The sequence below is a fragment of the Oryctolagus cuniculus genome, chromosome 7, assembly GCF_964237555.1.
Source record: "Oryctolagus cuniculus chromosome 7, mOryCun1.1, whole genome shotgun sequence".
NCBI lineage: Eukaryota > Metazoa > Chordata > Mammalia > Lagomorpha > Leporidae > Oryctolagus > Oryctolagus cuniculus.
Window position 1 is genome coordinate 118,629,860 of NC_091438.1, and position 241,906 is coordinate 118,871,765.

At 57.7% G+C, this 241,906-nt stretch overlaps 4 protein-coding genes across 10 annotated transcripts; 3 read left to right on the plus strand and 1 right to left on the minus strand.

Moving 5' to 3' along the window:
• Positions 1 to 2,778: 2,778 nt before the first annotated feature.
• SSBP3 (single stranded DNA binding protein 3) lies at positions 2,779 to 151,261 on the plus strand. Of its 5 annotated transcripts, XM_008265216.4 has the most exons (18): positions 2,779 to 2,967; positions 3,828 to 3,900; positions 4,109 to 4,170; positions 6,457 to 6,541; positions 111,096 to 111,185; positions 131,394 to 131,474; positions 132,415 to 132,474; positions 136,315 to 136,381; positions 136,478 to 136,554; positions 140,801 to 140,865; positions 141,454 to 141,502; positions 142,018 to 142,053; positions 142,792 to 142,846; positions 144,095 to 144,165; positions 148,845 to 148,923; positions 149,042 to 149,070; positions 149,154 to 149,255; positions 149,589 to 151,261. In XM_008265216.4, the coding sequence occupies exons 1-18, from the start codon at positions 2,912 to 2,914 to the stop codon at positions 149,616 to 149,618; spliced, it is 1,167 nt and encodes a 388-aa protein (XP_008263438.2). In that variant the 5' UTR covers positions 2,779 to 2,911; the 3' UTR covers positions 149,619 to 151,261. The 5 variants fall into 5 exon arrangements, with proteins under 5 accessions (XP_008263438.2, XP_017201765.2, XP_017201764.2 ...); XM_017346275.3 differs by lacking the exon at positions 131,394 to 131,474 and having other exon boundaries at positions 2,780 to 2,967; XM_017346276.3 differs by lacking the exons at positions 131,394 to 131,474; positions 132,415 to 132,474.
• A 7,675-nt stretch (positions 151,262 to 158,936) lies between these two features.
• Positions 158,937 to 174,472, minus strand: MRPL37 (mitochondrial ribosomal protein L37). The gene is made up of 7 exons (XM_002715967.5): positions 174,026 to 174,472; positions 169,102 to 169,285; positions 168,895 to 169,010; positions 165,368 to 165,553; positions 163,507 to 163,664; positions 160,414 to 160,617; positions 158,937 to 159,122 (listed from the first exon to the last, which is right to left on the minus strand). Exons 1-7 carry the CDS (start codon positions 174,369 to 174,371, stop codon positions 159,045 to 159,047), a joined length of 1,272 nt encoding a protein of 423 aa, XP_002716013.2. The 5' UTR covers positions 174,372 to 174,472; the 3' UTR covers positions 158,937 to 159,044.
• Positions 174,473 to 174,570: 98 nt separating this feature from the next.
• Positions 174,571 to 202,811, plus strand: CYB5RL (cytochrome b5 reductase like). 3 transcript variants are annotated; one of them, XM_070078462.1, is made up of 8 exons: positions 174,571 to 174,631; positions 177,856 to 178,157; positions 180,695 to 180,843; positions 183,386 to 183,473; positions 188,592 to 188,696; positions 191,210 to 191,413; positions 198,013 to 201,098; positions 202,270 to 202,811. In XM_070078462.1, the coding sequence occupies exons 2-7, from the start codon at positions 177,915 to 177,917 to the stop codon at positions 198,214 to 198,216; spliced, it is 993 nt and encodes a 330-aa protein (XP_069934563.1). In that variant the 5' UTR covers positions 174,571 to 174,631; positions 177,856 to 177,914; the 3' UTR covers positions 198,217 to 201,098; positions 202,270 to 202,811. The 3 variants fall into 3 exon arrangements, with proteins under 3 accessions (XP_069934563.1, XP_051712413.2, XP_069934564.1); XM_051856453.2 differs by lacking the exons at positions 180,695 to 180,843; positions 183,386 to 183,473; positions 202,270 to 202,811 and having other exon boundaries at positions 174,583 to 174,631; positions 198,013 to 199,577; XM_070078463.1 differs by lacking the exons at positions 174,571 to 174,631; positions 180,695 to 180,843; positions 202,270 to 202,811 and having other exon boundaries at positions 178,002 to 178,157; positions 198,013 to 199,577.
• Positions 202,812 to 213,650: 10,839 nt separating this feature from the next.
• Positions 213,651 to 228,544, plus strand: CDCP2 (CUB domain containing protein 2). The gene is made up of 6 exons (XM_051858225.2): positions 213,651 to 213,729; positions 216,864 to 217,211; positions 219,898 to 220,233; positions 220,993 to 221,346; positions 223,749 to 223,927; positions 227,617 to 228,544. The coding sequence occupies exons 1-6, from the start codon at positions 213,651 to 213,653 to the stop codon at positions 227,941 to 227,943; spliced, it is 1,623 nt and encodes a 540-aa protein (XP_051714185.1). The 3' UTR covers positions 227,944 to 228,544.
• Positions 228,545 to 241,906: the final 13,362 nt, after the last annotated feature.

Below are 241,906 nucleotides of genomic sequence, written 5' to 3' on the forward strand. Positions count from 1 at the left end.
AAGCTGGTGGGGGGTGGGTAGGGAAGACACCTCCCTGCTGGCTCCACTGGGGCCCATCCACTTGCCTTTTTTAGCTCCTCCTAGAACCTACCGACGCAGCGGCAGTCTCCTTCCGCGTCAAACCCCACAAAGAGCAGACCACAGGGACAAAGCGCTGGGCACAGGGTCCCTGAACACCACCCCTCTGCTCTCCTCACGCACGCACGCACGCACGCACGCCCTGGAAGGAGGTGCTGGTCCTTTTCCAGGGGTGACTGCTCCCAGAGTGGCAGGCAGTCAAGAGCACGGAGGCTCTCCTAGGCCCCTGTCCTCGCTGCTGGACGAGGAAACTGATGTGTGAGCAGACAGGCTCGTGCTGCAGCCCCACTGCCGACGGCGCCTGGCCAGCCAGAGGGAGCCAGCCCACGGCCTGTGTGCGAGGCCCGGGAAGGGCAGTGTCTCCCTTTGGCCAGGACCTAACCCATGCTCATCATTGTGGGCCTTGCAGACACACGATGAGTCAGGCTTCTGTGAGTCAGTCTGTTGACAAGCCATCCCTGGCCATTCCTAGCCCGTCAAAAATAGAAGGAAGTCCAGGGGAAGGGTAGGAGCAAGCCAATTTAATTAGTGTGGGCTCCAAGGTACCTTAAGTTAGCCCTATTAAATCAAACCGCCTAGGGGAAAAATAACTGTAATTATTTCCTTCTCTCCCCTATCGTTGTATTTCAATTCCCTTCTAACCTCCGTGCTTCCTCCATTCACAAAACAGGCTTTAAAGCAGGGCCTGACAGACACCCCTAGGCTAGCGCTCTGGGTGTGCGTTCTCTGCCCCTTCTCCCTGAGCTCTGGGTCCCCTGGAGAGCAGAGTGAGCCCAGACGGTTGGTTGGTCGCAGGGCCTGGCTGTGTTCTAATTCAGGGAGGCTGTTACACGGAGGAGAGCATTATTCCAAAACTGCAGCCAGTCTCCTTCCTGAACCTATGCAGATCCGTTTGCTGCCGGGAATTTCTTTTAAAAGCCCCTTTTCTCTCTACTACAGAGCAAAATAAGCAAACTTTAATGGTAGGGAATTATTGTTTATTTTGTTGAAATCTAGTTCTGAGTTTTCCTACTTGAAACGTGTTTTCCCCAGGACACTGACCTATCCTTTAATTGTTTGGTGCGAGGCATGTTAGGGGGAGGGGCGTTACTTGTTTATTGGAACAGCGCAGTTAAAAAAAAAAAAATCAACCTAGGCTAACAGTTTCAAGGCTCCCCTAAAGATGTATCCAAACAGGCAGCCAATCAGCGCTTACACAGCTTTTTCTGCTTGACTCTTTTAAAGAGACAGTGCCGACAGTGTTTTATCACATTTAAAGAGAACCGCGCTCTAAAAACAGTCTGAAAATGGGGGAGCCTTCCCTTATTCCGCTGGTTTCAGGTTTTGAGAGTCTCCAATGAGAGGCACACAGCGTGTTTTCAGCGTGGACAGGAACAGAGTCAGCAGCAAATAGCTGGGTCACTCTACCAGCACCCCCCCTCAAATTTCCCATTGTACACCTGGGTCACTGACAATGGAAGCCTCCCTTCCCCCCACGCCTGGCTCTCGGCCCCCCGACTCCCCAATTTAGTTCCATTTATCTGAAGTTTGCGGGTACCTATGGCGCGCATTTCGCGTTGTGGGGTGCCCAGGTGACGCCCCCCGCCACCCCCGAATGGCCCCCTTTTTCCCGTGGAGAATCCGAGGGGCTAACTTGCCAGGGTTGGCAAGCCTTGGAAATTTGGGGGAGGAACCACTCTTCCCCCCCTCTGAGCCTAAGTCCCCAATCCCCTCCCTCCGGCTCCCCGAAGCTCGCCGAGGGCCATTTTCGCGCGGCTCCACTTTGGGGTTTTCCAAAGTATTTTAATGATCTAGTAAAGGAGCAGCCGCGCGCCTCGGCGCCGGCTCCAGCAGCTCAGCTCTCAGCGTGCAGCCCCGCGCCCCGCGCTCGGAAGCCAGACTGGGCGAGAGGGAGGACCGGGGGCGGGGCGGGCGGGGGCCGGGCCGGAGTCTGGGGAGGGGGTCGGGGTCGGAGCCCAGGCGGCGGGCAGCCGAGGGGGAGGACGAGATAAGGGCTGGGCTGGCGCGGGCCGCGGCGGGGGAGGAGAGGGGCAGATAAGGCAGGGGGACGTGGCGGGAGGGAGCGAGCCGCGCGCGGCTTGGGGGTCTGCGCCCCCTCCCCTCGGACGCCTCCGCAGCGCCCCCTGCCCCTCCACCCTCAGCGGTCCACGCCGCGGGAGTGCTGGTCGGGTCCCCGTCTTCTTGGGGGCCTGGAGCTCTCCCATCCCGATTCGGGTCGCCACCCCTCCCCAATCCGCAGTGAAGAGGGGCTCGCGCCCGCGGCCACCCCCCGGTCCACCCGCAGGAGCAGGGCAGCGGGGACTGCCGCGGCCGGGCGCTGACAGGGGCGTCCCTGCCGGGCCCGCCCCCGCGCGCGCCGATTGGCCGGGGCGGCCATCAATCGCGGACGTTGACGCCCGCCTCGCTCGCTCGCCCGGGTAGCCACGTTCGGTTGAGCTCCAAGTAGACCAGCGGCAGCGGCGGCGGCAGCAGCGGTGCCGGAGGCGCAGAGGGCGGCGCAGGCGGAGCCGGGCGGGCGCGCGAGCGAGCGAGCGGGCGAGCGAGCGGGCAGCCGTGCGGGCGGCGGCGGCGGCGGCGGCGGCGGCACCCGAGGCCGAGCCGGCGCGGGAGGAGTTCCAGGGCGATGGGGCCGCGGCCGGGGCTGACGCTTTGACAGCTGGAAAGAGCGCGGAGCCAGCGCCTGGGGGGGAGGGAGGGGAGCGCGGCGAGGAGAGCGCGAGCGAGTGAGCGAGCGCCGGGGAGGGGGCCGGGAGCGTGGGGCAGCTCGGGAGCGCCGGAGCGGTAGCGGCGGCGGCGGCGGCGGCGGGGCTCGGCGCCCTCTTCTCTGCAAACCATGTTTGCCAAAGGCAAAGGCTCGGCGGTGCCCTCGGACGGGCAGGCTCGGGAAAAGTAAGCCTATTTTGCAAGTGGCGGCTGTGCCGCCGCCGGGCTGAGGGCGGGCGGGCGTGCGGGCGGTACGAGGCAGGTGGGCGGGCGGGGGCCGGGCTGCTGCGCCCTCCGGCCCCGGGCCCCGGGCCCCGCGCCTCCTGCCTGGCCCCTTCCCCGAGGCCGCGGCGGGGCGGAGTGGGAGCGCCCATTGTTGGGAGCCGGCGGAGGCTGGGGCGGCGGGGGAGCCGCCGGGGAGGGGGCACTTGGTGGCCGCGTGGAGGGGTGGGCGAGGTCCCGCGCGAGAGCCCGGGCGCCCGCCGCGGCGGCCGCACTTTGCCCACCCGGCGCGGGCAGGGGGGCGCGTGGCTTCTGCAGCCCCACTGGCTCCTTTTGTCCGCCCGCGGCGTGAGGAGTGCGTGCCGGGGGCTTTGTTCGGCCGGGAGCGCTCTTCCCTTTCCCTGTCCTTGGCCTCGGCGCCGGGCTGGGCAGGGACGGCGGCGCCGGCTTGGCCCCAGGCTCGGGGGACAGTTGTTTGGGGGCGGTGGCGAGGGTGGCGCTTTGCTGCCCTCTCCAGAGCGCGCCGAGTCTCCGTGGACCCCCGAAGCTTGGGTAGCGCGGCGGCCGTGGGGTCGGGTGGCTCGCGACTTTGAGAGACCCAGGTGGGTCTGGCCCTCACACCTCTTGGAAGTTCAGGTTGGGGGCTGCTTGGCGGCTCCACGACTGGAGTGGACGCGTCCCTGGGTAGCCACCGCGAGCCGTGGGCACCCTGCAGCCCGGCCTGCGGTCGGGGCCCACAATGGGACGGGGCTGGCGGGGCTGGGAGCCAGCGCCCGGTGTGGTCTGACGCCTTCCGTCTCTCTCTGCCTCTGCCGGCTCTGCAGGTTAGCTTTATACGTCTACGAGTATTTGCTGCACGTCGGAGCACAGAAGTCTGCACAGACCTTCTTATCGGAGGTGAGTGGGGCTCCCCCCCCAGCGCCCAATTTCCTGACACCCCCCCTCCCCACTCTCCTGGAGCCTTTGTTTTCGGGAGCTGCCACTGTGGCCACCATTTTGAATTTTTATCACCTTTTGGCATTTATTGTTAGTTGGTCTTCACAGCCTTTTGGCCCGGCCCCATGCTCTTGGCTTCTCTAAGCTGCCTCTGCTCTCTGCTTTGCAGATTCGATGGGAAAAAAACATCACTTTGGGAGAACCGCCGGGGTTTTTGCACTCGTGGTGGTGGTAAGTTTGTGTGATAGTTGTGTGAGTGTGTGTGTTTTGTTCTGAGCCATGAGTCCAAGGGAACAAAGAGGGGAGGCCCCTCTGCTCCTTGCCCCCCCCCCCCTGCTTTGCCCGGAGCTAGGCAGCACTGGACCCTCAGACCAGGGCTGCTAAGCAGAATGGGCAGAAGCGGCTGCTGCCTAAAGTTCTTTCTTTCTCTTTCCCATCTCGTTGAGAACCCGCAGAACCTGTGAGGCGTCTGCCTGGGATGCCTTGCTTTTCCATCGCACTCTGAAAAGTTCTGGGAGGACTTTTGTCAATTGTGCATGTTGCTTTAATTAGAGGGGTGGGGGCGGGGCTCAGGGGAGGGGGTACTGGGTTTGTTCTGCAACCGGCCTGTCCCTTTTTCTCCTGTGAGCTCAAAACCTTAGAAGGCTTCCTGGAGCCTTTTCCAGGCAGCCTGAGAAAAATCCAACAAGTACTGCAGGCTGCGTTACAGATTCTGATTCGGACTCCCTGGACCTTCCTGTCCTCCCCGCCAAGCATCCCTGAAACCACAGAGCTGAGAACCTTAGCGGGCCCAGAGCCCGCGGTGCAGAGTGCCTGCAGTTTGTGGTTGGGGCCCCCTGTCCAAGTGTTGGGGCCGGTGTGGGTCTGGTCTCAGTGCTGGGTTTGTGGCAGGCTGGGGCGGGGGGCTCTGAGTCGTGGGGAGGGTTTGTCACGCGTGTGTCACTGGGTGATTGGTGGGACATATCGCCGAGGTCTCGGACATCGTTTTGAGAAGGATAATGAAGCAGAGTGGCTTTGGTGTTTCGGTGGAGTTCAGGAAAGCAGAGCGTGGTGTGGAAGGGCTCTTACAGGTTTACCTGGCCTCCAGCTCCGGTTGCTGTTTCAAATCTCTTTGAACAGCAGGAGGATGAAGGGTCTGTTCGAACTTGCGCGGAGAAAATGAGTTTTTAATTACTTCTGCCAACCTCTGAGCTGCCGGTGTCGGAGGCAGTTGGTGTAGCTTAAGGATTCCACCTGTAGGAGTGGGTGATGGGGTTTCCTGCCGTGGCTTGTGGAAGGGAGCGTGTGGATGGCGTGGGCAGGGCCTGAGAGCCCTGGCGCTTGGAGGAACGTGGGTTTGTGAGAAGTTACTTACAAGGGGCCGGGGAATTTGTAGTTTGGAAATCCTCTGCCGGGTGGAGGGCTCACCCAGTGGGTGCAGTTCTCTCTGCCCTGGTGGAAGGCCCCGATTTCCCTGTTACAGCCAGGTCCCCTGAGACTCCTCTGCTGTTGCCTCAGCCCCCAGCAGGTAGAGGCTGATGTGTGGGCTCAGGCCGAGGCGGCCCTGAGAGGCTGGGATCCTGCTAAAGGTTGCCTGGTGTGGTCTGACTGTGGCTGTGGAACTGGGCAGCAGTGTGATTCCTACCCCTTGAGTCTGATGCTTGTCTGGTGGCTGGCAGAGCTGGCTGTTAGAGCGGGGCCGGGAGCCCTGGACCTCAGCGTGTCGGTGTCCACTCCACCCTGCCAGCAGGCTCTGTCTCTGGGCATTGGGCTCCTGGTCTGGAGAGTTTCTAAGGCTCCTTGTTAATGCCGCGAGTGCTATGCGTTTGTCGGTTGTTCTTCTGGTTGATTCAAAGCATTGGAGTGACCACACACAGCTACAGCGGGGGTGTGATAGCCAGGCCTGCTCTCCCCTTCCCCACAGGTGCTCTGAGGAGGGCTGTCTGATTGGGAGAGGACAGGGTGCTTGTGGCTGATTGTAGGGTGTTCCTGGGGGCAGGCCGGGGAGGAGTGGTTCCTGCCCGAGACTTCCTTGGGGGAGGACCTGGGTGCAGTGGGGGTGAGGGTGTTGGCTCTGAGGTTAAGAACCAGTAAGGTTCCTGTGACTGCCAGAGTCAGCCAGATTGCTGTGCCTGTGAACTGTGGTTGCGTCCTGCCTTGGGCAAGTTAGCCTTTTGACAGCATGCAGCCATCTTGGTGTGGGGTGGGAGAAGAAGACCGGCAGGGCCTCCCACCCAGGTCCTGGCCTGGTCCACCTGGGCACCCCTGGCAGGGTTGTACCCACCTCTCTGAGGAGATCCCCTGTGTCACCGAGAGTGGTGGTGAGGCATCCAGCTCCCAGAGGGCACTGGGGGTGACAGGTTTGCCGGAAGGGGTTGGACCCGTTTTGTGTTGGAGGCTGAGTTTGCCCTGGGAAGGCTGGGAAGGCGGGATGGAGCCTTCGGGGACCCTGTGCTCAGCGTTGCATTGTGCACTTGCTGTTGTGTACCCAAGTGATAATTAGTAACCCGATCTTATTTTATTTTTTTTGACTTGCAGTGTATTTTGGGACCTCTACTGTGCAGCCCCTGAAAGGAGAGACACTTGTGAACATTCAAGTGAAGCAAAAGCCTTTCATGATTACGTGAGTAACAGATTTTTAATCCTAGCAGTAATTACGGGCTTGCGTAGCTCTGTCTTCTTTCCTACCAGAAGCAAGTACACAGCCGGTCGGCAGTGGTCTTTCTCTTCTCCCTGCCTTTCTTCCTGTTCCCCTGCCCACCTCCCCGCGGCCCGCCGGGCCGGGCCCTCCTCCTCTGCCAGAGCTCTAACTCGGACTTTCATAATGTTGTCGTCACGCAAAGGAACAGAGATCCCTACCTGGAGAATCATCACAGCTGTGACTCCTGGGAGGGTAGCTGGGAGCGGGCTGGGCCTCATTGGTTTTGGTTTATCGCCTTGGAGGTTGGGGTGGCAAATGCGAAACTTGAGTCCTGGAGTAGAAAGTTGGTTGAGTGAGGAGTTGGCGAGGCGGGCTCTTGCTTGACTTCACGGAGTCCAGAGCACGCGCGCTCACACCATCGGGGTGAGTGTGAGTGTGAGTGTTGCATCCACGCAGACGTGCGTGCTGAGAGCCTCAGCCAGTCCGTACTCGGATGCCCTCTCTTCTTGCTGGTATTGTATCACTTTCTACCTTGTTGTGCAGTTTGTACGTGGATGAATTTCTTAGGGGTTATGTATAATTATTACGAGCTGTATCTGCCACGTGTTCATCTCTCAGTCTGAGTCTTCCTTCAAAAAAAGGGCTCCAAACCTGGGCGGGAGTCGGACTCCGTGATCCCAAGGAACAGGTGTTACAGCCTGTGTGGGAGAAGGAAGAGGAAGTATCTGTAGGTCCTCCACGGCCTCCTTCCACTTCCACTGCTTCCTGCTTCTGTGGAGGGCTGAGCCTGTGCGCCTGCGTAGCAGGTGAGCTCTGGTCTTGCTCTCCTGCAGGAGGCAGGTGGGGGTGGGGCTCACACCCAGGCGTGGAAGTGGTTCCTTGAGCGCCCTTAGGCCCCATCCTCTTGGCCGAGTGCCCTGAAAACGGCCTTGGCGATCAGGACCCTTTCGGCTGAGTGTCAACGGTGGTCAGATGGCGGCGGGTGGAGCACCGAGTGTCGGCGACTGCGCTGGAGGCTTGGCGGTTTGAGAGCAGTCAGCGCGATGATGCAGCGTGGCGTGACGGGAAGGCGAATGCCCTGGAGCGCGCCATGGAGGTTGCCGGCCAGTCCCGGCGGCTTCTCCACGGCTGGCACAGAAGCCAGGGACCAGAACGTCTGGCCTGGTAGCGTTTGAGAGGCAAAAGGAGGGGGTGACCCGTTTGCTTGTGATGTGGTCTCCTGGGAAAATCCCGGCGCTGATGGGAGGGCTGGAGGAGACACAGAGGTGCAAGAGTCATAAAAACAGCTGGTGGTTGTACCTGGCAACTATTTCCCTTAAAGCAGTGGTCACCCAGCTTACTGACAGCTGACCCCAAGTCCCCAGCGGTTGTTCAGCAGTGGTTTTGTGTTAACGTGGGGGCTGGGTCTGCTGCAAGCGCATCTCTGGGTAGAGGCCACCTGTGCTGTCCTTTGCAGGGCGCCTCTCGGAGAAGTTGCTGGTTTGTAGCCGGGTTTGGTGCTCAGGTAAATCGTGAGAGATCCCGTCTGGCAGTGGTAGTCTGGTCAGCCTTCTGGAACCAGCGTGATGGCAGGGAGAGTTTGCACGCAGGCGTGCTTCCGGCAGTCGGTTGAGGATCGGCAGTGGAGTTGGGTGGGGCTGGCAGTGACATTTGGAGGATGCTGCGGGGTGGGGGATGAGGTCACGGGCAGTGAGTTCTGTGAGTCACAGTTTTGGGGCTCCCCCTTTTGTGGCCTGGCCCGGGCGTTGGGTCACAGCATGGGGATGATGAAGGTTTTGGAGTAGCATCTGGTTGGAGGGGTGGCAGATGAAGAAATACTTCAAACATTTCTAATGGGAACCCTCTTTCTCTTGGTGCTCAGTCCCTCTGGTCCATGGCCCCAGGCCCCGGGCTCGGGCGCCCTCATTTCTCATTGCTCAGTGACTGCTAGTTCCTTCCTGGACTGCCTCCTGCCCGGGACACGTTCGCTCCCACCTGTCTGAGCCCTGTCCGTCCTCGAAGGACTGTGACGACCGCGCTCCGTGCACTGTGGCTGCTGCTTCCTCTCTGTGTCCGTACAGCCACCTCTGCAAAGCTGGGCCTCTGCTGTGGCTTCTGTCCCGCAGTTCACTCACCCTGCCAGTGACCCTGGGAGCAGGCATGCTCTTAGCCCCATCTTGCAGGGGAAGAAACTGAGGCAGAGAGCTGCTCGGGGCCAGCTCGTCACTGACTCGAGTCCATGTTGCCACTTGGCACGGCCCACAGGCCTGTGGCAGCCATTGCTTACTGCACTTTTCTGGCTAACTTCTCATGTGGGTTTGTAGGCTGCGGCTTAACCCTCTGTGGCCCGGTGCCAGCCCCGGTGCCTTCTTCAACTGCCAGTCATCCTTTTCTTCCTTTTTTTTTTTTTTAATTTTTATTTATTTAAGAGGTAGAGTTATAGACAGTGAGAGAAAGACACAGAGAGGTCTTCCATCTGCTGGTTCACTCCCCAGATGGCTGCAATGGCCGGAGCTGGGCCAATCTGAAACCAGGAGCCGGGAGCTTCTTCTGGGTCTCCCATGCGGGTGCAGGAATCCAAGGACTTGGACCTTCTTTTTATTTTATTTATTTATTTTTTTATTTTTATTTTTTTTTTGACAGAGTGGACAGAGAGAGAGACAGAGTTTAGAAAGGTCTTCCTTTACTGTTGGTTCACCCTCCAATGGCTGCCGCGGCCAGCACACCATGCTGATCCAAAGCCAGGAGCCAGGTGCTTCTCCTGGTCTCTCATGCGGGTGCAAGGCCCAAGCACTTGGGCCATCTCCACTGCACTCCTGGGCCACAGCAGAGAGCTGGCCTGGAAGAGGGGCAACCGGGACAGAATCCGGTGCCCCGAGCGGGACTAGAACCAAGTGTGCCGGCGCCACAGGCAGAGGATTAGCCTGGTGAGCCGCGGCGCTGGCCGGCCCTTCTGCTGCTGCTTTTCCAGGCCATAGCAGAGAGCTGGATCGGAAGAGGAGCAGCTGGGACTCAAACTGGCGCCCATGTGGGATGCCGGCGCTGCAGGTGGAGGATTAACCTACTGTGCCGGCCCCTTTTCTTCCGTGTTCACCAATGTTGCTTTCCTTCTGGTGGCACAAAGTGAGTGGAGTTGGTGAGGTCCCGAAAGGGCTTGAGTGCAATGGGGGGTCCTTGGTGTGTCTGCTGCATTTTGTGTGACACGCTTGCACAGACGCCGTGTGGTGGCCTCAGGCTGGCTGCCTTGTTGGGTGGGTTCATTCCCACTTCACAGCTGCGGAGACTGAGGCCTGGACTTCGGGTGTTGTATCCTAAGAGCGTGTAACCAGGAGGTGGCAGAGCTGGGACGAAAAACTCCCCATCTTGGAAGCTTCACCTCCCTGCTTTCCACTGCACGTGGAGTCCTGCTCGGCTGAGGGAGGGTACCTGCAGGGGAACCGAAGTGTGCCCGCCGCCTGCTCGGTGCCTCGCACGTGCTCAGCGAGGAAATGAACGCCCTGCAGTCAGACGAAGCCCCTGGGAGGTGCATCGCAGTCCCTGGCCTAGGTGAGGCCTGAACCCCGGGAAGGGAGGCTGCGAACGATGGCTCAAAGCTTTTGGCTGGGAAGAGGTGATGAAAGCTCTGGCCTCGCCTTCCAGAAACACGTGTGTCCTCCTATGAGAGACTTTGCACCTGAGCCTTAGGGGTCTGAGGCCCTCTGCTCCAAGCCCCACGCCCCCCTGGGAGCACCAGTGAAGAGCCCAGAGAGTACAGGAGATGTGGAGTCAGTCCCATGGCCTGGGCAAGTTCCCCTCGCTTGCCTGCAGACCTGGGGGTCCCTTGCAGCTCAGCGGGGCTGGCTCGCTTACCCGTGTGCTGTCCCCAGCAGGACTGCTGAGCCCTCCCTGCACCCGCGGCTGGGAGACTGTCTCGCAGGAAAGCACCCCAGAGTCGTGTGGGCAGGAGTGAGGTATTTGTGGCTATGTGGCAGGGGTCCAGCGTCCTTGGTGGGTTTGAAATAGCAGAGTGATATTTGAGAGGGCTCTCCTTGGATGTGCTGAGCCGAGGTTCCTGGCAGGCAGGGAGTGTCCTGCCCTCCAGAACCCTTTGGGGGAGGGGATGAGAGGGTGTAAAGGGTGGGGGGGGGGGTGGTGGAGGAGGAGGCAGAGGCCTGCAGCTGGGCTGCAAGAAGCTGGGGGAGCGCTCTCCTGTGATAGCCACCCAGAGGTCCTGGCAAGTTCACGACGTTGCCTTTGGCTCTGACCCTTGGCACCCTTATGTGGCGGATTAAAGAAACAACAAAGCACACGCGTCTTTTTCCTGCCCGACTCCCTTCGGGCAGCGTGTTGAACCCCGTCTTTGGGCTCCCACCCTGATTTCTGCAATTCCTCTCAGCCCCCAGAGGCTGCCACCTCCTCCAGCGGCCGCTAATGAAACGTGAAATGAGGAACTGGAGCCGCGTTTTGCCAGAACCAGGGCAGTGTGGCCACCTTAATGGGTTTCAAGTGGCGGCAAGACCCCAAATTACAAATCCTTGCCCTTTTATTTCAAGGCGGGGGGGGGGGAGTGTGGGGACCCAAACAAAGTTTTTGGCAGTGGTCACTTCATTTGAACTCCCAGGCCAGCAGTGTGCTTCCAGGCTTCTGCATAATGCCATCTTTGTTAGCTCAGCATTTGCAAACTTGGCTGGCGAGTGAGCTGTGTGCCGGCCAGCTCTCGGAGGCCGTGTCCCCTCGGTCAGATGGGCGGCAGCTTCCGGAGCGGGGACCCCAGGCCAAGGGTGCCCGGCCCCCTGCCCTGTGGAGGGAGAGAAGGCGGGGGGCCGTGCCTGAGGCCTGGCAGCCGACACCACGCAGTGTGGCACTAGCTGCAGCCTTTACAATAGCGGCTGAGGGTTTAGCGTATTTAGAAAAATTAATCTGTTTTAGCTCGGCAGTGATTCTGACCACCGCACCAGAGCATTAGGCGGTTCACAGAAACTTCGTGAATACGTGGAGCTGGGAGCTCGGAGCAAGCAGACATCACGATGGTTTGTTTTTTTGATTCACAGGGTAACAGGGTTTTCTGAAGCCCCGTTGGGGTGCGTTTTAGGAGCGTTTCTCTTATGCTTTTCTCTTCCCCTGCACTTTGAAGGGTTTGGGTGTTGACGGGTGCCTTGGTCCCCACTCTGTCACTTCCTGGCTCTGCAGACTGGGTGCCTCAGTCTCCCTGTCTGAGGACTGGGGAAATGGCGAGTCCTTTGCGTGTTGCGAGGGTTTAGAGATTTTGGGATGTTTCCTAATGGAGGATAAAATTAAAGGACAAGTTTATTTTGATGGAAACATTTTTGAAGTCTGTGCTTTTTTCTTTTCATGTGCACGAATCCTGCGAGTTCTCTGAAGACTTTATGTACAGTGCATGTAAAATGGTAACTTTTACGTAAACACCTGGCTAATGCTCCCAGTTTATTTTCCTTGCTCTTTATAGTCCTGAAGTTTTCCTAAAACACTCTCAGCATGGTGGAGAGGTAGCGGCATGTTCTGGGAGAGCAAGTGGCCCCCACGGGCAGGACCCTGGGCCCTCTGCCACTCACACCCTGCTGTGTCCGCGCACCCCGATGTGCCGTGGAGTGCCCTGTCCCCATATCCCAGCTGTCTTGCTTCATCCCCACACCCTCTCGAGGGGCAGAGCTGGCAGTCCTGCCACAGGCTGGCACTGATAAACGCTCCCCCGAGATACCAGCACCCCTTATCCGTGCTGGGCAGAGTGGTCCAGTCCCTTCCCATCCCCAAGTGTGGCCACTGCACAGCTACATGGCAAGGCCCTGAGGGCTTGTGACTTGGCAGCAGTGTTGAATTTCAGCTTGGCATCCTGTGTTAATGGGGGAGGGGGTGTCCCCGCTTCTCAGGGGCCATCTCCTCACTGTGAAATGGGCGTAGGGCAGGTCTAGGTCCCTGTGCCACCCACCATGGGAGTGGCCATAAGGAGGGCCTGGGAAGTGCTGTGTGGCTGTTAGCAGGGACGTGTGGATGGAAGTCCCTGGATGAGGGGTGTGTGTCTTCCTCTTTGGTTTATGTCCTGCTCTGGGCTCACCTTATTTGCTCTTTGTGTGAGGGACCCCGAGAAGGTGAGGTTGGGAAGGGGAGGGTGGGCCAGTGCAGACCCCTGGAGGCTGGTCCTGTGGACTTCTCAGTTGGCCCCCAGGCCAGGAGCGCTGCTGGATTTTGCGGTTGGCTTGCTGTCTACTTGAAGAGACAGGTGCAGGCCAGGATGTGAGACGAGCTTTAAAAGAACTGTGTGGAATGATTTTGTTCTTCTGAGAGGCTGGGACGTAGGTGAGGTGAGCAGGTGAAGAACCCCACCCCTTGTGTCAGTGGGACATGGTTGTGACACAGATGTGAGTAGCACTGTTGCATGAGATGGAACTGGAGGCCATCTAGCCATCTTACAGATAGGTAGACTGAGGCTTAGAGAGGCAAATGCTCCCCCCTGAGGTTGCAGTGGAACGGATCCAGGATACTGTCCTTCGTCACGGGCTGCCCTGCTGTGCCGACAGCTGCATGAACGCTGGGCACCTTAATTAACCCCTGTGCCTTGGTTTCCTCAGGTGGAGAATGGGGTTAATCACATACACCTACCTTATGAGGTTGCCATGGGGATTAAGTGAGCTTACACATGCACGGTGCATACATAACACAGTCGTGCCTGGCACAGTTCAGTGCTGTATGGATGTCTGCTCTTAGTTTTTCTTACCTTGAGTCCAGTGTGAATCCCCTGGCTTGCTTTTTAGAGAAGTTTTATTTATTTGAAGAGCAGAGTATGACAGAGATCTTCTATTTGCTTTTTCCTTCTCCAAATGCCTGCAACAGCCAGGACTGGGCCAGGCTGCAGCTAGGAGCCTGGAACTCCATCTCACTCTCCCATGTTGGCAGGGCCCCAGGTACTCGAGCCATCAGCTGCTGCCTCCCAGAGTGTGCATTAGCAGGAAGCTGGAATAGGAAGTGGAGCCGGGACTCAAACCCAAGCCCTCTAAATGGGACGCAGACATCTTAACCACTGAGCCAGATGTTCACCCCATAAATCCTGGAGTTCTTAAAGATCTATCTATCTGTCTATCTATCTAAAAGGCAGCATGACAGCGAGAAGAAGGGAGAGAGACAGGTCTTCATCTGCTGGTTCTTTCTCCAAATGGCCACAATGGCTGGGGCTGGGCCAGAGGGAAGCCAGGAGCTAGGAACTCCATCCAGGACCCTCACGTGGATGGCAAGAACCTGAGAACTTGGGCCAGGGCCATCCTCCTCTGCTTTCCCAGGCGCATTAGCAGGGAGCTAGATTGGAAGCTGAGCAGTGGGGACTCCAGCCAGCGCTCCAGTGTGGGGTGCTGGTGTCGCAGCGGCCCCATTCCTGGCGTTGATTTCCTGTGTTTGCAGAGATCGGCGAGTGTGCCTGGGAAGCAGAACCTTCATCTGCTTGCTCACCTGTTGCTTTGCTCTGGGTCCTGGGCTCTCAGGCATGCCTGAGCTACTAGCGGGGCGGTCACCTGTGGAGCCCGTGTGCTGAGCGTGAAGGGAGGTGGCGGACGGGTGCCCCTGGCGGACTCCTGGCCTGTGCATGTCCCATCAGCATCCGTTGTCTCCTCCTGCAGCTGCTTCTGTCCTGGGAACCTGGAAGAGGCCTGTTTTCCAGCCGCCTCCGACCCTTCCCGCCTGGGATGGGGGTCTTTGCTCCCCTGCCAGGTGGTCCTTGTGCAGAGCAGATGGCAGCCTGGACCGCGGCTGCTCCCGCCTGGTCCACCTCTGTTTCCCCCCAGGGGCTCTGTGGCTTGCTGCCAGGTGGGGAGCTGCTTCTCCCCTTCTGGACGGAATGCTCCTTGAGGGTAGACACTTTATTTTTCTCCCCTTTGCCGTCCCCATCCCTGACTCTTGAATAAATCCCAAGGTTGGGGACCAGCATTGTGGCTGGGTGGGTTAAGCCATTGCTTGCTTTGCTGGCATTCAAGATAGGGAGCTGGGCTGCTCCACTTCCAATCCAGCTCCTTGCTTAATGTCTGGGAAAGCAGCGGAAGATGGCCAAAGTCCTCGGGCCCGTATCCCCCACGTGGGAGACAGGGATGGAGTTCCTGGCTCCTGACTTTGGCCTGGCCCAGCCCTGGCTGTTGCAGGCATTTGGGGAGTGAACCAGTGGGTGGAAGGCCCCTCTCTGCCACTCCGCCTTCCACATTCACACATACATAAATGGATGTTCTAGAAAATATACCGAGGTCAGGGAACAAGACTCTGAGCCGCTAGAGGAGAGGCGGGTCTGCTCCCTGCCCAGGCCTTGGGCGTGTTAAATACATGTTTTAATGAAGATGGGCAGGCGGCACGTGGTGAGGCGTTGATTGGCCAACTGTGCGTCGTGACCCCGTAGTGCAGAAATCAGCTTAGGGCGTCATGTCTGGCAATTAGGGAAGAAGAAACAAAAACTGTGTGGCACAGAGTAAACAGAAGTAGTGCTTCTAGAAACGTCTGCGTTCAGTGACTGATGCGTGTGTAGACCCAGGCGTGCCCTGGCTTTGCCACGTACCATCTTCCTTATTGTGGGCTCTGCATGAAGTTGGCAAGCCCCGGAGCGCTGGGGCTGAACCCTGCCTCCTGTAGTTGGGGTGACTCCGTCAAGTGACAGGTGGTCGCAGAGCCTTGGTTTCCGCGTCTGTCACGAGAGGGAAATGAGTGTCACCCCAGAGTTGTTGGCACCCCCCCCCCCGGTCCACGATGGTGCCGTTGTCCCTGTGGGTCACTGCCGTGGCAGTTGAGCACACAGAAGGCGCTCAGCAGTTGCTTGCTGAGTGAGTGCTGAGTCAGCAGGCGCTCCTTCGTGGCTGCGTGGCACTGTAGCTGGTTCTCCCCAAGAGTGGGTATGGCATCGTGTACCAGTGTTTCTAGGCCAGGCCCAGGAAGGCAGCAGCTTGTCCCTGCTGGCGGGCTGTGTGGTGGCCCCAGCATCCCCCGCGCCCTGTGGATGGCATTGTCTTATCAGTGAGAATGCTGAGACTAGGTCTCAGGGCATCCTGTCGGAGTGAGGTTGGCCCGGCCTCCCAGATGCCTTGTCCCCTCCTGGGGCAGGCTTGGTGTCCCCCACTGTGTGTGTGTGAATGTGTGTGTGTGTGTGAGAAGCACCTGACATTTCACTTCCGCTGCTCAGTCCTCTGACCTTAAGCACGCTGCTCTCCGGGGCCACGTCCGAGGCTTCCCTCTGGTCTTCCTCTCCCCGGTCACAGAAGGCTGTTGGGGAGGAGAGGCTGCAGGACTGCAGCCCGCCCCGTGCAGCTTCTTCTTGAACTCTTGGGATAGACAGCACAGGGTTTTGCAGGCTGGATGGGTGTAGCGGTTGGTCGGTGGGTGCCAGTGCCTGCCTGGCTCTGTGCCTTGTGGTGCTGGGACTGGCGCAGTGTCAGTGTCATGGACACAGGTCTTTGCGGTACGGGTTCTGAGTCTCTTCCGCGGCCTGGGGGAGATCGCTCGTTTGTTCATATGTGACACGCAGTGATGGGAAAGCCGGGCCGGTGTCGCGGGCGTGGAGTGAGGGCGTGCGAGGGAGTTGGGAGAATCATGGTCCCTTCTGAGAGAGCCATTGCAGGTTGGAGCAGACTCTCAAGTCCTGGAATATGAAGGGAGACGGAGCCTCACAGTTTCCAGAGGTGGAGATGAGGCTTGGAGGGGGCTGATGACACGGCCACAGGCTGGCCGCCCGGTCCCCAGTCCCCGGGGGCGGCCACTGGCTTGCATAAACCTCCACCTAGGGGTTGGCCTCTGTATGCGTGTGCACACACACACGCGTGCCATCCTTCAGGAACGTGGCAACTTTGCTTGGGAGAGGCTGAGAGCTTCCTGTGGCTTTGACTGGCGTGCCATGCCAAGGGCGAGGGTGCGGGTGTGGGTGCAGGCGGCCGTGCACGCGTGCCGCCTTCCAGGACAGAAAGCCGTGTGTTCTCTGGAGGCCTTGGCTCCTGGCAGCGCCGCCGCCCGCCAGATCCCGCCCCGAGAGCCCACTTGTGTTACACGAGGCCGTTCTGGCGCGCGAGCCGGGGAGCCGCTTCAAAGGGGATTTTACAGCGTGCCGGGGAGTTTCAGCCACCACCGCGTTATCTCCGAATTGGCCAATTGATGGTTTCAGCAGCGCGTTTCAGCGTCGGGGAAGCCAATACAATTTGAGTTAGTCGTGACGGCTGCCACTTTAAATACCGCAGTGGATTTCTGTCAGCGAGCTAATGCGCGGGATGGGGAATTGCAGAAAACTTGATCACCGGAGCGCGCCAGTCGATGGTGACCTCAAGCTACAGAAAATGAACTGAAATCGAGTTGACTGTCGCCACACACTTTCCTCGGCATTATTTTGCTGGCAGCGGTGTGGGCGTCACAGGGATCCCGGAGGGGTGAGGGTAGGTGGGAAGCCCTTCCTCCGTGCCCCGGGCCCCTCGGCGGGAGGGAGGTTGAGTGGCGGCCGTCGGGGGTCCTGGCTTCCCGGGGCGAGGGTAGCAGATGTAGAGTGCCAGCTGCACACCAGGCCCTGTTTTCGGTGTGTTTAGGTTTTGTCCTGTGCCTGCACGTGAAGTTCTGCTTTTCTTCCTGGTTTGTAGACAGGGCAGTGGAGACCCTCAGGGGAGCTCAGGCACGTCGAGAGCAGACTTGAGCAGTCTGTTTGCTGCGATGCCACGTGGCCCCCCCCCCGCAATAGTCGGCCCCAGCCTTCCCCAGGGAGCTGATGACCCACTGCCCGACTGGGGGCTGGCAGGACGGGGAGCCCTGCCGGGGGGTCAGAGGGCTCCCGGCTGGCGCTGTGCTTCTCTGTGACATGGAGGACTAGGCTGGGTTTTAATGACCTCATCTGGGAGGAAGATGTCTTGCCTTGGGCCTGGGTGCCTTAAAGAAAAGGCTCCCCGTGTCTTCACTCACACGGTCCCTTTTATTAATCCCATGCCACCTCCTGGGCATTCCAGTCTTGAAAATATTTTATTTACAAAGAGAGTGCGTGCATGAGTCACTGTTAATTTTAATGAAGAGAAAGGAAAAGCCAGAATTATAGATGCTGATTAGAGCTTCTGTTTGTTTGTTTATCTAATTTGAGACGTGGTCTCCCATCTGTTGGTTCGCTCCCCTCCCAGGGTGTACAGTAGCAGGAAGCTGGCATCAACGATGAGAGCTGGGACTTGAACCCCAGCACTCTGATGGGGGTGTGGGAGCTGCACTGGGTTCCTGCCCCTGATTCGAGCTCTGGGGATGGGGAGTGCCAGGGTTGGCCCCTGTGTCCGCAGCATGCACTCTGCTGAGGTCCTGGAGCCCCCCCAGAGCCTGCTCATCAGGCAGGGTGTGCGAGACGTGCCTGTGAGAACAGGGGGTGCGGGACCCCCGCCTCCTGCCAGACCCAGGTTCTGAGCTGGGCGGCATCCGCTGGAGGAGCTGCAGCCCCTGGACAGCGCTTTCACAAGTAACTTGCTCAGGCCACCCCCACTTGCTGGCTGCGCCCCCTTCACGGGATCCTCGCCGCAGGTCCTAGTTCCTGTGTGGGCACTGCGAGGGATCCCATTGTTTTCTGAAGCAGCAGTCACCAGCATTTATTGCCCGTTTGCCCTGGGTCATGTGTGGCACGTGAACCTGACCTCCAGTCCCTGACACGCTACAGGGCAGGGACTGTTGGCCCATTTCTTGGATGAGGAAAACAAGGCTCAACAGAGTGAAGTGACGCGTCCCTGATTAGCAAATCCTCAGTAATAGAGCCAGGATTTGACCCAGGGCCCTGTTTTTAGCCTTTGACCCACACTTCTGTTTTGAGAAACTTTGGGAGACGGAGATGTTGGGGTGTGAAATACACTTGAAAATAATTGGAGATTTCAGTAGAAATTTATAAGCGTTGTCTTTTTTTTTTTTAAAGGAAAAAAAAATATGTCAGTGACAGTTTGCTTCCCAGAGAGATGAATGCAGATAAACCTATTTTGACTGTTAACTTATTTTGTTGCTTAAAAGCCAGTGACATGTAGCATTGAATTTATTCTTCTTTGCAACATGTAAACGTTTGCCACCTCTTGAGTGACGTGTGTGAGTTTGGGGATTGCCTGTACGTCGGGACGGGGCGCCGCTGCTTGTGGCTGATCCGTGTGCCTGCAGTCGCCGGGGAGCGGCTCATGGGCCATGTGGGCGCCCGTGTGAGGACGGCGCTGGGGCCCAGGCGGGCCCTGAAGTTGGGGTCACGGTGGAGAGCCGCTCGCAGGAGTCTTTGTGACTAGAAGCCTAAATATTTATTCTGTTCTGTCCCTAATGAAAACAAATTGTCAACAGTTGTTCAGTAACTGACTAAATTAAAATCTGTAATTAGTCAATTAGATTAAAGAGTTGGCACAACCTGATTGTATCATGCTGGTTAGGTTATTAAGAGAAAGGGTGTGATTTTTAATTACTGAATGCTAATTTTGACAGTTTCAAATGGAAACAGACGTGTTGTTCCCCCCTTTCCCTAATTCTGAATGGTTTGGAAAGTGAAGACACTCACCGTGTAGTTGATGGTTTTTGGGAGGGAGGGAATGCTTGAGGGCCCTTCTGTAGCGGGACGGGGAGGATTTCCTGCAGGGCCGGTGGGACCCCTCGCTGGCCGGGAAGACCTGTGGCTTGGCACGTGCAGTGTCCTCTTTGCCGGCCGCGAGCCGCTGGAGTTGCACTTCGCACATTTGCGTCACTTGAGTTCTTTCTAAGGGTCTCCCCCGGTCTCTCACTTTCGGGGTTTTTCTGCCCAGGACCCACGTTGACCCTGGCAGACAGAGTCCAGGGAGGAGGTGGCCGTGGCTGGAGTGCGGCAGGATCCTAGTGACAGCCCGTCTGTGTGGGGTGCCTTTTCAGTGTGGCCTCCCAGAGGGGGAGGGCCGGGCGCTGTGAGTGGGTATTGAGTGGCCAGGTGCTCTGTCTGGGTCACAGGTGGGTGGGGAGCGGGGAGGGCTCCTGCGCATGGTACTGGGCGGCCTCCAGGGAGGCCTCTTGGCCTGGGCAGAAGATTGAGTCTGGGCATAGGCATAGGGTGGTTGATAGTTACAGGTGTCTGCCGCCGGCCAGGGCAGTGAGCAGTGGGGTGAGCCCTGCCTGCTTTCTGTTGCTCCTGTGGGGGTGCTGTGTTATCACCTCCCCCGCAGCACTGGAACTCAGGACGAGAGGAGCCTGGCAGTGTCCTCACGTGACCTCAACACAGCATGGATCCAGACATGGGCCAGAGGGGCTGTCCTGGCTTCCGGCCGCTCCCCAGGGGGTGGGAGTTGACGGGCTCCCGTGCGGTGCAGTGCACAGGACCGTCTTATCTTAGATGCTTGCATTGTGGGGAACGAGGGGGTGAGAGCGGCCCCTGCCCCAGCACCTCCCCGTCCTGGGGATGAGTGCCCTCCGTGCCCATGTGCACGCCCTGCGCGCCTCTGGGTGCCTTTCGCAGGGCCAGGTCTTCATGGCCCTTTTTGAAGTGCCAGTTAGAAGGGCCTTGAGCTTTCAGCATTGAATATTTAAAGCCGCTGTTGATCCAGAATGTATCGTGCTCCTTTGATAAAGGAAGTGACTTCAGCTATCTTGTGTCTGATGGAGGCGGCGCTGGGGCAGCACGAGGAGTGCATGGAGGTGAGCAGCCAGGTTCCAAGCCCCAGCAGGGCGTCCCCCACCGGGGAACCGGCACCGGGTGCCTCCCTTCGCAGCCTGCGTGTGACAGCCTCGCGTGGAGCATGGAGCGTGCACTCCGTGGCGGTGCTGATTTCAGAGAAGGAAGCGGAGAGCCTCAGAGGATGAAAGGGGAGAGAGGCAGCCGGTGGTCTTGGGAAGGCTCCCTCCTTCAGCAGCTGCTCCAGGACACGTGCAGAAGCGAGAGGAATCGAATGAAAGTGGGGGGTATGGAGGGGTGGCGGGTCGTGTGCGTTCCACATTCAGAGTTCTCTCACACTCAGGACCCGCCGCCCAGACTGATCCCACGGGACATGGGATGGAGGTGTGCACGTGTCTGGTGTTTTGGGGGCTTAGGGGTGGTGGCAGTGCTGGGAGAGGGTCTATCCTAAAAGCTGCCTCACGGACGGGTTTGTAGCCCTGGGTAAACAGGGAAGCTTGTAAAACTTGATCTGCTCTCTTCCTGGAGTCAGGTTTTGGCGAAGAGCGGGGGTGTGGACAGAGGCGGCTGAGTGCTTTCGGGCTAGAAGTGTGTGTTCCCGGCACTCGCCATGTCCTTCTTCCTGCCCGCTCTGCCTTCCTGGGCGCCCGCCGCCCTGGCCAGTGCCGGGCAGGGGTGCCTGTGGCTTGTCGCGGTGGCTGGCGGGCGAGCGCGAGGGCGTCCGCACTCAGAATGACTGTCCACTCCCTTCCTGGCCTGCAGGCCACTCTTAGCTTATGATTAAACACATCCTCCTCGTCTCTGCCCCAGAGACCCGGGCAGGCAGCAGGGGGGACCCCCGGCCAGCGCGGAGCTAGACTGTGTCCTGAGCTGTGTGCCCATGGGAGCCGGTCAGGAGCTGGAGGCTCCTGCCCCAGGGAAGCCCACTGCAGAAAAGGAAAGGTGTGTGGAGAGGCATGAAGGCAGTGGACCTTGCGTGTGGGAAAAAAATACTTGAGGGAAATTTTGGGATGTTTCTGTGTTTGTTTTAAAATTTATTTATTTATATATTTATTTCAAAGGCAGAGTTAAGGGGGAGGAGGAGGGAGACAGAGAGAGGGATCTTCCATCTGCTGATTCACTCCCCAAATGGCTGCAACAGCTGGGGCTGGGCCAGATCAAAACCAGGAGCCAGGCACTTCATTCAGGTCTCCCACATGGGCCATCTTCTGCTGCTTTCCCAGGTGCATTAACAGGGAGCTGAGTGAGAAGTGGAGCAGCCCAGGCTTGAACTGGCGACCGTGTGGGATGCCAGCACTGCAGGCAGCAGCTTTACTGGCTGTGCCACAACGCTGGACCCCGTTTCTGTGTTGGGGTGGAGTGTGAACCAGGAGACTTAGATAAGAAACACTGCCAGGCTATAGTTAAGGAGGAGAAGGGCCAAGCTCCCTGCCCCAGGGCCTTTGCACAGGCCATTCTCCCTGCCTGGAGCTCTCTCCCATTCTTTCTCCCCTGGGGTACCTTATTCAGTGTTCCGGTTTTGACACCATTCAAGTCTGAGAAACTTGTCCTAATCCTCTTTGAAGTCCTAGAGGCTGGGCTCCTGGTGGGTCTCATAATACCTGACGGCTCCCGTGTGTCGTGGGGAGGGACCCAGAGGCTGCCCACCTCCCGTGCTGTGTGTGTGTGCAGCTCCCTGCCTCCCTCAGGACCGAGTGCGGCAGCTCCGATCAGCCCTGGCCTTGGTGTTTGCCTTTCTCTCCTCAAGTGGGCCTTTGACGTATCGATGGAGCTTCAGACGTGAAGGGTCCTCAGAGGCGTGTAGGAGAACGCTCGGGGTGCGGGGCGCCCAGCCTCTCGCTGGCTTCTGAGGCCTCTTGGCCTGGAGGCCCCATGACTCTTCTCCCAGCCGGGTACTGCTGCTCATGGAGGAGGTTGGGAGTGGGTGGGGGTCAGGGAGGCCCCGGCACTCAGCCCACATCGGAGGAAGGCAGGCAGGAAGGCAGCCGCTTCTAATTCCCTGGTCCTCGGGCTCGCCGGCCCATCCCTGCAGAGATCTTTGATTGCCGGCCCCCTGTCAGGCAGGACTGGCGATGCTATCGGGCCGTACAAGTCTGCAGTTTTTGACCTTCGCATTATCTGAGCGGACTCCCGTGTGCCGAGCCAAGGATAAGCAAGATTCCAGTGGGGGTGGCCAGGGCCTGCGGCTGCGGCTGCGGCAGGTTGGCTCTGACTGGGAGCAGCTCTTATCTGTTCTCCAGGGAGGGTCGGGCCACACCCTGCTGCAGGAGCTTGTGTGTCTCGCCCAGCCTTCCTGAGGGCCTGGAATGCCTGCCCTCCCTTTAAATGACCACTTTCTGGGAGGACAAGAGGGCATTCTGTCCAGGACGCGCCCCTGGGCGCGCGCACAGCTGCCTGCTCTTCTCAGGTGCTCACAGTCTGGTGGCTCGCTCATCCCCCCACACCGGCAGACCCTTTGCCTGAGAGCTCGTCATCACCCTTCGCCGACTGTGCCCCAGGAAGGCACAGGCACGCTGCCTGGCCTCACCTCCCCCGCGCCCCTGCCCCCGCCTCGGGGTCCGCTGTGGTTTTGGGGTCCCCTGACTCCTGGCTTCCTTCTCTGCAAAGCTGTGGTCAGTGACCCCTCTTGAAGGTCCCGGCCCGGGGGATGGCCCAGAGTGGGGCTCTGCTCCATCGTTCTGGGTGGGGTGGGGTTGGGGGGAGTTTGGACGAAGTGGTGGTCACCGTTGGAGAGCCACAGAGTGGAAGCAGACGGGGCCTGGCCAGGCTCCTGTTCTAGCGGAGTTTTTCAGAATTGGTTTATTGGAAACAAATCCACAGGCACACAAGCTAAGAGAAAGCTTAGGGTGCTCTCAGAGGCCCACGTTCTGGTAGACTTGAGGTAATTTTTTGTAGACTTCACACAGAATTCCCCCTCCCCGTGGTTGGGGGTGGGGTGCACAGCCAGGCTGCGGTTACCTCCAAGGCACAGGTGCGGGCCACAGCGGGCCCCCCTTCCGGTGAGTCAGCCGGTTTGTCCTGGAATGTCCCTCCCCGGGTGAGCGCTGGGGTCATGGGCTGGGGCCTCCTGGGCCGCAGCTTCTCAGGAAGCTGGTGCTGGCCCCGACCAGCCACACCGCCCCCTCCCCCACCCCCGGTTTTTTTTTTTTTTTTCCTGAAAATGTTCTTAACATGGAGCATGTGTCACACAGCGGGGAGACCGGTTCCATCCCAGAGCTGAGTGTGGCGTGATCCTTGGTCTCATTATTTGGCAGGCTGGTTGCCGGGGCCCTGTGCATCCAGGCTGCAAGCCAGACTCAAGCGTTTGGGCCTGGGGCTGAGGAGGAGCCGTGGGGCCGGAGGGAAGGGGCTAGGCTTGCTGAGACAGCCTGTGCCGACCAGAGTGTGTCATGCCCCTCGCTCCTCTGGGCAGCAGTGTCTGCTGCTCCGTGGGGAGGGATCTGCCTGTGACCCTCAGTAGGAGCTGAGGCCAGCACCAGCTTGGCCACCAAGGCGGGGGAGGGGCCTGGAGCAGCTTCTCTGGTTCTGTTGGCTGTGGTGAGAGCCCGCTTCCTGGGGGCTTACAGGCTGCACCTGTGATGGGACCCTCCCCACGCCTCCATTGCAGCACTGACCAGTGGTACCCCTTGCCAAGCACCCGGCCCAGCCCCGGTGCTCACCCGTGTGTGTCACACAGTGGGCAGCGGGGACTTTGTGTGTTCACATGGGACTGGGACTCAGGAGACTCGGAGGGGCTGTGCCTGGCTCGCTGTTGAGCTCAGATGTGTGGGGGCATAAAGAGGCAACAGGAGGAAGCAGGTCCTTGACATGGGCAGGGGGACGGTGGCTGCAGGCAGGGTCGTGGGCTGCCCCGGGGTGGTGACCGCCAGCTTCCCGGCCTCACCTGGGACTGACTCCCCTCCCTCTGCTTGGCTGGTTCCTGGTTGCTCAGGCCAGGTTCGCCCTGTAGATGTAAATCATGATGGGCTCCTGTCTCTCCCTTACTAAAACCAGACCAGAATCCAACAGAAATGGAGACGGATGGCCCTGAGCTGTCCCCTGCCCCGGCCCAGGAGCTGGGGCTGGCCTCCCCCACTCTCCTATGGGCACTGTCACCTTCCCACCCTCTGGAAGAGAGAGCAAGGGACTTAAGGAAAGAAGAGTGCTGAGCGTGGCCCGCCTTTCCTGGGCGGCAGGTACCCTGGCTGTCACTGGCTGACACTTGCGGGCTTTTCTTTTCTCCGAGTAAATAATTCTTTGTCTCTGTTCAGGGTGGTGGAGTGGGGCTGGAGAGGGGTGGCCGATCAAAGGCTGGGGAGAGAACCTGGACGGGCAGCAGGGGCCACTGGGAGAGCCAGGGTCCAGCTGAGGTGGCCGACGTGACACCCGAAGCCGCCTCTGAAAGCGCGTGGCGTGGTGGCGGGTTTCTTGCCAGGGATGTGCGAGTGAAACCTTAGACTGGATGGGGAGTTCCTTCCTCCTAGGAGAAAGCAGGCGCCCTTTTCCTGTCCCTTTGTCTCTTGTCCCCTTTGTCCCAGCCCTCCAGCTCTGCGGCCTCCCCTCCCCCAGCGGTTCCTTCCTTTGTGCCGCGGCCACTCAGCAGCGAAACTTAACTCACCCGAGGCCCGTCCTGGCTTCCAAGCAACAGCCGCGAGTCCAGGCGGCCGCCCCACCAGCTACAAGGAGCCGCTTGGCCACCCTGCCCCGGAGGCGGGTGAGTCCGCAGGTTAGGTGCAGCTGGGCCGAGGCCTCCATCAGGGCCTGAGTGCTCTGGCAGGGGAACAAGGAGAAACCCAGCCCAGGCTTCTGGGGAGTGGAGTGCTCAAATTCATCACAGGGAGGCCTGGCCACCTCCAGGTTCATGGCCAGGCACAGCTTACAGCTTACACAACTTCCAAAAGTCCGTAGGAAATAGAGTTGTGAGTTGATTTTGTTGCAAAACCGTTTTGAAGCCTAGGCATATGGTAGGATCTTCAAAAACTCAAAAAGATTTGTGTGTATGTGCACCCCTAAATGAGCTCACCTGTTAGCCCTGTCGTTTCGGGCGAATGCTTGGAGGCCCTGGTGGTCGGGAGCCCAGAGGACACACTCCTGGCAGAGCCCTGGGCATCTGGTACACTTCACTGTTGCCCGGAGTACCTGCCCCCCACTTCAGACGTTTCTTTTCATTAATTTAACGGTGGCTGTTTAAAATCATATATGATAGGAGCTAACATGCAGACTTGGACCTGCGATGCTCTGCCCTCCGCTCCTGCCTTCCTTCCGATAAGTGCTCCTGACGTCAGGGTCTTACGTGCCGCCGCCAGAGCCTGGTGGTTTTTCCCCCGCGGGACTCCCATCCCCATGGTTTCCATCTCAGCCATGGTCATCTGTTGTTGTTCAGCATTGTGGATGATGCTGTCACTGGAATTTGGTCCCTAGCCACAGGAACCCATTAGGACACCGTGACAGTGGCTGTAAAAATGTGGCTCGCAGGTGTCTGTCACTGGAGCTCTGGTTCTCTCGTTCTGATGCTGTGGAAGGCAGGGGCAGGGGTGTGCCAGGTGCTGGCCAGTTGCGTGACCCTGGCGTTTCTCCCAGCCTCAGTATCCTCTCTAGAAAAAGCAGGTGACAGCAGTGCCTAAGGCTCACCTCTCAGGGTTAAGTATGTGAGGAATTCAGACCAGTGCCCTGTATACAGCAAGCACTCAGCACGTTGTTCACCTGGGGAGGCCAGGCTGGTTGGAGCACTCCTGCCCTGAGGGGACATCAGGCCAGGCCTGCAGACCATCCTTGGGGAGAGCCAGGACCAAAATGGGTTTCCATTCTGGGTCTTGGCTGGAGGAGCCGGTCCGGCTTCAGACGAGGGCGCCTCGGTAATGACATAGGTGCGGCCGTGGATCGGCCGCCTTCTGAGTGCAGTGCCGGTAGCCCTCCTGGGGACCGTGTATCCAGCAGGTGAGAGAGGACTTTACCAGTCCAAAAACATTGAGGGTTCATCTCTACACGACTTCGGCCTCACAGCTAGCGAAGCCTTGACTGGAGCTGAAGCACAGGTGTCAGGTTCTGCGCGTGTTGCTCACTGTCGTCCTGGACTTTGTTGGCTGCAGGTGACAGATGACACTGGATGCCCGGTCCTTGGTGGGGAGGGTTCCTTGTGGGATGGACGGCATAGCAGTGTGCCACCAGGATGTCCACACTGGCTTGGCCGCTTTGAATATCCACCTGCGACAGCCTGGGTTGCAGGAGCTGGGATTCCCAGTTTAGATGCTTGATGTGACCTGAAGCTGAAAGGCTCAAAAGGGCACCTCAGAAGAAAGGTAGGGCGGCGACAGCGCCTGCAGGAAGCTGTCACCTGGTCGAGACTCCGTGGCCTGTGTGGGCCTTCAGAATGACCTCGTGGCACGAGGGTGTTGCTTGGACCAGGTGTTGCCCTCAGAGTCCTCCATTTCCTGATGGAAAAGAGTGAAATGGACTTGAAACAGGCCTGGTGTTTGGTTACTTAAGCAGCTGTGAGGCCTAGGCAGCCTCCTCCCACCTGGGAACCCCACCCTCGGGGAACATGCAGTGGGTTAGGAGGCCGGCTGAGCTGGCAGAGCAGAGAACCGGGTAAACTGCGTTTCCAGGTGGGATTGTGTGGACCACAGAGCTGGCTCCTAGGAAGGGATGGGGAGCAGGGAGAGAATAGGGCAGAGGCTTGCTTGGGGGAGGGGCCCCGGGAGTGGGTGGCTAAGCCTGGGGGGCGGGGTCTCTATTTGCATAACTGATTGTAGCTGGGGGAGGGGTGGGCAAGGTCTGCACAAAGACTCTGTCTTGGATTCTCCTCCCCCAGCCCTCCTCCCACTTCCCCTGCCTGCCTCCCCTCCTCTCTCTGCAGCCCACCTGCTGCCTGGCCCCTGAGCCTGGCCTGCACCGCCTTGTGGCTTCCCTGGCCAGCCGGTGGCCCTGGGCTGGCCATGCCCTTGGTCCCTGCAGGCGCCTGAGCCCCAGCGGCAGGCAGGGCTACCGCAGCCTCCTGGAGAGTCCAGATAAAGGCCGGAGGAAGACTGGCTGTGCGGCTCAGGCTCACTGGCTCACTCGCACACTGTCTGTTTCTCTGAACTGGGGCTTTATAAAAACAGTTTCTGTGTGAACTCCAAGGTGCTGGCTCCTAACAGTCCTTTCTACCTCGGTGGGTTGGAGCCCTCTGGAGGGGCCGCTGGCTGTTGGCCCTTCTGAGGGTTTCCGGGTCAGGAGCAGCAGCTGAGAACGAAAGCAGGAGGGGCTGAGGGTGTCCTGGGGCTTTCTTGGCCGGGGCGGGGAGGGCGGGGTTGGCGTGATGGAGAGAACTCAGACCCTTGGCAGCGCCATCTGCTTAGTAACAGTCCCCCACTCCGCCCCCCACCCCTGGCCTGCCAGGTGAACGGACGCAGGCGTGCAGGGAAGAGCCCAAACAGGAGTGAATGCTAAGCGACCTTCATCCACCGCTGGACTTTTCCCTCTGTTTCTCCGTTCTCCCGTCTGTGAAACAGTGGCAGTGTGCCTCCGTCAGGCTGTTCTTGATCGTGAGCACCAGTGTGCTGGGCACCTTGAGCCCCAAGGCTCTGACCAGAGGGTCCTGCCAACATCTGGGGACGGGGAACAGAAGCCAGCGCTGGACTCATCTGCGGGTTGGTGGAGAAGGGTGGGCCATGTGCAGCAGCCAGAGGCGCTGCCTGGAGCCTGCTGTGCTGTGGGGCCGGGTGAGGCGGGGCAGATGGCTCTGGTTGGTCTTCCCCAGGTGCTGTCCCTCCATTCCTGCTCCCTGGTCCCTTGTCCCTGGTCCCTGGCTGTCTCCTTCCCTGAACTGTGCTTGTTCTTAGCCCGGGGCCTCATACTCCTGGTGGGTCCTCTGGGGGGGAGCGTGACTTTGGCTTTGCCAGCTGGCTCCTGCTAGGTGGGCAGGGGTCTTAGGGAGCAGAGAGGGCGAGAGCTTTATGACTGCTTCATTGAGCCCCTGCTCTTCCCCTGCGAGATGGGCATGGCAGTAACAGCCATCAGAGAAGGTTGAGGGCGGTCTGTGAGCAAAATTCACTCTGGGAGGTATTAGGAAGTCTGTATTGATGGTCCCAGAAGGACTTGGAGTAGCGGTGGGAGCCTGGCCTTCCTGCCACGTGGCTGCCAGAGAGACAACTTCCACCTGTTGGTTCACTCCCCAAATGGCCACATAGCCAGGGCTGGGCCAGGCTGAAGCCAGAAGTTAGGAGCTTCATCCTGGTCTCCCACGTGGGTGCAGGGACCCAAGCACTTGGGCCATCTTCTGCTGCTTTCTCAGGCCATTAGCGGGGAGCTGGATCAGAAGTGGAGCAGCTGGGACTCCAGCTGGTACCTTTACTTGCTACACCACGATGCCAGCCCCAGCTTTGGTACTGTGAGACAGGCTGCCAGCACTGTGGGGGAGGGTCTGGAACAGCCCGCCTGTCCTGTGGTCAGGGTGATGGTTTAATAGGGATGATGGGAAGCACACATAGTTGTAATAGGCAGAGGCCACATCTCCAGGATCAGCTGGGACACTCGGCTCAGGCCCCACTCTACCCTGTGGCCAACCCTAGGAGTGCGTGGGGAAGGGTGGGGGTGGGGGTGGCTGCTGAGCTACGTGTTGACATCTTGGGAGACATTCCTGTGGGTTTTTTTTTATTATTATTATTTTTCATGTATGCTTAAAAGACAGAGTGTCCCCATCCCCCAACCCTTCAACGCCCCTAATATTCCATCCACTGGCTCATCCCCAAATGCCACATGGAAGCCGGGAGACCAGAGCTCCATCTGGGTCTCCCACACGGGTGGCAGGGGCCCAGGCACGTGAGCCATCACCTGTCGCCTCCCAGGGTGCGTGAGCAGGAAGCTGGATTGGAAGCAGGCCTCCAGTGTGGGTTGTGGGTGACCTGAGAGGCAGCGTCACGTGCACCACAATGCCCACCTCCAGTCCTGGGTTTGTAAAAGAGCCCTTTGCTGACTGCCGGAATCCATCCAGGGCACCCCGAGAGGCCCAGACCGGCTGGATTCCCTTCGCGCTTCTGAGCTCTGTAGGCAGCATTGCGAAGGGTGGTACCTGCTTTTTATAGAAGAGGAGACCAAGTCCCAGGCCAGGAAGAGGCCGCCCTGGCTGACGGGAAGGGGCCCCAGAGGCTGCAGAAAATTTCCCTTCGGCCCTCAGTGGCAGGCTACTAGGTCTCACCTGGCTCCCGTGGCTGTTGCCATTAGCAACCAACTTCCCCTGTAGGTTCTGGGGGCCCTGGAGGGGAAGAGGAAAGAAGGTGGAAGTGAGGCTGTCAGGTGACAGTGTGTGAGTGCTGGTGATGCTGCGAGGGCTGTCTGGGGTTCGCTGGGAATTCTTGCCAGTCACAGGGAAGTTACGTGCAGGACGGCTAACACGTGCAAAATCGTGCCCCTGCCCAGGGATGGAGAGGGAGGACAGGGAAGAGAGAATCGCAGGCAGTAAGGTCTACTGGAGTAGCCTTTGCCACCTTCCTGGCTTGGCTGGTCTCCGGCTGTGTGGCCTGGGCCTCAGTGTACCCATCAGTGAAAGAGAAGTCTGGGGCCGGTGCCATGGCTCAATAGGCTAATCCTCCGCCTGCAGCGCCAGCACACCGGGTTCTAGTCCCGGTTGGGGAGCCGGATTCTGTCCTGGTTGCTCCTCTTCCAGTCCAACTCTCTGCTGTGGCCCGGGAGTGCAGTGGAGGATGGCCCAAGTCCTTGGGCCCTGCACCCGCATGAGAGACCAGGAGAAGCACCTGGCTCCTGCCTTCGGATCAGCGTGGTGCGCCGGCCGCAGCGGCCATTGGGGGGTGAACCAATGGAAAAGGAAGACCTTTCTCTCTGTCTCTCTCTCTCACTGTCCACTCTGCCTGTCAAAAAAAAAAAAAAAAAAAAAAAAAAAGAGGTCAGGATTCAGGGGTGTGATGCTCGGCACCATGCCCGCCACTGCTGAACCCTCGGAGAAGGATGGCGGGCGGAGGAAAGTCGGGAGCCCGTAGTGGGTGGGTTTCCAGTCTCTGGAGTCGTGCCAGAGGCGCGGTCTCAAGGGGGTGCAGAGGGGAGCAGGGGTGGTGTTGACTGTTGCCTAGAAGGGCAGGTGCACTAACCGAGTGCTGGGAGGGAGCACAGGCCAAATCTGAAAGGACCCTGGAGAGGGCGCCCGCGGGCTGCTTCAGGGTCTGCAGAGGCTTCCTGCAAGGGGTACTGCCCCAGGCCACCCAGGGTGAGGAAGAGAGGCAGAGGGGAAGCAGGTGCAGATCTCTGTCTTGGAGGACTGTGGCAGTGACCGTGACGTGGCTGACGTCAGATGGGCTCTTGGTGTCTGCCAGCCCCTGTTCTGAGTGCCGATAACTGACCCTGGGAAGCAGGTATCATCCCATTTTGCGGTTGGAAAACCAAGCCACAGAGAAGTGGAGCCGTCTGTCTCTCAGCATGGTGGACCCCTCCTTGAAGCTGCAAGAGTCAGGCTCCAGAGACCACGCACAGGCGCAGCCACAGGGTCACTGCCTTGCCTGACTCTTGCTGGGAGATGATCATTAACTATTGAGTTAAGCAAATTGGTCTGTTCGCCCTGCCTCACTTCCCTGTAAAATGATTGTGACCCGCATCGTGAACCAAGGGGAGGTTTGTGGATAGCCCTTGCTCTCTGCTGTGCTTTGTGGGAGGGGAGCAGCCCCAGTCTCCCTCACCAGGTGATGGCTACAGGTGGGAACATGATTCATCTTTGTTTTTTTGTTTGTTTGAAGATGTATTTATTTATTTGAAAGAGTTACAGAGGCTGGCGCCGCGGCTCAATAGGCTAATCCTCCGCCTAGCGGCGCTGGCACATCAGGTTCTAGTCCCTGTTGGGGCACCGGATTCTGTCCCGGTTGCCCCTCTTCCAGGCCAGCTCTCTGCTGTGGCCCGGGAGTGCGGTGGAGGATGGCCCAAGTGCTTGGGCCCTGCACCCCATGGGAGACCAGGAGGAGCACCTGGTTCCTGGCTTCAGATCAGCGCGGTGCGCCGGCCGCAGCGGCCATTGGAGGGTGAACCAATGGCAAAAGGAAGACCTTTCTCTGTCTCTCTTTCTCACTGTCCACTCTGCCTGTCAAAAAAAAAAAAAAAAAAAAGTTACAGAGAAGGAGAGTGCGGTATCCTCCATCCAGTGGTTCACTCCCCAAACGGCCACAATAGCCAGGACTGGGCTAGGTCGAAGCCAGGAGCCAGGAGCCTCATCTGGGTCTCCCACGGGGGTGCAGGACCCCAAGCACTTGGGCCATCCTCTGCTACTTTCCCTGGCACATTAGCAGGGAACTGGATAGGAAGTGGAGCAGCTGGAATGTGGACTGTGCCCTTATAGGATGCTGGTGCCTCAGGCCATGGCTTTCACCCACTGTACCACAGCGCCAGCCCCACTGTTCTGTTCAGTCTTTTTTTTTTTTTTTTTTTTTTAAGAGAGATTTATTTATTTATTTGAAAGTCAGAGTTATACAGAGAGAGAGCGGTTTTCCATCCATTGGTTCACTCCCCAATCGGCCGTAATGGCCAGAGCTGCGCTGATCAGAAGCCAGGAGCCAGGAGTTTCTTCCGGGTCTCCCACACAGGTGCAGGGGCCCAAGGACCGGGCCATCTTCTACAGCTTTCCCAGGCTGTCGCAGAAAGCTGGATCGGAAGTGGAGCAGCCGGCACATAAACTGGTGCCCACATGGGATGCCGGCACTGCAGGCGGCGGCTTTACCTGCTATGCCACAGCACCCGCCTCCCTGCCTCCCCCCTGTTCAATCTTAAGGCAGTCATCATCCTCCCCACTCCCCTCCCCCCCAACCTTCCTGTCCCCTTTTGGAGGCCGGGAGGCTGTGGGGCTTGGGCAGGATTAGATAAAATGTGGGCAGAGTGCCCAGCATGGCACTGGCTCTCACTCTGCCCTTGTAAACAGTAGTCATTTTCATTATTGTGCCTTATCTGTCGATAGTAGCAATTATTACACGCGGTCCTCTCATCAGTCCTGCAGGCGACTTTAGCTTCTCTTTGTGAGCGTGGAAGTGGCGTGGAGCATGGAGCACCCGAGCCACACACGGTGGGTGTGTCACAGTGCAGCTCCCACGCTCCTGTGTCACATCCCAGGAAACTGCGCCAGGCTCTCCGGGGTGTGTCCTAAAGATAAGGCGTGCTTGAGATGGCCTTGCAGAGCACGCCAGCTGTTCAAGATGAAGCGTGCTGACGCGTGTGTCTTCCCCCCGGCCGGGCCGTGTCTGTGTCGCCGGCAGTGCAGTGGTCTCAGTGCTGTTGTGTTAACCCACTCCGCCTGTTCTTGACTCTGAATAGCTTGGTCTTGCAGGGGCATTCGACTCCTGTCCAGGGAATTCCGGCAGTGTTTGCCCGCAGGGTGACCCCTGTGGCTCTGGAAGTGATGCTGTGGAACAAGTGGCTGCAGCTCTGGGGACGCCTGGAGACCCTGCCCCGGGGCCTTCAGCCCGTCCCCTTGGGTGACCTCCTGGCGGCAGTGTCGCTGCTCTTCCCCCAGCCCACCGTCACGGGAGGGAGGCGACTGGCCCCGTGGCATTTAACGCTTGTGTGTCTGGGCCACGTGTGCCTTGGCACGATGCCAGGTGCCATTGGGAGGAGCCACTGAAGACACAGGGATCCCTTTATGCCGCATGACGGGGGACGGCGAGCGCGGCTCCGCGCCCGCCCCCAGGTTCGGTATGGAACCAACCGCGCAGCACTGAGAGCTGCCCGCATTCACAGCCGGCATGCGTGTGCATGTCCTCTGTGGATTCGGAAGCCCCTTCAGGGTCGGGTGGAGCTGCAGGGCCACTCCTGGGGAGGAGGACTGTAATCCCTTAGATAGAATGATCCCCAGCCCCGGACACTGTCGACAGTGGTCTCCCATACCCTCCAGCGGTCCTGGGGGTGTGACAGACGGGACTTATCCCGTTTTGTTGATGAAAAGGCAGGTGGCCCGAGTGACTTTGCAGAGTCACACATCCAGTGTACGATGAGGCTAAGGGTGAAAATCCTGTCTGAAGGCTGGTCATGGTGTGCGAGACAGATGGCCGACGCCTGGCGCACGCTCCCGTGTCCCTCCCTCGCTCGTGTCGGACGCGGCAAGTCGGTCACCGCGACTCCCTGCCTGCCGATGCAGGCTCAGTTGTTTGCGTTCTTGTCAGCCATTATCAGTTGAATAGCATATACGTGCAAAGATGGGCCACGGGCGTCCGTAGCACACCCCAGGCTGGAGGCTGGCCAGCAATGTTGTGTGAGTTTCCTGGTGGTTTGGATTTCCAGATAAGTGAGTGTTGGCTCCATGTCACTGGTGAAGCACATGGAAGCCATGTGCCTGTCTCTGGCAGAGCCAGCTGCTCGGGGACCTGCGTGGTGTCTGATGGAGGGAGGGCTGCTGGACGGGGATCGGGGCGTGGTGTAAGGGGGGGCAGGCAAATTGTGGGGACACCCCGCTCTTCACCCTGACTCCTCCATGCATTCGTTTCTCTTGGGCCACCCCAGGGGTGGCTTTCCACCCCGCAGGGGACCCCCATGGATTGTGGCAGTTCTGAGAGTTGGTGGACTAAACAGAGACCAAGAAGTGGCATGCCCGGGATGCTGTGTGTGTGTGTGTGTGTGTGCGCGCGCACACGCGTGTGTGCCATCGCTGGGATTCCCACTGGGGCCACAAGGACGGGGCGGAATTTGCAGACCGCGTGGCAGGTCTGAGCATCTGATCCCCTCTGGACGTCTTCCTACCCCAGGCTTGAGCTGGTGGTTGAGTTTGAAGTCCTCATTCAAGTTGAACCTTGAATTCTGCGCCTGCCCTCGTGCAGGCAGCCCGTGAGAACAGATGACTGTGGAGCTACTTCCCGAGTCTTCTCTGCGCATGCAGACAAAGAAGCCCCGTGCCGTAGTCGCCTAACTCGTGGCTTTCTCTTTTGATCACATAACTCTTCAAACGCCGGCCGATTTCTTGCTGTCAGCCTCTGCGTGGATCTTCGTGACCTTGGTTTTCAGGATGCCTTTTCATCTGTCCACCCAGCTGCACCGTCGCTCTCATCTCCCCAGCGATGGTCACCCCGGCTCCCTGCTGTCCTGCCCACAGGCAGGCCTCCCTGGTTCATCCCCGGCGCCAGTCCCATGCGACTCAAACCTTCGTCTCTTCCAGGAAGCTGGGCCTGGTCCCCCCCGACTTGAGAGGACCTTCCCCTCCACGGGAAATGCAGATTTAAAGAAAGACAGTTGTACTGGTGAGGAGGACCCACAGAGGAGGGTCTGGCTTTTTCTCTCCTTTTATGAAGGAGCCTTTCTCACGTGGGAGCCCAAATAATAAAACAGAGAAGTGGAGCCCTCTGCATGTTCAAGGGGCCTGGGGCACAGAATGCTGCCTTCCGAGCTTTCTGCCTCCGCCCCCAGGGGTTTTGCCAGTGAGGGAGCACAGCTCAGGGTACCGCCACATAGGAGGCAGGATAGGGAGATGAGTCCCTGGTCAGTGGGCTGTGAGGGTCCCCGGGAGGTCCTGCCACCCCCAGGGGGCTTTGTCGTCTGTCGGCATTTCCCAGCTCTTCAGTGAGAGGTTCAGACACGTCTCAGCCAAGGGGGCCACCGTCAGATCTTCGTGGGAAATGTGGGCCAGAGCATTGCCTTTTTTTTTTTTTTTTTTTTTTTAAATTTTTATTTATTTGAGAGGCAGAGTTACAGATAGAGGAAAAGACTGAGAGAGATAGGTCTTTCATCTGCTGGCTCACGCCCCAAATGGCCGCAACGGCTGGAGCTGTGCTGATCTGGAGCCTGGAGCCAGGAGCTTCTTCCAGGTCTCCCATACGGGTGCAGGGGCACAAGGACTTGGGCCATCTTCTGCTGTCCTCCCAGGCCATAGCAGAGAGCTGGATCAGAAGAGGAGCAGCCAGGACACGAACCGGCGCCCATATGGGATGCCGGTGCTGCAGGCAGAGGCCCAGCTCACTACACCACAGCGCCGGCCCCAGAGCGTTGTCTCTAACACAGGACAGCTCAGCTAATAGCTGTTAGCGCCCTGGGATGCGCTGCACATCTCACAAGTGGAGGGGTCGGGGCGAGGTGGCCGAACGGCGTCAAGGACACTGACTCCAGAATGACCACACTGGTTGAGAAGTGCTGGGCAGGGAGCTGCACGGGTTCCGGGTCGGTGCCCGGTTCTTCCCCGAGATGAGGGAGACCGTGGGTGCAGGCGCCAGTGCAAGAACAAGCCCCTTCTCCATCACTCGGACCTTCTCTGCGTCCCTCACCGGGCACCTGTTTTGGTGAAGGGCTCCCGCGGGTCCTGACGCATGGTTAAATGTTCTGCATCCTTTTGAGACTGGGTGCCGTGTCGCTGTTTCCAGTTTTCCCGTTGAGACGTCTCCCATTAAGGTCATTTCCAGTTCTCTCCTGCGGTAAACAGCCCTGTGATGAACATCCCCTTGGCATAGTGCACGCGCCCATGAACGTGCCGCGGTGCTCGGGTGTGGGATGCTTGGGTCCTGCGGTACACGGAGCACACTTGAGAAGCCGAAGCCCGTCAGAGTTGCCAGCACATTGCCTAGCAGTGAGCCGAGTTTTGCTTCCCAGTGTTGTCCCTGGCCAAGGTACTAACAGGCTGCACCTTCCTAGAACAGCCTCGGCCCAGGTGCCCGTACCAGGGAAGTCAGACAGGGGCCTCGTGTCGGTGGCTGTGCTGCCTCGTGTGGCCAGCCTGGCCCCCGTCCCTCTCCACTCACTGTTCGACGCTCGGCTCAAGCGGGGGGGCAGCAGCCTCTGTGGGGACTTGGGACGTATTAATTGATTTAGATTTAGAGGTTTTTGCCTGGGTAAGAGCTCAGTCATGGAGACCCATTTATCTGAATGCTTTTTCTATCCCTGAAACCTTGTGTGAGAGCGCAGATTGGACTTCAGAGACAATAGGGCATCGGGGACCTTGTTTGCAAGAAGGTTTCTGTCTCCTGTTTTATTGCCTGACTTCTGAGTGATGGCTCCGTGTTCTCAGAAGGGGGTTGCGCGAGTGGGGGTGGATGCACAACAGGGGTTGGTGGCATCTTCCCCCCCTTCTTTTGCCCAAGTAGATCGCTTTGGGGAAAGACTTTAACTCATAGATGCAGAATAGAATTAACCCTTGAACACCAGCTGAGGCTCTGGCAGCAAAGGGGGAGCCCAGCCCTCCATGTGTGATCGGTCATGCTGTGTGTGGTTCCCTTCCCAGCACCGGGACTCCGAGGCCCGGAGAGGGTTGCTGGCGGGGCCGTGCCGTTGCCCACAGAAGGGCGGCGACACTAGTGAGCCTGGAAGCCAGGTCTGCCTGAAACCAAAGCCAAGCTGAGACCCAGCTTTTGGTCCAGGAAAATGGAAAATCTCCAGAATCTCACTGGAATTAAGTCTAAGTAGTTTCCACACCTTTTGCAGAAGGTGAGTTTACCATGATTCTTCTTACTAAGCTGTTTATTTTTAATTATACAAGTGATATCCAAGTAGGTTTTGTGCTGAACATTGCCAAAATTTGGAGGTATATAAAACAGAAAAGAAAGAGAATCCTCTGTCCCTCAGTAAGTCCTCTTCCTGCCACCAGGTGCCCGCGCCCTTCCAGACCCCGTCCTGTGCTTTTATGTGCATTCGGATCTTCTTTTCCTTTCCTTTCCTTTTCTTTTTTTTCCTCTCAAGAGGCAGACACAGAGAGCTTCCGTTTGTCAGTTCACTCCCCAGTGCCCACAGTAGCTGGAGCTAGGAACCAGGGACTCCATCCGGGTTTCCTACATAGGTCGCAGGAACCCACCTGTGCGGTCAGCCTTGCCTGCCAAGGTCTGTGTGGCAGAGAGCTGGAGTAGAGAATCACAGCCAGTCACTCTGATGCCGGGCGCAGGGGTCTTGAGGGCCAGGCAGAGCGCACGCCGCACCCTCTCCGTCGGAATCCGGCCCTGACGGCGCTGTCAGTTTGCACGGGGGTGCGGCCCGTGCTTTACCTGCTGTCTTCCATCGCAGCGAGGGGTGATTCGGCGGCAGTGAGCTCTGGGCTGGTTGCCCCTGCTTGGGGCGGTGAAGCATCAGATTCGCCGCGTGTCAGGGCTTTCACCCGAGGGCGTCATGCTGAGAGGAGGGACAGGTGGCTCCGTCTCTCCAGAACAGGGGACGACTTGGGAAACGGTTTCCTGTGACTGCCCGCCGTGCAGGATACCGGAGTGGATATAGTTAGTACCTTGCCTTCACGATGATCGTGTAGGCAACAATGATATAAATAGCCTCGAGTACAAAGCAAGCTGCAAATGCCGTCAGAGGTGCCAGCAGCAGTTGGAGCTCCAGGGAGAGCAGTTAACCCTCTGAGAGAGTGAAGGAAGACTTTCTGGAGGCAGTACGCCCCCCCCCCCCCAGGGTGTCCTGGGTCCCTACTGATGCTCACATGCATAGCTCTGACTTTGTGCAGCATCCTAAGTACTCTGTTTTCTAACTCGTTTAATCCACATGAGTGACTCCCTGAGAGTAGAACTGTGGTTCGTTTCTCAGATGGGGAAACTGAGGCAGAGAGCAGTCACACAGCTAGGAAGTGCGTGAACCAGGGCCGGAGCCAGTGCTCCTACAGCCAGTTGTGCAGCCCACTGGGTTTCAAACAAGGTCTGGTCCGGAGGAGTGTGGGAGCTGGGGAGCAGGGTGGAGGGCTGGCAGCTGCTGGCAGGCCCAGGAGCTGCCTGGTGTCCAGGTGAGGGGCGATGGTTCATGCCCCAGCCGAAGGTGATAGGTGATTGCTTGCTTGCCACAGATAAGGGAGCACCCTGAGTCACTGCTGTCATGGTGGCAGGCCTCTTCCCAGCCTGTTCTGTCAGTTGAGTGGGAGAGCACCTGCCCACCCGCATACCCACCTGCTGCTTCCTCTCACGGGCCACTCAGTAGCTCCAGGCAGGCTCGTGTTGCTTGCCAGTTGTTTCCCTCCCTGAGCTTCTCAAATAGAAGTTACTATTATTGGCATTTTGGTTACTTCTTTTTAAATTAAAAATCAATTTAAATTAAAAATTTTACTTAGCGTATTTGAAAGGCAGAGATAGATAGATCTCCCATGTGCTAGTTCACTCTGCAAATGCCTGCAGCAGCTGGGGCTGGGCCAGGCTGAAGCCAGGAGCCCAGGACTCCATCCGGGTCTCCCACATGGGTGGCAGGGACCCAGTTAGCTGAGCTGTCACCTGCTGCCTCCCAGGTCAGCAGCAGCAGCAGCAGCAGCAGCAGCAAGATGCTGGAGTCAGACGTGGAGTTGGAACTGAGCCTGTGCGTCCTGATGCAGGATGTGGGTGTCTCAAGTGGTGTCTTAGGCTGAACACCGCCCGGAGCTGGATTGGAGAGCACCTGTCCCTAGGCGTGCCTTATCACCAGCATCTGCCGCACACGAGCGTGCATTCCTTCGCTTCAGGGAGCCCTGCGGCGGCACGACAGAGCACGCCCTCGCCCTCCTGTATCTGGGGCTGCCAAGACCCGTCTGACGTTGGCAGCGCTGCCCTGGCTGCGCCGGTGCCTCACGGCGGCACAATGGGGCTTCTGTCAGGGCGCCAGCTAATTAGCGCTCACCTGGCGGGGCCGCACGCCCTCCTGGTGCAAGGGAAGCTCGTGGGTGCCTTTGTCTTGTGTTAGAAGTGGAGGAAATGTGTTCCATCCTCCTTGCAGCCCCCGTCCTGCCTCCTGAATCCATGGGGGCCCGTGTCCTTCCCGTCCGCACACAGCCTCATATTCCCCGGCTCTTTTTGGGAGAGGTCTGGTGTGTTAACATTTAGCACAAACCTCACTAATTTGGACTCCTGGGGGCAGGGTTGTGTGAGAACCAGGAAAGCTGACAACTGGGAAAGAGAGGCTGCTAGGGTTTGGTCCTGCCAAGTTCGCCGTGGCTGCTGGGAGGAGGGGTGACCATCTGCCGGGCCAGGGAGAGGCGGGATTTGTCATTAGCACATGTGCTTTGGGGTGCGGGGCAGGGGTATTTGTAAAGGGCTTAAAATAGTCTGTTCTTCCAGACACGAGTTTGCGCAGACCCTCCCATGTCCTCTGCCTTCCACCCCCGTTTTTCACATTTCTGATGTTAAACCTGACCCAAGCATTGTTGTGTGTGGGACTTAATTTTGATTTTACTCCTCTCCTTTGTTGGTATTTTTGTTTTTGTTTTTGTGTTAAAGATTGATTGATTTGAACGATAGACAGGGAGAGACAGAGAGAGAGAGATCGGTCTTCCATCTGCTGGTTCACTTCCCCGAATGGCCACAATGGCTGGGGCTGTGCCAGGCCAAAGCCAGGATCCTGGAAGTCCTTCTGGGTCTCCCATGTGGGCCGCAGGGGCCCAAGCACTTGGGTCATCCTCCACTGCCTTCCCAGGAGCGTTAGCAGGGAGCTGCCTCAGAAGAGGAGCAGCTGGGACTGGCGCTCGTATGGGATGCCGGTGCTGCAGGTGGTGGCTTCAGCCCCTGGTGTTTCGTTTCAAGGAACCTCCCGCCTTGCTTTGCGTTAACTACACTGAGCGTGTTTGACTTGCGTGGCGTCCAGCAAAGGTTCTCTGTAAAGGGCCAGGTGGTAAATATTTTAGGCCTTTTATCGGCTGAGTGGTCTGTTTTTCAGCTGCTTGGCCCTGCCACTGTCGCCCAAGATGAACCGCTGATAGTACAGAAGTGAATGGTTTCGGCTGTGTCCCAATAAAGCTTTATGTAGAAATGGACGTGATGGACTGGCCCTAGAGCGTTCTCTTTGCTGCCCCAGTGTTTTCTCGTATCAGGCTTATCTGCAAGGAAGTTCTTCTGTGAATTAGGGGCCAGCCCCCAGTCTTCCTGAGCCCTGAGCTTGCCTCTGGTAGCTGGGAAGGTGGCCTGGCCATCCTCTAGGGAACAGGTGTCCCTAGCTTGATCCACACCTCCCAGCTCCTGAAGAGTTATGAAATTTTAGGTAAATTGCACTTTAGATCTAGTTAAGAAAAGTCTACCAAAAAAAAAAAAAAAAACAAACAAAAAAAAAACCTCTCCCTACATATTTTTCCTATAATATAACTTTGGGAGGGAAAAAAAAAGATACAACTTTGGATGCTTTTGTCAGTTTGAAGGTTTCTTTGTCTTTTCTTTTAATTTTTATTTGAGAGACAGTCTCCCATCCGCTTGTTCACTTCCCAGATGTCCACAATAGCCAGGGCTAAGCCAGGCCAAAGCTGGGGAGCTGGGAATTCAATCCCGGTCTCCTGGGGGTGGCAGGGACCCAGCCCGCCGCCTCCCAGAATACGCATTCCCAGGAACCTGGATTGGAAGTGCATCCAGGTCTCCAGTCAGGACTCGGGCAGGGGATGTGGATGTTCCAAATAGTTCTTAATCACTGAGCAAAGACACTAGCCTCAGTTTCTTGGTTTTTATTTCTATTTAAATATTTGTTGTTTGTTTGAAAGGCAGAATGATAGAAGAGAGAGAGAGAATCTTCCATCCACTGGTTCACTCCCCAGGTGCCCATAGCAGCTGGAGCTTGGCCAGGCCACAGCCAGGAGCCAGGAACTCCATCTGGGTCTCCCTCTGGGGTGTCAGGGACCCACATACTTGGTCCACCACCAGCTGCTTCCCAGGTGCTTCAGCAGAGAGCTGGAGCAGCCAGGACTCAACTTGGCACTCAGATATGGGATGCAACTGTCCAAAGTGGTGGCTTAATGTGCTGCGGCGCAACGTCTTGGTTTCTAAGAGGTCATTTCTTGGAGGCGGCCGAGAAGACAGTGGTTAGTGGTGGTGGTGGGGAAATGGAGTGTGAACGAAGGGAAAATCTGGGTGCCTCTCTCATCTGTATCTGGCCTTGTGGCATCAGATTGCTGATTGGGGAGCAAAGCGGTGCTACCTTTCTCTGAATTGTGCTGAGTGCTTTTCCTCCGGGGGAAGAAATGCTTGTCTGCCCCATTGCCGAAGCCTGTAAGGTCCTACCCCTTTGAGCTGGCCAGTAAGGAGAGGGACTACTTGTCCCCATTTCCTTGATCTGCAAAACAAGGCCCTGTGCAGTTAAGAGGTTTGCAGGTCTGAGTTAAAAATTTCACATGGCCATGACACATGGAAACCGAGAGATGACTCAGCAGACAGCACCCGGGCCGGGCAGGGTGCTGTGCTAGGTGGACTTTTTTTTTTTTTTTTTTTTTTTTTGACAGGCAGAGTGGACAGTGAGAGAGAGAGACAGAGAGAAAGGTCTTCCTTTGCCGTTGGTTCACCCTCCAATGGCCGCTGCGGCCGGCGCGCTGCGGCCGGTGCACCGCGCTGATCCGATGGCAGGAGCCATGAGCCAGGTGCTTTTCCTGGTCTCCCATGGGGTGCAGGGCCCAAGCACCTGGGCCATCCTCCACTGCACTCCCGGGCCATAGCAGAGGGCTGGCCTGGAAGAGGGGCAACTGGGACAGAATCCGGCGCCCCGACCGGGACTAGAACCTGGTGTGCTGGCGCCGCTAGGCGGAGGATTAGCCTAGTGAGCCGCGGCGCCGGCCTGCTAGGTGGACTTTCTAGGGCCTGGGTTCTCCTTTCTGGAAATGCCCTCCAGGTGGTGGTGTATTCAGACTCAGGAGGATGACACCCCGCTTTGCAAGACCCCTGAGTGCACACACAGTGTGAGCGAGCAGCCGCATGCTGTGCGAGCCACTGGGACCACGCTCGTCCGTCCCGCCCCCACACAGCCGTGGACGTGCACAGCAGCCCTGTGATCTGGGGGAGAGCAGAACTAACCCCCAGGGCAGCTGGCGCGTGGCAGAGACACGCGGACAAATGTTTGGACAGCTTAAGAGGATAAACTAGAACTTAAATAAATAAAACCAACTACCTGGTCTACGAAGAGTCAGGTTTGAGAGCCCTGTTTCCTGCAGCTGTCCAGGCCGGGAGTATATATGGTGGGGGATACCCCACTGGGTGCCCCTTCCCACGTGAGTGACTTCCTTCCTGGCTTAGAGGAGCCTGCCCCTGTGGAGGGCCACCTCTGGGGAGCAGGGTGCCCTTCCACCTGGTGGGGTCCTCACCAAGGGGGCTGCCACCGTTAGTGGCCCAGATGCCCCTCTCTCTCTTGTCTGCTGCGTTAGCTGTTCCCCAGAGCAACCCTGGGCGGCCCCCACCCTGCCAGGCTGTTCTGGGGGAGAAGAGAGGACTGTTGAGGCGGGGGAGACCCTGGGGGAACTGCATTGGGACCACATGTTGGGTCCGAGAAGCTTCGCTCTGCATTGAAGGCATGCTTGGGTCTGGGAAGGGCCAGGGCGGCAGCCTGGGAGCTCTCCGGGGGCTCCTGGTCTGAGTTAGGGAGCAGATGAGTGGTGAGAGCGGGAGGCTTGTTTCTTGGCTGTGTGTGTTTTCCTTCTCCTACACTTGTCCTTACCGTGGAGGTGGAGACGAGGATGAATTTTGCCTTTGCCCTGAGATACCCTTAGAAACCTTGGCCAGGTCTTGCACCCCTCTTTTCCTGAGCTCTATAAATTGTATTCCTGGTCTCCTTCTGGGAGAACTCCCTCATTGTTTTTGTTGTTTTAAAAAATATATATTTTTTTATTTATTTGAAAGACAGAGTTACAGAGAGAGGAGGAGAGACAGATCCTCCGTCTGCTGGTTCACTCCCCAGATGGCCACAACAGCCAGGTCTGGGCCAGGCCAAAGCCAGGAGCCTGGAGCTTCTTCAGAATCTGCTCATGCGTGGCAGGGACCCCAGGCTCTTGGGCCATTCTCTACTGCTTCCCAGGAGCATTAGCAGGGAGCTCCCTGTGGGCGGGAGGAGAGGGCGGCTGTGCTGCTGCCGCCTGGGAGTGCGGGTATCCACGAGGCCCTGCCTAGTCCCTGTTCAGCCTGGGAGGGCCTTGCTTGAAAGAGCACAGCGTTTCCCTCCTGGCCACACACCCGCCGTGAGAGGGGGTTGCATCGCAGCTCCGGAAGGGCCCCTGTCTCCTTTTCGGGGTGTTGACTTTTTTCAGATGTTTCCCCCTTCTCTGCTGTAGACTCGTCATCTTGAGAAGGGAGCAAAAGGCTGGAGGTGAATTGCATCATAGAAGAGTATGTGTCTCTCTGGTCAGGACAGGCCAAGCTCGGGAGTGTGGACTTTTGCGTACGGTTGTTCTGTGAACTGGTCTTGATAATCCCTCGTGCTGAATCGGCGCCGTCTGTAGAGGGCAGAAGTAATTGTAAGCAGGTCCCTCTGCTGAGGGTTTGTGGGGCTTGGTCTGCACCACCCCCTCCCACAAGGTGCTTTTGCATGCATCACCGCACAGTCCAGGTTGAACCTGGGAAGGGGGCCAGGCATGGCCTCCGACTTTGCACATGAGGACGTTGAGGCTCAGGGAGGCTCAGTGACTTCTCCAAGGTCACGTGTCCAGGCAGAGCTGGGCTCGGGAGCCTGTGTTTTCCCTGTAACACCACACTGCCTCCTAGCTTCCTCCCTTGTGGAAACACCCAGGGGTGGTGCATGGTGGCTTGAAATCATCAGAGCCATTCACTCCCTCCCAGGAGTTTACCTGGATGACTGACTTAACCTTAGAGCCAGCCGGGGAGCCCTGAGCCCCCAGCACTGTCGCGAAGGACGGCTTGCAGAGAGAAGCGACGGCCGAGACGGCTCAGTTCTGTTTGCTGGCTCCTTCGTGATTCGTGGTGAGTGCCCCCTGGTGCCAGTGTGATACCCACGTGAAGCAGGGAACCGAGCACAAAACCCCTGCCTCTGTGGGACTCAAACCGAGGCTTCTACATTCCCGTGCTGTAGCTTTTCTCCTGAGCTCCCAGACGTCTCTTTTATCCTGCTGTGGACTCAGGGAGTGCAGAATAATATTAGTGGAATATTTTGAGCCGAACGCAAGGAGATAGGTGAATGAGCTAGGGAGAAGTTATGTAATTGATTTTAACACAGAGCAAAAAGGCACCTGGTTTGCTTGTTTTTAATATCCACTCTTTCTGCAAGCGTTTTTCTTTTATTTACGATTTATTTATTTATTTGAAAGAGTTAGAGAGGGATAGAGAGAGATAGAGAAATATCTTCCATCCGCTGGTTCAGTCCCCAGGTGGCTGCAGTGGCTGAAGCCAGGAGCTGGGAGTTTCTTCCAGGTCTCCCACTTGGGTAGCAGAGGCCCAAACGCTGGGGCCATCTTCTGCCGCTTTCCCCAGGCCATTAGCAGGGAGCTGGATCAGACATGGGGCTGCTGGGACACAAACCAGCGCCCATATGAGATGCCAGCATCCCAAGGCAATGGCTTTACGTGCTACGCCAGGACGCTGGCCGCTGGAATTATTCCTTGAGTGTGTGTGGTGTGCCGAGCACTGTCCAGGTCTCAAGAGTTCAGCAAGTGAATGGAACTTTGCAGGAGCTAGCATTAGGAGGTACTCGGGGTCACACTGGCACCCAGCGGTGGCAGGTTGGACTCCCTGGTGCTCAGGGATCTGCGATCCACCCCTCCTGATGAGGTGATGCTGGTGTGGGAGCCAGGGTGGCGGCGTGTCTGCCTAAGATGACCCCGACCTGCCCTGCTTCTTGTACAGGGTCAGCTCTGTAAGACCTACCTTCCGATCCCCCGCTCCACGGAAGCACCTGGAATATTTGAGTTTTTACATAATGGAGCTTTTCTTACTTACCCAGCGTTTCAGTCGCAACTTTTGCCACAACAACACAGTGACCTCTGCAGCTAGGAGAAGGGTGGGCGGAGTCTGAGTCTGACTCGGATGGAGGATGCCAGGGCACTGGTGTGTGTGAAACGTACTCTCGGGCGTCAGGACCGGGCATGAGCTTTTCCATGTCCTCCTCCGGTGTCCCGGACTACTTTTTTTTTTTTAAAAGGTGAGGCTTTTTATGATTTTTTTTTTTGGACAGGCAGAGTGGACAGTGAGAGAGAGAGAGAGGGTGCTGTTGGTTCACCCTCCAATGGCCACCGTGGCCGGCGCACTGCGGCTGGCGCACTGCACTGATCTGATGGCAGGAGCCAGGTACTTACCCTGGTCTCCCATGGGGTGCAGGGCCCAAGCACTTGGGCCATCCTCCACTGCACTCCCTGGCCACAGCAGAGAGCTGGCCTGGAAGAGGGGCAACCGGGACAGAATCCGGCGCCCCGACCGGGACTAGAACCCGGTGTGCCGGTGTCGCAAGGCGGAGGATTAGCCTAGTGAGCCGCGGCGCCGGCTAAGGTGAGGCTATTTTAAAACACCAAGCCCTGAATGCTCCCCTTTGTATTTTTCCTCATTTGTATCCTACTCATTGGCAACCTTTAAAGTCCCTTCTGACCACGAGAGTCTCCCGGCCGCCGTGCTGTCTCCGGTGCTGGGGAGCTCGCCACCTCAGAGCAGCCCAGTTCTGTTGTGGACGTCTGCATCCCGGGTGTCACCCCCACCACCTGGGAAGGCTTCTCCCCGTGACCGCCATTGCAGCTCAGACCCCACGGCCGTGTCCTGCCTAGGATGCCCCCGCTCCAGCAGTGGCTTCTGGTGACCGGAACCCTGTTCTGTCCTGGAAGGTGCCTCTCAGGCTTCTGGCTTGCGTGTGTTTTTCTGAAATTGGGGCTTCTGCAGGTGACCCGCAGCCCCCAGTTCTTGGCCCGGCTCTTTCCAAGTGTCTGCCAGAGGGGGAAGTGTCGCTGGGGTGGAAGATGCTGGCGAGCCGGGAGCTGGGGTGATCCGCTCGGCTTTGCACCGAATAGGTATTAACTGCGTTCCCGGGCCAGTTCCTGCTCCCAGGTGCCAACATCTCTGCCTCTTAAGTGAGGTTTAGCTTAATCCCCAACCTTCCTTCAATGTGACTTCTATTATTACTCAGCGCTGTGGGCAGAACTCCGCGTGCGCGGAGTGCGTAGGTGGGGACGCATCGGGATGCCTGCCCTGCCTGCCTTCCTCCCTCTGCACCGCCTCCAGCCAGGCGGCCACCGGCCACCTAGTGACGTCCAGCCTGCTATCTTGAGAGGTCAGCAGGAGAAGCCAAGGCCGCAAGGGCAGCGGGAGGTCAGTCACCACCTCTCCCCCTGCCTCACAGCTCGAAGCCAGACTCCTTGCTTCTGTCCCTGCTGCCCGCAGCTCACCGTGCCCTGGAGTAAGGTGCATGGTCTTTGAGATTAGGGGCTGTGGAAGTGCCCATGAGGCTTTCAGTGGGTCAGGCGGTCCACAGGCTCCAGGATTTGCACAGAAACCCTGCGATTCCACCCTCTGCCAAGCTGAGACACTTAGGGAAAACCCCAGGGTCCCCTGGGCGTCCGCACTGAGGTCCCCGCCTGCAGGGCAGAGATGAGAGCTGCCAGAGTGCCGTTGCCAGGGGAGGCACTCCTTGAGGACAGCCAGGTGTGTTAGTCTTATTTTTGTGTGTACCTGGTGCCTAGTAAGTGGCCAGTGAGGATTTGTTGAATGAACCAAACGATTGGGATGGAAAGAGATCAAACAATGGCTACGCTTGGTGGCAGTCTGCCCATCCGGTGGGTTAAAATGAACCAGTGCATTCCTTTTTATACGATGTTGGAGCTACAGCCCTACACTGGACACTGGGTGGTATGTCAGGTGCCCTGGGAGCAGACGCTGGTCACCTACCTGCTATGCCTTGGAAGAGTCCTCCCCTAAGGGGCTGCTCCCACTGCCTCTGTGGGTATTTCATGGGTAATACACTGGCCAGTCCTAAAACTCCCACTGGAAGCCCCTTTCTCCCTCTCTTGCTCCTACCGCATGCCTCTCTGTAGCCCCCATTATTTAACCCAGCTGACCCTTCTGTTGGAGAAAGGGCTGGGTGATCTGCCTGTTGCAGTCCATCTGGTTAGTTACCCAGCACTGCTGGACTTAGGACTTTAATCTGCTGGACTCAGTTTCCCCCAGGTGTGCCTTCTGCATAGGGGAGGGGTGGAGGTGTCCCCACTGGCTGGGGAGCAGCAGCATGAGGTGGCAGGGACGCGCAGAGTCCGCTTGTCTCCATTTTCTGCATTAATTGTGCCAGCACCTTCTGTCTCTCCCACTGTCCTGAAAAGATGGAGGCATTGCCCGCCCAGCTTCAGGTGTCCCGAGCTTCCTGTGGGAGTGGGGCTGTGGGTCTGTGCACAGCGCAGGGGCTCCCGGCAGAGGTGGGCAGCTTCCCCAGCCCATCTCACGGCCTGCAGTCAGGGTCCTGGACAGCCCGGCTGCCTTTTGCCTTTCTTCCTTCTCTCCTACCCAGTTTGCCTTCCTCTCATCTCACATGGGGCGGGGGTGGGTGGGTCAGTCTTTCTCAGCCCCTCTCCCCTTCCCAAGGACCTTTTCTTCCTTGGGGGAAGCTGCATGGTCCTGGCTGGGCAGGAGCACCTGCTCCCCTACCAGCCCCGTTCCCTCCAGCCAGTGATGGGGAGGCTGCGGCTGGCCTCTTCTACCCAGTGGGGTTTTGTGAAGGCTTTGGTCAGGTCTGAGGTTCCTAGAAGACCCCCATGGGCTGTGGTGTCTGAACACCAAGCAGGTAGGACTGGGGGCTTCCCTCTGACCTGCACAGAGCGTGAGGCTGGCAGGTGGCGTGGACATGGCCTGCATGAGACTTGCAGGCATGGCTGGAAGTGAGAAGCGGTGCCCGCAAGCTCCCGCGCCCGCTTGGCCGGCGCCGTTCCCAAGAGCTGTGTTTGGGGCGGGAGCTGGCTGCGAGGAGGTGGGGGGGCCCGTTTGGCAGCAGGCGCCTATCAGACAACTGGAAAGTGCCAGTGCTCGCGTGGCCATCTGTCCCCTTCGCCTAGCTGCCGGCCGCCTTCTGCTTCCCGCACAAGGGCCCAGCGCATCGTGCGGCGCCTGGCCGGGAGGGCAGGCAGAGTCTGATCCTGCCTTTTGTGGAGTCCCTGGCCTTTCACTCCGGTGCCCTGCAGTCACCACAGGTGTGAAAAGTTTGGCGTGCAGTGGCCCGGGTGGCGGTTTTGTGGGCCGCTGGTGGAAGGGAGAATGGATGTGTGTGCAGCCAGTTGCCTGTCACTGTCTGCTGGCCCAACAGTGGACTGTCCCCACCCCTCCTGCCCCTCCCCCACCGTGTTTCACTTCTTTCTTGGCTTTGTTGGTAGAAGTGCAGCCAGAGCAGGCCGACTCTTCGAGATTTGGTTCATCTGCTCGCCACCCTCCCCTAGCTAGTTAAAGGGTTAAAAATTATAGGGAAGTTCAGCCGGCACTTGCGAGATATGGTTGCCGTAGCAACAGGCCTTCTAATCTGGTAGGTGACCTGAGAGACTGGGGAAGATGTAGGGGTTGGTTTGGCATTTCATTATTTCATGAGGCTGCCTCTCCAGCTGGTTTCTCTGCTGAGCTTAAAGCTTGCTGTTCCTGCCACTCGAATTACTGGCACATTCCAAAACAACAGTGTGGATGGCTCGAGTGCCGTGTTCATGGGGGCTGGCCAGGCGCGGTGGGTGCAGGAGAGGGAGCTGGGTTCCAGGAGGCTCGTGGTGTGGGCACGTCCCCTGGCACAAAGAGGGGAGGTGTGGGCAGAGGGGTGTGCCCACAGGTTCACTCTCACGCAGGCGGTAGCCACCTTCTTGAAACACCACCTCGTGCAAATGGAATCCTGTTTTGTTTTTTTTTTAAATCACCGAGAGGGACTGCTTTTTTTAGGAGGATTTTAAGAGTGAGCCAGAATCCTCCTTCAATTTGGGGGGCAGCAGCTTTAAGTAGGGCAGACCCCCATGGCAGTGTCTGTGGTTGGTGCCTGGCAGGTCCATGCTTCCATTGAGCTTGTTTGTCGTCCTGGGATCTTCCAGGCACGCAGCCCGGAGAGGAGCAGGACACAGCCTGGCCTGGCTCCTTTACCCTGTGGGCGAATGTTTGCAGGCCTCACCTGCAGAGGAAGGGCAGATCTCTCACCGTGCTGGCCGGAGAGCTTCCCACTGCACGAGGGGCAGGGGACAGGGAGGGAGGGACCCGGCCAAGCCCTCCTTCCTTCTGGAGGGACCTTGTCTCCAGGGCAGTGAGTGGTCCCTGGGCCTTGGGCAGGTGTGAGGCTGCTGTAAGTTTTCCTCCCACTGCTCTGTCTTCTCCCCTTTTCCTTGTGGGTGTGATTGCTGGGATGCCCCCAGGGCCCAGCTAGTGGCCGGCACCTGTGGATGCCATGTCCTGAACCCTGCTCCTCCCTAGGCACCAGCTGCGTGTGAGATTCTGTTAGGTCAGCCCTGGTTCAAAGGGGTTTCCAGCTGCTTGGCCTCCTGGGTTCCTTGTTTTCCTGGATTTCTTCCCTGCGGAGTCTGGTCTCCTGGGATTTGTGAGAGAGGAGGAGGAGCTGCATCCTTAATGGGATTTTATGCGGCCAGTTCCTCTCCGCAGCTCCGTTGTGAGCTCTTGGAGGAGAGGGTGTGTGTTGGCCTCGCAGGTGGTGGTGCACGTTCCTTGCTCTTGTTTCATAGATGTAAGCACTGGGGCCGAAAGGGGCAAGGGCACAGCAAGGCTGGCCGCTCGTCCCCTCCTGGGGCTCTGGATGGGCTCCACCGGGTCTGGGTTGTTGTTGGGCGACTGTCGGCTGTGTGTCTGGCAGGTGTGCGAGTGGGGTTGAGCTAGAATGAAGGTCTCTTTTTTTCTTAAGATTTATTTATTTATTTGAGAGGCAGAGCTAGAGAGAGGCAGAGGCAGAGAGAGAGAGAGAGGAATTGAAGTCTTCTATCCGCTGGTTCACTCCCCAAATGGCCACAATGGCTGGAGCTGAGCCGATCCGAAGCCAAGAGCCTCAGGAGCTTCTTCCATGTCTCCCACACAAGTGCAGGGGCCCAAGGACTTGGGCCATCTTCTGCTGCTTTCCCAGGCCATAGCAGAGAGTTGGATCAGAAGTGGAGCAGCTGGGACTCCAATCAGTGCTCATATGGGATGCTGGCACTGCAGGCGGTGGCTTTACCCGCTACGCCACAATGCAAGCCCCAAGGAGTGAAGGTCTTGATGGGTGGGAGTTCTGTAGTGCCTCACTGGTCCTGGTGAGACCAGAGAGGCCCCCAGCTACAACACTGGCTCCTGGCTCTCTAGAATCAGAGAAGATAAGGATGGGGTAGTGCATTGGGCGTCACGTCCTGTGTTGAGTAGTCTAGTACAGCCCTGGGATTTGACACTGTTCTTGGGAGGGGACCTGGGCAGCCACCTGCAGCCCAGGGTCTGAGCCCAGCCCAGCTCCTAGTCCCTGTGTGATTAGGAGAGTCCGTCCTCATCTGTGAAATGCAGGAATTGACGCGATCCTCCCAGGTGCCTCCGTCTGCATCAGGAGTTGGAAAGACAAATGGCAGCCGCATCTGCACTGCCGGACTTCGGGCCGGCTTCTCGGTGCACATGGTGGCTCCGGGCGCTCTCCAGCCTGGGTGTGACATTGCCGCATTGGTGCGGCTCCGGCTACAGCTCCAGGATAGTCTGCTGAGTGCAGCCTCCCTTGCCCTGGGCTGCAGTTGTGGGAGATGGGGTCAGAGCACACCCTGAGAGATGCGTGGGACCTTGCTCACGCTCAGCTGACCTCTACAGAACTCACAAGAGAGGGCGAGGGTGATCAGAGATGGGTCCCGGCTCTGCACAGGGTCTATTTGGCTACTCACAGCCCATATTTCCCTGGAGGGAGAGAGATTGACCTGGAGCTGGGGTGAGCATGGAGCCTGGCTGGGTACCTGTTTTTTTTTTTCTTTTTTTTTTTAATTTGAGAAGCAGAGTTACAGAGAGAGAGGAAGAGACAGAAATGTTTTCATCCTCTGGTTCACTCCCGAATTTGCTGCAACGGTTGGAGCTGCGCCAATCCAAAGCCAGGAACCACCCAAGCACTTAGGCCATCTTCTACTGCTTTCCCAGGCCATAGCAAAGAATTGGATCAGAAGTGGAGCAGCCGGGACTCAAACTGGCGCCGATGTGGGATGCCGGCGCTGCAGACTGAGGCTTGGCCCACTGTGCCACAGCACTGGCCCCACCTGGGGTGTTTAAAAGTGGAAGCATCTTGGAAGTGCAAAGGAAGAAAAATCCGTGGAGGTGGTGGTGGTCGCATGGTGCTGGGGGGCACCATGGGGGTGAGAAGGGTAGCGAGGACTGAACTAAACGCCTTCTGGGCCCTAGGGGCCGTGGACGGAGAGGTGACCGTCCTGTTTCCCCCTTTATCTTGGGTTTAGGCTTCCCCTGCCAATGGCCCTGGTTTCTGTGGAAACCTTGGGTCTGCCCTGCTCTCGTTAGGGAGCTGAGGGCTCATTGGATGCAGAATAGAGAAGGCCGTGTCTCCAGTTCTGAAGTTGGCCCAGGCGCTCTGAGAGCTGCCCTCCCGGGGCAGGCGGGCATGGGTACCAGTCATGGAGCACCTGCTGCCCGCCAGCACCCCCCTTCCATTTGAGGAGACCGAGGGTGTGGGATGACTGTCCAAGGACACAGCCGCCACCTCCCGTGTCTCCTGTAGCTCTTGGACTCAGCTGTGTGGTGCCCCTTGGAGCTGTGAGTGGTGACCGTAGCCGTGGGGACAGTGCTGGCCGTGCTAGGTTCTCGCCAGGTCAGAACAGGAGTGAGATGCAGCAGCAGTGGCCTCCCATGGGACGAGAGCCGCCGGGGTTCTGTTTGCCTTGTCGGGTCACAGTTGCCAAAATGAAGACAGGGACACAGGTACTTCCTACCTGGAGAGTGGCGTTGAGGGCAAGGGGAGATGAGATGGAGCTGCTTAGGACCGGTGGGGGGAGCCGGCGGGGCAGTGTCTGGCCACGGCATTCCAGGGTGGTCTATGGGTGATTCTGACTCCTTTCTGATGTCCCGTTCAGCCCAGCAGTGTGGACCTATCTGGATCTTGGGGAGAGGGCCCTTCCTGGGTAGCCAGGTTGATGCACTCTAGCGAGGAAGGGCTGGAATCCATTTCGACTTCTAGAGGGTGGGGTTCCTGGTCGTGCTGTGATCCCTGTGTGGCCCACCCCATGCAGGCTGAGGACACTGGCTGGGTTTTACTTTTTGGGACAGGGTAGAAGCCTGAGGCTTTGCTGGGAGTCCCCTCTGCGGAGGTGCTTGGGTAGATGGATGGCAGAAACTGCTGATGGTGGGCAGGTGGATGAGCCGGCCCGTGAGGACCCCTACAGCTGGGCATCCCGTCAGGGCCCCGCCATGCTTCCCATCATCGCCTGGGAGGCTCCTTCCGGGAGCGTGGTCTGTCGAGGAACGCTGCCTTAGGTGCCTATCCCCGATGCCGAAGGAATGGGCATGGTGAGAGAAGAGCACTTGAGAGGTTTTCGGTTAGATTGTTACTGCGTGATTCTGTGCATGTTAGCATTGGTGGCTTCAGGGCTTCTCAGGTGTGGCTGGCAGAATTAGAGTCCTTCTGCATATCACTTTGAGTCTCGGTGTGAGAGGCAGGCGGGCTCACCTGCACCACCTCGCCATTCTCCACTGGAGAGAACCAAGGAGGCTGTGTGTCCTGTGTACCTGACCTTTTCCCGAAAAGTGGAGGAGCTGAAGGGGAAGCCGCTGTTGCTTGCATCGCCAGCACAGAGCGCTCGCTACCTTTGTGCAGACTGTCTGAGGATCTCTTTCAGGCTGCCTCCCTTTCCACCAGGTTTTTGTTGCATAGTCATACACTGGTCCGATGTTCTTTTTTCTTTCTTTTTTTAAAAAGATTTATTTATTTGAAAGGTGGAATTACAGAGAGGCAGAGAGAGAGAGAGGTCTTCCATCTGCTGGTTTACTCCTAAATGCCTGTCACAGCCAGAGCTGGGTCAATCCGAAGCCAGGAGCCAGGAGTTTCTTCTGGGTCTCCCACATGGGTGCAGGGGTCCAAGGACTTGGGCCATCTTCTACTGATTTCCCAGGCCATAGCAGAGAGCTGGATCAGCAGTGGAGCAGCCGGGACTCGAACCGGCGCACATGTGGGATGCCAGCACTGTAGGCAGCTGCTTTACCCGCTACGCCACAGCGCCGGCCCCCGAGGTTCTTGTTACACATGGGCGCTGAAGCAGCAACGTAGGCATCAATTCTGTTTCCAGGTTCAGATCTTTCTGTGTTGCTGCGGAATTTGGAGGGTCTCCGTGTGGGGTGCTCTTCGCTACCGGGGCTGTGTCCTGGCTCCCGCTCTCAGACCCTTTGTGTCTACAGTAGGAGTTGATTGGAGTGCTAATGAATCAATTAGAAAATTACTTGCTGCTGAGAGCTGCAGCCAAACCAGGGCTGTGCACACATCTTAGAAAAACCGCTGCCGGGCCACACGCATGTAGACCTCTCTTGGCTGTGGCCCTTGTACCGAGCGCCACAGCCTTTCTTGGACCTGTCAGTCACTTGAGAAGAACAGAACAACTTCTGCTTTGCAGGGCGGCCTTGTGCTTGGCACGGCCTTCCAGCTCGTACCTTGGTGCATTCTTGGATTGGCGAGAGAGGAGACTGGAGTTCCTGGTAGCAGCGTTTGTACCAGACTGAAGGAGAGAAATCACGTAGGGGCTGCTGTTGTCTCCTTCCTTCCTTCCTTCCTTCCTTCCTTCCTTCCTTCCTTCCTTCCTTCCTTCCTTCCTTCCTTCCCTCCCTCCCTCCCTCCCTCCCTCCCTCCCTCCCTCCCTCCCAGGCAGATTGGACAATGAGAGACAGACAGAGAGAAAGGTCTTCTTTTTTCCGTTGGTTCGTGAACCCCAATGGCCACTGAGGCCGGCGCACCACACTGATCCGAAGACAGGAGCCAGGTGCTTCTCCTGGTCTCCCATGCGGGTGCAGGGCCCAAGCACTTGGGCCATCCTCCACTGCACTCCCTGGCCACAGCAGAGAGCTGGCCTGGAAGAGGGGCAACCAGGACAGAATCCGGCGCCCCGACCGGGACTAGAACCCGGTGTGCCGGCGCCACTAGGCGGAGGATTAGCCTACTGAGCCACGGCGCCGGCTTGTCTTCTTTCTGTTGGCAGCCGTGGTGGGAAATACCGCATCCCTCATCAAAAAATTCAAAATCTGAAATGTCCCCAAATCCAGCACTTTCTTTTTTTTTTTTTTTTTTTTTGAAGACATGTTTACTTATTTGAAAGAGTTATGGAAAGAGGGAAAGAGTCAGATTTTCATCTGCTGGTTCATTCCCCAAATGGCTGCAACAGGGCTAAGCCAGGAATTTCATCTGGGTCTCCCACACGGGTGCAGGGGCCCAAGCATTTGGGCTGTCTTCCGCTGCTTTCCCAGGTGCGTTAGCAGGGAGCTGGATTGGAAGTGGAGCAGCCAGGACATGAACCGGTACCCATTTGGAATGCTGGCATCACAGGCAGTGACATAACCCTCTACACCACGGTGCCAGTTCCAAGTCCAAAACTTTATGAGCATCGTACTGATGCAGTAAAAGTGTCAGATTTCATAGCATTTCAGATTTTCAGAGTAGGGATGCTCAACCAGTAAAGTCTATGCACGAATATCCTCAAATCCAGTCCCAAGCATTTTGGGTCAGGGATACCCAACATGCCCATTTTCGCGGCTGGCTCAGAAAGGGTTAGTGACCTGTCGTGAAGTCTCAGGTAAAGGAGCCAGTGCTGGAGCCTTCGGATTCCCCCACCTTCGCACTCCGTCTGCCGTGCTGCCTTTCTAGGTGGGCAGCTCTCAGGAATACGGCTCAGTGGGCTTTCACAGTCACAGCCCGGGGCGGAGATGGTAAAGGCCTTTCCAGCTAAATACCCCAGGTTAGGGTTTGGTGCGATTTGTCTGGGGTGGAAGGGATAGAGGGACAGCTGAGGCCGGGGAGCCCTGGATGGGAGTCCTGGGGTCTCTAGCAATTTGTGTGATGTGTACTGGAACATTCAGGTGTGTTTGAACCCAAAATGGAAGTAGAGAAGAGAGGGAAGGTGAGGAAAAAGGTTGGTGTGAATCCCGCTTGGAAGACAGCTGGGGTGGGTATGGAGCGCAGTGGTTGAGGCGCCGCGGGGGACTCTGGCGTCCCACATTGGAGTGCCTGCACTGAGTCCTGGCTCCACTTCTGATCCAGCTTCCTGCTCACGCACGCCCTTGGAGGCAGCGAGTGATGGCTCAAATACTTGGGTCCCTGCCGTGTACGTGGGAGACCTGTATTGAATTCCAAGCCCCTAGGTTCAGCCTATAGTCCAGGCCCAGCTGTTGAAGGCATCTGGGGAGTGAAACAAGTGGTTGGAAGATCTCTAACAATTAAAAAGAAAAAAAAAATTTTTTTAAGATTTATTTGTTTATTTGAAAGGCAGAGTTACATGAGGGAGGGAGGGAGGAGGAGGGAAAGAGAGAGAGAATTTCACCCACTGGTTCGTTCCCCAAATGGCCACAGTGGCCAAGGCTGGGCCAGACCAAAGCCAGGAGCTTCATCCAGGTCTCCCACATGGGTGCAGGGGCCCAAGAACTTGGGGCATCTTCCACTGCTTTCCCAGGTCATAGCAGAGAGCTGGATCGGAAGTGGAGCAGCCGAGACCCAAACTGACACCCATATGGGATGTGGTGACATTACCTGCTATGTCAGTGCCAGCCCCAAGAATACTTTTTTTTTTTTTTAAAGACGGCCTCTGTAAATCAGTGGCATAGGATTTTCTGGTCTCTCAAACCTGTTTCCTCGTTGGAGAGCCATCTTGCGTGGCTCTAGCCTTCAGTTTACAATTGGGAGTGAGCAGCTTGCCTCGTTGTTGCGTGTTGTCTCCTGGAGAAGTCATCATGTGTTTGTGATGAACCTGTGCTGATCTTTTTATTTAGTTTCGTTCTGGGGGAGCTGTTGGTCTTCTGGCCCTTTTGTTCTCTGGAAGGCTGGGGGCAAGCCCCTTGGTGCTGCAACCGCAGATTCTGCCTTGTTTGCAAGATGGCCAGTGTATCCTACGGTTTTGAAGTCTCTGCACCCACACCCAGCTGTTGATTTGCTTGCATGATAAACATCAGAGTGTGTGTGCTAGGCCCACATAGGGGGTATCCTGCATTTCCTTGGGGAGCTGAGATTCTAGCCAGCGCTTGGGTCCCAAGCTCTAAGTTGGAAGATGTGACCAGTGTCACTCAGCTTGCTCCTTCATGGTGGCCAGCGTTGCGCTGGGCATTTTCTGTCTGCCCTGTGTTCTTATTAGGGCAGGTGTCGCTGCCCTAGTTGTGTAGACTGCCGGGGCATAATAGGTGCTCAGTGAATCCTCACCGAGTGGATGAATGGCAGCAGCTTGCAGGTGGTGGAGCTGGGTTTCTCACCCAGCACAGGCTCTCAGCAGGACACCTGGTTGCCTCTGCTGCGCCTGTCACCTGGGGGCCAGCTTCACTGGGTGGGTGGGTGGGTAGGTGGGACTTGCTTTCAGTTGGGCGAGTACCAGAGCCTTGGAAGGTTGTGGTACAAGGTCCTGGTTTGGTCCGTAACCCGCCGAGTCTGTGCAGATCGTCATTGCCACTGCTTGGAATCTCCTTGTTTCTCAAGACTGTTGGAGGGGAGCGGAGATTAAGCCACCACTCACTTCCATGGCCCTGCAGGTGTCCTGGACACACAGGTGCTGCCATCTGAGCTGTGAGTGTGGTAGGGGAGGGCGGATGGGATCCTGGGTGACCTCACGCCATCACACGTGAGGCTGTGAGTGGAAGCTCGCACGCCATCTGCCCAGCCAGCTTCTTGGCTTTCTGATGTTGACTTGGCCCCACCAAGGTCCAGGTATTGAAAATCCAAAACAAATAAAGCCCAGCCCGTGGACAGAAGTGCAGCAGCTGTGTGGGTAGAGGGCTTGCTGGGTGTGAACCTGTTGGGCAGGCCTGTGGAGTGAAGACCTAGGCAGGCTGCAGGTGTGTGGCAGAGGGGGTCAGAGGCACGGGACTGGCCACGAGGGGCCTCGCGTCTGCTCCTCCACCTTCAGTGTCCTTTCTGAGCCGTCTCCCTGTCTCACTCCTCTTTCTGCCAGCCCTCTCCGGATCGCTGCCTGCTCACGTCTTCCACTCTTCCTCATCCCTCACTCTCCTTAGCTGCAGTCTGTTGGCAGGCAAGGGGCAGAGTCCGACACCCAGTAGAGAGATGACTGTGTCACCGTGACCTGGACAGCAGTGGGGACTCTGACCTGTCCCAGACGGTGTCCGTGAAGGCTCAGGGTTGGTTGCACTCATTTTGGCCACATCACCCTGCAGTGGGAGCGGTGCAGAGGGAAGGGGGTGGGGTGAGAGTGTTGAGAGGTTGGCAGGAACTCAAGGGCCTGTTAGTTCCCGGGGCTGCAGTCACCAAGGTCCACAGCCTGGGTGGCCTTCCACGGCACAAGTCTGTCCTCCCACAGTTCTGGAGCCTGGAAGCCTAAGACCAGGACGCCAGCAGAGTTCTGCTCTAGAGGGAAGCCTGCTGCATGCCTTTTTCTTGGCTTTGTGTGTCGCTGGCGTTCCTCAGTGCCTGTCCCCCCGTCCCCACCCCTATGGGCACGTGGCATCCTCCTTGTGTGTCTCTGTAGCCAGATCTCCCTCCTGAAACAAGGACACACCAGCCAAGTTAGGTGCAGGAGTGGGGAACCTTTTTTTCTGCCAAGGGCTTGTGACATCATTCGAGAGCCATGCAAAATCATCAGCTTTAAAGTTAGCCTGTTCCAGCGGTGCAGTGCAGCAGGTGGCCTGTGACGCTTTCTTCCCATATGAGCTCCAGGTTTGAATCCCGGCTGCTCCACTCCTGATCCAGCTCCTTGCAGATGCACCTGGAATGCAGTAGAAGATGGCCCAAGTCCTTGGGCCCTTGCATCCACATGGGAGACCCAGATGAAGCTCCTGGCTTCTGACTTCTGCTTGGCCCAGCCAAGCAGTTGTTGCAGCCATCTGAGGAGTAAACCAGTGGATGGGAGATTGTGTGTGTGTGTGCATGTGTGTATGTGTATCTGTCTGTCTCCCCCCCAACCCCATTCTGCCTTTCAAAGAAATAAAATAAATCTGTGAAAAAAATATTAGCCAGCTGTAGATTTATTGAATTTTGAGTTGTGGTTGCCTTGGCAGGGCCAGACGAAATGATCACCCAGGCCCTATACGGCCCACGGACTGGATGTTCCCAGCTCCTCGTAGGGGTAGCCTCATCCCTTAAGACTTTGTTTTAGCTTGATCCTGTCTGCAAAGGACCTGTGTCCTAGCGTGGCCACAGTCACAGGCACCTGGGGTTAGAACCTGAACGTGGCTTTTGAGGGGATACAATGTAGGGTACCAATGCCAGGCACCAAATCCAAAGTTTGTGTTTAAATTCCTGTTACAGGAGACCTTAAAGATCCTACTGAGCCACTCTGTCCCCCAGTAAATCCAGTGAGGAGCCAGCCATGGGCCAGGGGTCGGGGCCAGGCCACTTTGATGGAAACCAGAGTGCTTTGGAGAAAGCTTAGGGGAGATGTTCATGCGAGCACTTAAGGGGTGGCCTTAGGAACAGGGACAGCAGCTGGCTGAAGCCAGGGTTTACTGTCCTGTGTGTCTGAAGGACAGTGGTCGGGGGTGGCCTGCCGTGCCCTACACCTGAAAGTCCTCGCTGACAGCACTGTGCCCTGAGTGTCGTCTGTCCCGGGCAGCCCTGGGAGCTGACAGCTGCTGTACTGGAAGGCCACACACTGTGTCGTGCCAGTAAGGGTGTTTCTTTAGGGACTGTATGTGGTTTTGCCATGGGTAACTGTGGAGAAGCCAAGTGCGGGTTAGTGTCAGCATCTGGCGGCTGGGGCCGGCTCCCCTCTGGGCAAAAAGGAGCAGCTGGAGGGCCCCCCACCTCGCGCCATGCGGGAGGGTGCTCCCCGCCACTGCTCCCCGCCACTTCACGGCCTCCCTGCCTCTGAGAAGGCTTCCACGTGGGTGACAGCAGTGGATGGAGCAGAGAGCGTTCGCAGCTATTGTGTGGGTGAAAACCAGTGTAATGTAAATAGGAAGTCTGGATTACACGTCTCCCCTCAGCGCTGCCGCCAAAAACCACACCAGCCAAGCAAAAGTCACAGCTGTGTGCGCACAGAGTACAGGGCCCCGCCTGCAGGCCACAGGCATGGCAGGGCGAAGCCTTGTGCCCTGTCTCCGTCCCCATCGCCTCCTCTCACCCCCCCCCCCCGCCCCGCCCCAGCAACGGCATCAATTGGGCATCCCTCCCCCGCCTTTCCCTGTTGGTAAGGCTGTGAAGTTAACCAGCATAAGAGCCAGGGGGTGGGGGTGGGACACTGCTTGGGATGCCCACATCCCATATCCAAGTGTCTGGATTTGAGTCCAGCATTCTTTGCAGTGCGTGTCCGGGGAGGTGGTGGATGATGGCTCTAGCAGTTGAGTCCCTGCTACCCACGTGGGAGACCTGGATTGAGTTCTGCGTCACAGCTTCAGTCTGGCCAAGCTGTGGTTGTTGTGGTCATTCTGGGAGTGAACCGACCTCTGGATGGCAGACCTTTCTGTGTTGTGTTGCAGCTGACGAGCCCCTGTTTGGAATGCATGGCCTAGTGCCTGCATGGCAGTCTGGCCTCCACTTCCGATCCAGCTTCCTGCCTGTGTCCAAGGTGGGAGGCAGCAGATGAAGGCTTTGCTAGTTGGGTCCCTGCTGCCCATGTGGGAGACTTGAGAGAAATTTGTGACTCCGGGCTTTGGCCTGGCCGAGGCTGGCTGTTGTGGGCATTTGGGAGAGTGAACCAGTGGATGGAAGATCTTTGTCTCTGTCTCTCTCTCTGTCACTCTGACTTTTAAATAAACACACACTAGAAAAAACAACAACCTTCAAAGAGTCAACTGCGTTAGCCAACCTTTCTAGTGGTCACCACTAGGAAAAAAAAGGCAGAGCACTTTTTTTTTTTTTAATTTAAATAGATTTATTTATTTATTTGAAAGGCAGAGTTACAGAGAGAAAGAGAGGAGAGAGATTGATCTTCCATCTGCTGGTTCACTCCCCAGATGGCCTCAATGGCCAGAGCTGGGCTGATCCCAAGCCATGAGCCTCTTCCAGGTCTCCCACATGGGTGCAGGGGCCCAAGGATTTGGGCCATCTTCCACTGCTTTCCCAGGCCATGGCAGGGAGCTGGATCGGAAGTGGAGCAGCCAGCACCCAAACTGGAGCTCCAATATGGGATCCTGCATTACAGGCAGTGGCTTAGCCAGCTGTGTCACAGCGCCAGCCCATACAAGGAGGAATCTTGAACATACTTTACTTATTTTAAAGATTCATTTATTTGAGAGGCAGAGTTAGAGACAGAGGCAGGGGGTGCAGTCTTCACTGTGCTGGTTCACTCCCCAAATGACCTCAGTGGCCGGAGCTGGGCCGATTAGAAACCAGGAGCCAGGAGTTTATTTTGGGTCTCCTATGTGCGCGGGTGCAGGATGTGGGGGTCCCAACTGGCCTCTTAACCACTGTGCTTCACGCCTGCCCCTTAAACATCCTTTAATCTCCTCACTGTCCCCAGTATGACACCTTGCTGGGAGTGGCTGGGATCAGCCATTCCCGGAAGGGCTCTGCAGGCGCGTGCTTTGTCTGAGGTCGTGTTTGCAGAGTACGTGTGCGTATATGTTCATTTGAAGGAAATCAGGTCATGAAAGTAACCAGAACTCCAGCAAGTCCAGTACTCAAAGACTGATATTGTTCAGGTCCTGCTTTATATACCATGTTGGCCTGGGTGGGTCAAGTCTAGTGGAGTGATGCCAAGCCACTTGCCCGCCGGAGCCCGGTGTCTGGTCCCAGGTACTTCTTGGCCTTTCTGCCCTCCCCGCACCACGTGCGTCCTCTGTTGCCAGGGGCCTGGCTTCCTGCCCGCATCTCTGTCCCCTCCCCTCCTTGTCTTCTGTAGCCTGTGGAGGTACAGACCACCCTTCCTCAGTGAGGCGAGCTGCCTGTCCTCTTCCAGAATCCTGGAACCTGCGTTAGTGCGCCGTTCCCTTCCGGGGGCCTGTCCTGGAGCTGCTGCCGTGGGCTCTCCTGGGCCCTTCCTCCAGCCCGAAGCTCTTTGTGATTGATGTTGCCCAGAACCCATTTCCTGCTCTGGAGGTGAGGGGCGGAGCATAATGCTTGCTGTAAATCCTAGAGCCCAGGTCTGCCGTGCCTTGCACCCTGTGGTGTGTGGTGCAGACAAGGCCCCGTGGAGCCTGCTGGGACTGTGTGTACCTGAGACTGATGAAATTCCTAGCCCCCTCTCCAAACACTGCACCTTCATCCAAATGAGGCCCTGTGGGCTTGGGTCTGCAGACCCTTTCAAGCCCACCCTGAGACCCTGCAGGGGCAGGTATGGGGTGGCCCAGGTGAGCGGTGTGGTCCTCGTGTGCATTTTGCCTTCCCAACGAGCTGCTCATGTCTGCTGAGTCCAGCTCTTGTCCATCCAGTCCTCACTGTGACCCAGTGTGAGGGATGGGTACTACAAGCCCATTTCACAGATGGCCAGACTGAAGCACAGAGAGGTAAAGTAACCCAGGGTCATACAGCAAGAGCCGGGATTGGAGTCTAAGCAGTGTGGCTTCAGAGTGTGCATCAAGCACCCGACATACACCGAGAACCATGGTAGTGGCGTTACAAGTAGCAGAGAGCGTCCGGGCGCAGCTGCCCCTCTGCCTCAGGTCCACACCTGGCCTAGGAACCCCCTTGGTGCAGGATCTGGCTCTGGGGGAGCTCCCAGGAGCTCGCAGGTGGTAGAGGCAGGCGCAGCTCTCCACTGCTGGGAGATGTGCAAATTCCTCTTCCGAGAGCAGGCTGGGTTCTCCGAGTGTCCCGGCTGCTGTGTTTTGCTAGTCACGAAACATGATCCATGCGCTGTATTTTAGGACTCCCCATCTGTCAGCGGCGGGCTCGTGGTGTGCCAGCTCAGCGGGAGGGGCGCTGGCCCCTGGGGGGCCGGGCGTGGGAGGGGTCCTTCCCAGGCTGGGCCTCGTCCCTTTCCCATGACTTCATTGCATTTCTAGACCCCTGCTTGGTTGCAGAGGAAGCGGGACGGGGAGGCAAGTTTCTCTCCCTTCAGGGTCTCCAGGCAGCTGAGAGGCCAAGCCGCCATGGCTTTAGAGTGTGCATTGTTCAACCCTGGCCAGGCACCTGCCCTGTGGCGAAGGGGCAGGGCACAGGGACAGGAGGGGCGAGCCTTGCACTCAGCGTGCCCCGGTGGCCGGCTGCTGGTAGGGAAGAGAAAGGCCCAGGGTGCTGTGGGTCAGCCTGCTCCTCCCAGGCAGGGGATACCACAGCACAGCCACCCCTGGCTTTTTAATAATGTGCTAATCTGACCGTAAGCAGGCCCCCGTTCAAAAATATAAAAATGAGACAGCAAACCAAGTGAGGAGGCAGCTTTGCGATTCCAGTCTGGGTGCCTCATCTGGACCCCAGGGCCTGTAACTTCTCTGCCCTCTGTGCCCTGGGCCGTCTGTTATGTGCTGGCACCATCTGGGCATGGAAGCATTCCCCAGATTCAGAGGGCCCAGGAAGCCCCTCGGGGGTGCCATGGAGACCCCGGTTTGAAAGCCGGGTAGGCCAGTCGTCCTTTCCACTCCCAGTCGTGCCAGCCTCCGCTAGGTTTTGGCAGCGCCCCTGCCGTCCAGGTTAGCACCTGCTCCTCTTGCAGGCCTCATCCTAGGGCACACGTCACCGGTCCCGAGCCTAGGCTGGCTCAGGCCTCCTGACTCATACACCCAGTGGCTCCCAGGGCTTCTGTTCTGTGGCTGTCAGTGCAGTCCTGCTGAAAGGATTAACTTCCACTTACAGCGTGCACAGCGAAGCTCTGGGAAGGCAGAGACTGGTCCTTGCTCCTGGCTGTGCTGTGCCAGCCCAGCGCCTTCCATGGGGCTCTCGCTGAGTCCTGTGGGCCGCCGGCATGACGGGTCAGGGTCTGTGCCGTTTGGCCCGTGGGTGCAGTTTGGTGAAGGTTGAGAGAATAAACACTCTGATCCAAACACCCCCCTCCCCGAGGTGTCCTACTATTTTCTGAGATGTGGGCTTGTGTGAGGTCAGGATATGGCTTCAGAGTGGGCCCTCTCCCCACGGAAGGGGAGGACTTCTACCCAGAGCTCAAAGGTTGCTGCTGCCAGGCTATGTGTTTCCTTTATGAGTGAAAAGACACGGAGACCCGGGAACAGAAGAGACATAGCCATGACCACACAGCCACGCGGCAGAGCCTTGGGAGGCCTGCGTTTGGTTTAACTGTGAGGAGGTAATTACCAGGCTCGGGTTCCGGGTCCTGGCCTGCTCCTGCTCCACAGGCATTGTCGCTGGCGTGGCCCGGCCCGGCCCGGGGGTGCAGCCCTGAGCTGTGCACTGGGCCTGGGGAGCTGGGCCCCATGTTTCAGGACACAGCAGAGGTAGACCTGGGACTCAGGGATTTCTGAGCCTGTGGCCAGGCTCTGGACGCTCTCGCTCCCTCCCAGCAGGGTGAGGGGTGAGGTGACGTGACAGCTGTGCTGGGGTCCCTGTCCCTCCTGTGGACCCAACCTGTAGGAGCCTCCCTCGCCCCTAGCTGTCAGCCTGGGCCCCACGGAGGCGGAGACCACCTTGTCTCCCCACCCTGGTTTCTCCTCCTTTCTCTGGCTCTTCCCTCTCCACCTTCGGGAGGGCCTCAGAAATTCCTTCCGTCCTCCTGGCCACTGCCCTGGGGAGGCTGTGGGAATCCTGGAAAGGCATTAGGGGTGATGGAGCAGAGCTCGCACCATTGCCAGAGTCACTGCATCACGGCGGCTAACAAGAAAGTGCGACCTTACGTCTTCACGCCGCCTGTGGGTTTTCTCTCGAGATTCCATGGGAGCCCCTCGGCCCTCTGTCCCTCGTCCCCACTTCCCATCGGCAGTGGCAAGGGTGGGGTGGGGGTGGGTCCCAGGACCTGCTAATGTGGGTGGACTGAGAGCCAAGCCCCCCGGGTCTCTGGTTCTCTGTGGCAGCACGCAGCTGCACCCGTGGCTCTGCCCTTGGCCCACGTGGGGACGCTGGCTCCCTTTGCAGGTAGGACGGCAGCCGGGAAGAGACGAGCCACCTTCAGAGAGGACTTCTTTTGTGCAGCCTGTTCCTTTCTGATATCTGGAGTGCGCAGAGGCAAGGGAGACGCGAGAAAATTAATTTGTTCAATTAATTTTGTAAATATTGACTGAGCAGAAGTTTTATGCCAAGTCACATGTCAGGGACCTGAGAGCTTACCGAAAAGCAGTGCGATACAGTCCCCTCCTGGAAGGCGCTTATGCACCAGCTAGGGAGGAGGACTGGGTGCCTCGGGACCGAGGGAGGGACGCTGCGCCCTGGGGTCCCTCGCCCCGCTGCTTCCCTCTGGCATCAGCCAGTGATGCTCAGTTCTAGGTGTTGCCTGTCCTCTTTCAGTGTCTTCACTTCCCTGTCTCGCCCAGTTGTGTATTTCTCCCTGCGGAGTGCCTACCGGTGCGAGGGCTGGGCGAGTCTTTTATTTGCATGCATTCTGTGCGCTCCACGTGAGCCCGTGAAGTAGCCGCTGTCATTCCTGTTTTCCAGTTGCTGGAACTGAGGCCCAGAAAGGTTCATTAACTTGCCGAGAGCTCCACAGCTAAAATGCTCCAGTCTGGGTTCAGATCTGTGCAGGCTGATTCCAGAGCCTGTGTACCCAGCTTCATGCTGTGCAGACACGTCTGCACCAAGAATGCATCTCTCACGATCCACTCTGAGCCCAGCAAGGGTGATCCCAGAGTGGCACGTTCTCTTTAAAAATCTTCTCTGTGCCTGCTGGTTACTCTTTAATATTCCTGGCAACCCTGGGGGGTGAGAAGCCCCTTCTTTTCCCCTTCCCCATCCTTGTGTTTTGCAGATGGCACCGGATGGTGCCGGGGGAAGTGGCTTGCCCTGGGTCTCTGGAGAGGCTGGAATTGGACCACACCGTCGTGATCACAGTCTGTGACCAGGGACAGCACTGTGCAAACTGTAGAGTGCTGCGGGGAACGAGAGGCTGTGAGGGAAGGTGTGTGTTGAAAAGCTGAGCTTGTGACCCGCAGCTCGTGCGCCCTGTTTGGGGATTTCTTGCACCGATCGTCACGATCTGGTTTCAGGTACCTGTGAAAAATTATGGTAATTAAAATGTAATTTGGAATCCCCTGTTGGCTCAAGCAGCTGGTCCAGATGTAGGCGGCTGGGGCTGTCCGTGCAGCAACAAGCTGAGGCTTGTTAGGGGTGTCATTTTGTCCTGCCCTTTGTGTTGCTGGGAGAAGGGTGGGGGCAAAGAGACAGGCGCTATTTTTACATTGTTCACGTCATGTTCAGAATTGCTGGAGGCTTGCGGTCGGGTCCTTGTTTAGCCTCGGCCGGGGAGAGATAACTCCCTTTGCTGCCTGGGTCTGCTCAGAATCTCAAGCTCACCCCCCTTGGGTGCTGTGAAGGCAGAGGGGGCCCCCAGCCACCGTGCCGTCACCCTGCAGAGTTCCGTCTTGCTGTTGGGGCTTCTGGATTCCAGGGGTCTTGGGGAATCTTCCCAGAGGTGGGCAGCAGCATGCCTGTGGGAGTGTCTGTGGGGCAAGCCCGAGGCTATGTGCTCGTCCGTTCCTTTGTTTATTCCACAGTTGGTTTTGGGGTTTGAGAGCCTGGCTATGTCTTTTGCCAGGTATTTGCAAAGTGAAGTCAAATAAAGAATCATCCCTCAAAAGCTTTTGCATATGGCTAGAGAGTAGAAAAGTCCACCTTCAAGTCAGCATGTATGAGCTGGGCTGTGTCACAGGTGCTAGCCGTGCTGTGCTGTCATGGTAGTTGCAGGGACCAAGGGAATGCAGAAGAGGTTCCTGGATCAGACGGGGTTGGTCAGAGGAGGCTTCCTGGAGGAGGTGGCTGAGTGGCAGGAGCTGGCTTAATGAGTTGAGGGGTAAGGGGATTCAGGTATGTACTTTTGGCTTGTTTAGTGTTGAGCATTACAATATATACATGATATTTGAGTGGGTGTAGTATTTTTTTTTTTTTTTTTTTGACAGGCGGAGTGGACAGTGAGAGAGAGAGAGAGAGAGAGAAAGGTCTTCCTTTGCCGTTGGTTCACCCTCCAATGGCCACCGCGGCCGGTGCACCGCGCTGATCCGATGGCAGGAGCCAGGAGCCAGGTGCTTTTCCTGGTCTCCCATGGGGTGCAGGGCCCAAGCACCTGGGCCATCCTCCACTGCACTCCCTGGCCACAGCAGAGGGCTGGCCTGGAAGAGGGGCCACCAGGACAGAATCCGGCGCCCCGACCGGGACTAGAACCCGGTGTGCCGGCGCCGCTAGGCGGAGGATTAGCCTAGTGAGCCACGGCGCCAGCCCGTGGGTGTAGTATTTATAGTCTATTATTGTTGGTGTCCTAGGATTTTGTTTTTATACCCAAAGAGCGCAGTGTCTTTGCAGAGTTTGAGAAATGCCTTGTGCCAGCCAAGCCTTCACTGTTTCAGCGGTCAGAGCTTGGCCGCACATAGCCTGCCCTTGAAATCTCTGTGCCTCTTCCCTTTTGAGAGAGCAGGCCTGAGTAGAATGCTACAAAGTAGGGGTGCCAGCAGCCAGCACCCCGCTCCCCAGACCCTCATGTGGTCGTGCACTGCCTGTGTGTGGGACTGGGACGGGCCCGGGGCCTGCCTGTGTGCCCTGCTAGTTGTCTGTGCCAGCGGAGGGATGTGACCTGGGGTAAGGGGGTGGCTGGCACATCCCGTGGTTAAGACCAGCGGGGGGATGGGCCTTTCGTCCAGCAGTTAAGGTGCTGTTTGGGACCCAGTCCCAGCCCCACTTCTGATTCCCAATTCCAGCTTCTTGCTGATGCATACCTGGGGAGGCAGCACTGATGACTCAAGCATGTGGGTCCCTGCCGCCCGTAGGAGAGACCCAACCTGAGTTCCTGGCTCCTGGCCTTTCAGCCTGGCCCAGCCCCAGCTGTCTTGGGCGTTTGGGAAGTGAATCAGCAGATGGGAGATCTCTTTGTCTCCCTGCCTTTCTGGTGAGGATGAGGTGGGGGCGGAGAAGAACCAGTGGCAGACTCAGGGAGGAGGCAGCACACCCCACCCCAGGGATGGGGGTACAAGGGACCTCTCCTTGGCTGTACCTGGGGCAAGGCGTTGAGGAAGTCAGTGAATGAGGTGCAGCCTTGCCCTTGGAGGGTAGCCGGCCCTTCAGAGTGGTCACTGCAGGGGGGTGGCAGAGGGGGTTGGAGGGGCCAGCCCCTGCCTCTGGTGTCAGCATATAGCTGCCCTGTCCCCTCCCCCCTGCCGCTCTCCAGGCCCTGTCTTTGGCCTGGGATTATTTGCAGTTAGTGTTCCAAATGTCAAGTTCCCCTTGACTTGAGTGGAGCAGACGAAACAAAATGGCAGCGGATTTAGAAGGGGCTCAGAAGCCTTTTAGGATTTGAAAACCTGACTTGGTTGGCGTTGAGAAGCTGCTGAACCGGGCCCATCTGCGGAGAGGTGGTGGTGGGCGTCATCTATTTGTTGCTCATTGGCTCCACGGCTTGGGGCCTTGCAGCCTGGAGGAGTTCGGGAGCTGGGTGGCCTGCTGGGAGGGATGGGGCTGGGGCTTCAAGAGGGATTTGGGTGGGTCCCCCAGAGCAGGGGCCAAGCTAGTTGGTGTGTGTTGGACCAGAGACTCTGTCGGTTAGATTAAAAAGTTAGGACTCACAAAGGCACAGAAGCCCCTCACTAAGAACCTGGGTGTTGGTCCAGGGTAGCCTTGGAGCTGGTCCTGTTTTATCCCCCTCTTTCTGCAGATAGAGTAGCTGAAGCACAGAGAGGCGAAGTCATCTGTCTGAAGCCACACAGGAAATGGGGGAACTGGGATTTGAGCCCGGCTCTCTGGCTTCAGTGACCATACTTGTCCCATGACATCACGTTGGCTCCTGCTGTTGGCCCACCCTTCTTAAGAGACTCATTTCTCCTGCCCTTCCCCCAACCACTTCCCTTTCCTGCCTGGATTCCCCTGGAAGCCCTGTGTCCCTGCTGCCTCATCCCGCCTGGGAACACCGGAGCAAGGCCCAGCCCCTCCCTGCCCGTCTCATGGCGTCCAGGGAGAGAAGCCTGTCTTACAGGATAGCGCACGCGAGGCCCTCTCCTGCGAACCTGCAGAGAAGAGCCTCACACCTTGCTGGGCCTCCGTGCAATGGCGTGTCCGGGCATGGGGGAGAAGGGCTGTAAGCGGTGTGGGACTCGGAGCTGGTGGCAGGCAGGTTGTGAGTCTTCAGCCCCAGCCCTAAATGCACCTGCCTCCTCTTCTCCCCGGCTGCTTGGTGAAGGCGCTGAGCGTGGACCACAGGTGCTGGAGCCCAGACTCAGGAATGTGGTTTTTACCTTTCCTGTCTCTCTGATGTGTGCACTTGTGAGGCACAAGGGGTTCTCGTCCCCAGAAAACGCTGCTTTCCCGGTGCCCGTCCTAGAGACATCGGACGCATCTGATTGTGTTTACGTGGACGCAACACGTGGCCGTGCGAGCAGGAATGCGGGGCTGCGTTTGTGACAGCAGTTTGCACGCGTGGCTTTATCTGCCCTCGGTAGGACTCTGGTAACAAGAGCTGGCTCTCGTGCCCGGGTGTTGGGCAGACAAAGGGCGAAGCTGGCTGAGGCCCTTACAGCTGTGGCTGCCGCTTCCCCAGTCGCGGCCCCCATCACTTCTTAGATCTGCAGCCCTTCCAGGACAGTGCCTCTGTGCCGGTTGAGTCAGAGCTGATTAGCGGATCCTCCTGTTCCCGTTTCCAGGGCCAGAACAACAGGATGAAATTTAATCGGCATAAATGCACAGCCCCGAGTGTGGGTTCAGAAAATCAACTTCACAGCCACAGGATGCGCAAGAGTCACTGTCACAGTGAGCGCGAGAGCCGCGCACGTCCGGTCCGCGGGAGAGGGATGATGTCACTGTGCATCATTAATGACGAGAGCTGGGCGCTGTGCAGATCAGTGAGCCTCCCACCTTAACACCACCTGGGAGGCAGGGCATGGGACCCTCCTGTTTCAGAAGAAGAGACCCAGGCTCTGAGAACTTAAGTTGCTTACCCTGTGGTGGCTGAACTGCCTACGGTCCAGGTCCCATGCAGAGCCTGGGCCGTGTGGGAGGAGCTGGAGGGCTGTGGATGGTGGGGATTCTGAATGAAGAAACAGCAAGGGAGAGGACAGTGCTTAGCTTGACAACAGCTGTGATAGTATCTGGCTCGCTGTGGCTCTCACTGTGTACCAGGCCCCCTTCTAGGCAGTTTCTGTCTCCCAAGGCTGTTACCATTCCCATTTTACAGATGATGAAACTGAGGCAGAGAGTGACTGAGTTGCCCAGGAAGGATTGCTTGTACGTGATGTAGTTGGGCTTCAGACCTGGATGGTGTGGCTTGAAGTTCTCGATGACCAGGATGTGCAGCCTGAGAGAGAGCAGACTGCTGGGGTGGAGGGAGCCGCGGCTGTGTCCTCTGGCAGGGCCGCAACTGTCCTGTTGGCTTCCCACGAAGCACAGGCTGGGCCTGGACACGTGGAGGGGACAGGTTATGGCTCTGCTTGGGGGAAGTAGTGACCTCTGCCCCCAGGCAGGCGTGTCCATAGAGGCAGGAGGGTGGAGACCGCCTTCTCCCCGAAGAGTCCGTGCTGGCAACAGCCTCTGTGTGCCTTGTGTGGGGCTGAGAGGCCTTCAGGCCCCACCCGCAGAGCTGGCTGCCCCCCAGTGCGGCTGGAGGACAAGCCCAGCTTCTCTGGCCATCCCCCACCCCCAGGCCATGGCATGTTTAGCAGTGATGTCCCTGTGGACCCCTGGAAGGGAAGTGACCGGGTGTCTGCCAGGTCCAGCCTGGCCCTATTAGGAAGCTCTCTGGCTGTCAGACCCGGCAGAACTGCTGACGAAGGCGCGGGCGAACAATGCCGCGTGGGAGGAGTGTGTGTGTGTGTGTGTGTGTGTGTGTGCGCGCTCACCTCCTGACCCAAGTGCCAGCAGTGATGCACTTCATTTGTCCCTCTGCTCCTCCATGGGTGCTCAGCCGGACTGTGCGTGCATTGGACTCTGGCTGCAAGCTGCAGTATCAGCTGCAGAGCATGGCGACGTGGGGTCCCCTCTGGGCTTCTCAGGGCTGTCACGTCCTTGTCCCAGGTCAGGGAATGGACACACAGAGAGGTGAAGTGGCTTATTCAAGGCCACGTAACTGGCAGGGACAGACTGAAGCTATAATGGGACCCTGGTGACTTGGAATAGGGGCAGGGGAGTCTTTGAGATGATCATGTGCATCCCTTTGATTTTGCACAAGGACACGAGGCTTTGATTGGACATCTCAGGGCGTCAGCAGCCGAACTGGAACCTCCTGGTCTCCTGGCTTTGGATCCCCTGTCCTCCCCTCCCCAGCCGGCACCGGCACTTTGGTTTCTTTGTGTCTCATTTCTGTTGCTGCTGCTGCTCCCGCAGGACTGACGCGAGTGACTGTGACTCCGGGCAGGTGTCCATTCACCTGCTGCTCCCGCCGCCTCCTGTGCTTGCCAGTATCTGATTATCCCAGTTGTCACTTCCTTGGCCTCCCAGGAGCTGGGAGCAGCAGCCGGAGCTGAGCACAAGGAGTGAGCGCATAGCCAGGCGTGCAGCTGTGGGCTCCAGTCCTGGCTGTCGCTCTTGGGAGCTGTGCAACTTCAGGCTGGTCCTTTAACCCTCCTGAGCCCTGGGTTCTCAATTGGGAGACAAGACGATGCAGACCCGATAACTCCGTGGACTCTTGGGAGTCCACGACGAGGGGTTTTCAGGAAAGCGTGCGTGATTGGAGGCATCCAGAGGGAAGAGACGCGTTGAGGGGTGCAGATGTGCGAGGAAAGCCCTGGCTTCCCTGGAACACAGCTGCCGCCGGGGCTCTGGGTGCCAGTGGGCGACTGGGACAGGGGCCTCACCGTCCTTGATCCCTTCTCTGGCACTTCTGGCTCTGCACTGGTGCTGTGGGCACAGACAGTGGTCTTCCTGGGGGTGCGTGCTCAGGGCAGAGAGGTGGCCGGTGGGTGTGTGAGCAGATATGCTTGGCCAGCTGTTGGACCTGGCCCGGGCCAGGGCCCGGCTGACAGCTGGGCATAGGTAGGTGCCAACTCCTGCGTCATCTCGGGTTTTGTCGTGAGAGGGACCCCAGCCCCCGTTATCAAGCCCAGGGGACCCTCCCCACTCCCACCCCCCAATCAGATCACAGGAATGGGATGGAGCAAGGGGGTGTCGGAGCAAAACCAGGAGCCCTGGCCTTTGGTCAGTGTCTTCAGCCTCGCCGTTGTGTTGGCTGTGGACAGGGCTTTCCTCCTTTGGTTTTTGCCTTGGCTATGAGGGTTTTTTTTCAACTAATCCCGTTTCACGTAACCTGAACCCAAGTTTCTGGACTTGAGGGCTGAGCTTTTTTTCTCCTCTTCCTTTGTTAAGGCCTGGACGGTGGCATCTGGAAGTGATTGGGCATCGGGTCTGAGAGTGTGGCTGTGCATGTGCCCCTGTGATACGCACAGCGTGCCTGCCTCCAGATAAAGCGCCTTTGTCTCCCCAGCCCGGCCCACACCTGTGCGTGTCTGCGTAGGTGACTCGTCACGTGCAGGTCATTCTGCTGGGACGTGGGCGTATGCAGCGTCCACACTCGCTTCTGCCCAGACTCAGGACGTCTTCAAGGGTTTTATGTGCAGAAAAGCATTTGCGGTGATCGATGTTGATGTATTTTTCTTTATGAAGTTTAATAAAGCATTTAACAGTGTCTTCAGTGGCTGTAATTAGCATCTCCTCATTATTCCCCGGCTCTGCCGTAACACCCCAGGCGTGGCAGCCCCCGCCCGCGTGAGGAGTGCCGCAGAGGCAGCACGGTGGAGGGTGGCCTGTGCCGGCCTTCTCTTGGCTGTGTCTCCTTGCTGCCCGGTTTTGGTGTGGGCGGCAGCCTGTCTCCAGGGAATTCTGGACCGGCTCCAACCCTGAGAGCGCGGCTCAGAGAGGCGATTTTTTTTTTTTTGACCGCACAAGGTTGGGAGAGCTGCTGGTTGTGTTGAGCTTTGGGTTGTGCCAGCAGGGGGAACCTGTGCCCTCACCTTGGGGGCGGCGGACAGGGAGTGACCGGGAAGGCGATGACCGATGTGGTGGAGAAGGGATCGCTGTGAACAGAGCCGTTGCCCTTGCTCCTGTGCGCCCCAAGGACTGCTGCTCTGCTGATGGCTGGGGCGTTTTAGACTCAGTGCCGGGAAGGATATGGCCGCAAGGGTGGGTGAGATGGGAATGGGTGGACAGCCTCGCAGAGGGGCGCCTGCAGGCGAGGCTCAGGCTGGACAACCCCGCGGGCATGTTGTTTGCCCCTGTGTCACCCTCTCCTCTCGTCACCACCCTTGGGGAGCGGTCCCTGCACGGAGTGGCAGTTAGGTTTATCAGTTCTTGCTGTTTGCTGTTGACAATGGTGTTTGCTGCAGCCTTCCCGGTGTGTGTTGGGGGGGGGGGGCAGGGTGGTGAGCAGGACTGTTTGTTTTCCTGGGCTCAGTGCTCTAGTGTGAGGATTAGGACTCCGTATACCATCTCAACTGGGGTACAGGGGTGCTGGGGCAGCAGGTGTCAAGTGGGTTGTCTGGGATGTGTGGCCCCCTGAAGTAGAGGCTCTCTCTCCAGCTATGGACCTCGGGCTAAAGTCTACCCGAAGGGCTGCCCTAATGTGAATTGTGGGGTGAGGAAGACAAACCCGCCCCAACCCCTCATGCAGTTCTCCATGGGGTAGCGTGCTGTTGCCCTGGCTCCACATGGCTGAGAAGCCAGGGGCTCCCTGCCTAGGGTCACGTACCTACCTTGGAGCAGTTGACAGGGAGCTGGATGCGTGAATCAGCTTGGGGAAATGTCCTCTGCTGGTGACCCCTTGCAGAGTCTGTGGCCTCCTTGAGTCTGATTGAACATCCTGGAGCCTGGAGCCCAGGCCCTGGCCATGGGCCGCGTCCCCGTGGGCCATCCCACCACCTCCCAACACACAGCTCAGTATGGATCGAGCAGGAGGCCGCAACTGTCACAGGCGGTAAGCCTCGCTCCGAGACAGACACACTCCTTAAAGGAAGAAAGGAAGCGGTTTTGTCCCTGATCTAACATCCCTTTAAAAATGCACCTTGATTTAAGATTCAGCTTTTTGCAGCATATTTTAAAATGTCAGAAAGATAAATATGCAGCCGTCTTAATGTGTCTGCCTTGAACAGCCCTTTAAAAAAGTCCATCATTCATCTTCAGGGCCGCGGGCTGCTCGGCTCCCTCCCGCTGCCCTGCCTTTGGTCTGTCCACTCTCCTCCGCCAGCAGAGTTTTGGTGGGGACTGGAGAGCAGATTCAAAAACACGCCTCCTTCCGGAAGTCCGTGGTTTTGAGGCTGGCCAGGAAGTACCAAGCGTTTCTAGAGCTTTGCCGCTGGGCCTGTGAAAGCTGTTAGTTGCCCCCATAAGGATGCCCCTCTCGTTTCCCGTGAAGCCCACCCGCCAGAGGCTCAAAAGAAAGAACACGCGCCCTGTCTTCCAGTAGAACAGGGAGGAAGCTGGGCTGGCGCCAGGGGAGCCTGCACTCCTGCTGTGTTGACCTTGGCCGGCACTGCACGTCCAAGGCTGAGGACGATGGCCCCTTCTACACTGGGGCCCTGGACAGGGGCGGCCTGTGGGCTCGACAGCTCACCGTCACTAGTAGTGGCTTTTGTAAAGATGCCTGGCAACCTGGATGTTGAATTTTCTCCCAGAGGGATTCGGCAGACCCTTAGGGTTTGCCAGGATGCAGGTGATGATATCAAAACATGGATTCAGCGGAAGAGGATGCTGGTGGACGGGGCAGCCTCCTGCCTTGAAAGCAGAGGTGTTGGGGGGCACGTGGGTTAGGCTTGGGCCAGCCTGTGAGCTAGCTGCACTGAAGACACGGAGGCCCAAACAAGCGGCCACTGGGCCAGGGTCACACAGAGATCAGCAGTAAAACTGGACCTTTCCCCTCTGACCTCTCCCTGCTACCCCCGGGCGGGCTGTGCTGGCGACTCAGGGGTCCTGAAGTTAGCGCAGGAACAGGGCTCTGCCAGACACCTGTGCTGCTCTGATCAGGCAGTGGGGTGGGGTGGGGCTCTGTCCCCTTGGTGTTTTGAACACACTGGACAAACAGGGTCCTTGCGTGGGCCCTTTCCTCCTCTGCTGGACCCCCTTGGCCTGCAAGGTGCAGGGAGAGGTGACAGGTGGTGGACACCGCCTTGGACGTGAGCCCCCTGGGTAGGGGTCAAGCCAACCCCCCCCCCCCCTTGTCGGTTGTCTCTCCTGCTCCTTCTGGTTGCCCTGCCTCTTCCCCTAAAAACCATTTTGAGGATCATAACATTTATCATGAGCTTTATTATGGGAGACTCTTCCTCGTGGTTAAAAATAAGCGCTGGCTTACAGAACTATATTTGGAGTATGGAAGTCGTTTGCATGTAAATGTGCTTAAAGGACAACTGGCTTTATTTAAGATGCAGAGTGAGCCCCAGCTAGAGGGGCGTGGGGGAGGGGAGCACTCCCGGGGGGCTGCCGTGCCCTGGACAGTGGAGTTGTGCCTCCAGTCTGGACTCTGTCCTGCTTTTCCCCAGGGACAATTGCAAAACAGGAGGACTGGTACTTAAAAATTCATAGAAAATGCTTCTTATCGCAACGTCATAATTGTTATGACTCAGAAGAGTAGAATTGCCATTCCACTCTGCCTGTCTGCTCTCACTTTTGTTGCCTACTGCCGAGTCCCCAGCAGCAGCTGCAGAATCATTAAAAAAAAAAAAAGGGAGAAAGCCAGAGAGAGAGAGAGAGAGAGAGGGAGAGAGGGAGAGAGAGAGAGAGAGAGAGAGAGAGAGAGAAATCCAGGGCAATGCTTTATTTATGTTAATGGCTACATTTGACTTGAAAATTCTGTCCCCTGAGCCTTGAGGTCAGCACATTCCGGAGTGATTGATGGCTGTCAGGAGCGGCCAGGCGGCAGATTGCAGTGGGGGAAGTGGACAGATGATGCTGCGGCTTCCAGGGGCTTAGCAGACCCCAGGCCTTGAAGGGAACATGGTGGAAAACAAAAGCAGATGGAGAGCTCCGCCCCAGCCCCCTGCCTGTTCCTTTTTCCTTTCCTTCTCCCTCCCTCTTCTGTTGACCATTAGGAGGCTGGGGGGGTGGTGGTGGTGGCGGGCACCCTAGGATGTGTCACTTTGGGGTGTGACACAGAGGTCAGGACCTAGCTAGCGAGACACCAGGCGGCTCGGCTCTTCGCCCGGTCGCCTGTTCTTGAAAACCCCAGACACACCTCAGGGCCCTTTTCCTGGGTCTGCAGACCAGGCTGGGAGTTCTGGCTTCGGGGTTCTTCTCACTGGTCGTTCCTGCCTCTTGGTCTGGGCTACTTAGGGTTATGTTTCCAAAGCGCTTTCTGGCTAATCCTTGTGTATTTCCAATGGTGGAAACAAGTGGAATTGGGCCCACAGGCCTGCTTACAGATGGAGAGACACAGAGATGACGGGAGAGCTTAGAATTTTCAATGTTATGAAGTTACAGAGGAGGGCAGCCATGGACGGGCCTTACACAGGCAGCACGCAGAGCAGGGTCGGGGGCAAGAAGGGCAAGCCCAGGGCACACGTGTGCTCCCCTTCCTGGTGCCCGGGGCTACTCACAGTGAGAACTGTGTGCTTTGCCCAGCGTGTCCTGGCCCAGAAAAGCAAGAGTAGACACAGGATCAGAGGGGCTATGATCAGGGGCCTGTGTGGGCAGAGGGATGGCGCCCTAGAACCCGAATGAGGAGAGGGAGGGCCGGGCTGGTGCCTACAGAGCCGGCTCCGAAGGAAAAGGAAGCTGCCCGTTGAGGGCAGCTGCCAGGCATGAGGGTGCTGGGAAAGCAGGAGGTGACACTGCGGCCGCCTGGTCCCTCGAATGGGCAGGACCACCAGGGCTGGGATTTGTCATTTCCCCGGCCTCTGCCTCCCCCTCTAGTTGCCATGCCACGTGCAGTTGTGTCAAAGATGGGACTGGCTGTTCATTCATCTGCTAATTGTTTTGATAAGAGACTCTAATTATCCACTGTGATCATCAGATTACCCTGAGCTCCAGGAGGGAGATTGGAGAGTTGGAGCCACCGCCGCCGCCACCAGCACTACCACCCCTGCTGCAAGGGGCCCACTCGTGGCGTGGCCCACCGTGTGCCTGGCTCTGGTGCACAATCACTCGCTGGTTTGCCAGGCCATCGCGGGAAGGTGTCCCAGGCCGCCAGGGGGGCCGGGGCGGAGGTGGGGGCTGCCTGTGAAATCCACCCAAGAGGCGATCCCTGGTGCAGGCAGGATTTTCCCTTTGATTATCTTTGCCGCTGTGCTAAGTCCACAGATAAGAGGTTTGGTTCTAGGGATTTCAAAATGGGGTGGGGGGGGACCAGAGAAAAAACAGCCATGCCTCTAATGAATTGACGTCAGCCGTCAGGACGGATTCACATGCCTTTTGGGGCTGTTCAACTTCTACTTACATGTGATTTTAGTGTAAAGAGAGCAATAGGCAAAAAACAACCAGGAAGGCAGATTATAGATTAATCCAATAACCGAGTCTCCCAACAAAGGTAATGGGGAGTGATGGCGTCCTAATTGATCTGATACGGATTCTTACATCAGCAGGAGCCGCAAGGGAGGGTGCACCGTTGGGATCTGATGTGTGTGTCTGTGGCCTTGGCCTTGGCCTTGGCCCTGGCAAGCTTTGGGGTTCAGGGCTGACCTTTCACATGGGGTGTTGGGGGTGGGGAGCCCCCCGCCCCCCACCATTTTCACTTGTTCAGGCAGCGCTGGTGGCTCCTGGACACTGATGAGTCCCCAGAGACCTTCCCGCCTCCTCCCTGCAAGCTCAGAGGCTGTGAGCGTCTATCTGGTTGGTTAGCATGGCTCTCAGGGAACAGGACCGCCCTCAGCCGTGGGTCTGATTGGGGTCTGGAGGAGTGGGCAGGGTTAAAAATATCGAAGGCTTGGGTGCGGGAGTGACCCTCCTGCTGGCGCCCTGGTCCCAGACCTGTCCCCTGTAGCACCCAGCTCCGTGTCCTCAATTAACACCGAGGTGCAATGGGTGCTACGGAGGTTCCTTCGGGTTTCTTTTCTCCTCAGTTTTCCGTTCTTGGGCCCCACCCTCCTCTCAGAGCAGAAAGCTGAGGATCCCAAGGCCAGCTCTCCGTGGTCCCGGCACCGGCTGCTTCCAGATGGGGACGAGCAGGGCCAGCTTTCTGCCGGGCACACTCCCATTGTCTTCGCATCTGGGGCCTGGCTAGCCGGCGAGTTTGGCCACGCGTCAGGCCGTGTTTCTTGAAAACCACCCTCCAGAAACCACCTCGTTGAGCAGATTTACCGACGTCTTGGACCTGCCTGTTCCCGGGGACCGGCGTACTAAATCACAACTGGGCGGCGGGACTCGGCCGCACAGCTTTTCAAAAAATCTCAGGCAGGATATATCACTGCCCCATTAACTCCCTGCCATTAATCCGCTCCTCCTACAAATCCTGGAGTTCTCCCAAAAGGACTGGAACATGGTGAAAAATGGACCCATTTGGTAAATTCTGTAAATCAGGCCGGCCCTCTCCTCCTCTTTCTCCCCAGTGGCTCTGCTGCCGTGGCCTTGGTGATGGAAGGCCACGTGGGCTGCTGGAGCTGTGGCCTTGGAGGCTTTCGAGGGAGCATCCCAGGGATGGACATCAGTCTCCGGGCGGCCAGTCTTTATCCTGCTCCGCCCTGTGGGATCCCTGGGCGAATGCTGTTCTGCAGGTGGGGGGTTGGGGCTGTCATTGGAGGGGCTTTGGAAACTCTGGGGAGGAGCCTCTTGATAAGCACCAAGACTGGGCCAGGGACTACACAGAAGGATCTGGAACCTGACTCAATTATTCCAACTGTTGCAAAGGGGGATCTTGTCCATAGCCCTAGAGGCTGTGGAAGGAGTCGGTCTCCACGTCTGGTTTCCTTGATCTGAAACCTTCCCGCTCTGGGAAGAAGGCTTGAAACCTCAGCTTTCTTGGTCACCAACCTTGGGAGCCTGGGCAGCAGACTCCTAACCTGCTCCTCTGTGCTGCCTCCTACACAGCGTGGTAAAACACACCGTCCAGTGACGCACAGGAATTCCGTGAGATGATTCTTTTTTTTTTTTTTTTTTTTTTGAAAGGCAGAGTGGACAGTGAGAGAGAGAGACAGAGAGAGAAAGGTCTTCCTTTGCCGCTGGTTCACCCTCCAATGGCCGCCGCTGCAGCCGGCGCACCGCGCTGATCCTGGCAGGAGCCAGGAGCCAGGTGCTTTTCCTGGTCTCCCATGGGGTGCAGGGCCCAAGCACCTGGGCCATCCTCCACTGCACTCCCTGGCCATAGCAGAGAGCTGGCCTGGAAGAGGGGCAACCGGGACAGAATCCGGCGCCCCAACCGGGACTAGAACCCGGTGTGCCGGCGCCGCAAGGTGGAGGATTAGCCTATTGAGCCACGGCGCCGGCTCGTGAGATGATTCTTGTCGAGTGCTTCCGATGCCTGGCTCGATGTGGGCTTTCTGTACACAGCAGTCAGTCTCGTGGTGGGGAGTGCACACAGGATACCTGCAGCACCCCAGTGAGCGGCCTGCGGAGGCCGGCCCGTGCTGGTCTTCGCTGGTCCCCTGGCTCCCTCCCTGTTCAGCCGCACCTGATGGGTAGGACAGTGTCTGTGGGTCAGAGCCGCCTCTGCTCCTTCCAGGGTTGTTCCTTTTCACCTCCGGAACAGATGGGAATTCAGCTGCTGTTGGAATCTAGACTTTTGCAATCTTCAGGCGAGCCCCCCTCCCCATCTCCCATCCTCCCATTACCTACTGCCTCCATGGGCCTTTTCCTGCCCTTAGCTTGCCTGAGGGCAGGTAGCATGGGAGGTGCGGCCAGGAGCCTGCCTGTTGGGACAGGGTCTGGCAAGCAGGCCGGGACAAGAGGCTTGGGGCAGCACCTCCTCCCGGGATGATGGAGCCTGCTTCCAGCAGGAAGCCCTGGCATGCTGTCTTGCTGGAGGAACTGGTTTCCAGGGCCTGACTCCCAGCCCCACCTGCTGCAGGGGGCCGGGGAGCTGGGGCTGGGGGCATGGATCTTGGCTGTGTTTGCCAGAGTAGTTTACTTTCCCCTGCCTTTTGGCAAAAGTGCCTGTTATCTGTGTATCTCCTGGATTTTTTTTTTTTTAAACCAAGCTAATTAAGCCCTTGAGGTAGACTTTTGGGGCCTAGGCTCTTTTCTTTCCTGACTGAAGAACAGTTGTGGGCACTCTGGGATTTTGATTTGCTCAAGGGCCAACCATTGGCCCTTTCTGTTTATTTGAAAGATTTATTTATTCAAAATGCAGAATGAGACAGAGATATCTTCCAAACACTGGTTTACTCCCCAAATGACTACGATAGCCAGGACTGGACTGGAGCAGGCCAGAGCCAGAAGCCAGGAAACCGGTCTCCCACGTGGGTGTCAGGGACCCAAGCACTTTGGGCCATCGTCTGCTTTCCCAGTCATGTTGGCAGGGACCTGGTTAGGAAGCAGAGCCACCAGAACCTGAACCAGCGCGCCTGTGTGGGATGCCGTGTCCCAAGAAGTGGCTTAACCCACTGTGCCGTTGATTCTTGGAGCTGGGAGCGGGAGGGGAAAGAGCTTCTGTGAGTGCCCGCCACAAGAAAGTCTTAGTAATTAAAGATATCCCTTGCTTCCCTGGCCTGGAGCCGGGCATCGCAGGCGGGGAGTTCCGTGACCAGACCCATGGAGTGTCCCTCATTGCTGGTCAGTGGGTTATCCCCAGCCCCCCACCAGTGTGGGGAGCCAGCAGTTGCGTGGGTGCCTGCTTTATGTCAGGTGCTGCGCTGGATTTTCCAGAGTCCCCTGGGAACGCCAGCTGACGTGTTAACACCTGAGGCGTAAGTGGGTTAAGGTTTTGCCGGAAGCCGGCTTAGCCGACGGGGGGCGGGGGCTGCAGGGAGAGGCAGCTGACTCGTTTCCTGAAGAACATAGCTGGTGCTTCTTTTTCTCGCTTCTGCTCCTGCTCGGGGGAAGCCCTTGCCTTCCTGGGTGCTGCAGTGCACGCCCTGTGTTCCCGCCTGCCTTGGCCTGGCTGCTGGCACATGCTTGGTAGGTCTTGTCTTGAGGTTACATGCCAGACGGCGACAGCTAGAAGAGCCGTCGTGGGTCCTGGACTAGGTGCAGAGGCTTCCTGCTGGGCAGAGATCAGAGGAAACTGACCGTCATCCACACTGGTGGCTGCTGGCTGTGGCTGTTGACCTCACACACACTTCGTCCACCACAGCCTTCCACCTCCCCAGGCCGTGCACTTGGACTTGTCTGGCTGTGCTGTGTGGACCGCTCATTCCGGGTTCTTTCGGTCCTGAAACTCCATTACTCTCACTTCCCTGGCCTGCTTGTCCCGGTAACCAGGCAGGCATGAAAGGGACAGCAGAGACTTGAGATTAAACCCAACCCCGTAGGCCCGTGGCCTCAGACCCCAGCGCCTGACGTGGAGGGTTGGGCTGGGGGTTGTATGCATCTTGGGCTGGTGAGCTTCAGTTCCCTCTTCGTCATCCTGCCCGTGGTAACCAGAACGGTACATAGTTGGCACTGGTGTGAGTGGGCGGTGACGCTGGCCTGCCAGTCAGCGTGCTGTGGTTGTGTGCATGTCTTTCATCAGATTTGCACAACTTGCACAGCACTCCCTGGGTGTCACGTCCATTCCCCCATTTTCTGCCCGAGTGTTGCACGGCTTGCTGGTGCGCATTCACCCAGGGAAGCATCAGGGCATTTGTGGGGTGTTGAGGCATGCGGTGAGGGTTCCAGGACAGGACAGTAACGGGATGTGCTTAAAGCAGCCATGGGACGGAAACCATGCAGCCCCCTGACCTCTGGCAGGTGCCAGCCCCGCTCAGCCCTGGAATACTGGGAGCGCTGAGGCAAACCTGCCACCTGCCAGAGGTCTCTGAAGTGCAGCTCTGGCCTTGCTGCACCGGGTCTGCATTCCCCAGGGGTCGCTCTCCTCTCCCTCAGGATGAAGCCCGCACTCCTGCCTTGGACCACCAAGATGCCATGGGGTCAGCACCTTTGGCCACAGCATCTTCTGTCTCTGTGGCATGAACAGAGGGCCCTTGGCTGTGCCACGTGCCCTCAGGCCACTGTGCCTTCGCATATGCAGTTCCCTCATGCCCCTGGCTCCTTTGGCTTGGAGGGCAAGTTTCCCTTTGCAGCTGGGCTCCCAGCCTCCTGCGTGGAACAGGCTGCTCCCCTTTCTGCACTGCTGTTGGTTCATTCCACAGGTGCATTAGTTGGATGCCTGCTGGAGGCCAGGCAGTATGCTAGTTGCAGGAGTTACTGAGGCAGCCTCGGAGCTTAACCTCTGTGGTGGAAGTCAGCTGTGTGTTCTCCTTCCCCCGGAAGCCAGGGCCTGTCTCTGTGTGCTGCAGGTTCTTAGCACCTGACCAGGGGCCGACCAGCTGCCCGCCTCTCAGGGCCCAGGAATTCCCTATTGGCCACGACCTCTGTTTTTGAAGCCAGACGGCTCCCCTTCTTGCCCTTTGTTTTTGGCCTCTGCAGTCTGCGGCTTTTTCTTTCGTGTGTGTGACTTTGACCTGGTGCTTTGCCACCCCTGGAGGTCACTGGCATTGGTGTCCAGTCTCTCCCACTGGACTGGAAGCTCCTGGAAGACAGGGATACCCACGACCTGCTATAGGAAGCAGGTGCCTGTTGCTGAGCGGTTGTGAGGGGAACCCAAGGGAGGGTGCGGGCGAGTCGCCCCCATCACTGGGCTTTGCGGTTGGCTTATTCTTCAGGCCCTCCCAGGCCACCTGCCTCCTTCAAAGAGAGGAGACCAACAAAAGAACAATAAAAATACTGGAAGCACCCGCCTCAGCTGCTGGTTTTCCTTTCTTTCTTCAGGACCCTTCTTTTACAACCCACTAATTTGATACCCAAACTGCTTCTGGCCATTTTTCCTGGAGGTGGTCATTGTCTCCTTGGAAGGCTGGCGCCTGCCTGGACAGTTAACCATTAACAAATTCAGGGAGGGTCCCCGGGCAAAGCAGTGACTTCTGAAAAGGGGACTGGCTTGGGGTGAGGGTGGGGTGGGGGCAATGCTGCGCAGCTTGCAGGCGCCTTCCTGGAAGCTGTGTGGTCCACCCCCACCCCTACCCAACTAGCAGGCATTTTCTGACACTTGACCCTACCCAACTAGCAGGCATTCTCTGACACTTGACCCTGTGTCTGCCACCTTTCTCTGCAAGCTGAACAGCATCCTGAATACCTCCAGTGCCCGCTGTAACCTGGCTGGGAGCTGCAGAGGTGCCTCACAGCCCTGTTCCTGGACGACCTGTCGTTGAACAGTGGGAGCAGGGAGAAGGCAAGTCAGTGGACACACAGGGCCAGGGTGCAAATCTGGCTCAGAAGCAGCTCATCTGTGAGCCTCCGTTTTCTCAGCTGGAGGTTGGGAGTGGGAAGGTAGTCCCTCCTTCTCTCGATGGTTGCAAGGACCAGGAAGAGTAAACGTAGAAACACCTGGCACCTACTCCGTGCTCAGTAGGAATCGTTTCCTCAGAGGGGTCTGCGGGGCTCAGTGTGTCGCCGAGAGCCTGGAGCGAACACGCAGGATTCAGCCACAGAACTGCAGTGTTCCCAGGCCACAGTGTGCTGCTCTGCAGGATGCGAGTACCCACTCACTGGGTTGCTGGGGGGAGAAAATGGATTCCTGGGCAGAAGGGGTCTGGGACAGGACAGCCTTTCTGTAAGGATGCTCTGCCTCCCACCCACCCAGGGGAGGGGAGGGGCCGATTCCCGGAGGCTCCTGGGAGGGGGCCCTGTCTCTCTAAGCCTGAGCCACCAGGAGGTGAGACTCCGCCAAGGGTTGCTTGGAAAGCTCATTCTCCCCCAGCCCCCAGCGCTGCGGGTGTGAAGACGAACCGGTGTAACTATAGCTTGGTGTTTTGGTGTCTGTGAGAAAAGCAGAATTGGCTCAGGCTGCTTTCTCAGTTAAGGGGATTTAAGAAGAAAAAAAAATTTAATCCTACCCTGGTGATCAATCTGACACCTTCCCTTTGAGCCCCAGATGGCTGCTTGGGGTAGAAAGTTGGCCAGTGCCGCCGTCAGGGAACGGAACGGAGCGGTGGATCCGTCTCTCTGCCTTGGAAAGCGTGGCGCTCGGGTACCCGCGTGCATGGTACACGCCTGGAGCCCGCCTGGCTGGTTTGGATTGTTGGAGAGTATTTAAATAGTCGCAGAAGGTGCCTGCCTGTTGATGAAATGTCATTGTTGGAGGTGTCCCGTGGTCACCGCCTGCAGCCCCGTGCATTGGTCTTGGTTCAGAGCCTCCCCCTCCCCCCGACAGGGGAGTCACAGGCGCTGCCGTCCCCCAGCTCCAGGGCGATGGTGCCCCTGTTCCTTACAGACCTCTGAGTGGAAGCGAAAGGAAAACCCTAGCCCTGCCGTGACCCTCTCCACGGCTTCTAGCCTCGGACGGAACGCGTCAGGGGCCGTGCAGGTGTTTGTGGGCCACTGCCTTGGCTGAGCTTCCGGTTGCTCGTGACTCCACTTTCACAGCGGCAGGGGCCTGCCTTTCCTCTGGCCCTGGCAGCTCCTCCCCGGCTTCTGCCTGCCCCCGCCACGGCGCCCGACATGGCAGTGAGCATCTTCGCGTTGCATTTGGATGATTTCCCTGAATAGCTTCCAGAAAGTATGGGCCCCTCCTCGCATGACCCTTGAAGAAAGGCGTTCCCTTGGTGGGTACCGGCGCTAACAGTGGGTAAATGGGCTTTCCAGCTACGTGTTTACTTTTTTGAGTAACCCTGGCTTTTCTACGTTTGTACCACTCACCCACTTCAAGACCTGCATGCTCTTGGTAGTGCTGAGTGGTTATGCGGCCGGTTCTCTATGTTCCCCGGGTGGCCCGAGGGAAAGGAAGGGTGGGCAGGTGTGATTCCTGCGTTGGGTCTGGGAGGAGCTCCCTATGCTCTCGGTGGTTAAGGAAGCGAGTGGCCCATGCGGCCTTGGCCTTGAGGAATGGGTCCAACCTGTGCTCGCTGTGTGCCCCAAGGCTCTGGCGGTCACCCTGATGGGCATTGTTTTGTTTGGTGGCGTTTCTGGGGGCCTCCTGGGCGCCGGGCTCAGCGGAGATGGAGAGATGGCTGAGAGCCAGCAGTCTCCACAGGCAGACAGAGTCGCACACAGGGAATTTCTGTGTGATGTGACAGATGGCTGGATGGGGTGCCGTGGATGATCAGGGCCGGAGGGACAGCTCCGCCGTTCTTTTGTTCATGGGATTTTCGACTCCCTGCCCCCTCCTCTGCTCTTGGAGGGAGGACGGGCAGATCAACAGGTATTCCCTCCGTGAGCAATGCTTGTACCGCGCCCGTCCTGACCCAGCGCCCGGGGGTGGTGGGTGCCTACAGTGCTGGTGGGAGGCAGCTCCAGGGCCCCTCCAGTCTTGTGCATGATCTTGGGACTTGATCCAGGGTACTTGACCGTCAATGTCACAGGCACGCAGCTGGCTTTGGGGTGCCCCCTCTTCCTGGCTGGGAGCAGGAAAGCCCTGAGGCAGAAGAGCAAGCAGGACCCCTAGACTGTGTCCAATGTGGGGGAGGATCCCAGGACCCTGCTCCCAGCTGTCTCTCATTGTCTGGTGCGGCAGAACTGCAGCCCCTCCCCCGGCCCTCCTTTTGAGGGTAAGCCTATCAACAGGATTGATTACCCGGACTGGTCCCTGGGCAGCTGGCCCTGGCCTGCATCTGGAGCAGATTCTCTGCCCGCGTGCACCCACTGTCTCAGACCGTGCACTCCCACAAATCAGAGGTCAGCTCCACCGCCCTAACCCTACCACGACCCCAGATGCTTGTTTGTCGGTCGAATGAACACTTCCTGCTCAGTGAAGAAAAAAAAAAAAAAGCGTGACGCCCACGTGGGCAGCGGGAGCCACCTCCCCTGCTCTGATGCAGACAGGATGTTCCTTCCTGTCCCAGCCCCTCCCGGCCTCCGTCTCTGAAGTGCACTCAAAGTGGAGGAGACTTTCCCAGGAAGCTGGGGGCCTGAACAGGACATCTCTCCCCGAGGTGGGACCCACGGGGCATTGAGGCCCAGACCTGGGCACGACTCAGGGGGTCTGATCTGAACACTGGGCTCAGTACCTGTGCCCTTGGGATTGGGATAGCCTCTTCCTTTGGTCCCAGAGTAGGGGCTGTGAAGACCTAGACAGGAGGGTGTGTCTCTGCTCCCCTGTGACATCCTGAACAGCTCCCGAGACCCAGGGCAAGCCACACACACCCTCCTTGAGATGGGAAGCCCTCTTTGATTGACCATGCGCCCCAAACCTCCGTCCTTTGAGATCCTACAGCGCTCAGAGCCAGTGCTGGGTGCTGGAGCCCTTTTCCCGGTGAGGGTGTTTGGTTCGTATGTTGGCTGATGGCCTTGCAGCTTGGGTGCTCCGCTCTGTGCAGAGCCAGGGGGTGGGAGAGAGGGGCTGTTTGTTCATTTCCTCGCAGAGTGGAGGTGACACAGCAACCAGGCCTGCTCACTGGCTCCTGATGAGGTCGGCGGGACTGACTTGGTCTTGCGCATCTTGGTGAGATCCTTTAATAGTTTTTCCAGTGGTTTTACTTTGGCTGTCCATGGGAGCCCCTCCACCAGGCAGGCGTCTGCCCAGAAGGTTCCGGTCAGCCAGGTTGTCCTGGGGGGCTGGGCCCAGCTCTGACTTCACAGGCTCTTCACACTGCCCTGTCCTCCCATATGGTATCTTCAGCCACAGTCCTCAGGCACGCGAGGACCCCGGCCCTTGCTCAGGGCTGTGGGTGGGTTTCTACCCTGAGCTCAGAGGCTGCCCACTGCCTGGCCTTCACTCTGCTGCCCCCTTCTGGGATGGTCAGTTCTCTCCCCGTGCATTGTCTTTCTGCCAAAGAATCAATCGGCTGTGTCCCGAGCAGAGGCAGGAATCTGTCCTCGCTGGTGTCAACGGAGCAGGGTCGAGAGCATGTGGCTTGGAAAACCTTAGGCCACGGCCTCCCCACTGCCTCAGCACCCCAGAGAGAGGTGCAGGTGGGTGCCCGTGGTCCCCACTGTGACCGGATCCCACAGCGGCAGGCAGCCTTGTCGCCGCTGCGTCGTCGGTGGCTGTGCCCCACAGAGCAGAGGCGGATCCCCTCCCTGCCGTGCACAGGGCCCAGGCTTTGCAGTTGTCAGAGTTGTCTGGCAGCCCAGCAAGTGAACGCGCTGTGATGTGCAGAGTCGTGCGGGAGGAGAGGGCAGAGCCAGAACTCCAGGCCCATCTGTGGTTCTGCCCGCCCGGCCCCGCTTTCTCGCCTGGCTCTTGCTCTGCCTGAGTACTTTGCAGGTTGCATCAGGGAGCCACTTACCCCAATTAAAACTGGGAGGGGAGGGGAGGCGGAGATGCGCCGGAGTGGGCCAGGAATGTCGCTGCTAATGTACCGGTGCTTTTTAGAGAGGCAGGTGGAAAACTTTTTTCTCTTTATAGATCAATTAAATACCCTTCTTAAAATTAGCCCCTGGGCCTCTGTGTTTGCCCCTGGGTGACCGACTCTGCAGCCCGCCAGTAGGAAACATGCACTCCCTGGGCCGTTAGAAATTCCCGTGCAAGGTGACCCAGGGTTTCCACTAAGAGCCCTCCCTCTGCGATAAATGCCAGGTAGTGGCTGAGCCCATGGCCTCCTGGAGAGAGAAGAAAACCTGGCTGAGAGCGAGCGGCTGCAGAAACGTCCCAGAGAGGGCGAGGAGGCCGCCTGTGCCGCCCGCACCGCCCGCGGTCCCCACGGCCTGCTGGCAGCAGCAGGCACGAAGTCGGGCGTCTTCGTCAGAGCCAGGCAGATGGCGCTCACCTGCTCGGGACGTGCTCCCTGGCGCTGGAGCCCGCGGAGCTGTTGGGATAATAACAGACAGCTGCCAGCCCCGGACTGAGAGCGTGCGGGAGCAGGAGCCGGCGCGGGGCCTCCCCACCCGCCACGTCCCGCCTTTTGTTTGGGGCTGTGCGCCTCCCTCTTGTCCGCACCAACACCCGAGCAACAAGAGCGTGTTAATGGAGGACAGTTCTGTTTTGGAGCCGACAAGAAAGCACTCAGCGACTGTGACCCGGCCGCTCCTTTGTCCTGCCTCCCTGCTTTGTGTGTGTGCCCGCACTGGGTTTTGTTCTAAGGGGCAGGGGAGTCGGACATGGATTTGGTGTGTCCCTGGGGCTTCCTTTCTTTCTCCTTTGTGTGTGTGTGTGTGTGTGTGTGTGTGTGTGTGTGTGTGTGTAGGAGGCAGTGGTTAAAGCCTTTGGTTATTTCTGAGTGCAGGGCTATTGGGGAGTTAGAGATTTGGGGGGCGCTCCACGGTCTTTGAATTACTGAGTGGGGGTCTTTGAATTATGAGTGGCAGGGAAGTCCACTCTGCCCGTGGAACGTGTGTGAAGGACAAATAATTCCTGGTAGCCAGGCCACCTCCCCCCAAGCAGCACAAGGCAAGACTGGCTGTTGCGGATGGAGCTTCACTCCCCTCCTTTGCTGCATGGAGAAGGGGTGCTGGTGCTGCCGGGGTTTGTTGTGTTACTGCATGGTGACTGGAGTCTGTGCTGGCCGGGGTCAGCTTGAACTGGCTGGTCTCGGCATCATCAGCTCTCATTTGGCTACTGGGGAGGATTGGGGGATGGCTCCCCTTGTTGGGGCCTGATAGAAATTGGTAACCAGGGCTCCTGCCTCACTCATTCAGGCCAACCCCAGAAAGCAGATGTTTGCCAATCAGACAAGTAGTGGGGACAGTTATGAAGCTTGCTGGATGATTTTTTTTTTTAAGATTTATTTTATTTGTTTGAAAGGCAGAGTTGGGGGAGTGATACAAAGAAAGATCTTCCATCTACTGGTCCCCTCCCCAAATGCCTGCCACAGCCGGGGCTGGGCCAGGCCAAAGCCAGGAGCCAGGAGCTCCTTCTGGGTCTCCCACGTGGATGCGGGGACCAAGCACTTGGACCATCTTCCACTGCTTTCCCAGGTGCATTAGCAGGGAGCTGGATTGGAAGTGGAGCAGCCAGAAAATAAACCAGCACCCATTTGGGATGCCAGTGCTGCAGGCAGCAGCTTCACCTGCTATGCCACGATGCCAGCCCCCGGATGATTTTAAACTGCTCCACAGGCCTGTGTTCTGACTGCCAACCTACCAACCAGCAGTGACAGGTGACCCCTGTTTAGTCACCAAAGCTGTGTTCTCTGTGTGCCCCGTACAGGGGATCAAAAGAGCATTTTAGTGTTGTCATAGTGATGAGTTGGACTGCTTGTTGTCTTCTATCCCTGATTATCACACACCAGTAAGATTTTTCTTGCGTGCACCCACAGCAGAGATGGCCTCTCTCTTAGGTATTCTTAACAAGTTTCAAGTTTTCACAGTTGACCTTGGCAGAAATCCCTGCTTTCTCAGTGCTCAGTGACCCGGCCTACCTCTGTGTTGTCTTAATTGTTGGGGAACATCTTGATGAGAGGGATTGGGATGTGCTTGGATCCATGACTTAGTGTGTTCTGCACACCTTAGGGATACAGAGCCAGACAAAGCACTGAGCACGGAAGCTGGGGTTGCTCCTCTGCAGGCCTCGAGCCAGCACAGCCCTGGGGCTGGGTGTCAAGGTGGGAGAAGGTGAGCCTTTAGGGTCCAGAGTGTCAAAGTTGTCAAAGTTGGTGGGCCCCAGTGGAAAGCACCCCGTGGCAGGTGGCTGCCTCCTCTGGAGAAGCCCTAGCAGTCGAAGCCTTAGTTTCCTGCCCTGTGGAATCCAGAGTTGGTATGGCCGTTGGACCACAGGAGGCGTCCACACGGAAGTGCCCGGATAAATGCTTACTATAAGTCGACTTGCTTTCCTCAGCCGGCCGCTTTCCCACTCACGGCGGGGGTAGCGCAGGCAGGAGGTGAGGACCGTTTCAGGTGAGGCTGAGCTGTGGCAGTGGCTTTTTGTTTCTCTTACACACTCTGGTTTCAGATAACCTGGCGTTTGCCAATCGTGAGCCTGGTGCCCTGGCCTGAAATTCTATGCCTGTTTGGACTCGCGGCTTCCCCGTCTTCTAGTGGATGGGTTCTCTGACACACGGCTGACACCAGCCTGGGCTTATCGCCCCGAGGTGTGTGTTACCATATTCTTCCCACTCCTTGGGCGGGAGCCTGTGGTTTCGATGCTAGCAAGACTTGGGCTCAGCCTGGAGGGGCTGCCAACGCAGGGGGAGGAATAAAATCCAAACCCAGGAGGGTGCCAGGAGGCGGAGCTCCTTTGGTTCAGGGAAGTGTGGGATGGGCTTTTGAGGAAGCAGGTGTGTCCAGGGAGCTGGAAGGGTGGGAGTGTTGGCATTAGTGAGGATGGTGGAAGGGTCTCACTGTGGGCTCAGTGGCTCAGCCTGAGAGAGACAGACAGCAGGCGAGGAGAGGCTGCTGGCCAGAGAACCAGGAGGCAGTGCCCAGCGAGAGTTCCTTTGCCCCTCTGATACATCCTTTATTGCAGTGTCCCCCTTGAAGTCCTGTGCGGCTGACGTCACAGTACCTGGTGTGACAAAGGAAGCCAGGGGATTCCTACCTAAAGCTTTCTGGAGCCAGCACAGCCCTGGGGCTTAATAAGTTCCTTTGCCAGGTAGAGGGAGAGACAAAGACCCACCTGCTGGTTCCCTCCCCAGATGCTTACAGAGTGGCTGGGGCACTGAAACTAGGAGCTAAGAACTCAGTCCAGGTCTCCCACATAGGTGGCCGGAACCCAGCCCCTGAGCTGCCTCCCCGGGTCTGCGTTAGCAGGAAGTGGGCGCCGGGAGCAGAGCTGGGTACTGAACGCGAAACTCCCACCCCGCTTCCTCCCGTGTTAAGGCTGCTGCTCGCCCGTGGCTGCTCAGTAAGGTAGCTCTGCTCCCCTCCGTTCCACCTGCAGCCAAAGATGGGACTGAGTAGCTGTTTGCTCAGCTGTGACACCTGACTGAGAATAGGAAATTTGCCATACCCTGACCGCCTCCCGGGTGCTGCCTGCTGTTCCAGGCAGGTGCTGCGTTCCACTGGTGACACTGGGAAGGGACGTGCCTGGGTCTCTGCTGTGGAATTCAGGACTACTGAGTCTGTTCCTCACGGGGCCCTGGGGTTAGGGCAAGGAAAGTGAGCCCCCTTTTACTCACTTGAGAAGCAGCCTGGAGTTGCTCAGCCAGCAATGCCAAAGATGAGGTTTGTCAGCCCTGGCTATGCCACACCTCCTCCCAGGAACGCTCAGCCCGGCCTTTGGACAGTGGAGAATGACCTGTGTGCAGGGAGAGCAGCGTCAGCCCCTTGCCCCTTCATGGTGGTGGCCATGGTTTTATGGCTGTTGCTGATAAACTTATCTGTGATTGTTCCCAGGGATGGCAGCCATGCCCAGCCTCACCTCAGAGGACAGCTGGGGGCCTTTGTGCCGGGTCCAGGGGCCTTTGTGCCAGGGGTGAGGACGTGTCCGTTCTCTGTGCCCAAACCTAACACCCAGTCTTGCTCCAATAGCATTCCCTCTCGGCGTGAGGTCTCTTCTGTCCTGTGTGCCTGTTCCCTGGGCATACTCCACACCTCCCGCCTGGAGCAGCCTCTTGTTCAGAGTCCATCTCTGTTTGCATCATTTCACCCCTGTTCCCTAACCTGTTGAGCCTCACCTGGCCAGCGCCTCTTATTCTGAGGAGCCTTCTGCCCCGACCTGCAGTAACCCTGGCCCCATGCAGTCTTCTGGTCAGTGCCTGGTTGGAACCAGTGTGTGCTGGCCCTCAAGGAGGACCCCATCCAGAAGAAGGGAGCCAGGGGAGTGACGAGTTCTAGCTGCCCGTCTCACTCAGAGTCATCCCCCTGCCCCTGTGCCCTCCTCCACCAGGTGGACAGCCCAGCTGCTGCTCTCCTTACGCCATGTCCTGGCCTGGAGCCCTGCCCTGCTCCCTTGCCTCTGCCACCTGGTGCCGCAGGAGCTGACCAAGTGCTGCCTGGCTGTGGTCATCGCCACACCTGTGTCCTGCACAGGCTCGGGGCTGCCCTGGCCTCAGTGCCGCTTGTCCACCCTGTCTTCATGCCTGCGTCCTGCCCACTCCACGGCCCATCTGGCAGCCACATGGAGGCACCACCCCGTGGAGCAGCGCGGCTGGAGGACCTGAGCCACACGGGTTTATGTCGGATCGTCATGCCAAAGTAGAGAGGGACAGGTGAGGGTGGCTACCGGGCCTAGAGGTTAGGCCATCAGCTGGGGCGTCTGTACCCCATACCAGAGTGCCTGTTTCGAGTCCCAGCCCTGGTCCCCACTTAGCATCCCTGAAGGCAGCAGGTGATGGCTCTGGAGGCTGAACCCCTGGTGCTGGATTGAGTTCCCAGTTTCTGGCTTTGGTCCCAGCCAGGGGCTAGTTTCAGGTATTTGAGAGTGAGCCTTTCAGATAAATAAATTTTTAAGAAATTGATAAATATGTCATCAATACGCCGCTGTTAGTGAGATCTTCTACATTCTTTTTCCGTACTGAATCTTCAGAATCCCATGTGTGCCTGTTAGAATGGCCCCTGTTTCATGTCCTCGGTAGCCACTTGTGGCTGGGGCCTCCTAAGCAGGGCCATCTGGGCACAGAGACCGAGAGCAGGGGGTTCGTGATGTGATGGGCCTGCTGGCACTGTCTCCCGGCTCTGCCGCTTATCGGCCTCGCCGCCCGGGGCAGGTGACTTGCCCTCTCTGAGCTGGGTGGTCATAGGATTGGATGAGTGCACAGGGGGCGCTACTCTGCCCCTGCCCTCTGCCCCCTGAGATGACTGTCAAGGTGTTCAGTATCAGGCCTCCTAAACAAAGGCAGCTAAGGGGTAGGGGGTGGCAGGAGCACCAAGACAGGAGTGGTGGTCAGGAGAGGCTTCAAGGTGGAGGCGCCCCCACCCCACCCCAAGCTCACCTCCGGGCTCGGCCTGCAGAGTCTTCCACGCCGGCACCAGCGCCCCACGGCTCCGTTAGCTAACTCTTTGTCCTGTGTAATTAGTGTGGTGCGCCTCACTCTTGTCTCTCATTGTGTGGTACAGCGTGTACTTTATTATATCGGGGTATAATACCGACAGCCTGGCACTTATCTTGTTCACTAATTGTTTCACGTGTCTGTCTCATCTGCCCCTCCAGAATACCGGCTCCTTCTGAGCAGCAGGCGCTGTCTTCTGTCTCTCCCCGGTGGGCCCAGCGCCTGGCCAGGCATCAGAAGCCTGGCATGGGAGTGCAGGTTCGAGTCTCGTGTCCACTCCTTGGCTTGGTCTGTGGCTGCAAATGTGTCCCTCTCCTCATTACAGACAAGCAGGGGGCCAGCAACGGTTTCGCTGTAACGCTGTCTCCTGCAGTGGGCACTGCCCCATGCAGCGATCACCAGGGCTCTCTAAGGGGCCAGGCGCCACCTCTCTGCATACTGAGTGCGCGGGGTTGGGGACGCAGTGATGAATGAGATGCCGAGGGCTTCTGCCCATCGGGTGCTCCAGGGCTGGAGAAGGAAGCGACACTGGTGTCAGTGTCAGGCTGCGAGCCGTGCATGCCGCCGTGCGGCAGGTGTTGGAGCCCGGTTGCACAGCCTCAACCGTGCCGAGCCGACCACAGAGCACAGACCCGCGTGGGAGGGTGCGCTGTGGTGAGAGTAGCAGGCTTCTGCTGCTGGCAGAAGAAGGTCTGGAGAGGATGCCCAGAGTTGGCTGCTGCCGCCACCTCCTCCTTTCCCCTCCCCCAGGCAGCAGCACGGCTGGAGGGCTGGAGGGCAGCACTGCTGCCTTTGCGACTGTGATTTGGGGGAGGCCGAGAGAGGATTCTAAACCCAGACCAGATGAAGGTGGTGCCTGGGAGCAAGGGGGTGGCCCTGAGAGGCTGTGGCTGGGGGACCCCTTATAATTACACCCTGTCGTGAAGGCCCCGGGGTGCCTGGCTTCCCATCTGCTCAGCCCCGCCTGGCTCCCAGTGGATTGGCCCTGCCCGGCTGGGAGCTGCCTGTGCTTTTAGCCTCTCCTGTGCTGGTTCTTTCCCTGGCCTGGCGCCTGCTCCTGCTCAGGGTCGAGGGCCTTGGGAGTAGCCAGGGTCCCGGCGTGGGAGGGAGCACTGTGTAGCCATGGTCGTCCAGACGAATTACATTCTGCTGGGCCTCTGAAAACCAGAACGTGGCTGGCGGGGTTGCTGAGGCTTCGTGAAAGTGGGAAGGTGGGGTGCAGGCTGCAGAAACTGGGGGTACAGTGTGCCCCTCGTTAGTTGCTGAACTGGGGTGGGGTGTCACCAGCACTTTGTTGCAGGTGGGATTTCTGAATGGGCACTGAAGCCTTCCTGCCAGACCGTCCCGGCGAGGTTGGCTGGCAGAGCTAACATCGCAGGCGGTGGGGTGCGGGTCTGTGCCCAGCCTTGCCAGGTGACCTCTCCGAGCCTGTCTGTCAAGTGGGGGTACTGGGGGTGGGGATGGATGAGGTGTATGGGAGACAACTGCAGGTGTTCTGTGGGATCCAGGAGTGCCCAGGGCTGTAGGGCATGTGGGGTGTCGGACGGGCCTGTGGGTTTCCTGATGGAGTTCTGAGAGCCTCTGCAGGGCCAAGCAGGCCAGTGCACACCTCCTTGAAAACCAAAGGCACTGTCCATCACTCTCCTTGGGGTACCCTCCGTGTCTCCAGGAGCCCTGCTGGGGAAGGCACATTTTGGAGAGCGGGGCTGGGGGAAGGCGGGGAGAGCAGTCACGATCTTGGCCATCTCAGAGTCTGCATTCTCGCTTGAGAATCAAAATTTCACACATGTGGAACAATTAGAGAAAAGGAACAGATGGCGTCTGATCAGATGTCGCCGCCCCCCCCGCCTGCAGGAGCGACCCCCTCCTTTCCCTGTGTCCTGGAGCCGAGTCCAGGCCGTGCAGTGCTCAGCCCTGTGCCGGTTTGCAGTCGGCCGTTTGTGCCGCCCTATCAGGTGCCAGTCGAGGCCTCGGCGTGCCAGGTACCACCACCCTCAGCCCTGCCCCGCGTCCTGGCCATAGCGGAGCCGATGGATTCTCCTCCTCGGGGCTCGGGAGCCTGCGGCCAGCTCGTGCTATGCCACCTCCACACCTCTCTAGGGGCCTCTTTCTTGGCTTTTGGTCCTCTCCTGGGTTTTCTCTTTTCTGTAGGGCTGCTGAGTTGGGGTGGCCACTGGGAGCCCGTCAGTTAGGACTGCAGCTGCTGCCAGCCCAGCGCTACCCAGCAGCTCCCTTACCCACTCCGGGCCTTGGTTTTCTTGACTTTGGAGCACTGGGATTGGCCTCAACGTTGTCCCTGGTGTTGGACCTGCAACCTGACGTCCCTTTTAGAGTGTGTGAGCCCAGCAACGCCTTGGCTGTGCCAAACCCCCAGCCCCTGGGCCAGCTCCAGAGATGGGGGAGCCGCCAGCTGCCTGCTGGGGCCTGCGTGTGGGAAACACGGATGTGAGCACGTGATGAAGGCGGACCAGGGGTCTGGTCACCGGGGGTCCTACAGGAAGACCTTGATGGGCCCTCCCCAGAGGGCAGAGAAAGGAAGCAGGGACTGGGGGGAAGCGTGGGATGAGGCATCCCAGGGTGAGGAAGGAGTCTGCATTCAGGCCAGCAGCTTGAAAAGGCTTGCTTGCTTGTGCAGGGAGGAGGATGGGTGTGGGTGCAGCTGGAGCTGGGGGTTGGCTCAGGCCAGGTTGGGAAGAGCCCAGCCAAACCGTGCTGCGGCAGAGAGCAGAGACTCCCGCGAGGCCATGAGCCTGGCTGCCCGTGGCCCGGATGGGTTAGGGCCGTCTGGAGGAAGGAGCCAGGCATGAGGAAGGGCTGAGGCAGGTGAACCAGGAGGTCCAGGTCCAGGTGGCCGACAGGGAGGACAGGCCCTGGGCTGGTTGTGTGGGACCTGGGAGCCTGGGTCAGCCCCCTGGGAGCTGTTCCCAGCTCCTGCCCTCCTCTGACGTTTTCCTAATAGTTTCCTAATAGTGTGGCATCCCTGAGCCCAGCACAGCAGCCTGTATTTGCTGGTCACAGTGAGAACACCAAGCCCGTTTCTCCAAGTTGTCCCTGGATTTCCCCCCAGGGGACAGCCTGTCCATGTAGGAGGCATCCTAGCGGGGGTCTGGGCGTCTGTCTCCTGCTGTGGGCCTTGGTTTCCCCTTTGGTGAAAAAGCTGGGGGCAGGGCGGCAGCGCACACGTGCCTGAGGAGTGCTCGCAGGCCCCCGTGACTGCCGCCTTTGTTTCCAGGGGTTGAGGCTTGAGCACGCAGGGCAGGGTGGCTCCATTCTTGGCAAGTGGAGTGGAAAATGCCAGTGTCTTGCAGTGAGTCCCAGAGGGCGTGGGGATGGGTGTGTGTGTGTACTTGGCTGGGTGTGCCCCATAACATCGTCCTTGGACAGGGCATGTGTGCTAGCCTGGCTTGGAACCCGCTCAGGTCTCTTCCCTCCTAAAAGACTGTCTTCTCTGTTCAATAGTGAGTAATGACCGGGCACAAACCCTGGGCGGACGCAGCCCCCACGCATCCCGGGTGGTTGTCGCCTGTGGATGTTTGTGTCTCCATGCCTGTCCGTGGCCCCTCGTGGCCCCCGTGTGCGTGTGTGTGTGTTTTGTTTTGTTTTTGTTACTTTGGAGCCGCTGCAAATTTCTCACGGCTGCCAAGTTATTTCCTTGGGATATATTTAGATAAAGCGAGATGATGGAGAAGTGGGCGATGTGTTTGCACAGGGATGTTTGCACACGTTGACCAGGGTGTTCTCGGAGATGGCATCCAGGATCCGGATCCTTCCTCGGCCCTCCTGATAGCCGGCTGGAGGAGGGGCTGCAGTGTCTCCTCTCAGAGAGGGTGGTAGGGGTCCGAGAGAATCTTCTCTCCAGAAAGCAGCTGTCGGGCCCCCCGCCACACCCCTGCGCCACCACCGCGTCCCTATCTACATGAAGTTGGGGCCTATAGCCACACACAGAAGGCGAGAGGTAGCCAGGAGTCCCACCCAGAAGGGCAGCTGTCTGCTGGGCAGGGTCCCTCTGGTGTTGCACCTGATAAGATACCAGCACAGGTTGTCCCCTGCCCCCTCGGCCCTCCTGGGTGTGCTCCCCTCCTGCCTGCGCCCTCATCAGCATCCCTTTCTCATTGACTCGGGATTTGTGCCATCCGTGTGACAGCCTAGTGTGCTAGGGCAGAGGGGTCCAATTCAGGCCTCCCCAGACCTAATCAGCTTACAGTGGGGCAGGGCAGTGCGCTTCTTTTATTAAATTCAGAGCCTCGGTCCGCATGAGGGAGGCAGCTTTAATGAGATTAGAAAGCTTAACTGAGAGGCCAATTAAATCTGGGCCCGTACCTGTTCGGTGGCTGTCTCAGTCCTGGCCTGCACCCGGAGGCGTCCTGCAGGCCTCCCGGACGCCTGGCTGGGGCAGGTGAGGAGGACAGAAGGAACCTGCCCATCTGGCCCCACTCTGCTGGCCACCAGCATGTCTCCCTGGTGGGTCAGGGCCGCGGTAGAAGCCAGAAGGAATCCGATGGGACTTCTGTTGTGGGAGCTCCCAGGGCTGCTTCCCTGCCACGGAGGTCAGGGGGAGGTGGACAGGGACAGGCAGCTGCAGTCCCAGAGCCCCCTAGGTGGCTTGGGTGTGTAGCCAGGCTTGGATGTTGGGAAGGGGTCCACGCCTTTTGTTTGCTAGATGAGGGCAGGGCTTCATGGGGGCTGCCGGCCAGGCCCAGTCACTGCAGCAGACCCTGCTCTTCTGATTGCCTGGGTGATGGGGTGGCCATGTCGTCCTCTGTTTACCATTTTTGTGCTTATTTCTTCCTTTCCTGCTGTTTGAGGTCCAGCTGGGTGAGGAGTGAGGACTTCCCCTCCCCACCCTGTTTTTTTTTTTTTTTTTTTTAAGATTTCATTTATTTATTTGAAAGGCAGAGTTACAGAGAAAGAGAGGGAGGGAGGGAGGGAGGGAGGGAGGGAGGGAGGGAGGGAGGGAGGGAGGGAGGGAGGGAGGGAGGGATCGTCCACTTGCTGCCAAATAGCAGCAACAGCCAGTGCTGGGCCAGTCCAAATCCAGGAGCCACGAGCTTCCTCCTGGTCTCCCACGTGTGTGCAAGGGCCCACGCACTTGAGCCATCTTCTGTGGCTTTCCCAGGCACATTAATAGGGAGCCGAACCGGAAGCTGAGCAGCCGGGGGTCTCAAACCAGTGCCCATTTGCATCACAGGCGGCGGCTTTACCCGCTACACCGCAGCGCCAGCCCCATGACTTCCCTTTTTACAGATGGGTAAGTTAAGGAGGAAGAGACCTGCCCCAAGTTGGTGACAAAACCCCAAATCCTGATTGTCAGGGTGAGGTGTTTTCTTTCGATGACTTAAGTCTTCCTTCTGGTACCCACTGGAGGTGGGCTGGGTGGTGTGTGGGTGTTTGGCCCCAGCCAGAAGGAAAACCCTAGCACCTGTTAACCGTGACCTTACACAGGACACTCAGCCTTTCCGATGGTCACCGGCCAGAGAGGTGGTTGTGAAATGAAGGTGTGGATCCCCCGACCTGGGCAGGCCGTTGGGAGGACCAGGCGAGATCAGCCTCCCCTGGTGCCTGCACAGAGGACGTCTCAGGATGAGGAACTTAATGCTGTTAGTGGTGGGCAGAGCTGGAAGCTTCGGGGGCAGCAGTGCCTGGTGCCCCCCCCAGGGGGGGCGGGGGGCTGGGCCTGCCTTGTTGGAGAGCCGGTGGAGGAGAGGGTTTAGTGTGTATGGACCCTCCCCACCGGGTGTTCTGGGGGCTGAAGCATCAGCTTCACCCTTGCAGATCCTGTGAGGCAGGCAGGGTTTAGAAGCTGGTTTCTAGGTGAGACAGCTGAGGCACAGACGTCTGGGGAGCCCAGCTTCTGGATCTTCCCTGCCTGTGAGGCTGACCTGTGGGCAGCAGCCCTCCTTCCTGTTCTGAGGTTCTAGATTGAGAGTTTTCAAAGGCCGTGTCTTATCCATATTTGATTTAAACTTCCTGCCTTGGGTGGAGAAGGCCCAGGCCATGGCCTTCATTGAATGGCATTAAGACAGAAAACCAGAAGAACATTTTGTCTGCATTCAGACAGATTGGCAGCAGAGCGGGCGGCTTGGTCATCTGTCCAGACCAGTTCTGCTGTCTCCACCTGACTCCCAGGCTCCAGAAACAGAACCAGGATTCGAACTCAGGTCTCCCCTGGGGCCGCTGTGTCCGCCTCCTCCCTCCCTCAGCCTCCGGGAGTCAAGGCTGCTCTTTGCCCCTTTCAGGAGCCCAACACTATTTAAAGGCATTTCCCAGAAGAGCCAGGCGGAGCTGTGTCCAGAAAGCTCTCTCACAGTCCCCAGTCATCTGCTGTTTATTGATTGTCGGAGGAGTAAACATCAGAGCCTACCTTTTCAGGACGGACTGTCCTACAGGGAGATGGCCTTGGTTCAGGTGACGAGGCCAGAGGGAAAATGCTGGAGGAATTGCTGGTCCCACGTGAACCAGAGAATGATTGAAGCGCCCTGTCCACTGCCTGTGACCTGATGGATGTATTGGAGTGGCAGACGCCTACGGAGAGGGAGCAGAGGGAGCATTCAGATGGGGGGACCAGCAGGTGTTCCCCGTGGGTGAGGCCCAGGGCGCGAGCAGGGAGGGAGGCTCGAGTGTGAGGAAGCCAGAGGGAGGGAGGGGACTTCACAGCCCTTTCCTTATCTACCCTTGTGTTCTTCAGCCCTCACAGGGGTTGTCCTGTGATGCAGCACGGATCCCAGGTCGGGGGGTGGGGGGGTTATCTGCCTGCCCGAGTTAACCAGGGAGCCAGGGCCAAGGCTCCTGCCTGAAGTCCAGTCTGCTGTCCCAGTGAGCTCTTTGCCTTGGGCCCGAGGAGCAGACGGCTGTCTTCAGGGCATCCAACCTGTCAGAGTAAGCAGCAGGATTTGTTTTGGAGGTGGAAGGAAGGCGGAGTGTGGAGGGCCTAGAGAAGTGGCCAGATGTTACCAACCCATGGGGAGCACCGAGCCGGGTGGCAGCTTCTTCCCGAGTGGGCATGACATGGGGCGGTCAGCTCCTCTAGGCCACCCTGCTCTCGCTGGTGGCCTGCCTGTCCTTGGAGCCCCAGATGCTTTTCCCAGTCACCTGCTGAGGTTGTCTTCTCTGGCATCTCGGGAGGGGCCTGCAACGATGACACCCCCTCCCCCAGTATTATTGATGTATCCAGTGGCTCAAGGAGAAGTGGCCTTCCCAGGTCACTTAGCCAGCACAGGTCAGTGCCAGTGTCCAGTGTTCGGAGTACTCCGAGCTGGGGTTGTACAGGCAAAGGGGACACATCCCAAGGCGTGTGCACGTGCATACGTGTGGTTGTATTTCGAGGGGAGGGACTGGTTGTTGGGTGCAGCCAGAAGGTGAGTGAGTTAGCTGGTCTTAGAATTTGGCCTCATAGACCAGGTGCCTACTCTGGAAAAGCAGATTTTCCGCAAGAGATCTGCTCATCCGAAAGATGGGTATTGAGCCCACAGCTTCTCTGGATTGTGCTCACGGCGCCTGCCCCCATCCCTGGGAAGACAACTGGCTGATTTAATAAGGAGTTAAGTGTCAGGTGTGACACGTGTAGCGAAGAGGAATGCACAAAGTGGCAGGAGGGGTGGCACCAGTGTTCCCAAGCAAAGGGCCGTCTTGAGTGGACGGTGCGTGGTGCACCCGTCACGTGACTGGGTGGACGCGAGGCCTGAGCACCGAGTGTGTGTGATAACAGGCGGTGCTTCTGGAGTGGGGCTTGTAGGACTCTGCCTTGTTGGACCCTCTCTGGCACTTCATGGAGGGAGTGGGGGTGGTCCTTCTTGGCGCAGGAATCCTGTGTCTGTTTCAACAGAAGCCGAATTTGGGTCCACATGCTTGGTAGATGACCTGGTCCAATGCGTTAGCAGCTTTCTCCTGTGGATCCTTTAGGAAGTGTGTGTTTTTGGGTGCCCTGGACACTTCTTGGGGGGTGGGTGCTGACAGTTACACCCTGCCTTGTGCACCTGGCTGTCGCAGCAAACGCCTGTGGACCCCAGTGTCGGGGAGCTTGAAGCAGTAGCCCTGCCTTGCGCATAACTCCAGGCTCCTGCCAGACCTCAGCCAGTCACGGCCTCGCAGCTCACAGGCTGGGTCTCGGTGGGCGCGTTACCCACCTGCCTCCTCACCTGCTCTGCATCCCTCCTGGAGCAAGCCAGACACCAGCCTCTGAGAGCCTCTGTGCTATAGAAGCCACTGGGTGAGGATGGGATGAGGGCAGAATAGGGAGGCTGATAAGCACCCTAACAGAATGTAAAGTCCAGATTGGGTGTGTTCAGCCACTCAGGGGACCAGGAGTCAGCCAGAGCTGGTACCTTTCCTGCCCTGGAGTCAGAGGGCATGAACACAGAGTCTGTGACCTTGTGACTCCTCTCCGGAAGTGTGAACGTTAGGCTCCACGGTGGGATGGTGGGAGGGTCGCCTCTGTGGTCTGCCTAGGTGAAGCAAGCTGCCCTTTGGGTGCACCTGGTAGGGTGTGTTGGCCAGCAGGGGCCCGGGGTGGGAGGCCCAAAGCGTCAGCTGGCAGGGGAGTCACTGTGCACCTTAGCACTGTCATTTCATGAACCAGGCACTCGGGGCTCCCAGAAGAGAAAGGCTGGCCTAGCTCTTGGTCACCCGACTGGTTTCTGTCCAGGTTTTTGTTGGGGCCAAGTTGTAGGCAGAAGGCCCTTTTGTGTCTGTTGGAAGAATTTGGTAGAGGGTAAGGGATGTGCAGACTTGAAGTCAGGCAGAGCAGGTGTGACTTCCAGGACTGTCCCTTCCTGGCCAGCTCTCTGAGATCACAGGGAAGATAAGATAAGTACACAAAGGGCCAGGCGTTAGGAAGCTGTCAACCGTCACCCCCCCCCCCCCAGGCCAGGCAGAGGGAGAGAGCACTGGTTGGGCTGGAACACATGGCCTCCAGGGAACCAAGCCCTGGCCCAGCCGGGTGCTCTTCAGTGCCCACCCTGGTGCAGGGGGTGATGTGGATGTCTCTCCTCTCAGTTCAGTTGTTGGTGACCAGTTCTGGCAGGTGCCAGGAGCCAGCTTCCCAAGGCCCTGGACAAGGTTCCCTTCCCTCTACATCTCTGGCAGAACCAGTACCTACGCGGGGGGCAGGCTGGCACCTGGATTTCAGGCAGGGGAGCCAGCCAAACTGGCCCCCGCCTGACACTGGGGTCCTGCTGGGCCGCCCGAGTGGACAGCAACAGACACTGTGAGTGCCCAGCCCCTCGTGGCGTTGTTTGGTCCAATTTCCTTTGCGTTGTGACCTACATCATTCTTTATTTGCTAAACCCTCGGAGCAGGCAGCAGTAATAAATCAATTAATGACTCCGATGAATCGTTTAATGGCTGACAAAATAACACTAAAGCCAACAGCTTGCATCTCTCCAGCAGTACCAAAGGACGCTGGTTGACTCAGGGCGGGGGCCGGAACAGAGACTGTTAGCTAAATTAGCGCAATTAGTGCGTGCTCTAAAGGCTTAGGCGGCATCTGCTCAGCTCTGGGCCCGTGTGTCAGCCGCGCGCTGGGGATGGCTGCGCACACCATGGCGTTCGGCTGTGCGCCCGCTTCCCTCCACGGGTTCCCACCCATTCGTTGACACCGGCCAGGCAGTGCCGGCTTTGAGTGACAGCCCCCCGCCCCGCCCCCAGGATAAGCTTCGGGGCTTTGATATGGGGGGGGGGGTGTGTGTGTGACCTGGGTGAGCTCCTCAGGCTCATTGGCACAGCAGTGGGTCAGGTGGGGAAGCGTGATTGCGTCCACCTGACTGCATGGCAGCTGAGGGCCGCCTGGGCTCCCATCCTTGAAAGATGTTCTTAGGCTCCTGCCTTTAATGATTTCTTTTAAACTTAGAAGAAGGCAAAAAGCCCACGAAGTTTTTAGAAGCGGGTGGTTTTCTGTTCTCTGCACACCTCGATCCTGGCAGGATTAAGTTGTCATTGGAACCGCGCGTGTGTGCAGGTCCACGCCAGGGAATTTTCCACTTTGCAGAAGCAACTGCCAGTGATCTTGCTAAGGAGCTGTCACTGGCCTCCTCTGACATGTTTGTGGTTGTAAGTGGCTCCGTTAAGACAGTGGGGAACGCGTGTGTGTGTATTGCTAATGGTGTAAACCGGGGCCTAAAGCTCGTCTTCTCTTTAATAACACCGGCGCTGTCTGAGCGGTGTGCTACTGATCCACTGCCCAGTGCTCCCAGCGTGGCAGGGGCGGTGGGGGGACCTCTTGTCCTTAACCTCACTTGCCTTGTGCACCCTGGGTCTGGAGCCCTGCTGGGGAGGTGTTTGCACATGAAGGAGGCTGTCCTGGCTGCGATCCCCAGTATAGCCAGGTATTAATTACCAGGGACTCCACCTCTTACCCAAACGTGCCCTCTGATCCAGTTCTCAGAGGCAGCCATCGCTGCCCGGATGGAAGGGCAGGACCGGCTGGCGTGGGGGCCTCAGGCTCCTTAGCAGGGGGAAGTCGGTGCCTTTCTTTCCTTTGGTTAAAAAATTAGCAGTAGAGTCTCAGGTAGTGCAGCGTGGGAGACCACATACGAAGCTCTGACCCCTCTGTCCCTGCCCCAGCCTGCTGTGTTTGAGGCATCACATAAAGTAGATAATGTCCATTAGGGCCCAGCCGCCATGCTCAGAGCCTCAACTCCACAAGGCAGGCTGGGGCCTTGCCACAGAGGGGTCAGGGGCTTCCTTCTCTTGGACACGTCCGAGCACCCAGGTCCCCGGCTCTGGTGAGCAGAAGGGACTGGGCCTTGAACCAGACTTCCGTGTTGCCCAGGAGCTGCCCGTAGCCAAGAGCTGGAGCTGTGGTTTTAGCACGTTGGGACCTGACTTCAGTTCTGCCCCTTACCAGCTGTGTGACCTTGGATGAGTCTCTCCTGTGGGAATGGAGTGACTGTGGGATCGTTGGGAGGATGGGGGCGGGCAGAAGCTGCGTGGATCCCTGGGGTGAGTGGGGTCAGAGGCTGCAGCAGCTAGGTCTGGGAGCCCTTTGGTGATGGGTTGGCACCACACACACATACAAACACACACCCCACACGGCAGGGACACCAGAGCCCCGGGCCCCCGGTGGAGGTGGAGTCCTGCAGGATCCAGCAGCTCTGAGCTGGGGAGGGTTAAGATGACAGCGGTAATCTCTCACCCCTGTATCACTGCCCGCATCTTCGAGCCCTGCCATCCTGTAAGGCCCTGGCTTGAGTGCCACCTCTCCCACAAAGCCTCCCTGATCCCTCTAATCCCTGTCTCGCAAGCGCCCGCCCCAGCACCTTCCCCCATCTCGCAGCTCCCTGTCACCACTGCTCGGCTCAGCCTGCAGACCTGCAGGGCAGAACTGTGCCGTTGCCCCTGGCCCAGCGGGCGGGGCGCGGTTCTGGGGGCCAGGAGCAGGCGTTGGCCGAGGACGTCTGAGGTGCATCAAGCACTTAGGACCTTTTTCCATCTCCCCAGCTCCCTGCTTCCTCCTCTTCTGGGAGGTGTTGAGCCTCTGGGATACAGCTCTCTCCCATGGGCACACACACACACACACACACTTTTGCTCTTTGGCCTGGTTGAGAGAACTGATCAGAAGGAGCGGAGGTAGAAGGTCAGCCTAGTCTGCACAGGGGAGAGCATGGCACACGGATGATCCCAGGCAGAGAGAATGGGCTGACACCCGATGGTTTCTTTATTTTAAAAAAAAAAAGTCTTTTTTTTTTTTTTTTTTATAATTTATTCTTGGCTGGCGCCGCGGCTCACTAGGCTAATCCTCTGCCTGCGGCGCCAGCACCCAGGGTTCTAGTCCCAGTCGGGGCGCCGGATTCTGTCCCAGTTGTTCCTCTTCCAGGCCAGCTCTCTGCTGTGGCCCAGGAAGGCAGTGGAGGATGGCCCAAGTACTTGGGCCCTGCACCCCATGGGAGACCAGGAGGAAGCACCTGGCTCCTGGCTTTGGATCAGCGCAGCATGCCGGCCGTAGCAGCCATTTGGTGGGTGAACCAACGGAAGGAAGACCTTTCTCTCTGTCTCTGTCTCTCTCTCTCTCTCTCACTAACTCTGCCTGTCAAAAAAAATTTTTTATTCTTTTCTTTGAAAGTCAGAGTTACACAGAAAGAGGAGAGGCGGGGGGAGAGAGAGAGAGAGCGTGCAAGCGATCGAGCTCTTCCATCCACTGGTTCACTCCCTAATTTGCTGCAACAGCTAGAGCTGTGCCTATCTGAAGCCAGGAGCTAGGATCCTCCTCCAGGTCTCTCACGTGGGTGCAGGGGCCCAAGGACTCGGGCCATCTTCTACTGCTTTTCCAGGCCATAGCAGAGAGCTGGATCAGAAGTGCAGCCATCTGGGGAGTGAACCAGCGGATGGAAAACCTTTCTCTCTGTCTCGCCCTCTCACTGTCTGTAGCTCTACCTCTCAAGTAAATAAAAATCTTAAAAAAGAGAGATTATGTATTTATTTGAAAGATAGAGGAGGAGAGACAGAGACAGATCTTCCATCCACTGGGTTATTCTCTAAGTGGCCACACTGGCTAGGACTGTGCCAGGCCGGAGCCAGGAATTCCATGCAGATCTTGCTTAGGGTGGCAGGGGCCTAAGCACTTGGGCCATCTTCCACTGCATTCCCAGGTGTGTTGGCAGGGAGCTGGATCAGAAGTGGAGCAGCCGGCTCCCAACAAGGGGTGCTGGCACCATGAGCCACAGCTTAACCTGCTACACCACAACGCCAGCTCCTATTTGGGTTTCTTGAGCCCAAGATCCGAGGTGGAGAGACATAGGGACTGAAGTTAGAGCCACTGGTCAGCTGTGTGGCCTTAAGCTGCCTCTCTCTGCCCTGGTCTCCTTGGTGAAGCAGGAATGCCAGCTCCCCAGGGGTGTTGGGGAGCGTTTCCCTCCCCCTTTCTCCTGGTTCCCGGGAGCAGGAAGCAGCTTCCCCAGCCTTCTCTGCCTTCCTGGTTCTTCCTCTCACCCAGGGCGCTGGCTGGACTTCCTGAAAGCAGCTTGGCTGAGGAGTTCAGTGCAGCTCCTGTGTGGTGGGAACAGCAGGCCCTTAGCTGCCTTGTTTGGGGCTGGGAAAGACCCAAGTCACCCACTGGGTGAATTGCAGCGAGCACTGGACCTGATCTGGGACCTGCAGTCCAGGGTTCGTTCTCTCTCTCTCTCTCTCTCTCTCTCTTTTCTCCTAAGAATCCCTAGGAAATGTCTTCTCTTAATCTGGTTTCTGCTGTGTCATGGCAATGAGTGACCCTGCTGGTCACTGCCCACCCCTCCCCAGACAGCCTGTTCTAAGGTTCAGATCAGAGGAGCGTTTTGTAGTTCAGGGCTCTGCTCTGGGACCCAGGGAGGGGCCCAGAGCCATCCCTCGGCACTGGGAAGGCGTGTCCACCCCTCCTCCCCCGTGGTGACCCCCTGGCTGTTTGAAAGCAGGGATCCTGTGTCACGGCTGTGTGTCATCCGAGCCTATTTTTAACAGCAGCTGGTTCTGTCTCTCCACGTAGCGAGAGCTCTGTGTTTTGTCAGAGCTGCAGAGTCAGAGCCCCCCATTCTCCACCACGGGTTATGTTCTGTGGTCTGTGCATCACAGCCTTTAGCCCCGCCCCTTCCGTCTTCCCCCCTCTGTGGGTGAGGGTCCACCCGCAGTCACAGCCTCTCGACCTGGGTGCGCCCCTCCCCGTGCATCTTCATCCCCTGTTGACGTCACTGAAATCCCCTCCCAGAGGGCCCAGGCCACGCCTGTGTTGTGCGCGGATTCCCGATGCCCCTGTCTTGCCCACAGCAAGGACCCGGGTGGGCACCACTCTAAGGCGCTCCATTCTCACTGGCCCTGTTTATGGGGTCATCTGTCGCAGGAGTGCCCCTCGCCACTTAGTGACCTCCACGTCCCAGCCACATGGCACGTGGCCATACCCACAGCACCTGCCACGCACTCCTGAGCCTGGAGCCCTGGGCCCTGTGGTTATGTGGCCTGGGTTGGGTTTGTCCAGGAAGGCTGCCCTTGGCCAGGTCATTTGTGGCCAGTGCTGCTGCACACCAAGGCCTGAGAGTTGGGGCAGGGTGAGGAGGGGAGGGGATTTGCAGAGCAAAGCACCATTCTGCAGCCTTGTAAATGAGTTGGGAGGGGCTGGCCCTGCAGATGCACCTTGTGCATTCATGTCTACTCAGTTTTCTGGAAGTTTCATGTGCATAGAACTATTTCTTTCTCTTTTTACAAAGATTATGTATTTGAAAGATGGAATTACCGATACAGAGATCCTCCATCTGCTGGTTCGCTCCATAAATGGCCACAATGGCCAGGGCTGGGCCAGGCTGAAGCCAGGAGCCTGGAGCTGCATCTGGGTCTCCCAGGTGGATGCAAACACCTGGATCATCCTGTAGGGAGCTGGATCAGAAGCTGAGCAGTCGGGATTCAAACCAACACCCATTTGGGACGTTGGCATTGCAGGCGGCGGCTTAACTCACTGTGCCACAATGCCGGCCCTGCATAGAACTATCTCTAAAAGAGTCCAGATGGGTGGGGAAAGCCACGCTGCCTTGCGAGTGAGGATAACTGAAGCTCTTGGGGTGAGGCCCAAAGAGAGTGTCCTGTAGGGACTGACCCTGCACCCTTGCTCCCAGAAGCAAGCAGGAGCCCAGGTGCCTACTCCGGGAAGCTCCTCTTTCTGGATGAGAGCAGAGGCCTGTGTTGTGTGTTCTGGTGGGAGGGGGCGGGTTTGTCAGCAGTGCGTTCATATGCTTGGCATGGGGTAGGGCAGGGTAGGACTCCCCAAGGTCATGGGTCACTCTTCTGCTTAGGGGCAGGAGAGGCAGGTTAAACCTCCACCTGTGACGCCGGCATCTCGTGTGGGTGCCAAGTCAAGACCCAGCTGCTGCACTCCTGATCCGGCTCCCTGCTTAACGCGCTTGGGAAGGCAAGGGGTGATGACCCAAGTGCTTGGGCCCCTGTACCCACCTGGGAGACCCAGAGGAAGCTCCAGGCTCCTGGCTTTGGCCTGGCCCAGCCTGAGCCATTACAGTCATCTGGGGAGTGAACCATGGATGGAAGACCTCTCTGTATCCTCCCCTCTGTCTTTCAAGTAAGTAAATTGAGAGAGAGAGAGAGAGACCGACCTTCTCCTGTCCAGAGCAGAGGGCTGAGCTCCCCAGTTGCCCGGACTCGGGGACTACGGGTTTGAACCTTGCTTCCTTTCCTGGGAGCACCGGGGAGGATCTCCTCCTGCTGGGATGGGGCTGCTGGCGAACCAGTCGTGAGCCAAATGGGCTTGGCCCGCGCGGGATGCCTGTGGTCGCCGTGGCACGTGTGGGTCCCCTTGTGGCTCACCAGTGAGGCGGAGGCACTGGAGGGAACCCCGCGCCTGGTGGCTGTGTTCTTAGCCAGGGATCCCCAAGAAGCCCTGTTCTTCAGAGAGAAGGCTGGGGATGGGGATGGTGGGAGGGGGTTGGGGGTGCGGTGGGATGGCCTTGGGGCGGCACTCTGTAGGGCCACGGGCCTCAGTGGACTGTACCTCCAGGGCCTGCAGGAGGCAGCTTTCTGGGGTGGGCCACGTCATCCTGCGTGAGGCCTGTTTCTGTTTAGAAAACAATTTATTTTATTTTTTTTTTAAAGCCCAAGTTACCCAACTGCTGCCCCAGTTGTCTCGTGCTTTTATTCGGTCCATGTGCGTATGTGGCTGTGCATACACACGGGGAAGGGGGGCCCCTGGCGGCTGGAGCCCAGGTGTCGGCTGCTGCTCTTGGCGGGCCAGCTAACACACTGGTCTCTGGGTGCCTTGTGATCGTGACCCCGAAATGTCCTGCAGTGGAGAGAAGAGTTAGATCCTGGGTCCTCTGGAAAGAGGATTGCCTCCTGCCCCCTTGCCCTTGGGTGTATGGGGACTGGGCTGGGCAGAGCAGCTTCGAAGAAGGGCCCCAGTGGTCACCTCCTCTAATGCCGTTTTTGGACTCCTGGGGAAACTGAGTCCCCAAGTGAGGAGCATCTTGTTCCTGGGCCCCCTCCCTGTAAGACCCACGCCCCACATGAGGCCTCTGGTGTCTGAATCCAGTGCTGTTCCCTCTCTTGGTCTGGAGGCTGGTGTGGCGTCCTGTCCTGTGCACCTGCCACACCCCCAGCGTGCTCTGGGCCTTCATGAATGTCAGGAGGGTCGGTTTGGATTTTGTGTTTTAAAGAGACTCACAAGACATTTGCTGGGCACCTTTCTGGAGTTCTACCTTGGAGCTGGAGAGAAGGCAGGGAGAGGCAGAGTGGAAAGGCCTGGCCTGGCCCTTCCTGGTCATCCTTGAGCAGTTCTTGGAAATAATAGAAATAGTAGTCATGTATTGAGCACCTGCTGTATGCTTCACATTGTGCTGGGTCTTAGAAATGGATAGAACAGCCTGTGCTGTTCCCTCCCTCTACAGGAGGGAAGGGGCTGGGATCCAGTGTCGTGGTGACTGGGGTGTGTGTGTGTGTGTGTGTGTAGGGGCTCAGAGTGTATATGTTATTTTTTAGCAGTGGTTATTTCTGAGTTCTTACCCCATTTGGGCTGTGAAACACCGGTTGTTTCTTATCCCCCTTGTAAAGATCCGTTCTGAGCCCACGTCCTCTCTGTCATCCACGGGGAGCAGGATAAGCTGTCATCATTCGGGGTGCACATTCACCATGCAGCTATTAGGGTGTTGCTGCTGGGAAGTAAATGCTGTCTGCTTAGCTTCCTGCCCCCTGCCCTGTAGTCACTGCTAACCTGGCCTGCCTTTGTTGTGCTAAATTGGAGAATGGCAGAACTCCATCCTCCAGCCTGGAGTTCAGAGAATTCACCATCCTTCCCCAGAACCGTGGTTGCCCTGCCCGTTCCCTTCAGACGTTCACAGAACTGCCACGGGTTCTCCTGATTCTGTTCCTAGAACCACTGACTCACCCCTGGCTTCCTGGGAAGACCACACCCCTCAGGCGGAGGAGCCTCCTGTGCGGTGCAGCCGGTACCTGCGCACTGGTGTGCTCGCTAAAGGCTCTCTTAAATCAGCACTTACTCCTTTTCTTTTTTTGTTTTTTTTTAAGATTTATTTATTTGAAAGGCAGAGATACAGAGAGGCAGAGGCAGAGAGAGAGGTCTTCCATCTGTTGGTTCACTCCTCAAATGGCCACAACAGCCAGAGCTATACCGATCTAGAGCCAGGAGCCAGGAGCTTCTTCAGGTCTCCCACACGGGTGCAGGGGCCCAAGGACTTGGGCCATCTGCTGCTGCTTTCCTAGGCCATAGCAGAGAGCTGAATCAGAAGTGGAGCAGTGAAGACTTGAATTGGTGCCCATACACCCACTACACCACAGTGCCGGCCCCAGGACTTACTCTTAATCCCTGATGTACTTAATCCCATGTCCTCAATATGTAAAAGGTCAAATACCCAAATATCAAAGGATGTGAATATTTTATCATGAAAGTAGATTGACAAACGAAGTGGGGGGTGGGGGGAGCCATCTCCAAAGGCAGTGATCCGAAAGCTAAGACACCAAAGACCAAAGAGATGCTAACTACTAAGTTAGCAAATCCTGACCTCATGGTGTTGTTCAGTGGCTCATGATAATCATACGTCTATAAAGGATTCAAGAGTTAAAGGAGTCGGTGAAAATAAAGGTGGACACTGACTTTAAAGCTTCCTGCACCTACTGTTGTGCAGTGGTTGTTAGCCGCTCATCCCTAGAGTTGCGTTTACCCAGGACCCCTGAGAGCCAGGAGGCAGCACTGCAGCCCACGGTGGTTCAGCTAATGGATTACCTGGCAGATCTCCCCAGGGGATCCCACCAGATAACACTGCGGGCAGGGGCAAGGGCTGTGGGATCTCTCCCTCCTTCCGAGAGGGCCTGTGGTCTGACCTGGGCGCAGGGAGGCTGATGTTGGGTGATACTTGAAGCTCATGAACTTGTAGCACACATCACGGTTGGCGGAGTCTCTTCCGTCACACAGACTGGTTTTTCCGTAGGCGGAATCATTTTGAAAGTAACCTGTGGCTAGCCCATTCTCTGTACCTGGCATCCCACGCACTCACCACATGCCACATAGTGCGTCTCGTTGGCCTCTGCGTTTCCAGAGTCCCAGAGCTCCCGGCTTAGCGAGCACAGCCCCTCCGCAGCCATCCCGTCACTCAGTCCCCCACAGCCTGGACGAGAAGATGGGGCAGCAGCTCTCCTACTTCTGCAGGAAACAGGTCCAGAAAGGCCGAGGGCCTGGCCCCCGTGGTCGGCCCACCGGCTGGTGCAGGTGACAGAGCATGAAGCCAGCGTGTTGGGCCATGTGTTATGGGATTCGCACGTGTTCTTGTTTCCTCCCACCAGAGTTGGAAGTTGGGGATTCTGGCTTCTATTTTAGGGCCGAGGAAAGGGGAGACGTGGCTTTTTGAAGGTGGTGACAGGAAGCTGTGACTCTCAGAGAACCCCTTAAGCCCTGCAAGGTGGCCCTGCACCCCCCTACCGCCACCCCAGTTCTCGGTCATGCTGGGTGGCAAGGGGCAGTCCTAGGGAGCACTCTCGGGCCTGAGTCTTCCTGTGTGAGCACGGGGCCAGGCACAGAGGCACCGACCTGTGAGCCGGTGGGCTGCCGAGTATTTGGAAGGGGACCAGGGGGCCAGGCTGCAGAGACCTGTCTGTATACCCCCACCCCAGAGGCATTTGCTGCTGCAGAGGCACCAGTAAACACTAGCATCCTGCGTTCCAAGAAGAGGAACAACAGCCCTCCCATTGTGCACCCCCCTTCTCGTGACTCACCTGGAGCCCTGGGTGCGGGTAGGGGCCACGAACGTGCCCTGCCCTCCTTCCTTCACCCACTCCAAGGGCATTCCCAGTTGGTTGGTCCATGTAGTCATTGAGTTGTGGATAGCGCTTGATCTTCTGTTCCATCTGACATTCAGCCACTCGCAGAGCGCTGACAGGTACCCTTCACCGCACCTGCCCTCAGAGAGCTGCTTGGAGCGGCTGATGTGGGGCCCAGCAGTTAAGACTGTTTGGGACGCCTATATCCCATATCTGAGTGCCTGTGCCTGTGTCTGAGTCCCTGCTGTGTTCCTGTTCCCGTTTTCCTGCTAATGTGCACCTTGGGAGGTGGCAGGTGATGTTGGCTCAAGTGCTTGTGTTCCTGCTGCCCATGGGGGAGACCTGGATTGGATTGGGTTCTGGGCTTCGGCCGGCTCATCTCAGGCTGGGGAGTGAGTCAGTGCATAGAAGACCTCTCTGTCTTTCTCTCTGTGCATCTCTCTGCCTCTCAAATAAGTTAACAGATAAGTAGAAATCTTAAAGAGCTTAGAGTAGGGGGGTGGGTCAGGCAGGGGCATCCTGCTGGTAGTGCAGCTGCCGCGTGTTGGTGGCTCAGTGCCACCCGGCACTGCGGCAGGTGCCTCCTGTGCCTGTCTCAAGTCATTCTCGGAGCTGCTTCCCCAACTGGTGGACGTGGCGCCCCTACTTTAGAGGTGAGGGGATGGGAGCCCAGAGTTGGTTACTTGCCCAGGGAGTGACACCCCTGGGGATTGAGGCAGGCGTCACTATCAGACCTGTGCGTGTCCTGTCTGAACTGGTGGGCAGGAGGGGCTGTGGGGATGCGGCCAGACCCCGGGTCTGGGTCTGTCTCTGGTCACGGGCTTGGCCACTAACCCTCTGCCTCCTGTTTCCACAGAGCGCAGCAGCTGCCCCGAGCCCCGTGCTCGGCAACATTCCCCCCAACGACGGGATGCCAGGGGGCCCCATCCCGCCGGGCTTCTTCCAGGTATGTGCTGGGCCTCGGGTCTTGCGCCCTTCCTTGCATTTGGGCAGGGGCAAGGTGGGGGAAGGAGGAGGAGCTCAGTTTGCCATGGTCCAAATACCCAAGTTGCTTTCTGCTGGCTCAGACCCCACCCTTCCCGCCCTGTCCCCACCTCCCTCCCGTGCTGCCGAGGGGCCGGAGGGTTGGGAAGCGGGCCGCCTCCTGCGCTGCGCTGCTCTCCTGAGGCTCCCACGGCCGGCCCCTGCTCTGTGAGGTGGTGGGGCTGCTGCCAGGCCAGCGTGGAGCTTGCTTGTCACCAAAGGCGTGTTCTGGGCTTAAGTAAGTCAGCTCTTCCTTGTTTCTGTTTTGTTGCTGCTGTCGCTGTCATTGTTCATTTTGCCTGTCCACACGACAAACCTCACACGGGCTCTGCAATGCAAAAACCCCCTCTTCTTGGTGGCTCTTGGGGTCCCCCTGCCCTGGCTAACCCCTTGATTTTTTTTTTCTGGGTGTGCTCACCGGCAGCATCCTATAGGCATCTGTGCCCGCACTCTGCCTGCCACAGGCAGGAGCGGATCCCACCTGGCGTGGGAGTCGGGCCTCCGTGTGTTGGGCATTTTCTGGGGTGTGTGTGAGGTTGGTCTGCCTCTCTGTTTTGTCAGGGTTGGGTGTGGCTGCCTGTCCCTTGCCCCCAGCCTGACACCTTCTCCTCCATCCCCACCTCCCATTGAGGCCGGGAAATGCCATGTGAGGCGTCCCCGTGCAGGGCTGCGAGGGGGCTGGGAGAGGAGGCTCGTCCCCGCCGGATAGCCTGCGCCCCTGGGAAGTGGACACTCACCAGCTGAGTCTACGGAAGACCTGTTGTGTAGAAAAGGAGGCGCTGATTGCGTCTGTGCAGCCCAGCAGTCGAGAGCTGGCACCCGCGAGGCCGAGCCCAAGTCCGGGGGGACTCCGGCCTGGTGGGAGTCAGAATTCAGCTGCCCTGGGGGGTGAGGAGATCCGCACAAGGGGTCAGGCAGCTCCTAGGCACGGTCAGGGGGTTCTCGAAGCTGCTTCCACTGCCGCTTTTGGTGCTTCAGTGGAGGCTAACTCCCAGCAGAGGAGGGTCAGGGCGTGCCACTGCCAGCCACCGAGGACATCAGTGTTAGGTGGTCCTCAAAGACAGCGGTGGCTCAGGGTGTCAGAGGGCCGCACGCAGACCTGTGTCAGCCTCCGCAGCATGCTGCCAGGACCACACGTGTCCAAAGGGCAGAGCTGGATCCGGCCTCAGGAGTAGGCTTGTGAGGCTCCGCAGATGCGAACAAGGGGGCTGAGAATGAGACTGCAGGATCCCGGGAAACACACGGACCCGAGGGAGGCAGGTGGATGGCACAGAGGAGAATCCTGAGAGTGGCTGGCTTAGAAGGTCACCCCCTCCAGGGCAGCATTCTCGCTGGCTGCTGCAGACGGCTGCTCTGCCCCCTGCCCACTGGGGCCTTCCCTTCCTGCTCAGTTCTATCCAGTTGGGAGTTCTTTCCCAGGCTCACGTGTTCTTACCCGTGACACCATGGATGCCCTTAATCCCGTGCAGGTGGGGCTTCGTGCGTGGTGGACAGAGCCCGCTGAGGTGCCACGGTCTGCCTCTGCATGTCCATATGCACCTGGCTGTCCGCCACAGGCCACTCTGCTGGGCGGAGGCAGGCAGTAGCCAGTCAGCTCTTTTAAAATAGTCCATCCACTTGTATTTTGGTCCGAGCCCAGGCCAAGGTGCAGGTCCGAGCAGTCCCCAGCTTCTGTGACTGCCCCGGGGAAGGCCTGATTCCAGACATTCTTCTCGGGCTCTCCCTGTGATATTGGGGGTGTGTGGTCAGAAAGGCCAGCCTGACTCCTGGCCTTATTTAGCCACTACAGCCACCACCAAGCAGAGGTAACTTTGGGCCCTCTTGACTTGAAAGTTGTCTGCTCTGTGTCCCAGTCAGGGTGTCCTGGCCTGTCTGTGTCCTGCGCACTTCTGGACAGCTGGGGTAGGCCGTGCTCAGCCGGGTCGCTGCTGAGGGGAGAGGGCACCTCCGTGGAGGAGGCGGTGGCTGCCCATTTGCAGAGCAGGCTGGCTCGCGGCAGAAGCATTGGCTGTTGGTTGCCGCTCATTTTTCACACGGCGGCTCTGAGATTAGCAGGGAAATAGAGATGGTATCGAGGGTTTTATCTGCTGCCTGCAATTGCACTTCTTCCTCTGCTTGGTCCCCGCCCCCGGGGACAGCTCTGTGCAGGAGGGCGTGGCGCTGGGGAGCCAGCTTGGGGGGCCTGACCCAGCTTTGCCCGGACCCTGATCCACAGTGGCTGGCCCAGTTTTCAGGTCGGATTGCACCCCAGTTTGTCCTAAATTTAGAAGAGCTGGTAGGGCCTCCAGGAGGGTGGGAGAGAGCAGCTGTCCCCTCCCGTACCAGCCCCTCCGAGAGCAACTCCGCCGTTGTCCAATGGCCAGACTGCAGGGCTGCCCCTGGGCTGTCACTTGCTTTTTCTTCTTTGGTGTTCAGGTTCCCCAGGTGACTGGTGCCTGTGGCATAGATGTACACGATAGCAGGCTAAGGGCCAGCTGGGAGGGGGTTTCGAAATCAGCCTTGACCACACCCCCTGCTTGGGGTTGCGGGTCTGGAGTCTCGGTAGAATTTAACAAGGGCATTCTGATTCGCGGTCCTTGTGTTGTTGTTTTTTTTTTTTAAATGCCCAGATCTTGGCATGTCCAGCCCTGGACATGTTCTCAGGCCATGATGAATGTTATAAATGTTGGAACTGAGTTTATTTTGTGTTGTCACATTGTAGGAGGGGGCACATCCCGCCCCCACAGTGTGGTGGTCTGGGAGTATGGAAGGGGAAAGGGCGTGGAGGGCCTGGCCACACGTGTGCTGCGGTGACCCTGGGCACGGTCCCCCCCCGCCGCCCCGGCGCACAGCCTCCGTTTTCTCACCGGTGGATGGAATAGGCTGGACCAGATGGTCTCTGAGGGCCCTTCCAACATTGATTTTCTGCTTTGGATCCAGATGGATTTTACATAATCAAGCAGTGGCCCTTTTTTTCATGAAGCTTAACTCAGTTAGGCTGCGCATCTGGCAAACCCAGCTTGGCCGTGGCTGGGCCTGCTGATCTGGGTGGGTCCCCTAGTTCCCGGGCCCTAAGGTGGCGCTAAGGGGCCGCCGTCCAATAAGAATTTCCAGGTCCAGAACCTGGGGAGAAACAGAAGAGCAGAGGTCGCCGAGAACAGTGCTTCTGTTCTTGTTTTGTTTCTAAATTCCTCTCATTGTTTTGAGTTCTGTAGCATTTTTAAACATGCAGCTGACTGATTTCCATCACTGTTTCTGCAGAGGCCTGACGGATGGGGCAAGTGAGACTTGGAAAGGTGAATAGTGCGCCCCCAGTGGTCAGCCAAGGGCTATCGTGAGATCCTGAGCCAGTGTTCCTTCAAAAGGCAGATGCATGTCCGCTTGTCCAGAGACAGGAGAGAGAACAAGAGGAGAGGACAGAGAAACGTAGCCATCTTCTCTGGAAAGAAGCAAATGAGCTTCCGTTCCGATGCCACCCCTGGTGGCGGCTGCCCAGGACACATGTTGAGAATGATTCTGACTCTGTCCACGCTCAGCAGATCCTGAGTGGTGATAGCCACCGTGTGAGTGCGAGTGCCTATCCTGTACTTGCCATCCCCAGGCTAGCCCTGCCTTCTCCCTTAGAGTTGTGGAAGTGCAATCCCAGAGGGAGAAGGAACTCAGTGATGGTTGTCTGCTCCCCCGGGGTGGGAAAGGCACAGGCTTGGTTCTAGGCTCAAAGTGATTCAGCTCGGGGTCTGCCCGTGGCGGCGGCCAGCCTGCCGGAGGGACTGTTACCAGCCACGCCTGTGGCGGGACAGGGGAGCAGCCTACCTGCCACGAGGAGCCGTCAGGGAAGGCTGCCTGGAGGCCGCGCCAGCCGAGACAGAGTCTTGGATGGGGTGGGTGACAGGTGCCCAGTGGGAGGCTGGAGATGCCGTGGGCTCTTGTTGCGGAGTGTGGGCTTCATCTAGCGGGCAGCGGGCTTGGGCTGCATGAGGCCGGAACCAGGTCTGTGTTCCAGCACGGTTACTGTGCGCTCTGAGCAGGCAGGGACTTGGGTGCTGCAGCGGGTGCTCAGGGATGTGGGTGGGGAGTTCCTGCTCCCTGGGCCAAAACCTCATTCAAAGCTCTCAGCACTGCTCTGAGCTCGTCCCGCAGGGGAGGGCAACAGTATGAGTGATCGATATGTCCCTTCCAGCCCGGTGGGTCCTCGTTCTGAGGCCCGCCTGCCTTAGAGGTTGAGGTCTTCTTCCACAGCCACTACTGGGGAGAGGAGGCAAAGGAGCCAGTGAAAACATAGCCAAGGAATGCAGAAACAACCCAGGAAACAAGGCCTGTGCGCTTCTCCGGGGAGGGCAGCTGGGAGTCTGAAGGAGCACTCTGCGGGTGAAGGCACTCACCTACCTCCGCACGGCAGATCCTCGGGGGGCGAGGGAGGCCAGGCCCCCTTGAGCCTTTGTGTGGAAGACATTCCTACCCCCACCAGTCGAACCGTGAAGCCATGAGCTTGGGGGACCGTGAACCTTTGGGGGTGGGGGTGCAGTGGGCGATGTGTTTCCAGGGCGGGTCAGAACCCAGGGAGTGGTGCCGCCTAGCACGGCTTTGGGCCCAGGGCTGCGTACTTCCTGCCTCCTGCAGTGGGAAGCAGGCATCTTCCCGGGGCCAGGAGCCACGGCTCAGGAAAGACTTCTTGGTACTGACCAGAATTGAGTTTGGGAGAGAGGAGACTTGGGAAGAATTAAACCTCCTTGATGTTGTGGCCTCCAAAATTAGCTGCTAGCAAGGGCTTAGTACGTGGGCACCAGGCGCCCCGTTTGACAGATGGCGGGGACCTGGCTGGGCAGGTGAAGAAGCTGGAACCTGGCCGGGCTGGTGTGTTCCTCCCTCAGCCATAGGCTGTGAGGGTGCAGGGAGCTCTCGGTTCCCAAAGCCACAGACCCTGCCCCCAAGGGGCTCAGTCTGGTGGGGGAACAGGGATGGCTGTGTGGGGAGATGCCACGTGAGGCCCCCCAGCAGGCGGGGCCCTGCCAGGGCCGGGGGTGCCGGCAGAGGGAGCAGCCAGCCCTGTCTGGGCAAGCTTCCCCCAAGGGGCTGACATTTGAGCTGAGAGACCAGGGAAGGCGGCAGGGGGAGCACCAAGACTGGATGTGAAAGGGCAGGTATGGGATGGCAAGAGGCATGGCTGGCTGGGCTGGGCCGTGGGAACAGAGCCAACAGGTGAGCCGGGAGTAGATGGGTGAAGGACTTGAAGTGGAGGAGAGGGGAAGAGCACCAGTGACCCTGGGCTGGCCACGGTGGCACTCGACCCCCACCAAGCCATCCCTTTGCTGGTGGCTTTTGGCCCGAGCTGGAGCAGTGGCCAGTGCTGGAGCTAGCCCCAGGCTCCAGGCCCACATGAGGCCACACTGGGTAGGTCAGAGAGATGGGTTAGTGGGGGGAGGCCCTGGGGGAGGAGCAAAGACCCGCAGGGGTTCTGGAGCTGCCAGCCTGGCCAGCTGCTGCTGGGAGCATTGTCCACATGAGAGAAGGTGCCCTCTGCTCTGAGTTCATTTGCGCCTGTCAGGTAGGCCCAAGAGCCAGCAGCACTCCTGCTGCGTAGACGCAGAATGCTGGGCTCCAAGTGGCAGGGAGCCGCTCAGGAAGACGGTCTAGACTGGCAGTGGGTGGGACGGAGCCCAGGCTTCCTGAGGACCCTCTGTGGGCCCCACCCTCCGGCCTCCCGGTGGGTGGAGGGAGCCAGCCTGTGGGAGACAGGACCAAAGCGTGCCCACCCCTCCCAGAGACAGAAACCCCCGCCCCTCACCCTGCTGTCTTCCAGCAGACTGACAGAAGGCAGGGTCACCCCTGCTGGGAAGGATTAGAGAGGAGGCGGGGCACCCCAACTGCTGGCTGGGGCCTCAGTGGGAGGTGGGGAACCAGCGCTGTTCCCCGCCCCCAGCCCCCACCTGTTACAAACCCACTTGGCCCGAGCAAGCCAGCAAGCGAGGGCAGCCCCTCCTCTGCCCCTCCTCTGCGTGCTGCATTGAAGCCCCCTGCAGGTTCCATGCCCCATGTCCAGCACCACTGTGGGCCCTCAGGACCCGGCACGCCCCCTCTGTCTGGTGAGGGGTGCTGCGGGTCTGCTCCCCTGGCCGCCTGGCCTGTGTGAAGAAGCCTGGGGCAGGAGAGAGGAAACAAGCCTTATTTTTCCTTGCCAGCACCACCTCCACAAAGGTCAGGCTGTACTCCCGCCCGGCAGCCAGCCTGGTGCCTAGCGTCTGCCCAGCGGCAGATGACCGCCCCCAGGGCTCCTAGCAACGGTGGACAAAAGGTTACTCCTGACGTGCCAGGCTGCCCGGCTGCCGGCTCAGCCCCTCGCCCTCCCCTCCCCCCTCCCCCTTGGAGAGGAGGGAGAAGTTGCCGGGGCGCCGGGGCGCGTGCCTGTGTGCACGCGTGTGGACACGTTTGGGTCTGGGCACTCCAGCCGCCTCCCCCTCCCCCTCTGAAAAACGTGAACTGCACATGGAGCGCCGTGACTCTCACTGATGAAATGGAAAGTTGAACATAAATCAGTGTCTGCCGCCCGGTTAGCTATGCATCAGCAGGCAGTGCCTAGGAGATTTGCTCGGTAACAAAGCACCCGGCGGCTCCATGGGCCTCGACCGCCCCCTAACGTGGAGCCAGCCCCGCACCGCAGAGCCAGGCGGGACTGCACACCGGGTCCTTCTGGCCACCTGCCCCTGCCTGCCCAGCGGGGAGGGGACTCGCTTTTCCATGCCTCCCCTGCCGGCCGAGGCCCCTCTGTGTCCCTTTGAGGGAGGGGCGGGGGAGTCCAGCCCTGGGCTTTGTTGGTGCCACTGCTGCCACCCCTCTCTGGGCCTCCTTTGAGCCCTAACGGATTCCCTGGCGCTAATGGACCTGATGCTGGAAGCCCAGTGTCCACAGCTGCCCTCCCCTCTTGTTCGTGAAGCACTGGGCTGGCCCCCTCCACTTTGGACCTGCGCTTTCTCGTGTTTCTTGGAGGATTGAGATTTCCCCGTGCCTAGACGCCACTCCGGGCGTGGGGTTCAGCTCCCCCAGCCCTGTCCTGGGTGGGGATGTTTTGTTTGCCTGTCTCTGGCAGACTGGGGAGCTCACCCTCTGCTCCCACCCCTACCTTCCCTCCCTGCAAGTTTTGCTGAGGTTTTTCTCCTTTAAAGAAAAAAAAAAAAGGTCACATTCCTCAGCCCTTGCAGCAGAAGAGGCTGAGGGAGAGGGTTCCAGCAGAATCCTGTAATAACATGCCTCGGCATTGCGTGCAGCGGGACGGCCCCCTGAGCGAGAGCGCGCCACAGGGCGCCCGCGCAGAGCGCCTCGGCTGGGGTCAGGGACCACGCACAGATCCAGCTCCGTGGGAGGCACTGCCCTCCATGCTGGGGATGTGGCAGTGGGTTCCCGGCTTGGGTCCTGTTTCTCTCCAGATCAACCCCCCAGGCACTCTTTCTCTGGAAAGCCCCCCCCACCCCCAAAAATGCTGGCATTGGCATAAATGAGGCCCCCCCAGGGAAGGAGACTGGAGCTGGGTGGGGTCACAGCCTTCAGGAAGTGCCATCTCTGTGCTGGGGGCTGAGCTCCCCGCCCCGGGCATGTGGTCTCCGTGCAGTGCAGGGCGGAGGCGCAGTGGCTGTCAGGGGCTTCGGCCGCCTGCCTTTCCTTGGTGCTGTCGTCACACGTCTTCCTTGTGGAGCCGTGGGAGGACTGCTCATTTTTGCAAACCTGCCGTGTCCGGTCCTGGTCTGTTACTGCCCTTGAAGGGTGCCCGCTGTGGCCTCAGGTTCCATGTTGACCGGCACGCCTCCTGGCCCAGCTGACACCTCTGTCTCGAGTGGAGAGCTGCTGGGTCCCCTCTGTCTGCACCCCCTCTGGAGGAAGTCCCTCCTTCCTGGCAGCTCTGGGGTCGTGCAGTGCCCGGGTGGGCTGAGAACTGGGGGCAGTGATCGCCGTGGCCACCTAGGGACACCATGAGGATGCACGCGTGAAGTCCTGCCTGGGGCCTGTCAGCTGTCAGGGTTACTGCTCTGTGTCCTGGGCTGTCTTTCCTGCAAGCCCCAGGCTGGGTCTCCCAGCTGCCCAAGAGCAAAGGGTGCTGGAAGTTTACCCCTTTCCCAGGGTCTGGTGCTGCCTGGGTGGCGTGGCGTGTGGGGCACTTTCCGGCCGTTCCCTGGATTGACTGGCCTCTTTAGTGCGCGCCCCTAACGTTTGACTGACAGCTCAGCATCTGCCAAGCCCTGGGCCCCGTTTGGCTCTTCAGGTGGTACCTTGCTGAATCCTGCCCACCTCCTTGGGTCGGGTCTGCCACCTTGACTCCCCGACCTGATGGGAGCTCCCACCAGAGGTGGTCGAAAGGGAGCTAGTCCAGCTGTGTATTGTCCCTGAGCTGGCGTGTGTGACCGGAAGGGAAGGCAGAGTGGACGAGCTGCACAAGGCTCCTTCCCAGAGGCACGCATTCAGTGCTGTGTGCATTCAACTCCCACTTGCGAGAGTGGCCCTGCTGGGCTCCATGTCCCCTCGGTGGTCATAGGCCGTGGGCTAATGGCAGGTTGTTCCCCACCAAGCTTTCTTTCTGTCCATGGTGTTCCTTCATTGAGAGAATAGGGTCCAAGCTCTTGGCAGGGCACTGGGAGCTCTCCCTGGTCTGGCCCCGTGACCCTCACCCCATTGTTGCATTGCCCGTCGGTCCCCGGGGCCAGGGCCGGCCGGAGCTGTCGCGCTCTGCCCCCTCCATTCGTCTGATGGGATTCCTCTACAGGCCGCAGAGTCCTCCCTGACCCATCTTGAAGCTGCTTCACTCTCAGGTCAGTTTTTTTTTGTTTTTTTGTTTTTTTTCTAAGAAGACTTTAACAAGTCTTGCCCCAAGCTCATCAAAGACATGCTCGTGCCACGGATCTGATGAAGTTCCTCCTCCTCAGGTTCATTGCAGTACCAGTCCCTGGAAGCTCACCTGCAGGTGTAGAAATGGCCAAAGAGTTGAGAAGCGGGTGACCTGCCCCAGAGGAGGGCCTGGGTCACCGACTCCCTGCCTGTTGGCTTCAGCAGGGACGTGGCAGGTGCAGTGGTGAACAGAAACCCAGCCCTTGTCCTCTGGGGCAGCAAGGACTTCTGAGGCCAGAGGAACAGAGGCACTTCCAGGGCCAGATCCTCCGCGGCTTGGCTGCAGGGGAGCATCGGGCGCATTCCCCACAGCTGTTGGGGAGGGACACGCTCCCTCCCCTGGACCAGCTGGTCCTGGGCGGGCATGGTGGGCAAGGGGAGGCAGCTCCCGGGGAGCGGGATGCATCCAGGAAGATGTTCTGAAGGCTTGCAGAGGCAGGGAGGCGCCCGAGCCGCAGCTTGATTTGGTAGTAGCCACCTTTAGTGAGGGGCAGCTCCTGGCGCTGGGCAAAGGACTCTTGGTGTTTATAGCCTGCGTTTCCCTGCAAGGCTGTGGGGCGTTGAAGCGGGGGCAGCCCCATTTTATAGGGGAGGCAAGTTGAGTTTCCGCAGGAACCAGGGACTGGGCTCCTGGCTCTGTGATTCCAGGGCCTTGCAACAGTGCCACGGAGCTGCTCCTTGCGTTCGCACTGAGGCTTTCCCCATGGCCCACGTGTGTCCTGTGTGGCCGTGGGCTGGGCTTCCCAGCCCTGTGCTTCCGCCGGGTGCTGGTTCTTTCCCTGCTGCATCCTCCTGCCTCTCGTTGGCCGAGGAAGGAAGGAGAGGCATGAGACAGCACCCAGGCCCCCAGAGCACTCTACGAGCAAAAGCCACGGCCAATATGCCGTCCTGTTTCCAGCCCTCTCTGCTCAGTGGACAATGGGGGCTGGATTCTGGGCATTCTGGGGGTGTGGCCTCCAGGGTCCGGCAGCCCCTTGCTCGTTGGATGTGATGAATTGTTGCTGTTTAGAACTGTCTGGGTGTGAAAGGGTCGGGCAGGCGTGCACGTACGTGTGTGGCTGGAGAGTGGGAAGTAGAGCAGGAATTCTCTGGGTGGGTAAGGCAGTGCTATTTAATATGCGCCTCACCTTCGCCGTGTTGTCGTGATTAACAGTGGAGCCTGGAGCCTGAGCACCAGCGAGAGGAGGCGTGGGAGCCGGCGGGCAGGAGGGCTGCCTCTCTGCAGCTGGAGAGGATGAGCCTCCCTCGGCAAGGCAGGCTCGGTGCCTCTCTGCTCCAAGGGACCCGCATGGTTCAGGGTCCCGGGTCCGCCTCTGCCTGCACCTCCACCCACCCACAAAGCTGGTCTCTTCTGCAGTGAGTGGAGGCTGCGGGGGGAGAGGTGCCTCTCCCAAACCCTGCCAGAAACCCACTCACAGGGCCCCTGGTTCGCAGCTCCTTCATCAGCGTGGCAGAGGGCTGGCTTCGCGGCTGGGGGTGTGGCTTAGTGGGGCAGCCAGGAGGATGGAAGGGCCACTGCCACTTAGGAACAGGCTGGGAAGGATTTCCTCGTTGCAGGTGTGGTCAGCAGGAGATGGGAATCAGTGCCCTGGCCACCTGTGAAGCCCAGGTTCCAGTGGCCGCAAGTCCCGATTTCTAAGCTCAGATGCCGAAACATCTGTGGAAAGGAGCGGCATGGCTGTGTGGTTCCCAAGATACGGATGTGATTGCCACTCCCTGCACAAGCTTCCGAAGGCTAATGCCTGCCCCCTTAGCTTAGAGGCCCCAGCCTTCTCCCTGATGCACCTGTTACCTGCCTCTGCTGGCGTGTGGCTCCGGTGTGCTCACAGCTGGTCTCTCCACCTGGCCTGAGCCACTTTGTGGGGCAACACAGGGCGCTACTTAATCAAGTGTCTGTAGCACTTAGCATGTACTGCTGCCCGCAGCCTGGGTGGGCTGACTTGCCAGGTAGATGTTCTGGGTGTTGAAGCTTTTTCCCGTGCCCCCAGAAAGAGTGCCCGGTTAATGGACACAAGTGTGCACGCACACACAGCATCTGCAACAGGGAGGCCCAACAGTGTCTACATGCAACATTTGCACTCTTATCCCCTGTGCTATCCCAACCGCAGCCACTCGAGGTCAAGCCCTTTCCTGGCCGAGGCGACCTTGACTCTGGAGAAGTCCCGGGGCCCTGACTCCACAGGGAACGGTCCTGACAGTTTGGACTCACGGCTGGGAATCGAGCCCCCTGAACATTCTCCTGGCAAGCAAGAGAGCAGCTCAGTGCCCAGCATCAGGGCAAGAGGGAGACCAGGGAGATGGTGGACAGAGAGGTCCCCTGGCACCCGTGCACTGGCATGAGCACCAGGCCCGCATTAGGAGGATGCACTGTCATTTTGTCCTCACAGCAGTAGCTGTGAAAGCCAGGACTCCTTGACCGGCCACGTGCCGTGTTGGTGAGAGAACCCGAGTTCAGGTTTCCAGTCCGCACCAGTACTCAGTCTGTCTCAGTGGGCCCAGTCTTGGCCCTGATAGTTAGGACCTTAATGTCACCGGACGTCAGTGTTCTCCTTTGTAAAGTGGGCTGAACTTCGGCTTCATTTGTGCCATAAGAAAGGTGGAAGGTGAGGATCAGAAAACAGACACGGGCTCAGCGGCCTAGACCAAAATGTGCAGCTCTTGAGGGTTGTGTCGCCATTGCCAAGGATTCAGGAGCATTTTGGATTTTCAGGTTAGAGAACCAGCCAGTGTAGTCTGTGCACATGTCCCCAGACTGAAAGCTGACACATGGATGGCCCCTGGTGTTTCAGAGACGGGAGGCTCAGTCTGCAAGAGTGCGGGTAGATCTCCCCCGGGCTCCCCCTTGTCTCTTGAGAACGCTCATTCTGCACGGGGGTCCACTTCCTTCCTGGAGGTCCAGCTAGGAGGTACGTCTTGGCTTGGTGGGGCCCCCTGGCTCTGTGGCAGCCACTGGCCTCCGCTGTTGCAGTACACATTAAATGAGTGTGTAAAATCCTACGTACACCACATCCCAATAAAACCTGATGGGCCGGTCAGCATGGCGGCCATGCTCTTCAGGGTCCCCGCTCTGACACAGTGGGATGCGTGATGCAGGGGACTGAGCCTGGACCTAGACCAGGGAGGTCACAGCCCCGAGGAACTCCGCCTCGGTCCTGCAGGCTGCTCGCGCTTTGCTTTGCCAGGTTCCCTCGCTTTGTTTTGGAAACTGTCGCCTGCTGGTTCTGCACCCCTGGGGCGCAAGCGTGCCTGTTACACAGAACCTTTGTTGAGTGCCCCCTGTTTGAGGCTCAGCAGGGTGCATCTGGGGACACCAGATTCACAGCTGTGCAGACCTTGCGCCCTCCCATCTGCCCAGCACGTCCTAGGTCCTCAGGGAGAGTGGCGGGGAGGAGGGGAGGTCAGCTGGGGCCCTGGCTCAGATAGAAATCAATGAGTCTTTGGCCAGTCTTTGCACAGCCTGGCCTGGGTGGCTGTGAGCATCCCTGATGTTTATGTGGAGATGACCCTGAGGGGGAGACGTGGCACTTTCCCGCTCCCTCCAGCTGGTGACTTCCCCCCCAGGAGTAGGGTCCGTCCCGCTGGCCAGCCCTCTAAGCCCCCCACCCTGTGCCCATGGGGAGGGCCGTGAGTGCTGCGGGCTCACCTGCTGGGCAGCCCGGAGCCTCTCCTGACTGTGAGCTCTCCAGGGGCTGTGCCGAAATCTGCGTGTTGGCCCCTCCTGGCTGGGCCCCCTCCTTCACTGCATGTGGGCCAGGCCCACCAGGGTGTGCAGACAGACCCAGCTCCAGGTGCACCTCACCTGCACCAAAGTAGTCTCTGCCTCAGACGCAGACTGAGGTGCAGCCGTGAAACAGCTCCCCAAGCCGTACTCCAGGATCCCCTGACTCTCCCTCGCCGCTCCCCACCAAGCGGCCAGCTTCCTCCTCCAGGGATGCCACGGGTGAGGCAGCCTGTGTTCACAGACTTGGGTGTCGGTGGCACGCACACACTGTGGACACCTCCCCAGTGGGGGCACATGGTGTTTCCGTCAGCACCAGTATCCCAAGAGCAACTCGAGTTGTCAGCCTCATGCTGTTTGCCCTGTGTATAATTACTGTAATTTTACATTCACTCAGTTAAAGGGACATAGCTGCCAGGTGAGGCCCACCGGCTGGCAGCACTGCAAGCCCTCTATGTCCCGCTACTGGCCAGTGACAGCCTGGCCTCTCCAGCGGTATTTCCTCAAGTTGACATCTGTGAACAGAGTCTGATACTTAGTGGCCCAAAACCTCAGGTCCCTTTCCTGATGGCCTTCTGCAACGACAAGCAGGTTTGTCCTGGAAGACAGCGCTGCTGCCTTGTGTGTGGGCTGAGTGCCCCAGTGAGAACACAGCCCGGGCCTGCCACCCCACTTCAGGCGCATGCACGAGGCCAGGCCTCCATCCCTGGTGCCTCGGGCATGGGGGACCCTCGGCCTGTCCGGCGTGCTCCCAGCCCACAAGGCTGGGGCTCGGGCCCAGCTCCACGTCTCTGCGGGTGCCTTATACGCAGGCAGAGGAAGGCAGCGTTGAGCAGTGCGGGCTGGCGTTTGGGAGAAGTACAGGGATTGGGGAAGCATTTAACTTGGTGCTTGTTTGGATTACTTTTCTTCTTAACGTCAGTGTTGCATTGTTATTCTTCGTAAAGATGGTTTTTAATATTAGGAGCTGACACTGGAGTCTCCAGCTTGGCAGCTCAGCCTGGTGGTACCAGCTTTTTTCCCCTGGTTCCTTGAGCCCACAGGCGTGGGATATGCTGACTATGGCTGTGTGGTCTCCTGTGGGCCCAGCCTCCCTGTTGTGCTTGGGCCCTGCCCTGGCTGTTTTCCTCTGGGGTGCACAGAGCACTCACAGGTAGGGCAGAGTGTCAGGAGTGCGCTGTTGGGATAGTGTTAGGGGGTGTGGCTTTCAGAGGTCCCAGGGGCTGTGCCGTGCCCTGCAGCAGGTGCAGGAGCCACAAGGCCACGGGTGACACCTCTGCTTGCCTTGTCAAGGGCGAGCGCATGGCTACAGGAGGGGGCACAGGGCAGGGGACCGCACCTGTGATATTTGTAGGAGGGTCCCCATTTTCCTTATGAGGACACTGAGGCCACAGCTGTCAGGGAGCTGGACTCCTGGCGTGCCCTGAGGACCTGGGCTTGGACCCGGGGCCATGGAGCAGCACAGCCTTCCCATCACACCACAGCCCAACTCCTGAGTCGAGGATGCTTCGGATGTGTGAAAGGTGGGGGGGGGGGGGTGCTGCTGATGGCTCTGCGATGCATTTCCTCCGAGCCCGGGGGTCGTGGGGCTGTGGGAACCCTGTTCCCCACTGTGCCGCTGTCATGAAGGCTTTGCCACTCAAGTCTCAGTGTCCAGACAGCGACAGCACGGCTCAGGCCTCGGTCACCCATAGCAGAGCTCTAGGCCCTGCTTGAGTGGCTGTTGGAAGCTGCTGAATGGGACACTGGCCAGTGCTGGAATCACAGAAGAGAACTGAAAGGAAGTGCAGGAGTTGAGGGTCTCCAGTCAGATCCTGGGGCCAGCTGAGACAGACCGGCAGGGCCGTTAGCAGGGTCTGGGGCAGCATGGAGGCTGGGCAGGAAGTGGATACGTATCGTTTGCTGCCTCCTTTCCCCGGGGTCAGGAGCAGGGATTACTGTGAGCCAAGCTCTCCCCCAGGATTCGAGTCCCCTTGTGGTCAGCCTGCAGAGGCAGTGCGGCACAGTGGAAAGAGTTGAGACCAGCCAGGGGTTGGGCAGGGGACCCTAGTTCTCATCCCAGCTTGCTAGTGGCTCCTGGAGGGACTGGACCTACGCTCTTTGGCTGCTCTAGGCCTCAGTTTACCTAGCGAGGCATCGCCTCCAGTTGCAGCCCCTGGCAGTTAGGCCAGCACTCAAGCTTGGTTGTCACTGTGCCCTCTTCCTTCTCCCTGGGAGCTCTTCAGGGAGAGCCTGATGTGCCTCTGCCACCCCAGCCTGGGGCTGGTCAGACACAGGTCAGCGCCCAGGTCCTTCGGTCGCTCGGGGCCCTCTCGTTGTTCTTGTCTCCGTGCTGCCGCAGGCTTGCAGGGTGGTGTGCTCCCTGGGACCAGCTCGAGGTCCAGAAGCAGACTTTGAGACCCGGCTGCACCTCTCCATACTTAGGCAGGCCTAGTGAGCGTCAGGGCAGGAGCTGTCCATGGCCCTCACTTGGAGCAGCCCAGGACTCAGTGCGCCGTCACAGGTGGAGGCCATGGTCACTGCAGGGGAGGCGAGGATGGAAGTGCAGTCGGGGGCAGAGCCGGCTTTGCAAAGCCAACTTTTGTGTCTCATGTAGAAGTGGACAGGGACGCGGCGGCGTGAGGAGAGGTCTGGGCCGCAGCTGCGAGATGAGGCGTAGCCGCCAACTTATGCTCTGTGGCCTTGGACAAGTCGAACCTCTGTCCTGGGCCACTGTCTCCTCCCCTGCGAAGGGAGGATGTGGGAGGAGGAGATGACAGAAACCTGCCAGACAGGCGTGGTTCTCCGTGAACTGTTAGTAAGGACGCCACATGTCCCTGCCTGGCCAGCTGCTGTGCCGGGACCCGTGGCAGAACAGGAGGGTGAATAAGTAGCACCTGCCACGGAAAGTGGCCCTTGGTGAGTGGGTGGGAGAGGGTGGTCTAGGGGAAGCTGTGCTTGTGGGCTCATCCTGGCCAAGCAGGCTTCTAGATGCTCCCTCTTTTAACAGCTGGGAGTCAGGAGGGCCCCTCAGTTGAGTTGTGTGTGAGACAGTTGATCAGTCCTCATCCCCTTTGAGGCCGCCGCCTCTTGCCTCCCTCCACCTGCCCGCCGGATCGGTGCAGAGTTTAGGGAGGAGCCAGGCTCCCGTTCCCTGCCAAGGGCGCGCTCCCTGGCTGAGATCCTTTTTGGTCACCTCTGGCCCATGTGGGTAACGGATGGAAAGTGCATCTTCCATTTCCCCCAAGCCTACACAGAGCCTCCTCTTGAGCATGCAGGCAGGGAAGGGAGACACCACTTTTCCAAAATCCGGAGAACGCAGGCAGCGGAGTGGAGCCCGTGCCTGCAGGCAGAGATGGGCCGCACGGCTGTCATTTTCTTTGTGGGCAACCACGGCCTCTGTTCTTTGCCCCTTAGTGGGGCCAGGCTGTGTAGGGTTTAGTCGCAGAAACATGCCCTCGACCCAGAGTGTACTGAGTGCCCCAGACTTGGCATAAACAGCAGGGACATCGAGACGGAGCCCTGTGTGGAGGTAGGGGACCCACTGGGCAGCGGCAGGGTTTGCTTCCCTGGGGGAAAGGCTTGTCCTGCTCCCGTGGTGCTGGGGCTGGCCGGGGGCGTGCAGGCAGAACCTGGATTGGATCGCTGGGGGGGCAGGAGGTGAGCTGGGGAGGTACTGAGCTGTCTTGAGCTGTGTCCTGTCTTGGGGGGCAGCAGGGAGGATTTGCTCCTTGGCTTCAGTGTTCCAAAACACAGCATCGAGTCAGAGAGGAGGCTCCTGGCCGCTGCTCCCTCCCCTGACTGCTCCCTGCACACGGAGTAGCCGGAGGAGTTGCCAGGGCTGGGCTGGGGCTCCGTCTTCCTGCTTCTTGGCCTTGGTCTTGAAGCAGCTGCATTGAGAGCGAAGGTGTGCCGCGTCCACCTGTTCGTGGTCTGATTACCGCAGTCGGACAGGGAACTTGTGCGGGAGGCCCAGGCCCAGCAGTCAGGCGCGTTCTGCCGTCACTGGAGGCTCTGCTGGACACTCGGGGTCCTGTACCCGTGTTTTCTCTCAAAATCAGCAAGCCGGCTGCCGCGACCCTCCATGACCAGTGGGGCACACAGGTGCGAGGGGCCTGCCTGGAGCCGGGCTGCCCGCCCCAGGGAGGGAGGGAGGCGAGGCGAGGCTTGCACAGGAGGGGGTGCTGCCTTCCCGCCGCGGCGCTTGCACCGGGCCTGTTGCCCCCTCTTGGCAGCTGGACCTCACCCTTGAACCCTCCTCCTCCCCCTCTCCCTTTTTTCTCTTTTTGGGGGTTGGCTTTGAATTATCTTGTTTTGTTTACATTACACCCAAGTTCCGTGGCACAAAAGACTTGCAGGTGCAAATATGTCCCGCCTTCATTAACTTCCCCTCCCTTTTTAATTTATGTGATTTCAGTTTCCCTTCCCTGTGCTGTTAATTAGGGGACCCTCTAATCAGTGCCATTATCACAGTGGTATTCATGTTTAGGAAAGCCGCTAAACAAATGCTTGCAAAATTGCTAAATGGCTAATTAATGTCTGTTAATTAAGAAAATTGCTCATGGTAACAAACCATGCCGTTGCTGGCAGCCGCTAGAAAGACACACACTTGTTGAAATTAGTAGCATGGCAGGTAGGGGAACATCTGCTCCTCAGAGCTTGCCGGAAGTGAGCAGCCCCTCGCTTAGCCAAGAAATTCCCAGGCCTGTCCCCAGCGGCGCCCTCAGGTTCCTGTACAGCCCTCAGCGTCTGGTCCTGCACACCTCTCCTCTGGTCTCCGTGTGCCCCAGCTCGTGTCCTCCCTTCACTCCCTCCCCAGTTCTGGGCTGTCTCCTAAGTGAGCAGGTGGCCTGGCTGAGGGGGGACCACGGAGGAGGAAGATCCTCTGCGTGTGTCTCCCTCCCTTTTTCTTCTGAGGGGTGGTGAGACCGAGACGCAGAGTGCTCCCCATCCACTGGTTCACTCCCCAAATGCCCTCAGTGGCCCTGGGCGGAGAACTGAAGCTGGCAGCTGGGAACTCAATCCATGTCTCCCACATGGGCGACAGGACCCCCGTTATTTGAGCCGTCACCATCGCCTCCCAGGGACGCTGGAGTCAGGAGCCAGAGCCAGGTGTCAAGGCCAGGTCCTGCAGTGTAGGATGCCGGTGAATTACCTGGCACGGGAACCGCTAGGCCAAACGCTTGTTCTGCTCTCTTTTCTTTCTAATTTAACCACACTCATCCCCCGTGCGTGTTTTGAATTTTTCTCAAAAGCGGCTTCCAAGGACAACAGAGTGGGGAATGGGGAAGGGTGGATTGGGGCGTGGCTCCTCCCCCAGCTCTTGTCCAGCTCTGCTGGCCTGCACTGGCCAGGAGTCGTTTCCATACTGTCTAGTTCCAACCCTTACAAAACCCTTTGGGCACTGAGATCAGTCTACGCTCCCGCCCATGTGGGCACCTCAGAGAGTTTGTGGGAAAATGGAATTAGAAGATAAGCTTATTTTGATTCAAAAAGTTGAAATCTGTGCATAGTTCATAGTGTCCCCAAAATGCATTTTCCACAAGCTTTTTGAAGACCTGTGTGTGTATATATTATTTGTTTTTAAAGATTTACTTAATTTTTTGAAAGAGATCTTCCATCCACTAATTCTCTACCCAAATGACTGAACAAGTAGAGCTAGGCCAGGCCAGGCTGAAGCCAGGAGTCAGAAGCTTTTTCTGGGACTCCCACATGGGCGCAGGGGCCCAAGGACTTGGGCCATCTTCGCTGCTTTCCCAGGCCATAGCAGAGAGCTGGATCGGAAGTAGAGCAGCCAGGGCACAAACTAGTGCCTGTGTGGGATGCCAGCATTGTAGGCAGCTGCTTACCCCACTACGCCACAGTGCTGGCTCCGAGTGTGTGTTATTTAGACATGAAGTATAATCTGCTTCAAACGCATAAACCTCTAATTCTTTTTTAAATTGTGTTAGGTTCCTTTTTTAAAAGATTTATTTATTTATTTGAAAGTCAGAGTTAGAGGAAAAGACAGAGATCTTCCATCTGCTGATTCACTCCCCAGATGGCCTCAACAGCTGGAGCTGGACCTGGACCAGTCTGAAGCCAGGAGCTTCTTCCAGGTCTCCTATGTGGGTACAGGGGCCCAGTGACCTGGACCATCTTCTGCTGTTTCCCCAGGCATATTAGCAGGGAGCTGGGTTGGAAATGGAAGAGCCAGGATTCAAACCAGTACCCATGTGGGATGCTGGCATTGCAGGCGGTGACTTTACCTGCTACACTACAATGCCACACACTCCCCTCCCCCCGTAAGTAATGATTGCAGCCCACTGAATTGATGTCAGCATTCTCTGATGGTTCCAGCCCATAGCCCTTTGGTTTAAGGGACTTCATCTGCCATATCTTTTTAAAAAAAATTTATTTGTATATTTGAAACGCAGAGAGAGAGAGAGAGAGGAGTCTTCCATCCACTGGTTCACTCCCCAAGTAGCCACAGCAGCTGGAGCTGGACTGATCTGAAGGCAGGAGCCAGGAGCTTCTTCCGGGTCTCCCACATGGGTACAGGGACCCAAGGACTTGGGCCATCTTCTAGTGCTTTCCCAGGCCATAGCAGAGAGCTGAATCGGAAGTGGAGCAGCTGGGACTTGAACTGGCACCTGTAATGGGATGCTGCTGCTGTAGGCAGCGGCTTTGCCAGCTACGCCATAGCATCGGCCCCCAGCCCATCTCTTTCCAGGGCTATCAAGTCAGAACGGGCCAGGGCTTGGGACTCAGGTGGCTCTCTGCTGACTGGTGTGGAGAGCCTGGCCTCGATGCCCACCTTCCCACTCAGCAGTTGTGGGTGGTCCCTAGGCCTGTCTGCCAAGCCTGTGCTTGGCTGTGGGCTGCAGGAATGGGGGTGGGCCTTGCCGCCGTCCAGCATCTCATCTGGCTCAGCCACTTAGCCAGTCGTATCCGTGGCCAGGTCCCTGCATCGCTTGAGGCTCGGTTTCCTCATCAGTAAAAACGGGAAGGAGAAACCCTACCTGCCGCAGAGCCCCTGCACACCAGCTGCGCCGGGCGGCCACTCCAGGACTGTCCGCGCCTCTCCTGCCCCATTCGTTCCATCTGTGGCTGCACCTGCTCCTGCCGCCTCTGTTCTTATTCGTGCATCACTGTCCCCCGTTACCTGCAACCCTGTCTCCGGCCCCTAGACTGTGAGCTCCTCGAGGGCAGGCCCCCTCCCACCCCTGCGAGCCGCACACAAGTGCTCTGCCCATGGGTCTGGGGAGCATCTAAGGGCCCTGTTCTGCGCGCCATTGCGCCCTCCCCGAGCCTGTCTCCACCAGCGTATTTGACGTGGCAAACTCCGCTCCTGCGCAGGCGCTGTGTCCGGGGCCTGTGACCAGCGTGCCTCCTTGTACTTTGTCCTGCCGAGTCCCTGCGACCGCACTGACCAGCTTCTCCCTCCCCAGCAGCAGCTCCACCACCTCCCCCCCAGCCAGAGGCCCCCCCCCCCGCACGCCCGCCGCCACCTCCGTTTTGGTTTAAGTTTTGTTCTTTTGAGCTTCTCCTGCGCTTCTCCATGTGCCGTGATCTATAACCTGCCTCTACTGTCTGGCCTCACAGGGTCCTCCGGGGTCACAGCCCTCGCCGCACGCACAGCCTCCACCTCACAATGCTAGCAGCATGATGGGAGCCCACAGTCAGGTAAACGCACTGTGGCTCGCCCGCCGCCGGCCGGCCGGGGGGCGCGGGGCGCGGAGGACGCAGAGCCGGCAGAGGAAAAACAAAACTGACAATGTGCTCTAGCCATTGCCTTGCGGTCTCTACGGACGAGCTGATTAAAAAACAAAACAGACCAAAAAAAAAAAAAAAACACCTTTTTTTTTTTTTAACCTAAAGATACTCCTCATTTTTGGACCTCACACCCAGCTGGGATAGAAAACCAAAAGAAAAGAGAAAAACAAACCTATTCCTGTGACCTTGTCAGCGGCCTTTGCGTTTTTGTTTTTTCCTCTCTCACTTTTGGTTTGGTTTTGCATTTGGTTAACCATTCGTTTGTAAGCGAAGCTGCATCCCGAGCCTCTCTGTGCACCCTCGCTGCTGAGAAAGCACCCTCGCCTGTTCTGCATTAGGCTAGGGCGCCTGCTCTCCCCTCCCTGTCTTCCATCGTGTGTCCCTCCTGAAGTCCTCACTGCCCTCCCCACCCCGCCGCCCCGCCGGGGGGGTTCTGTGTGTGTGCACACGCGCGTGTATGTCCAGCTCTGTGTGCAGCCCCTGCAGAGGGGAGGCGTGAGTCCTTTCTCGTACCTTCTCACTGCCCTTGCTGAGAGCAGAGCTCTCCTCCTGGGCCCTGAGCGGGGTTAACTGTCCTTCCGCATCCTGTGCAAAGTCTCGGCCGCTGCCCCACTGCCCGGAGTAGCTCTCCATGAACACACGTGGAGTTCGGGGGCCCCGTGTGCCGTGTGGATCTGTCATCCCCTCTGCCCAGAGGAAGTTTTGCCTGGAGGGACGAGGCCACCAAGAGAAAGAGAGCTTAAAAGATCCGTAGTTGCCACAAGACTGGACTTTGTGGAGTGGAGAGCATTTGTGTTGGTCACTGCAAACTGGCGCAGGCTGTCATTGAACTAATTCCCTGTAATTGCAGCCTTTTATGTCACCGCGATACGCAGGCGGCCCCAGGCCCCCGATCAGAATGGGAAACCAGGTACTGTACCTTTTCATGTTCTCTCCCCCCTCGCTCAGCCATCCGATGCCCCAGGTGGACTGGGGCTCAAAGCAGAACTGGGGGAGAGCATTGAGGGCTGGAGGGTCAGGTTGTAACATGCAGGGTCGCTTTCCCGCGGATCCCCAGGAAGGAGTCCGTGTCCGCTGTGTGCCCGTCATGCCGCCATTCACCTGCCTGTCCCAGTGGCTTGGGGCAGCCCTTTCTGGGTTTCAGAGGACAGCAGCAGGAGCAGCCGGGGTAGTACAGCAGGGTTTGGCTCCCCTAGGCGCACCTTGGTGATGCCCTGTGACTTCAGCCTGCCTGCTAGCCCCCTCTTGGAAGGAGGATCGTCTTCCTTAATGAAGTTCGTTGACAACGTGCATTCCTCCCCCCTACCCAACCCCGGCAGCATTTGAGACTTGCCAAGGCTGGTAAACAGTCTTGCTGTTGGTGGAGAGGGGGCCCCCAGGAGAGCCTAGGGCAGGAGCCAAGGTTGCAGCCAAGCCAGCGGGGTTGTGAGTGATGTCTGCCTGGTTTTCCAGGCCAGCTCAAAACAAGAAAGGATTTGTCTGTATGATTGGCAGAGGGGTCTGCATACCAGGAGGGCTTTGCAGCCTGGGGCCCTGGGGCCCTAAGTTGGGGATTGGTAGTTGGATGTGGCCTGGAGAAGTCCCCCAGCCAGACAGAGCAGGAGGGGTGACGGTGGAAAAGGCACCCATTTTGGAGATGAGACGGACTTAAAAACAACTTGAAAGAAACGTCAGGGAAATTTCTTCCCATGCTAAGATATCTTTAACAATTCTTCCAGTGACTTTTGACAAAGCCCTTCAAAAACTTAGACACCGCCCCCAGGGCATCCAGCCCCTGCTGCGTTTGAACTTGGAGGTTAGCCACCAGCCAGACCGCTGTTATCTGGTGGGCTTCTTTCCCTGAGCGAGATGCTACAGGGATGTGGACAGACACTGGCACCCAGGGCCTCCGATTCCAACGTCAGGTTGCCTGTCAGGTGTCCGGCTCCTTTGTTTCCTGTTTTTGTCTGATGCGAAGGAGACAGATTTAGACGAGGAATTAGAGATCCAGCTCTTTGAGCAAAAAGGGACCCTTGGGCCATCGCAGATGAGGAGACAGAAGGTCAGAGTGGAGGAGCTGGGCTCAGAGCCGTCTCCAGCTCCTGGCCCTGTCCTCCACCCCACCCTGCTCCCTTGCCTTTCAGAGCCCATCCAGGGAGAGCAGATACTCTGACCTGTCCTCACGCGGCACCCTGCTGGAGTTAAGGGACATAGCGAAGGGAGTGTGTGTGTTTCTCTTTCACAGTTCAGCATGAGTAGACGCGGGCCAGTGAGTGGAGGGTAGGAGGGTAAAGCCGTCATCTCTACCAGGCAGCACAAACCAGTTCCCCCTCCCCCCCATCTCCCTGCCGCCTCTGTAAGTTAACTCTGAGTTTCCAGCTTCTTGGGACCCCCAAAGAGGGATGTGCTCCTGTCGCACATGGTCCTGGGCTTTCTCGGAGGGCGCCTCAGTCGGGGGCTGTGTGCATCATCAGCTCAGCTCTCTCCGGCGGTAGGTGGAGAAAGAGAGGCGCGGGGGACTTGCCCGTTATAAGTGGGCCCCCCACATGAGGGCAGTGAGAATGCACATTACGCTGAGGGCCACCGACCCTGCCTCTGGGTTTTGCCAGGCCGGCCTCCCTGGTGCGGAGTGTGGGGCTGCATCCAGGGGGTGCAGGTTTGCAGCGAGCTGGCTGCATCGCCAGGTCGCCTTCCATGCAAGTCCCGCCTGCCGGTTGTCCTGGCCAGGCAGGTGAGTGAGCCTGCAGGCACGGCTGGGCTGTGTCCGTTTCCTGGACAGACGCTTCCTCCGCTTTGTCCCGCAGTGCCGTGGAGCGAGCTGGCCCACTTCCAGGAGCCCTGCGACAGCCCCGCAGCATCTCTGCCCCGCAGGCCAGGGCGCAGGTGCCACACGGGTTTTCATGCCCATACACAAGCCGTGGTTTTTCTCCGTCCCTGTGTGTGAGGGCTTCCGCTTTCTCATCGAGAGCCCCTCCTTTGTGTGATTTGGGACTCCTGGGGCCTGCACTGTGGCTCAGGGTGCCAGACCCTGTGCCTTTGAAGTGCCTTAGACCATGTGCTGGGACCTCAGACCAGGGCAGGCCCCAGGAATGCCAAATCAGGTACCTGTGGGCAGAGTTTCCTGTCCGCACCCAAGGCCACCCTGGGGCAGGGGGAGGGGAGCTACTCCCCAGCTTTGCTGTAGAGCCCCAAGGCACTGCAGGAGCAGGGGCAGATTTCTACAGATTTCCCTTTAGGTTCTCTGTTAGTTCTCATAGCCTGCTCTGTGAGACAGGCATCAAAAGGCCCCATGACCTCAGCATCCTGGGATCGCTCAGTCCAGACAGGCCTACCTGGGTCTCCCCAGAGTCCCTGTAACCCCAAGCCCACAGGGGGCAGACCCAGACCAGCAAGGTGGCTCAGAGCCTGGGAACTCGGGGTGAGGAAGCAGGGCTGTGAACGAGTGTGAGGTTGCAACAGCCGAATCCCAGGGAGAGAGAGAGACAAAGCACCCCCAGGCACACCGAAACAGCCAGCGCCAACTGTTGTTCTTGGACATGAGGCACTGCGCAGGCCTGGGTGCCTGGGCCCCCCCACAGCTGCCCACGCTCGCTCCGTGCTGAAGCTGGGGGGAGGGGGACAGTGGGGTTGTTGTCTCTTTGCTTCCCACCGCCTCCTCTGAAACCCGTGGGGCAGAGGCAGGGAGTGCCCTGGTCGGCCCGCTGTGGAGGCCTCCCAGGTGCCCTGGCACCCGCAGGGGAAGGCCTCTGCTCTCAGGGCAGGAGCTCCTTCTCAGTCCCCAGAGCGGGGGCCTCTCCCCAGAGGGGCGGTGACTGCAGTCTGGAGCGCAGTATCTGGGATGGGTTTGCCAGCAGTGTGCCAGGCCTCCCCTCACCCACACACTGGTGCTGCAGGGCTCCCCTCACCTCTCCGCTCGGTGCCCCTCTTTGGCCCTAGGGCCTGAGGGGGTTATTTCAGGGGTGGAAGCCAACAGGAGGTCAGACACCGGGTGCTCATCCTGGCTGTGCCCTTCAGCCCCTGGACCTGTTTCCCTGGTCCTGGTGTTTTTTGTTTTTGTTTTTGTTTTTTTAATTGAAAGTCAAAGTTATGGGGCAGGGGCTGGGGGGTGACAGAGATCCATCCGTTGATTCACTCCACAGATGGCCACAATGGCCAGCACTGGGCCAGGTGGAAGCCGGGAGCTTCATCCGGGTCTCCCACGGGGGTGGCAGGGGCCCAAGCACTTGGGCCATTCTCCACTGCTTTTCCCAGGCCATTAGCAGGGAGCTGGATCAGAAGTGAAGCAGCCGGATGTGAACCAGCGTCCATGTGGGATGATGGAGCCACAGACAGTGCCTCTACCTGCTATGCCCCAGAGCCACCCTCCCCTCCCTGTCTCACCCCGTTCCCTGTTGAAAGAGACTCCTGTGGCAGGATTCTAGCCGTCTCAGTCCCCATGGTTCGCAGGGGAGGTACACTGAGTTACATCTGCTTGCAGCAAAGAAAGATGGGGTTCAGGTAGCTCCTGACGGCCTCATTTCAAGGCATGCAGACCCATGGGGACAGCAGGACAGAGTGGGGTTCCTCTGTTGCAACCAAAGCTCCAGCCCCACCCACACTCCAGTTTTAGGGGCTGCCAACTTGGGCTGGCTGTCACGGTCCCCCGCAGCCGCAGGCAGCAGGAATGGCCAGGGGAGGGCCCTGCGTGGCCGCAGGCGGCAGATGGGGACGTGGCGGGACAGGCAGAGCACCTGGGGAGCAGCTCCCGAGCTTGTGTCTCCGTCTCTTTCAGCCTCCAGGAGGAGTCCCTGGGACACAGCCGCTGCTGCCCAATTCCATGGATCCCACGCGGCAACAAGGTAGAGAGGCTGGGGCACACTGGCTGTCGGGAGGGCCTCTCTCTCCCCTTGGCAACCCACAACTCACCTCGCTCTTTCTCTCTCCCTCTCTCTCAGGCCACCCCAACATGGGAGGATCGATGCAGAGAATGAACCCTCCCCGAGGCATGGGGCCCATGGGGCCTGGCCCACAGGTAAGCAGCCCTGGGCCTGCCCTGCGGCTCCCCGGCTACCTGCGCACCTGCCTTCCCCCCTCCCCCGCTGTCTGGCATTCAGTCCCCCCCCCCCGCCTCTCAGCTCCCAGGGCCGAAAGGAAGGGCATGGCTGGCTCCCGTCCCTGCCTGTGGCAGCTGGCCCCACGCACAGCTCAGGGCAGCAGACCTGGTAGAGGGACCCCAGGGTACCTGGGGAGGCTTCCGGGGGCAGACCTCCTTGTGGGGTGGGAGAGGTCCTAGCATGTGGTTTAAGGCTTTTGAAAGGCACAGGGTCTGGAGCCCTGAGCCACCTCCCACCTGGCTGGGGTGGACTTGAGATGGCTCAGGTGCGGGATGAGTGGACAGCGGTCCCCCTCTGCATGCCACTCCCCACTGGGGTGTCTTTGGATCTCTGTGGGCTTCAGCAGGCCTGTTTCCCCATGTGCCAGAGGACGGTGAGTCTGCCTGTAGGTGTGGTTCTCCATGAGAGGCCAGGCTGCCGGGTCCCAGCACCCACTCCATGCCCAAGCCTCCGCCAGCTGCTTCATGTACTGGCTCGTGCCTGACCAGAGAGAGGGCTCTGTGGCCAGCAAGGGTGTTCCTGAAACCTCTGGAAGAAATTATCCCTAGTACCCCATCTGCGTCTTGTTTCAACCCCACAGCTGCCCCGTGTGGCCAGCCCCAGACCTCAGACCCCAGAGGGAAGGACCACAGGGTACGGCCGACAGGCCATTCCTGCTCTGGAACCTTCTCACAGCGGCTCCTGCCCCTCTGAGATTGCAGAGGACCCCTAACAAGGGGGTCCCGCCCTCTTATTAGGAAACTGTCCAGGACCCGACCATCTGTAGGAACGGGGAGGGGAGTCACTCCCTGGCTGCCCCTCCCTGTGCTGCCTGGGGGGTCTGCTTGGCTTGGCTCTCCCTCCCTAACTCTTACGGGTCTGGGATTCTCTGCCCCCCACCCCCTTACTGGTTCCCCTGGGGGCGGAGTCGAGCGGGAGCGGCTCCTCTGTAGGCGGGGCCTTGAGACCCTGCCTGCCCACCCACCCCTCTTGCTCCTTGGGGGTCTCAGGGAGAGCCTTGCCTTCCGCCGGCCCTGGGCTCTTGTTTCTTTCTTCCGCAGCGCGTCCCCCAGTGGCAGTCACATGCTGGCTGTGTGTTTAGAAGGCCGTGGAGCATGGGGCGATGATTCAGGCTCGGGGGAGTCCAAGGAGGGGAAGTTGGAGCCTCAGGGGCTCAGCAGCCGCATCTGTGAAATGGGAGAACTGGGCGGGGAGGAGGATGAGGTTCTTGGCGTGGTGCCTGGTGCAGGGCAGCCCCCTTAGCTGGCAGTTTCCGTTCCCCCGTGCTGGGGACGTGACACTGATGTTCAGGACTCCGGCTTCTCGGGTTAGATGACTGCTTTTCGTTTCTTTTGCTTTTCATTTTTTTTTCTTTTCTGAAAAAGTCTACATGTAACAGTTTGTTAAGCCTGTACTTCACAGGTTGTGAAAGCTCTCAGTGGCTGTTAGCAGGCTGTCTGATGAGAGCACAGTGTTCCGAAGTTCAGGACTTCCTCCAGGCACGGCACGGGTCTCATCGTGTCTGTGTGCTTGGCTGGCAGTCGAGCTGCAGAGATGAGAGCCTCCTGGGCCCAGTGGGGGCTCTCCTGGCCTCGCCCCACTAGGGTCCCCACAGTGGGAGAGAGAGATGCTGGCCCAGGCTGAGAGAAGGGACCCATCCTCTCTTCTGCTCTGCAGTCTGTGGAGTAGCCCAGAGATCACACTACTGAAAAAGTTCTGGAGCAGTCACTGGCTAAGAGCAGTGTCAGTCCCCACTGCAGATCCCACATGGGCGTCAGCACGGGGACCCCGAATGCCTCCTTGCGCGTGGTTCCCCGGGCCTGCATGCGTAGAGTGCAGTGTAGGGTTCCACAGCCAGGGGCAGCCTTCGGTGCACAGTGACCCTACTCGGGACACCCACATCCCATAACCGAGTGCCTGGGTCCCGAGTCCCGGCTCCACTGCTGATTCCAGCCTTGCTAATGTGTGTCCTGGGAGACAGCGCTGGTGGCTCAAGTTCTTGGAGCCCTGCCACCCACGTGGGAGACCCAGATTGAGTTTTGGGCTCCTGGCTTCAGTCTAGCCCAGGCCCAGCTGTTGCAAGCATTTGAGGAGTGAACATTCAATAAATTAATTAAATTAAAAAAAGTAATACGTAAGGAAGTAAGTAGTAACTCTCTGCTTTCAAATAACGAAGTATTAAAAAAAATAAACGGAGCTCCTGTGGTTTCCCACTTTTGCGTCTGATTTCAGCACACAGTGGTGCTCACTACAAGCTTCCTGAAGGCCATCCTTGCTGCTGTCCCTGGGTTGTGCATAAGGCAGGCTCACATTCTGCAGGAAGGGGACACAGTCCGTGGGAACTGATCTTCCATCTCCTGGTTCACTCCCCAAATGACCACAATGACCACGGTTGGGCCAGGCCAAAGCCCAGAGCCTGATGCTTTATGGGTCTCCCATGTGGGTGCAGGGGTCCAAGCACTTTGGCCATCCCCCACTGCCTTCCCAAGCACATTAGCAGGGAGCTGGATCAGAAGTGGAGCAGCTGGGACGTGAACCAGCAGTCATATAGAATGCAGGCATCGCAGGTGGCAGCTTAACCTGCTGCACCAGGACACCAGTCCAGGTTAGCTGGCTTTAGCCAGGGACCACTCTAGAACTTTCTAAACAAGAAATAGGTATGACGTAGTCTCAGGACTTTCTTTATAGATTTCAAAATTGATTGGAGCAACCTTGCAATTTTTCACCCCATGTTGTGTTTCAGCCCAAATGTCCCAGAGGGGTCACCTTGTCCGTTGCTGTCAGGACCTGGGACAGGCTTCACTCTGGTTTTGTGAAACAGCCAGTACCCAGAAGGAGACAGTAGACACTGGCGCTTGCTGAGCCAGCTCTGAGCACTTTGCGTGGCCATCAGTGTACAGCGGACACCTTCCTGTCCTAGTGTGTCAGCATGACTTGTGCTAGAACGAGGCTGGCACTGCAGGGGCTGCTGGCCGGGCTTGAGTGGCAGGAATACAGAGATGCTGTGGCTCAGGCGGCCACGGTGCTGCTCCCCAGTGCCGCCAGCCCCGCCCTGGCCCTGGTGATTGGGTTGGAGGCTTTGGCCCAGCCGAGGGTCAGATCACCCCCCTGGCTTGTCTGCAGGTGCAGGAGAACCTGTGGCTCCCAGGGCAGCGCTCGGTCAGGCCATCAGAACCCCTCCAGGTTCTCCTAGGAGGGCAGAGCTGGAGCACAGCCGGGCTCGCTTTTCCTCTATGCACTCACCTCTTCTCACCTACTTCCGTCACCGTACTGGGGGCCAGGCTGTGCTGGCCGTGCACAGAGCGAAGAGGGGGTGAGGTCGTTAAAATGCAGTCCCCACCTTCAAGGGACACCTGGAGTCCAGCGGGAGTGAAGATGGGAGACAGACTTGTGGCCAGGAGCATAAGCCAAAGGACTGCTGGCAAGCCAGATGGGACGGCCTCATGGGAAGTGTAGGGGTGAAGGCTGAGCCCCAGGGGCGGGGCGTGCAAGGCCTCCCTGAGCAGCCGAGCAGCCGAGGGCAAGCAGGAGCCCGCCAGGGCAGGAGGGAGGCCCTGTGTGATGGGAGAGAGGTTAGGGGCGCCTCTGGCCCCAAGTCTGCCTCCGTGGGGTGTGCTGTGCCAGATCCCACTCTGGAGTTTCTGAGCCCTGTGTAGACTAATCTGTCAGACAGAACGGTGACCCCACACGCAGAAATGGGAGTTTCCTCCTGCTCCCCCAGCTCTGGGATGCACAGGCCGGGGTGGGGCGGGATGCCCTGGGCCAGAGGCTCCGGGTAGGGGGAGGGTGCTGTCTGCACCTGCCCCACCAGGCCTTGCAGGAATGCACTTCTTGTTGCACGTGCAGGTGGCCCCGGGCCGCACGCCTCCCTGGCCTGCTGCGGGCCCAGAATGGGGGCGGCCAGCTTGGCAGCTGTGTGTCTCGGAGATCAGGGTCTCAAAGCCCCTGGCAGCACGGTGCACATGCTGCCCATGCCCTGTGCTGGCTTGTGCGTGCGCTCTCCTCCCTCCGCCCTCTGCCCTCTGCCCTCCACCCTGCACCGCGGGCTCAGAAAGAATGTGTGCTGTTTTCTCAGCGGCTCCTCGTCACAGACTAACCCTGTGGCTTCTGTTGTCTGTCTCGTTTTCCTCCCCTCCTCTGGCTCCCTCCTCCTGCTCACAGACTGACCCTTGGTTATCGTTGCAGAATTACGGCAGCGGCATGAGACCACCACCCAACTCCCTCGGCCCCGCCATGCCCGGGATTAACATGTAAGGCAAACCCTTACCCTCAGAGCCCCTGCTGTCCCCGCGCCCTGCCGGGGTGCCATGGCGGATGCTCTCTGGGCCTCCTTAGTGGAACAGGGCTTGTGTCCTTGTGATGAGAGGTGCCGTGCGGCCTGGCCAAGCCCACCCCGGCCTGGGCCTGCTGCCTGGCTCAGCCCGTCCCATCTTCACAGTGAGCCGGTGAGGCACTTCCTTGTGCAAGGAGGCCGTGGAGCACAGAGAGGCGCAGCCACTTGCCCAGGCTCACACCGCTGTGAAGGGCGCAGTGAAGACGTGAAGCCCTGGGCCATCAGCCTCTGGGCTGCTTGCTTTAGTGATTTCTAGTCTTTTGTGGGGATCTGGACTCTCCGGGAAAGTGCGCACGCAGGTTGGGTCTGAGCATCTGAGACCCGTAAGTGCTGAGTGTCGGCCAATCGTACACCCGGTTTAGAGGAGTCCGTAGATCTCTATCCGTGGAACGACCCGTGGCCACCCACAGGCCGCTGCCCTCTAGGCTCCTGGTAGTGGTCTGCTGCCTGTGGAGGACAGAGCGTCTTTTTCATTCGTTCATACTCTGTCTCTCTCTCTCTCCAGGGGCCCGGGAGCTGGCAGACCCTGGCCCAATCCCAACAGTGCTAACTCAGTGAGTACCCAGCCGGGGGTGAGGGGTGGGGTGCAGCAGGGAGAAGGCCATGTGTAGGTGCACGCCTGGGAGGAGTGTGTTGGGACAGCAAGGCTCGGCCGCTGCCCACCCAGCACCCTGCAGAGGCTCTCGGCCAGCAGCTGGGAGCCCGGGCTCAGGGAGCACTGTTCGGAGGAGAGCTCCCATGGGTGTGCTCCCCGCCGACATTCAGAGGAAGCGGGGAAGGCCTGCTGTGCGGACGGTCCAGGGGAGAAGGCCGTGGGCGTGGGGGAAGCACCCCCTAGTGCTCCCCCAAACTGGAGAGCCCCCTACACCCCCTGCCTCTGGGCTCCCGCACAGGCTGTGGGGAACGGCAGGCGAGGCCCTGGGGTCAGTGTAGCAGAGGACTGGGCTGGGCTCCCGACCCTGGCCCTAGGGAAGCAAAGCCGGCAACTGGCTCACTCCTAGGAAGAGTAGGGGCACTGCCTGGCGGAGGAGGTGGTTCTGACCGGGGTTCTTCCGCATCTTGTTTCCAGATTCCATACTCCTCCTCGTCGCCCGGTACCTACGTGGTAAGTGTCGGGCTCTGGGGCCCCGCGTCTGGCCACATGTGACTGCAAGTACAGGAGAACCATCGAGGCCCTGCCTCTGCTTTTAAAACACATTCAGGCCGGCACCACGGCTCACTAGGCTAGTCCTCCGCCTGTGGCGCCAGCACCCCGGGTTCTAGTCCCGGTTGAGGCGCCGGTTCTGTCCCAGTTGCTCCTCTTCCAGTCCAGCTCTCTGCTGTGGCCTGGGAGTGCAGTGGAGGATGGCCCAAGTGCTTGGGCCCTGCACCCGCATGGGAGACCAGGAGGGGGCACCTGGCTCCTGGCTTCGGATCGGTGCAACACGCCAGCCGTGGTGGCCATTTGGGGGGTGAACCGACGGAGGGAAGACCTTTCTCTCTGTCTCTCTCATTGTCTAACTCTGCCTGTTAAAAAAAATAAATAAAACACATTCAGATGAGCCCAAGATTTAGGTGGCCCAGAAATCTCCAAACCAGCCCTGGGAGGCCGCCATCCCCTGGGTTTCACCTGCTGGGCCGTGTGTGAGCACACATGTGCACACGCATGCCACGGTGCCTCTTGGTTTGAAGAAAGGAAGGGGGACCCGGGGCAGTTCCCCCAGAGCTGAAACTTGGTGGCTGGGCGAGCACTGGAGGGGTCTGGTGAGGGCCGACTGCCAGGCAGGCCCCAGGAGCCCTGGCCATGGGCTCCCCCCACGTCTTAGCGCCAGGGGTCTGATGCCAGTGTCTGTCTCGTCTCCAGGGACCCCCTGGTGGTGGTGGCCCCCCAGGAACGCCCATCATGCCTAGCCCTGCAGGTAAGAGGGTTGGAGGGTTGGTGGGTGGTGACATTTGTCAGGGTCCCTGGGGGCTTGGGGACCAAGCCAGGGCTTGATGGCCACTCCTTCCTGGGCAGCACAGCCTCCACCAGGCCATTGGGTGTCCAGTGACTTGGGAGCAGGACGCCCCCAGTGCCACCAGCCCATGTGGCCTCAGCCAGATCACTTTCTCTGGTTCTCGAGGGTTGCTTCGTATAGGAAAGGGCCGGGCAGAGCAGCCTGGGGACAAGGGCTCCCCTTGCCCTTGGCTCCCTTTCGCTAGGGCCAGCCCGGGGCCTGGGTAGCCATTTCCCCGGATGGCTGCAGAGGGCCTCTGGGATTCTTTGTTCTGGGACCAGTGTTGTCCGGCACAATAACCACTGGAGTTTCTGTCGCTCAGGGCTCCTGGTCCTCTGTGTAGGAGGTCCCTTGTTGTTTTTTCTGTAAGAGGGCACATTTACACACATGTGGGCATGTGCGCACACACACACATGCACAGGTGCACAAACTCACAGCATCACATCTTTCCCAGCTAAGAATAGTAAGGCAGCCAGCTAGAAGGAATTCAGCATACAACCCTTACCCACCCCAAAAATGAACAGTGAGAGGTAGTCAGAGTTCTGTCTGAGAAAGCACAGCACCTGCTCCTGATGTAAACTCTTAGCAGTGTCCTAAGGAGGCTCCGCCGGCTAACTGGGGAGTGGAGGGGTCCCTCTCGGCCCCTGTCCCGTGCAGCTGCTCCGGCTGTTTCTCCTGCTGCTGCGTGTTGATAAGCTTCCTGACCGACACTCAGACTGGGTCGCACTAACCCGCTCCACGTGGGAACGTGTCCTGCAGCCAGGCAGGGCGGTGCTCGGTGATGGGCGGCATTGCCCTGACCCTGACCCTGACCCTGACCCTGACCGGGTCACAGTCCCTGGGGCTGCCGGCTCACTGCCCCCACCATGTGTCGGGCGGTGTCCGGGCACCAGCATTGGCTTGGGGTGGGGAGCGCCCCGTGCCACATCAGCACGGCCATCCAGACGCCCTGGGATTCCTGGTTTCGGGGTTGGGTGGTTTTCACAGTTGAATTTTCTGTGATTAAAAACTTTGTGAATCTTCATTAAATACAAATTAGCCAGAAAATGGTGGTACTTAGAGGAAATTTTAAGTGATAAAATACAAAAGAATGAGTTCAAGTGCCACGAGTTTGTTTTAATTAAGAAACGAATTAATCACCTCCACTTGCGGGTTTGCACTGTCCTACAGATTCCACGAATTCCAGTGACAACATCTACACAATGATTAATCCGGTGCCGCCTGGAGGCAGCCGCGCCAACGTAAGTGCGCCTTCTAATAATTTACATATCAGATACCATAACAAATCATAATTAACTTCATCAGCTGAGGGGAAAGCAAGTTTAATTGATTTCAGCCATTTGTTACCAAAGGCGAATAAAACAAACCGTCAGAAAAGTGATTACCTCCGGGCAGCCCAGCTCGGGGTGGGGGAGGACGAGGCGGGGCCCAGTACAGTCCCTCTGCGAGGGCTGCCGGGGAAGCCCTGGGCCACAGTGGCCTCTGGGCCCCAGGCCCTTCTCCTCTGACCGAAGCACCACCCTGGCAGTCCCTCACTTTCAAGCCTGTAGGAGCCATGGGTGGAGACAGTAGGAGCAGGGCACCTGCCTGCCTCGTGCCCCTGCCGTGAGCTCTGTGACCCCTGGCCCTGGTGGCAGCTGGCAGGGCTGTCCCCTCCCTTGCCTCTGTGAGGGCAGCTCTCGATGGATGTGGCAGCTCCCCCTCCACCTGCTCTGGCTCTGGGTAGCCACCACTCCCTCCTGTGCCGCCTGGGTCCTACGGGTGTCTTCCCGCAGACAGGACTGGTTGGAGTCACCTTGTGGAGGTGACACAGCCCTTGGAGCCCCACGCAGGCAGAGGGGAGCTGGAGAGCAGGGCGGTGGGCTGCGGAGCCAGGGGATGGGCTTGGGGCACTCGGTTTGGTTTTGCTCGCGAGATGACACCCGAGCCACCCTATGTGTTAACCCTCACGTGTGGGCTGCATCTGCCTTCTTAGCTGGGTCACGGGACCAGCAAGTGTGCAGAGTGGGTACTGCACCTGCCATGTTCCGTCCCAGTCCCCAGCCTCACCGCTGTCCCTCACTAGGGCGGCCAACCGCCCGATTTTAGCACTAACAGTCCCGGGTGCTGCGCAGTGCCAGGACACACGTCCTGGTCTTTGACGATGGCTGCAGAAGGCTGGTGGGAAAACAGAAAAAACCCACACAGAGCTCCAGGCTGGGGCTGCATGCAAGTGGCCCTGATCACCTGCCTCCCTCACTGGCAGTGGAGGCTCAGGGTCATCCACGGAGGCTCGCCCGCCTCACATGGTCACGGACAGTGGCCGGCTCTGACTTTCCCTCTATGGCTGGTCTCCCGCTTCGCTTCGGGCCGGGACGGTGCTGGCCTCGTTTGTGACGAGGTGGATGTGATGGCTGTGTTCTCTGAGATCAGACTGAGAGGATGAAAGTGTGACGCAGACAGCACCGAGGAGAGGAGGAGAGGACCGAGCAGCTGAGTGGTTTCAAGGGCGCACACAGCCGGATCCAGGTAGCAGGCCGTGCCGTGCACCTGAGGCTCGCAGAGAGGGGCCAGGGACTCCCACCGGAGACAAAGGCCCCCGAGTGAGGGGTGACCGAGGCACATCCTCCTAAATCGAGACTCGTCCCAGGAGAGCCTGGGCTCACTGGAAACCAGCAGTTGCCAAATGAGCTCGGGCGCCCTGGCACCGACACTGTCAGCTGCTCCTTCCCTGGACTGTGCCGGAAGCTAGGAGGTTCCATTTCCTGATCAGAGGCGGAGACTGGAAAGGCTTGGGTGTGAACAGAGGAGAGCGGTGTGGCAGTGACCCACGCTGGGGCTGCTCGCGTGGGGCGGGCTCTGCCTGAGCTTCCGCCAGCCGCGCTTTCTCAGTGTGTTGGGCGACGCCTCGGATTGCAGCAACAGACTGCCAGCGGCTTGAGGGCGCGGGGGCTCGAACGCCGGAGCGGAGCCTCATGCCGTCATCCTGACTCGCGTGCAGCTTTTAATGAAACTGCGGAAAACGTAGATGCTTGTTCTCCTGTCCAGATGCACGGGGACTTGGCTCACCCTTCACGATTCTGGCAGGCAGGACACAGTTCATCTGAGCCGATTTCATTTAGTCTGTAGGCTTCTTAGCTTTGCCTGCTGAATGTCCCGCGCACCTTGTGCCCGACACAGGAGGCCTGATGGGCCTCCCTGTGATTCCAGCCTTTTCCTAAGGAGCGTTTTCCTTTACTTTGCCACTTCCCCATTTGGACCACAGGCCAAAATGTCAGGACCAGCACCACAAAACCAGAAGAAGAAATGGGAAAGGTTGGCTTAAGCAGAACCAACGTAGATACAACACCAAAAGCACAAGCAACGAGGAAAGAATAGATAAATTAGACTTCATCAAAATGTAAATAAGTCGTGTGTTCAAAAGACACCATCAAGAGAGAACAGACAAGCCACAGAAAGGAGGAAGTATTTGCAAAGCATGTATGTGACCAGGGGCTTGGATCCAAAATATGTAAAGAACTCGCACAACTCAGTAATAAGAAGAACCTAATTTAAGGATGGGGCAAGGGCAGCCATGCTGTGGTTCAGTAGGTTACACTGCCAGCTGTGATGCTGGCATCCCATATGGGTGCCAGTTCGTGTCCCAGCTGCTCCACTTCCGATCCAGCTCTCTGCTAATGGGCCTGGGAAAGCAGCAGCAGATGGACTCCTGCACCTACATGGGAGGAGGCAGTTGGAGTTTTGAGCTCCTGGCTTCTGCCTGGCCAAACCCCGGCCATTGTGGCCATTTAGGGAGTGAACCAGCAGATGGAAGATACCTCTTCTCTCCTTCCCTTTGTAACGCTGCCTTTCTAATCGCTCAATGTGCAAATAACCGACGAGCGCATGAAAAGATGAGGCGATAAATACCCCGTGCGCCCACTAGGATGGCTTCCATTGTGAGGACGTGAGACGCTGGAGCCCTGCTACACGGCCTGTGGGAGGGTGGAACAGTGCAGCTGCCTTGGAAGCAACAGAGCTGCCGGAGATGTTAAATGTAGAGTAGCCGCCTGCCCAGCAAGACTGCTGTATGATGTCTGCCGGGGACAAGTGAGGACCTGCACCCAGCGCAGTAACTGGGACACGCACGTCGAAGTAGTGTCAGTGACAACGGGCGAATCAGAGAAACAGCCTGAGCCTGTCCCGTCAGCTAATGCACGGGTAAGTGAGACGGGGTCTGCCCACGAAGCCAGCTGGGCTGCTGTCAGCGAGAATGAGGACAGCACTGTTCACACAACCTCACGGATGAACCTTGAAAACATCTCAGGGAGGAGAGCAGGCCACGGACGGCCAGGGGATTCATCCACGCGGAGTGGCTGGAGACAGCAAGTAGATGCGGGCGGACGGCTGCCGGGAGTGTTGTCGGGCTGTTAGTGGCGACAGTTGTGACCCAGGGCGTGCACTAAGAACTGTTACGTCATGTACTTTAATTGGTCAGGTGGACCTTGCATGGATTATCTCTTAATAAAGCCGTTTTAAGATATTTAAAGTGCACAATAATGTACATCAGATACCTACTTCCAGATAACATTTAAGTACTGACACTGATGTTTGTATAATAGCACACACACGTGTGTGATTGTACTGTCAGGTTTTGGGGGTTTCTTGGCTCTGGTGTAGCAGCATCCTGGGTTGGTGCCCTAAGAAGTTCACTGCCTTCCTCACATCACATGGGGGAATCAGCATGAAATTTGCTACCACCTGGCAAATTCGCCCCAAAGCCTGAGCTGCCTTTATGGGCCATGGGGGACACAGGGATGGTGCTCCTCCCCCGCCACGTGGTCACTGGACAGCTGTCAGCCCCGCCCCCTCCCCCCTGCTGTCTGGCTGGGCCTTACTGTGCTCACGCAGGACCGCTATCCAGAACGACTTCCGTGACCAGCTCTGCTTGCCCACACCCCTCTCCTCTGTGGTGCTGGACTGTTCTGATTGCTCTGTCTCCCCGGGAAGCCGCAGCCACCTTTTTTTTCTCTCTTAAGGTTTATTTATTTATTTATTTGAAAGGCAGAATGAAAGATCTTCCAGCCACTGGTTCACTCCCACAAATGGCGACAACAGCCAGGGCTGGGCCAGGCCAAAGCCAGGAACCAAGGATGCCCTCCTGGTGTCCAGCATGGGTGCAGGGGCTGAAGCACTTGCGCCGTCTCTGACTGCCTTTCCAGGCACATCAGCCGGAAGCTGGACCGGAACCAGCACTCTGGTGCAGGACGCCGCCACTGCGAGCCGCGGCTTACCCCGCCGTGCCACGGGGCCAGCCCCTGCACCCGTGCTTTCTCCACAGCCCTTTGGGAGCTGGGTGCCTGTGTATGTGTGAGCGCCTTCTCCAGGCTGGGGCCCAGATGTGACTCAGCTCTGTGTCCCCACACCCAGCCCACGAGCCAGCCAGCCCCAGTTCTGTCCCCTCCACCCCCTTCCAGGGTGTATGTGGGGCCTTGGCTCTCCAGAATGGCCATGGCTGTGGAAGGGGCCCTCTGGCCCTGAGGATGGAGGTGGAAAGGATTCGGCCTCTGAGCCTCTGACGTGTCTGTGCCAAGGCCTAAGGTGTAGTACCCTAGCACCGCCACCCCGCCCCTCAGCAAACCCCAGAGCATGGAGGAGGCCCACCTGCCGAGTGGGAGGCTGGGCATCTGGGCTCCAACCCCAGCTCCTCCACCGCCTACCCAGGGGACCTCAGGCAGAGCATTCCCCACCTCAGCTGAAAAACGGCCTGTGCAAGGCCCAGGCTGGTCTGGCTCGGCCGCCGCCGGAGGGAACAGAGCCCTGCCGGGGTCTCAGGAGGCTGTGTGGGGCCAAGCGGCCCCTGTCCGGAGCCCCCATCCCCATCCCGCGGGTCCTCACGGGCAGGCCCCCGAGGTGCTCCGCTGGCCGTGCCCGCTGAGCCGCGCCCCTGCTTCTCCCTCAGTTCCCGATGGGTCCCGGCTCGGACGGCCCAATGGGCGGCATGGGCGGCATGGAGCCCCACCACATGAACGGATCATTAGGTGAGCGGCCCGGCGCGGTGCGCGCGGAGGGCACTGCCCGGGGTGGCCGAGGGAGGCGGGCGCGGTGCCCCAGGAGCCCAGGGCGCAGGGGACTGAAGCAGCTCTATTCTCCTTCCAGGGTCAGGCGACATAGATGGACTTCCAAAAGTGAGTGCCCCCGCGTCCCCGCCTGCACCCCGGCCGCGTGGGTGGGGCGGGGCCCGCGGGCTCACCCTGTGCTCTCTCCACAGAATTCTCCTAACAACATAAGTGGCATTAGCAATCCTCCGGGCACCCCTCGGGACGACGGCGAGCTGGGCGGGAACTTTCTTCACTCCTTCCAGAACGACAATGTAAGCCCCGGCCCTGACCCTGCCGCCTCCCGGCCCTTGTAGGGGCAGCCGCGGGCGGGCACTGACCGCACACCGGAAGCCCGAGGGGGGCCCACTTCCGGTCGTCCCGGGAAGGGCGGTCTGCGGCCCGGTGTGGCCCAGGGGTCCCGTCACCGAGGCCTGGCCGTCTGCCTTTGCCTCCAAGAAGCAGCTTTTGGGTCAGGCAGCTTCTGCAGGAACCCCAGCTGCCCGCAGGCCCGGCTCCTCACGGGGGCTCCTGGCCCCTGACCTGCACAGGGCTGTCGGGCCCCCCCAAGCGCTCACCGCCACCCCTTTCTGCTCCTCCCCTTCCAGTACTCTCCAAGCATGACGATGAGCGTGTGAGCCCCTTGTCCGCGACGCTGAGAGCCGGCATTGCAGGCGGGAAGACGCCAGGAATTATGCAAGAAGAAGTGAGGTGTTGGTGCCCAGGAGCCGGGGAGGCCGCTCCCCACCCCCGCCCCGCCCCCCGCCTGTCCCTGTTTTAGTTTCATGCAATAAAAAGGCCGAACTTTTTATTCCATAAAACGTGAAGGACAGAACTCAAAATAAAAATATATTTCAAGTCAACACCAGAAAAACCCTGCCCCTCGCCCTTTCCGATGGGAGCTTTTCTGTACATGACACTTTTATTTTTGTTTTTGTTTTTGTTTTTGTTTGGGGTTTTACCGTTATTGGGATTTTTTTTTTAATTTTCAGGGGGATTTTTTGGGGGGATTTTTTTAAATGGAAGCTTCTAGCAAGCCCCTCACCCCACCCCACCCCAGTCAACCTCTTTTTTTCTTTAAAAAAAAAAAAAAGGAAAAAAAAAAAAAAACAACCAAACCCACCAGCCCTGCCTCTGTACCCAAGCCCTTCCTTCCACCAGGAAAGCTAGTGTAGGTGTGAAGCCTACTACACTGTCTTTGTAGCCATCCAAAAATAATAATAATAAACTGGACAGTTTACAATTGGTGGTTTCTTTCAAAAAGCCTTTTTTGGAAAGAGAAAAAAAGGAAGTCACCTTTTTCCACTTGGGGTTTTCGGTTTGGGCGATGCTTACGGAGGGGTGTTCTGGCCAAGCGGGCAGTGGCCGCATCCTCAAACCCAGAACCCGTCTCATCGTGGGGCCTGGCCGCCCGCCCTCTCCCAGGATCGAGCCCCGCCGGCGTGTACTGCGACCCAAGGACTGCTGCCGGCCCCTCTCCCGGACCTCTCCTGCCCCTCATCAGCCCTCACGCCACCGTCTTCCCAGCGAGACTCCTGCCAGCAGGGTGGTGGCAGCCGGCGCAGTCGGAGAGGCCGCCGCCGCCAGGACGGCTATGACCTGGGATGTGGAAACTGTGACCTCCACTTTCTGGTCCCAGGACCCTCGGCTCCTTGGCACAGGCACGGGCAGGGTGGGCTGGAGTTTGCATTTTCTTGTTTTTATTTTTTTTTCGTTTGTTTTGTTTCGTTATTCTCTTCGTCCTTCTTTTGAAAGATGGGTTGTTGACCAGAATTGCTGTGTATATGCTTAAACTGGAGGGGGAGACTTGGAAAAGCTGTGGGGGGTGGGGGGACACCAACAACCAAGCGGACGTGCTGTTTCCGGTCCCGTCTTTATTTTGCAGAGCCACCGAGCCTGCTGTGGCCCGTGCCCTCCCGGGAGGGGTGCCAGCAGCCACCTCGCCTCGCCCACCATTGGAACCTCTGTGTCTTGCCCTAAAGACACCCCGATTCTTTGTACATTGACACTCCCTCCTGCCCGCCCGCCCGCCCGCCCCGTAGCTGGTCTTTGTTTTGCCCCGCCCTTTCTGATCCATGTATATCATATTCTGTGCGATATCATCTGCCTGAAAAAAGACCTTGTGCGGATTATTGGGAACATTGTAGCTGTTTCTGTGTTTTTCTTACCTTGTAGTCTGGTTCTGAATTAAGAGAGGAAAAAAAAAAGTAATTATGATACATTGTAGTTTGTGTACGATATATGTTGATACGTTTTATTAAAGGGACATCTTTTTCCGCAAGCCCTTCCTGACATGTTTGGGGATCGCGGGTTGGAGTTGGATTTGATGACACAGATTACAGAAGGCAAGGTGGCTCCTTGGGCACAGGGTTCTGCTCTGGCTTCTTCGAGATGCTGCCCTGTCCCTGGGTGGGTGTGGCTCTTCTCTGGAGAGCTGAGAGGCCTGGGGTGGGGAGGGAGGCGGCTGGGAAGGGAGGCCCTTGAGGGCCCTCTGAGAGCCGCCTCCGAGGCGGATGTGTCTGATCCTTAGAGTGTGATAAGGCCCCTGGTGTCCCGGCTTTCCCCTTGGGTACTGGGACACCGGGAGGTTGGGTTTGTTTTTGGTGAACGTCCCAGGCCGTGAGGACTCGGCGAGTGGCACAGTCTGGCTTGGACTTCAGAAGGTTCCCGCAGGCGGTGTCCTGGAAGATGGTGGGAGGGGCCGGGCAGGATGTGGGGACAGCCATTCCCGGCCAGCAGCCAGGCAGGAAATGCAGAGGCTGGGGGAGGTGGCCGCCCTGGGTGCCGACTTGCAACATAGAAAGTGGAACTGCTTTGCTTACCTGGAGCTCTGGGGCCTGTGGGGCGTGGGGCAGCGCACACGCCCCCAGCAGAGAGTGCATCCGGTCCAGGGGTCTTGGGACCACATGGCTGACTGCCTGGCTCCGATCCGTCCTTTGCCAACTTGCTGTGTGCTCATGGGCAAGAACACATCCCTGCCACACACGTGGGGAGACTGGCCAGGACTGACCTGCACTGAGAATGCCCCAGCACAGCTTCCTGCCGCTAACTGCTGCCAGTATGCCCTTGGCTGCCACCTGTGCTCCTGGAGCAGGAGACAGCCCAGGCAGGAGCCCCGGAGGGGGTGCCCTGGTGCAGGACAGGAAATGGCCAGGCCCTAAGAGCCCTACCACTGTACACCCCACCACCCATCTCTACCAATACAGCACTCCCTGCAGCCTCTCAGCCTGCGGCCTTCGGCGGCCAGCAGCTGCCTGCACCGCACAGATGGCCCTGGTGAGCGTTGGGTCGGGCTCAGCCTTCCCCAGGGGCAGACCTGGAGGAGAGGGCTGTGTCCTGTTCACCAGTGTTTCCATGATGCGGCCCCGCCGGGCCTGGCAGCTCGACACTAGATTCAGCCAGCGGTGAGGGCAGGAGGAGTGTCGCACCACTCCTTCCACACGAGGCCACGTTTGAGGCCATCACTGGAACCTAGGTAGGAGGGGAGGGGCCAGACTGAAGTCTGCAGCCACAGTTACCGCTCTCCCAAGTTGCCCAATTCTAGGAGGCTGTGGACTGGCTGTCTCCCACAACCCTCCCCCCCCAACACATACATACACACAGCCTTTCCCTGGAGCCAGGGAAGCCAACTGGCTGACAGCAGCACAGCCTGGGGGGTTCTGCAGCTGCCAAGGCCCGGGGACTCCAGCAGGGCTCGCTGGGGGAGTCTGAGGAAACCCCGCCTTGTCCCCCAGCATCTGCTGTCCCGTGACGGGTAGGGATTGTGTGCAAAGAATCCAGACATGGAGTGGACTTCTTAGGGCTCAGGCCTTGTCCCAGAGCTGGTCTGCAGAGCTCGAGGGCCCTGGGTTTGGGTGTAGCAGCCAGGCAGACAGGAAGAAGTGGAGGCAGCGGTGCCTGTCTCTGCCAGTACTGGGCTCAGGTGGTGCAGCCGATGGGCCGCAAGTTGGAAACAAAGGAGCAGCCCGAGGACTGGGTGCTTAAAGGTGGACGGTCCGCTCTGCCTGAGGCTGGGGCTGCTGCTTCCATTCCCAGGCAGCTGTGGGTCTAAACATTTAGCCACTGCCTTGGTTTCCTGCCTTCCTCTCAGCCTTTCCAAGGCCACAGAGCCCACACTCCTGCGCCTCCGTAAGCCCTTCCTTCCAGCCATCTACCCATCATCCATCATCCATCATCCATCATCCATCCACGTGTGTTTTGAGCTCCCCATAGATGCCAGAGATCACTCTAGCACTGGGGACACAGCGTGAACCAGTCAGTCGGCAGGCTGCAGGTCGGGCTCAATTTGGGAGGCCAATGTGACAGCCAGTGCTGGTATCACTGGGCAGTCTGGGTGGAGGAGACTTGGCATTTGGATGCTTGGACACCATGAGGCTGCCTGAGGTCATCCAGGGAGTGAGTTGGGGAGGCGCCCCAGGACAGGCCCTGCAGCTGTGAGCAGGGAGAGATCTGGGCAGCAGGAGGGGGAAGGAGGATGGGAGAGCAAGGTGCCCTGGGGGCCGAGCAAGAGCACTGAGCAGGGCATGCCGTCTGCTGCTGAGGCGCCCTGGGGCAGGTGCTCCCTCCTCCCTAAGGCTGGCCCTGCCAAGGCTTCTTTTCGCACCCTTCAGCACTTCCTGCTACAACTCTAGCTCCGTGCCCACACGGAGCCTTTGCTCCTGGCATGCGCTCCAACTGCCCTTTCAGGAAGCTAGGCTGGAGGTTCTCTGGGGCCCCAGGGCCCCTAGGCTGTCAGGGTTCAGTGTCTGCCTCCCCTAATCAGGCTGGGAGCTCCTCTAACCAGGGGCCGTGTCTGAGCTGTCACTGTTCCCAAAAGCCCCAGCACACACACAGGGCCCGCGGCAGGAGGTGTGCAGGAAGTGGTCGCGGAGTAACGGATGCTGGCGAGTATAGGCACCCATGGAAGGCGCTCAGTGCTAGCGCCCCGGCCCATTACTGTCACCTGGGGTTAGGTGCTTGGGTTTAGGGAAAGGGGGACTACCACAGAGCCGAAGGAGGCTGACCACTCCGTCCTGTGTGGCCAGCAGCCTGGGAGGACTCCCTCCTGGATCCGTAGCTCCGAGCGCACCAGGCACAGGGAGTACTTAGGAAGTGTGCTGAATTGTTGGGTTGTCCCTCAAGGACGATCTTGACCCTTGGGGGTTCCCTAATTGGCCAGCTGGCAATGAGGAGGCCCACTGTGTGTCATGCGTGTGGATGGATGCATTGGGGTGGGGGGCACGGCAGTGACAGGAAGCTGGGAGGGGTCAGTCGCTCCTGATAGGCTGGGCTCTAAGGCATCGATGCGCAGCAAGCCCACCCCCTGGATGTGGCTTTGAGTGGGGAGATGTGGCCCACCTGGGCTGGCTGGTACAGTGTCAGGAGCGGGGGGGAGGGCTGCTCAGCCCAGCTGAAGAGTTAAGTCTCCCAGGCTCCACTTTGCGTTCACTGTGGCCTGCAGAAGCTGACTGAGGTGGACCCTGTGGTGGGAAGCAAAGCCGAGCCGGGAGGGAGGTGGACAGAGCTACTGGGCTTTGAGGCACATAAGCCCGCCTCACAGCTCTACGGGGCAGTGGCCCCATTGGGAGGAGAGATGAGTGGGGTGGCCTCACGGGCAGCTGGGACCTCGAGTTGAAGCTACAAGGACTGACAGAAGCCAGAGTGGCCAAACCAAGGGGCTGCATCCAAAGTAGTGAGGGCCCGGCCACCAGAGGCGGTTAGCCAGCTCAGGGGAGGAGAGGCGGTTAGAGTTGGTGGGGGGAGGCTTGGGTCCTGGAGCTCCAGTGGACCTCAACGTTCCTCCCCTGTATGGGGCTGTGAGGTCCCCACAGACTCAACTGGTCTGCGGCCCAGAGCAGCCTCAGCTTCCCTATCTGCCAAACGGGAACGCTGTCCCCTGGGACCTTCCCACCCTGCACTGAGTTCCCATTCAAAGCCACCTTTTCACAGAGGCCCTCCCGACCCTGTGACTCAGGGCAGTGCGCCTTACCCCATGAGGTGAAGGCCAACACCCCTACCCAGCTGCTGACTCTCACACTGTGCCCCTTCCTGGCAGCTGCCCGAGGCCCGGGGAACTGCCCACCCAGCCAGGGGCCAGTGGCTGACGTGGGACTCCGAGGACAGCCCTGAGCTACACACTTCTCTGCAGGGTAATGAAGACTTCAGTTCCCCTCTGCCCCCTGCACCATCCTTGCTTTCCTACAGGTGACTCTCGAGAGCGCTCGCCAATAAAACGCGGGCCACAGCTGTCCACGACTGCCCCCAGGCCACTGCGGTGAACACCCCCAGCCTCTTTCCCTCCTGTCTCTCTAACACCTACTTGTCTTTTAAAAACCCAGGTCTCAAAGAAGGTTCTGGTTCCTGGCTTCCACCTGGCCCAGCCCCAGGTGTTACAGCCATTTGGGGAATGAGCCAGCAAGATGGAGGATCTCTCTCTCTTTCTTTTCAAATAACTAATTTAAAAGGGGAGGGGGCCTGGCGCTGTGGCATAACGGGTAAAGCCACTGTCTGCAGTGCTGGCATCCCATGTGAATGCCAGTTCAAGTCCCGGCTGCTCCGCATCTGATCCAGCTCTCTGCTGTGGCCTGGGAAAGGTGGAAGATGGCGCAAGTCCTTGGGCCCCGGCACCCGTGTGGGAGCCCCAGAAGCTCCAGGCTCCCGGCTTCAGATCAGTGCAGTTCTAGCGGCTGTGGCCATCTGGGGAGTGAACCAGCGGATGGAAGAGCTCTCTCGCTCGCTCTTTCTGCCTCTGCCTCCCTGTAACTCTGCCTTTCAAATAAATAAATAAATCTTTGTGGGGGGAGAGATGATTTATTTAATTGAAAGGCAGAGTTACAGCAAGAGGAGAAGAGAGAGAGGAGCAGCTGGGTCTCGAACAAGCACCCATATGGGATGCCAGCATAAGAAGCAGAGGCTTAACTATTTGTGCAACAACGCCGACCCCAATAAATCAATCTTACCAAAGAAAACAGAAGTCAACCCGAGACTCCCAAGTGGGTGGCAAGGATGCAAACATCTGAGCTGTTATCTGCTGCCTCCAAGGGTGTATACCAGGAAACTGGAATCAGAAGGCAGAGGAGCCAGGACTTGAACCCAGGCCACTGATACAGGACATGGGCATCCCAAGCAGCAGCTTAACCACTGCACCAAACACCTGCCCCTAACGCATACCTCATTCCAGTTGTCCTCCCTCGTATGGCAGACCCTATGGCGCTGCAGGTTAGGCTGCCACCTGAAACACCAGCATCCCATAGGACAGCCTCAGTTCAACTCCAGGCTGCTCTGTTCTTTCCATCCAGCTTCCTGCTGGTGCAGCTGGGAGGCACTGGATGATGGCCCGAGTACTTGGGTTCCCACCACCCCCGTGGGAGACCCAGAGGGAGTTCCCGGCTCCTGGCATTGGCCTGTCCCAGCCTTGGCCATTGTGGGCAATTGAAGAGTGAACCAGCGTATGGATGCTATCTCTGTCACTCTTTCAAATAAATTAATCTTTTAAAAAATAAGTTAGGCCCAAGAGGAGCCTGTCCTCTTCCTGCCTCAGCCTTAAATCTGCAGCCGAGACACAGTCCTGCCAGTCAAGTCACAGAGGAAGTACCTGTCTGGGGTCCAGCCTGAACTAGCCTGGGGAGAGAACTGAGGGCAGCCTATGAGAGGTCCCAGAGTGCGGCCTTAGCACAGCTCCTGGAAACTCTGAACCGGTCCATGGACACCTCTTGGTCAAATATGACCTCCAATCCACAGGTGGGGAAGCCTGAAGGAGAGCTACTGCGGCCCCACGTGGCCGGTGGGGAAGCTGAGGCTGAGCAGGCAGCTGGAATCTGGAGGCTGTGGGAAAGGCGGGCAGGACTGTAACTCCCCAGGGCTGCGGCCTGCTGAAGTGAACCAGGCGCTGCACCGTGACGGGAGGTGCGTCTCGCAGATGAGCTCCCAAGGGGAGGGCCCCTGCTCCCACCTGCTGCTCCTGCTTCTTCACTCCAGGCTCCTCTGGGCGGCCTGGGGCCTTCATGCCACCCTGTGCTTCCTCCTTGCTAAGTGTGAGGAGGAAAGTAGGTGGGGAGGGCGGACAGTGGGCTGTGGGGAAGTGGGCACATCTGTGGAGGGGCAGTTATCACCACATCCTGTGGTCTCTGAGCCCAGCTCCCCTCTGGGAAGGATAAAAGCTGCCAGCCCTGCCAGCCCTGCCTGCTGTCTGCAGCTGGGGAAGTGCAGTGGGCGCTGGGCTCCAAGGCCGGCCCCGCCCCGGGGCAGGGTCCACTGGCTGCCCTGCTCAGAGCCTCTGTGCCTCTGAATCAGGACTCAAGTTCATTACCCCCTCTCACCCCAGTTCAGTCAGTCTCCTAGGGATCCGGCCTGCTCAGGACCCTTCAAGTCATCACTGCCACCCCAAGGACACCACAGTGGCCCCCTCGTCCCACCAGCTCATCCTCTGAACTCCCACCAGTGGTCTTAAAAATCCCTTCCACTCAGCGAGTTCTGCAGGAATTTTGCCGATGGCTAAGATGCAAGAACGAAGATGCTCATCGCAGCAGCATCTGTAAAAACTACCCACTGGATGCCCGAACACCCACCCACGGACAAAGCTGCTCCAAAGGGCAAGGCCGACCCCGTGCTGATTCGGTACGATCTGCACTCTCCAGACCCCAGGCGAGCACATGCCGCGGAGGCACAGCCCACCCAATACCACCTCAGCACCTCTCCGCTGTGGCTGTCCTTAGGGAAAAGGACTAGGGCTGTGCTGCGGGTGGGATAACGGTGATCCTTCTCTGGATTTTCACCTATGTAAATGTAACTGTTCTCACCTTTACATGGGAAACAGGGCTCACCGCATGCTCCGGCCCCAGATGGCCTCCCTTGGGAAGCCTGGGGTGCGGGTATTCAAGGCCCCTCATGTGCAGGTCACTCCAGCCAGAGCCCTGCTCCTCCTGCACCCATTTCCAGCCACTCCCCGACTCGCTTGGCCCCCTCACCCCTCTGCTTTCCTAGTGGTCACCTCTCCTTGCCATCCCTCCTGCTGCTACCCCTGCCCTAGCCCCTCAAGGCCTCCTCACCGAAAGGGACAGTGTGAAGTGGGGACAGCGCGAGCCTGGGCAGCACACACAGGCCACACACAAGGCAGCCACTTCCCGGCTGTGGGCCTGGGGTGCTCTCAGGGCTCTCTTCAGTTCCTCCAGCTGCTGCTGGAAGCTTCCGCTCTAACTGCTCTCAGCGGTCCCAGCCCAACACAGCCACCTCAGCCAAGGCATCCCCGCAGTGGGAGCAGCACGCCCAGAAGTGGTGGTGGGCCAGTGGCGCTGTGGAGAAGCTCAGGCAGGACACCAGCTCCAGGGCCTGGCAGAGGGCCAGGGCAGCCCGACACCGCCGTCTCTCCTGCCCGGGACTGCCGCCTCCTGCACAGGCGCAGGTGTTTCCCTGAGAAGCTGACCTGAAACAACCGTGTGACACTGGGCAAATTCCTTAAAGCACCTCTTGGGCCCAGGGCTGTGTCTGGCACGTCCCAGGCGCTCAGTACGGGCCTTGAATACGGAAGTGACATTTACCTTGCAAGGGCTATGTGGAGATTAAATAAGTCTGCCATGAGGTGCCTGACACAGAGCAGGGCTTGGTGTCACTGGTGCCAACACAGGCAGCAGAGCCAGGGGCGGGCGCAGACCATTCCCTCCCCAGGGCACTAGGGAGAGACCTTCAGGGAGTACTCCGTGCCTTTCTGCAGCTACTGTGTGGTGTGTGCACGATCCAACTCCGGAAGAACCTACCACCCACGGCCAAGCAGTGCAGAGGCAGACACCACATCTGCATCATCTGTGGTCTCCAGGACAAGGCCAGTCACGCAGGCCCCAAGCTTCAGATGAAGCAACCGAAACTCGGAGGTGAGACACTCATCTGCAGTCACCCCAAGGGACCGAGGCAGAGAGGCCCACGGCACGGACCCATGGGTACCACAGCTGCTCCCTCCAACAGCGCTCACACCCGACACAGGCTCCACAGCAATGCAAGACCTCTTTATTGCCATGAGACCCCCGGGCCAGGCTGCCAGGCCACCAGGGTGCAGTTCTTCAGGGGCATTCAGGCCGCAGGGTGGTCCTCACTCACACAGCACCATGCAAGTACAGAGCTAAAAACTTCCTGAACGTCTCTGGCTGGAAACCAGTCGGTCCAACAGGTTCCTGAAAGAACACAGCTATTAGGATCCTACCACCATGACAAAGCAGATAAAACAAAGGTTGGTTTTATGCAGCCTTCTCCAACCCCACCTTTCTCCAGGCCCAGGCAGGAGCAGAGGAGCTGGCACCAGCTACACTGGAGAAGGGGGCAGGGGCATCCCAGCACCTGCAGCTCAGCCCCTGCTGAGAGCCAACCCCCCCACTTCACATGTGAGGAACAAAGGGCCTGGCTGCCCACTCCCCGCAGTGCTCTCCTCCCTCCCTCATTCCACGTCCATCGGTTAGGCAGCCACTGTCACTCTTGGCCCAGCCTGTGCCCAGTGCTGAAGACCCAGCAGAACGTGAACCTGGTTCCTGTCCCCAGGGAGCGTGGAGTCAGGTTCTCCACAGCGACGATAAGGTGACAGACCTCACTGTAAGACAGGAGGAGGATACTAAGAAAGCCCCCCTCTCCCTCACAGGGGGGCAACCAGAATGGGCCAGAAGGAAAGGAAGGAAGTTCGGAGACGGCATCACAGGCACCGTTATGGAGGGACACAGGAAGTCGGGAAGAGCAGGGGCAAGCGGGGGCCAGGGTGCAGTCGGTGGGCGTGGAGCAGCAAGAGGCAGAGTTGGGGAGTTACGCAGGAGCAACCTGGCCAGGCCAGAATGGGCCTGGCACCAAGTCAGTATCCTGCAGAGAGGAGCTGCAGACAGAGGGTGCAGGAGAGGGGCCGATCCCGCTTCACATCTCCACCCAGCCCTGACGTCGACAACACCGCTGCCCACTGCACCAAAAGCAGGCCTGGGCTCCGTCCACAGAGCATGGGGTAGCAGTGACCATGCCAGGGCACAAGTCCAGGACCCGAGCGAAACCAGTGACTGCATCACTGGGGCACTGGCTGGGCCTGGAGCTCGGTGTAGGGGAGGAGAAAACACGCACATGGGTGGCGACAGCTGCGGATGGCGCCATCAGGGAAGGTTTCCGGGAGTGAGAAGTAAGACTTGCAGGATGAAAGAGAAATGGGGGATGGGGAGAAGGGAGAAGGCTTCCCCACAGAGGGCACAGCCCAGTTCATGAAGCAGCAGAGCCCAGTGCAGTGCTGTAAGGAGCGAGGCATGGCTGGGGGCTGGGGTGCGGTGGGCAGCAGTGGCTGAAGTGAAGGGCGGGGCCAGGACGTGGGGTAACGTGTTGTGTAGGAGGTGACGGGCAGGACTCTCCTCCCGGAGCACCGCTTCAACCCACCCCAGGCTGGCCTGGGCAGGACGGGTCATGGCCCTGTTCCAGGCATTGGGGGGCTGCATCTGGACTTACCACAACCACCTTCTTTTTGATCACTGGCAGACACCAAAAATGCTGATAGAGGAGCTGGTCTGAGTCTACCCAGACCAAATTCTTGATGCCCTCATTCGAGTCAAGATCTGTGGTGTTCAGCTGCAGCACCAGGAACTGGAAGAGCCGCCCATCCGTGCCCACGCTCTGCACCACTATGGGCTGCTCCAGGACCTTGCTGTCATTCTGACAGGAAAGGGGACAGTAAAATCCATCAGAGACTGTAGACTGCAAGGAGCAGCAAGGACAGGCCGCTTCTAGTTCTGTCCTTTAGAACACTTATCCCGAGGCAGGTGTCAGGCCTAGTGGCTGAGACACCCATGTCTCACACTGGAGGGCATGGGTTCAACACCCAGCTCTAGCCCGAACTCCAGCAGACCTAGAAAGCAGTGGCAATGGCCCAGGCGACTGGGTTCCTACCACACAGGTGAGAGATCGGGATTGAGCTCCTGGCTCCCAGGTTCAGCCTGGCCCTGCCCCAGCTCTTGCAGGCATTTGGGGAGTGAACCAGTGGATAGGAATGCACTTTTTCTCTCTTACTGCAAAAAATAAGAAAAATTTAAATAAATAAAAAATAAAACATCTGCTCCCATTTAACTGCCACCCTGGGCAATAAAAAACAGAACAAGTTTCGAGTTGAGGGCACTGTCTGGGGCCAGGGCTTCCTCACAGAGCCTGGCTCTGCCTGGCCTGCGAGGCCTCAAGGCCCCAGGGTGCCTGCTCTTCCACGTGAGCACATGAGAGCAGCAATTCCCGCCACTGAGACATGACCACTGGGAAAGCTGCAAAGGTCAGTTACGCAAGCTGGGAGGTTAACGCCGGGAACTCCTCAGGGCCCCCAGCATTACCTGATGGACACAAGTGGTGCCGGCTGCCAAATATCATCTCATTCTCACTCCATCTAACAGAGGAGGAAACTGGGGCTCACAGGAGTGAAGTGACTTGTCTACGGTCACAAGGCTGTGTGGCCCTCACACTGGCTCAGGCTCCGCTCTGTGCATGCCCCACTCCGCCTTGCTCGGACCCAAGCTCCCCACGCTCACTGCAGCTCAGCATGTGGACTGGCCAACACCAGCCACGCCAGCGCCAGAAGGTCACCACTGGTGCAACCACTGATGAGTTCCTACCACTTGGTGGTAGGAATAACACTAAACCATTACAGAAGGCCTCTAGGGTTGGGTGTCTTGCCAGCTTGAGAGTCACCTCTACTCTCAGAAACCTAGAGGTACACTCCCACTTCGCAGATACAGAAACTGAGGTCCAGAGGTTACCCACGAGGTGTGAGCCAAGATCAGACCTCAAGTGCGAAGTCACTTGAAATCCTACTGTTTGGGCGACACCTGGTGTCCCCATGAATCCGAGAGTTGGGACCTCTTTTCGCTCTCACCAGTGTCCCTGTGGTTAAGCTACGGAGAGCCTCTGCAGCAATCCCGTCTAGTGACTGCTGCTCCGGAACAAAGAGCCCACGAGCAGGCCCCAGTAAGCAGGCCATCCGCGACTCAGACCACAGCCGACGTCCACCCCTCCAGGGCTGACCCAGCATCAGGAATTGCTAATGTCAGACCTCACTGGGAGCCACACTGGGGCTGTTGGCCTTAGAAATACCTGTTCTTAGCTGCATGAGAAATAAATAAAAGGAAAAGTGCCTGTGAGTGTTAGCCGAGAACTCTGTATTGACTCTTATCTCCCTCTACAGATCAATAAAACTGCAGGTAGTACATAAATTTCTCAGCAATTTTACCTTTTACAGAGAAGCTCTTCCCGTAATTGCTCAACTTCACATCACCAGGAATAATTTGTACCTGGAGGGGACCGGGGAGGCCTCCTCTCCTACCCAACTGGGTGGCAATTAGTGGCAGTGTCGCTACCCAGGCTCTGCTGGCAAAGCTGGCACAGAGATGCAGTGAGCCCGCGAACTTGGGACGCAGGCGTGTGACTCTCTGCCTCCTTCCACAGCAAGTTGAGACATGCACACCTTTCAGAGCTAGAGCGATCTCAGACCCAGTCCTTGTTCCCCATTCCTTAGCTGTGGGACTGTGGGCAAGTTACCCAACCTCTCAGGGTCTTCCAGCTGAGAATCGGAATGATTCCTCCGAAGACTGAGAATCGGAATGAAGATAATCTTCCCAAGACTGCAAAGACACATGTCGGTCACATGAAGATGAGCCAGCTGCTTAGCTGTGTGACCTTGGGCAGTTACTTAGCCTCCCGTGTCTCAGTCTCCTCATCTGTGACAGGAAGCTGATGATAACAGCCACACAGGAGTGCTGTATTAAATAACGCAGCTGCTCTCAACGTTCAGGGCAGTGGCTTTCAAGCTTGAGCCTGTACCAGCAACACCTAGGGACTTGTGAAAACTGACTGCTGGACACCAACCCCAGGGTTTCAGAGCCAGCAGGGCTACAGTGGGTCTGACAGTCCGTGTTTCTCACTGGTTCCAGGTGAGGCTCTGTTGCTAACCCAGGACTATTCTGAGAACCCACTGATATAAAGAACCCAAATCCAATGTGTGTCTGCTCCCAGGCCAGCATTCCCCCAACCGCAGGACAGCTTTCTGTGATAATCACTCAGCCTCCATCCTTCACCATGGGACCCCTGGGAACTCTTCTCAAGATCAAGGGGCTACCATCAAGGGACCCCATCATGACTGGCAGGCAGGCCTGGGCCACCTCTACTGCTTCTCTTCCTTCACCTGCCATGGAACCTTCTGCTGCCTGTCGTCAGTGTAGAACAGACTTGAGTGCTAGTGCACCCAGCTGAAGCTTCCAGTCTGGCCACAGTAGCCCAGGCCTTCCTCTGCCACTTCCTGCTGGGGAGTGCTGGGCACGCTGTGAGGCGCCCTGTGATGCAGAACCTGGGAGCCAGGGATCTCACTGAAACCTGAGGCTACTGTATGGAGGAAAGCACAGGCACGGTCGGCCCTGGGTGGACGGCAGTGCCCCTCGCCAAGGTGACCGCACGTGCTTCTCCCAGACAACACAGTTAGCCACAAGCACTTACTTCTCTGAATGGCGCCCTTAAGGCAGGAGACCCACACCATGGAGAGCAGCTCAACAGTCTTCCCCACACACCTACCCCATAGAGGAGCCGGGCCTGAGCCAGGGCGCTGCCGAAAGCAAACAGGATCATCTTGGCCTGCAGCTGATCTGGTTGAAAGCGGTGGGGCCGTAAGTTGGCTCTCTCCAGGAAATACAGGGTATGGGAATGGGGGTAAGGAGAGTCCTTCTGGAAGCCTGCAAGACACACAATCGTGTGGAGGAACGGTGAAGACTGGGAGCCGCACCAAGCCTCAGCACAGCCCCTCACCTGAGCCCAGGGGCAGGCACCCAGGACTCAGTGGAAGGACACATTGTCAAGACAGCTCTCGGCTGGCAAACTCCAGCCTGGCAGCTAGACCCAGCCTCTGCCTCTGCCTGTGTTTGTGAAGAACATCTTTGCTGGAGTTCAACCACTCTCACTGTTTCCGGATGGCTGTGGGCAGCTGTGGTGGAGTCTACACGTGATTGCAAAACCTTAAAGACTGACTGTTGGCCTCTTCGCAGAATGCTTGCTGACCTGCTACAGGTGCTTCTTGCACACTAGCTCCACCCCACCTCTTTCTGTCCCATGCAAGCACACAGATGACAGTGATGTTAAGGGGGGGGGAGAAGTTCAAAGTCATGGTAATCATTAAAAAGAAAGCAAACCATTTGCAAAATTCAGTTCCAAAATATTAGTAACAGCATTTGACCTAGCAGTTAAGATGTCCACATCCTATACTGGAACACCTGGGTTTGATCCCCAGCTCTGGCTCCTGATTCCACCTTTTAGCTAAAGCAGACCCTGGGAGGCAGTGCTGAGGGCTCAAGTAACCGGGTTCCTGCCGGCCACATAGGAGATGGAGCCCCAGCTGCTGCAGGCATTTAGGGTGTAAACCAGCAGATGGGAGCTCTGTCTCTCTTTGTGCCTCGTAAATAAATGAATAATTTCTTTTTTCTAAATGGAAGATACGAGGTGAATCAAGGGACTGTGAGAGGCCCCTGCCGAGACTGGAAGACCACAAAGCATTTCTGGGAGGAAATGACCGCCAAGGGGAATTTTGCAAGATGCAGAGTTAACAGGCTGGGACACATGGGAATGAGGGGCAATAGTCCCAGGCAGGAGGACGAGGCAGTACCGAAGCAGGCTGCTGGGAAAGAGCACAAAGTGCTAAGCACAGATGGACTACAGGCGGCAGAGGGCAGGAGGAAGAGATGAAGTAGGAGAGGGGCAGCGGCCAACCAGGAGCCCTCATATGATGTTCCAACTGTAGCCAACAGGCAACGGGGAACCGAGCGTGGAGAGAGATGGGATCAAACTGGTATTTTCTAGAAAGGCTACTGTGGAGTCATCAACCAGATGGACCAGACAGAAAACAGTCTGGAGTCAGGCTGATCTGTGGGGCTGTGGCAAAGGCTCAGGAAGAGCCTGAGCTAGGCTCATGTTGTGAAGATGGAAAGGTTTTCGAGGAAGACACCACCACGCATGACACCACCACGCATGAGGTCAAAACGGGCAGCAGAAAAGGGGCCCGTCTCGGCTTGTCGTGTCCTGGCTGGCTGAGCGGGTGGTGCTGTTTGGATTAACAGTGTCCAGGGGCTTCCTCAGTTCTTGAAGGAGGTTGGCCAGAGGTCGCAGGGTGGAGAGAAAGAGGGTTATCTATCAAGGGACCAATGAATAAAGGAAAAGCCCCTCAAACCACCCATTAAAAACTGTACTGCTCAGGGTCAAAAGCAAAGTGAGCCGTGGTGCAAACCACTTCACCTCCCCGAGTGGCAGCCTTCTTGCCTTTGGAGTGGGGACAACAGCTGTTCTGGGGCTGCCACTTAGGATGGGCAAGGTGCCAGGCACCTGGGAGTTCTTGTAGCTCTGTCCCTCCATTCCCACCGCACCCAGGCCCGAAGGCCTTGCTCCTCACCTGTTTCATCTTTCGCATCGTAAACATGGCACTCCTGCAGATCGATCGTGGGAGATATGGGATAGAAGGTCTCAAGGGTGTGATCCTTAGTAGCTTCCACCTCCTCTCTGGAGGCAATGGGGGGCAGAGGATCCTTGGCACTCAGTTGGGCTCCCCTGGAACCACGTATCCGAAGGAGAAGAGACTCTACAAGGGAGAGGTATGGTTTGTCTGATGCGGGCTAAAGCCTTTTCTGGACTCAGCAGTCCTAAGCCTTCATGCCCCCACACACTTCAAGCCCTCTATGCTTTCCTACATGATCGGCCCAGTCACAGAACCAGTGCTTTGCTTAGGACCATAACCCTGGATCCTCCCCCATGGAGGCGCCCATGCAGCCTACATGCTGCTTCCACTCCCAATAAACCCTAGGGCCTGGTGGCCTCTGGGGGCTCAGATCCGCATCTGCTCTAAGGCGGGGGGACCAGAGGGAAATGAATTTCTCTCTGCTTTCCAGGGAGTAAAAGTGTTGCAACAGGCTGGCACCGCGGCTCACTAAGCTAATCCTCCACCTTACGGCGCCGGCACACCGGGTTCTAGTCCCGGTCGGGCACTGGATTCTGTCCCGGTTGCCCCTCTTCCAGGCCAGCTCTCTGCTGTGGCCCGGGAGTGCAGTGGAGGATGGCCCAAGTGCTTGGGCCCTGCACCCCATGGCAGACCAGGATAAGTACCTGGCTCCTGCCATCGGATCAGCGTGGTGCGCCGGCCGCAGCGTGCCAGCCACGGCGGCCATTAGAGGGTGAACCAACGGCAAAAAGAAAGACCTTTCTCTCTGTCTCTCTCTCACTGTCCACTCTGCCTGTCAAGAAAGAAAGAAAAGAAAAGAAAAGAAAAGAAAAGAAAAGAAAAGAAAAGAAAAGAAAGAAAGAAAGAAAGAAAGAAAGAAAGAAAGAAAGAAAAGAAAGAAGGAAGGAAGGAAGGAAGGAAGGAAGGAAGGAAGGAAGGAAGGAAGGAAGGAAAGAAAGAAAGAAAGAAAGAAAGAAAGAAAGAAAGAAAGAAAGAAAGAAAGAAAGAAAGAAAAGAAAAGAAAAGAAAGAAGGAAGGAAGGAAGGAAGGAAGGAAGGAAGGAAGGAAGGAAGGAAGGAAAGAAAGAAAGAAAGAAAGAAAGAAAGAAAGAAAGAAAGAAAGAAAGAAAGAAAGAAAGAAAGAAAGAGTGTTGCACAAAAAGAGTCATATTCAGAAAGAGCAGAGGTGGGGAAACTGACTCCAAAGAAGCAATGCCTTAAAACGACACGTGAAAGATGGAAAAGAGCAGGGTTTTTTTTTTTTTTTTTTAAGATTTATTTATTTATTTGAAAGTCAAGAGTTATATAGAGAGAGAAGTGGAGAGAGAGAGAGAGAGAGAGAGGACTTCCATCTGATGGTTCACTCTGCAGATGGCCGCCACGGCTGGAGCTGTGCTGATCCAAAGCCAGGAGCCAGAAGCTTCCTCCTGGTCTCCTACAGGGGTGCAGGGGCCCAAGCACTTGTGCCATCTTCACTGGGTCAGAAGTGGAGCAGCCGGGTCTCGAACTGGCACCCATATGGGATACCGGCACTTCAGGCCAGGGCGTTAACCCGCTGCACCACAGCACCAGCCCCAAGAGCAGGGTTTTTAACTCTGGCACTATACATACCTTAAACCTTGTGGGAAGGGGGGGTGGGTTCCATCCTGTGCATGGCAGGATGTCAGGTGTCCTGCACCCACCAGAGACCAGCAGAACTCCCTCCTGTCCCTCCCCAATCCTATCTGAGTCATGATGATGAAAAATGTCTCTAGGATTGGCCAAATGTCCCTAAAGGCAAAACTGTCTCTCGCTGAAAACCACTGGGCAAGAACTTTGCAGGCAAAAAAGGGGGGGAAGGAACTTTCTGGCTGGGGGCGGGGGGGTGACATGCAGAAAGGCACAGGAGCACCTGACTCCATGGCAGAGTTCAGAGAAATGACTCCAGAGGCCGAGGACAATGTGGTAGGGAAGGCGGGACACAGAAGCCCTGAGACCGGGGGCTAAGGGGAACTATTAAACCCAGGGAAAGGGTAGGGCCGATCTCAACAACAGAGGGAACAAAACCAGGCTGCTCAGAAAGCCCACCAAAGTCGGGTCAGCTTTTACACTACCAGCAATGCAGGTGGTTCGAGGTAAAACACTCCCACGTGGCTGAGCACTGAGCCCGCCATCGTGCACATGTGGACACACTGGACAGGGGTCCACAGGTGGCCACAGGCCACCACCAGACAAAATGTGCCTGTGAAGACTCCTTGAGTTTGGCCCAGGAGAAGTCTACATGGAGGCTCAGCCTCCTCTGAAGGGGCTTGAGCTTGCAGGTACAGTCACAGCACAGTGTAATGGTGATGGATGAAGGTGGTTTTCTCCTACACACAAAAAATGGGTTAGTCAACAAACTGTCACCTAATTAGTACATGTTCTCCCCCACTGTGTACTAAAAAAATGGATACGACATCTGTGGATGCATAAACTCTGATCTGTTTGTTAAGATACATCCCATAGCAGTAGAAGATGGCCCAACTTCTACACCCACGTGGGAGACCTGAAAGAAGCTCCTGGCTACTAGCTTCATATCAGCTCAGCTTCAGCTGCTGCCGCCATCGGAGAGTAAACCAGCGGATGGAAGACCTCTCTTTCTCTGTTTCTACCTCTCTCTGTAACTCTGCCTCTCAAATAAATCTTAAAAAAAAAAAAAGGGTCTTGAATGCCACATTAAGTGTTTTATGCTACTGGGAGACAGTGAAGGATTTGAAATAGACTAGTACTATAAAAAGACCACTCAAGCAGTGATGTTGGGGGCTGGTGCTATGGTACAGCAAGTAAAGCCACCCACCGCCTGCAGTGCCAGCATCCCATATGGGTGCCGGTTCAAGTCCCAGCTGTTCTACTTCCGATCCAGCTCTCTGCTATGGCCTAGGAGAGCAGTGGAAGATGGCCCCAGTGCTTGGGCCCCTGCACCCACATGGGAGACTCGGAGGAGGCTTCTGGCTCCTGGCTTCAGACTGGCGCAGCTCCGGCCACTGTAGCCAACTGGGAAGTGAACTAGCAGATGCAAGATTTCTCTCTCTCTGCCTCTCCTTCTCTCTCTCTGTAACTCTTTCAAATAAATAACTAAATCTTTCAAAAAAAGAAAGAAAGAAAAAAAATGGACTTGGAAGAGCAGAGAAGCAGGAATGGGGACAGAAGGCTGCTGCGGCAGAACACGAGTGCTGTGAGGGGCGGAGACCACGTGTGCTTTATTATTGTCTTCGCCATTTAGGCACGCAAGATAGGGCTGAATGCTAATGGCCAAATTAACGGTCCTAGAAAGAAGTAATTAAAAACAAAAAAGACAGGGCTGAGGATGTGTCCGAGCGTACAAAACTGGATCCTGGACGAGTGAGGATAGGTATCTAGAAAGCAAGCTGTTGGGGGCGGGGAGGGGAGAGTTAAGAGCTGGTGGTGGGCCTTAGAGCAGGAAGGGCAAAACCGCACCGCGGCTTTCTGGTGTCAGAGATGACCAACCTCGATTCCAGGTGGCAGACAACGTGTGGTTCTTGGTATAGATCCGTCTGGCCAGAGAAGGATGCTTGAGGATCTGGGATTTACACAGCTGGATCAAATTGTCCACAATGACTGGGCTTGGAGAAAAGCAGAGACATTTGGGGAATAAAGCAACAGCCTGACTCCAAGGTCTGAGCTGGACATTTGGGTGACTTGAGGGAAACTTACCAGTAGGTCTCTCTCTTGGGGATGTCCTCAGTGGAGTGCCAGAGACGGGCGTGGGAGATCACGTTCAGCACACGCTCATCTTGGTTCTCTATGTGGTTCCTCGGATCGCCAGCAAGGCTCAGCACTTTCTCAGGAAGGCCTTCTATGAGCTTGGCCTTGGTAAGCCAGAGAGCCTGCTTCACACCTTTAGGGTTATCAGCCACAAAACACAAAAACAATTTAGAAAGCGTTGCTTATGCCTGCCTGGCAGCATATTAGGGAAAGGCTGCCTCAATAGAGACCAGAGGGACCGGCACTGTGGCACAGGGGGTAAAGCCGCCACCTGTGGTACCAGTGTCCCATGTGGGCACTGGTTCGAGTCCTGGCTGCTCCTCTTCCAATCCAGCTCTCTGCTATGGCCTGGGAAAGCAGTAGAAGATGGCCCAAGTATTTGGGTCCCTGCACACACATGGGGGACCCAGAGGAAGCTGCTGGCTCCTGGCTTTGGATTGACTCAGCTCCAGCTGTTGTGGCCATTTGGGGAGTGACCCATCAGATGGAAGATCAATCTCTCTCTGCCTCTCTGTAACTCTGCCTTTCTTTCTTTCTTTTTTTTTTTTTAAAGAGTTTCTCCTTTCTTCTTTTTATTTTATTTTTTGACAGGCAGAGTGGACAGAGAGAGAGAGACAGAGAGAAAGGTCTTCCTTTGCCGTTGGTTCACGGCCGGCGCACCACGCTGATCCGATCAATGGCAGGAGCCAGGTGCTTCTCCTGGTCTCCCATGGGGTGCAGGGCCCAAGCACTTGGGCCATCCTCCACTGCACTCCCTGGCCACAGCAGAGAGCCACAGCAGAGAGCTGGCCTGGAAGAGGGGCAACCGGGACAGAATTCGGCGCCCTGACCGGGACTAGAACCCAGTGTGCCGGCGCCGCAAGGCGGAGGATTAGCCTAGTGAGCCGCGGCGCCGGCCTGTAACTCTGCCTTTCAAATACATAAATAAATCTCAGCCCAGGCCACTGTGGCCATCTGGGGAGTGAATCAGCAGATGGAAGATCTCTCCCTCTCCTTTCTCTATCACTCTACCTTTCAAATACATAAATCTTTAAAAACAGAGAAAAAGAGAGATACTAGATTTGTTCTGGGTCATGTGATGGGGCAGAACCAAAAATGAGAGTGGAAGCTAGGACAGTCTGATTTCAGTTCAACTTCAGGAATGACCATCTACTGCAGGGTGGTTATAGCTGAGTGAGGTACAAAGCACCTGTCCTAGGAAGAAATCAAATAAGTAGCTAAGACAGCTGAGATCACATGACCGAATTCCACAGGCACTGGATGGACCTGAAGCTATGGGACTAGATAAATGAATGCCAAATACCCACTCAAGATCCCTTCTATTAATTCATACCCTAACCCCAACTGGAGAAGCTCATGCCTACCAAATACACTGGGAGTACACTTAGTGTACACTTAGTGGTAGTGGTCACACTGCCTTATCAAGGGAAAGTAGCTTTTGGAAATAATGGGTATAAACTGTGGTTCTCCATGAATACCCTAATGAGCCCTGAATCTGAGACCACTTGAATAATTTTTCACATCTCATTTAACCCTGATTCTATGATGAGCTATTTCACCAATTTTTGTATGAAGCAAACATTTTTGTATGAAGCAACCCTGTGAAACATACATACAGCCATATTTGGCAAGAGGGTCATACGAGGGCTGTCAGTCCACTTATTACATGGGGCGCTCTGAGACCTTCAGAACCTCTCTCTGGCCTTGGCACAAAAAAGTTGAACTTTTCTTGGCAATAATAGTTCTGCCCATGAACACAGTGAACGGCATAACTGAAAATGTTTTTTTTTTTCTTTACAACAGGGGTCAACAACCATTTTCTTAAAGGGCCAGATAGTAAATATGTTCAGTTTGTGGGCTGTACAGTCTTGTCACAATTAGTCAACTTAGCCTTTATGGCATAAAAGCAGTCACTGTCAATAATTAACAAGTGAGCACAGTTCTGTTTCAATAAAACTTCATTTACAAAAACATGGGGGCCAGCATTGTGGCACAGTGGGTAGAATTGTTGCCTGTGACGACAGCATCCCATATGGGCACTGGGTCGCGTCCCAGCTGCTCTACTCCCAATCCAGCTCTCTGCTAATTCATCTAGGAAAGCAGCAGAGGACAGCCCAAGTGGTTGGCCCCCTGCATCCATGTGGGACAACTAAAGAAGCTCCTGGCTCCAGCCCGGCCCTGTCCTGGCTGTTGCGGCCATCTGGGGAGTGAACACGGGCTGTTGGTTTCACATGAGTGCAGGGGCCCAAGCACTTGGGCCATCTTCCCCTGGTTTCTCAGGCCATTTGCAGGTAGCTGGATCAGAAGTAGAGCAGCCAGGACTCAAATCCCATATGGGATGCCAGCACCGCAGGCAGAGGCTTAACCTACTACGCCACAGCACAGGCTCTGTAAATAAACTTTTTAAAAAATCAGGCAACTGACCTAGTCAGCTGATTCTGGCTCTGCACCATGTGCTGACTACTAACACACTTACTGCCATGTTTGGGATTCACCTTTAGCAAGAACCCCACAGAATGAATTCTTGTGTTCATCTCACTGTTTTATTACTATCTACTTTAATCTGGTTGCACTGTAAAATTTGTGTAAGCTACCCAAACTATTTCCTAGGAAAAGATAGTATATAAACTAAAATAAAATCCATTTAGAATGACTGAGTCTCTAAACGTTAAGGTTAGCCCAAAGCCCATGGGATGGGCTATGGTGCCCCAGAAAACCTCCCTACATTCACTTTCCCCAAATCTGGCTTCCTTAAGGGAGGAATAGGCACAGACCTAGATACCTAGGCTCTAGACCAAGTAAACATAGCAGTCCTCCACATTCAGCTGAAAGTCAACAGTAGATTCTTTCCAATGGTCATGCTCACAGTTGACATACGGCTGGTGACAGCTTTGCTTGGCAGGCACCTATCCCAGCTGGAAAAATACCACACTAACGCAGGGACATATCTTCATTTGAAAAGCTATGTCTGGGATGAAATCTCTTATAATAATAAATGGCAGCAGGGGTCGGTGCCGTAGCACAGTAGGTTAATCCTCTTTCTGCGGCACCAGCATCCCATATGGGTGCCAGTTCTAATCCCGGCTGCTCCTCTTCCAATCCAGCTCTCTGCTAATGGCCTGGGAAAGCAGTGGAGGATGGCCCAAGCCCTTGGGCCCCTGCATCCACATGGGAGACCCGGAAGAGGCTCCTAGCTCCTGGCTTTGGATCAGCGCAGCTCCAGCCATTGCAGCCATCTGGGAAGTGAATCAACAGAAGAAAGACCTTTCTCTCTGTCTCTCCCTTTCTCTGTCTGTAACTCTACCTCTCAAATAAATAAAAATAAATTTTAAAAAAATCTTTAAAAAAAATAGTGAATGGCAGTGAACGAAGAGACCTCAATTTAAGACATCACAATAGAAACAAATGTTCAGAAATGCAACTTCTGGGTTATGCGGTTCAGGAGAAACAACTTCAGAGTCAGGTAAGCTGAGTTCTAGTCTTCACAGTGCCACCCTTTAGACTTGAAAATGGACAAAATATTAAAACGTTATGGTTCCCTATTTCACATATAAATACATAATAATTAGAGCTGCTGTGTACTGAACCCCATGCTAGCTTTACTTACAAGTGTGTTATGGAATGGAGGATGGTACTCTGAGACAGAGGAGTTTGCTCAAAGTCACATTCTTTGGAAGCAGAGGGGCTGGGAAGGTAGCCCAAGTCTGTGTACCCTCAAATCCACAATCCCCCACCAATGCCCCAGTCGCCCTCTCTAGCACTGCACCTTGCAGTTTTACTGCAGACTTTACAGAACCGCTCTGCGAGCTGTCAAATGCAGGAGACAGGGTACATTTTCAGTCTAGTCAAGCGAATGTCACCTTAACTTCTAAAATAATGCATCCAGCCACTTGGTGTTCCATTACCGGGTCACACAAGGGTGTCAAGTCTTGGAAGATCTTTCACAGCACCCCGTGAGGACACTGCAAGTGTTCAAAGGCTAGAAAATCAGCTTCCAGGAACAGGAATGAGCAGCTTAAGAGGTTGCTCAACTAAGTTTTTCAAAGGCAGGATTGAGTCTCCAAAGCCTGCCAGGTCTCTCGCTCTCCTAATCACCCCTTCAAAAACACAGCTGCCACACAGCTTGACCGCTTTGTTTCCAGGATCTCCCTAAACCCGCCCTGATTTTGGTGGGAAAGGAAGACAGAATGGGAAAGGGGGCTCTCAGTAAATAAGCCCCCACCCCTGGGCTTAGGAAAATTATTTCTGATACCCCTGTAGCCAGACCTGTGATCTGTTCTCAGTGAAACCGGCAGGCTAGAATATTTCCCAACCCCGTCCTGTCCTTGAAAACATCTTAGCTCTGACTTCTGACAAAGGACCTGACCTAGAAAACCAAGAGTCGCAGTGTTGGTGTCACTATTAACACAGCACTTCTGTGGGCTAATCAGTTCCTCCCTGGTTGCAACTACCAATCAGGCCTGGAGATAAAACACTATCTCAGCTGCCTCTTTCCCGCCGTAATCTCCCTCCATCAATGTCTTAAATGTGCGGGTAATCTCCAGGATGTCAGATCTGGAAGGGTCAATACGGACTGTTTCATCGAAACCATCCAATTCACAGGAAATGGGGGCTCAGGAAAGTCCACCATGTGCCCCAGATCAGAGAGCTGGAGGCAGGGCTCGGCCTAGACACCAGCTCTTTTCACTTTGGCGTTTGAACTCCCTCACACAAGCACAGCAATTCACGTTCCTCTTAATCCTGACAACTCTCAGAAGACGGCAATGGTCCCTCTTCGCACACGAAGAGACCGAGCCCCGGAGAGTTCCCGTGTCTGGTCGGGATCAGGGCTGGCCAGAGGTACGAGGTCCCCCCTCGCCGGGCCTAGTCTCACCCTCAAGGAGCCGGCAACGCTGGTGGAAGATGTAGCAGGCTTGGTCCTTGTACAGCGGCTGCTCGTGAATGGGGGGCGAGCGGTAGAACTTTGGGTGAGTCCAGCCGGGATCCCAGGGCGGGAAGACGGGCCGCGCCAGGCCGGGCGTGAAGTGCATCTTCCCCGCGTAAGTAATGGGCTCCAGTCCAGGAATCTCGTACACTCTATCGAGAGGAGGGGGCTCGGGCTTCCGCGTGGAACGCACGCCCCACTCGTAAGCCCCGCGTCGAGGGGCCCCGCATCCTCCGAGGCCGAGCTGCCCAGAGCTAGCCAGTGCCCGCCAAGCGGGCCACGACACCAACGCCATACCGATCCCTTTTCCTCGAGACCTCTACCTGGGCGCCGCCATTTCCCCGCGAAGGGCCTGATGGGAACAAAAAGGGCTGGACGCCAAGGCTCATTTCATGAATGGCAGAAACCTCAACCAATCACAGTCAAGATGTTCACTTCTTGTTACCGCCCCGCAGGCCGTTCCGCTTTCCTATAGGTGAGAATCTCTAAGCGCTCCCCGCCTCCCAGGGGGCGGAACTCAGGGGATCCTCACTTGAGGGGAGCTCTGGAGTGTAGGTGAGTGGTCGCAGTAGGGGCTGGGGCGGGTCGTGGAGAAGAGCGGCAGGACTTGAAACCTGGATTTAGAACATCCTTGATCTGTCTGAACAGCTGCACAGGGCGCTGTCTGAGCCCCAGTGTCCCTCGCTGTAAAAGTAAGGGTGGAAAAGCCTAAACCGGCGCAGGTGTCCAGCGCCCGCTGGGAGGGGCCTCGGCAGGGTTCTCCTTCACCCTCCCCCCACGTCTCACTGCTGCGGGCACTTTCCGGAGTGCTTGCCCCGAGTCCCAGGGTGGCCACACTAGCTCCGCCTCAGGCTGACTGCTCCACCTGCACGCTCTCCCGCAGAAAGCGAGTTACTGTCCCCCCTTCTCCTGGGGATTTCCTTTTGCGTCTCCTGAAAGCAAGGCCGTGCCTTGGAGCTGTTCCTTTGCCCACTGTGTCTCGGGCTCTGTGCTGAGCATCGGTTGGTGTTGGTAGACAAAACGTGTCTGAGGTGGATCACAGTTTAGTGCAAGATCCAGACAACGCAGACAAGCGCCGTGAATAGGTCCACAGCAATACACATCTTATCCCTTTTCTCTAGTTACTTTTCTCTTTAGCATTTGACTCTCGTCCTGTGTGTGCTCCATTCTGACTCTGCTGGATGACTGTGTCTCCCACTAGGGGTTAAGCTCCACAAATGCAGGGATTTGTTTCTTCACCGCGGTAGACCCTGCGCCTCAAACACTGCGGACACAAAGTAAATACTCACATATGTTTAATGAATGAATGCAAAATAGAAACAAGTAAATGCTTAATAGAAAATAAGGTGGGGGAAGGACAGGCATTAAGACACACACACACACACACACACACACCCCGTGTCCAGGCTCCTGCTAATGCAGACACCCCGAGGCAGGGTGGTGGCTCAGTAATTGGGTTCCTGCCTTTCTGGAGACCTGCACTGAGTTCTTGGCTCCTGGCATCAGCTCCTCACTGCCATAGGAGGCTTTTCAGGAGTGAACTAATGGGTGGGAATAAAAAGGGAATGAGAAGGGGGAGGCTCACTGAAGATGTCTGAACTCTGACCTTTAAGCTCGATGAGTGGGTAGAGGCATCCAGGCAGTCAGCACATGTCAAAGCCTGGCCTGAAGGTGGTGCTTCTCCCACAGTGGAGAGCTGCCACCTGTGAGGCCGGCATCCCATGTGAGGGCCGGTTCAAATCCCCACTGTTCCACTTCCGATCCTGCTCCCTGCTGATGCTCCTGAGAAAGGCCGCAGAGGACAGCCTAAGTGTTTGGGCCCCCCTACCCATGTGAGAGATCCAAATGGGGGTCTAGGCTGCTGGCTCAGCCTGGCCCAGCCCTGGCCGTTGTGGCCATTTGGAGGAATAAACCAGTGAATGGAAAGTCTCTCTCTGTCTCTCCCTCTCTCTCTGTGTAACTGTACCTTTCAAATAAATGAAAATAAATCTTAAAAAAAAATACGCTGCCTCTTAGAAAAGATAGAGGCCTAGGGGCAAGCATTTAGCACAGTGAGTTAAGCCACCACTTGTAACACTGGGGCATCCTTTGATTCAAGTCACAGCTGCTCTGCTTCCAATCCAGTGCCCTGTTAATGTGCCTGGGAAAGACAACAGATGATGACCCAAGTACTCAGGCCATTTCTGCTGCTTTCACAGGCGATTAGCAGGGAGCTGAATTGTAAGTGGAGCAGCTAGGACTTGAACCGGCACCCATATGGAATGCCGGCACTGCAGACACTGGCTGTATCCGCTTTGCCGCAGTGCCAGCCCCATACATTTTTTAAAAAAGCTTTATTTATTTACTTGAGAGAGTTAACAGTGAGAGAGAGGGAGAGACAGAGAGGGGAAAGAGATCTTCCATCTACTGATCCACTCCCCAAAAGGACTGGGCCAGGCCAAAACCAGGAACCAGGAGCTTCATCTGGGTCTCCCACCTGGGTGCAGGGGCCCAAGCACTTGGGCCATTCTCTTCTGGGCAGGGAGCTGGATTGGAAGTGCAGCAGCCGGGACTCGAACCAGCTCTCAAATGGGATGCCAGCACTGCACACAGCAGCTTAACCTGCTGCATTACAGCACCACTCCCCTCACGCACATACGTAATTCTTAAAAGAAAAAGAGGCCTTTAAAAAGATGCCATGAACCAGTGGACTCTCAGATTCATAACTGACATGGCAACTTCTCTGGCAATTCTAAGATACCAAAGAATGGGGCTATCAAAGCTCGTGGAGGGGGCTGGCACTGTGGCATAGCAGGTAAAGCCGCCGCCTTCAGTGCTGGCATTCCATATGGGCCCAGGGTTCAAGTCCCAGCTGTTCAAATTCCAGTCCAGCTCTCTGCTGTGGCCTGGGAAAGCAGAAGATGGTCCAAATCCTTGGGCCCCTGCACCCATGTAGGAGACCTGGAGCAATCTCCTGGCTCCTGGCCTCAGATGGGTTCAGCTCCGCCATTGTGGCCATCTGGGGAGTGAATCAGAGGATGGAAGACCTCTCTCTCTGCCTCTGCCTTTCTGTAATAACTCTTTCTAGCAAAGCGAATAAAATCTTAAAAAACAAAAACAAACAAACTCATGGAGAAGGAAACTCTAAGGTGAAAGAGATGTAACTAGCCCTCACTGTGTAGAATTTAGAGTTAATAGAGCTCTTTTGCGTTCCTCCCTTTAGCCCAAGTGGGTAGTAGGAAATTGATGTATAGAGGGGACCGGACTCTTTGATTCGTTCACCCAGGCAGCATGCCTAGCTTGCACATAGTACAGCTAGGCTGGGTTGATGTAACTCCTTGCTAGGCTCCTTGAAGTTAGGGACCATGTGGTCTTCCCCTCCATTGCATCGCACACCTAGCATGTGCCCGGTTCCCAGACTGTGTGTAAACTGAATAAGCGCTCGCCACACACTGGGAGCCTTCCATAACCAGGCTGTGATTGGTGGTAGAACACAGAATAAGACAGCAGCCTTGTCTTCGAGGGGGTCCCAGCCCTGAACTTTCCTGACTTCATAGAACTTGTGAGCCATAGAACCAGTTTGCTGAAGACAAACCCTCTTGAAGACACATTTCACACAGAGGGGCTGCGCTTCTGTAGCTCATGGCAGAAAGTCACGATTGCTCCCCCTCCAGACTGCAAACTCCATGCTTGATCCGTCTCTGTCCCCTAGTGCTTGCACAGAACCTGGCACCTGGAAGCCTTGGGGAATGCAAGCCCTAGGGAGACCAGAGTATAACCCTTTGTTTTCTCTCTCCTAGGCCAGCGAGGGAGGAGGGCCTGGGGCCTCACGGAGCCTGGCCTTCTCTGGGAAGAGTACATGGTTGCCCCCCACCCCCACCCCCAGACTGCCCAGGCCCCACTGACCATGGACGAGGAGGAGGAGGACAGCGACACTGAGGAGGCCTGGCTGCAGCTGCGGCCCGTGGAGCCCTCCCCCTCCCAGTGCTGTGGTGGTGGCTGCTCACCCTGTGTGTTTGACCTCTATCACCGAGACCTGGCAAGGTGGGAGGCAGCCCGAGCCAGCAGGGACAGGAGCCTGCTGAATGGAGAGAAGTCGCAGGTGAGAGAGGCTGCTGCTCGGACCAGAGGGCCGGGGTGGCAGAGTCGGCTTGGCCTCTCCCCTGCTCTGAGACGCTTTCCCTGACTTCCCCGGCAGGGAGAAGAGAATGTGTCTAATGGAAGCGGGGAGATGAAGGCCAAAGCCCAGCCCTGGAATGAACTAATTAGCAGCCATGTGGTTTTAGGCCAAGTCCCTTAATCTCCTTAAACCTTAGTTCCCTTGTCTGTAAAATGGGGCTAAACAACATGTGATGTTTTTGTTTTTGTCTTTGTTTAAGATTTATTTATGTATTTGAAAAGCAGAGTTACGGAGAGTATCCTTGTGGGAGACTCAGATGGAGCTTCAGGCTCCTGGCTTTGGCCTAGACCAACACCAGGCAGTATGGCCATTCGGGGAGTGAACCAGTGGGTGGAAGATCTCTCTCTTTCTGTCTCTGTCTCTCCCTCTGTCTGTTACTGAGGCTTTTAAATAAATAAATCGTTTTAAAGAGAAAGAGAGAGAGAGAGAGAGCAGGCTCAGTCTTGCTCGCTGTTCTGTCAGCACCTTGAGCCTGGTGGTGAAGTAAAGATGGTTTACTTGGTGAAGGCCCCAGTCTACAAAAAGCTCAGCTGGCAGGACAGAGAATCACAAGGGTGTACTGGAAAGGGGTGACCCGAGGCCCGGTTCTGCTCGTCCATCACAAGATGTTGGCAGGTCACTTCGGTCTGCCAAATGAAAATGGGGATGGCACCACTTAGTTGTAGGTTATCATGAGGATTTCATGGGATAAACAGGCACACAGTAGGTCCTCCATAACTAGTGGCCATTGTGGCAACTGTTATAAGAAATGAGGAGTTGAATTATATTGTAAGATTTTGTCAGTCTTACACAATAGCACATTTTATGAATGGTCATGGGTGGCGGGGATCTAACTACTTGGACCATCATCACCTGCTGCCTTCCAGGGTCTGCTGTAGCAAGAAGCTAGAATCAGAAGCTAGAGCCAGAGCTGGGAAGTATGCCTGGGCACTCCAACAGGGGATGCAGGCATTTTAACCACTAGACCAAGCACCCATACCCCAAAATAGCATACTGTAAGCTCATTTTTTAAAACTCTGGGGGTAGCACCTGGCACTGCAGGTTAAGTCACTGCCTGCAACACCGGCGTCCCACACAGATGCTGGTTCAAGTCCAGCTGCTTCACGTCCAATGCAGCTCTCTGCTAATGCACCTGGAAAAGCAGCAGAAGATGGTTCAAGTGCTCGGGCCCCTGTGCCCAGTTGGGAGACCTGGATGAAGCTGCTGGCTCCTGGCTTTGGCCTGGCCCAGCCCTACCATTGCAGCTATTTGAGGAATGGATCAGTGAATGGAAGATTCTCTCTCTCTCTTTCTCTTTCTCTGCCTCTCCTTCTCTCCAACTCTGCCGTTCAAATAAATAAGTAAGTAAATCTTTAAAAGAATAAAACATTTTAATGGGGCAATAACAGGAAGGAATTGTACATTACATTTCCAGAGCAGTTTACATTTTGTAAAATCCCTTGACATTGTTGTCTCATTCATCCCTCGTGAGCAACTGCAAAGTGGTCAGAAGTGAATGGCCCCTTTTTACAGATGAGGAAACTGAGACCCAGAAGATCAGATGATTTGCCTGAGGCCCTGCAGGCGGGCAGCTGCTGAGCTGGGGCGAAACCTCGTTCTTCCTCCAAGCCCAGTGCTGTTCTCCGAATACCAGGAGACTGACAGAGGGTACCCTGGTCCTCTGGCTGATGACAAGGTCATCCAGGCCTGGGGTTGGAGGTGGTGTGGGTTGGAGGCAGAGCCTGAGTGTTTCTGTCAGTTCTGTGACACTGTCAGCACTCCCACAGGTAACTGGGGTTGCAGAGCTGGGCGGGGCCTGGGCAGGGGCAGTAGGCCGTGTCCCAGGAATGAGCTGTACGTGGGCATTTTCTAGAAGAGAGAGTCAGAGAAGGCTTCCTGGAGGAAGTGCAGGTGGGAATGGAATGTTAGGGGTAGTGGAACGAGATTGAGCAGACATGAGCTTGTGTCCCTGCTCAGTGTGATCTTGGAAAGGTAAGCCAGTTTCCTGTATGTAATAAAAGGACATTGAATAAGGTCATCGTTAAAGTCCCTTCATTTCTCAATTCAGAAATTGCAATGTAGCAGGTTTGCAGGATGAGTGGGTCTTTTGTACCTTGGAGACAAGTGTTCTGGAGAGAGGGCACGGCTCGAGCAGTGAGGACACAGAGGAAGGAGGCGGCAGCCTGGGCTTGAGAAGATGGGAAAAAGCACGGGAGACGGCAAGGGGTTGAGGGTTGTCCCCTGGGCCCTTGAGCATCCTGTGGTGCCTGCACTTTATCCTTGCCCCCAGGGAGCCAGGGCTGGCTTCAGAGCAGGGTAGGCCCTGTGTGAAGCGCTCTGGCATTCTTGGATCAGAGCATGAGAGGGAAGGGGGGAGCCCGTGGCCGAGAGGGCCTCTCCAGGGAAGTGGGTGGCCTGCCGGCGGCTGCTGGCGAGTCCTTGAGCCCTGGCCCTGGCTTCTGGGTCTTTTCTGGTTGCAGAGCCGCCCTTTCCAGCTGAACCCGGAGACCTTCGTGGGCTTCTGCATCAGCGCCATGGAGAAGGTTACTCAGGACACCTACCGCGTGCGGTTTGCACTCCCAGGGAACAGCCAGCTTGGCCTGTGGCCAGGGCAGCACCTCATCCTGAGGTACACACAGGCAGCGGGAGGCCCCCAGCTTTGCAGCCCATCTTGCCACTTGCTAGCTGGGGCCCAGGGCAGCTGACCGACTTGCCTGCAGCCTCCGTGCATCAGCCTCACTGTTGATGTAGTAGCCCGTGGTACAGAGCATTCTGGGAGTGAAGTGGTTAATGTATGTTCACAGGAAGTGCTAACCTGGGGAGCTCATGGCTGTGACCTGGAGTCACCCTCACCAAGTCTATTGTCATCCCCCAGAGAAAAGTGAAGTTGGAGAGGTTCAGGAACTTGCCCCTCATCACCCAGTTAAATATGGGAGCCAAGATGTGAGGGCAGGGCGTCTGGCTCTAGATCCCATGTCTGAGCGTAATTGGATTAGCACCACTTGGTGGAAAGGACACTGTCACCGAGAATAAGGAACCTGCCCAGCATCACATAGCTGCTAATTCATTGAGCCAAATTCAAACCCAGACAGCCTGGCTCCTGGGTTACTCTTAACCACTGCCCTGGGCTTTAGCTCACCCCCAGCCCCAGCCTACTTTGGCTCTTCTCCCTCCTGATCCCCACCCCCTCCTGCCCAGGGAGAGGACCCCTGTGACGCCCAGGTGGAGGTGTCTGCCAGGCAGCTGAGTCTGTGGGCTCTGAGGCTCCGCGGAAAGATCTGAGTGGCAGACATGGCCCCAACCCGGCTGGCATTTGAGGCCGCGTGTGCATGGGAAGAGGAAAGGGCATAGGACAAGCCCTGGAGCACTGGCATTTTCAGTGTTGGCAAGAGCAGGAGCCAGCAGAGGAGGCAGAAAGTACAGCCAGAGGGCACGGAGAGAACAGGAGCGAGCTTCTGAGCAGACTCCACTGTGCTTGTCCTGGGCCCTGGTGTTTGTGTCCCGCTCGTCTGGCCTGTGGCCTGATGGCTACCATTCAGTGGCCAGGAGGAGCCACAGGACAGGTCATGCCCCACAGAGCCCTCTGTCCATATAATGGGATGCCCAGAACTCCCTGTTCCTAGACCAAATCTTCTCCTGTGTCCTGTCTGCTACTCCAGTGACTTCCTCAACATGGACCTGGCCGTATCACCCCTACCCACATGCAAACAGCTTACTGCCTCCTCTTACCTTCCCTTCCCCCAACCAAGTTCTCCTCCCTCCCCCTGCCCTTGAGCCCCTCCTCCTCGTCTGCCCACCATTTCCTGACTTGCCCACATTGTCCTGTCCCTGAGCTGTTGCCCAGCTATTCCCTCTGCCTGGAATTACTGACCCTCCTGTCCCCGCTGTCCCCTGCCCATCCTCAGTACCCAACTGCAAGAGCCTGTTAAGCTTCCCTGGATGAGGGTGGGCACTCCGCCTCCAAGCCACGGCATGCATTCTGTTCCGTATTCCCTTGCTTGTCTCATAGACTTCATTACGTATTTCTGTCCTGCTTTCCAGCTTGCGATGCATTAGGACAGGATTCATAAATCTTTGCGTGCTGCAAGGAAGAGTTGTGCACACTGCAGCCTTGAGAGGGGAGTGTTTGATGTTCCTGGGAAGCCTTGAGGAAGAGGAACAGGGAACGCGACTCTGGGTCAGACTATGGCTGGATTCTGGCTGTGCAAGTGACTTCTCTTAAGCACTGGATTCCGTCTTTGGCTTATTTTTTAATTGAATGATTGAGTTCATCCTGTGTGTTTGGTACACTGTGGGCCCCTAATACAATGTCACTATTACTCCTGTTGGCTAACCTCATTGCTGATAACATTGTAGAGAGGATTCCTGCAGGCCACAGGGCTTTGGACTAGGGCCCCTTTGGCCCATGCTCCTGGCACATAATGCCTATTTGATACATGTCAGCAGGGGTTCTTCTCTTTGTCATTGTGTGGCCAACAGGAGGTCAGGAGATGCCACAGTCACGGCCGCCAAAGAGCTCACATCCTCAGTGCACTTGTGAAGCACTTGCCCATCTGTAATGCCAGAATAGCCACACGACCAGGACACAGGTGGCTGTCCCCTTTGTGTGTGTGTGGGGGGGGGGGGGGAACCAGCATGGTGCCACAGGTTAAGCTGCTGCTTGCGTTGCCAGCATCCCATACAAGAGTGTCGGTTTGAGTCCCTGCTGCTCTGTTTCCAATCCAGCTCCCTGCTAATGTGTCTGGGAAAGCAGCAGATGATGAGCAGGTACTTGGCCACTGCCACTGATGTGGGAGACTGGGATGGAGTTCCAGGCTCCTGGGTTCATCCTGGCCCAGCCCTGGCTGTTACGAGCATTTAGGGAGTGAATCAGCAGATGAAAGATTGTGTGTGTGTGTGTGTGTGTGTGTGTGTGTGTGTGTGTGTCTATCTCTGTAACTCTGCCTTTCAAATAAATAAATCTTTGAGTGGGGGCAGGAGGGGTTAGATGATGTGCTGGGTCTCGTGCAGTCCTGGGTGAGGCCCGTGCCTGTTTTCTCTGCGCTTTGCCTGCCCCTCAGCGAAGATGCCTGGGGGTGAGTGGGCCCTCTTGGCTGTCACCTTCCTGGTGGGGCGGGTAGCTGATATGGATTTGGTGAACGACTGTCTGACTCAGTGCCGGTCTTTCCCAGGGGAAGAGTAAATGACTTAGAAATTCAGAGAGCCTACACACCCATCAGCCCTGCCAATGCTAAAGGATACTTCGACGTTTTGATTAAGGTGAGTTGACTGCTGAGGGTGCCCAAAGATGCCAGGGGCTGGGGCCCCCTTCATCAGCTGAGTTAGGATGAGGCCATGTCCACGGGTGGGAGAGAAGCCAGTGTTTGTGCAGAGGAGGCTGACCTGAGGGAGAAACAAGGCCGGGTGAAGCAGGCCTTCTCCTTTATCCTTCCTGAGGGTCTGCCAGACCACAGCGGAGGGCACCTTCCTGGCAGATTTTTGGAAAGAGGAAAAGGGACTCCTTTCTCACTGTTGTACCTATCCCAGGGGGCGAGCACCAGGCCAGCATGGCAACAGGAACCAAGGCCCCCACACCTGCCGTGTTCTGGGTTCCGAGGTCCACAGGTGCATCTGACACAGCACCCGCCCACCAGGGACCCACCCCTGGATGAGTGACCAGACCTGGACAAAGCAGTGTGATGGAGGTGGTGACAGAGAAGTCCCAGCCCACCTCAGGGAGCAGGGGTGCAGGGAAGCGAGGCTGTGTGTAAGGAGGGGAAGTGGAGCGAATGAGAGTGGCGTGGAGTAATGAGAGAAGGGTGCTGGGGACAGCAGCATGAGAGGCATGGATCGGGGACGTCGGTCCTTTGTCCTGGAACAGAAGGAGTGTGTGCTGAGGGCGTCTGGCGGCAGTGGGTCGTGGAGGACCTGATGGGCTGAACCAGCCAGACGTGCCCCCTCGGGGCGCTTGAGTGGGGCCTGGAAGAAGGAGCAGAGCCTGGCAGTGGTGAGGCCTGGCATTCTGGCCAGAAGCAAAGAGAAAGGATGTGGGTTCCCTGGGAACAGAAGGAGGTGGTGCTTAGCAGCCGCGGGTGCAGAAGTTGGCAGAGATGAGGGGAACCAAGTGGGTTGGATAGAGGACACTCTAGAGTCCCGAGCAATAGGCGACAAATGTGTGTGAAACCTCTGCCCAATGACGTGGAGAGAATGGGTTGAACTAATGAAATGGCTGATAGTCTTAAGCATTCTTGACTTACAGAAATAGCAGGTGGTCAGCCTGCTGGATAGCCCTAGACCATCGTTTCCCTAATGGAATCCCAGGATGCACCGGTATGTAGGAGTAGTTTTCACATTCCAATTATTCTTGCTGCTTTGATAAGCACCTGGAGGCCCCAGGAGGCCCCAGGCTACAGGGCAAGCAAGCAGTGCCGAGGCGGTGAGCCTGGCCCCTACCCCTGCCCGCGAGGCCCCCAGCCCTGGCTCTGGCTCCTGTCTTCCCCAGCCGCCTTCAGAGGCTGAGCGCTTCTCCTGACATACATGGGCTTGGATGCAATCCCTTCTCCACGCAGCTGTTTGTCTGGGAGATCCCACAAATCCTCTCCAAATGGCCTGCCGCCCCCGGCTGCTGCCTGGGTGTCTGCTGCACAGTTCTTCAGGGCGGCTGGATGGCTCCCAGCTGCAAGGCTGATTTTCTCCTTCATTTACCAGAAAGCCTCACTTAGAGAGATGCTTAATTACCCCTAAGCCGCTGGCTAGCGAGAGCCAGAAACGTCTCTGCAGCTCAGGGAGGCAGCAGAGTTTTGTGGGGTTGCCCTCCTCGAAGGCACCTGGGCGCTGAGCACTGCTTCTGGCCCTAACCTCATTGCCACCCTGCAGAGCAGCTCTCGTTCTCACTGTTTTCCAGAGGAAGACACTGGAGCCCAGAGACAGGAAGCCCTTGTCCCAAGGTCGGATGATCCCGAGAGGGAGGCTGGAGTGCAGTGTCTGTTACGTTTGACAAGTGTGGACTGGGCGTCCCTGTGGTGCTGGGCTCTGTGTGGGTGCTGGGGACACGGGAGATGTGGACTGGGCCCTCCTGCGGTGCTGGGCACTGTGTGGGTGCTGGGGACACGGGAGATGTGGACTGGGCGTCCCTGCGGTGCTGGGCTCTGTGCGGGTGCTGGGGACACGGGGGAGCCCTTCCCTTCTCCAGCACTCCCTGTGCTGCAGGTCTCCGAGGCCACAGCTGCGGCCATGCCGCCCCCTAGGCACAGGCGCCTGCGAGGCAGGGCACAGGCGGACCCTCCCTCCAGACCGCTCTGACTGAGCCCGGGACCCCCTCCCTTCTGCAGGGGTGCCCGAGGAAGTCAGGATGGCAGCGGAAGGGGCTGCGGGTGCTGGAAGGCAGGTGTGGGCAGCAAGGGCCTGGCTGTGCTCTCACTGCACGCAGCCTCCTGCGCCTGTCTCCCGCGGCTTCCCCGAACCCCACCACATCCACTTGCTCTCCCCAAAACATGACCCACGCAGTCCCGCTCCTGACTAAAATCCTCTCTGCACTGCCGCCCCCATCCCCAGTGAATTCCTTCCTGCCTGTACTTCAGGGGCCACCCAAACACATTCTCCTCCTCCAGGAAGCCATCCTTGACCCCACTCTGAAAGTGCCAAGTGCCTGCCTCCTCAGGATTCTAGTGCTTTCTCTTTCTCATGGGGTGTTAGGTAGTGTCTCCCTCCTAGATGGGGAGCTCCGTCAGGGGAGACACTAAATCCAGATGGCTTTGGTTGGTTGATTCATTCCTTCAGATTGTTATTAAATCCTGTCTATGGTTCAGACACTGACTGCCTTCCTGGAGCTAAAGGCCCATTCTCTACCCTGCAGCATGGTGCCCAACATAGTGGGCAGGCCCTACCCCATGGGGGAATCCCTACTACAACTTCCATCTTTTGTCCTGCCGGGAAAGGGTACAGGATGACACAGGGATTGCAAATGGGTGGCCTGCAAAGCCAGCCCACGCTTTTCTCTTTTTCTTTCTTTCTTTCTTTCTTTTTTTCTTTTCTTTTTTTTTTTTTTTTTTAAGATTTATTTGTTTTAAAGGCAGAGTGACACAGAGAGAGGGAAACACATATCATCCATCTGCAGGTTCACTTCCCAAATGACTGCAACAGCCAGGGCTGGGCAAGGCCAAAGCCAGAAGCCAGGAGCCAGGAGCTCTTTCCTGGTGTCCCATGTGGGTGGCAGCAACCCAAGTACTTGAGCCATCTTCCTCCACTGTCTCTCAGGCAGAGGGAGCTGGATCAGAAGCAGGGCAGCCAGGACTCAAACCTGGTACTCTGATATGGGATGTGGGCATCCCAAGCAGTGGCTTAACCTGCTCTGCCCCGACACCCACCTTCCAGCCCACACATGTATATGGCCTGCACAGTGTTTCTTTTTTTTTTAAACGCTTTGAGCATCTTTGTTTTGTTTTGTTTTGTTTTGGTTTTTTGGTTTGTTTTTTTGTTTATTTGTTTGTTTTGTTTTTTACAGGCAGAGTGGACAGTGAGAGAGAGAGAGAGACAGAGAGAAAGGTCTTCCTTTTGCCGTTGGTTCACCCTCCAATGGCCGCCGCAGCCAGCGCATCGTGCTGATACGAAGCCAGGAGCCAGGTGCTTCTCCTGGTCTCCCATGCGGGTGCAGGGCCCAAGGACTTGGACCATCCTCCACTGCACTCCCGGGTCACAGCAGAGAGCTGGCCTGGAAGAGGGGCAACCAGGACAGAATCCGGTGCCCTGACCGGGACTAGAACCCGTGTGCCGGCACCGCAGGCAGAGGATTAGCCTATTGAGCTGCGGCGCCAGCCTGCACAGTGTTTTAAAATTTAAATTAATTGACAGGACTAGCACTGTGGTATAGTGGGTAAAGTGGCTGCCTACAGTCCTGGCAACCCATGTGGGCACCGGTTCAAGTCCCAGCTGCTCCACTTCTGATCCAGCGCTCTGCTGTGGCCTGGGAAAGCAGTAGAAGATGGCCCAAGTCCTTGGACCCCTGTACCCGAGTGGGAAGGCCCAGAGGAAGCTCCTGCTTCTCTGCTTTGAATCGTTGCAGCCCTGGCCATTGAAGCCAATTGGGGAGTGAATCAGCAGATGGAAGACCTCTCTCTCTCTCTGCCTCTCCTTCTCTCTCTGTATAATTCTGGCTTTCAAATACATAAATATTTATAAAAAGTAATTAATGACATTTCAGGCCAGCGCTGCAGCTCAATAGGCTAATCCTCCGCCTGTGGCACCAGTATACCGGGTTCTAGTCCTGGTCGGGGCGCCGGATTCTGTCCCGGTTGCCCCTCTTCCAGGCCAGCTCTCTGCTGTGGCCCGGGAGTGCAGTGGAGGATGGCCCAGGTGCTTGGGCCCTGCACCCCATGGGAGACCAGGAGAAGCACCTGGCTCCTGGCTTCAGATCAGCGCGGTGCGCCAACCGCAGTGGCCATTGGAGGGTGAACCAACAGTAAAGGAAGACCTTTCTCTCTGTCTCTCTCTCTCTCTCTCACTGTCCACTCTGCCTGTCAAAAAAAAATTAATTAATGACATTTCAGAAATAGGAGATTTCAAGTAAAAATAGGGATTTCCTGCCTGTCTTGGAAAGGTGGATGATGCTGCATCACCAGCCCCCAGCCTGGACCTGAACCTGCACAGTGGCTGCACCATCAGAAGGAGCATCCACTCACCGGCCCGTCATGGTCCCCTCCACTCCCTGTTGTCTCCCAGACACAGGCAGAGCATGAACTGCCATTAATCATCGTGACCTGGCTCCTCCCTCGCTGCCGTTACCTGCATGGGCTCTGAAGGTGTTTGAGCCCCCTGTACAGACGCGCAGGTCTTGTGCATGCTCATCCCAGCCTCTCCACCTACTTCCTGTGCAAGCTCCTGGGCCGCATCTGAAAACGGATAAGGACGATACCAGCTTCACAGGGTGACAGAGGAATTAAACAGGACGGTGGTTTGTGGTGGAGGTGGAGGTTACTGTGCTGCAGCAGGTTGGGATGCTCACATCCTGTAGCCAAGTGCCTGATTCAGTCCCAACAACTCTGCTTCCAGTCCAGCTTCTTACTGGTGTGCGTCCTGGGAAGCAGCAAATGATGACTTGAGTGTTGGGCCCCTGCTACCCACAGGGGAGACCCTGACTAAGTTCCAGGCCCTTGGCTTTGACCTTGGACCAGCCCTGGCTGTTGCTGGTATTTGAGGGAGTGAACCAGCAAGTGGAAGATCTCTCTCTGTCTCTGTCTCTGTAACTCTACCTTCTACATAAATGAACAATTAAAATAAATTAAATAAATGAGATAACACAGGTCGAGCAGTTAGCAAGCAGGACAGGCTCCCCCTTGATGGGCAATGTGGTCTGTTGACCATGTGCCCATCCCATCGAGGTCTCCCTGTGTTTTCTTCCAGTGCTATCAGACCGGGCTTATGTCCCAGTATGTGGAGTCCTGGAGACCAGGAGACACGGCTTTCTGGCGAGGACCTTTCGGAGGCTTCTTCTATAAACCAAACCAGGTCAGTGCCCAAACCCTCGGTCCTGAGCAGCCCCGTCTTGGCCTATCTTCCAGGCCTGTGCTGGTCATGCTTCAGGCCATGAAATCTCCGACCCAGCCCTGAGCATATCCTTGGAGCTGGACAGAGGAGATGGAGTAGGCACTGGTGGACAAACTGCCTGCCCGGGCTCCGGGACTACCCATGGCTGCCCATGGCTTAGGAAATCAGGCTCACACGCTTGGTGTTTAGGACATCTGACCTTATACCATGAGACCTCAGATCCCATTCCTCTCCCTTTCGCAGCCCTAATGCCAAATACACGGCAGGGCTCTGTGCTGAGAGCCCACCGCTTCCCAGCTCAGAGGTTGCCCCGCTCTGCTCACACCCCTCTCTGCTTTCCCAGGAGACACTCGCAATTCCGTAGCAGCTAGTGCCTGTCTGGAAAGTGGTGTGGCACTGGGTGCTGGGGACCTTCCCAGTCTTCACATGGCCTAGCCCAGGGCTGCCCCTTCTGTGAGTCTAGCCTCCGGGAAGGACCCAGAGTGCCGGCTCTTTTGTACACCTTTGTGGTATCTTTGTTTCTAACAGCACAAAACTGGAGCAACTTCATGCCCAGCAGCAGGGTAAAGGTTAAGAACACAGGGCTGCGGGTACCTGGTAGAATATTACCCTGGACTTCAAAGGCATGTTTCTAAGTGATGTGACATGTTTGTGCTGTGAGAGCCAGTGACAAACACTGGGCCAAAAAACAATATACAACAGGTTGGAAACTCACTTAACAAGCACAGAAAAATTATGAAAGGAAAATGCCATGACATGTTAGCAGCTCAGGCTGGTGGAGTTACGAGTGATTTTATTTTCTTCATTATACTTTCCAAATGATATGCATGGAACACCTATTACCTTTAGAATGAGGAAAACAAAGCCACATGAAAACAAATGGGGAAGGGTGAGTCACGCTCCCCTCGCCATTCTTTTTGTATAATTTAAAGATAGCTTTTATTCTTTCTTTCTTATTACGAATGCAGTACATGTTCATTACCAAAAAATCAGCAGGTGGAGAGAGACAACAAGAAGAAAATAAAAAAACACACCGCCGGTCATCTCCCCACCTAGACATGCCAGCCGTGTGACCCTGGTGTCTTCTTCCAGACCCTCTTCTGTGCATGGGTGTGGATAGAGACACGCATGCACACACGTACACACCCGTGTGTGTAGTGATACCGAGTCCATACGTGGCACCTCCTGTGTGCCATGCTCTGCCCTTGACACTTGCTGTGAGGAACTCATTTAATCCTCACAGCAGCACACTGGTGCCGCTGCCTCCGTGCACACGTACAACCATGTGGTGTGCATGTGCTGACCCTCTCTCACAGGCAACTTCTAACACTAACCAGGCTCAGCCTTGCATTTTAGCCATGGGGGCCTCAGTGTCCCTCAGGCCCTTGGATGAGAGCAGGACATGGGAACTGTCCCTGTGTCCTCTTGGCCTGGCACGCCCATGCTGGATAGATGTCTCGGCCGCCACGTCTCAGCGGGAGCCCTGCTGCCTGTGGCTGCTCGTTTGCATGCACAGGCTGCTGGAGCGCCCCTGATTGCTTCTCAGAGGAGGCTGTGGGCTTGGCTGGGAGGGAGCGGAGAGGGCGTCTCACATACTAATACTTGCCCGCTGGCACAGGCGCGAGGCTGGGCCTTGCTCCCGTGAGACTGCCGGGTGCTGCTGCCCTCTGCCCAGACCCGTGTTGCTGCTCTGTGGTCCTCATCACTGCAAATGGATCTTATAGCAGCCCTGGGCACTGGCTCATTAGCATCTCGCTGTGCATCCATTCTGCAGACCTATACCAGTGTCCACCCAGGGCCAGGCCCATGCCAGACTCTAGGGACCCAGACATGGGCCAGACAAGCCCCCCATCCTCCAAATGACAGCAACACAGAGTGACCACTGTCATGCAGAGCGATGCGCTGGGAGCTGTGGGAACACAAAGGAAGCACCTCCCTCCTGCCCCCGGTCCAGAGAAGGCTTCCAGGAGAGCGACCGAGTGAGCTGGAGAGGAGGAGGAGGAGAGCCACCAGCCATTGCCTGCAGGGATGAGCCTCGGGCTGAAGCGGGGAAGGGGCTTGACCAGATAAAGCCCAGGGTGGGAACTGGGCGCTTTGTGCCAGCTCACCCCTCACGACGGCTCTCATAGCTGCTGCCGTGGGGGAAATGCTGTTCTTTTTCATTGATGAAGAAACAGGCTCAGACTGGTGAAAGACCTGGCCCGCATCACACAGCTGGGGGCTGACGCTAGAATGTGGAGGGTAAGTGCCTTTGCATGGGTCACGCGCTAACCTCTGAGGCCCCAACCTTGACGAGGATCGCCCCTCTGTAAGAGGCCGGGAGCCGGGAGGTCGAAGGGACATGGATGGGGACATCCAGGAAGGACAGTGCTGTCCAGTTCCAGCGTTCCAGCAAGCCCAGGAGAAGGCCACGTGATGGCATGGGGACATGAGGCCACCCATACACACACGTCCTGCGCCCGTTCTGTCCCCAGCACGGCGAGCTCCTCATGCTGGCTGCGGGCACGGGCCTGGCCCCCATGGTGCCCATCCTGCAGAGCATCACGGACAATGCGGAGGACGAGACCTTCGTCACCCTGGTCTGCTGCTTCAAGACCTTCGAGGGCGTCTACCTGAAAACCTTCCTCCAGGAGAAGGCCCGCTTCTGGAACGTCCGCACCTTCTTTGTGCTCAGCCAGGTGAGCCCAGCACGGCCACTTCCTTCCCTGACCGGGACTCCGCAGCCCCCTGGCATCTGTCCTGGGCACTGGCTAGGGCATTCCTGGCACTGAGGCAGATGAGGACGCAGCAGCTCAGCGAGGTGACGGTGCCGGCCCTGGTGTGGCCAGGGTTGGAGCCCAGGGCTGGCTGACGCTGGAGCCCCAGCTCTGACCCACTGTGCTTTGCTGCCTCCCGTCTGCCCCTGGGGTCCTTAGTAATGCGGGGCTGGGGGCAGCGGGTGGGGGCCTGGCTGGGGAGTCAGAGGAGGGCAGGTCACAGGCTGCGCTGGGTTCCCAGAGACTGGGCGCACGTGTGGGAGCCTCATTGCTTGGTGCTTAGTGCACTGCCAGGTTCCAAGCAGGGGCTGTGTCTGCTGCTGCTGGCGTCCACTGCGTCCGGTTCCCTGCACTGGGGAGGGTCCTGTGTTGGTCACGTTTCCATCGCAGCCACGAGGCGGGGTGACTTTATCAAGGAAAGAGGCTCATTTGGCTCACAGTTCTGAAGGCTCCAGGGTGTGGCACCAGCATCTGCTGTGCTCTGGCGAAGACCTACTGGTGCCACAAAGGCAGGGGTGTGTGCTGGGGGCAGAGGCAGGGGCGGGGCAGGGGAGGGCAGTGCTGGATGGTGCCCAGCTTGGTCCTCTTTTTTTTTTTTTTTTTTTTTAAGATTTATTTATTTGAAAGAGTTAAAGAAAGAGAAGGAGAGACAAATAGAGCTTCCGTCTACTGGGCTGATTTCACTCCCCGGATGGCCACAACAGCTGGGGTGGACCAGGGTGGAGCCAGGAGCTAGGAGCTTCTTCTGGATGCAGGGGCCCAAGCACTCAGGCCATCCTCTGCTGCTTTCCCAGGTGCTTTAGCAAGGAGTTGGATTGGATTTGGAGCAGATAGGACTTGAACCAGCATCCATATGGGATGGTGTCACTGCAGGTGGTGGCTGAACTACAGCACTGGCCCAGCCCGGCCTGGTGCTTTGCTTTGCTTTTCTTTTCTTTTTTAAGATTTATTTGAAAGACTTACAGAGAGAGGCGGAGACAGAGAGAGAGGTCTTTCATCTGCTGGTTCACTCCCCAGATGACCACAACAGCCAGAGCTGTGCTGATCCAAAGCCAGGAGCCAGGAGCTTCCTCCAGGTCTCCCACACGGGTGCAGGGGCCCAAGGACTTGGTCCATCTTCCACTGCCTTCCCAGGCCATAGCAGAGAGCTGGATCAGATGTGGAACAGCTGGAACTACAACCGGCGCCCACACAGGATGCCAGCACTGCAGGCCAGGGCTTTAACCTGCTGTGCCACAGCACTGGTCGCTGTGTCACAGCACCAGTCCCTGGCTTGGTGCTTTTATTTTTTTCTTTTTTTTTAAATTTTTTTGACAGGCAGAGTGGACAGTGAGAGAGAGACAGAGAGAAAGGTCTTCCTTTGCCGTTGGTTCACCCTCCAATGGCCGACGCCGCCGGCGTGCTGCGTCAGCACACCGCGCTGATCCGAAGCCAGGAGCCAGGTGCTTCTCCTGGTCTGCCATGGGGTGCAGGGCCCAAGCACTTGGGCCATCCTCCACTGCACTCCTTGGCCACAGCAGAGAGCTGGCCTGGAAGAGGGGCAACCGGGACAGAATCCAGCGCCCTGACCGGGACTAGAACCCGGTGTGCCGGTGCCGCTAGGCGGAGGATTAGCCTAGTGAGCCGCGGCGCTGGCCTTGGTGCTTTTCTCACAACACTGTCTTAAGAACTAACTCAAGGGTTCCGATAGAACTACCTTAACCCCTTCTGAGAGCAGTGGCCCCAACAGCCCAGCCGTGTCAGCACGCCCCACCTCTCAAAGTGACCCTAGCACCCTCGCCCTGAGGGCCAGGCCTCCAGCACATGAGCCCCTAGGGGACAAACCATGCCCAAAGCAGTATGGGTCCCTGCCAACGCCTCACTTTGTCCCTCCTGGGGAACAGCTGTAGCTGTATGCAGTGCTACCTCCTGACCCTGTCTCCCTCCCTCCAGGTGTGAGGTGTGAGGGCCCCGCTCCGCTCCTCAATTCACACTAAGCACTCAGCTGTCGTCATTCCCTGCCTGCCCTGGTTGGAACCCCTAGTCTATAGCTTTACCTCACCTTCCTGCAGCCGCTGGCTGGGGGTTCCCCACTTGGCCTCCTTTCTATTCCCTGTCACCCAGGGTCAGCCTCGGCAAGCCCTGTGGAGCACTCATTCATCAGCACCCTGTGTGAGGCAGCCTGGAGTGGGTGCCAGCCACCCTCACAGCGCTTGTCTTTGTGGCTGGGGACAGGTGCTAGGAAACCACACTCCCCTCCCCATGCCTGAGTTCCTGGGCTCCCCAGGGAGCACGGGGGTGAGGGGGACTCTGGGTGAATGTGAGTGAAGTGTCCTGGGCAGGGCAACGAAGCTAGTGGCCAGCGTGCGGCCCCAGGAGTGGGACCAGGGAGGGCCACGGTTGCCAGCAGGAGTCAGCCCTGCCTAAGCGCCTGGCCCGGGACAATGGGAAGAGGGGCAGGTGGACAGGCGCCTGCAGGTTGTGGGCCAGCCTTCCTTCCCTTCTTCTGCCCCTGACCACATGCTGGGTGCCAGGCTGGTCAAACCCCTCCTGCCTCAGGACGCTGGCCTGCATGAGGGAGACAGCCACAGGGGCTCTGACAACAGCTCTCTTTCATCCATCCGTGCTCTGGGCCAGCTTTGCTCTTTTCACTTGACATCTGTTAACTCATTTAATCTCCACACCAGGCCTGGGAGACCCAGTCATGCCCCTTTTACCAGCATGGAAACCGAGGCACGGAAATCTGGGTGGTGAACCCCACTGGCCCACTCGGGGGCCATGCTCTGGGCACCCGCCAGCAGGAACAGGGCTGGGACTTCATGGCGCAGGTGGCATTGGTCTCTGGGCTCCAAGCTGAGTTTAGTTCACCACCAGCAGCAGACCTTCCGCCTGGGCCTGGGACTCTGAGCTGGCCTGGCTCCGTGGGCTGCCGTGGCCGTGGGTGGCAGGGAGGCTGTGGTGGCTCCTGCCCCGCCCCCTGCTCCTGTCTCTCGGGATGCTCGTGCCCCTGCCTGGGCCGCCGCAGCAGCACCCTCAAGGCACTCCAGCCACTCCCTGCTGATCTGGCCTTCATCCTACAGCCCGAAGGCATCTGCCCACACCGCCGCCCACATGCAGCCCTCCCCTGGCTCCCACTGCTGCTCGGTGTCCAGGCCCGGGGCCCTGCCGTCCTCTGTGGCCTGTCTCCTGGCCCGCACTCCTGTGTGCTCTGTCCCGGTGTTGCTGACCCACTGTGGGTGCTGGATGCTGTGCTCTGGCCGCAAGGCCCTTGCTTGTGCAGTCCCCTTTTCTTGCCTGACACCTCCCTGTCCCTCGCATGTCTGCTGAGGTGCAGGTCCATCCTGGAAGCCAGCCTGGAGCCCTAGGATGGCACTGATGTTGTTGCTGTCCCAGCCCAGGCCCCCTCCTTCCTGGCCCCGACCTGGGCAGCCCACCCAACACTGCCCAGGGTATGCACTTAGGGGACTCAGCTGGACCCAGCTAGCTTGAGGGCACTGGGCAGTGTGAGGGAGAGGCAAGGCCAGGTGTGCTTTGCAGCCCCTCAGATGGGTCAGACTGAGGGGAAGCAGGAAGATCCAGATCAGTGGGGTGGTGTTGTGGCGTCACAGGTAGGCTCACGTTAGACTCTGGCGTTCCATGCGGGAACAGTTATGGTTCACAGCCCAGCTGCTCTGCTCCTCATCCAGCTCTCTGCTAATGTGCCTGGGGAGGCAGCAGAGGATGGCCCAAGTGTGTAGGTCCTCGCACCCACATGGGAGACCCGGATGGAGTTCCTGGCTCCTGCTTCAGCTTGGCCCAGCCCCAACCATTCTGTTCATTTAGGGGGTAAACCAGCAGATGGAAGATGTCTTTCTCTCTGTCTTTCCCTGCCTCTGTTACTCTGCCTTTCAAGTAAAAAACAAATAAATAAATCTTTTTAAAAAGCAACAGATCGAGATCAGCAGAGGAGACTCCGCTTGTCGGCAGCAGAGGCCTGCAGGAGGAGGCATGCAAGGTGCAGCCGAGGCCCTGGGAGTGCAGGCACCGGACTGCAGAGGGCCTCCTCACAGGGCCTCTATCGGGTTACCCCACCGTGGCTGCTCCTCTGACGCCGGCTTCCCACAGCTGCTGCCCTTCCCACAGTAGCTCAGAGCAGTCGCTGTCACTCAGACAGAAAGTGGGGCGGGGGTGGGGTGGTGAGGAACCCGGCTCCAGCCCCTGTGCCCCGACTCTCCGCCCAGCGCCACGCGTGAGCAGCTCGCCCTCCAGGATCTGCAAGAGCACAGCCCTGTTTGGGTTTGCGTGTGTGTGTGTGCGTGAGTGTGTCTGTGTGCTGTTTATATGGTTTCTTCTTTTCACTTAAATTCTTCAAACTCTATACATACTTAATGACTTTTCTACTTTTCTAGGCACATGTTCTTTTCAAAATTAATTCATTAATTTGAAAGGCAGAAGAGTGAGCTCTTCCATCTGCTGTTCACCCCCAAGTTTCCCTACAGCCAGGGTGGGCATAGCTGAAGTCAGGCCCATTCTGGGCCTCCCATGTGGGTGGCAGGGATCCAAGTACTTGAGCCATCCATCACCCTGCGCCTCTCAGGGTACTCGTGAACAGATGGGAGACCAGGATAAGTACCTGGCTCCTGCCATCGGATCAGCACGGTGCGCCGGCTGCAGCACGCCGGCCGCGGCAGCCATTGGAGGGTGAACCAACGGCAAAAGGAAGACCTTTCTCTCTGTCTCTCTCTCTCACTGTCTACTCTGCCTGTCAAAAAAACAAAACAAAAAACAAAACAAAAAAAAAACCTGGATAGAAAGCAGAGGAGCTGGGACTCCAGTGTAGGCCTCAGGTGTTCCAAGTGGCGACTGTACCCCAGTTCCCCAAGCCCACCCTGTGCATGTTTACCTAAGGGCTGGACATTGTAGCACAGCACATTAAGCCCCCATCTGGGACACCTATACCCTGTATCAGTGTGTCTGGGGTCACATCCTGCTGCTCCCTCCATTTCCATTTCTGTTGCCTGTTAATGTGACCCTGGGAGGTAGCAGGTGATGACACAAGTACGTGGGCCCCTGGTATCTGTGTGGGAGACCCAGACAAAGTTCCCAACTCTTGGCCGGCACTACAGCTCAATAGGCTAATCCTCTGCCTGCGGTGCCGGCACCCTGGGTTCTAGTCCCGGTAGGGGCACCAGTTTCTGTCCCGGTTGCTCCTCTTCCAGTCCAGCTCTCTGCTGGGGCCAGGGAAGGCAGTGGAGGATGGCCCAGGTGCTTGGGCCCTGCACCCGCATGGGAGACCGGGAGAAGCACCTGGCTCCTGGCTTCGGATCAGCACGGTGCGCTGGCCGCAGCGTGCCAGCCGCAGCGGCCATTGGAGGGTGAACCAACAGTAAAGGAAGACCTTTCTCTCTGTCTCTCTCTCTCACTGTCCACTCTGCCTGTAAAAAAAAAAAAAAAAAAAAGTTCCCAACTCTTGGCTTCAGCCTGCCTCAGCCCCAGCTGTTGCAGACATTTGGGGAGTGAACCAGAGGATAGGATCCCTCTTTCTCTCTGTCTCTTTTTCTGTGACTTTGCCTTTCAAATAAATAAAATTAACACATAAACATTTTCAAAATGTGCGCTTAAAAGGACAGCTGGGAGTGGGAAAGGGGAGGGTTGTGGGTGGGAGGGACAGTATGGGGGGGAAGCCATTGTAATCCATAAATCGTACTTTGGAAATTTATATTCATTAAATAAAAGTTAAAAAAAAAAAAAGGACAGCTGGGTGGTGAACCCCGCTGGTCCACTTGCAGGTCACGCTCCGCAGGAGCAGGGCTGGGAGGGCTTCATGGCACAGGTGGCATTGGTGTCCACGTTTGAAGCTGAACTCAGTTCCTCCAAGTCTGCTGTAAGTGGGGCTTTCACTTTCTGACCCCAAGGAAGAAAGTCGCAAGCCAAGGCTGGCAGGGCGGAAAGAGAAGGAGCCTGGGTCCCTTGGGGCGGCCTTTGTCCGCAGGGAGGGAGGAACCCCTTTGTTGGTGAAGGTGCCACTACCTGGGTCACACGCGCGCAGCGAGAACGAGGCCCAGAACCTTGTCTGGGGAGCAGCTGCCAGGTACCCAGGCCTCCTGCTGCACCTGCGCAGAGCGAGTACTCAGGAAATCTCTGGGAATGAGTGAATGAATTCACTGACACTTGACGACAGATGAACAAAGTGACAGCCCAAGGGTGCTGGGTAACCTTGGGAAGGTTCTGGGACACCCAGTCATGGGAAGAAAGCATCGCTCACTCGGCAGCAGGTGCAACAGCTGCTGGGAAGCAGTGGAAAATGGGGGCCCAAGTTCTAGTCCTGCTGCCGCCCTGGCCTCGGCGTGTGCCCTGGGGGGGTGCCCCTTGCCCACCCCGGCCTGCACTGGGAAATGGCCTCCACCCAGGCTTGTTGTGCGGGTGCTGAGAAGTGCCTGGGAGGGCCTGATCAGGTTGCCCTCCCGCCCCCTCTGCCTCAGTTTCCCCTTTTGGCAGAGTAAAGCTGGCTGTGTGAACCCCGAGGACCCCGATCATCACATCGCTCTTTCTTGTCTTCCCAGGAGAACTCTGCGGAGCAGCTGCCCTGGAGTTACCAGGAGAAGACCCGCTTTGGCCGCCTGGGCCAGGAGCTGGTGGAAGAGCTGCTAAGCCACTGTCGGAGAAAGCCCTTTGCGTTGGTCTGCGGCTCCGCTGAGTTCACCAAGGACATGGCCAGGTGTTTGCTGGGCGCCGGCCTGGCCCAGGACTCCTACTTCCTCTTTTAGGCCTGGCCTCCCTTCCAGAGCCTGGGCACACACAGGGAGCGGCACAGAGCAGCATCGGAAGGCATGCAGGGCAGGCCTGGTCTCCTGCTCACGTGTCAGGTGACTGTCGGGGGGCCTTTACCTCCGGGAACCTGCACTTTGCTCGCCCCCTGAGGCTGATTGGGCCCTCCTGGCGTCCTCTGTGTTGAGAGAGGACGGGAGGCTGTAGGGGGACGAGGAGGCCTGCAGCCAGCCCAGGAGTCAGAGAGGACCCGGCGGGGAAGCCAGGTGCAGGCCGAGCCCGCTGATGGGGAGGGGTTGTGCAGGAGAAGGGGCCGGAGGCGCTCCCCTGGGCCCTCCTCTGAGAGGGGCTCCCACAGTGGCCTCAGCTCTCCCTCAGGTGAGGTGCCCCCTGCGTATTTGGGAACGAACACAGGAGAGGCCGCGAGCCCTATGAGGAGGGCTCTGCCTTGCACACCTCCAGTGCCATGAGCCCGACATGCAGAAGGTTCTGGGTGCTGTGATAGGGCCGCGTTCGCAGGGGACAGTGGGCCCCAGGCACTCTCAGGTTCCCTTCCCTGGCTCAGGAGCCCAGCACAGTGTCCTCTCTCCCAGCAAGAGAAGAGGCATGGAAGGCAAATGCCCCTCCCTGCTGCAGGCAGCTGGCTCAGCCCGTGCCTTCAGCTCGGTGCCCTGGCGACGGTTGCTATGGAGATCTAAAGATAGAGCAGGAGTCAGGAGACCTGGGTTCCTCTCCTGGCTCTGCCCAGTGAGCGGCTGCCTGCAGATTCCAGTCCACCCACTCCGCCCCCCGCATCCTGCACAGGGCACACCCGCCCAGGGAACCGGCGCCCCTGGGCAGTACGCCGCAGTTAATGAATTCCGCTTTGCGCAGCCTGGGCTTCAGCGTGCTGCGGCGGCTCAGGCCGGTTACAGGCAGGCCTGGAATCGGAAAACGAAACCGTGCAATCTTAGAGTTAGCAGTTTTACATCATCGACTCACAGCCCTCATCATCTCAAAGCTGATGGTTCCAGACTCTGAAAAGCATCCAGTCTAACACATGGGTGTGTAAGTGGAGACACTGAAACCCGCGAGGCCGCGTGCCTGGCCCGTGCTGGAGTGACTGACGGCAGCGCCAGCACTGGAAGTCTCCTCGTTCCCGTGCCGTGCTCATGGGCCTGCGCCCGTGGTGTTCAAGCCCCACACGGCACCAGTTCCTTGCCTGGCAGCAGCGAAGGCACAGGGCGAGGGATGTGCAGGTCCCCTAATACCAGAGCAGTTCTGCCTTTATCCCCTGTGGTATCCTGGGACTTGGAGTCATTTCCATTTGTGAAAAAGGTTCCCCCCCTCCCCGTCCCCACCCAAAAAGTTGCAACAGAAATCTGCTGTGCTGTGCTGTGCTTGGTGAGTAACCATGACCCACGGCCGAGGACGGTGGCAGGGGCTGCAGACTGTTCCCCGGGCAGGATCGCGTGGGGCTACTGTGTGCGGCTTCTGCAGGAATCACACGTGTGTGAGCCCCCGGGGGCTCCGCAAAGACTTGGCCTGAAGAAACTTTGCTCACTGTCTCCCCCGGAGGCTCCCAAGCTCATTGAAAACTATCGAAGACTTCCTCGGGGTTCCAGAGCCCACACCCCCCACCCCGACCCCGGCAGTGCATGCAGTTGGAGTGTTCTGTTTTGTGCAGCCTGGGCTGTGGGGTGCTGCGGCAGCTCAGTACAGTGTCATGAGTGCGAGAGGCCCTTACAGAGTCAGGGGGCCCCGGCAGGAATCTGCGTGGCCTGTGACCTGGGCAAGACCCTTTCCTCGGAGCCTCTGAAACCTGCGCGGCTTCTCCACACTCTCCCCTTCATGCTACTTGCACATCCAACGGGAAGGCCCGTTATGAGCCCGGCTGTGCCCCGGGCCCCAGGAAATGGACAGCAAACACAGCAGGTGCAGGGCTTCCTCTCGGGGAGCTCCTGGCCCAGCAGTACGGGGTACTTACAGGCAGCCAGTCGTGCATGCCACATAACGACGTTTGGTCACGGTGGCCCCGTGCGTTTCTGTTGCCCAGTGGTGTCTGTGATCACAGCGATGGCTCTGCCTGTCGTGCGTTTCCTGGAATGTCCAGCCCTAATTCTAAAAGGCACCTGTGCACATAAAGGAGGGTTGGAGTGCTGAGACTGCTCCAGCCTAGCCTCTGGCAGGGCCAGGGCCACCCTACTGTCTCCGAAGCTCGAGGCCACAGGGTCTGGGGTAGTTCTTGTGGCTCTCTCTGCCCGTTAGGGCTATTTGACATTTCGATATCGGACAAGGCCCCCCTAGTGGTCCTTAGAGGCCCCCCATACTAGTGTCGCCCTCCGCCTCCCCTGTGCCACATAGGGTCTGTGCACACTGGCTGCTGCTGTCACTCTTGCCGTGGGACCTGGGTAAGGACCCAGCCATGCTCTTGGTACCATGGTGCCAAAAGGGCTCCTGATGTCTGGACCCGAGGCTGGCGGCTGGGTGCCGTGCCTCACGGGGGCTGAGATGTGGGAAGGCAGATTGGGAGTGAGGGTCCCATCCATTGGCCCATCCCTGCCATCTCACCTGCGGATGGCCCTGTCACATGTCATGGGGGCGATGGCCTCTGTGTGATACTGCTATGGGGAAAAGGAGACTTGCGACACAGGCATCAGGAAGTCTACAAAGTGTCCACAGTTCCCTGAGCCGGACAGGCCTCCGTTTCTGTGCACGAGTCCTAAGCTGCAGGAAGACCGCCGCCACAGGGTGCGGTGACTGCTTTCCTCATTGCGTTGCAGCCGCGTGGCCTCAGTGTCCACCTCGCTGGTCTCCCAGCCCCCGCTCTGCGGCCCCTCCGCACCGACCAGGCTGGTTGTCCTAACGTGCAGAAATGAGCCTGTCGCTGCTCTGCTCAGAGGCCTCCCTGGCTGCCCTCTGCCCTCAGGTGCGACATCGCAGCTCTGCCTCCCTCTGTGCTCCTGCCCATCTCTGCTGTTCCAAGTGTGCTCCTCATCTTCTGGGCTCTTAGCTCAGTGCCATCTCCTCCAGGAAGCCTCTCTTGGCTCTGCCACTCCAGGCTGGATCAGAGAGCAGAGATTCCTGTGTGCTGTTCTGTTGCTGCCCCAACAGACTGGTTTGCGGATCACATGGCAGTTCCCCCGGGGGCTGCCCATTGCATCCCTGGCAGGGGAGGGTGCGCACTACATCCTGAATGTTGAACACCTGAGCAGTAAACGTACGATATTCATGAAGTGCTCTACAGGCGGCAAAAGGCTTCTCATCTGCATTGCAGTGCGGGGTCGTCACAGCATGCACCCCACTTCCGACCCTGGTTTAGGAAGGAGTCTAAGTTCCAGAGATGCGAAGTGGTTCTCCAAGGTTATCTCAGGGTACACTATCCCAACAGGTTACAATTGTTGTGAAGGTTGTGTGTGACACACAGGTGCACCTGGGGATGTGTATGAAGATTTTTGTCACTGCACTTGCAGAGAGGAAGAGAGAGAGGTCCTCCATGTGCTGGTTCACTCCCCAAAAGGCTGCAACGGCCGAAGCTGGGCAGATCTGAAGCCAGGAGCCAAGAGCTTCTTCCAGGTCTCCCACACAGATGCAGGGGTCCAAGCACTTGGGCCATCCTCCACTGCTTTCCCAGGCCACAGCAGAGAGCTGGATTGAAAGTGGAGCAGCCAGGCCTCAAACCAGCACTTTTAGGGGATGCCAGCAATGCAGGCGGCGGCTTTACCTGCTACACCTGCTACACCACAGCAGCCCCACCACTGCACTGTTTGAAATGGCAAATGACAACTACATCTGTGTCCATCAGAAAGAGAATGGAGAAGCCAGGCAGTCCATGGTGATGCAGTGGTGGATTGCAGACAGCACTGGAAATGAGTGAACTCGGCTAGGCCTGCAGCTCTCAGCAGAGACTGAGCCCTGAGGACGCGGGAATCAAGAGGAATGCACATTGTCAAAGGACGGGCTCAGGGAGATGCCTCGATTTGCAAAGCATAAAAGCCCAAAATGATGCTGCATCTCAGGAGACACCAGCTGCACGGATGAGGGCTTGGAGGGAAGGGGTTGTCACGGCATAGACATTTAAGCCACCACCTGTGACCCCACATCCTGTATTGGAGTGCTGGTTTGAGTTCTGGATCCTTTGCTTCCGATCCAGCTCTCCACCAATGCACCTGGGAAGGGAGCAGATGATAGCCCAAATACTTGGGTGCCTGCCACTCGTATGGGCAACCCAGCTGGAGTTCCTGGCTCCCGGCTTTGGCCTAACCCATCGCTGGCTGTTGCAATCATTTGGGGGAGTGAGCCAGAGCGGGGAAGATCTGCCTCTGCTTCCCCTTCCCTCTTCCTGTCACTCTGCCTTTTACATAATTCCTAACGCAAAACAAACAAACAAAAAAGGATGGGGTAATCTCTGGTGGTAGGTGGAAGGGAATGGGATGTGGTGAAGCCCGTTTGGCCAAACTGTGCTTGTATTTTGTTATAAAAATATTTGAAATGAACATGGCAGCAATCCGAACATCTGGAAAATCTGGTGGGTTCTCTGATGTGTCTTCCATGTTGTTTCCTGTTTTTTCTGTGTTGAAGTCATTGCATAATTAAAGAGGTTTTTTTACTTTTATGTATTGATTTTTATTTTATTTGAAGAAAGAGGCTTTTCATCTACTGGTTCACTCCCCAAACCCCTGCAACAGCCAGGGCTGGGCCAGGCTGAAGTCAGAAGCACAGATTTCAAGTAAGGTCTCCCATGTGGGTGGCAGGGACCTACCCACTCGAACCGTCACCTGCTACTTCCCAGAGCGCCTTTAGCAGGAAGTTGGAATCAGAAAGTGGAGCTGGGGCTTGAACCCGGGCCCTCTGGTATGGAATGCCAGCATCCCAAGCAGTGTCCTAATTGCTTCACCAACCACCTACCATAATTAAGGGTTCTTAAAATATGTATTAAATGTGACTGTTAGTCCTCTTAGAGACCAGGACTTAAAGGCATTTATTCCCTCTCTTCCACCACACAACAGTGCCCCTTTTTGCCTGCAAGCTGTTCAGTCATTAATTTAAGACTGTGTGATGGGGCTGGCACTTTGACATAGCGGTAAGACTGCCTGCTGCAGCGCCACCATCTCCTATGTACGCTGGTTTGTGTCCTGGCTGCCCCACTTCTGCTCCAGCTCCCTGCTAATGGTCTGGGAAAGCAGTAGAAGATGGCCCAAGTGCTTGGGCCTCTGCACCCATGTGGGAGACCCAGAGGAAGCTCCTGGATCTTGGCTACAGACCAGCCCAATTCTGGCCATTACAGCCACGTGGGGAGTGAACCAGCAGATGGAAGGTCTCTCTCTCTCTCTCTCTCTCTCTCTCTCTCTCTCTCTCTCTCTCCCTCTCTCTGTAACTCTTGCCTTTCAAATAAATCTTTTTTAAAAAGACTGTATGTGAGCACCTGCTGGATCCAGGCCCTGTTCTGGATGTAGAAGACACAGCAGTGGATAGTGCAAATCACTCCCAGCGCTCACGGCTGACATGCTAGTCCCTCCGCATAGCTATCTTCCCTGGAGCCACAGTGAGTTGCCAGGCTCCAGTGTTGGGCTCTTCTTTCTGTTGTGTTTTCATTTTTTTAACAACAAAAAAGATTTTTTTAAAAATTATTTGAAAGAGGTACACAGAAAGAGGAAGAGACAGAGAAAGGGAGATGTTCCATCCACTGGTTCACTCTCCCAAGTAGCAACGGCCAGGGTTTCGTCAGGCCGGAGCCAGGAGCTGCATCTGGGTCTCCGATGGTGCAGGGTCCCAAGGACCTGGGCCGTCTTCTGCTGCTTTCCCAGGCTATTAGCAGGGAGCTGAATCAGAAGTGGAGCAGCCGGGACTCAAACTGGCGCCCATGTGGGATGCTGGTGCTGCTAGCTGCAACTTTACTCACTATACCACAGCACCAGCCCCCATGTTTTTCTTTTTAAATGAAACAGACCTAAGTTCAAGTCTCTTGTTGATTCTGTGACCCACAACAAGTAACTTAGCCTCAGTTTGCTCATCTATAAAATGGGGATGGTAGCACTCTATTGAGGGTTGTATGAAGCCTAGGGTTAGCGTGAGTACCCCCCAAGCACAGCACCTGGCTCTCAGTGTGCATGAGATCCTGTCCCCTCCTCCTTTCTCTCCCTTGGCTGGTGGCTGACTCTGAGGACAGCGTTTGTTCCAAAAATTTTCACTATCAAGAATTCTCCTTTTTATTATTTCTCCCATGCTTTGGAAGATTTTGATCCCAAATTGCATGTATTAAGTCATTATTAATTTATCTCCCATTTTTTATTAATCAAAGACATATATCGCTGCCCCTCGGAGCTTCTGATCTGTACGCCCAGCTGGGAGCTGCACGTGGTTGACATAATTCCAGCCAGAGGCAGAGGAAGGCGGAAGTGTGTGTGGTCCAGCCGGCCAGATCAGGGAGAATGAAGGCAGGTCTTGCTCTTCTTTTTAACTGACCGTGAGTCGTGGAAGCTGCCGGCCTTGCCCAGGTGGGTGCAGCTGTCACAGGTGGCCACTGACTGGTGAGCTGGGGGCTGTTTGGCACCAGGCTCTAGTAGGAGCCCCCTTGCATCCCAGAGCTCCCATGCCCCGGGGTTCACTCCAAATAGATGGCGTGCACCAGTGCCACACAGAAGAGCATGGGCTTTACTGAGTGGGAGGTGGCAAAGCTGTCGACATGCAGGCCCCCAGGCCGTGCTGGAGACCGCCACCTCGTCCTGCCCTTTGCCCTGGTGCTGAGCACGCCAGCTTGCAGCCGGGCAGGGTGACAGCCTTGACCAGGTCCTGGATCTCAGTGCTCGGGGCCGCAGCCAGGTGGCCACATTGTACCCAAGGGAGCTTCACCCCCAGCCTGGCTGACCAGAGGGAACCTGGAAGGAGGAGGGGAGTGTGCAACAAAGACAGGGTTTGCGCCTGAAGCCTACTACGTAAATACAGAGCCCTGTGAAGGAGCTCTTGGTTTGGAGCAGTGGGAGGGAGTGCAGAGCCTGGAACACAGGGACAAGTTTTGCAAACTGCTAGAGCTGTGTGTGCAGCTGCCAGGCGGCTCAGCCTGCAGACTCCTTCCCTCTTACAGCGCCCCGGGCCACTGGCCCCTAGCTGCTCCTGGGTGATGCTCACGGGCCGGCCATGTTCTCAATGGGTGCTCCTGGGAGAATGGAAGCGAGCCCCGGGTGAACGTTGGCTGCATGTCTGCAGAGCGCCGGATTTTAACGTGCCGAGGTTTTAGGCTGGGCTTGCCCCCACCCTCAACTGTGAGCAAGGATCTGGGGGAGGTGACTCAGGGAAGTGGGTGAGAGAGCTGGGGAGCCAAGACCGGGAGGGGGTGGGCGGTGGGCACCGCGGCTCATCCTGCCGGGGCCCGGCCAGGAGTGTGCACAGAGTGCGCTGCAGAGGCGTCCCCTGGCTACGATGAGGAAGCTGGGGGGTCTGTCCCCACACAGCCCTGCCCCGGCTGGCTCGGGGCGTGCACCCAGCGCTCCTGCCTTCCCCACGGGCTCAGGCCTGGCAGCCAGGGACGCCTCAGGCGGAGACAGGGGAAGTCGCCATGCACATACACCTCCTGCGGCACCCGGGGTGAGCAGGTGACAGAGGTAGCACCTCTTGCTCATAGTCCTTGTCAGGGCACAGCCACGACTGTGCGAGGGTAACGGAGCTGCTGGGCGCAGGTTCCTGTGGGCTCTTGGGGGTCCCGGCCTGCCGTTCTGCAGGTGCCCACCACCGCCTGAGGCTACAGATGCTTGTTGGAACCGACACGAAAGGCCTGGCCCCTGTCCTGCTTCTCAGGGGACACTCAGTGAATGTGTGGTTGTCTTTTCCCAGTGCCCTGTGGGCCTCAGTTTTTGCAGCCTGAAAAATGGGTAGGAAGAGGGCCTCGGACTGTCTCTCTCACAGCTCTGCTGGTCCAGGGCCCTGACTCACCCTGCTCGGGCTGCCCGCCCCCGCTCTATCAGGAGCCCTCCCCATCCACCGTGAGCTGCTGGTGAGCCCGTGCGTGTCCGGAGGCTGTGGAGCCTGAGTGTGGCAGCGTCTGCACTGGGGCTCTCTGAGGACCTGGATGGGGAGCGCTCCTCCCTGCCCTCAGTGGCCAGCGGCCTGAGGGGGACAAGGGCGGGCAGTGGCAGGCGGGAGGAAGCCAGGCCTCTTGTGAGGGACTCTCCAGGACCCTGGCCGCCAGCTAGCCGCCCCCGCCCCGAGTCCGCACCCATGGAGCTCCGCAGGGTAGAATTTACACCACGGCAAGAAATAGGCTTTGGGACTGGTCAGAAGTCAAATCCTGGCTCGGCCGCCAAGCCGCTGAGTGAGCTCGGCGATGAGACTGTCTCTGAGTGTCGGTTTCCGCGTGGTGAACCGGGTGTGTTTTCCTTTCTTCTCCCATCAGGTGTTTATTGAGAACTGAAGCAGTGCCACGTGCTGAGACGCCGCAGTGGACATCGTGGCATTCCTGCTGTCCTGGGGCTTGCCTGCTGGTGGGGGAGGCAGACCCCAGACTGCCAGCCAGGGCTGGGGACCAGAGTGCCACTGCCCCCAGGGTGTGTTTGGAAATCCTCAGGGAAACCAACACTTCCTCCTAGAGCTGGGGCAGTTAGCTGAGATAACGTGCGTGCGTAAAGCAGCCAGCCGGGGGGCCGACGCTGTGGCTTAGCAGGTAAAGCCACCACCTGCAGGGCTGGCAGCATCCCATATGGGCGCCAGTTCAAGTCCTGGTTGCTCCTCTTCTGATCCAGCTCTCTGCTATGGCCTGGAAAGCAGTAGAAGATGGCCCAAATGCTTGGGCCCCTGCACCCACATGGAAAACCTGGCTCCTGGTTTTGGATCGGCTCAGCTCTGGCTGTTATGGCCATTTGGGGAGTGAACCAGCAGATGGAATACCTTTCCTTCTGTCTCTCCCTCTCTCTGTAACTCTACCTCTCAAGTAAATAAATAAATCTTAAAAAAAAAAAAAAGTCCCTGGACTCCCAGGGCTTGTTAAAGCCCCAGCTTGGCCACGGGAAGGGGAGGAGAGCGGCTGGAGCAGTGGGGGGCTTCCTTCGTTGCCACCCTTGTCCCCAGCCTTGCACATCTTCTTTCAGGACCCTCCCTCCCCAGCCACCTCTCCTGCTGGCTCAGAGCACCGGCATTGCAGCTGGGTAGTCCTGGGTTCGAATCTTGCTCCTGCCACTTAAAGGACATGGGGTACTGGGCACCCTGGTTTCTTAGTCTGTGCGATGGGCAGTGATAGAACCCGCTGTGGGGTGGAGGTGCAGATGAGATGAGGCGGCCTAGGTGAAGTGCTGGGTGGGAAAGCCAGCTCTACTCTCTGCTGCCCTTGCACCCAGCGGTGAACACACACGCACACACACACGCACACACACACGCACACACACGCCTGCCGGTGCCCTGTGCTTTAAAGTCTGCAAAACCCTTTCTTCTCCGGGACCTCACACAGAACCCCCAGCAGCGCAGCGAGGTGCAACAGGAGCAGCAAGCCCACTTGACACCTGTGGAAACAGGCCTAGAGGGCAACCAGATGCTGAGGTTGCACGGCACGTTGGACGTGGTAACCAGACCACAGCTGTGGCCACTGGGCTACGGCCACAGCAGGGACCAGCATTGCTGGGGACAAGCAGCTCCCATGAGGGGGACCGTGCTTTGCCCCCAGCTTTGTCCTGTCCCGGGACTGCTCTGCCCAGCCTCGGCTCCAGGGGCAGCCCTTTGCCGGGTGTCCTTTCCGTGACATGGGGCCGATACCCCTTCCCCGTGGGGTGAGGGGGCCCAGAGTGGACGGGCCTACAGAACAGCCATGGTTCTGGCCCCCTCCTCCCTTTCTTCCTGTGGGCTCTGGGAGGCTGTGAATGTCACACCCTTTCCAGGGGCTCTTAGGAAACCTTGTCCTTGGTCTGGACTCCGGGTCGTCAGGACATCGAACTCCAGCCTTGGGATCAGGCCCAGGGCAGAGTGACTGCGAGAGGGGAGGGAGGAGGAGGAGATGGGGCTGGGTGTGAGGAGCTGGCGCCTTCCATGCAGTGTCCAGGAACCGCCCCAGCCCCCGCCAGCCTGCCCCCCCCAGCTCTCAGCCTCCCTCTTCCACCCTGCACATCCCCTCCCTCCTGCACCCCTGCCTGTTCTCCGCCCCTTCCCCATATGGCAGGGGTGGGGAACCTATCGGCTGCCAAGGACCATGTGGATATTTATAACATCACTCGCAAGCCATGAAAAATTATCAGCTTACAAATTAGCCTGCTATAGATTCATTGAATTTCAGGTCCCCCCTGTGGTTGCCTTGGCAGGGCCAGACCCAAGACTGCGCAGGGCTTCGTAGCCTGTGGGCTGGGTGTTCCCCTGCCCCACACTCCGCACTGCACTGACCATGGCTTTCTACCAGCCTCCAGCAGAGGAATTCTGGGGTGTAACATGCGGCCCAGGCTCAGCTGACTTCCGGGAGCAGAGTGGGTGCTGCTCCCTGATGCACCCACGGCACCCCTGTGGAGGGAGGGATGTGGTCCCTGGGGCCTCACCGGAACTCCCCGAGGCGGAGCGCCTCCCCGCTCTGCCACACCCCTTTGTCAGCCCAGCCTCTGTGGAAAAGGAAGCACTGGGCATCACACTCGTGTCCCACTGGCACCAGCCCTCTCCTGGCAGCCAGTGACAGAGTACAGACACGAAGAAAAAACTAGCTGTAGATGTGCACTCTCAGAGAGTCACAGGGTGCAGAATAGGGCGCGCTCATGGGATGTCCGCTGGGCACAGATGTGCACACACACATCTGTGTGCACACCAGCAGAGACTGCACCGTGCAAACAGATGTCTGCAGACAGAGGGTGCACAGTCCCGGGATAACCATGCTCACACCCAGCCATGACCTTGCACATGGACATGAGTGCATGCACACTGAGGGACATCACTCGGAAAGAGTTGAATGCAGCCCGCAGGGGGCATATACACACTAACATGTGGTCCGCAGTTACGCACAGAGTACTGTGCGATCCAGGTGTGGTACAGGGGTGCCCTGTGGGTGTGCAGGTCGAATGCACAGTGGTGCACACAGTCACTCAAAGGCAAAGGATAGGCACATACAGACTCGTCCCCTCCGTGCCGGATGCCTGGGTACTGACAGGCCTCATGCTGAGGCCACAGCATGGCCAGATGACGACACGTGAACACCCAGAGATGGAAGCATGCACATGGCCAGTGACAGCAGGCCTGCGGGCTCCCACCCTCCATCCTGGGTGCCGACTCCTGGCCTTACAGAGCCCACATCCCTTCAAGAGTAACTCCATGTCCCCCAGCTCCAAGGTGCAGCAGAGCCAGAGCAGAGAGCAGTCTTATGTGAAGATACCCCTGGACGTCTGAGAGTGAGTCCTCCAGGCTCAGCTGCAGCGGTCGGCAGGTCCCCAGTGCCCAGGGTTTAGTGCGCGTGAAAGGGACCCCTTGGGGCACCTGTGATGCTGGCATCGCCTATCGGAGCATCTGTTTGAGTCCCAGCTGCTCTGTTCCTGATCCACCTCCCTGCAGAGCAGCGGAGCATGGCCCAAGTGCTTGGGCCCTGCACCCATGTGGGAGACCCAGAAGAAGCTCCTGGCTCCCGGCTTCGGCTTGGCCCAGCCCTGGCCACTGCAGCCATTTGGAGAGTGAACCAACGGATGGAAGATCTCTCTCTTTCTCTCTCTCTCTCTCTTTCTCTCTCTTTCCCGCTCTCTCTGTTGCTCTGCCTTTCATATAAATAAATAAATCTTTCAAAAAAAAAAAAAGAGAGAAAGGCACTGCTTTCACCGCGTAAGGACACAGTGAGAAGGTGCATCTGCGAGCAGGAAACGGGCCCTCGGCCTTGCAGCCTGCAGAACCGTGGGAGGCACACTTTTGTTGTTTGTAAGACCCTCACTCCATGCTATTTTGTTCAAGTGGCCTGAACGGACTAAGGCGTCAAGGTTAAAACAACCTGGATGGACACAGGTTCAAGTTGACAAGAGCACTTCCTCACTGTGCGTTTGTGTGTGTGTTTTAACAGGCAGAGTGGACAATGAGAGAGACAGAGAGAAAGGTCTTCCTTTTGCCGTTGGTTCACCCTCCAATGGCCGCCGCGGCCGGCGTGCTGCGGCCGGCGCACCGTGCTGATCCAATGGCAGGAGCCAGGTGCTTCTCCTGGTCTCCCATGGGGTACAGGGCCCAAGTACTTGGGCCATCCTCCACTGCACTCCCTGGCCATAGCAGAGAGCTGGCCTGGAAGAGGGGCAACCGGGACAGAATCCAGCACCCCGACTGGGACTAGAACCCGGTGTGCCGGCGCTGCTAGGCGGAGGATTAGCCTATTGAGCTGCGGCGCCGGCCTGCTGTGTGTTCTTGAGCACTCCGGCCATAATCGGCGGCTGAGCATTGGGACGTGCAGAGACGAGGGACAGGATGGGCTCTGGGCGGAGCTGTGCACGAGCACCAGAATGAAAGCTGAGAGGACAGAGGGTATCTGTGGGGAGACCAGCCAGCCAGAGCGCAGGCGCCAGGCACCGGAGGAAGACTCCCAGCATTGGAGGGTAGGGGCAGGGGAGGGCAGGAGGTGACAGTTATCTTGAAGGATGAGTGAGCGTGACACTCGGGGACAATGGTGCAGAGAGAAGGTGACCCGGGCTCCAGGCAGAGGGGAAGTGTCAGTGGGCCAGGCTGGGGAACTCTGGCTGGGGAAAGTCTGAGAGGTGATCTGAAGGGACATGAACAGGGAGCTGGACAGGAAGTGGAGCGGCCGGGACTTGAACCAGCGCCCATATGAGATGCCGGCACTGCAAACGGCAGCTTAACCTGCTATGGCATGGCGCTGGCCCTGGGAACTCTGGGTTTTATCCTGAGCTGAGGAGTGCCATAGTGTGTTAGAAAGCTGAGCAGACAGTGGTTTGGGGGTGGGCAGGGTGCAGGCAGGAGGAGAGACACATGGGGAGGCAGGAGACAGGGTGAGCATGGGTGGTGACAGTGTCAGAAGTCACTTCAGGGGCAGGCATTTGGCACAGGGGTTAGGATGCCACTTGGGGTGTCTGCACCCTTGAATGCTTGGGTTTGAGTCCTGGCCCTGATTCTGATTCTGGCTTCCAGTTAGTGAACACCGTGGGAGGCAGCAGGTGATGGACCCCTGCCACCCACATAAGAGACCCAGATGGAGTTCCTAGCTCCTGGCTTGGTCTGGCCCAGCCCCACCTGTCGCAGACATTGGCAGGGTGAACCTATGAATGGAAGATCTGTCTGTGTCTCTTTCTCTGTGCCTTTTAAATAAGGGGGGGGGCATTAAAAAGTCATTCCAGAGGCAAACGTGGTGACTGCTCAGGTGTGAGCAGTGGATGCCAGGGAGCTGGGCTCCCGCACCTGGGCTGTGCAGGCTGCTTGTGCCACTGGCTGAACGAGAAGCACCAGAGGACAAGGGTGCGGCTGGGAGGCAGTGAGGAGTCTCATTTGGGCACTGTTGGTTTTGTGGGTCCGTGGGTTACCATGGAAATTACCAGGGATGGGTGTGTTTGGAAAGACTGCAGGAGAGGAGGAGAGGCGGCTGTGCCAGGAACAGGGACAACCGATTCAGAGGCGGGACCATCAAGTCCACAGGCAGTCACAGGAAGGGTGATATTCCTTTCTTAAGGAGGGCCTGGTCCCCGCACTCACAACTCCCTGGCGTGCACGCAGCTCCTGCCTGCAGCCCAGGCTGGAAAGGCCTCAAGATCCGGCCCTGAGAGCAGCCTTCGGCAGGGGCAGCTGGAGCTGGTAGATGGGCCCTCTGCTTCCTTGTCCCAGGTGGCACAATTTGCAGGCGTAGTCTACACCAACTCCCCGGAGTGCCCACTGTGCACAGCGGTGACCCACGCACCAGCACACCCTGGCCTGACTTGGTGCCCATCCTGGCTTCCTTTCCCGACCTGTGCTGCCTGGGACTCCCCCCCACCCCTCCCCCCCGGATGAGCCCCTCGTCACGAGCAAGTCTTCTCGCAGAGAACTCAGCCCAGGACCATGGCTCCAAGCCTTGCTCTTCAGCTGCGCAGCTGCCCAACGGGGAGCAGACTGTGCTGCAAGCATAGAGGCTGCACCCCCATGACCGGCGTGAGGGTCCCAACCACGTGCCTGCACCCAGCTTGGCTCCTTTTCCCTGCCCCCTTCTCTTGCACACACAGTGGGTATTGAATAAAAGCTTCCATCTCCTCCCACTGCCCAGAACAACCCAGCCTTTCTTTCCTGTCAATCAAGCCGGTGGGTGAGCCAATCTGATGCTCCTGGCTCAACTTCTCCCCATGGCCTCTCCCTGCTGGCAACCAGGGGCTCCCCAGGGATTTCCTCCCAGAGGAGGGGCCAGGTACAGCCTGGCAGGTGGAGGTGAGGCACCTCTAGGGTAAATGAAAACTATCCTGGTTCCTGCGCGCTGAGCCAGGCGCTGGCCGGGACCTCCCACGCACTATGTCAGCTACCCTCACTGCAGACAAGGCTCCGGCTTCCACTCTTCTGCGACCCAGGGAGCTCGAGAGAGGCACTTTCCCAGGCTGCCACGGCCAGTGGTAGAACCAGGATTCAGACCTCCATCTGCCAGAAGCCAGAGCCTGGCTCCTCACCGGGAGGGCGGCACTGTGCCACACTTCCCCTTGATGCCACCATGCCTGACACAGGCTCTGCACAGAGCAGGAGCTGAGAAGGCCGTGTTGGGCTGAGCTGAGTTAAACCAGAAGGCACCCAGAGGGAAAGCGTGATCCTACCTCCTGCAGGACTCGAGCCCCCAGGGCCTTCCTGCAGCCCAGCTCCCAACCCAGGGCGCTGCCCACGGGGCTCGGGTGCCAGTAAAAGAGCGAATGCTCACTATGCCGGCCAGAACGGCACGTGGCCCAGAACCAGCACTGCATCAGAGCGGCAAGTGCCATTCTGATTTTCCAATTCTGCTACTCCTGCCGTGTCTGTCCAGGAACAGGACTTGTCCCTCATCGGCTGTCCACAACAACCCCCTCCTCTCTGCTTCTGAGCTAAATCCTCACGCCTTGTTGGCCCTTCTCAGACCCCTCTCAGACCCCCCAGGGGTGGGACCTGGCAAGCCCCTACTGTGTGCGTTAGCTCAAGCTACCCTTTCATTTGCAGAGCAGCGCTGCCCGGAGGGCTGAATGGCTCCATTGGACAGATGAGAAGTCCAAGCCCACGGGAGTGACGTGTCTTAATCAAGGTCCCTTTCTCCACCCCCCGCCCCCACCGATTTCCTTCCAGGCCCACGTGGGTCCCCTCCCTGAGGCAGGGCGGCCAGTGCAGGTCTCAGAACGTGTCAACCTGGTGACACCAGATCAGTCACCTTAGCGTGGAGGGAGGGAAGCACCTGGGGATCCGCTTACTAATTCGAGGGCCGATGAATTATTCACGGCGCCATTAACTCAGAGGCCCTCGCAGCCTCACCTCTCTTTCCCCCACTGCAGACCTGGGATCCCGGCCCCCGGGAGCTTGGCCGCCCCGTGGGACCCGTGGTGAGGAGATGCCGGCAGGGCTGGGGTCCTGCCTGCTGCTGGCAGTGGCCCTGCTGAGCCCAGGCCCCAGGGCCCACGCCATGAAAGGTAGGCACTCCGGAGACAGCTGGGAGCCAGGGGTCGGGGGTGAGAGGTGAGCAGGCGGCAGGCCGGGTCTCAGGGGGTCTCCGGGTGGGAAGCCAGAACAGGAGGTTCTTTCAGAAGCAGCTGGCTGAGTCGAGGATGTGTTTGCCTCTGAGACGCGAGAGGACTATCTATTGAGTGCCTGCTGTGTGTAGGATGCTTCTATCTGTTTGATTGCGTCTAAGACTTCAAGGTAGGTGATAGCCTCCCATTTTACAGGTGAGGAAACGGAGGGCGCTCTGAGGCCGAATGGTTACCGAGGGCAAGGGAATGGCCCGGAGAACCACGGAAGGTTTAGTGCAGGAAGGGCCTCTCCTCTCCCTCCGAGAGCTTGCTCCTGAGGGAAATCCCTGTTGTGACATTCAGCGTCCTCTGAGTGTCGGCTCCAATCTCCACACCCTGTGGAGCCTCAGTTCCCCGGGTCCCGGGACACTGTGCTCTGGCAGGGAAATGCTCCACCCTTGGGTTCTTGAGCCCTGAAGCCCCTCTGCCTAGGAGGCCTCTCTTCCATCCCCACTGAGTCACCTCCTCCATGAAGCCTTCCACATCCCTCTTCCGCCTCTGACGCTCCCTCCCTGGGGCTCCCAGAGCCCTCTGCCTGCACCACAGTCCCAGGTGACTTTGCGCTGCTCTGACCCTCTGAGATCACTCGCCCGCCTGCGAAGCTGGGACGGTGTCGCGCCTCCGTTCCGCGAGGGGTGTGCGTGCACGTGGGGGCTCCTGAGCTTGTGCGCATTCCCTGTTCCGTATTCTGATGCTCAGCTGTGCCTTCTTCAGCCCCGGGAGCCCCTTCAGGGCGGCGCCTGTGGCTTGAACGCAGTTCCAGCAGACTGTGCTGGGATCTTTGCCGTGTGGCAGGACGAGAGACCCAAGCAGATTGCGTGCTGTTTCCAGCACGGACCTAGCGCCCGCCGTTTCTCTAAGGGTTCATTAGGCCTAATAATCCCACTCGTGGGCTGAGGGTGTAAAATGTTGCTGAAATATTGTCATTTCTAGGCCTGTTTGGTGAATAGAACAGGCCAGCTCACTTATTTAGAAATAAAAGTAAATCTTAAATTCATACCAACACTTTTATTTTAATATTTATATTTTATATTTACATTAATATTTTAATATTTTATTTTATATTTTAATATTTTATTTTATCATCATATCTCTTATCTCCTACTAAAAGTTTCCACTTCTATTGACATCAGTATTCTTATCTGCTTTATTTAAATGTATGTACAGCAACATATTTAATATTATTACTAATAATAGATCTACTGGATATAGTTCAAGACTTCTTTCTTTTTTTGTGTGTGTGTTCTATTTATTTAATTTACTTGAGAGGCAGAGGGAGGGGGAGAGAGAGAGAGAGAGAGAGAGGCAAAGAGAACCCTTCCATCTACTGCTTTACTCCACAAATGCCGTAACAGCTGGGACTGGACCAGGCCAAAGGCAGAAGCCTGGAACTCAATTTGGGTCTCCACGTGTGCGGCAGGAACCCAGCTACGTGGGCCGTCACCTGCTGCCTCCCAGGGTGCACATCAGCAGGAAGCCAGGACAGGAGCAGAGCTGGCGCTCATGGGTGGGATGCAGAACCCCGAGCTGTGCCTTAACGGCTGGGCCGAACGCCCGTCCCGGTAGTTCGAGGTTCCTTGTGGCTCATTTTGCTCTTTTGCCTGCTTTTGATTGCACATTCCTGTGTGGGGAAGGGTACAGGGAAAATACTGATTTCCCACACTTGAAGCCCAACCACTGTATTTCAAAGTCACTTGAAAGCATTTTCCCCATAGGGCTAGGCCTCCAAGTTGATAAGTACAGTTTTTTCATTTCGGCTTGGGATATTTAGGGGTCACTTTGAAAATTTTGTTGATCTTTGAAAATGACATGTTTTACATGATTGTGAAGTCAGTTACGAAACAAATGACATTTAAAGAGGTCTTGCATCGTGCCAAGAAAAGTGTTTTCATTAGTCTCCTTCTCTTGTTTCCTGTTTAAAATACAAGCGAATGTGGACCTATTAGAATGTACTTTTTTTTTTTTTTTTTTTTTTTTTTTTTTTTTTTATGTGAGAGGCAGAGTTACAGACGAGAGATGGAGAGACAGAGAGAGAGGTCTTCCATCCACAGGTTCACTCCCTAAATGGCCACAATGGAGCTGGGCTGATCCAAAGCCAGGAGCCAGGAGCTTCTTCTGGGTCTCCCATGCAGGTGCAGGGGCCCAACCACTTGGGCCATCATCTTCTCTGCTTTCCCAGGCCCTAGCAGAGAGCTGGATCAGAAGTGGAGCAGCCAGGACTTGAACCGGCGCCACAGGCAGAGGCTTAGCCTAGTATGCCACAGCACCTGCCCCTAGAATGTACTTTTTTTTTTTTAAAGATTTTATTTATTTATTTGAGAGGTAGAATTACAGAAACCGAGAGGTCTTCCACCCGCTGGATCACTCCCCAAATGGCCACAGCACCCGGAGCTGAGCTGATCCAAAGCCAGGAGCTTCTTCCAGGTCCCACGCGGGTGCAGGAGCCCAAGCACTTGGGCCATCTTCTTCTGCTTTCCCAGGCCATAGCAGAGGGCTGGATCAGAAGTGGAGAAGCTGGGACCTGAACCAGTGCCCATATGGCAGAAGCTTAGCCTACTATGCCACAGCGCCAGCCGCTAGAATGCACTTTTCACACGTATAGACCGTGCACGCGAGGGGTGTGGTGCTTGCTATTAACTTTTACACTCCCCAGAGCGCAAAGCTCGGGCTGGAACATGGCAGCATTTATCTAAAAGCATAAGCCCATCCCCCACACTCCCTTACCGACTTGCTCGTCTTCTCCAGGTCCCTTGTTACTGTTTCCTACACGGGACACCTTGGTTATGCTCCTGGTCTTTCCCACCAGCACAGCAGTTCCACGGGGCAGGCGTTTGTCTGTTTTGAACGATGCCATATGCTCAGAGCTTGCTCAGTGCTAGAGGAGAATGTGAAGAACAAGTAAACGCATTTAGGGCCCTGGCCTGGGCGCCCTCAGCCCACCCCACAGACCCGGGCGCGCAGCTGCACCCACATCCAGGCCACGTGTTCCCAAGCCCGAAGCGCTGACTCCCACCCGCCCCTCTCTCTGGCTGCAGGCGTCAAATGCGGGGGTGTGCTCTCAGCACCTGCCGGAAACTTCTCCAGCCCCAACTTTCCCAGACTGTACCCCTACAACACGGAGTGCAGCTGGCTGATCGTGGTGGCCGAGGGCTCGTCTGTGCTGCTCACCTTCCACGCCTTCGACCTGGAGTACCACGACACCTGCGGCTTCGACTTCCTGGAGATCTACAACGGGGCCTCGGGGGAGCAGGGCAACCTGCTGGGGAGGTTCTGCGGCCGGGTGCCCCCGCCGCCCTTCACCTCCTCCTGGCACGTCATGTCTGTGGTCTTCCACTCGGACAAGCATGTGGCCAGCCGCGGCTTCTCCGCCGGCTACCAGAAAGGTCAAGGGGGGACTTGGCAGTGGAGAGGCCGCCCTGGGGTGGGGGGAGGGCAGTGGGGGTGCAGGTGAGACTTGCAGGGGCTCCGCATCCATCAGGGAGACTGCTCTGAGCCCCGGGTCCTCCCATGCACAGGGCAACAGCCACTTCCTCCACGTTGGTGACCACATTTGCAACCTTGGGCTCCATCTTCAGGGAATAGCCCCCCAGCTGCCTCCCTCACTCCTGCAGCCCTGGAGTGTCTCTCTGTGCTCAGAACCAGGCCTTTCAGGCCCCTTGTCCCTGTCCTTCTCACTGCTGTCACAGTGTCAGGCTGCAGCAGGGACATCACTGCCGCCGCCCCCACCGCTGCCATAGCAGGTGGCTGAGGGTCTGTGTGGAGCTGCTGACTCCCTCCCCGCCAAAGTCTTTTCCTGCACTCACCTCGTATGAGGGGCCTTCAAAGGGCACGGGGGAAAAAAGAATTAAACGATCAGTTTATTTTAATGCAAGTGTTTGTTGAAATCCAGGCATGGTTTTGTCATGGTATGCATTTCCCATGAGCTTTCTGAAGACCCCCTCATATAGGGTGGGTCCCTAACCGGCCTCAATCTGGCTGGACCCTGCCCCCCAACCTGTGAAGGGATCCTGGTTCTGCCCGCCTCTCTCCTTGTCTGCAGGCTTCTGCAATCTAACCTGCTCCCTTCTCCCAAGGCCAACGCCATAGCCTTGTTCAGCTCAAGTGATGGACAGCTGCAGAGCCTCCTGGGCCCTGGCTCCACTAACAGCTGTTCTGGGCCCTCGGGAGGGACGCCAGCTTCCTGTAGTGTTTCAGGTTGCAGCACTGTGGGACTCACAGGCTGGTCTACTCAGAGGTTTGGAATCCCAGAGCCTTGGGTTTTTAGAAAAGTAGCATATAAAACTCATCCCACCATGGCCATGTTTTCCAAATCTTTCTTTAAAGACTTACTTATGCATTTGAACCACCTGCTGGTTCACTACTGAAATAGCCTGGGCTAGGCCAGGCACAAGCCAGGAGCCTGAAACTCCACCTGGGTCTCCCACATGGGTGGCTGGGACCTATGTATTTGGGCCATCATTCACTGTCTTCCCAGGCACATTATCAGAAAGCTGGATCAGAAGCAGAAGAGCCAGGACTCAAACTGGCACTCTGATACAGGATGGCTCAAGTGGCAGCTTAATCCACGGTACCACCCCTGCATTAAAACATAGTGTGAAATACAGCCTAGAATGAAGCGCGCACCTGGCGCTGGTCCCTGGTGAGGCTACTGGAGCCAGAAGGGAGCTCACGGCCTACAGCCGCCCTGTCGTGTCGCAGACAACAAAGCTGAGATCAGAGAGGGAAGGCGCCTCCCAAGGTCACACAGTCTTCAGACCCCTCCAGGGCAGTGCTCTGGTCATGCAGCTCTGAGAGGGGTAAGAGGCTGGAGTCTCAAAAAAGACATTCCTGATGGCCACCTCCAGCAGGTCTTGGCGTCCGCCGATGCCCACCTCACGTTGTGTCCACCACCTTGCTTCCTAAGGCCCTCAGTAGCGTCTTAGAGCACACGAGGCTGAGACCAGCCCGTCCGTCTGGGCCCGTCTTTTAAATTTATTTGCTTTATTTTGTTTTTTATGTGTTTGAAAGGCAGAGTTACAGAGAGAGAGAGAGAGAGAGAGAGAGAGTCTTCCATCAGCTGGTTCACTCCCCAGATGATGACAATAGCTGGGGCTGGAGCAGACCGAGGTCAGGAGGCAGGAGCTTCCTCTGGGTCTCCCACATGGGTGCAGGGGCCCAAGCACTTGGGCCATCTTCCACTGGCCTCCCAGGCGCATCAATAGGGAGCTGAATCGGAAGTTGAGCAGCCAGGACTCAAACCTTTGCCAGTATGGGCTGCTGGTGCTGCAGGCGGTGGCTTTGCCTGCCGGGCCACAATGCCAGCTCCTCGGGATCCTGATATTCCAATGAGGCTCCGAGAAGCTGGGTTGCTTGTCCAGGATGTTGTCCAGGGCCACACAGTTTCTCCAAAGCAGAACCCAGAGGCTGGCTGTCTTCAGACCCCAGGCCTGAGTTCCCTGCCTCAGTTTCCTCGTCCGTTAGAGAGGTGGGCCCCAGCGGCCAGTGGCAGTGGATGGCAAGGAGCACATGGCCGAGGGCACGGGCTATGTAGTGAGTGTGCCTGGGTTCAAATCCACTTGCCCAGTTGCTGGCCCTGTCCCCTGAGCCTTGTCCCTCCACTGTGCCCCTGTAGCCACCAGTCTTTGAGGACGCTTTCCCACCACACCCCCCGCAGCCCTCGGGGCTTGCTGTGTGAGTACCCCAGTTCCCTCCCTCTTAGGGCGACAGTTCTGCTGCTTTCCACCAAGCCCAGAGTCCCCCAGAGGGCTTGACCTCACCTCCCTGCCCCTGTTCCCCTCCCTCACTCTCCCCACCCCCAGGGTCCCCAGTCTCCCACTAAGTCCCCGTCCTGGGGCCTGCCAGGTGAGTGCCTTAACTTCTCTGTGCCTCTGCTTTCAGCTGTGAGGTGGGGGGACCCACGGCACAGGGGCTGCCGCGACAGCCTGGGTGCCAGGTGCGAGGACTGGGCCTGCTGCGTGGCCAGCGCCCAGTGCTGGGGACAGCCTGCCGGGGGTGGGGTCTGACTCTCAGGGGAAGCGGTTGGGAGCCGCGGGGAGACAGAAAGGTCATTTCAGGTGGGTTCCCTTACAGATGTGTGCGGGGGCGTCCTGACCGGCCTGTCGGGGGTCCTCACCAGCCCCGAGTACCCCAACAACTACCCCAACAGCGTGGAGTGCCGCTGGGTGATCCGGGCCGCCGGCCCCGCCACCGTCAAGCTGGCGTTCGTGGACTTCCAGGTGGAGGGCAGCGAGGAGTGCACCTATGACTACGTGGCTGTACTCGGGGGGCCCAGCCCCACCCACGGGCACCACTACTGCGGCAGCACCGGGCCCCCCACGCTGGTGTCGCTGGGCCACGAGCTGCAGGTGGTCTTCAAGTCTGACTTCAACATCGGAGGCCGGGGCTTCAAGGCCTACTACTTCTCAGGTACAGGGCTGGGGCCCCGCGCCCAGCTGTGGGCACGCCCTGCGCGTCGTCTGCTTCCCAGATCTCCAGTTCTCTGCCTGCCTGCTGTGCTCCAGCCCAGCCTCGCCTGCCCGGCCAATGCCAAGGCAGAGGCCACGCCACCTCCTCTGCGAACTAACACTGGTACAGAGGAATGAGCGCACCCGTGGGGAGTCACTGTCTGGTAGGGGAAACGAATAAGGATGCAGACAGCAACGCCCCGCTGTGTTCTGTGCTAACAGTAAGAACCATAGGTGACTTCCCGGGGCAGGAGAGAATGGAGAAGTGCTTTGAGGGAATTAGCCAGAGGCAGAAGAAAGGGAAGGGGGTTCCAAGCAGGAGGAACCGCAGGTGCAAGGCGTGGAGGACAGAGTGTGCGGCAGGCTTGCAGTCCTGGGAGATGCTGGTTGAGGCCGGGATGCAGGGCTGGATGGCACCGTGAGGAAGGGGCAAGGCCGCGTCTCCAGCTGCCTTGTCTGCTGGGCCAGGGGGTCTGGGCTGAGTGCCGCAGAGGGGTATCGGGGGTTGTTACTGACCCTCACAGGGCCGCCACTCTGGAAAGGGTTCGCTAACTGGGATGAGAGAAGCAGCTTGCTGCTGGTTTCAGTTGAAAGCAAGCTTTGGGATCAAATGTCTAGTGTGCTGGCCACACTATGGCCCTGTGCACCTGCTGCCTAAGCTGTCGCTGCAGAGGGTGACTTCCACCCTCCTCACCCTCGCTACGTTCTCCTCCCCACTTAGGAGAGTGCCAGGAGGTGTTCGTGGCTGTGCGGGGCAACTTCTCCAGCCCGCAGTACCCCGGCTCCTACCCCAACAACATCCGGTGTCACTGGACCATCCGCCTGCCTCCTGGCTACCGGGTCAAGGTCTTCTTCCTGGACCTGGATTTGGAAGAACCCAACAGCCTGACCAGGACCTGCGACTTTGACCATCTGGCAGCCTTCGATGGGGCCAGCGAGGAGGCGCCCCTGCTGGGGAGTTGGTGCGGCCACCACCTGCCGCCGCCCGTCACCTCCAGCCACAACCAGCTCCTGCTTCTGCTGCACACGGACCGCAGCACCACCCGCAGGGGCTTCTCTGTGGCCTACATTGGAGGTCAGCTGGGGCAAGAGGATGGGGGCCCTGGGCGGGGCGTGCCTGGTAGCTACAGCGCCTGCCTCCAGCCCACTGTCCACCCTGATGCGCACGCGGGCTCTCCTCCACTCCCTTCTCACCACCGCAGGTGTCTGCGACCTCAGAGGCCACAGTGGCGTGGCCCTTGCATCTTTCCCCTGTTGCAGGGCCCTCCTTTCCCAGCGCCTAACCCTGTGCCTCCTAATCCTCCCCGTCTGGCTCCTGCCTCCCTTGGGCTCCTGGCCTCTCTTGCATTGTGGTTGCTCTCTGGTATCCAGGGCTAACACACAGAACACAGTTAGATGGTTTATGGCAAATAGTCGGTCTAGCCATGCAGATGCCCGCCAGCCCTGTTTGTATCATTCAGAAATACTGACTCATTGCACAACAAGAAGTCTGGGGCTGGGCAGCCGCTGTGTTGCTCGGGCTCAGCACTGTTTCCAGGGGTATCTCTGGGATTCTCTTAGCCTCATGGTTGCAGAGTAGCTGCCACAACTCCAGGCATGGTATCTGTGTTCAAGGCTGGGAGAGGTGCCGGCCGCAGTATCCCTTTATTAGGAAAGCAGAAGCAATCCCGGAATCTTCCCAAGTTGCTTTCTTGTGTCTCAGTGTGAACCCCAGCGACACCACGCCGTACTGCAGAGGAGGCTGAGGGACGTGGGTGCTTAGTGTTTTCCCACATCTCCATGGCACTGGTTAGATTTGTCAGCCAAGAATGCCACCCTCTCCCCTCTCTTCCCAACACCCTTCCATGGGCTATGGGCCCTCAGTGCCTGTGCCCTGGACCCACTGTGCCCTCTGCCTAACCTGGCCAAGCTCCTTGTTGTGCAGATGGGAAACGACAAAGGGCTTCATTGCAGTTCCGCGGGCAGCAAGCTGGTGGTGGGGTCATGACCCTGGGCAGCCCCAGTCCCCCTGAGCTGTGTAAGCTAGGCAGGGAAGCCAGGGCTCTGCTGGGACAAGCCCCTCCCTGATTCTGCCCCCCCCCCCACCGTGGGAGGGCTGGTATGTCCCGCCCTCTCTCAGGATCAGTCCTCCCACTTGCAAATGAGGACGCGGACCGGAAGGTTCTGAAGTCCCTTTCACCCTTGACATTCCCATCCTCTCCCCACTCTGGGTGATTGTCTCCCTCGGTGTCTCCAGAGACTGGGGCCAGAGGCAGCTCCAGCCCTGGTTCCTGTTCCTGGGGCTACAGAGCCGGATCCCACGCCTGCCCCTCCTCCATCCCTCTGCTGATCCCTGCGGGAGCCTGGGGCAGGCAGGGCGCAGGCCCTGGTCGGGGCTCCAGATGCAGCCCAGGCTGCAGGCAGCCTCACTCCCCACCCCCACCCTGGGGAGGGCAGCCACAGCATCAATCAGGGGTGACACACAGTTCAGCGCCACCGAGATCATCGCAGGAGACGGCGGGCCCATAAATCCCTGGCTGCCCAGACACCAGGGGCTGAAATATGTCTGAGCCATTTCCCGAAGAGGGGCTGAGAGTGCCAGGCCCTGGCCCGCCAGCCCTCTTTCCCTCTCCTCTGCCAGCCATGGCCTTCCTTTTCCCCACACTCGCCCCTGCCCCCATCCACACACAGACACAGACACACACACACACAACATGCGTGCACAAACATGCACACACACATGCAGATCCAGACACTCAGAGTCATGCACACCCACCGGGCTGCAAGGGCATGGGGGCGGGGCTGCCGGATGTCGGGGGGAGAGTACACACTTCAGAATCCTGCAGACCCCAAGGTCAAAACCCCAGCTCATCTACTGCAAACAACTTCACCTCTCAGCTTCAGCATCCGAAACTGTAAAACAGGTTTGCCGTGTCTGCAGCACGGGGTCAGGCTGGGAGGGAAAATGGGGCTCCCCTCCCCACCTTTCCCAACAGCACAGCCGTCCTCTGCCTCCTCCCTGTCTTTCTGCACTGCTCCTCCCGGGCACGCTGATGCTTCTGTGTATTCTACACGCCGCGGTCTGTCCCCCAACTGCCACCAGGCATTTGAAGCTCTTTTTTTTTTTTTTTTGGTTCATTTCTGTATCTGTGGCACTTACAATAGTGCCTGAACATAGTAGGATATCAATATAGGTGTTTGTTAAGTGATTGAGTGACTGAATGGCAAATGGCAGAACAACTAGCAAAGAGTGGCTTTATTGTGATTCGTTCATTCATTCAGCATTCACTGGGCCTGCCAAGCTCTGTGCTAGGTGTGGAGGACAATGGGAGCTCCAGGCAGGCAGGCGGAGTGGGAAATACCCCACATCGTGCCCCGTGGGATCCCACAGAGCCTTCCCCACTCCACGCCTCAGTTTCCCCTCCACCCTGGGGAGACGACGGGGAGGAGAGGGTCCGGCTGCCGGCCCCAAGGCCTCGGCTCCTCCCTCTTTTCCAGTCGTGCCCATGAACGTAAGCTGCTCCCGCACAGACTTCCAGATCCTCATCTCGGCGCAGGCGCTGGCCCCGCTGGAGCGCACCAAGGTCTACCTGGGCAGCCGGAGCTGTGCCGCCCAGGAGGTCGGTGGCAACTTCCGGATCCAGGCCCGCTTTGACACCTGCGGCACCGAGTCTCAGGTAGGAGTCCAGCGAGTAGGGGTGGGGGAGATACGGAGGGGGGGCGGCTCTGCCCCCTGCTGCAAGGCACCTGCCATTCCAGAGAACTCTCCTCCTGGCTCTGCAGACGCCACCAGCCTGGCTGTAGCGCGCTGCCCCTCTTGGCCTTATTTAGCTGTACACATGTGCTCAGGGTGACCACCACACAGAACCCAGTCGGGCTGACAGCCCAGCCCGGGGGCTCCGCTGGCCTCTCCTCCAGAGAGCCCCATCAGCTGGGCCACAGCTAGGTTCTTTGCCATCCCCCTCATCCCCAGGAGGGGGGGGGGGGTTCCCTCCCCTACCCCGACCTCCCACCCCCTGCCAGGCCACTAAAGTCCTCACCTCTCCACCAGGGGGAGTTGTGGGAGCCTGATCCCTCCCGGGCCCCTCCCACCTGGCATTCCAAGTCCCCACCCCCCAGGCTGCGCCAATACACGGCTTTTCTAGCCCTGGCAGCCACCCAGGCAGCCACCTCCTGCCAGAGCCTGTGAGGCTTGCAAACCAATGTTTTCTAATCGCCTTGTGTTTTGCATGCGGTGAACCAGACGTGGGGCCCTTGGAGGGTCACAGGGCAGTGGCCCAAGCCCCCCCGCCCGCCCCATGCATCCACAGGAGACAGGTCATGAAGAGAGTGGGAGAGAGGAAGAGCGATGCCCCATCTCGGGCTATGGGGGTGCAGCCTGGCTTGACAGCAAACCCCGGCGCTGGCCACGCGTGTGCCGCGGGCCCTGCAGCCTGCCCCTCGGCCTCCCCAGCCCCCTGGCCACCACGACGTTCAGCTGTCATCCCCATGCCACACTCTAAGTCCTCTGGGGGATTTCTCTGGGCTGTGGATTCGCAGGTGAATGTGAAATCCTAGAACCAAGGGCTCGCAGACACTCAGGGTCCCAAGGTCATGGAACCACCAGAACTTAGGGCCTCTTTGCGTATCTCTTTTCTTTTCTTCTTCTTCTTCTTCTTTTTTTTTTTAATTAATTAATTTATTTGAAAGGTGTTGTTACAGAGAGGGAAAGGCAGAGGCAGAGATTCACTCCCCAAAAGGCCACAATGGCCAGAGCTAGGCCACACTGAAGCCAGGAGCCAGGAGCCTCATCTGGGTCTCCCAAGCACTTGGGCCATCTTCCACTGCTTTCCCTGGAGCAGCTGGGACTCCAACTAGAGCCCATACAGAATGTTGTATGGCCCTGCCCTGATTTTGTATATTTCTTTCTTCCCTTTTTTTTATTTTATTTTTATTTTATTTATTTATTTTTTTTTTTGACAGGCAGAGTGGACAGTGAGAGAGAGACAGAGAGAAAGGTCTTCCTTTTCCATTGGTTCACCCTCCAATGGCCGCTGTGGCCAGTGCACTGCGGCTGGCACACCGCGCTGATCCGAAGCCAGGAGCCAGGTGCTTCTCCCGGTCTCCCATGGGGTGCAGGGCCCAAGCACTTGGGCCATCCTCCACTGCACTCCCTGGCCACAGCAGAGAGCTGGCCTGGAAGACTAGACTAGACTAGAACCCGGTGTGCCAGCGCCGCAGGTGGAGGATTAGCCTGTTGAGCCACGGCGCCGGCCGATTTTGTGTATTTCTAAAACCATTAGAGGGGCCGGCACTGTGGTGTAGTGGGTAAAGCTGCCGTCTACAGGGCCAGCATCCCCTGTGGGCAACAGTTCAAGTCCTGGCTGCTCCACTTCCAATCCAGCTCCCAACTAATGTACCTGGGAAAGCAGTGGAGGATGGCCCAAGTCCTTGGACCCCTGCACCCATGAGGAAGACTCAGAAGAAACTCCTGGCTCTTGTCGGTGGCTTGGCCCAACCCTGGGCTTGCAGCCATTTGGGAAGTAAACCAGCAGGTGTAAGCTCTCTCTCTCTGTCTCTCCTTTCTCTGTAACCCTGACTTTTTTGTTTGTTTGTTTGTTTGTTTTGTTTTTTGACAGGCAGAGTGGATAGTGAGAGAGAGAGACAGAGAGAAAGGTCTTCCTTTTGCCATTGGTTCACCCTCCAATGGCCGCCGCGGCCGGCGCGCTGCAGCTGGCGCACCGCGCTGATCCGATGGCAGGAGCCAGGTATTTATCCTGGTCTCCCATGGGGTGCAGGGCCCAAGCACTTGGGCCATCCTCCACTGCACTCCCTGGCCACAGCAGAGAGCTGGCCTGGAAGAGGGGCAACCGGGGCAGAATCCGGTGCCCTGACCGGGACTAGAACCTGGTGTGCCGGCGCCACAAGGTGCAGGATTAGCCTAGTGAGCCGCGGCGCCGGCCTGTAACCCTGACTTTGAAATAAATAAATAAATCTTAAAAAAAATCCTGCTAAGGACTTGACTGCGCTGCCGTCAGCACGGCACCTGTGTGGCTTTCCCATCCTTCTCAAGTCTTTCATCAAAACCCCCTTGCGCCTTCCCCTCCCTCCCCTCCCTTCTTCGTTGTGCAGGTTAACCTGGGCCTGTCCCTGGGGCCCCTGGCACTCCAGATCCTGTCTTACTTTGTTCTGTACCCTGATGTTGCACCCCCCAAATCCTCAGAGGGTAGAGAGGAAGACGGGCAGAAGAACAGGGAATCAGAGGAAGTGCAGAGGGGAAAGGGACCCACGGACGCCTGGTCCCTAAGCCTCTGGGTGGGGCGCCCTGCAGCCCCCCTCCGAGGGATCAGATCACCCAGCCCACCGGTGCTCGCTGCTTTAGGCAGCTTGGATTTGTAGGAAACCCCCTCCCCTCGGAAGTGCCACCCACAGGACACGGCCAGTGTGGGTGGCCTGGAGAGTGGAACGGTGTGGAGGGGGAGGTGGCCTTGCAGCCCTCCACTCCAGTCCACTCCAGACTCGCATGCAGTCCCCGCCCCGCCCCTGGGCCCAAATGCAGCCTGTGTCCTGTTTCCTGTGTCCAGCGGGTGGGGAGGAGGGCAGCACTGGACCAGGCGCCCCACCTCTCGCTCCTCGCTGGCTCTTCCCAACCCTGGGCTGATGTCCCTGGAGTGACCCAGGACTCAGCAGCAGGGACAGCTGCTGCAGACATAATTGGGAGGAAAGATTCCAGAGGAAGACCACGCAACGCCAGGGACAAGCTGCTAACAGAGGGGCGGGAGACTTGCCTTCCAGACCTGGCTCTGGGCAACCTACTGCCCTTCTGGGCCTCAGTAGTCCCATCTGTAAATCCCTGAGCACGGGGATCGGCTGATGCTCCACCAAGTCCCCTTGGGTTCTGTGTTCTTAGGTAACAGCACAGTTATGAGTTGGGCACAACTGTAATGCTGTGTGACCTCAGATGAGGAAATGAGCCTCTGGGCCTCAGTTTCTCCATCTGTAAAATGGAGACATTAATTAGAGAAGGCTGTTGTGGGAAGCAAACAATACACTTACAGCACAGAGCCTGGATCATGCTACATGTTACATATTACACACTACATGTCACATGCGACGTGTTAGCTGCTGTTGCTGCTGCTTTCTTTGACCCTGGCTCCTGGACACTGGAGCAAACGTTGTCCAGTCAAGTCTGACAATGTCCTTCCAGACAGCCCACCCTCATAGCGCCCCTTTCCCAGAGGGGAACTTCGAGGAGCCAGTGGCCGAGTTGGAGTGGAACCCGGGCTGCCGGGGCTCAGTCCCCTTGGTGCTGCGTCCCCGTGTGTCCAGGGGAACGGGGGCGGCCCAGGGCCCCTCAGGTGTGAGCCAGTGCCCTGCGTCCCCGCAGAGGAGAAACAACACGGCGGTCATCGTCAGCGTGCTGTACATCGACTTCTCGGCCGCCGGGCGGGAGGACGTGCACGAGTACGAGGTCCTCTGTGAGCCGCGCCGAAAGGAGGCGGCCGTGCACCTGCTGTCCGGCTCCCACTGGCTTGGGCCCTACGCCGCCACTGCCGAGCACCTGCAGGAGGCGCCGCCCAGGGACGAGGCGGAGGTGCTGGAGGGCTCAGGGACCGTGGTGGCCCAGGACACCAGTGACATCATCTTCCTGGGCCTTTGCATCCTGGCCGGAGCCCTCATGATCATCGCCATCGTGGTCCTGATGCTGCTGTGAGCGAGCAGGGCGGGGCCCAGGTATCCGGCATCCCTGGGGCAGGCTGGGCACCCGCATAGGGGCGGGATGGGTGTGTGACCATCGGTGGGTCCTCTCCCTCCCCGAGCCTCTGCCTCCTGGGGAGGACCCTCTGCCCTGCTCTGTCACGGGGCTGGCACCAGACCCAGCAGGAGCGGGAATGAGTAAGGGCTTTGCAACCTGTAGCGTGCCGTGTGTGTGTGCGTGCAGTCGGTGACGTGATCCTCAGAAACCTCAGAGCTGTCCTGCTACGCGGAGGGCTCTCCCGTGTGCTCCCTGCCTGTGCACTCGCTTGCGACTTGTGCAGTGGCTGCACCAAGGCAAGGCACACCTGCCCCCTTATTTTCCCAGTTAATGGCTCATCCCCAGCCTTCATTAGCAGGGTGTTCAATGCCCATCCAGGGGCCTCCACCCTCCTGGACTGACCCAGCAATCCTGAGGATTTAGTCTAAAGCAGTCAAGCTCTCAATTTCAGGAACAGAGAGAGGCAGCAGCTTTACCTGCTACACCACAACGCCAACCCCTATCTTGCAAACCGACCACCCCTCTCCAGAGCTCTCCCTGTTATCAAGAGTGGAGCAATCTTAATAATAATAATAATTATAGTAATAATAATAAAGGGTTATCACAACCACTTTCTCCTGCACGCCCTTATGTTTGCATAATGATCGCTCAGGTGAGCCTTTTCACAATAACAGAATCTCCAAATTGACCGCGCTGGTTGCTGGTATCATGATCAAGACGGTGGCCCAGTTGCAGTTCAATGAACAACCCACCAGGGGCTGGTGCTGTGGTGTAGCAGGTAAAGCTGCTGCCTGAGGGGCCGCATCCCATATGGGCGCCAGTTCAAGTCCCAGCTGCTCTACTTCCCATCCAGCTCTCTGCTATGGCCTGGGAAAGCAGTAGAAGATGGCCCAAGTCCTTGGGCCCCTGCACCCACGTGGGAGACCTGGAAGAAGCTCCTGGCTCCTGGCTCCGGATCGGCATAGCCATTGCAGCCATTTTGGGGGTGAACCAGCAGATGGAAGACCTTTATCTGCCTCTGCCTCTGCCTCTCTGTAACTCTGCCTTTCAAATAAATAAATAAATCTTTAAAAAAAAAAAAAAACACCAAGCAGCCATTGCTTCTCAGGTTTTGCATCTGTGGTTGTGACCAGCCCCAGGCCTGCTACAGTGCACAAACAGAACAGACTCCTGCCTCCAGGATGCTTGGACGGTAGCACAGCAGAACTGGGGGGCGGGGGCAGGATGAGCTGGTGACTTGGAGAAAAAAATAACAGTGAGAAGAACCAACACAGTAAGAAGTGCATTAAACAAGAGGAAAAACTGTCGCCTGGACATTAGGAATTGAATCAGGTTCAAGTTCACACTCTTCCGCTTCTTACAAGTCACTTTGATTCTATGAAGCTTAACTTCTTCATCTGAAAAATGGCACTGATCATGTGCGACACCAGCCTCCGCACTGTGTGACGGGGTGGGAAGAGCAGTGACGGGCAGGGGTGCTGATGGACAGAGAGCAGGGTCTGCGGCGGGGGCTGGGCGTGGAGGCCCCCTGCTCTTCCCTGCCCCCTCACCATCTCCATGCTCTCTGAGCCAGGTCCCTTCCCTTCCACTCTGCAAATGCCTCACAGACCCTGGGGGTCTTAATTTCCCTGACTGGGGGACACTGCACCCACCCTGGAGCTCTGCCCTCAGGGACCGTGGACTGAGCGTTGGTGTGCCGCTGGTGGGACCTGGGCAGGAGCCGAGCTGGGCCTTGTCCTTGTCAGCTCTTGGAGAAAGCAACGGCCTAGCCTGGGTCAGGCCGGATCATGGCAGCTGCATGTGTGCACGTGCGTGTGTCCGTGAGTGCACGTGCGTGTGTACCTGTGTGGGAAAGCTGGGGGCTTCATTTCTGCTCCCTCAAGCTGCCCTGCAAGGCCAGTGCCCACAGGCCCTGTGCTGGGCTATGCCAATCACCTGCCTAAGCCCCACCCTCTCACCTGCCACGGAAGGAGAACACCACCTTCTTCGCTGGTTCCTTGTGGGAGTGAGAGGAGCTAGGGTATAGGACGGCACCCAGAACGCAGGAAGGTGTCAGAAAAACACCGGGGACCTGAGTCCGTGGAGACACCCAGAGCTAGAAACTCAGGTCTGGGCTCGGCTTTGCTGCTGATCTGCTGTGGGGTGACCTTCGGGAAACCCATTCCCTTCCATGGTCTCAGGTTCCTTATTTGTAAAACGTGACAAACGTCATGATTATCTCCCGCACCGTCGCTGTCAGAGCTCCTGCCCCTCGGTGCTGATCACGTGGCGAATCATCTCATTGGCGTCACCTTTCCAGGTGGGCATCCATACCCCCATTTTACAGACAAAGAAACTGAGGCTTTGGCAAGGCCACACAGCTGGGAAGTGGGGAAGCCAGGCTGCAGGGAGATGGTTCTTGCCTGAGTAGAGGCCGTTGTACGGCAGGCCAGGGCCTCTTGGGACCCTAGGCCCATGTCCTCAAGTGTGAGGCCATGGAAGGGCCTGGGTCGGCAGAGGAGGAGAGGGTGGCGTAGTCTTAACAGACGTGCCCAGACCCTGCCATTGCCAGCCCTCCAGGCGGCCAGCGCGCTGATTACCTGCGCGAGAGCGGGAAATGGCAGCCTTCATGGCAGCACAGTGCCTATTAGAAACGAGAGAGCTGAAATGATAGCCACTCGCCTGGTGCCCTGGCGCCCCGGCCCGGGGAGAGTGTCGGCCTGGTGGCAGGACGCGGCCACCCGCTCCCCTGCCCATTCCCCTTCCCAGAGACTGGGGACTGGGGGAAGAGTGGGGCTGGAGCTGTGTGTGGCCTGCACCAGGAATGGGGGAGGAGCGCTGGGCTGTGGGATCCACCTGTCACCTACAGGGCTGAGGTCCCCCCCCCCCCCCGCCATGGCCGCCAGCAATTGAACACACTGATCTCAAGGAATGCCCCTCGGCTGCAGGTCAGGAAGACCTGGCTTCACTTCCCGTTCTTTCTCTGACGCTGTGTGACCCTGAGCAGGCGGCTTAACTGCTCTGAGCGTTAGTTTCCACAGAAGTGGCTAGAAACACCCTCTGCACAGATTATTATGAGGATTAAGTGAGAGAACAGGAGGAGAGCGCCCACAGGGGCTTCCCACTATAGAGTCAGGCGGAGGTTGGCAGGGGGTCCCGGGCTGGGCGCGGGCTGGGCTTCTCATAGGAGTCTTCAAACCTCGGTGTTGGCCGGGACCTTATAAGAGAGCAGGTCCCCACTCGGTCCGCGACAAGGCAGTTCTTCTCGGCCTGGGCACCAGCCTCCAGCTGCACTAGACCAAGGGCGTCCGCCCCAAGCCCTCGGTGCGGGAGGTCCTTCCAGCAGGGCAGCCCTGGCTTGGCCCCTTCTCTGCACAGGAGCCCCCTGCCCCGCCCCGCCCCGCCCCGCCCCGCCAGCCCCAGGGCCTGGCTTGGTTTCCTCCCTAGCGGGTGTCCCACCTGAAGCGGCAGCAGGTGAGTACTCGCTGCTCTGCATGTTCAGGCTTGAGCCCTGGCTGCGATGCCAGCTCCAGGGAGCCGTTCTTCATCTTGTCCGTCCCCGGCAATGCTGGCACAGGCGGCGTGCAACGAGAGCTTGTGACTGGATGGACGGATGAGTAGTGGATGGGTGGGTGGGTGGATTCAACTCAATTCTTTGAATCCCACGAAGGCGAGACTGTTGGATGTTGGCGCACAGCAAGCCAAGGCCACTTCCCAAGTCTCTTCTCTGTATCCGCCATCTGCACTGAGTCACAGACCGGCTCGGAGGTGGTCCCTGCCTTCCAGGAGCTCAGCGTCTGAGTGGGGAAGACAGGCATGCTTGGGACCAGAGGACAGGCACATGGTGCTCCGAGAAGCCGGCGGCAACCAGTGGGCAGTCCACTGGCGCGGGGCCTTGAAGCGGATTTCCTGCAGGGATTGTTTTCGGATGAATGAGCAGGGTGCGAACTGTGCAGACCCTGTGGGCTGGGGACAGTGGGAGTCCCTGGAGGGCTGAGCCAAGGAGATGTGTGCATCAGGGGGGCTGGGCATGGCCGGGAGGGAAGCCCAACCTCGCTCCCCTCCAGCCTCCCTGCAGTGGGTTCAGTCAGTGCAGGTCAGCTCCCCAGGGCAAGAGCAGGGTGGGGAGGAGGGACTCGTGCATCCATTGGGATCCAGGAGGCCCCGCACAGAACCAAGCAGAAGGCTTTTCTCTTCCTCAGAGACCGCTGGGAGTCCACTTTGGTTAAAATGAGTAACCACTCATGTATGTGCTAGAAGGGCACGGAGGCAAGACTCCGGCCGCCAGGAGACCCACTGGGCAGGGGTGAGGAATGGGATCCCAGCCACAGGGAACAGCATGTGTGAAGAGGTACGAGAGTCCGTCATCCCTGAGAGCCAGGGGTGCAGGAGTGGGGGGGGGGGGTGAAGCTGGAGAGACAGGTGCAAGTTATTTAACGCACCGGCACCTGCTGCTTCTCCAGGAACAAGCATGGGGCCTTGATTCAGTAGGAAGGCAATGGGGTGGGCACGGTGGCATAGCAGCCATATGGATGCCAGTTCCTGTCCTGGCTGCTCCACTTCCAATCTAGCGCCCTGCGCATACGCCCGGGAAAGCAGCAGAAGATGGTCCAAGTGCTTGAACCCCTGTACCCATGTGGGAGACCCAGATATAGCCACTGGCTCCTCCTGGCTTCCGCCTGGCCCAGCCCTAGCCTTTGCTGCTGCCATCTGGGGAATGAACTGGTAGAAGAAAGAACTTTCTCTCTGTCTCTCCCTCTCTCTCTGTCACTCTGCCTTTCAAATAAATAAATAAGCACTTAAAAAAAAATCTCTAGCCGGTGCTGTGGTGTAGTGGGTAAAGCTGCCGCCTGCAATGCTGGCATCCTATATAGGCGCTGGTCCAAGTCCTGGATGCTCTACTTCCGATGAGGCTCTCTGCTATGGCCTGGGAAAGCAGCGGAAGATGGCCCAAGTCCTTGGGCTGCTGAACCCACATGGGAGACCTGGAAAAGTCTCCTGGCTCTGGGCTTCAGATCAGCCTAGCTCCAGCTGTTGTGACCAACTGGGGAGTGAACCAGTGGATGGAAGACTTCTCTCTCTGCCTCTGCCTTTCAAGTAAATAAATAAACCTTTAAAAAAATCTTAAAAAAAATAAGAAAGGAAGCAAACACGGGCTATGAAGGGACAGGAAGACTCTGGGTCGCTGGTGTCTTTTCCCTTTACCTGCTGCACCTTATGCTGTCTGCAGGCCAAGCGGCCGCCTCCTATGGAGTAACCCCGGCTGAGCAAGCCCCCAGTTCTCCGGGTCTGCTTCTGGAAGCACTGCCTGTGCACCCACCAGGAGCCAGGACCAGGCTGGGGCATTAGAATCCAGGGAGGGGTGAGGTCGGGCCCGCGTCAGGAGATGGGGTTCCAGGTGTCCCCACCCTGCTCTGCCTCTTGCTGCCTGGAAGCCCAGGCGGATTCTGTGACCTCTTTGAGCCTCCTCGTCTTTAAGTGGGGAATAATAGCAGCCATGTTTTTTGAAATTAACTCTCCACCAGACATTTTTCTTGATTTTGCTTTTTGCATTTATTTTTCCTTTTTTTTTTTTTTGACAGGCAGAGTGGACAGTGAGAGAGAGAGACAGAGAGAAAGGTCTTCCTTTTCTGTTGGCTCATATTCATAGTTTTATTTGAAAGGCAGAATTACAGAGAAGGAGAGAGAGCGCTTCTGTCTGCTGGTTCACACCCCAGATGGCTGCAACGGCCAGGCCTGGGACATCTTCCGGTGTCCTGGGTGGGTGCAGGGGCCCAAGCACTTGGACCATCTTCCGCTGCTTCTCTCAGGCGCATTAGCAGGGAGCTGGGTAAGGAGCAGCCGGGACTCAAACCGGCACCCGTATGGGATGCAGCTTGACGCGCTGCGCCACAACACCAGCCCCTGCATTTACTTTCTCACGTATGTCTCTAAAACAGCCCCTGTTCTTATTCCTTCTAAGAGAGGAGGAGAGGGAGTAAAACCCAGGTGGTAGGTGGAAGAGCAGGTGCCAGATCTCAACCATTAGAGGGGAGTTCGTCCGAGGGATCCCCGGGAAAAGACAGCAGCCCCCACGCATGTTTAAGGCTGAAACAGAATACACCCCAAGCTCTCAGCATGCAGCCTGCTGCTGTTCTAGGAATCTAAGCAGTTTCCGTGAATAAGTTCTTCGAATCTGTGTATGAACATGAGGACGATACTATTATGGGCCCCATTTCACAGATGAGGAAGCTGAGGCCCTGTGCGAGCAGCAGGTGGAGGTCACAGCTAATAGCTCCTGCTGGGTGGAACCAGGAATCGTTGTAGGCACTCACACTGTAGAGGTCTCATGACCGAGGAACTGAGCCACAGAGAGACATTGGTGACTCGCCCACAGCCACGCTGCGGGCCCTGTTCCCAGCCCCCAGCTCCAGCGCTCCCCCTCCACAGGGAGAGGAGGGCCCTGGGCAGAGCGTGAGCTGATGGTAGCACTGACCTACAAGACGCAGGCCTGCCAGGGGGCTGGACGATGGATGCTGGGCCCCTGGGCTCTCAGAGGAGCCCTGAGAAGCTGCTGTGTGTCACAGGGGCCTTGTCAGAGCTCAGGCTGCTTCTGGACAAGGCTTCCAGGAATCCGTGGCCGCCCTGGCCTTCTGGTCGTGTCCATGCAGGGACCAGGACACAGAGCGCCGAAGCCGTGCCCAGCTGCCCTGCACACGGCGCCTCGGGGCCTCCCAGAGCTGCCTGAGCTTCTCCCCCCAAGCCGCCTTCTTCCTGGAAAATCACCCAGACTCATGGTCATCTGCTGGTTCTCTCCAAGCCTGTCCAGGCTCAGGGAGGGGGGGCCACCAGCTTTCCCAGCACCCTCACGCCACCCGGGGCTGGCTCTCTCTCAGACCCACAGCTTCCCTGGCCGCTGCTCCAGGTAGCGCACTGCACCGTGCCCTGGCCGCCAGCTCCCTCACCGTGGCTGGCAGAGATGGCACTACAGTGACAGCACACCTGCCCTAGCCCTCACAACCAGCCCGCTTTGCAGGTGGGAAAGTGGAGGCCAAGCAAAGCTTAGGGGCTCACCGAAGACCACCCAACTGGTGATGGAGGAAGTGTTGAAGGGGGACTCAGGCCCTGTTCCATGGGGAGCCTCTTTCCATTGCATGGGCTGTCCCCAGTGCCCACTGCCAACTGGGGGGTCACTTCAGGGGTATTTGTTTGTGGCTTAGAGTGTCAGGCCCCAAGCCCGACGGATGTTGGTTAGACAGCAGCAAACGCAGGAGTCTGGGGAGACCCTACCCCCAAACCAACAGTGACACAAAGTTAGTGAGCGGAAGAAGAGCCCAAACACAGCCTTGGGGAGGGGGAAGGTCTCCTGCAAGAGGCTGTGTCTGGGCGGGGTCCCAAAAGGTGCCAGGAAGAGAGGGGAGAGAGGTGGCCAAGGTGGGCGGTTCAAATGGGGGCGGCTGCCAATAAGGGCTTGGGGAGGCTCAAAGCAACTCCAAGTTCATGCGACGGCTTCAGTGCAGGGCGGGAAGGAGCAGAGGGGGGCAGGGAGGCCAGAAATGAGTCAGGGCAGGCCTGGCTGGAGCCAGACTCCCCACACAGCAGGGCAAGACCTGGGGAATCTTGGGTGGCCAGTTTCTGGTTCCTGTTTGGTGGCTCCTCCACCTCTGATGGAAGGGGCTCTCCCCATCATAAGCTCTGTGCACCGCCCTTTTTAGCTGAAGCCCAGAGAGACTGATGGGCCCAAGGCGGCCCCAGGCAGCTAGAACCACACCCAGGGCTCCTGGCTCCCGGGGACAGTCTCACTGCCCTTTCTCCTCCTGGGGGGAGCGGGGGGGGCTGAGTTTCAGCCTGATCACCGCAGGGGGTGATCAGGCGCCCCAACTCTCGGAGTTCCCCTGGCAACTCTGCTGCCTAGGCCCCACCCACTTCACCTGGGTGAGGGAGTTTTCCTGTTTTTGAAATTAAACACAAACAACCCCCAGAGAGCTCCAGATAAACCCGAACCCATGGGGCGTGCACACCTTTTGGCTGGCATTCAGGAGAGGGGAGGAAGCAGATGGGGCTCAGTGATTTACAGTTTGCAAGGTGCTTTCCCCAGACGGTCTGTCCTCTGAATGAACGAGCGAGTATGTGGCGCCAGCTGCATACAAAAATAGGACCTAGCGGGTTTTTTTTTTTTTTAAAAAAAAGCTTTATTTATTTATTTATTTGAAAGTCAGAGAAAGAGGGAGGGAAGGAGAGACATCTTCCGCGCACTGGGTCACTCCCCAAATGCCCACCGTGTCTGGGGCTAGGAAGACAATACCAGGGGCCTAAAACTCCACCCGGGTCTCCCACAGGGAGGGCAGGGACCCGAGCACTTGGGTGATCACTTGCTGCCTCCCAGGGTGATCCTTAGCAGGCAGCTTGAATCAGAAGTGGAGCAGGGACTCAAAGCCAGGCCCTCTGATGCGGGACGTACGCACTCTAAGCGGCATCCTAACCACTGTGCCACAAGGCCCACCCCTCACAGTGTTTCGGGCACCAGCCACGTGCCAGCTGTTTTGTCTGGGATCAAGGCTGTGAGACTTGGGCTAGTCCTGCAGAGGCCTGCACACTGGCACATGTGTGAGCACACACGCTCGCACACACCCACAGATGCACACAGCACAGCCAGCCAGGCCACACTCCTCTCGCGTGAGGTCACACTGCCTCGCCCACCGCCTGGCAGGGTGAAGGAGCCTGCAGGCCGGGTACCAGGCGGAGGGCAGGGCCAGGGTGGGAAGGAGCGCGGTGGGCTCTGAGGCCCGCTCACCCACTTCCTCCCCTGGCCCTGCAGCTTGCCAGCATTCGGCACTGCCAGCTGCGGTGGGCTGGTGAGATCCTCCCTTTTATCCGGTCTCCCCACCCATGCAAGCCTGCACAAAACCACAACGGCCCGCGTCAGAGGGTGCCAGCAGGGTCCTTGTGCCTCTGGCAGGCTGGGCCCTGTGCAAACAGAGTTCTTTACAAACAGGCATTACTCAAAGAGATTCATCAGGTACCCAAGGCCACCCGGGAGCTCTGATTTAGGGGTGCTGGACCCCCTGGCCCAGCATGCCCCTCAAGTCCCAGCAGGGTCCACCAAGCCCCCTTGAGGGTCTGGTGGGGGACACCCAGCCTCAGGGAGTGGGGAGGGAGCAGAGCCTTGCCAGGCGGGGGTGCTGTTGGGGCGCAAGAGCAAGTTCCTGGAGCTGACACCAGGGCTGAACTTGGTGCTGGCCAGGGCCAGTCTGGAGGTGTAGGGTGACCTTAACTGGGCCCCAGGCCCTCTTCCCCGGCTCAGCTGTGCAGCAGGAAGGGCCACTGCAAGGCCCGCTGGGTGTCAGGTGTGCCGTCCTCACGGTGGTTCTGAGCAGTGGGTGAGTTGTGTGCCACGTGCCCTGTGCTGGCCACAGGCGTGGCTGCCGCCGGTTCCTTGTGTGTGTGTGTGCCGCCGGGGCTGTGTATGTGTGGGCGTATCTGGCAGTGCTGGAAGATGTACGTGTGTGCAGTGTTGCCCCTGCTGCACCCTCACGGTGCCCGGCCCACTTCAGAAGTCCTGTCTCCTGCAGGCGCTCATGTGATGCCCACCCTGGGGCTGGGGGGCACCGTGGTGGGGTCCTGGGAAGGGAGACTGCAAGGGGAGGAAGGTAGGGTCCCTGCAGGGCTCCAGGACGGGCGCCTGCCTGCAGCAGGAGGTGTGTGTCTGTGTGTGTACGCATGTGTGCGTGCCTATATCTGTGCCTGCGTGTGTACATACATGCACGTGTGTACTTGTGCGCTCTGTCTAGGACTGGAACTGATGCTGCCTTAGTCCCTCCACTCGGCCCCCTCTTCCTGCAGGGCATTTGGGGTCTGGTGGGCAGGAGAGTCCTTCTGGGGACAAGGGTGGCTTCGGTGTGTGCGGTGGGTGCGTGTCTGAGCCCCTGAGCCCTACTGGATGGCGGGGGGGGGCACGCTCCGGGGACTGCTCGGCAGTCCTTGTGCCCACCTGGCAGAGGCCTGGGTTGGCGATGGGGACAGTGCCACCTTGTGGGGCTGTGGGGAGGGCTCTTGTGGCACCCCAGGGGAGCTTATGGCCGCTCTGAGGAGAAAGAACCAGGAGGAGCGTGGCCTGGGGGACTGGGCCCTGGGGGCCATGCACACCCTCTCTCCTGTCTGCTCCTTCCCCTCCTCTCCCTGCTGCCTTCCTGCCCACACCCAGCCCCACTGCCTTCAGCTGTTACCCTGGTTCATCCAGACCCCAGGCTGACCGCGGAGTCTGGTATGGGCTGGGGGATGAGGGAGAATGCTGGCCAGGGCCTGCAGCCAGGCCCCAGGTCCTGGGAATCCTCACTACGCCAGCCCACGAACACGTTGTTGTCCCGACCCCACACTGCTGGGACTTGGCTTCCACCTGCTCCTCGAAGGGCTCCGTCGGGGAGGCCAGCCGTGCCAGTGCAGGCCTCTCTACTCTGTCCCCATGGTGTGGCTGGTGGGGCCTCCCGCCTGGGCACCATGTGCCTCACCCCCAACCCCCAGGCTGAAGATAGCTCCTTAGCGTGGCCCCAAGCCCTGCGTGGCTGGCCCCACGGCTCCTGCAGCGACACCTTCGGCTGCTGCTTTTGCCCGTCTCTGCTCTGCTATGGCTTTTCTGTGCTCCATGGAGGATGATCATGTGTGTGCAGCGTGTGTGTACTTGGTGGTATTTGTGTGTGTGATGTGACCGTGTGGGTGGCTGAGTGATGTGTGTGCAGTGGCTGCATTAGTGCTTGTGAGTGCACAGTGGTTGTGATGAACATGTGTGATGGTTGTATGGCCTGCATGATGGTTGTTGTGCTATGTGGTTGTGATGTGTGTGTGCATGGCTGTGATGGTGGGTGTGACAGTTGTGATGGTGTGCGTATATGGGGTTGTGGCAGTCTTCCCATGGTGGTGGTGGTGGCGGTGATGGGTGTGATAGTTGTTGTGGTGTGTGTGTAGTTGTAGTGGTTGTGATGGTGCGTGAGGGGTTGTGATGATCTGTGTGCACTTGCAATGGTGTGTGTGAGTAGTTGTGATGGATGCGATGGTGCATGTGTGTGCTGGGGGGTGTGGTGGTGGTGTGTAGTAGGGACTGATAGGGACGCCAGGCCACTGGCCTCCACTTGCCCCACTTGCTCTGGAGAGCAGGGCCCCACACATGACTTTGTAACAGGGCTGCTGGGGCTTTGCCAAGTTGGGAGCTGGCTGCTCCGGGCAGAAGCAGCGGCTCGCGCTTCTCCTCGGTGCTGGCAGGTTTTCCTCTGCTCCCGAGGGCCTCCTCCTCTGCCGGGGGGAGGTGGCCCTGGCCAGTGCCCAGCTCCACTCTGCTCTGTGCCCCGTCTCAACCTCCTTTATGTCCCTGTCTCATCTGCGGGAATGAGAGCTATAGACCGAGTTCTTTCCGCTAATATCCCCCCACCCCCACCCCGGCTCTACCCTGCTGACTCACGGAGAGGAACAGAACCCCCGCCAGGTTCTCGGGCAGCATGCAGCCTGGGGGAGGCAGACACACAGATGATGACGTCAGGGACACCAGCACTGTGACGTGGGGGAGCCTGGAGGCCCCGACCCAACAGAATGGAGGCAAGAAAGGTTTCCCAGGAAAAATAATGCCCCGGCGTGGTTGTAGGATGTGACACGTGGGGCTGGAGGAGGGGTGGGGAAAAGGCCTAGGCAGCAGAGACCGCATGTGCAAAGGCCCAGAGGCACTGGGAAAGATGCCTGGCTCCTAAGGTGAACTGGAAGCATCAGAGACTGCCAGGGCGCTTGTGGGGTACTGTGGCCTGACATAGGGGTTGGGGAGGAGCCACGCCACAGGGGCCTGCCCAGGACGAGACCCTAGGGAGCTGGAACTTCATCCCAAGTTGCAGACAGCTGAGAAGGTACTGACAAAGTCAGACTGAGCTAAAAAAGTAACATACTGGGTTGAAATTCACATTAACCTTGAGCACTTCAGAATGACCAATGCAGTGGCATTGTGTGTGTCCACAATGTTGTCCAAGCAGCATCTCTAGTTCCAAAACATTTCCATCATCCCACAGTGAAACCCTCTCACTCGTCCGGAATCGCTCCCTCGCTCCCTCCCCCACGCCCTGGGGACCGCCACCTGCATTTGGCCCGTTACGGCTTTATCTGTTCCGGACACTTCACATCAGTAGACTCACACGACCGTCTACGCATGGCCTCTTCACTTAGTACGGCGAGTCTGAAGTTCACCGCCTACGCCATTCCTTTGTGTGCATGAATGACATTCCGCTGTTTGTTCCTCCATTCACGCCCTGGTGGACAGTGGCCGGTCAGGGTCACTCTTGCTCCATCTGTGTCCATGCAATGGTTTACAGGGGACACGCACGGACCAGGAAGATGAGCTGGGGGTGGCTCAGCGGTGCAGGCCTAGGGCAGGTGGTTGGAAGGGAAGGAAGCTAAAGGGAGGAGTGAGAAACGCCTCCCGAGTCTGTGGCTTGTAAATTCCATGGTGGCCTTGTCAGAGAAAATCAGAGCGGAATCGGAGTCTGGCTGGGACCTTGCAAGTCAGAGTTGCTTGCGGCCCCTTGAGGTGTGAGCGTGGAGCCGGGAGAAGGTGCAGGAGGGAGGTGGGGGCCCGGCATCATCAGCATGCAGCTGGCACAGTCAGGAGTGTGCTGGGGAGACAGGAAGGGCTGGGGCCGTCACACTGTGAACTCTGGAAGGCAGGTCCTCAGCGTCTTGCTCATCCCTTTGTCATCAGACCCAGGCACGGGGACCGATGCGTACAGTCCTTCCCATCCTGATTGGATGAACGACGAGGGGCCCCCAAAGCCAGAGTTAGGATGTCAGAAGCACAGGGAGGAGTGGGTTTCAAGAGCCGTCAGCTGGGGAAGCACGACAGCCTCGACTCCGGTGTGGGATTGAGGTCAGCACAGGTGGCCCAGCAGGTGAAGCCAGGTCAAGGAGGGTGCGGGGGTGAGGAGCCGGAGACAGGGCCAGACACGGGGCCCTGCAGAGCTCAGCTGCGAAGAGCAGAAGCCGGGGGCGGGGTGGGGTTGCCAATGGAGGCAGGCAGGGGTTTGATTGGTTTGTTTAGGATTTGGTGTTGAGGATGGGAGGGTTTGGGTGCGTTTTGATATTGCTGGGAAAAGTGAAGGAAGGGGGTGGGTGGGGACATTGATGTGGAGAACCCTCCTGTCATAGGGCCCTGGATGGCACCTCCATCCCAGAGAGCCCAGCAGGGGGCACACCTGCCGGGGGAGAGGGGAGCTGAGGGAGCCCATGGGATGCTTCTATTCCTTCATGGCCTGGGAGGCAAGGCCATGTGTTTGGAATACTGGAGGGGGTGGTGGGTTGGAGGGCTGAGGCCCGGGAGAAGCCGGGAGTGGGGGTGCTGGCCACAGTCAGGCGGCAGAGGGAGTGCCCTGTGGAGGGCTGGCTAGGAGCTGCCACTGGGACCAACCTGCTGCTCCAGGAACAGCTCGGTGAGTGGCATGAGGACAACAGCCGAGGCTGCTTCGCACTTCTGTGCCCCAGTGCCCAGCTGAGGCCTGGCACGGCCAGGAACCATGGCGCCCAGTGAGCGTCAGGCTTGCAGCCGGGGCAGTCTCAAGACCCTTGTGGGCAGCAGACAGTGAGCTGGGAGGCCTCCTCCACGTGGCTGGGCCCTGGCCCGGAGGCCTCATCTGGCTGAGAGGCCTTGGCTGATCCCCTCCCCTCCCAGGGAGGTGAACGGCGGCTGCTTGTGGAGATGAGCGGTGCCCACTTGGTGCTGCGACGAGGCCCTTGGCTCTGCAGGGGAAGGGCTCCTGCCTCGGGAGTGTGGACGGAGGTTTCAAGTGGCCCAGGGAAGGAGGTGGGTGCACAGGGTCAAGCTTCCAGCTGCTCTGCCAGGATTTTCAGGGCTCCGAGATGGTTTCTTTCCTCCCCACAGCTGAGATTTGCTGTAAGCACCAGGCAGGCACATGGGCTGGGAGCGGGGAAGGCACCTGGG

Bases quoted from the DNA above. Each gene is read 5' to 3' on its own strand.
- SSBP3 (XM_008265216.4), top strand. From the start codon at position 2,912: ATGTTTGCCAAAGGCAAAGGCTCGGCGGTGCCCTCGGACGGGCAGGCT. The intron at 2,968-3,827 runs GTAAGCCTATTT...CCGGCTCTGCAG, and splicing joins GACGGGCAGGCTCGGGAAAA to GTTAGCTTTATACGTCTACG. The intron at 3,901-4,108 runs GTGAGTGGGGCT...TCTGCTTTGCAG, and splicing joins CACAGACCTTCTTATCGGAG to ATTCGATGGGAAAAAAACAT.
- MRPL37 (XM_002715967.5), bottom strand. From the start codon at position 174,371: ATGGCGTTGGTGTCGTGGCCCGCTTGGCGGGCACTGGCTAGCTCTGGG. The intron at 165,554-168,894 runs GTTGGTCATCTC...TCTCCCTTGTAG, and splicing joins GTCTGCCACCTGGAATCGAG to AGTCTCTTCTCCTTCGGATA. The intron at 163,665-165,367 runs GTGAGGAGCAAG...TGTGTCTTGCAG, and splicing joins CGATGCGAAAGATGAAACAG to GCTTCCAGAAGGACTCTCCT.
- CYB5RL (XM_070078462.1), top strand. From the start codon at position 177,915: ATGGTTGCCCCCCACCCCCACCCCCAGACTGCCCAGGCCCCACTGACC. The intron at 188,697-191,209 runs GTCAGTGCCCAA...TTCTGTCCCCAG, and splicing joins TCTTCTATAAACCAAACCAG to CACGGCGAGCTCCTCATGCT. The intron at 191,414-198,012 runs GTGAGCCCAGCA...TTGTCTTCCCAG, and splicing joins CCTTCTTTGTGCTCAGCCAG to GAGAACTCTGCGGAGCAGCT.
- CDCP2 (XM_051858225.2), top strand. From the start codon at position 213,651: ATGCCGGCAGGGCTGGGGTCCTGCCTGCTGCTGGCAGTGGCCCTGCTG. The intron at 217,212-219,897 runs GTCAAGGGGGGA...GTTCCCTTACAG, and splicing joins CTCCGCCGGCTACCAGAAAG to ATGTGTGCGGGGGCGTCCTG. The intron at 221,347-223,748 runs GTCAGCTGGGGC...CCTCTTTTCCAG, and splicing joins CTCTGTGGCCTACATTGGAG to TCGTGCCCATGAACGTAAGC.